At 39.3% G+C, this 251,729-nt stretch overlaps 1 protein-coding gene across 1 annotated transcript; it reads right to left on the bottom strand.

Moving 5' to 3' along the window:
* Positions 1-26,511: 26,511 nt before the first annotated feature.
* ELOVL6 (ELOVL fatty acid elongase 6) lies at positions 26,512-169,976 on the bottom strand. The gene is made up of 5 exons (XM_042935682.1): positions 169,873-169,976; positions 169,597-169,717; positions 79,324-79,455; positions 35,878-36,029; positions 26,512-28,925 (listed from the first exon to the last, which is right to left on the bottom strand). Exons 2-5 carry the CDS (start codon positions 169,683-169,685, stop codon positions 28,501-28,503), a joined length of 798 nt encoding a protein of 265 aa, XP_042791616.1. The 5' UTR covers positions 169,686-169,717; positions 169,873-169,976; the 3' UTR covers positions 26,512-28,500.
* Between the last annotated feature and the right edge of the window lie 81,753 nt (positions 169,977-251,729).

Raw genomic sequence — 251,729 nt, 5'->3', positions numbered from 1 at the left:
ATGTCAGTCTGTCTAAAGTAGGTTAAATATGATTTTCACATAAATGTTATAACAAGAAAAAAACCATAGATCTGATTCCTACCCTCTGCTAGTTTACCCACATATTCATAGGTATAAAAGGAAACCATATTGAGGGTTGTTTTTAATTTTGACTAACAGCAAGTAATTGATTCATTTTAATGTTGGACTGTGTAAAATGGAAGTTTGCATTTGAATTACAATTTCCATAAACAGTGTAATTATAATTGCCTATTAGGGTGATTTCTGTGTTTTATAAGCATTGAAGTTTTGGATACCACAGCAAGTAGAAAGTGCGTGTGCCATTTTTCTTTTCTTCCACAGATTTAATCTATGCTAATAGCTATTCAAACACTCTCCATTTCAAACTCTATTCAGACTGCTGAATATTTGTCTTTAGTGCTGTTTCTCCCTTGCCCAAGATAGTAATTGCCTTTGTAAAAAAAAAAAAATCATTTTGTTTATTTTGCCTATACTCCAAATCCCCTATTGTAGTTTATTTTATATTGCGTGTTCTGCTGTTCTAGCTTTCTTAATTTCTTCTGAGGCCTATTGTTTAAATCTTGTGAATAATTGTCATTAATTTGTCAGAAAAAATATTTTAGTCCAAATCATTATTTATGTGAGTTGTCATTAGACTTATATGCTTGATAACTGCATACCACAACTGAGCCTTTCCTGCTGACCGTCAACAGCATCTGAGACAATGGTTTAAGTGGCGGCACTTAAGAAACTTACCAAGTTCTATAAGTGTCAACTTTGATCTTTTTTCTGTCATGCCCTTAAATTAGAGACATATTTGTGCAGTGACCAAGACTTCCAGAAGCCAAATCCCTTTTTTTTCCTCAAGAATGACTTTCCTGAAGGAGAATAGAGCTCATTTACAAATTTTAGTCAGTTGTTCCTTTGTTTCAGAAAAGCTTGGAATTGAGACAAATTGGAGGAAATGTGTAATTTTTGACATGAAAAGCAGTGAGATGGATATGAATCTAAACCATAAATTTTTCACTCAGCTGTATAGGCTTAAACAGAGCGGGAATAATGTTCTTTTGCAACTCTAGGCATCAAGAAAAGCGAGTTTCTGCTACAGCAGAGTTTCGGACTATGAACAGGTACCACTGGAGGGAGGTGATGTGCTTTCAAGTGGTACCTACGTGAATGTTTTATTATAATGGTTAGGTGTTTACTTTTCATCCAACATTTTATCATGGAAAATTTCAAAATACAGTCAAGTAGGAAGAATTTTATGGTGAACACCCATAAACCTATCACCTAGATTCTACAATTAACATTTTACTATACTTGTTTTATCACATACATAACCTTCTATCCATCCCTTGATCTAGCCATCAATTCCTCTTATTTTTCATGCACTTTCTGCATCTTATTTTTTTTTTTTAATTTTTTTTCAACTTTTTTATTTATTTTTGGGACAGAGAGAGACAGAGCATGAACGGGGGAGGGGCAGAGAGAGAGGGAGACACAGAATCGGAAACAGGCTCCAGGCTCCGAGCCATCAGCCCAGAGCCCGACGCGGGGCTCGAACTCACGGACCGCGAGATCGTGACCTGGCTGAAGTCGGACGCTTAACGGACTACGCCACCCAGGCGCCCCCTGCATCTTATTTTTAATGCATTGCAGACATCAGTACATTTCTTCTGAAACCCTTTAGCATGCAGATAGGTCATTAATGAGAGTTCAATATTTGTTTATAGTTTATTTTTCTGTGTGAGTAAACTTCACTGACTTTAACAAAATGCATACATGCACCTGTGTAACCCAAACTCCTATACAAATATAGAATATTACTATCACTCTAGAAAGCTCCCTGATGCCTGTTATTCCTTAATCCCTGTCCCTACTTCTTATCCTCAGGCAACCACTGTTGTTGCTACGTGTGTGTATAAATATATATATATATGTTTATATATATATATGTATATATATATTATATTTATATATATATTAAATATATATATATTTATATATATAAATATAATATATATATACATATATATATACACATAATATATATATATATTTAACCATAGGTAGATGTACGTATTTTGGAACATCAAATAAATGGAACCAATGATAGGTATGCTTTTGCTTAATACGTCTTTCACTCAGCCTATTTTTTTTCTACATCCCTGTTTTTCTTCATCCCTGTTGCAGTTCATTCCTTTGTATAGTTGAATAACATTCTATTCTTTTTGTACACATTCTCACCTTCCTTGTGTGGAATTGTAGCTGTCAAGTTATAGGATAGGTATATTTTTTTACTTTTAGAGGAAATATAGGGAATTTTTTTCCAAAATGGTTGTACCATTTTATATTACCACCCATGATGCATGAATGGTTTGGATGTGTTATCATCAGTCTTTCTATTTTATTTTTTAGTTTTTACTTTTTAATGTTCATTTATGTTTGAGAGAGAGAGAATGCAAGCGAGGAGGGGCAGAGAGAGAGGGAGACACAGAATCTGAAGCAGGCTCCAGGCTCTGAGCTATCAGCAAAGAACCTGATGTGGGGCTCAAACTCGTGAACTGTGAGACCATGACCCGAGATGAAGTCAGACACATAACCGACTGAGCCACCCAGGCGCCCCTGTCATCAGTCTTTTTAATTTTACCCTTTCTGGTAATATGTGTGGCATTCATTGTGATTGTAATTTGATTTCCTGGGTGTTTATATTTAATATGTTTTAGGAAAAAGACAATTAGAACATCAAGTTTATGATTTCAAGTATATCAGGCCCAAATAAAAAGTGTGTCAATTTAAGATGAAGTTAAATTAAAATTCCAGGTAAATAATAGTTGAGGTGGCATATGGATATAGCAAAATTTATGAAGTGGTTTGTGAATAAAAGTTTGGAAAATGTTGTTATAGAGAAGGTTATTTTTCAGACTTCCTCTATTTCCATGGCTTTTTTTGGACTGAGTCAATATATCAAATGTAAAAATCTTTAAGAAATTTAGACATTTTTTTTCAAAGAAGATGTACAGATGGCCAATAAGTACACAAAAAGTTGTTCAGCATCACTAATAATCAGGAAAATGAATATCAAAGCCGCAGTGAGATATCACCTCACATCTTTTAGCATGGCTATTATTGAAAAGGTAAGACAAGAAAAAGACGCAAGGCAAAAAACAGACTCTTAAATACAGAGGGAGGTTACCAACCTGTGGCTGCTGGAGGGGAAGTGGATGGAGGGTTGGGTGAAATAGACAAAGGAGATTAAAAGTGCACTTAGTAATGCACAGAATTGTTGAATCATTATATAGTACACCTGAAACTAACAGTATGTTAATTACAATTGAATAAAAAATATAGGAAATAATGAGTGTTGGTGAGGATGTGGAAAGACAATTCTCAGACACCATTGGTGAAAATGTAGGCTGGTGCAGCCACTATGGCAGATAGTATGGAGGTTCCTCAAAAAACAAAAAAGTAGAAATACCCTATGGTCCGGCAATTCCACTTCTGGGTATCTATCCAAAGAAAATGACAACGCTAACTAGAAAAGATATCCCCATGTTCACTGCAGCAGCATTTACAAGAGCCACGCTATGGAAAATACCTAAGTGTCCATAAAGAAGACATGGTGTAGACAGCCATGGTGTAGCCAGCCACACAAAGAAGGAAATCTAGTCATTCGTGACAACATGAATGGACCCTGAGGGCATTGTGCTAAGTGAAATAAGCCAGACAGAGAAAGATAGAGACTGCATAATCTCACATATATGTGGAATTTAAACAAAAAAACAAACTCATGGATACAGAGAGCAGATGGATGGTTGCCGGAGGTAGGGGCTGAGGGGTGGGCAAAATGCAGGAAAGGTGTCAAAAAACAGAAACTTCCAGCTTTAGAATAAATAAGTTATGGGATTGTAATGTACAGGATGGTGACAGCATACATACAGCATAGTTAATAATCCCGTGTTGCATATTTGAAAGTTGCTAAGACAGTAAATCTTAAAAGTTCTCATCACACACACACACACACACACACACACACAAGATTTGTAACTGTATGGTGACAGATGTTCATTAGACTTATTGTGGTGATCATTTCACAGTATATACAAATACTGAATCATTATGTTGTACACCTGAAACTAATGTTCTATGTCAATTATATTTTAAAGTAAAAAAAGAAATTCCAAGTACCATTATCCACTACAGAGCTGTCGAGCTCTGAAATTAGAATTCTGTGTCAGCCTCGGGTGAAAAAGATTTCAGGTGCCGTCCCTGTTGTTGAGGCTAGGTTTCGAATAAAGGAAAACTGTTACAAAGGCAAAACAGTAAGGTGGATGTAAGTACCCATTGGAGCCAGCCGGCGGGTTTGCTTTTTGGTTCCACCACTTAGTTGCTGTGAGACCTTGGCAAATTACCTTACTTCTCTGTGCTTCTGTTTCCTCATCTATAGATGTGGGGAATAATAGTAACAAATTCATATGGAGTTGTGAGATATATATGAGGAAAAACATGTAAATAGCACAAAGTAGATACCATAGAAGGGATGAGCTAGTATTATTACTACAGATGTAGGAGAATCAGCCCCACGAGGGGAAAGATTCTGCAGGCCAACATCTCTAACTGAGGAATGAAGCAGAAAAGTAAACACCTGTAGCAAGCAGAAAGACCCATATCTCATTGTCGGCCTGGTATTTGTTTCTCCTCCTTCTGGTACAGCAACTTGCCATTCCTTTGGGCAAAAGCCTTCCCCAATTCTCAGTGTTGGTGAGGCTCACTTTATTTCTCAACATTCTTATCCCTTGGTTTACACGGATTGGTCATGAAATGGACACTTGATCTCAGTCAAGATATACTCCTCGATTGTAGGGTTTCCACTGGTGCTACTGAGAAAGAGTAACTCCCTTTCTCTCTGGCTGAGCTGCTAAGCTGATAAGACATAATGATGGTACTGCTGGGTGTCATTTTGCCACCTTCTGGGGAGAGCCTTCAGGAGACTGAGTCCCAAAGAGAGAAATGCAGAACTGGAGAGAGAAAATGAGAGAGACAGAAAGAGGCAGAGAGAGACTGAGAGAAACAAAGCTGAGAGACAGAGATAGAGACAGAGAGGGATAGCATTAGAAAGACAGAGAGGGAGACAGAGAGAGACAGCATGAGAGACAGAGACAGAGACACACATAGAAACGGAGAGCAACAGAGAGACCAACAGAGACAGAGACAGAGAGAGAGAGAGACAAAGAGAGACAGTCTGGTAGAGGGACAGAGACACAAAGAGACTCACAGAGAGAGACAGAGTGAAAGAGAGAGAAGCAGATTGAGAGACAGAGACTATGAATTACTGACATCATTTGAACAACTGTCTCCAGCTGTATTAATTGGACCTCGCCAGCTGTGGACTAATACAGTATCTTTTTTTTTTTTTTTTGCCTAAGCCAGTTTGCTTTGGTTTCAGTCATTTATATGTGAGAATCCTGATGAATACAGCTTTTCTCATCAAGGGCACATTTTTGCACGATAATTTTCTTGGGGTAAGGGGGCTTTGCTGTGTTTATGTAAACATCTCTCTCCACAGAAACTTCTGTGGGTGGTTTGTGTAGATGACGTGGAGATACTGGCAGAGCCAGCTTTATGAAATTCCCCAACAGTCAGGAGACAGGTTTGGAGAGAAGTGATGCCAATCAGTTTACCATGTAGCTGCCATAGGAACCAGGAAGAAACTGGTTAGCTGGCCTGGCCATCTGGGTTCCACGGTCTGTGTGAGGTGGTGTGGAGAGGGCCGGGGGGGTCTGGGGGCAGGTAAGATTCTCGGGCAAATCTGTGTTCCGTCGGTACCTCCCTGGCACTGCAAATGAGACGCGAGATTCTGTTCTACTTCTCTTTTCTCAGTCTGCCTCTCTCAATTGTCACTGCAGAAACTACCAGAACCTCTGCCACCAGATCTCAATACTATTTGATAACACCTCTGATAGTAATCCTACCTTATATCTGCAGGCAAGGACTCGAGTAACATGGTGTGATCATCTGATCTCAACTGGCCCGGCCATGTGGAAAAGGTGACTTTCTGTCATTTGGTGGCACTGGAAATAAGCTTGAGATTATATTTACAACTAGTGACTGCCTAATCATGATATCGATAAATACAGCTTCTCGTGGCAAAGCTGGATAATTGCACTTCTCGTTGTTAACATCTCCTGTGCCTCAAAGAGTAATTACAGATAATGAGAAAGTTTAGGTTCAAAGGACTGTGCATATTATTAACCGGTGACTGGAGGGTGCTTGAATGGTGTCACAGGGGTTAATCACCGAGGCCTCAACTGCCTGCTCACGCTCAGCTGAAGGCCAAGCAGCAGGTGCTCGACCCTGGCGCGCAACCATTGTCAACTCCACACAGGCCTCAGTTATGGAACCCTAACCGCTCAGGACGGTGAAGAGAAAGTGGCGCTAAGGAATACGTGGGTTCGAGATGGCAGTGAGGGGGTGGTTAGGGGTGGGGGAGAGAAGCCCGTAAAAGTAACCTGTGACGATTAGCAAGGGCTTTCTGGCGATGGCCCATTCTCTCATCACTTCCTTTATTCACTTATTTTTATGTTCCATTCACTCATTCAAAAACATACTGAAACTCTATGAAGGCGACGGGCACATCCCAAGTGCTGGGTACAAGATGAGGCTGCCCTCACAGAGCGTGTGGTGCAGCTGGGGAGACAGATGTTGAAGGAGGACGGTGATAGTTATTCCTGAGCACAGACACAGTGTGACATGCCAGAATCTAACCTACCTTAATGTTTATTTACTTTTGAGAGAGAAAGAGTGTGAGCAGGAAAGGGCAGAGACAGAGGGAGACACAGAATCTGAAGCAGGCTCCAGGCTCTGAGCTGTCAGCACAGAGCCGGATGCGGGGCTCAAACTTGCAAACCGGGAGATCATGACCTGAGCCGAAGTCAGTGCTTCACTGACTGAGCCACCCAAGTGCCCCGGCGCTTACCTGCTTTTAGATAGGCATGGGATTCTTTTTATTTTGTAGTTTTAGTTTTAGTCATTTATTCAGTCACCAAATAAAAGTAAGGTGCAGGAATTTTTAAGAGGCAAAGAATAGTAGGTCAACAGGACAGAGAAAAGAAAGGATTTGGGGATTTTCTTTGTTCCATTATACCTTTTTCAAAGATCCCCACCCCCTTCTATTTGAAATCTCTTTTCCCACTAAAATAGGTCATGAAATTTTCCATGTTTATTGTAATATATACCATTTTATAAATATCTATGTGATGAATAACAGAAAACTAAGTTCACACACAGTGACCATGAACAATAAAAAAGTTTTAGAAGGCAATCTGAAGGATTAGAAGTTTGGATAAGAATGAATAGGGGGCACCTGCCTGGCTGGCTCAGTCCGAACATGTGATCTTGATCTCAGGGCTGTGAGTTCAAGCCCCACATTGGGTGTGGAGCCTACTTAAAACAAGAATGAATAAATGTGATATTAATTGAAATTAAACTATGATAGAATTTAAATACAAAAAACCAGCTAACTTTAAGTGAATACATAAACAGAGATGTTACAAGAAAGGTCAATAAGTCATTTCAGAGGGTCCAAAAAGCAATAAAAAGAATTTTAATTGATGTTTGAAAGCAAAGGTCAGAGAGAAGAGCAGAACAATGAACAAATACCTTCAAGGGCCACGGAAGTAATGCAAACATATAAAGCCACTGCATATCATGGAGTGGGGAGTCATGGGGATCTGCATAAAATCATTCAAATTTAAAACATTCTGTATAAGAAAAATCATGCTGATCAAACAATTTGTAACCTTAGGAACAAAATGATAAATTCCCCAAATTAACGGAAAATACAAGTGGAAGCCTTGAACAAATCCTTTCTATGCTGTAAGTCATGTTCTGTGCCATTTCTCTCTTTCCTGATCTGCTATCAGCTATCTGCTCTGGTTCCTGGTGATCCATGTTAGTCTGGTTGCTTGGGAAGATAATCCTTCTCTATCCTTAGCATACCCAGCAGTTACTCAGTTGGGTTTTGCTGGGATTTGACTCTAATTATTATGTGTATGATGGCTCAGAGGGGATGCAGGGGTCAGATCATGAGAAGGGCAAGCATTGCCTAGTCAGGTATTTGAATGAGATGAACGCTCTTCAAGTGGATGTGTATGGGGGAGCAGAGGGCTCTACCTTTCAACAATGGGGAGGGAGCCTCCTCTGCATACCTCAGGAATTCAAGAGAATCTGGGGGACAGGAGTGCCAAGGTTCTCAAATGCATCTACTCCAATATCCCCATCTCCATTTTCAGGGTCCCACTTCTTTCCCACCATGGCCCTGACTTTGGCTTTTTTTTTTAATTTATTTTGAGACAGAGAGAGAGAGCGCGAGCGAGCACAAGCGGGGAAGGGCAGAGAGAAGACACAGAATCTCAAGCTGTGCTGATGGCACAGAGCCTGATGCAGGGCTTGAACTCATGAAGTGTGAGATCATGACCTGAGTCAAGATCAGGGGTCAGACGCTAACTGACAGAGCCATCCAGGCGCTCTAAGGCTCTGACTTTGGCTTTTGCTGGGAATTCAATCTCTCTCAATTTCTGCTATTCTTACAATTAAGTCTTCCAGCTGTAGGAGATGAGGGTCACTGTAAAACTGCCATTTTTCTTTCCTTTTTTTTTTTTTTTATTCTTGTACTTTGCTTCAACTTGTTGATTAATTGATCTGCTAGTCATTTTCTCTCTTTATTAACTCTCTCAGTCCCTACAGGTACTTTTTCCCACATACCTTCCAGATGCCTGTCTCTTGCACCAGTTAATGAACCTCTTTCCACCTGTATTCTATCCCAGTTCTCCTGGTAAAGGTCTTAGCAATCACCGTAGCAGGAATAATAGCATACCACCTCCTACCAGTGATGTGGTCTGCTTTCCGATGAGCAGGTTAGTGATGCAGAGTCCCATATTCAGTTTTGCTTCCTAGGACCATATGCAATACCAATTCCCTTAGGATGTGGGGTTTCTCATTCAGGTTATTTATTGGGAAAGTGCCCTCTGGAGAGGAGGAGTCAGAGAAGGAGTGACAATAGGACAAGGAGGAAAAACTAAACTAGGGTGTGATGTACGCTGGAGACTAGCTTTCCCTCATGGAAGATTTGGAGCAAGCATTGAGCTGCAGAATTGGCCCCATCTGTTGATACAAAAGACGGGCCTCCTTACCCCAGGTGGGACCAATTCTGCAGTGCAGCTCCCGCCCCAGATCACGGTCTGCATTGTCTGCCCCCTAACCCCAACACACATACGTAATAAAGAGTGGGCAATTGTCCATTGGGTTGTTACCAGCTGTTGAAATAAATGTCTAGGCTCAAGATGGAGCTGCTCGTGCCCAAGTTTGGCATCAGGAAACTTGTCCCTGTGACCAGAGGCACAGTATTCTTAGCCAATCCCTGAATGCTAAACCATATCTGGTCTCTACACTTATTTCATTGTTCCTTCTCATTCAAAAAAGGTTGACTATGCAGTCCCAGTCAATCAGATATTTTCTGTTTTTCTCTTCCTATTCCTTATTCTTTATCCTGTGAGAGCGTTAACTTTAAAAATAAACTGGGAACTGGAAGTACAGTGGCTTTTCATTGGCTGAGTTGTGACTGTTGCTCATTGGCTGGGCTGTTGCCAGGGAGGAGGAAGCCCCTCCTTCATCCTGCCGGAATAGTCCCAGCAGGTCTGTCTCTTCCTATTGTGTCTGCAAACTGATGACAAGTAGTAGGGTATGAGAGCTTCCATGCCATGCCAAACCTCCTGACTCCATTGCAGTGAGGTTCCCCTATATTAATTTTCACATTTCCCTCTTTGATCCAGATCTTTCTTTGAAAGCATTGATGATCAGTAGTCAGGTTCTTTATATTTAGTGGTTTTGTCGTTTGGTGCCTCGAAGGACCTTTCTGGTTGTCATGTTCTACATAAGAGGGAAAATGCATAGCAGTTAGAAACCAGGTATGGCCACATTTGCACAACAAGAAAGGTTAAAAGGGAGAAACTCAGATATTTCCCATCTAAAGTCTATATCTTCCAAAGACCCATGTTTGAGTTCCATTAACGATGATGTGTCAGAAGACAAAACACCTACAACCATATGCAGACTCTTTGAAGACACCAATGAGTGAGATGTCATCGAATCTTTTATGTGTTTATTAAATTCTGTGGCATAAAAGTGTTTCTGTTAGAGGTAAAGATGGCTAGTTAAAAAATAGAGACAAACTAATCTGTATTAATCCAGGGAAAATTAGTTGTCTGCAACCAAATGACATGGTGTGAACACGTCTTCCTATTTGGTGGAGTTATCAGCTTTGCCCGTATGTGGATATCTTAGCCACCCTTGAGACATGTCGCTGCTGTCACCTAAAGACAGACCTTGATGAATTTTCTTACAGGATTGATCAGAGGTGACCCTTGGGAGACAAAATGTTTAAGTATAGGGAGCTGTGACCTTTGTCTATATGATGCTGGTAGTGCCGCTGCTTAAAAAGTAAAAGTATAGCTAATCAATAAAAAACGACGAAGTCTATATCTTCTCAGGAGAACTTAGGTGGCTCAGTTGGTTGAATGTCCAACTCTTGGTTTCAGCTCAGGTCATGATCCCAGGGTTGTGGGATCGAGCCCCACATCTGGTTCTGCACTGAGTGTGGAGCCTGCTTGGGATTCTCTCTCTCTCTCTCTCTGCCTCTGCCCCTCCCCTGCTCACATGCTCTCTCTCTCTCTCTCTCAAAAAATAAAATAAAAAAGGTATTCTTTGGTATTCCTTTCTTTTTCTTTTAAGGAACTATGGCTTTCTAATTTAATTTTGAGTGAAACAAGTTTGCGGAGATCAAAAGTTCCCCATAATGGCCATTGAAACTCTAAATTACTTTTGGTTAAGTCGGTCCACTTAATTTTAAATGTGCATGTGGAGGGGCCACAGTTTTTGAACATAAAACTGGCCAGAGACCCAGTAGGGGGGCACCCTCAAAACATTTAATGACTGGGATCCCATTTCTTAGATGTTTTTCAGGAATGGTCCAGTTTTAGAAGGAACCAGACCAAAGGCCAGCACGGCTGCAGGAGGAACAGTCCAATCCTAGCAGGACTCAGACCAAAGACTGATGCAGTACAAATAGGCACAGGTCTTACTGGAACAGTCTGACTCCCAAAAGGAGTCAGACTGAAGGCCTCCACATTTCCCACTAGCACAGTTCTGACAGAAACAGCCCCGCCCCAAAAGGGAGTCAGACCAAAAGCCAGCACAGCTCAGACTGGCACAGTTCAAACAAAAACAGTCTGGGTCCAAAGGGGTGAGACCCAAGGCTATCACAGGTTCAGTAGCAAGAGCCTGCTTCCAAACAGGATTCAAACTGAAGGTCAAATGGGTATCTCTCAGAGATAAAAACAAAAACCAGAGCCTTAAAACAGATCCTGAATACAGCCCAGAGAGCTCAGACACAAAGCGTGGAACTTGAAATCCAGGAAAACACTCAACCTCAAACCCCAGGTTTGGTGAGAAAGCAGCGAACCCAATCAGTTCTGTGGGCACTGGCACCTGTTTGCTCACCAGCCTGAGTCATGTGGGGATCTTCTCTAGATCCCTGAACAGGCCACTAAATAATGTGAACCTTAAAAATAAAACTACTGGTTATTTTCCCAGCAAAAGGTGGGTTCATTCGGGAATGGCAGAGAACTGCAATCCGGGACAAGCAAGTGACAGCAAAACCATAGGCAACTCTGGAGAACAAAGGAGAGAAACACTTTTTTCTTTTCTTTTATAAAGGAAAAGTGGGACGTTGGGAAGGCTATTATAAATAAAAAAGCCCATTGGAGTAAACTGGGAGCTGAAAGTACCATGGCTTTTCATTGGCTGAGTTGGAATCAAGGCATTGGCTAGGCTGTTGCTGGGGTGGGGTGGGGTGGGAGGAGGAAGCCTTTCTTCCTTCCCCTGGGATAGTGAAGTATCCCAGAGAGGGATAGTACCTACGTGCAAGATCCCGCTCTTCCTCTTGGGCCTGCAATTGATGACAAGCATCAGAGCTCTCCCTACTGAACCTCCTGACTCCATGGTAGTGAAGTTGCCCTTTATTAATTTTCATAAAAGCTTCCTGCCTTCTGGGCCATTTTGCAGCTCTCCGAATGGAGACTCTCCACTTTATGAAGTGTTTGTAACATTTAAGTTGTTTTCTTTGGTGTTTTTATATAATACAGCCAACACACACAGCAGCTGGGGGCCGGCGGGAGGGGTTGTGCGTGCTCCAGGTGGTAAAGAGAGGCGGGCACCAGTAACCTCCACTGTAGCCATCATTGTCATTATCATGGTGGATAATATTATGGAGGAGCAGCTGGTGGTTTTCCAACTAGAAAAAAGTTCCCTTTAATGGTTGTGAAATGATGCCACCTTTTTTCCTTCTACAAAGGTTATGTTTTCCTTAATGTTAAACTCTGCCTAAGTGGAAAGGCCTTTTAATTTGAAGAGGAAAAGCAAGCCAATTTATTAAATAGAGTGTTAAAAGGATCATTGTAGTGATTTCCCACAAGGCCTCCTTACACATTCCCCCCCACACTATTTTCCTAAGAATATCTGACTATTGGTTTTTGAGGTAAAAATGCCCCTACCACCCCCCCCTTTTTTTTCTTTTTGGTCAGCTGTAATCCAAGCAAAGATTTCCGAGTTGGTGAATTAATCCACTGTCTCCTGCTTACAACTAGCTAAAAAAGAATACAGTATCACATTATATAGTCACAAAAATACAAGCTTTAATATGTGAACAAGAATTAATTAACACTTTGTGTAAAAAACCCATTTTGTCTCAATCCTTTCATGTAAGCACCTGAAAAATGGTTTTTCTGAAAGCTGCTGGGAAGCTTCCAGAGTGATCTACTGAACTACAAGTGTGAATCTCTTTGTAACATACAAGCAAATAATCCTCAGGCATGTTCTTATAGTTTCAAACTACTCTGGCCAGTTCTCACAGCAGAAAAGAAAAAAGTACTGTTCTAACAGTAACCCTAATTTTCTTCCCACATTCAGCATACGTGAAGGAATTTGGGGGAAATTTTGCATTTCGTGAAACCTGTTTATAAAGTTTTCTTGTGAAAATATGACCATTGCAGCAATCATAGGGAGAGGAAGTGCTTGATCGATCTTTGTGCAGGTTATTGGCTATGAATATTGAAAGTGAAAGCTGCAGGGGCGCCTGGGTGGCTCAGTCGGTTGAGCGTCCGACTTCAGCTCAGGTCACGATCTCGCGGTCCATGAGTTCGAGCCCTGCGTTGGGCTCTGTGCTGACAGCTCAGAGCCTGGAGCCTGTTTCCGATTCTGTGTCTCCCTCTCTCTCTGCCCCTCCCCCGTTCATGCTCTGTCTCTCTCTCTCTGTCTCAAAAATAAATAAACGTTAAAAAAAAAAAAAAGAAAGTGAAAGCTGCTGAGATCTGTGGTGTAGGAGTGGTGGGCTGAGGTATCTTGTTAAAAGGGAAAAACTTACACATTTCAGTACTCACAGACATTTCTAAGACTACAAGTAGATACGACCTTTCAGGAAAAAAAAATGCCTAAGAGGTGGATTGCTTTCTTTGCCAGGAGACAGAATTGTTGAGTAGATCTCAGGAGAGCAATAATGGCCCAGCATGGGTTTGATGGATTTGCAACTGGATAGGTATTAAAGAAAGTGTTCTAGAAATATTTGGAGGTTATGGTTTCCCTACTGAACTGCCTTGAAAATTTAGCTGTCCCTGCAGGTGTTGTATGATCTGTAAAACAATGTAGTGACTTGTGAGCTTTTGGAGGGAGGTGATGAAGGATGATGATGGTATGTTGAAAGAAATCAAAATTCTCTTTTTTGGTTAGGACTGGTGGCTTGGTTTACTGCATACTACCTAGCATTTATTGAGGACTCAGGGTGCACCAGACGCTATCTAGGAGCTTTATTGTACATATTTATGAGGGAGATACTATTAATACCCACATTTCATAGATAAATTCAGGCAAAGAGAGGGTAAGTAACTTGCCCATGGTTACACAGCCATGGATATTGATAGAGCAAAATTTAAACCTAGATAGTTTGACTCTGGAGCACATGCTCTTTACTATTTTGCTATACAACCTCCAAGGGTATAACCACAACTAAAAGAAGGAACCTAGAGACTTACAACATTCAAGTTACTTTGAAGCAAGGCTGCATCCCTGCAGTACAGTGAAGGGAGAAATTGGATTATTTTCTGATGAATTTAGTCAATTCTATATGGCAGCCTATTTTTTGAAAATGTCAAGTTCTTTTTATTCTTTGTTTAAAAAAAATCTTTTTAAAGAGAGAGAACACGAGGGGTGCGTGGGTGGCTCAGTCAGTTGGGTGGCTGACTACAGCTCAGGTCATGATCTCGTGGTCTGTGAGTTTGAGCCCCACATTGGACTCTGGCCTGAGCGCTCAGAGCCTGGAGCCTGCTTCTGATTCTGTGTCTGCCTCTCTCTCTGCCCTTTCCCTGCTTGCTTGCAGTCTCTCTCTCTCTCAAAAATAATAAACACTAAAAAAAAATTAAGAAAAAAAGAGAGAGAGCACGAATGGGGTAGGGCGAGCAGAGGGAGAGAGAGAGAGAATCCTAAGCAGGCTACACACTCAGCATGGAGCCTGACACAGGGCTCGATCCCATGACCCTGGGATCATGACCAGAACTGAAATCAGGAGTTGGGTGCTCGACTGACTGAGCCAGCCAGGTGCCTCAAAAAAGTCAAGTTCTTTTTTTTTTTTTTTAACTTTGTTTGTTTATTTATTTATTTAGAGAGCAAGCAAGCATAAGCAGAGGAAGGGCAGAGAGAGAGGGAGAGAGAGAGAATCGCAAGCAGGCTCTGCACTGTCAGCACAGAGACAGACTCAAGGCTCCAAGTCGTGAACCGGGAGATCATGACCTGAGCTGAAACCAAGAGTCAGATACTTAACCACCTGAGCCACCCAGGCGCCCCCCCCACCCCCCCCATCAAAGTCAAGTTCTTGATGATGGTTTCTAAGTCCTCAAATACCGTTTAGTTAGTTTTCCTAAATTCTTCACTTAATTTTAAGTTTGTACCAGCTGAAAAAAACCAAAAGCACTGTGACATAAATGAAGAAAGTAGCCTGCATCTAACCTTGAGCTTGTTTCCCTTGGCCGATTTGGATTTCTAGGAGGATTTTAGAGAGACATATCTAATTTTAGTTGGGGAAAAAAGTTGGAGTCATCATGACCCTCACAGATCATCTAGCTTTGAGGAAACTGAGGGTCACAGAAGGTCAGTGGCTTGTGCAAAATCACACGCAATAGTTCAGAGAGGGGCTTATAGGCAGCCTAGAATGTTCACTTCCCAGAACAGAGCTCTTTCCACAATGGTGCCCTGTAAACTGAAGCGAGCCATCAGACAACACTTGAAAAATAACAGTGAAAAGTAACAGCCCTGGTGACAAGGCGTTTGCTGACAAAGAGGTAAAATCTAATGGAAAATCCCCCTGTTGGAAATCTCCTGGGCCATTCAGCCACGGAGAGTCCTCTGAGGAAGAATACATTTGGCTCAAGCTTACCCTTTGATAGAAAGGATGCCTGACAATGAGGTGGCTGGGGCTGGTTGGGCTGGTGATAATGACAAGTTGGCAACCAAAATGAGAATAAAGCAGATTTATGGCTTGAAATTCTAACCCAACCACAGTCAAAAACAAAGGACTATCAATTGCCAAGTTCTGGGGACCTCAGAGGATTTGATATCTTGGAAAATTAGGCCAATTTCTTCCTCATATGTCTAAGTCTTTCAAATATATCACGATACTCTAATCCTACCTTTGGTGGTTATGGGCTAGTCTGATCATGATTGGTTTAAATTTGCAGAAAGTGTGTCCTATCTCCAGAAATTAATTTAAAACATCACAGCTGTAGGAACTAAATGTTACTGTGTCATATGTGTCATATGTCTAGGCACATAAATATTTACTGACTAAATAAATAAATGAATATTTGTTCTAGTCAGCACATTACATCTCTGGTCAATCTTGACCTATTTTTATGTGGAGTAAATATTTAAATTTGTGGTCAAAAGGCTTCTTTTAAATGACTTCACTGGAATTTAATTAAATAACTGCCAGTTAGTCTCATTTGCATAATACTTTTTGGACTGCTTTGTACAATTTCTCTAAAGCCTTGACTAGCTTTCTGTTAATAGTGAGAGAACACGACTGATGCCTTAAGGTTTACATGCATCTCATATTCTGTACAATTAAATTTCTACTTTCTATTCAGCTCACCTTGTTAGACGGGGATAAAACCATCTTGTTCCAACTTAATAGGAATATTGCAGAACCAGTGAGGAAATGCCCAAAGTGCTTTGATAATCTTACTTGTGTGTGCCTGGTGATTATATTAATTAAAATGTCTTTTGTGAGCAGCACATGAGTGGGTTTTTAGTCTTTGAAATCAGTTGATTTTCAACATGATGATGTAGTTGGATTCTGAGTCGCTGTGAAATATGAATATTTTAGAGTAGAAAAAACTGGTAATTTTCCCCACCGAAAGGAATATCCCATTGTGCCAAAAGGAAAGAAGCTATCAGACTTCTGAGGTCATGACAAAAAGATAAAGCAGCCATTCTAAAGGGCTCCCACTGACCCAAAATGGGATAACTTGAGCAGCCAAAAAAGAATAATGACTACAATTGGTTGAAACATATTGAATACATAAAACTCTATTAGTTCATCAAGATAATGAGAAAAAGAAGGGGGTGAATGAGAAAAAAAAATCTCAAAACTCATTTGTCACTATTGGAAGTGGCTTGTGCACCAAAATGATACTTTGAAAATTGCCATGTAAGGAAAGAATTAAGGACTTATCCTGCCTATCTGTATAGTTCCCTACATAAACGTTATTTTAGGATGCCCAAACGGCCTGAGGTGATGAAGAATGCTTTTTAATTAAGCACAAGAATTTTAGTTAATGTAGAAAAGAAACAAAATGATAAAATGTTGATTTTTCACCTCCAATAAAATAAATGATTCAAGCAAGTGTTATCAGAATGGATGGCAAAAGGACTAGATGAAAAATTTATAGGGAACTAGACATTTGAAAGATGTCAAAGTATGAGCCTGTAGTATACGCCTACAGTATATAGACATTATATTATATACTGACATTATAAAGTGGGGGCAGATTGCCATTTGAGCCACCTGGGCAATCTGAGACTCTCTAAAAGTGGGGAATCCAGGCATCATGCGTCTCCTTTAGAAATACACAGTACCTCCAAAAATGTTCTTGCCTAAAACCTTAGTCTGAATATAATGAAGCTGTAAGATCTGATTTCTCAGGGCGCCTGGATGGCTCAGTCGGTTAAGCAACTGACTCTTGGTTTAGGCTCAGATCATGATCTTGTGGCTTTGTGAGTTTGAGCCCCATGTCAGGCTCTGTGCTGACAGCGTGGAGTCTCCTTGGGATTCTCTCTCTCCCTGCCCCTCCCCCGCTTTCACTCTCCCTATCTCTCTCAAAATAAATAAATAAACATAAAAAAAAAAAAAGACCTGATTTCTCATTTATAGGCAGTACTGGGGACAGAGAAATAAGTTAAATGATACCACAAGCTAACAATCAGAGAATCCAGAATGTAGGACATTTCATAAGACCATTGACCCTGTTTCTCTAATAAATCATTTGGCATGGGAAAAAAGGAGGAGTACTCTCTGTAGAAAGACATTTTGGAGATAAGCAGAGAAATTTGAAAAATGCCACTAGACGGTAATAAGAAATTATTAATTTTGCTAGGTGTCTTTATATCAATACCGTGGTTATGTAAGAAAATGTCTTTTTCTTTTTTAAAGCAATCCTTCCTGAAATATGTAAGAATAAAATATCATGATGCCAGGGATTTGCTTTAAAGCGAATATGGGAAATACAACAAAATGTTAGTAAATGTTAAATCTCAATGGTAGGAATGTAGGGCTCATTACACTTTTTACTTTGATGTATGTTTAAGAGTTCTCATAATGAAAGGTTTAATCAATGGTTAGGTGCAATAAAACTACCTATGAATTAAGCTCTGAGGAGCAGTTCAAAATGGAGAAAAACTTCAAATTGTTTTTTAACATGCACATATATATGTACATATGGGACATTTTAGGAAGAACTAACATAGCTTTTTGGATGTAATGAGGATCTTTCTTGATAAACAAACTCAATGTAATAAAAGATTTTTTTCTTTTATTTCTTTTCTTTTTTTTAAAAGGAGAAACAGGTTCTAAGACTCTATTTGTTGAGGATACTGGCTTCATTCTGGTTTCACAGCTGGACACTGGATAAATCCACTGACTAGAATTGCAATTTTGAAAGAAACATGTGTCTTTAATTAACATGTCGTCGCTGTAACATAATTTGCAGAGTAATACAGAAAGTACACTGAAATTCTAGACAAGGAGAACCCTTTTTAGTGGCATCGTACCTGAATTAAACGAAGTTTATAACATTTTGGTAGTTAAAGCCGAATCTGTAGCCTACACTCTCTGAGATGCAGTTAATTTAGTTGGAATGGACAGACAAACAAACGTGATTTCTCAGCCCAGGTGCAGCTTCTGATGATTCACACAGTTTTCTTCACACTACAGACATTTCCGAATGAAAGGTTTATTTGTGAGCTTAAAGGTAAGCGAATAGGTCTACATTGAACGATGCTTCTAGTGATTAATATTTCACTCACTACTTTTGAGTGATAAGTACATGTTTAATCAGCTTAGAATTTTATATGTTTTAGGGTGTTTTGAATATAATAACCATTTGGGAGTTATCTATGTTCCCGGAGTCAAGTTTCTTTTAGTAGAAAACCTCCTAACAAGACACTTGTTCTTGACAGATTCACCCATCAGATCCATAAAACAAAAAGACCATTCTGTTTCAGTTGAGATGTTTACGTGTAGATATTTGCGTCGAATTAATAGTCCTGGCACTTTTTAAATTAATTATGCCAAAAAATGATATTTAAGCTATAAAGTGCAGGAACTCACCCGTAAGATTTTTTTTGTTATTACAATATTCATGCAAGGAGTAGGCCTGTTGGTGACAAATGATCTCTGAGAACAGGTTACAATAATATTTGGGCACAAACTGTGGGTGCTTAGGTGAAAGATATTTTTTTCCCCTCAAGGATCTTTGCTAATCATGAATGACTACCAAAAGAAACAAGCAAAAATGTTGGAAAGAACTTTACATTTGCCCTAATGGAAATAATCTATTAGCCTGAAAAAGACACTTCCTTTGTTTATAGAATGTGTTTTAACAATACGACAATGGAGTTCTATAGGCAAATTTCTCAAGGCTCATGGTGTAGAATAAAGAGAGGCTCATGTATATACCACCCAGAAATGAGAACATGACAAAGCAATAGTAATAGTGGTAATATTAGCTTAACATTTACTGAGCAATTATTTCATACCAAGGACTATGTTTAGCACTTTACAGGGACTATCGCATTTAATCCTCATAATAAATCTATGCAGTAGGTACCATTTTTATACCCATTGCCCAGATGGGGGGGAATGAGGCCCAGGCCTGCCAAATAACTACCGCCAAGCAGATGGCAGAGCAAGGCAGTTGGATCCCAGAGCTTATGTCCTGAAGTCCTAGACAAGAAGTTTTGCTAATCACAAACCCTACGTTACATGAGATTTTAACGTTTTCAGTAGAGTGAGCAAATATTAAGTAACTAAGCAAATAAGCCAGGAGCTGCAAATACAGTTCTGCCTGTTTATTAGTATACAATGAAAAAGTACAAGGACTTTGTCGATGTACGGAAACACACACATGTACAAACATTCACACTAAACACACAGCTAGTATGAGAAAGAAGTGAGAGCACTAAAATGGTACAGGTTACACCCACAACTGCACATCAACATTTATTCATCCTTTCAGCTAACATTCAGCCCTCTGCCACGCCCTGGCATTGCTAGGGAGAACAGGCAAACTGGATTCCTGTCCTACAGAGCTTGTAGTCTACTGAAGAAGAGAGACTTGAAACAGTCCACAAATAACTAATCATTTAACCACTGTGAAGATGAACCTCACAAGGTAGAAAAGCACAGTGCAGTGAAGAGAAAATACGAGTACCCTAACCTGTGCTTATACTTGGAGGCAGAGGAAATGGGCCATGAGTCAGGAATAAACAGAGCAAATCTAAGAAATTATCGTGACTTTCTGCGGTTTGCCCGTTTAATTCAAAAATCGATTTTCACTGGAAGGGAAAAGACTTGTTTTAAATATCTCTGCACTTCATTATTTATTTGTGGCCGTGGCAGGGAGCCTCAGCTGAATTTAAGCGAGTCATGGAGATGGCTGGACCTATAGTGGTGGCAGGTGTTAGGGAGTCCGCAGGAGAACGGGGCCGGGACAGGGCCTTCTGGAAAAGGAGCTCTACCTGTGCCCTCTGCTAAGCGTGGATATGTCTGGGTAAGTCTGGGGAGCAAATGCAGTGGCCGCAAAGTCCAGTTACACTGGGGCTATGAACTCTCCAAGGAGGGTACTTATCCATAAGTGGAGAAGGAAACTAGGTCCATTGAGCTCAACCCAGGAGAAAGCTTTGCCCATGCAGAGGAGGATGGCTGTTCCCCCAATTTGTCTCCTGGAGACATGCCTGGCCCCTGACTAGCGAACCGGGCCAGCTTTCTCACACGGCACATGTGACCAAGGGGAAAGAGACATCCTGCCCCACAGGAGAGCAGTGGGCGGTGGTCGCCTGCTGAGGACTGCTGAACCTGGCTGTGCGGAAAGCAAGACTTCAGGGCCCAGCAGAGAGATGCAGTAGCAGCTGGGCCTGGTGGAAAAGGGAGGGAGGGAAGGAAGTGAGGTGGGGGTGATGGCATAACAGAAATGTCTGACAGAGGCTGCGAGACTCCCCTTGGTGGTTTCCAGAATTAGATGCAAAGGACTTGGCAGGAAGTCAGAGGTCCTGCATCAGTGGGAGCTACAAACTGGTAAACCGTTGGTCTCTACAGGCTGGTGGGTCCAAGGGAAATTCACATTACAGGTAAATGAACAAATGAGTTGGCATAGCTGCCTAAGTCTGTTTGGAAGCTCAGTAGGTTTATTTATGTTGTCTTAATTTGATTACTCTGAGACGAAGTTGAAGTTAGAACTGCTTGTAATTTGGAAACAAAGTGCTCGTTTTGCAAAAAGGCTCTGGAATTTTATAGTAACGCACATAGAACTATGAACCGTGGAGGATGCAGGAAGAGTGAACACTGCCTTCTCTTTGTAGAGAGATATTGGCTGCCTTAAGAAACACCCATCAGAGTTTTCATAAATAAAACATAGCAGAGCAATGCCCAGTGTGTGTGTGTGTGGGGGGGGGGGGGGGCAGTTTTCCCTCTAGTATGAAAGGAATTAGTGTAGTCGATAGAAAACGAGGCTGTGTATGAAAGCCCAGTGTGTAGCACAAGGTTTTCACCCTGGGGGCCTGAAAATACCAAAGATAGCAGAATCCAGGAGTGAGATCGCAGCGGGGTGGGGGGGGTGTCAGGAGGGGGCTGGCACATGTGTTTAACCCTTAGGTTGCAATGTTGTTTTCGTAGTGTGTATGTGTATGATCTTTTCCGCACAAATACATATTCTATGATGCATATATAAATAAGGTGAAATACCAAAGGTTACTTCTTTCAGTTATTATGTACATGAAAAACAATGAAAAGCAGAAGAAAATGTAAAAGGTGACAGCGTAAAATGGATAGTGAATTAGATATCTCTTTTACATCGGTAGGATCTGATCTTTTCCTGACCCAGAGCTTCTCATCTTGCCTAGAGTCTTTTATTAGTGACATGATGTTTCAGAACAGCATGGAATGAGGCAGACAGCACATGCAGAAGCACGTGTGTGACTATCCAGTTGTGTGTGTGGGGGGGGTGGGGGGCAGGATGTCCATCCCCCCATTGTGGACATCCTGCCATCACCATTGCTTCTCAGCAGGGCCCCCTGTAGACTAAGGTGTTTGGCAATAACTGAGACCCTGCCCCAGATCTGCCAGGACTGGAGATTCATCAGGTATAGACCGATCAGTGGGGAGCTCTTAATTATTTTAACTGTCCTGATCATTGATTTAAGGCACTCCCTGACTCCAATTAATTTCATTCACTTTGAAACAGCAAAAAATAGCCAAGAGTGCTCATGTTCCTGAAATATTGGTATTCGGATCCCATTCTTATGTTTCCACTTCTAGGAAGTCTGCTGGAGTAAGTTTCTGGGTTTTGAAATAATGTAAGTGCAGCCTTTTTGTTAGCTAGATGATGATATAAAATGCTTTATGTTTTAATGCTTGCTTCATTCATCTCTGGAGCTTGTATTGTATCACTGGTTTTATCAGTCATTTGTATTGGGTTTCTGAGACTGCTATCAAAACGAGAAACACCCCCTACGTTTGCTTCTGCTTTTCTTTCTTTTTTTTGAGTGAAGTTAATAAAATAATTTGAGAGTAACATGGAGTTCCCTGCCACCCTGCCCCATTTTATCCTGAGTTAAGAGCATACGTTAAATAGGTTAGCAAAGGAATATAAAGTTCCCTCTTTCTTGGGGTGCCTGAGTGGCTCAGTCTGTTGAGCATCTGACTCTTGATTTCGGCTCAGGCCATGATCCCAGGGTCGTGGGATTGAGGCCCGTGTAGGGCTCCCGCTGAGCATGGATCCTGCTTAAGATTCTCTCTCCCTCTGCCTCTCTGCTGTGCTTGTGCTTTCTCTAAAATTAAAAAATAAAATTTTTTTCTTATTTAAAAAAAAGTTCCATCTTTATTCTGAGATGATGTAAAAAGAGGCATGTTCATAGTAATTTGGCTGTGGAAAACATCCCCCAAATGACAGGTTCTTGGGTGCAGGCCTACCCTTGCTAATAGTCTACAGGTGTGCAGGTAATGAATCTGCTGTGCCTTCCTGGGGAAGAGGTGCTATGCTTTCAAAATATTCTCCCCCACATACATTTTGCCCTGAAACCCTTTGTCCAGTGACATGGCAAATTGCTTCCTAGTTCGGTGCCAGGTATTGGAATGTTATTAATATATACTCTACTTCTTCCAAAGGATTCGAATGGCAACAATGAAACTGAAGTTAAGAAGATGATGTTAAAATTCCATTCCTTCTACTGCTGTGACATTTGATTTAACGAGAAAATTTTCCTCATCTGTAAAATGGGTTATCCAACTGTGACTGCCCCATGACTGCTCTGGTGAGCTAATAGGTCTGGAAAGCACGTAAATTAAGAAGTGTTGTATCTGTGGGATCTGTAGTTGTTCAGGGACTACGTCATTATTGAGCTCTACTTGAGACCCCCAGTGACTCACCTACGTTCCACGAGAACATTGGTGTTAAGTGTGGAGTGACCTTCCTGAGATTTCTGAGTAGGCTGTAGTGTCCAGGATGCCCCCTTTGGAGTGCCCAGAGCAAGAGATCAAAGAAACCAGAAACATAGTTTGATTTTAAATCAAAAGTTATGACTTTATTTTAATATACCAAGAAAAAATATTTCTTTGAATGTTGTGAAATAAGCACTTGAAAATAACAACTCCAACATTGCTGTGATTTGCTCTGTGAAGCTTCTGTGGGTGAACTTCTATCTGAACGTGCTCTGGGGCCCCTAAGAGGCTGCATCTCTCAGCGGTTTTCAAGTTAGCAGCAAGCAGCCTCCTACCTGAACATGCCCGGACAGACCTGCCTGAAACTGACATGCCTGGGGAGCACAATTAGGCTACTTCTGGAGAGTTCTTGATATCTGCCCACAGAGAAAAGTCTCAAGAGCCAAGTGTTGAGAAATTGTTTAAATACCAGCATGAGTCAGGACCCCTCGATCCTGGCCTAAGTGGGTTGCAATTATGGCTTGACCCTGACTTATGGGACCGGTTTCTTGAATTTAACGAGTTGCTTCAGAAGTTTACTACAATGTAGTTTTGGGCCTAGATTTCCACTGAAGTGTATCTGACTGCAAGACTTTTGTTTGCCTGACATAAAATTAAAATGCCCTTATTATGACCTTTCCAAACCCACACATGGGTGTGCATGCATGCTTTCTCTTCTATTGTCAGAACAACTTCTGTTTCACTTTTTTCTAAGTGTAATTCAGGAGGAAGGGAAGCCTGGGAATTACTGTCTCCCCTTCTATGAGCCCTGAATTTTTAAAGTGAGGATGAGGAAAGTTAATGGGATGATTCAACAGGCTTGTGAATATTCTTCGATACTCTGTGCGGGTGTTCTTAGCTATGGGTTCCGCCATGTGGCTGGAGGACGTTTATAATTGGGAGTCTGTCACAACTGGCATTCAAAAAAATGCTATAATGGCACTGACCTTGTTTTGCTCAAGTATTGGGTACCAGCAGACCAAGGCCGTCGGTACGTTGGAAACTGGGTCCTAACACTTCATACTGATTGTTGGCACAAAGAGAGTATCGCTGCTTTATTGGCTCTCACTTCAGCGTGTGCGTACTACAGGCCAAACCCTGTGGTGCATTCTCAGCAAAATCTCTTCTTGATGGTAATGGGTCTGAGGCGCAAAGAATCAGATCTTGTGTATGAGACAGAGAGCACTTAACAAAGCTACAGGAGACAGTGACTCACGGGACGAACTATCATCCTGAACTGATAGCAAAATATCAGTGGAAACAAAAAAAACCTGAACTACTGGAAAGTTCTGGGATTCCATCATGGAATTTTCACACAGTTACACTCTTGGGGACAGAAACTTTTCAGGGAAACAAGTGTCTAAAAGAGACAGGCATGGACCACCACATACATCTCAAAGCACTCGATTGTGGGATCAAAGTCTACTGGATCTTCTCCACTCCACTACCAGCTCTCTTGAATCAGCACGTGGCCAATCCAACAACTCCGAGAGAGAGCAAAAAAAAAGCCCTCAGGATGTGCTGGAGCTGGCAGTTGTGTGACACCTGGTCTCTGAGGGGAGGCTGTTTTATCAGAATAAAGAGAAGAGAGTAACCTGAGCACGCTGTCTCTCCCAGGTAATTTTGCAGTCTGGGAATGAGGCCAGACTTCTGGAGCATTCTACTCAGTGTAGTTTACTCCAGGCACTTTGTTTCTTTGATGTGCCAGGTTTTATCACAAAGATACCACATCTGATTTAGAAAAAAAAAAAAAAAAAAATTCTGTAGATCTCTTTCCCAGAAGTGTTCTACCATTCTGTTCTGCAAAACTCCTACCCAAATGAAGTTTCTGATTCAGGCCAGAACCACATTAGTAGAGAGGTGGGGAAGTGAGAGTAATATAATCAATCCTTTCTTCCCCCTTAAGCAATCTATCCCTCCCCCCTAGTTTTTATAGTGGAGTGTGACTAGAAGGGTGAGGGTAAATTATCTGGAATAAGAATCTTGATATAGGATTTTAATTTGGTACTTTGGCCTGGCAGGAATTTAAATAGTACAGTATTTGCTCTTTTCTCATTAGCAAAACTAGAAGGCCCAGATAAAACCTCCAGTGTTTTTCATTAGAATGTTTTTCATTGCAAACTCGTAGACTCGGGTTGATACTCAGACCTCAGGCATCAAATTGCATGCACTTATATATGAAACGAAGGATGTTTGTTTTTCAACCCAGAAATGTTTTCAACATGGTGGGATTGGAATGCAGTGGAAAATCTCCAATAGAAAGATAATCTATTGCAGCATAGAGGGGCAGTTCTAAAAACTTGCCTGCCCAAGTTTTTCTGGAATGTTAACTGATAGTAGGATTATCTATGTGGCAGTCAATTCTCTGGTAGGATTCAGATTTGCCATGGGCTAGTGGTCCAGCCTCTTATCTCGATATAATTAAGTAATCAAGCCAAGATGTTAAAAACATTGTATTGAAACTGTAATACCAGAATTTTTTTTTAAGGTTTTTTTTTCCTCCCATGATAAACATTGGAAAAGCCTTTAGATATATTTAGCCAATTCAAAAACTATTTATTAGACATTCAACCTGTAAACAAAAATTCTAAATTATCTCACAAGTGAACACAAGTATGAACCTGTATCAAGATAAAAGTGCTTTGGAAGCATCATTTAGAGTCTATTTAAGGTCTATGCTCATTTCCTTATTCTAACCTGCATTGAAGGATCAATGATAAATCAATGGATTCAATAATTAAATTAAATCAACCAGATAAGCTCTAACTGGTCCTTCAGTTAAACTCAAGTCAGCTGTATTTGGCCTTTTCCTCATTTTAATTATTCTGCTCCTTTTCTTTTATAAGGAAAAAAAAAAGCATATTGCACAGTATCATGGATTTTCAAAGCTCAAGATAACATTATTTGCATCCTAAGAACATAGTAGCTGTTATAGCAGGTCCCACCTTTTTAGCTCATGCCTGTTTTTGCCTTAATATCACAATACATCCCTCCGTCAATTGTCTCTCATCTCTGGACCAATGTCAAGACATCATAGACTGTTCACAATAATTTAGCACAGATGTAACAGTTTCCCTCCCCTGCAAAGCCCCACCCCCACCCTGGGTCTATCAGTCATGACCTGGTTTGCATGGATTCTTTGTTCATTGTTCAAGCCATTCACACAGAATGGGATAAAACTTTATTCTTTTAAATTCCACACATAAACAAGATGCTGAGAAAGCCCTTGTCATCTCTGACAGAGAAGCAGAGCAGCTCTGTTTCATGAATGACAGCACAATTAAAGCTAAAATAATATAAAAATAATCTGAAAAATCCCTTTTACTGTACACTCTCAAATAAAGCAAGAAAGATAAACAACAGTTTTCCTTTTCTGCTAGCCAGAAAATGTGTCTCTATGCATTTGGGCTTTGAAGTTGAGTGTACCCCACATCTGTGTGCATGTACGTGTGGTTATGTGTGTATAGTCTACACAGTGTAGCTGCTAATCGTTTTCATCTAGTTTTTCTAATCATGAAGCTACTTAACCAATTAGAATACTAGCATATCACATTGAACAATTTTACATAATTGCTTCTTTGAAATACTAGGAATGTTTACACATTTATTTGGCTTGTAAAGGACTGAAATATTACAGATAATATTATATTATCTAGCTTTTTTTTTTTTTTTAAACAATATGGCTCTTAATAAATTGATTTTCTGAGTTCCAGAGCGAAAGTCCCTTTTAAAAAAATTTCTGAAGCGGACTTGAAGCAGGAAGAATGTCTTCTGATTTGGCCAAAAATATGACGAGTATTTTATATCATTTAAAATTTGAAGGATAAGTCTCTAAGGGGCCCTTTGTTGTCAACTGTTCAGCCAAACTTGCCATGAAGTGTCTGTTGAAGTATCTCCACTTGACCAGCAGAGGGCACTTTACACACCTCTGCATTGCTTAGGCAGCAAATGCAGAGGATGAGGAAACACAGTGTTCACCCAATATCAGGAAGAGCCCTGCAGATTTCTTTTTGAAATTCACAAAAATATAGAAAATATGGACTGTACAACAGGGTTTCATTTGGAAAGTTATGAGTGTGTGTGAAGTCAAATAGAGAGGGGTATGCGTAGTCTGTTGTATTCATCTTCGGCCCCCTACTTTCCCTCCTGTCCTTTCCCCTTTTTCCCAGCTCAAGAGTGATATCCGGCTGGATCTTTTCACAGGTAGTACAGAATCCATTTTCAAATCATTTGGTTGAGTTTTACCTTTTCTATTCTGTATTTACTCTTCGGTTCCAAAGCCCAGGGCAACTGAACCAAGGATAATCCTTTCTAGCTCATTTCTGAGTAGAAATTACAGTTAAACTATCAGAAATGCTCCATGATGGAGCTGCCCCTTGAGGAACTGGGCTGCGTTGTTTCCATCCTCCCAGGAAGAACCTTGGAAAAGTATTGTGCCCCGTTTGGTTCTAGCAAACCCACACTAGCCTGAGCCTGTGCTATGAAGGGAAAGATACCAGTCTTTCTCTGAGTTGAAATACAATTGTTTACATCTGTTTTCATGAGAGGTGATTAAGACATCTTTTCTTTTGGGGGCTACAGCTACTAACCTTTCTTTAAAAGGTTTTACTTTTCGCAAAAGCATTATTGTTCTAGATACACACCCTGTGTCTCTTCCATTTTATCTATTCTATTGGCTCCAGTTTAGTGTCAAAAAAGATTAGAAAGGATTGTGTGTGTATGTGCTCGCACGGTTTTTTAAGTAAACTTCTTTCATTCTTAGAGAAATATAACACTTATTAAATACGTTTTTTGTTTTTTTTTTCATAGTGTTAATAGCCTTTGTTTACTTTCTACTTCTCTCTCTTTCTGTGCCTCTGGCTCACTTTTGTTCTCATTTGTCCTAGAACTGACAGTGAAAGGGGAATGGGGTTTTCCAGCAGCAGTCCTTTGAGATGGAGGTGCACTCAGTGAGTCCTCACCCAAAAAGGATCATAAACTTACTGGGTTACGTCAACCTAATTATCCCTAAGCTGCCTTGGGTTTTGTGTTTGCTCATGTGTTTTGTTTTGTTGTAGCTGCACCATGTGTGATTCCTTGTGCCATTTTCTTTTGTCTATTGTTTTTCTTGATGACCCTGAGCTATGGCTTTCTCCTCAGTTCCAACACTATTCAGCCTTCGTTGTTTTCCTCATCTTGCCGATGTAGGCCTCAAAGAAGAAGTGGCAGAAAAGCACAAGGTAGCTGAGGTACATGAGTGAGGACCAGAAGATGTTCTGAAAGTGAGAGTGACACTGGTCTTGCTGCATCCAGGAGAAGACCAGGTAGTTAATGACACAGCCCATCAGCATCTGAGTGATCTGGGACAGGGTGATGAACATGGCAAACTTCCGGGAAACTCGGAAACCTGCCGCTCGCAAGGCATAGTAAGAGTACATCACGGCGTGCACGCCATAGTTCATGGTCATAAACCAACCACCCCCGGCTACCATGTCCTTGTAGGAGTACCAGGAGTACAGGAGCACAGTGATGTGGTGGTACCAGTGCAGGAAGATCAGCTTTTGCTTCCTCAGAATAATGAATATTGTATCTCCTGAAAGACAGAGAAGGCAAAAAATGTGCATGAGCCCCTTGACCATGACATAATGGTAATTCACATTTTTACAAGAAGGTAGGCATCTTGAACTCGCACTTGGGCGTGGCACGGAAGGGGTTAGAATCCGGGAATGGCACTAGCTCTGTGAGCTTGGGCAAGTTACTTATCCTCACGATTTTCCAGTTTCTGTAAAATGGGGATGATGGTGGGGATACCAACAGTAGCTTGGAAATGTCCGAGGACTAAATAAGATAACCAACATGCCCTCTTGACACATGGAAAACACTCGATAAATGTTACTTTCGGAAACCTGTTTTACACAAAATCTTAATAACTTTTGATCTAGAAGGGACATTAACAATCATGTTACCCAATTTTTAACTCAGCCATACATTTTAGGAAATATTGTCTGGAAGAGTCAAGTGACTTCTCTCAGATCATTTATCAATAGAGACAAACAGATTAGAATTGGAGTGCTCAGCAAAATGTCCTTAGGCCTCTCTAGAGTAGGAAAACCATTTTTCTTTGGTATATGACAAAAGGTACTCCTCTCCTAAAAAACATATCTTTGTAAGCTCCCTGTAAAATGTGAAGCCTCGACATACAGCAGTTGGAAAAGTAAAATGTGAGGAAAAGACAAAAGCAGAGAGAGAAAAGTCACCTTTTACCCAGTTTGCTGAAGATGGTAATCTGAAAATTTTATATCAATGAATCGAACCATTAAAAACTTAAAAATGACACACATTTTTATGGAGTTAACTTTGAGAAAGCTTTCCAGGATCTATTAACAATATTCTCTTGAAGAAAAAGACCCCTGTTTCTAAGGTAGGAAATTTATGTTATAGACGCTAGGATTCTGCTCAGGTAGGTAAATGCTATTTATACGTAAGGATTCTCTGAAAAGCCTTAAGGATTCCAAAAAATATACTGTAGAAAAACTTATGTGAAAATGGATGAAGAGCAAGCTTAGTCACAAATACACATAATTCCATAAACAACTATGAAAGAAGTGGAAAAGACATTGGGATGTGGGACGAAAACAGGATGTATGCTCCTGGTTCTTCTCTCTGGTTCTTCTCAGATATAGGAAAACCCAACATCCTTTGCGACCTTTGGAATTTGATTTGCTTTGCACAACGAGAACTAGAAGGCCCCTCGTCTCATTCTGAAATCTAATTAAGCACAAAGGGAATTAGTACTTACCCATGTCTTATCCCTTATATACTTCACGGATGCCCTAAAACATTTGGCACTCGGAAGGGTCAAAGAACGTGAGGTCTGGGTAAGATTTTTAAGGTTCTGATGGTCATGGTTGGAATAATATAGGTGGTGCCCCATTTCATTCAGCAGGAGCTATTTGTTTGTTTCTCTACAGAATTGTTAGACATTATCACTTCATATGTGTTTAGAACAGAAAAGGACAGCTATCAGTTGCTGTATTTCTGAACATATTATCAAATTTTCTTGGAAGTCCTTTTTTCTCTTATGAGATGTCTGGCATATTATGCCTTTAAATGTTAGCCAGACTGATAATGATTGATGGTGACAGTTACTGTGACTTGTATACTTAAGGGACAGAACTGGTATCAGGAGACCCGGGGTCTACTTCTTAGTGTTAAGCTGTGCTATTTTCGTGTGCCTGTCAAAGATCCACTATTTCTGTGTAATTACTACTTTGTGCCTCCCTTGGCTCAGTAAACTATAATGCAGACACAATAATTCTAGCTTACTTTTGTTCAAAGTGGAAAGAAGGTAGAAGTCCAAGGAATTATATGTTAAAAACAAATTCAGTCATTCATAATTGAGAAGATGTTTTTTATGAGTCTCGAAGCATGAACAGAAATGTATATAATCCACCATGACATCCAACCATGTTGCAATAAAAGTTATTTGCTGTAAAGTAACAAGCACCTCATCCTTTTTAATTCTTTTGATTTTTAACTCTAGCATCACTTTTATGTTAAAGCTGTATTGTCTAAAGAACAATTTCAGTGTGAGGAGAGTAATAGGGGACAAAAGACAGACCATATTAGAATAAGCTAACTGGGAACCAAAAGTGGGGCCTAGAGTTCTGGAATTGAAACTTGATTTGTGTTTTTCCTGTCTAAGTAGGAGTCTCACATCTCACGAGTAGGGGGCATGATCTGAGACATGTTAGGTATTTCCATTTAAATGGGGGAGCTGGAGGTGAAGGACATGTCATGAGAGCTATAAAACAAAATTAATTTGATTTCATTTATGATTTTTTTTTTGAACAGACAGGATGGCAGGTGGAGTAATGAAGATGGGATTTCCCAGTAAAGGTCGTGGAGCCTCTCCGGGCTAGTCTCCAATGCCCTATTAAGGTTAGTATCCCCAAGGAGGCTCCTGACCCAAGGAATGGTAGATTCTCCTGGGCAAGGGGAAGGGGAAACTGGCGGGGTTCCAGAAGGGCTTCCCTTAAGACCACCTACTTTTTTTTTTTGGATATTGCAGCTGAGATGCAATGTCACACCACTCTGGAAGTTATGAATTATTTTTCTTCTGGGGAAACAACATAATCTCACAGTTGACTTGTCATGAGCCCGTCATGCCATGGTATGGTATTGACAGGCCTGCCAAAAGCTACAGAGTGACCTACAAATGCAAACCAAAGATAGGGATTGTGTATTTATTTGATGTTGGCCAACCAATCTTTTCTGGCCAAAGGTCTGGTTGGCATCATGGAAAGAATGTTGGCCAACAATCAGCAGCGGGACTCTCGACTCTCAGACGCTTCAGCCACATCATGTATTTTAGGTACCGCTGGTTCGTGTTCTCCCTACCACTGTCTAACTACTTTTGATTCAGCTATTTTCAGTCTGCAGGCAGGGTGTGCTCTTCTCATTCCTAAGTGTCCCTTCTGAACTGTACCTTCAGCCTGTGTGCCTGTTAAGTACAGGTGTCTGTGAGGCTTTGGAGAAGCCCATCAGCATTTGGAAACCCCCGGGTTGCTCACAGTCACCAGGAGATGGACAGCCCACTGTGCGTGGTTTGTCACAGATGGCTATACCCCTCTCTTCGCAGAGTTAGCTGGAGCTCTGCTGAGTCAGAGTTTCAAAAACAATGACGAGCTCAACTGTGCAAGGACCTAGACTCAGAGCAGATGTTTCCAAGTTTTCACAAAAGCAGATCTCAGCAGCTTTTCATATAATTCAAACAGTAGGCGCGCAAAGATTTTGGCACACAAAGCAGGTTGGCGGTTCTCTTCTCCTCATTTGTTGTAATAGATCGTAACTCTATAATTCACTGAAATGAGCTCCCTGTTTTCTGCTGAAACAGAAAGCCCTTCTTGCTATTAAGAGTTGAGTGAAGGAGGAATGGTGATAGGATTTGATGGGTGGTGGCGAATGGGGAAGATGAAAAACTGCTAGGGGCGGATGATGGCGATGTGAGTAATTCAAGTGTTCTTAATGCCACAGCGCTGTATACTGAGAATGGTTAAGTTTTACATTATGTGTATTTTGCCATCCCTACCCCACTCCCCCCTCCCCCACCAGCCCCCAAAGAAAAGTATAGTGAAAACTGCAGGCATGTAGGTTTGAGTGGGAAAACAGAGTTTCAGTGTTGGACACAGAAGAACTGTTCCTTCTCACAGGAACCTTTTCTTTCTGCTGCACATAAGGGAGTCCAGAATCTTAGGGTATTGAACAGCAGAGCTTAGGACCTAAAAATAAGAAAAGTTCTAAATAATCCAAGTGGATAAATCTTTATTTCTTTCCTTTTTTTTTTTTTAAAGTTTATTATTTTTTTTGTTTTTGAGAGAGTGAGTGGAGGAGAAGCAGAGAGATAGGGAGAGAGAGGATCCCAAGCAGCCTCCACACTGTCAGCGCAGAGCCCGAGGCGGTATCAAACCCACGTGAGATTAGACCATGCTCTGAGCCAAAATCAAGTGTTGGACGCTTAACTGACTGAGCTATCCAGGTGCCCTGTGGATGAATCTTTCTTAACTAAGTGGTAGAAACAATGTTTTCTAAGAATGAAAAAATTGAAAAGGGTCTTAACTTCCAAAATGAACAAGAAGGCATTCAAGAAACATGTTCACTGAATTAGGGCTAGGGGCTGGCGATCTCTTGAGGCACTCAACTGGTACTGATTTTTGGACCTATTTTCATTCAACAGTTTAGTTTGGGAAGGCCATTGTCAATGAGCTCCAGACTATTCAAAAGGAAATAAAACATATTTTAAAATAGAAAAAAAAGCAGTCTGACCATGAAAATATCTATATAATGAACCTGAAACTACATGAAGAATGTCATTAAAGAACCAGATTAAGTTTAGGATTCCCCCCCCTCCCCCACTCTTTAGCCCATTGTCAACACTTCAATTCTATATTTTAACTATTAAGAAATGGAGTGTTTGATATCCAACCTACAACCCACTAAGATGCATGAGGCTTCTTAGGGAAAGAGATTATCAAAACACTGGCACAAGGGACTACAGTACAGCTCCTTCTGGGCTCAAGAGGGAATAGAATTGTGTTCAATTATAAGGTCTACCTTGGGGCAGTGGGGAGTGGTGAATTTGGGTCTAGATTAAATAAGACAGCTGATTAATTAGCATCACCTGGACTAACACTCTAACAAGACACAGGATAACAGCACAAACACCTCTAAAATGCTTCACCAATAGTTCTAGTCTGGAAATTTTAACTCTGTCCGCCATCCTAAAACTTTGATGTCAATCTGGAACAGAAGATAGGAGGACAGACAGTAGAGGTCTACTCATGTCTTTGAAGAAAAATGACCACTATAGATAGGTTGAGGTGGCTCTTCGATAAGTTATTCTAAAGGTAGAAGGGACTATTTTGAGTTTCAAGTCCCTCAAATACAATGGCATAAAATTCAGAACACAGACAAGCAGTGCTTGCAAGGAAAAGGATTTCTAGAAGCAAAGACTGAGTTTGTTTCTTTGCAATTTAAGGCTTAAGGGCCAGAAGCATAGAAGCACCATTGCTGATTTGAAAAAAAATATGTTGAGGGTAGTAAGGTAGAAATTGTGAAGAGTGTTCAGTGGTGAACATGTGGGGGGGGGGGTTACATGTTTCAAGTATTCACTGTACTCATATATTTATAGTCAGTTTTGTATCAAAAAAGATGGGGTGGTTCAGGATCCTTATTATACAGTATAAATTAAGTCAAAGGGATATGATATTTCTCAAAGTGAATGGTTCTCAAACATTAATAATGTATGGATTTTAAAGAAAATGTCACAAAACCCCAGGGGAATACATGAGAATGCACGCTCATATTCTTAGACCAACCCCTGTTTGAGAAAAAGTAATCTGCCTCAGAAATTCTATGAATCTAAAGCATCACTATGAAAGAAATATATCTGGCAAGACAATCTTTTATTTCATCTATAAATGCAAACACAAAATTAACATGTTCCCTTAGAATTTTGAAATTCCTAAAAACACATCTGTTTTAGGCACTGTGTATGGCTCCAAGTTTGGAAAACATTTTTCTAGTCTAAGATTTGACAGCTTGTGGTCTCAATTCAAACATAAAAAAATAGCGTCCTGTGGCCTGGTTCATAAAACTCCTATTCTAAATTTCTTTTTAGATGGATTAGACATTCTATTCCAGCCTCTATTAAACATCCATTGTAGGTGCTTAACATAAATATATTAAGTGAATGAATGAATACATCCATACTAATGCATTTTACCCTAAGTCTGCTTTCATAGACTCTGTACACACAACGGTGATCTACTTATTTTGGAGAGGACCCCTCTACATACCCCTGCTTTTCTTAGGAAAGGTTTTCTGAAGTTTTCCTTGTCTTTGATTTGGGAAACTAATAGTCAAACCAATAGTTCAAATCCATTGCCAGTTCTCTGTAGGCAGGATATATAAAGCAGCTGGTAGAAAGTGGTAGATTGTCAACATACACATCAGAGAGATCTCACATCCATTGTGAACAGACACAGGATATGAAGTAGGGACACCTTAAAGAAAGACTCTGGGTAGTTTGTATTGTAACATGGCTTACAGTGAAAGTACAACCTCTAACCCCCTTTTTAGGAGAAACAGGAGAGGGAATACAATCTATAAATAAATATTTTGAACTAAATAATACAATTCTTAACTCCATATAAAAAATTAAAAAACCCAGAGAGTAGGTGTTCCCTGAGGATATAAACCAGTTTTGAGATGATGACCAGTACTGCTCATGGATGAACCCAGAGTTTATGATCACCAGCAGATCACTTTCTCCGACAGTAAAGATATTGGTGAACTACATCCACGTCAAATCCTTAGTCACAAATTTTCCACAGTTTCTGCTAACCTATGCCACACTTGTATTCAAGACCATTAAAGAGTTGAAGAAGAAGAAGAAAAAAAACACCCTACATACACTGGGAGTTATTTTGGATTAATTTCTAGAAGGTGGCCATATTCCTCTTCTCCAAGGCCCGTTCCTTAGATGATTAAAATCAAACATCAGAAACCAATGCTTAGCATTTGTTACTTAGAACATGAGGATACCCAAATGAAAGGCTAGTTTCTAGGTCTGAATCTAACAGCAGGATGAAAGTATGCTTCCATGTGGGACTGGGAAATTGCTGCATTGTGAATTTTCCTCCATATTTGCATCTTAGCACAGCTGCTAATGTGCTGGACAGAAGGGGCCATGTAGATTTTATATGCTCTGGCAGTGTATTTTCAGTAGTGTTTGGAAGTCTGCATGTTTACATAAACTATTTTGCTCTTTGTATATACCATGAACAATTATTGAAAAGGAAGGAAGGAGGGGAGAGAAGAAGATAGCGGAAGTTAGTTAAGAACTCTCAAATTCATTAATTATAACTTTCCTGCAACCAATAAAACAGGGCCTTCAAATCGTTTCTTTGTTTTAAAATAAATACTGTGGGTGTGTAGCTACCAAGGGGGGTGGGGGTGGAAACGGAAGGAGAGAAGACACTCACCTAGTTCGGGTGCTTTGCTTAGCACAAATGCATAAGCCCAGAATTTGCTGACAGGTCCATTGTAAAAACTCTGGTCACAAACTGACTGCTTCAGGCCTTTGGTCATCAAAATGTACACCATATAAGCACCAGTTCGAAGAGCACCGAATATACTTCATAACGAAAAGAGAAAAGAAACAACATTCAGGAAAATAATTTCATTTCTGACATTACTCACACTTTGAAGACTGTCTGCCGCTCGTGGGAAAGAGGTATAGATGACTCATAATCATTTGCATTTACCCAGAAGCATCTTAAAATGTTTTGTAAGCAAGAGCAACAAAACTTCTTCGCAGTGCTTTATTCTGAAAACCATACACAATGCCACTTACTCTTCATCAGCAGACCCCCAAAAGGCCATGGACAAGGGGAATGGATCCAGGGCAGGCTCTCACGAGGAAGTCTAGTGACCTCTGTGTTTCAGCTTGAGGAGAACTATCCTTTGGGGAGGATATGGGCTTGGCTGAAAACTCTTGGAATCATCTCAAGTCTGTCCTATTGATGAGGTTTTGGGGCGATGGCGAGGGGTCTGGAGCCGACGACCAAGAAAGAATTCTTGAAGACATCTTTGGTGCAAAAAGGTGATTTTGTTGAAGCATGGGGAAAGGACTTGTGGGCAGAAAGAGCTGCCCCGGGACCACGAGGAGAGACTGGTTACATACCATGAAGTTGCGGGAGGTAAAGTCCAGTGGAAGTTTCCAATGAGATTTTCATATGCTAAAGAAGACTCACAGGATCCTGGAGGCCTAGCTATTGTCAAGCTAAGGTTGTTTTTCCCTCTAGCAAAGCATTAGCATTATGACAGTAGGGAGTTCCTGGAGAACCTTTTACTGCGCCTGCCTCAAGTATTTGTCAATGGGCTGCAGGTTATAAGGAGATTTAATTTTATCCGCCATTTCCTTCTGCCTTTGTTTCCCACATCACTATGTCCAATCATTTTCGAAGTCCCGGCTGTATTGCTCGAGTATCTGTTTATTTCTCTCCGCCAACTCTTCCTTTACTTTTGGACTGGCCTCATCAATGTAGACCTCCATGGCATCTTTTTGGACCCCAGCAGCAGCCTTTAAACCACTAATATCATTGGTTACCCTTTTCCACTCTAATCTGTCTCACAGAAGCCAGAAGAAGGCTCAGCTCTATTGTCACCTCCTCCAGGAAGCCATTCAGGTTCACTCCTCTGAGCTCTCCATAACCACATACTAACACTGTTCAAACTCCGTCATGTGTTTGTCTCCACACAGGCATAGGTACTCAAAGACTGTTGAAAAACAAACCGACTTATGACATTTTTATTAAGGAGCCTTTAAGGAAACAGGAGAGCTCTGGAATGTGTTGAACTCAGTGAAGCAACCCGAGGTGTGAAACACCTTTGCAGCTGGAACAGGCAGCCTCCGTTACAGACTGATCCCCCAGGCATATGTGCCAGACCATGCAGACCACACGCATGACAAAGCAAAGCTGGCAGACCATGTGGGGAGATGTGCTTGGCCATCATTTTCCTGGCAGCAGCCCCTTCAAAGGTCTAAGTCAGTTAGGAGATTAACCAGTGAACAACTGTTGAAGTGAGTAGCAGCCTCACCAGATTGGGAAATAGGAGCTTTCATTTCTCTTCAGAGGCACTATTGTTTATTCAGCATGTCTTAAGAGTTTGCTTCCGAATAAGTCATTGCTCTGGGCTACAGGGTCTATAAACAGGCATCTACCAACTAAAGGTCAGCTTTGCATAAAACCAATGTGAAGAAGTTGAATTCCTTGCACCTTTTTTTTTTTAAAACGTTTATTTATTTTTGAGAGAGGGAGAGATAGAGTGTGAGTGGGGGAGGGGCAGAGAGAGAGGGAGACCCAGAATCCGAAGCAGGCTGCAGGCTCTGAGCTGTCAGCACATGCCTGACGCGGGGCTCGAACTCACAAACTGTGAGATCATGACCTGAGCTGAAGTCAGACGCTCAACTGACTGAGCCACACAGGCTCCCCTGGCAACAGTTTATTGGGACTTCATAAGTAGCTTCTCTAAGGATATACTGCCTACATTAAATGGAGTTACGCTTTCCAACATATAAAATGATTCTGCTTAGGATTTATCTAATCCTTTAGTAGCTTCCCATTGCATACAGAATAAAACCCCCAAGCTTCTTAACACAATCTACAAGGCTGTGAATGTCCCTTTGTCCCCCATCTCTACCCTTCCCACCTGCCATTGTCTTCTGGGTGACTGTGAGCCAATTATTCCAGTGCTTTCTTATCCTTTCAGTTTCCTGCCTTAGGAACTTTGCCTAAGAAATGTCCTCTTAGGGAGCTTCTCTCCCTGTTCTTTCAAGGCTGTTCCTTCTCACTTTCTTATCTCAAAGAAATGTCCCCTCCTAGTGGAATGACCTATGTCTTTACAGTCAACAAACTGTCCTAATTTGGGTGTGGAGGATTGGATTTCATTGGTAAACTCAGGTAATGGAACTGTTTCTGTCTTACCCGAACTGATTTTTTATGTGTTGTCTTTACCTCACCAGATGACGGCTAAATTACGAGAAGTTGCCAAACCCCTTCCTCTTTCTCCATATTAAAAGAATCCTGATTTTGTTGTCTCTCCCAACTCATAATTCTCCCAAGAAAGTGACACTATCTTCAGTTTAGGAGTAAATCCTAATTACTTAAGCAAGTTTTAGCAATCCCATTTCCCTTCCCAGTGATTTGTTAGGGTGGGCATTGACCTACTTCCCACTTCTAGCCAACTGTGATGTGAAGACAGGGCTGGCAGGGGGCCTTTGGGGATAGGTTACTTGCTCTTTACTGTGAATTGCCTGGAATCACAGCAGCTACTTTCCAAACAGGAGGGAGCTACTGTGGAGACAAAAGTGCCTCTGAGAGGATGCCAAAGTATCCCTTCAAAATGTGAGGGAGCTGCGGGAATAACCAAAGCCCCTACTGCAAGGCTTCTTGTTTTTGATAAAGCTTTCTTTCTTATTGTATAAGCCCTTTGGGGTTTTGCTTTCTATTACTTGCATCCCAGCAGACACAACACACCAGATCTGATTTTCGGTAGACCTTTGAACACTAGTTAACATTTCCGTGGCTATGTAATACATCTAAGTCAAGCTACAACTTACTACGTCAGTTATCTGCTTTCTATAAACCAGTGAGAGATACATCAATGATTGTTGTACAAGCCCAAAGCAGAGAAACACACAAGTGACATGCTTTCAACACGTATCAGTCTCTGCTCATTAGTCCCTGGTCTAGGACTTTTCCGAACCATCAGCATATTGTCCAGAGCCCATCCCTCCTGTTACCTCCGGCCCCCTGAACACAGCAAGCAGAGCCCCTCCTCTACTAGGTTGTCCGGCTAGAATCTACTTCACCCGTGATCAGAGCAGATCCGAGGACAAACTTCTGGAAAAGTCACTGTCCTCTCACCTTCTCGAGTCTCAAAAATCATGGTAGTTCATGTCCAATTTCTTAAGTATCGGCACGGTTTAATCTGTTCCTTCAACTGTTAAATATTTATTGGCAATGTCCTAGATGCCGAGGTGACACAAACCAGTAACTCTGGTGAGTGGTGGTGGTGGTGGTGGTCCTGGAAGACTTCAGAGGAGGTGGTATTTGACTTGGGGATAAATAGGTGTTCAAGCTTTGGGGGTCAGGGAAGACGGAGGCCACCTCAGAGCACTGCAGAATTAAAAGTTTAGGTATCAGGATGTTGCCACAATATTGCTGGCAACGAGCGTATCACACATATTACTGTCCCATATCTGGGCCTAAGCCTCACTCCCTAAGCTCTGAACAATAAGGCTGACTCAGAACAGAGGACAGTGCATTTTTCAGGGAAACCGGCAGTGCCAGCCATCAGGCCCATGTGTCTGCGGGCAAAGGCACTTTGTTGTGATGTGACAATGCTCCTGCTGGGGAGCCGTCAGGGAGCCGCTTAGCCAATGGGATGATTGTTATCTGTGGGAAGCCAGTAGCTCTGCCCCTGGCACATCTCGGCCACAGTATACTTTGGAACCATGTGGCTCTTTAGTACAAGTGGGCACAAGGCCCTGTTATACATCAAAATATACTTTGGATCCGGAGACATTCTTCCCTCCCTAAGTTACGTCATCTTGAGAGACACTGTGATGTAAAAGACAAATATGCCACCCATGCTCCGCTATCCCCGGTCCTCGCTTCTACCAATGGCAGACATTCCTGATCAATCTTGACACTCTTTCTGGCCATGCCTGGACATGGCATCAACACTCTCAACCACTCTAACCCATTCCAACAGATGAGAGCCACAAATTCCAGGCACAGCGCTCTCACTTGCTAGTTTCATGGCTGGGTGACTTAACGTCTCTAAGTTTTTGTTTTCTGAAATGTTATTATCTAACGTGCACATTAGTTCTATGAATTTTGTAGGACGATATAAGTAAGGTATTTAGTTAGCATACAGCCTCTGGTATAACTGAAAACAGTTTTTGTTATATTATTACTACTTTATTACTATTTATCATTGTTATTAATGCCACTTTACTTGGTCTGTTCTTCAGTTTGGGAAAGCACTTTTACCTGTCTAACCTCACTGTGTCAGACAAAAGAGGTTAAAGCTAATTAGCCCTGAATGAAAGTCAAGAAAATACATATACAGAGAATTTGATTTGCACTGATGATTGTTCATATTATTAAGTGTTTTAGAGAAGGTGTTTATTGTTAAGTGTTTCATGAGCCAACTTTTCACAAAACAAGCGACAAGCAGCAAATTCAAAATAGGATGTGAAATCAGCATTTTCCATAGAACATCTTGAAGGAGAGACTGTTGGTATAGAGAAGCATCTGCTTCATGTAAAATTTATCTTTCAATCAAATGATAAAAGATTATTCTAAATCTAGGGCCTCAAACCGGCTGAGAGTCTGGGCCATTGTGTTTAATGAGGGCAGATTAGTGCTCTAGCACGTCCTTTCCCAGCTGTAAGGTCACACTGGCATTTTTTAAAAGAAATACATAATTCTTTGTGTCAAGGTCCAATTTTGATTATAATAGTGAAGGGACTAGGAAAGAGCTTTGTGAAAGGAGCGGTGGATGTTTCCACTCTCTTTCCGCTACATTAGGCACAATGGGGATCTGGGGGAAACCACAGCCCTGATTAGCTTAAGATGCTTCTCAAACAAATGTTCTAGATTCTTTGTCCAGAAGAAGTCTGTTTCTTCACTGTTAGCCATTTGCCATGGCACGAGGAGGTACCAAGAATGCTTATTGGACTATTAATTATGATACTCTGGGGGTAGAAAAGGGAACCGTCTCTACATACATTTCTGACTATTTTAAAGCAAGCATATATTAGATTGACAATAAAAAAAAATTGTTTAAATAGGCGCTTAGCTACAATTGCTATAATGAATAAACAATCACAGTTGTACTGGCGTGCAAGGCCTTACATAAACTTTTTAGTGTGAAGTTGAGATGTAACATTAATCCCTGATCAGTCAGCCCATGGATGGCACACTAGCATTGAGCCTGGTGGAAAAAACTGGGAGAGTACACATATGTATTTGGTCGGGATTCTTTGGATATATAACATGCTACATTGAACAGATGTTGAAACATTTAGTACAAGTTTGGAAAACAAGTTCTCATTTTCAGGTTGTATTAGTTGTTTTCTTTTACAAGCATAAGAATTAGAGTCCTTTCTAAAGAAGTGTGAGAGACATGGCAAATTTTCTTTCAAACCCAGGCTCTTACCATGAGGCCTAATCATTTGTCAACCTTGAGAAAAGGGTGAATAACTCTGTATTCCAGCTTTCCAATTTTCCTGCCATCTGGAAGTCAAAGTGGAATAATCTCAGCAATAACCACAGAATTTCAGAATTCTGCCCTTGGTAGAAAGACTCTTAGGTATAAATCATCACTCATCTTTTCAGTTATTTCACTGTGAATGTCAACAGTAGATAAATTCACTTTTACATTGTTCCCTCATTGGCCTTCGATTTAAATGAAAGGTATTTTGGAATCAAAACAAGGTTTCTGAAAGGTTTTTATTCTGAAGTGCCAGCCACCCAAGTCCCTCACCCTATTAACTCAATAACCAAAGGGGTAATTACTTTTAGGATTGGGCAATGAAATGTTTTAGTATACTTGTATCCTATAATAAGAAAAAGCGGGAAAAAAGTGTGAGATTTTGTCAGTTGTCAAAACATGGCAACAGCTGATCTAACAGTAGTAACTCTATAAACATAGTAGAGGTCACTGATTTTCCTGATAACAAAAGTTGGAACTACCATTTGTCATAGACTCTGACAATTTTCAGAGTAGGAAGAATATTCAATGATCCCAGAATGGGTTAAAATAAATTAACAACAACCAAAAAATCTACTCTAATGTCTTTAGACTCAGGAGGTGATACATGATTATGGTGCTTACGGTATGGAATAATGGCATCTGAATGTCAGTATCATGTTTCTATTGACCAAGTGCAATCCAGCTTCTAAAACCTCTCTGAAGGAGAAGGCAGGCATCCTTAAATAGAGAATGCCTATTTTAGTTTAGCTTAGTATTTAGCCTGGGTTAAAAATGCACTTTTCAATACTAACATAACAGATCATCAAGCATCAAGATGTGCATTTTTTCCCCCAATAAACCAGCAGTTAAATGGGAATATACATCGTAACTTTTGATAATTTACTTCCCCTACTCCCCCACTAACAAGTCAGAGTACACAGTTTTATCTTTTACTGAGTGATCATTTCTAGGTTTGACTCATTTATCTTGATTGGAATTTTTAATCAGACATCTCCATTACAAAGTCTTGCAAACAACTTGTAGACTAAGACACATGAGGCTAAAATTGCGTATTATATACGTCAAAACTGAAAACACATACATCTTATGTAATACTTCCATTGTTGGAAACAGAAGTTACCATTTAGGTAAACTTGCAAAATCTAAAAGTCTACTAATGCGAGAAAGGTAAAATAAATTACAATAGACACAATGTAACTATAAAGTATGCCAGGTACATCTGCCTTAGGTGCTGACATGGAAAAGCTCCAATATACAGGATGATTAAGTGAAAAATATAAGGAACAGAACATTCCATGTGGTATGATCCAACTGGTGTACATCTAAAAAAGGTTGTAAGGTTACCTGTACATGTACTGATGGCTATAAAAATATTTATGGAAAAAACCCTTCAGCTGTTAGCAATGACTCCTATTAGAATTGTTTTACAATAGCCATGTAATGCTCTTTTAAAGAGGTTATTAGAAACCTGATTTTTAATGTCTATTTCTAACATTTATAATCTGATGCTAAATAATCCTTGGGATTTTTTTCTTAATAAGAAAGGATACATTAAAAGTCTAAATGTTACTTAGATAATGACCATTTTACTTTTCAGATATCAGATATGTTAATTTTCTTAAGTTTTTATTTATTTATTGAGAGAAAGAGAATGCAAGCAGGGGAAGGGGAGAGAGAGAGAGAGAGAGAGAGAGAGAGAGAGAGAGAGAGAGAGAATTCCAAGCAGGCTCCACTCTGCCAACATGGAGCCCGATGCAGGGCTTGAACCTATTAACCATGAGATCACGACCTACGCTGAGATCAAGAGTCAGACACTTAATCAACTGAACCACCCAGGCACCTTGAGATCAGACACGTTAGATGGAATTTTTAGTCTAAAGGGGAATCACATAGCCAACAATCATCATGAAAAAGACCAGAAATAAATCATTTCAAACTTAGGTACATGTTAAGACAGAAAAGTACCGAGTAGAAAAGCAGAGCCTACTTTAGAATAGGAAGGGGAGGATAGATAAGGCCTCTTTGGAAAACTATCATTTAAGCCCTGAACATGGAATAGTTTCTACTGCATTTCTTGTAATGGTACCTAACTGCTAAATAGTAACACAGATAATGATATTCATGAATCCTAATTAAAGTTACATGTTGCAGCATGGAATCTACTGGAGCTGAAGGTTTCGTGGAAGAAGCTGTAGGTGCAGAAAGTCTTGCAGTACAGGGAAGGTATCTTAGCGGGTAATATGGTTCCCTGACAGACAGATGGTGGGCATATACTCTGTGATGCTCTCTCCACTCACCACAGATCCCCCTGATAAGTCAGAAAACTTCAGTCTCAAACACACGTTCTTATTCAGTGTTTGGTAGGATGGGTTGACTTCAAGTCACTTCCTGATGTATCAGTTTATTCTCTTAACTTGTAAATCTAAGCCTTAAAAAAGGAAAAGCCTTACGAGGTCTGAATATTGCTTAGAAAGTAGTGTGGGGTACAGTCCATGCATCTGAAATATGCAATGTGGATATAATACAACACACTTGCTCCAGGTATCTGACAAGGCAAAGAAATGCTGGCTCAAGTTTAAAAAAATAACCTTAGGGGCGCCTGGGTGGCTCGGTCGGTTAAGCGTCCGACTTCGGCTCGGGTCATGATCTCACGGTCCGTGGGTTCGAGCCCCGCATCGGGCTCTGTGCTGACAGCTCAGAGCCTGGAGCCTGCTTCAGATCCTGTGTCTCCCTCTCTCTGTGACCCTCCCCCGTTCATGCTCTGTCTCTCTCTGTCTCAAAAATAAATAAACGTTAAAAAAAAAATTAAAAAAAAATAACCTTAAAATAGCCTGGCAAAGTGGGAGTAAGGATGGGTAGGGAGATTAAAAGAAATATTAATAATAAGGGCAATTGGTAACATGATAGATCTCAATTAGAATTTCCCCAAAGAAATGCAATACCTGGCTATAGAACTCATAACATTTTACTTTTAATTTGAAATTTCAAGATTGCACAGTGTGCCATAAAAGACAGGATTTTTTTTTTTTTACTTTTATTTGAGCTACTGTTATTATGCTGTAATCTGAGATATAGGAATTTATTTCATCTCCTTAGAACAACTTAGCCCCATCAGGGCCCGAGTGGAAGGCAGTCACTGCCTAGCATCACCCTGATTCTCAGACCACAGTGCCAGCTTCAATTCTTACTGACAAGTACTTGACTTTGTGCAAGCATTGTGCTAGACACTGGCACAATATTACACATTTGAAGAACTTTATTGAGCTCCTCCATTTTAAAATTTTATTTTTACAACTTCATGAAGCACCATTATCCTGGTTATAGAGACAAAGACATGTGCATGGGGAGGGCAGGGGACCGGCCCAAGGTCACCCGGTTACTAAGTACCAGAATCCTCTGACTGTATCTCCAGTGCTTTTGCCTTTTACCCAGTGCTGATCCCAAACTCCCTACCAGGCTTTCTTAGCTTACTGGTTTTTAGCCTGATTGGACATTACAATCACCGAGAAGGTCTAAAACAATTCTGATGTCTAGGACCCATCCCCTAAGAACTGATTCAGAATCTTGAACATGGAAGCATGAAGGACTCTGAGTTAGGGACTCAGTCTGGAGTCTGGAGTCTTCACCCTCCAAGATGCCTTCCTGCCTGTGCCTCTCCCCTACCCATAATTCCTACCTCATGAACCTTTGGATGAAGCAAGTTACCTGTCTATGCATCAATGTTGTGCTAGATGAGAACACTTGACCCTGAATTTTAAGCCTTAGAGCTCTGCTAAATTCTACAGAATTAATGTCTTTTGATTGGTACACTTTCTGCTTTTGCCTTATCTTCTTTATTCAGCTACTGATGGGATCTTATCTAAGGTACTCCGGAGCAAGTGGAGACTGGCCCACAATTTTCAACTATGTTTGGAAAGAACAATGTGCTGATTTCTGGACTTTCACAATGGGAACAAAGAGATAAAGTGCTACCATTAGTGACCCCAATTAAGCACAGCAGAAAATTAGAATAGGGGAGTTGTATGAACTCAAAAGAACCTAAAGATAAAGGTGGGCAGTAGTAAAGATTAGTGTTGAAGCCAAAAAACTCACCAAGATCACATAAAGTGATTAGTCATCTTGTTTCTACAAAAAATGTTGCTTTGAGAAAACTCTTAATCAAATTACTAGGACAGTGATGATTTCAGTGCTAAGACTAATAGCATTGGCCCACTCACTCCGCTGCACAGTCTTAACTAAGTTTCATAGCCACATGAGGAAACCAAACTTCTTTTTTTCTGAGGGATGATTAATGAAAATTTCATTGGAAGAGTACTTGAATCATGATATTGTGATATTCATGATATCATGATATCTGTTGTGAAAATAATGGAAATCTTTTTAAAAACAAGAGTCCAGAAGCCCTGAAGGGAGAGCTCTCATACACGACACCCTATGGGAAGAAGCATTCCTTGAAATCCCCAACAGGAAGAAGCTTAATTTACATACTCCAGCAGGAGTGAGGAAGAATCTTTCCGGGTCTAGCAACAGCCCAGCAGTGAGAAACCACCACACTCAGTCAATGAGAAGCCATAACAGCCCCTCCCAGCTTTCTCCTTTCCCCTTTAAGAGTAAGCCCCTCCCCTCTGCTCTCTGGACTTGCCAGAGTTGGCTTGTCCTGAACTGCAATTCTCTGCTATTCCTAAATAAACTCATTTTGCTGGTAAAATAGCTGGCTCTTTAAGGTCAACATTGTAAAAACAGTCTCCCCCACTCCCACCCAACCCCCAGACTAAAACAAAATAAAAGGAAGGGAGGGAGAAAAGAAACAAAGAGAGAGAGAAGAGAGAGAGAAAGTTATTATGACTCTGTTTTCCGAATCCTTAAATTTAGGGACTGGGAATGTCCTTCAGGATTCCAGCCCTAAACTTTTGTGAGTTCAAAAAGAGAGGAAACATATATCAGAAGTTGCGGCTCTTTATATGCCCAATTTATTCCTTTGGGCTTATGGCTCTAAAACCCATCAGATGAATTTTTGTAACCTTTTTAAGCAGCACACTGACAGTTGTTTTTTTCTAGAATTTTCATAGTTGTTCACAGTAATTGAAGAATCCTAATCACAATACCAAAGAAAGTAAATTTAAATAATATTCATTTCACAAATATTTATTAAGTACAAATACCTACTAGGTGATAGGCCCTGAGCCAAGTCTCACTCCTATCAAAAAGAGTTTAGTTTTTAAAGAGATCACTCAAATATCACCACTGGAAAGAGATGGTAGGAGAGAAAAGATATTCCTTTCTAAATCTGCTTTTGTTAATATATATATATTTAAAGATAGGGTTATACAGACCTCAAGGGAAATTTCTGAGGAATTTTCCAGAGAATTACAGGGCCTGAAACATCTGGTGAGCTCTTTGTCTGGTGAACTTTATGTGATAAGGGCTCTGAGAGTCAGCCTCCCCCATCACCCCAGTCTTTTTTGCATCAGAAATATGGTAGTTCTCAAATGAGATCAATTAACCACCAGCATCAAGAAATTAGAGGGGTTGGGGCACGTGGGTGGCTCAGTCGGTTAAGCATCTGACTTCGGCTTGGGTTACACGGTCTCAAGGTTCAAGAGTCCAAGCTCTGCATCGGGCTCTGTGCTGACAGTTGAGAGAGCCTGGAGCCTGCTTTGGATTCTGTGTCTCCCTCTCTCTCTGCCCCCTCCCCTGCTCATGTTCTGTCTCTCTCTCTCTCTCAAAAATAAATAAACATTAAAAAAAAAAAAAGAAATTAGAGGGGTTGGACAGATAGACACATATGGACTGAAGCTCTTCAATGATAACTATTGACTTGCTAGAGTGCCTAATTTTTAGCAACTGGCCAGTGATCTCAGAACATTAACTCTGCTGGCTACAAAAGTGGCGGCTGTAAAAATCCTTTGTACTGGTAATCCTAGGAATCATTGGGGATTTAACTTCCAGGTGCAACTCAACTTTAAACTCTTCAACTGCAAAGTTGGAGCCCACAGTGGTCACTCTTGAGATATGTCATGTTGGCAGTGACTGCGTTGCAGAGTTCACGTGCTCCCCCGAAAGAAACCCCGGCAAGAAACCTTCAGCAGCACTTAACGGTCCCTGAGATTGTGGTCAGTTCAGAACCTCCCATCCTAAAATTATCAACATACTGGAATGGCTACCCTGACATTTGTGAACATCCAAATGGTCTGTTCTGAACTCCTCACACCCCCACCTCACGAACTTACTTTTGCCCAAAGAAGCCCGAGAATTTCCCCTCTCCTGCATCTCAACACCCAAACCAAAGCCTCCACAGTCCTGCACAACTAGGCAACAGGATCTCACGGGCCCAATTTAATTGCAAAATGATTTTAAAAACAAAAATCATAGTATAGAGAAGCACATTTTTATCCATTTGTGTATACTAGGTAGGTAGGTAACATTCAAGAAAAGACATCTATGTACACATTTGTCTCTTAGTAAGAAATCGTATCTGACCACTAACAGATTAACAGTTGAAAACAACAATGCTACCAAAATCAATACGGAGAGCATTAAAGCTCAGATCCCTTGTTTTAATACTGGAAAAACTTTCAAGCCCATTCAGCTTCTTGGTTGGGACCACAGGTTTATGGAAATATTTTCATCTCTTATGTTTCTATAACACATGTGCCACTGACCTCATAGAAGCTGATAGTTGGTACATTTTGCACCTGGATTGACTTGACATTCAATCACTCCTATCCTAGGAGTATTTCCTTTCTTTCCACAGAGGAATTTCATTTTTTAATCCTCAAGGCAGAAAAAGCTTAAAATGGCATTAAGTATGTTTTCACAAATTACCTTAAAGGTCTTTGGTATATTAGACAGTAGTATCTGTGAATTACCAAATGGCCCTCAGGCACCTATAAATAATAGGAACTCAATGGATGTTTCTGTGCTATGACATTTATGATTATCATGATTGGGTGATACAAACACAGGCTTTAAGAAATTGAGACACCATGCTTGTTTTCTTTTACTTCACAGATCCTCAGGCTATTGGAGTTTCCAAATGGCCTTATCATGCATACCTGAACTCCTAAGATCCTGTAAATTTTCTCAGGGAGAAGGTCTTCTCACTTCATTATTGCATGTGAGTGTGGAGAAACAAGGGGGAACTCCTTCCACTTCTGTCCCTTCACCTCCCAGCCATCCCAGCAAATAAGATGGTGCCCTTGAGGTTTTAGAGTTTTCTCTCTTCTGGAGGAAAAGCCCGCTTCCATCTGATATTTGAGAAGAGAAATAAAAGATATAGCCAAGAGCACAAGTGGAAGGTTGGTGGTTTGTGTTTGGCATTTCTGGTCTCACCTGCTGGCCTTGTCCCTTCCTGTTACTCCTTTCCTTTCCTGTAACCTGTGGCCCCTTCAAAACTTTGAGTTTCAAAATACAGGTTCTTTTGCTTCTCCTTTTCTATAGGAAATTCACATACTTTCTCAATTAGATGTTAGAAGACAATGTGATTGGAGGAGAGAATGAATGAAACTCTCTTACTCTTTCTGGGGAGTTAGAGAAATTTTCAACTGATAGAACTGCAGATAGTCCCAGTCTGAAGAATTCCAGACAGGGAAGGGGTAGGGATTTTTAATCATTCATTCATTCATTCATTCATTCAACCAATTCTTTCTTGAGTGTTTTGTATGTGCCAGGTACTATTTTGGGTGAGGGAGAGGCCTAAAATTTTAGGACCTGGATAATTTTAAAAAGAATATGGATAAGTCATTAGGTACTGGAATACAAGAGTAAACTCAACAGATAGGTCTTGCATTTCTTAGTGCTTACATTTTAAAGCAGGGACAGATATAGTACATCAGGAAACATATAATATGCCAGGTGATGGGGGCACCTGGGTGGCTCAGTTGGTTAAGCATCTGACTCTTGATCTCAGCTCAGGTCATGCTCTCACAGCTCATGAGTTTGAGCCCAGCGTGGGGCTCTGTGCCAACAGAGGAGAGCCTGCTTGAGATTCTCTTTCTCTCCATCTCCTCCACTCATGTTTTTTTTTCCTCTCTCTCAAAACAGATAAACAGACTTAAACAAAAATAATATGCCAGGTGATGGTAAGAAAGATTAGGATGGCTGGCTGTGAATTGGGCTTGATGTTTTATTATTTCTACATATTCCATATTATTTCCATATATACAGATGGACGCCTCAGTAATATGGTTACATCTAAACAAAGAGCTGAAGGAAGTAATGGAGTGAACCCCACAGTTGTCCTCCACCCCATGACGTTGACCTTAGCCTTCCACTGAATCCCTATGTCAAGCTGTACCCTATTCCTTTGTCTCCTGGAGCTGGATCTGTGACAGACCCATACATTACTCAAAGCTTTATGCTCATGAGTTCTGTCTCCAATGGACTAGGATGGAACCACAAGCCAAAACCTCACCTAGTCCAATTTTTATGACTCTGGAAGCATGTTTACCTAATTCAAGAGTACTGGAAGGGGACTTAGATGTCTCCAAGTCCAGACTCTTATACTTTGAGCAATCACTTCAACACCAATTAGGTGGGTTTCCCAGTTAATGACTTTTAAAATATTGGAACCAAAGACAAACCAAAAAGTCCAAATGGAAGCAACATATGCCTTTGACAAAAACACAAAAATTACTTTCTGAAATAAACTGGGTTCCAACAGTGACGAGATGATAGAATGAGCTCTAACTTGATCAAAATTATTGGAGGTGTAGTGGTGTTGTGTGAGATGGTAATACAGTATAAGCAGATTAGGAAACTGAGCAAGCGTATAGCAGTCACACTACCTATCAGCACAAACAGACCTCAAGAAATTGCCTGATAATGACTCAGAATATGAAGGTATACACTGAATTTGTTTATAAGTAAAAATGAGGAATTAGTGAAGAGGACTTAAGAAATGAGAGACACACATTAGTGCAGTGTCTTGGGACAAAAACGCAATGAAGTATAAGAGGATAAGGATGAAATCAGAACTATTCTCTGTAATTTATTATATATAACTATATATGATAAGCTGTCAAATGTGTTCATTATAGAATCATAATGGGCTCATTATGGCCATCATCCACAAACCTCTTTAGCAGCTCCTTAGAAATATTCAATTAAGGAACCCCTTCAGGTATTATTACATGTAAATATCCGAACCAGTAAACTTTACTTGACCGTTGAGACAAGAATCTGGTGCCTAACGAGCAAAATCAGAGAGACAGATAACTTTTTAAGAAAACTGATCTCATCAGATTGTTTCTATCTGGGTTTATTATTCATTTAAAAAATTTATTCCAGCTATGGATACTACTTTTATTATTCCTCACAGTGTGGATGCTCCTGAGATCTGCTGACAAATGCACAGGAGAAAAAAGTGATGATTTCAGAGATTTAATTCATCCAGACAGCTGGTTTATTGTAAAAGAAGAAACTATGAAGCCACCCACTAGAATTGCTAAAATTAAGAAAAACTGACACTAGCAAGTGTTGGTGAGGATAGGGAGGAACTGGAATTTTCATATGCTCATGGTGGAAGTGTATATTGGTACAAATTTACTAAAACTAAGCAGTATGACTGATCACACTAAAGACAGGCATAAAAATGTTCACAGTTGAATCACTCATATCTCCAAAGTAGAAACAACCCAAATGTGTATCTACAATAGTGAAATAAAACGAACAAATGAAGTACAGTAACGAGGACAAAGGAAAAATTGCTATATGCAAAAACATAAGTAATTCTCACAAATACAGTGCTAAACTGAAGAATCCAGACACAGAAGAGTATATATTGTATATTGTTCAAGTGACGTTCAAATATAAGTGAAATTAATCTGATAGAAGTGAGATTAGCAGTTACTTTTGAGGAGACAAAATTGGGAAGGAGCACAGACAGGAGCTTCTGAGGTGCTGAGAATTTTCTCTATCTTGATCTGGATGGAGATTACACAAGTGAGTTAACTTTCTTTAAAAAACAATCATTGTTTTGAATCATCATTATTTCCTTGGGATAGATTCTCAGCAGTGGAATGACTGAGTTAAAGGGCTGGTTAAGAACTTTTCCATAAAACTCTGTCAGATCATGTTGAGAATGAGGCATGATGGGACATTCAAAGAAGAAAATGCAGACTGATATGAAACAGGGACTCGAGAAATTTGGCAAATCTTATGTGTATACGAGTGGAGGGATGTAGCGTGGGAGACGCTAGAGCCACAGAGACATTTTGCTCACAGGAAATCGTAGCACAACTATGTGATCCTATTTTGGGACTTTCTTTGCTTCTCACAGCTCTGTGGATACAGGCATTAGGCTGACCAGGGAGTCGATTGACCAGGAAGCTGATGGAGATATGATGCCCTGGTGAAAAGTTACCAGAACACTGATGTTATTTCAGGTGCAAGCACCCACTTAATAGTCCATGGAGCTGGGTAAAATGGCTACAGAAAGGTCAGAGACACAATAAGAAATGCATGAGTAAGTATCAAGTATGCCGTCATTGGCCAGAGTCACAGCTTAATGCCTATCCAGAGGTCATCATGCACTGACTGGACTTCTTAGCTACTGAATACCTCCCCCAAACTCTATTGTTTAATAGGGATTTTCAGTGGAGGGCGTCCCTGGATTTGGGGTGAGGGAGAGAGTAATGTCTAAGGGGCATGTAAGACCCTTGAAGTCATAAGGGAATTTTAATTACAGTAAACTATGAAGGTTAGTAAAAAGTGCAGATTGCCAGGCTCTAATTTAATAGCTTTGGCGGAAGACCCAGAAATGGAAATTTTTAAAGACATTCCAAGTGTTTTGATGCAAATAGTCCACAGGTTACAGTTTGAGAAATTCAGCTAAGTTTATCTTCCTTCCCTTGGCGTATAAAATCATATTTCCCGGGGCGCCTGGGTGGCTCAGTCGGTTAAGCGTCCGACTTCAGCTCAGGTCACGATCTCGCGGTCCGTGGGTTCCAGCCCCGCGTCGGGCTCTGGGCTGATGGCTCAGAGCCTGGAGCCTGTTTCCGATTCTGTGTCTCCCTCTCTCTCTGCCCCTCCCCCATTCATGCTCTGTCTCTGTCTCAAAAATAAATAAACGTTAAAAAAAAAATTAAAAAAAAATATATAAAATCATATTTCCCTTTTATGGAAGTCACTCACAAAGACTGTCTGGAGGTAGCACCTTTAATTTTGACCTTCCCAGTTAAGTAAGCAGCATGCATTGAGCAAAGAGCATGGGGTTATAGGTCAGACCAACTAATTCTGACTCTGCTATCTATAAACTGTCTACGGGTAAAGTGCTTAATCACTAAGCATTAGTTCCTTCATCAGCCAATATGGGCACAGTTGCATTTTACATGGATTTGGATCACAACATTTTGAAATAACTGGCATATACAATATTAATAAAGACACATGTGATATGCAAAATCTAAAGGAATATGAATCCCCTATATCTAAAACGTACTCAAGAACGACATAATTTCAAAGCAGATGGCCAAACTTATATAAACTATGACACTGTCACACAAGAGGACCACATTAGTGGAAAACAGAAATACCATCTTCTGTCAGCATCTTCCGAACTAGGCTGTTGTTTAGGTACCTCAGAAGTCCTGAGTGTGATTTGTGGTGACTATCGAGCTATTACTGGTAAATTATAACCATGCATCCAAGTATTCATTAAGTCGGGGTTGCTAGTGGTAGAACAGAGAAACATGTGCCAGAAGCCAAGAACCTTGGAATGAAGAAACAAAAGTTAGACACAATGAAAAGCTATGATTAGGTATGTATTGTTGTGTTTAAAATTATTCCTATGGGAGCACCTGGCCGGCTCAGGGTAGAGCATGTGACACTTGATGTTGGGGTTGCGAGTTCAGGCCCCACGTTGGCCATGGAGCTTACTTAAAAATAAACAAATTAAAAAAATAATAAATAAAGCCATTACCAATTAAAAAAAGATTTAAAAAAATTATTCCTACAGGAAAACAGATTTTGAATTATGGAATTTCTGAAATATCTGAACATTTTGTCATTTTCAAGGAACGCCTCTATCTCAAAAAATGTGACACCCATCTAATAGCTTTTTCTGCATAGGTCTGTTGGAGGATGATTAAGATTTTGTAGATAAAGCACTTAGCATATATCATCTAAATTGGTTATTAACTTTGGAAATTTAGAGCAAAACCTATGATTTCTTCTCTATTTTCAACAGAGGGGACATGTTCACTTTAAGTCAAGGTAATCCTAAAAATTTTTAGAAAACAAAGTGTTTTCAGAATAAAAATTTTCCATTTGATATTGAGAGCTACTTCCTGTCCCTCTCCTCCCACAAAGGTTTTCATCAATAACATACAAGTCCCAAAGAAGCCTCGTTGAAATCCTTAGCTTTTGTATTACGACAAAGCCTAAGAGTGGGTAATGAATCTGATTTTCAATCTCCTTTATTTTTTGTGGTTTTGACAAGATGGTTCTTTGCTTTGTATTCTGTTAGTTAAAGCAAACAGACCACTTCTGCTCTCTTAGAAGTATTTTTTTGTTTTTTGTTTTGTTTTTAATAAAATTCAGTGGCTATTTTTGCACCTTGGCTCACATTTCTTTCCTGCAAGAGCAGGGTTATCTGAACAGCCTGAAAACTTGGCAGTTAGAGTAATTATTCTCACTTTTGGACTTGGTCCAATTCAGGAAACAATAAAAGACTTCCGGTAGTTTGCAAGCCCAGCTGTCTCTGACACTCCTCTTCATTCTATAAAAATTCTTGAATGAGGTTCTTAGTGTGCACCTGTCATTAATGTCACATCAGAGAAACCCATCCTTTCCTTTGTTTGTATAGTTATTTAAACTGCATCAAGAAATAATTCATTTAAAATTTATACTGGGATGAAGGAGGAGTTAATTTTTAAAAAAAGCTACTATATTCTGGATGGTGTTCAATACAAAATACTTCTAATCAAAGTGGTTTCCGGTAGCTTCGTTTAGTCAAAAAATTGCTCATATTGCCTTAACAATGAGTCATTTCTGATCTCTCCTTTTTTTTTCACATTTCTGCCTCTTTGAGTAAAGATTACAAATCACAGTTTTATTAATTTTTGGAAGAGTATTTGACATCTATTTAGGATTTGTAAAGCATCTCACAGACTCTGCCTAGAAGTGTTTAAGGCAACAAGAAATAATAGATTGCCAGGCCAAGATGGCCCTTACCCTAGGTTCAGAAGCTTCTAGTTCCTTCAGTCACTCCTGCTCAAAGGTTTCAGTGCAACTGTGTGTGGAGTTTATTTTCACCAAAACCAACATCATGGTGGTGTAGCTTGAGTATTTTATAGGAATCAAGATGAGAATGTATATTACTTTCTTCTTTTCTTAATGTTTATTTATTTATTTTGAGAGAGAGAGAGCATGCAATCAGGAGAGGGGCAGAGAGAGAGGGAGAAAGAGAATCCAAAACAGGCTCCATGCTGTCAGTGCAGAGCCCCACGTAGGGCTTGACCCAACAAACCATGAGATAATGTCCTGAGTTGAAACCAAGAATTGGACATTTAACTGACTGAGCCATCCAGGTGCCCTGAGAACCCATATTACTTTCAATCAAAAGTCTGGGTACAGCAATGCAAGGAGAAGTGGGATGCCCTTTATTCATATTTCTATCAACCATAACTCTTAAAAAGATGCAATTTGTGTCCATCACCAATAGAATTCTGCACACCTGGATACCATATATTGCTTGAAAGATATGTTATCCATCTAGTCATGTATTGATTTGAGACATAATTGTGAATCATACTTTGTGCTCAAGATGGAGATTCAGAACAGTGACACAATTTCTCCCTCACAAGCCACAATAAGTAGTCCTTGAAATAACAAAAAGATTTGACTTTTGTTCTTTAGAACTACTTCACATACAATTCTGTTTGTAATCTTAGCTTGTGTTTGTCAGTGTGAGGGAAGAATTATAGAACATATTATAAAAGGATAATAGAAAGAGAATCAATCAAATATTCACATGTTGCTTCCATATCTTGGGATTGTAAATAATGCTGTAATAAACACAAGTGCACATATATCTTTTTGAACTAATGTTTTCATTTTCTTTGGATAAATATTTTAATAAAAGGAATTTTATCATACGGTAGTTCTATTTTCAATGTTTTGAGGAACCTCCATATTTGCTGCACCAAATTTACATTCTCACCAACAATGCACGAGGGGGCCCTTTCTCCATATGCTGACCAACACTTTTTATTTCTTGGCTTTTGGTAATACCCATTCTAACAAGTGTGAGTTGCTATCTCATTGTGATTTTGATTTGTATTTCCCCAATGATTGGTGACATTGAGCATCTTTTCATTTATCTGTTGGCCAGCGTATGTCTTTTTTGGAAAAATGTCTATTCAGATCCTCTGCTCATTTTTAATTGGATTTTTTTTTTTTACTGAGTTTTATGAACTTCATGTATTTTGGATATTAACCCCTTATCCGATAAATTATTTTAAAATATTTTCTTCCATTCAGTAGGTTATTTTTTCATTTTGTTTATGATTCATTTGTAAAAAACGCAGAAGTTTTTTTAATTTTTAGTTTGATGTAGTCCCACTCATTTATTTTTTGCCTTTGTTGTCTTTGCTTTTGGTTTTGGATCCAAAAAAATCATTGCCCAGACCAATGTCAAAGAGCTTACTGCCTATGTTTTCTTCCAGGAGGTGTATGATTTCAGATCTTACGCTTAAGTATTTAATCCATTTTGAGTTAATTTTTGTGTATGGTGTAAGATAGTAGTCCATTTTCATTCTTTTGCATATGGTTGTCCAGTTTTCCCAGGACCATTTACTGAAGAGACTGTCCTTTCCCCATTCTACATTCTTAGCTCCTTTGTCATAAATTAATTGACCATACCTGTGTGGGTTAATTTCTGGGCTCTCTACTCTGTTCTGATCTATGTGTCTGTTTTAATGCCAATATCATACTGTTTTGGTTACTATAGCTTTCTAATATAGCTTAAAATCAGGGAGCTTGATGCTTCAATTTTGGTCCTCTTTCTCAAGATTCCTTTTGTTATTTGGGGACTTGTGAGGTTCCATACAAATTTTAGGATGTTTATTCTATTTCTATGAAAAATGCCATTAGAATTTTGATAGGGATTGCATTGAACCTGTAGATTGCTTTGGTTATTATGGATACTTCAACAATATTAACCGTTTAAGTCCATGAGCACAGATTATCTTTCCATTTATTTGCATTTTCTTCAACTTTTAAAAATCAATGTCTTATGGTTTTCAGCGTATAAGTCTTTCTCCTCTTTGGTTAAATTTATTCCTAAATATTTTATTCATTTTGATGCAATTGTAAATGGGATTTTTTTTCTAAGTTTCTCTTTCTGATAGTTCAGTATGTGTGTATAAAAACATAATAGATTTTTGTATATCGATTTTGTGCCTTTTACTGCATTCATTTATAATTGTTAATAGGTTTGTGGTAGATTCTTTAGGATTTTCTACATATAATATCATGTCTTCTGCAGAGAGTGACAGTTTTACTTAATCCTTTCTGATCTGGGTGTCTTTTATTTCTTTTTCATGACTAATTGCTCTAAGACTTCCAATACTATAATGAATAAAAGTGGCAAGAATGGGCATCATTGTCTTGTTTCTGATATTACAGGAAACACTTTCAGCTTTTCATCACTGGAAATAATGTTAGCTGTGGGCTTGCCATATATTGTTGTAATATTACGTTGAGGTATATTCCCTCTATACCCACTTTGATAAGAGTTTTTAATCATAAATTGATGCTGAGTTTGTCAAATACATTTTCTGCATCTTGAAATGATTAAATGATTTTTATCTTTTGTTTGGTTAATGTGATGTATCACATTCATTTGAGGATGTGAAAACATCCTTGCATTCCTGAAATACATCCCTCTTGATCATGATCTTGATCATGATTTGATCATGGTTTATTTTTTTAATGAATTGTGCAATTCAGTTTGCTGACATTTTGTTGGGAGTTTTGCCATCTATGTTCATCAGGGATATTGGCCTATAACTTTAATTGTGGCATCCTTGTTTGGTTTTGGTTTTGGGGTAATTCTGACTTTGTAAAATGATTTTGGAAGTAATCCCTCCTCTTCTATATTTTGTATGAGTTTGAGAGGGATTGGTATTAATTCTTCTGAATGTTTGGTAGAATTCACCGGTGAAGAGGCCTTGTCCTGAACTTTTGTTTGTTGGGGTTTTTGATTACTGATTTAATGTCCTTACTAGTAATCAATCTGTTCTGACTTTCTATTTCTATTTCTTGGTATGGTGTATGTTTTTAGGAACTTACCCATTTCTTCTAGGATGTCCAATTTGTGGGTATATAGTTGCTCATATAGTCTCTTACAATGCTTTGTATTGTAAGATACAATGCTGATATTTGGTAAGATCTCCTCTTTCATTTCTGAATTTATTTGAATCCTCTCTCTTTTTTTAATGTTTATTTTTGAGAGAGAGAGAGAGAGAGAGAGAGAGAGAATGAGCAGGGGAAGGAGCAGAAAGAGAGGGAGACACAGAATCCGAAGCAGGCTCCAGGCTCTGAGCTGTCAGCACAGAACCTGATGCAGGGCTAACCCAGGAACCAAGAGATCATGACCTGAGCCAAAGTCGGACGCTTAACCAACTGAGCCACCCAGGAGCCCCGAATCCCCTCTTTTTTTTACTAGGTTAGTCTAGATAAAGACTTGTCAATTGTTTTATCTTTTTAAGAACCAGCTGTTAGTTTCATTGGCCTGTTTTTATTTCTCTTTAAGTCTCTATTTCATTTATTTATGCTCTGATCTTTGTTATATACTTCCTAACTTTGGGCTTTTTCTTTTTCTAGTTCCTAGAAGTGTGAAGTTAGGTTGCTTGAGATTTTCTTCTTTCTGAGGTAGGCACTTACTGTTATAATCTTCTTATTGCCTTTGCTGCATCCTATATGTTTTACTATGTTGTATTTCCATTTTCATTTGTCTCAAGGTATTTTTTTACTTTTTTGATTTATTCTTTGACCTATGGCTTATTCAGTAGCATGTTGTCTAATCTCCACATTTTTACAAATTTCCCAGTTTTCTTCCTACAATACATTTCTAGTCATGCTATTGGTCTTGGAAAAGATACTTGATATTATTTCAAATCTCCTAAGTATATTAAGACTTGTGTTGCAGCCTAATATATCTCTCTTCCGGAGAATGTTTTCCATTTATGCTTGAGAAGAATGTGTATTCTATTGCTTTTAGATGGAATGTTCTGTGTCTATCTGGTAAGTTCATCTGGCCTAACATATTGTTTACAGATGATGTTTTTTTATTGATTTCCTGTCTGGATGATCTATCTATTGATTTAAGTGGGGTGTTATTGTTTTGCTGTCCATTTCTTTCTTTAGGTATGTTAATATTTGCTGTATATGTTTAGGTGTACTTATGTTGGGTGTATAAAAATTTACAAATACTATATGCTATTTTTGGAACTCACTCTCATATGTAATGTTCTTGTTTGTCTCTTATTACAGTCTTTTTTTTTTTTTTTAAAGACTGTTCTGTGTGATATAAGTATAGCTACCTCAGCTTTCTTTAGGTCTGCATTTGCATGGAGTATCTTTTTCCATTCCTTCCCTTTCAGTCTGTGTATCTTTTTTTTTTTTAAATTTTTTTTTTAACGTTTATTTATTTTTGAGACAGAGAGAGACAGAGTGTGAACAGGGGAGGGGCAGAGAGAGAGGGAGACACAGAATCCGAAACAGGCTCCAGGCTCTGGGCTGTCAGCACAGAGCCCGACGCGGGGCTCGAACTCACAGACCGTGAGATCATGACCTGAGCCAAAGTCGGACGCTTAACCGACTGAGCCACCCAGGCGCCCCCAGTCTGTGTATCTTTACATCTGAAGTGACTATCCTGTAGCAGCATATAGACGGGTCTTGTTTTTGATCCATTTAGCCACTCTATGTCTTTTATTGGAGAATTTAGTTCATTTATATTTAAAGTAATTATTAATAGGTATTGATTTTATTGCCATTTTGTTAACTGCTTTGTAGTTTCTCTGTTCCTTTATTCTCTTGCTCTCTTCCTTTGAGGCTTAAGAGGTATTCTTTAGAGGTATGCTTAGATCTCTTTCCCTGTGTCTTTTGGGTTATCTACTAGGTTTTTGCTTTGTAGTTACCATGAGGCTTACATACACCAATTTCCATTTATAACAGTTTATTTTAAGTTGGTAGCAACTTAAGTTTCAATGCATTCTAAAACTCTACATTTTGGGGCACTGGGGTGACTCAGTCTCAGACTGAGATGATTCTGGCTGAGGTCAAGATCTCACAGCCGTGGGATTGAGCCCTGCATTGTACTCCATGCTGGGCATGGAGGCTGCTTAAGATTCTCTCTCTCCTCTGTCTCTGCTCTTCCCTCTCTCTCTCTCAAAAACAAACCAAAACAAACCAAAACAAAACCTCTACATTTTAATTCTTTTTCCCATTTTTTGTTTTGATGTCATATCTTACATCTTTTTACCCTGTGTGTCCCTTATAATTCTGGTTATAATTATTTTTACTATTTTTGTCTTTTGATCTTCATACAAATTTTACAAGTGAATTTTACTATATATTTACCTTTACCAGTGAGATTTATACTTTCAATGTTTTCTTGTTACTACTTAGTGCCCTTTCTTTTCAGCCTAAAGAAATCCCTTTAATGTTTCTTGTAAGGCTGGTTTAGCATTGATGAACTCCTTTATTTTTTATTTTTTGGTTTAAAGAAAATTTCTTTAACATTTATTTTTTAGAGAGAGAGAAAGAGAGAGAGAGAGAGAGAGAGAAAGCACGCAAGCAGCGGAGGGGCAGAGAGAGGGAGACACAGAATCTGAAGCAGGCTCCAGGCTCTGAGCTGTCAGCACAGAGCCTGACATGGGGCTCAAACTCATGAACTATGAAATTATGACCTGAGCCGAAGTCGGACGCTTAACCGAGGCACCCCTGATGAACTCCTTTAGATTATGCTTGTCTGGAAAATTCTTTTTCTCTCCTTTAATTCTGAATGACAACTTTGCCAGGTAAGTATTCTTGTTTGGAAGTTTGTTCTTTCAGCATTTTGAATATGCCTTTGTATTCATTCCCTTCTACCCTGCAAAATTTCTGCTGAAAAATCTGCTAATAGTTTCACAAGGGGTTCCCTTCTATGTAAGCTGTTTTTATCTTATTGCTTTCAAAATTGTCTCTTGGTCTTTAACTTTTGGCAGTTTAATCATAATGTATCTTTGTGTGGGTCTGTTCATCTTATTTACAAGTCTCTGGGCTTTCTGGATTTGGATGTCTGTTTCCTTTCTCAGGTTAGGGAAGTTTTCAACCATTATTTCTTCAAATAAGATTTCTGCCCTTTTCTCTCTCTCTTCTCCTTCTGGGATGCCTAAATGCAAGTGTTGGTCTGTTTGATGTGGTTCCATTAACTCTAAGCTATCTTCACTTTTTTCCATTCTTTTTTCCTGCTCTGATGGGGTGAGTTCCAATGTCCTGTCATTGAGTTCACTTATTCTTTTTTCCATTTCATGTAGTGTGTTTTAAAACCCCTCTACTGTATTTTTCAGTTCAGTTATTGTATTCTTCAGGTCTGTGATTTGTATTTGGTATTTTCTTATATTTTCTGTTTATTTGTTGAAGTACTTACTGTGTTCACCCATTCTTCTTCCAAGTTTGGTGAGCATCTTTATGACTATTATTTTGAACTCTATCGGGTAAATCACTCATCTCCATTTCATTAGTGATTTTTTTCCCTGAGATTTTATCTTATTCTTTCATTTGAAACATATTCCTGTTCTTCATCTTCCTTGACTCTGTGTGTCAGTTTCTATGCATTAAATAAAACAGCTACTTCTCCCAGTCTTGAAGGAATGGGCTTGTGTAGGAGATGAAACTTACTGTTCAACTTTGTTCTAGTTCTTGATGGTCTCTCAAATCTTTGTGATTATTCAAGCAGTCTAATTTATGTTTAATGTCTCCCAGTAGTTGAGATGTGCCAAGATCTGTCAAGGTCCCAAACAGGAGGATCTCTCTCAGTATTTAGATTCAGGCTGATTAGATAGAACTTCAGGCAGCAGCTTGTAACATATGCAAATATACACAGTCCTGTGGGACAGCAAACAAGCCCCATTGGCTACCACAGCAAGGTGATCTGGAGGTGGCTCCTGGGTGAAGCCACAAAAATCAGGGCAGCAGGCAAGGCTATAAATAAATTCCTTTCTGGGAGATACCCAATAGCTGTAGCAAGGCAAAGAGAAGCATAAAGAGGGTGCCCACCAGCCTCTGTCCCTGGAGAGTACTGCAGCAGGCCCCTAAGTGTTTGTTAAATTAGATGCTTGTCCCTTAGTCTGATGCTTTAAAATAAGCCAATGAGCCTCTTGATTGGCTGCTTCTGCACTAGGCCCTGGAATTGGTGAGTCCAAGCACACAAGCCCTTCAAGAGGCACTTCTCAGGTTGATACAGCTCTGTGGGTTTTGTGTGCTCAAATCCCACTGATTTTCAAAGCTGGATATTGTGGAGTCTCATCTCCCAGGTGCATGTCTTTGAAGTTGGGATGTCTTCTGCTGTGGGGTCAAACCCTTCATTCTTCAGGGAAAAGCTCCAGGTTTTCAGTTGACCTCCTGATTGTGGGTCCCTGTGCCTAGGGTGGGTTTTATGGTGAGACTGTGTCTCAGTCACTCCTCCCGACTTCAGTGTGGGCTTTTTGTCTCATCTGCCTGATGTGTAGGAATCTCTCAACTGTATGGTGTTTTGTTTTTATGTTTTTTTTTTTGTTTTGGGGGGTTTTTTTTTGAGGGAAATCGAAACCCAAGCAGGCTCCACATTCAGGGCAGAGCCCAATGCAGGGCTCGATCTCACAACTGTGAGCTCATGCATGACCTGAGCCAAAATGAAGAGTCAGATGCTCAACTGACTGAGCCACCCAGGCACCCCTCAACTGGTTTTTAGAATTTTTTTCAGGGGAAATTGTTCCATATGTAGCTATAGACTTGGTGTGTCCATGGGAAGAGGTGAGTTCAGGATCTTCCTATGTTGCCATCTTGATCTGGAATTTGCCTTTTCTTTTAATGACTTCAAACTTTAACCTAGTTCTACTCTATGAATTTAAGGATCAACGTCCTTAGGAGCACAGAAAATGACATCTTAGAGATACCAATCAGCAGATTAGAGAACACTCAAGTGCAATTCCTTCATTCCTGGGTGTGCTTAAAAATGGGTTCGGTTACAACAAAAACATATGAGATGGCAAGAAGCAGTACAAGAAGTTAAGATAAAATCTCCTGAGCCAGGCTCAGGCTGGCTGTCTGTTCAAGATTGCTAAAGTTCTAGAGTTTGCAATATGTTCTTTTTAAAGGCAAGAATTAAGTTTCCTTCTCAGCTCTTCTCTCCTAAGTTCTGCAGTCTTTCCCTGGATCTTTAAAAAAAGAATTTTTTTTTTTTTTTTGTACCATACTAGTGTAAACTCCAATTTAAAGCTAGACCCTTATAAAGAACCCAAATTACTAACTCCTGCATAAGAGAACTCTGAATAGCTAATGAATGGTTTGTAATTTCAATTTGTAGACAATTATATAAAGCTGTATTGAAGATTTCTGCTCTAGCTCTGGGTGAAAACAAATACCTAGAATCAGTGAACCGTCTCTCTTAGCTACTTTAATTACCCTGCACATCCTTTCTAGGTCTGTGATGCTTATCCAGTTCTCAGGAAAAAATAAATAAATAAATAAAAAACATCTCTCTGCCCACCTTTTACCACTAGTAAACTATTGCTTTATTATCCTGTTAGGGAATTGCAATGTGTGAACAATGAAGTATTTAATGATATAGATTGGATTCTAAATCCTAGGGCTCCAAAAACTCTAATAACTATCACAGGTGATAAAAGAACAGAGGGATGATTGCTTGGGTACTGCAGGCTCCTGCAAGTATGACGGTTTAGTCCTAAGTGATAAGAAGGGAACAAACAACCCCCACGAATTTTCACCTGCAAGTGTTTTGAAACCAATGGTAGAGAAAGAGTTGCAAGGAGACCTTGCTACCAGTTAAACTGCTGGTAGCACTGGCTAGAATTGTGGGTGTAAGGGAGAACCCAGGCACTCTTTCCCATGCAAAATCAAGTGAGAGCTAGGCAACCAGTCAGGTCCACAGCATCATCAAAAATACACGAGCAGGTACTACCCCTAAAGTTCTTGGTTGAAATATAGCGAAGATAGTCTGACAGCTCTCATGAAAGAACTGCCAAAGCTTTTAACAATGAGGTCCAAGAGGCTCGCAGCAGCTGTTTCACATGGGAAAGGCGTGATATTTAGGAGAATGACTTGCACGTATCTAACGGCAGTGGATAATCCTAGTCTAAGTGACCAAAGTTTCTTTGTTTTTAAATTTTTATTTATTTTGAGAGAGAGACAGAGAGCGCCAGCGGGGGAGGGGCAGAGAGAGGGAGACACAGAATCTGAAGCAGGCTCCAGGATCCGTGCCATCTGCAGAGACCTACATGGGGCTTGAACTCATGAACCGCAAGATCATGATCTGAGTCAAAGTCAGACGCTTAACTGACTGAACCACCCAGGCGCCCCAAGTAACTAATGTTTCTTTATTGGAACAACCCTGATCTCATGTCTTTTCTATGGTACTCCACTGTTCTCAAGGACATGAAGAGGCATGAAGAGAAAAAGATTCATCTCTCAGTGATTTCAGTTAATTCTCTCCTCACTAATGGGCCTCTCCAGAATAAACTTCTAGTATGTTTGCATGCCATTCATTTCTGGGATTCTTTCTGCCAGTCTACCACTGTGGCTAACTCAACTTGATAATGTGGGGGGGGAGAGGGTGGGGATGGGCAAAATAGGTGAAGGGGATTAAGAGGTACAAACCTCCAGTTATAAAATAAATAAATCACTGGGACTAAAAGTATAGCATAGAGAATATAGTCAAAGGTATTATAATTTTATATGGTGACAGATGGTAACTAGACTTATCATGGTGAGCAAATGCATAATATATAGAATTGTCAAATCACCATGATGTAGACCTAAAACTAATATAGCATTGTATGTCAACTATACTTCAATATTTGAAAATTTAAAAATATGATCAATATCAGCATCATCTGATGCATCACAGATAAAACAATTAGGCAATTTCATAAAAAGTTAGGTTTAAAGATTTTTTTAAGGTTTCACTTCCTCATTCAAAATCTTATATATATATATGTATGTATGTATATGTATATACATACATACATATATATATATATATATATATTACCCTGTTGACAAAAAGGATTATTTAAAAATTTGTGAGGTAACACAGGAAGTTTAAACGTTGTAATCCTTAATCCAGTCTTAAAACAATCCTTAACAAATGCTTCAGGCGATATTACACTTACATCCTAAATTACCATGCACTCTTCAGGAATGCTCATGTTATTTCTCACACAAGTGTCAGAAAAGCTATCACAGTCCAGCTATTTAAATACTAATTCATTTTGGTAAAACGATATAAAATGTCTTACGCGTCAGCTGTTTCAAGTTGTTATAACACTGGTAATACAAACATATTACTGAGGTCATACTTTTGTCCATACTCAAATATATTAATTGGATTAAGAATTAAAATTACAATGAAAGAATCTCAAGCTTAGCATTAAATTATGGAAAAGGCATGTACCAAAATATCAACAACAAATATCTGTGTGTGGTAAGATTAAAGGCTTTCCGTGTGCTTCCCAGGGTTTTCAGTCTTATCCATACAGACGTTTCACTTTTATAACTAGAAAAAGAAATTATTTAAGAAAAAAAAAAACACTCTTGAATAGGGTTTCTAATTGTAAGTAGACAAACGTTGCTAAGTGGACTGTCTTTCTGGCAGAAGGAGAGGCCATTCTCTGTCTGTGCTTACGTTAACCTGAAACTCTTTTCATGCATTACATTGGTGATGGTCTGAGTTTTCTATAAGCGTCTTACATTTATAACAAGCTGCCATACATTGTAAGCTTTTGTCCTGTCTGGACTTGATCGTGACATGATGAGTGGATTTTTTTCCCTCTTAATTTGGAAGAAAATAGATAAATCAGACAAATGTGGAGCCACAGAGTGACCCACAGGTCAACAGCCCATGTAAGTAAGGAGAGGCCAGCCTCCCCCCTGGCCAGAGCTCAAAGTGCCACCTGCAAAGCAGGATGACCTCTGTTTTCCTGGCTTCTTTTCAGTAAGCCCTTTTAATAGAAGCTTGGAATTCTCCCTCAAAATGCACATTTTTATTTAAAAAAAACAAGCAAAATATCATATATTTACTTAATTATTATTTTCTTGGAAATACTAACTGGTAGTTCCTGGATTGAAGGGAAAAGTAGAAAATTTTTCCTATTTCCCCCTTTGGAAAGAAAGAGTTTCCAAAAAAAGGAAAGGAGAGTCACTAACAACTGTCTATTTCATTTTCCATTTCTATTTCACTGTCTGTTCATTTTCCTTTTTAGTTAAAGAAAAATACACACACACACACACACACACACATTTATTAAGCACCTTTTTGGACTAAGAGATGTGGCATAAGATCAGACAAAAATTCCTGCCCTTGTGGAGTTTAGACCAGTAGGAGAATGAACAAGATCAGAAAAACATAGAATGGGCTAGAAGGTAGTGAGTGCCAAAGGGAAAAATATCAGGTGAGGGCAGTAAGGAGCCTGTGGTGGAGAATGTTGTGACTTTAGAGAGGGAGACTGAGAAAGGCCTCACCCAGAAGGTGAGTCTTGAGCAAAGACTTGAAGGAGATGAGGGACGAGTGGTTGGAATATCTGGGCAACGAGTGTTCTGGGCAGGAGGGCAAGTGTGTGGTCCCTGAGGGAGCAGCCTTAGCAGCATATTTAAGGAACAGCAAAAGGCAGGGGAGGGGGAAAGGGGGACAAGGCAGGGGGGAAGGGAGGAGAAAGAGAAGGACAGAGAGGGAGTTGGGGAGGGGAAAGGGAGGTAGGGGAGAGGTCAGAGTCACAAAGACCAGAGTGTGTAGGGCTTTGCAGGCCTTTGGAAGACCCCTGCAATTACATGACATCAATCTCAGGTTTCTTTTTTTTAACAATTGAGATATAATTGACATACAGCATTATATTAGTTTCAGGTGTGCAACCTAATAATTCAATATTTGTATATATTGTGAAATGATTACCACAATAATTCTAGTTAATATCCATCAACACAGTTATAATTTTTGTTCTTGTGCTGAGAGCTTTCAAAATTTACTCTCTTAGCACCTGTCAAATATACAATATAGTATTATTTATTATAGTCACCATGCTGTACATTACATCCACATGCTATACTTATTTTATAACTGGCAGTTTGTACCTTTTTGGTCCTATTGCCCACCTTCTACCTCCTGCCTCTGGCAACCATCAATCTGTTCTCTATGAGTTTGCAGTTTTTTTGTTTTAAGATTCCACATGTATGTGAGATTATACAGTATTTGTCTTTCTCTGTCTGGCTCATTTTCACTTGGTATAATGTTCTCAAGGTCCATCCATATTGTCACGAATGGCAAGATTTTATTCCTTAAAAAAATTCTTTTTTTAAAGTTAATTTTCGAGAGAGAGGGAGGGAAGAAAGAGGGAGAGAGAGAGTGGGGGAGGGGCAGAGAGAGAGAGAGACAGAGACAGAGACAGAGAGAGAGAGAGACAAAATCCAAAGCAGGCTCCCAGTTCTGAGCTGTCAGCACAGAGGCAGACTCAGGGCTCAAACCCAGGAACCATGAGATCATGACCTGAGCTGAAGATGGATGCTTAACTGACTGAGCCACCCAGTCACCCCTGATTTTATTCTTTTTTTATGAATGAACAATATTCCACTATATATATAGTTAGTGTTTTTGTTTCCTCCAGATAAACACCCAGAAGTAAAATTTCTGTATCATTTGGTAGTTCTATCTTGAATTTTTTGAGAACCCACCATTCTGTTTTCCATAGAGGCTACATCAATTTACATTGCCACGAAAAGTGCACAAGGATTCCCTTTTCTCTGCATCCTTGCCAACACTTACTGTATCTTGTCTTTTGCAGATTTCTTAAAACATGTGTATAGTGTCACAGATGAAGCCTTGTGATAGCAAATAAAAACTGGACTGGGTGTGTCTGAGGCAGTTGACCACAAGAAATATGAAGGGTGAACAAGTGAACATGACTGAAAATGCCGATCACATGTGACTGGAGGAGTGGCCAAATGTCAGATTTTTATTCATTAATTCAGAAACTTTGTGTATGCCAAGGTGTTCCAGGAACAGCGTGGCACAATTTGGCCTCAAGAACTCATACAGCTTACCAGGAGGCACATGGGTAAGGCAGCATATGTTCTGGTTAAGTGATACATAACAACAAGTTTGTTAGAAACGGAGGTACGTGCTCAAATGATATATGCCTTTATAGAGAGGGCATTCTAAGCTAGGTCAAAGCGATGGCTAATATTTAAGGGAAAAAATGGAGGGAAAATGGAGAAAGGGAGGTGTGGTGTATTCAAGGACATGAAGTTAGGATGGGCAAGTGTGTTTTGCAAGCAATAAACAAACCCATGTTGGCTTGGGTGGAAAATCTGTATAGGGCAGTGGTGAAAGGTGGTTCAAGGTAAGATTACAATTGTTTTATGGACAGACTGAAGTTTAAACCTATAGGCAAAGGAGTTTCAATTAAGATTTCTACAGGAAAATGGTATGGTATGTCGAGTTGCTTGGATAGAGAAAACACGTGGGAGGTAGCAATTAATGGGGGCAAGGGAAGTGATAAAGGTCATGACTGGAGTGTCCAGTGTGGGGATGGAGTGGTGTAGATGCTACTCTAATTATTGGAGAGTAATTATACAACCCAGTGACTGGTTAAAAGAGTTATTTGTGTATTTCGAATGACTTAAAGATGTTTGCTAATAAAATAGTGACAAATTTTGAGATATTTTACGGGATCAACAAAAGGGATCTGGCTTGAATATTTTAAATTTGAGTGATGCTATGTCAAACATTTGGAAATGTTACTGGCAGGAGAGCAAGTTTCAGGTGAGAGGCAATGCTAAAAAGAAAAACTTGTGAGGGCTAAGTTGGCAAATGATTATGGGTATTTTTTTCCTTTTTCTGTTTCATTGAGCCAACACAATGTCTCAGTGGGTATAAATAGAATAGCCATTTCTTTTACCATTCAAATTAGGACATTTTGAGAGTGAGAGGGGAGCTATTAATAATTACATTGGGACAATGGGCATAGAGCTAAGACTGTCCAGACCAAGCGAGGATGTGTAGATCTCAGTTTATAAGCTCTATCTTACTGTTAAAGGATGGAGAGTTGCCCTTTCCTTATCTTTATTATTGCTCTTGGTTTTTCCAAAGGAGTCAAGTGATTCAATTACTGTCACTTCATTGTAATTTGAGGCTACAGTCTATTCTGGCAAAGAATCCAGTTTTAAACATCGAAAGAAAAACACAATGCCAGGGAAATAGCCTATGTCCTGTAACTCCTCTCTGTTATCCACTATTGATGCTTCTGGCAGAACTAATGAAGTGCAGAGGGGAGAATCACAGATAACTCTTTGTTGGCCCTGAAACTTGATGTAAGGTCTCAGCTGAAGCAACATTTTAGTGAAATGCTGTATCTGAAAACAGGGGGATGGCATGACATTCCCAAGAAGCTGACAGCATGCGGAAAAGAGTGTGCATGTGTGTGTGTGTGTGTGTATGATGCACACACACATGCTGGAGAGGAGCAGGCATGAAAAGAGCTCTTTTTATCCTGTAGCGGTGATTTGTTTGCTAGTTCCTCTGTAGCAAAACTGTTGAACAGAATAACAAAATTGATATTCATACGGAGTAGTACCCTGGAGGGTATTCTGGCAGCTCTCAGGTGGAAAGGGACTCAAGTACACCTCAAAATACTAAAGAATACCACTGTCTTTCAGCCTAGACATTGTCACCTTCATTTACAAAAACACGGTGCCTTTCATCAGGCAAGGAAACCAAGTCTGGAAGTACTGAGTAAATGTAGGGATTATTTTTCTTATGGCACCGGACTATTTTGCCCTCACTGTTTGTTAGGCTTCTTGCCTTAATAATTTATTGGATTTTTTATTCTATGTAGATGCTTCACATTTCTCTTCATGCGAAGGGAAACAGAATGTGTTTTGCTGTCATTGCTTTGCCCTGACCTTTGAAACAACCATGTCATCTGGTTATTTGGTCACCGTGTTACTTCCAGGCTCTGTTGTTTTCCATATCAATAAACAATTTACTTTTGAGAAAAATCGATTTGATTCTGCAAAAAAAACTTTTATACACCCTGCCTTCAGAAAATAAGATTTTTCTATACATCTATTAGATATAGTTTAAAAAATGAGACAGAAGCTATAATTTATAAATATGGCATCAGAAGCAGAATATTTCTGTGGTGTGGTCCCTTGATAAAATGGCACAAAATCCAGAGACAAAAAATGCACAAAGTGTATATATATATATGTATATATACATGTCATATACATGTCATATATGTCATATATATGTCATATATACATATATTTTACAGTCTCAAATAGACTATATGTAAAAAGAAAACCTTTTGACAAAATGAGGTGATGAACAAATGTTTAAGTGACCAATATCTGACTTCCATCTGTCTACATGTTGTCTATCAGACCATATATCTTTATACAAGATAGAAACACTAGATAGTCAAGAGTCCAACAACAAATGTTCAGAAAAGAAAGGTCCTAAAATTATCCTTCAGCCATAACTGAAAGGACACTCTTAACTGAGGACTGTTATCAGAAAACAGAAAACACAAAATATTCATAATTCTAACTATACATTTGCCATTATGGAGGGAGGGGAAGTATGAGGATCAATAGGGCAAAACTTGTATTTTGCCATAACCTTGATTGATTGATTTAATTTTAGAGAGAGAGAGAGTGCACAAGTGAAAGAGGGGCAGAGGGAGAGAGAATCTTTTTTTTTTTTTAATTTTTTTTTTTAACGTTTGTTTATTTTTGAGACAGAGAGAGACAGAGCATGAACAGGGGAGGGGCAGAGAGAGAGGGAGACACAGAATCGGAAACAGGCTCCAGGCTCTGAGCTGTCAGCACAGAGCCGGACGCGGGGCTCGAACTCAGGGACCGTGGGATCATGACCTGAGCCGAAGTCGGACGCTTAACCGACCGAGCCACCCAGGCGCCCCGGGAGAGAGAATCTTAAGCAGGTCCCATGCTCAGCAGGAAACCTGACCTGGGGCTTGATTCCACAACCCTGGGGTCATGACCTGAGTGGAAATCAAGTTGAATGCTCAACCACGGAGCCACCCAAGCGTCTTTACCTTGTTTTATTTCACGTGCACAAGCATTTCACCAGAATCCTCTAAGTACAATTGCTAGCTTTTCTTTTGAAAAGTAGATTTTTTTCATTATTTGCTTTCAACTTAAAAAAAATTGCCAACTATACTTTGTGTCAAACACAATTATCTTTTTCATGTTTGACTTACTTGTAATGACATAAAATCTTACAAAAAAAGAGTTGAAGACTCCATTGGACCCTCTCTGATCTGGTCATTCTCTCTGCCTCCTCAGAAACAGAGATAGCGTGAACCTTCAAAAGTTATTTTTATGCTTTTACTGCATATATGTTAATAAATAAAATGTAGTGTTCATTTATGGGTTCTGAAACTTTTCATAAATGGTATCACATTCCCATGATTATTCAGCAGCTTGCTTTTCTTTCTTTCTTTCTTTCTTTCTTTCTTTCTTTCTTTCTTTCATAACTACTCAGCATATGCTTTCTAGAGGTATTGTTTCCTTTGTTAATTCTGCCCCCCTTGGTGCTACGTTTAAAAATGTAAAATTTATAACCTGCTATCAATGCAATAGGGCTTTCCTCCTATAGCATTTATAGCTCATGTATCCATTTCATTTTTATAATTACTACCACTAGAATCATTCTTTGTAAAGTTTTCTTTGTAGATCAAGAGGGAACGCTTTTGGCAACCACAGAACAAAATACTAGACAAGAGGTGCTTGAGAAAAAATTGATTAAGTTGTTCTAAAATGTCATTTTCTTTGTTTCCTCATTTTACAGGTCAATGATTTATTTTCCCCTTCAACACGTCTTTTATATTTATTTATTTATTTATTTATTTATTTATTTATTTATTTTTGAGAGAGAGAATGTGCACATGCCTGAACATAGGATAGGGGCAGAGAGAGAGGGAGACAGAGAATCTTAATCAGGCTGCCCACCCAGCTCAGAGCTTGACATGGTGCTCAATCCCCTGACCCTGATCATGACCTGAGCTAAAACCAAGAGTAGGATGCTTAACCAACTGAGCCACCCAGGTGCCCCAACAAGATTTTTATTTTTATTTATTTATTTTATTTTATTTTTTTCCAACAAGTATTTTAGATGCCATAATTTACTCATCTGAATAGTTTCCATTGGTTTTATTATATATTTGTTGCCTTAACAATTGCTAATAATTCTCCAGATATTAAACACTTATGCGTGTGTATGAAAATCACAAGTAGATTTAATTAAATACCATTCATCTGCTGCTGTGCACTGTTAAACATACTTTTCTGAATGTTTCCTGTACTATATTTAAGCACTTTATTCTTGGAAATCTCACTAAAGAAAAGAATACTTTTCTATTCAGCTTGAATATATTTTATACTTAAGCCAACACTGAAATTTAATAAAAATTAAAATAAGGCCAGGAAATAAAAATGAGTTTCAAAGGGAAAAAACTTCCAGCTAATAACAAGGCGAGGAGTCAAACTTGCAAAGTATAGAACATCTGATTTTGTCAGGAAGCATGAAACAATTGAGGCCAGACTGAATCACTGGGAAACATGAGTAAGCAAATCTGAAGCAAGTGTGATACAGGCATCTATAAATACGCAGTACATCTTATTCTGATGTACAATGACTAGACACCTTGCTTTGACCCTGTTCTGGGTCAGAGACCTGGAAGGCTCCTTGGAACTCCTTATGCTACCAACGAGAAGGAAACACTGCCAGATAGATCCTGGTAAAAGCTGCCTGAATCAGAATCACACACATCTCTACCCAATCTCGAAGGATTCCGGGGCACCTGAGTGGCTCAGTCAGTTAAGCACCCAACTTCGGCTCAGGTCATGATTTCACGGTTCGTGGGTTTGACCCCCGTGTTGGGCTCTGTGTGGACACCCTGAAGCCTGCTTCGGATTCTGTGTCTCCCTCTCTGTCTCTGCCCCTCCCTCACTCATGTTCTGTCTCCCTCTCTTAAAAATAAATAAACATTAAAAAAAATTTTTTTTTAATTTAAAAATTTAAAAAAAAAATTAAAAATCTGGAAGGGTTTGAAGTCATTAAATAAATACGTCGAAAATCCTTTACAAAGCAACAGTAGTCAGGCAGCTGAGGTATCATGGCAACATAATTTAATGACTCAGCAGGGTCAGAGAAGAATGGATCATAGGTACCTTGAAGTGTTTGAGGATTTTTGCCATGAGACACAATCTCATCCAAAGGATCTACTAATTCAAAGTACCAGAATTTTTCTCAGTATTTATCCCAAGGAAATGGTCAAATAGCTAGAGCCAACCGCCACATAGAATTATCTCATTAAAATAAGGAGGTGCTTATCCTTAGGTTGGGTGGAAGGTAGGCTAGATGTAGTAGGGCACTGTGTCATCATCCCAGTCATATTCCTAAAGACTGATACCAGAAGCTCATGGTTTGAATCTGAACAGGGTCGGCAGGGTGTAGGTAATGAGGAGAAACTGCCAAGAAAACCTCGGAGACATTATTATCAAATAAAATGAATACATGCGGACCTGGTGAAAGCTCAGTCGTGATCATATTCTATTGACTCCATCAAAACTTATGACAGCTTTCAATAAATTAAATAGGGGCTTAGTTGGTTGAGTGTCAGACTCTTGATTTCAGCTCAGGTCATGATTTCATGGTTCTTGAGGTGCAGCCCCGTGTCGGGCTATGTGCTGACAGCAGGGAGTCTGCTTGGGATTCTCTGTCTCCCTCTATCTCTGCCCCTCCCCTATTTGTGCACATGTGAGCACGTGTGCTCTCTCTCACAATAAACAGACATTAAAAAAATAATTAAAAAATAAAATTAAATGGTACATGGCCTGTATGAAGGCTAGTGTCACATATTCAGTGAGTATCCCAAAGGAAAGAGATAGAAGAAAAATATTCTATAGTTTGGGGCGCCTGGGTGGCTTAGTTGGTTGAGCGGTGAACTCTCAATTTTGGCTCAGATCATGATCCTAGGGTGGTGGGTAGGATCAAGCTCTGCGTTGGGCTCCATGATGAGCACGGAGCCTGCTTGAGATTCTCTTTCTCTCTTTCTCTCTCTCTCTCTCTCTCTCTCTCTCTCCCTCTGTCCCTCTCCCTGGCTTGCTCTCTTTCAAAAAAAACAAAAAACAAAAAACAAAATACTCTATAGGTAATTCTTGACAAACTATGGAAAACCCCACACCACTTTCTGAAATAGACTGGTATGAAGACAGGGTTTTATTTGTTTGTTTGTTTTTGCTTAAGTACTCTGCATGTCCAAATTAATTCTCATCTCTGTTGTCTCAGTTCATGAGTAAACAGTGTGTGGCCTCTGGAAATTAGTCATAGTTGAACCTCTGGCTACTATAAAAAGTTAAGGGGTAAGCTTGAGAAGTTGTGGAAAAGAAATTATTCTTCAACAGCAAAATACTCAAAACAATCACATTTTCAATGATTTTTCAAAAAAACAAAAACAAAAAACTTACTGTTTCTCCCCTCCTTCCATTTATAATTTCTCTAACTGAAAATTTTGGTTCTCTTTCTTTCTTTTTCCAAATAGATAATATCTTATCCTGTAATGGCAAAGAGCAGGGAGGTAGAGTAGATCCAGGTTACCTAATACCAGAATGTCTCCTGAGCAAGGAATTTCTAAACTTCTCTATTAGGCTCTATTGACACATAGACTTGAAAATTTGTGAATTATATAGTAAGGTAAAAGCCATTCAAAAATTTTCTCTAAAAACATATGCTTGTAAATAATAATGAAGTTATCCTATCTGGCCAAAATAGAGAAATTCTTACTAACTTTCACCAAAACATCTCTGAGCCAAAAGCATCTTTTGAAGGTTTATATCAACTCCATTCCAAATAAAGGTAGCAAGTATTCTTAAGATTCTCTAGAATTGGGTATGAGATCATGTGCATATATACTGAATAATGTTCTAAATGCAGACAAGCAAACAAGATAACACATCACAGAAAAAACTTTATCTCCTTATTATTATTATTATTTTTTTAATGTTGATTTATGTTGAGAGAGAAAGTCTGAGTGGGTAGGGCCAGAGAGTGACAATCCCAAGCAGGCTCCGTGCAGTCAGAGCAGGGCCTGACACAGGGCTTGATCTCATGCACCGTGAGATCATGACCTGAGCCAAAATCAAGAGTCAGACGCTTAACTGACTGAGCCACCCAGGTGCCCCAAATCCTTTTTATTTCTAAACTGCCAGTCCCCTAGAACTACGCTCTACCAGCAATGAAATTTTTTGTTTTATTTTCTAGAAATACTAGGCATTTAATAAAAGCATGTCTCCTCTGTTTTTCCAGATATAAAATTGAGTACATTTTTTCTACTACCTTTTTAGATACTTTTAGAAATACTCAAATGTATTAATAAACAATATATAGGTATTTTGTGTCTAGGAGTAAAATTTACATAAACATTATGTAAGAAATATATCATTCTGTATTTAATATTTTCTTCCAATGTGTCATTGACCAGAATTCTTTAGGCACAGAGGAACTTCAATATACTCTTTCTAACATGGAACCAGGTTCAGTTAATATTACAATAGAATTCTATTGTCAGTGTTTTCCAAATTCCTACTAGAATATTATGAATTTTTACAAGATCCTCAATTGTCAATGCTTGAACTCTATGTAGTCCTGCTTTTTAAAATTTTTTTTTGCAAAATATGGCTCCAGAGGAAGTAACTAAAAGAATTAAAGAAACAGAAGAGAAAACAAGAAGAATTTGTCAATCTAAAAAAGATAAGGTACTGTTAACAGCTGTTGCACATGCGTTGTAGGATAAAAATAAATAGTTAGTGGCTGACATTGGGATTTGGATTTTGGCATGAGAGGAAGGAGATATAAGAAAGTAAACGAGGGGCGCCTGGGTGGCTCAGTCGGTTGGGTGTCCGACTTCAGCTCAGGTCATGACCTCGCAGTTCATGGGTTCGAGCTCTGCATCAGGCTCTGGGACTGACAGCTTGGAGCCTGGAGCCTGCTTCATATTCTGCGTCTCCCTCTCTCTCTGCCTCTCCCCCACTTGTGCTCTGTCTCTATCTCAAAAATAAATAAACATTAAAAAAATAAAAAAAAAAGAAATTAAGTAAAAACTAGTGGTAAATATGAATTAGAAGTATTAGTACTAACTCTGAATACATCTCTTGAAAAAAAAAATTCTATTTCTGGCCTCTGAAAGGCCTAGAAATAAGAACTACCTTGGCATGAACAATCAACGCCACAACACACCAGTTTGTAAATACTATCTTCCTTACCCCAAAGGAACTAGGGCTCCAAGGAGAAATGACTAATCCCATTTCCAGGTAAGAAATATACAATATGCCTGGCCTAGAACATCTTGTCACCACCCCCACCCCCACCACACACACACAAATCAAGCTATGAGCACTACTCAGTGCATGTGAAAGGATTCAGGAGCCAACTTGATGAGACTCACCGTGACCAAAGATCGATAATTTAGCATCAAAAAGAATAATAGCAATGAACTAAAATATACCCAAATGAAATTCATCTAAAAATCATTGACACATAAAGTATAAATCCATGAGTGCACAATGATACTTAAGAAAGAAAATTATTTACATGCTGGGTAACCAAATTTTTTTTAAGTTTATTTACTTATTTTGAGAGAGAGAGAGAGTACTCTCGAGCAGGGGAGGGGCAGAGAGAGGGAGAGAGAAAATCCCAAGCAGGCTCCACACTTCAGCGGAACTGTGAGATCATGACCTGAACTGTGAGATCATGAGCTGAAGTCAAGACTTGGATGTTTAACCAACTGAGCCAAGCAGTCACCTCAAATTATTTTCTTTTGTGAAGCTGCTAAATATGGCCAAAGAATCAAGCACTTGCTCTGCCTATGCGGTAATAACTGTATATACTTTAGGATAACTGCATAGTTGATAAAGGCAAATTTCTTCTTATAGAAAGTCTTGTCAAATGGTACACCTGAATATAATCAAACTTCTAGATCTAACTACCAACTAACGAAGAATACAGGGGACAGAAGAACACCATCAGGAAAATCAATGAGTCTGGGGGAAACTGTAAGGGGCGAATGATGTGCTTTCTTCAAAGGATGGATGGGGAGTTGGGAGTTTGGGGAGGGCTGAGGAGGGAGGAAAATAGAAACCTGTAAGTAAAAAGAAACATCCAATGGAAACATATGGATCTAATTTTGATCCAGATTCTTAAAAACAAATGGAAGAAAAAAAATTTTTTTCAACTGGGAAAATCTGAACCCTGAAGGATAAAGAATTATTACTAATTTAGGTTACTTAATTTATGAGTACTTAACTTTTAGAAGTGGCACCATTTCATTCAGAAATATTTCAGTTTGTATTATTTCCAGATAATTTGGGAGACAGAGGAAAGTTGGTAGAAATGTAGATGAAAGAATATTAACCCATCGGTGATAATTGTTTAAACAAGGTAACTGGTGCATGGGGTTTCCTTGTACTCTGCTCATATGTGTTCAAGATTTTAAAAAACAAAAGATAAAGCCTTTTGTTGAAAATTCGGTAAAAAATGCTGAAAGCATCCTTAGGATAAAGATAACTTTTTCCTCTGGGTGCTTGGGTGGCTCAGTTGGTTGAGCGTCTGACTTTGGCTCAGGTCATGGTCTCGGGGTTCATGAATTTGAGCCCCACATCGGGCTTGCTGCTGTCAGTGCAGAGCCCGCTTGGGATTCTCTGTCCCCCTCACTCTGCCCCTCCCCTGCTTGCGCTCTCTTAAGAATAAACAAACGTTTAAAAAAAAGATAACTTTTTCCTCAAATATCAAAATACTTCAGTAGAGGCATGTTCTGTGAACCTTAGATGCGAATAAAAATGAAAACACTGCTTTGTCTTATAGAGAATCATGTCCTGATACAGATTGAAATGGAAGAATTTTTTAGTGACAGATCCACATCATGAGCACGTCACATGCAGAACTTACAAAAGGCACCAAATTAGAGTACAGTCAGTAGTAGCAAGCAAATGAGCATTTGGATGCAGGGTTCTGACATAATGGAAATGTATGGATCATCAGAGTTTATGAAAATCCTCTTCCTGTCTGATCACTTTTAATAAGGCTTAAGTAAGTAATGAGGCTTCCTATTTCTGCTTAGTGGTAGAACAGTTAATATGTAGTATGAAAAAATAAAAATGATTATTCAGAAATATTAAAATAGTTCTCATTTATAATATATCTACATCCACCCCCCCCCCCCCCCCTTACCCCAAGCCTAGTTATACACTTGTGGGTTCTGATAAGCAAAACACACAAAAAAACAGGTATCTTTGTTAGCACTATAGGTATTTTCTGGCACTTGTTTGGACACCAGCTGTATGCTAACTAGTCTTGTGAATGCTTAGATCACCAAACATCATAAAACCAGAAAAGCTCCTTCAAGCTTCCAGGAGTGTGTCTGAATGTTGGCTCGCAGCTGCACCTGGAGAGATAGACCTGGCCCTGACAGCCTCTAGGAGGACTTCTAGCCAATACAAAGTGACGACGAGTTAGCTAAACATAAGCCAGTTGGTCAGCTCAGGCAATGCGGGGTGAACAGTGCTTTTGGGGATGCAGAGCAAAAGCGTTCTCTGGTCTAGTAATACTAACATAGACAGGTGTCCAGTATCTAGTCATGTGTCTGAGTGCTATTGTTTGATTACATATTAGTTGGTTGGGGGGGGCGGGGAGGGGTGGTCAGCCCCGGTGACCTGGAGGGACGAGACGGGGGCGAGGGGCGGGCATGACGGTGGGGCCCGTGGGCAGCGTCTGGTGGGCCTCCATCACCATCTGGAAGCATCGGGGCTTGCACCCTGACCCTGCGGGCTCAGCCGTGGTCGGGGTCCACATTGAGGCGGCGGCCGTGTGGCCCCCGTCCCCTGCCTCGCCCACCCCTACTGTCCGGGTACCTAGGGCGTCCTGACGTGGAGGTTTAAAGACGCTTCGGGTGGGGTCGCCCGGCCGACTCAGGTCAGGGCGATGGGGCCCTGGCGTACCCAGCACATTTAAACCCTACTTTGCCACACACCAACACCGGTGTGGCTTTGCATTTAGCGCTTCATCTATATTTAAGCAACACAAGTAATGGAATTGACACACTGCTTCTAGGCCTAAGAGGTAAACTGGATCACTGCACCAGCCGTATGGACAAGAAACGAGACAGCCTGAAAAGAAGAGATTGAGTATATTATGGCAAGTCAGTTGCAGTGGAGGCCTACTCTCTGGACATGACTTTATTTTACCTTCAATGTACTGAACAATCAAAAATATGTGATATAAAATAAAATGCTCAAACATTGCTCCTTTAGCCAGCTCTGAGGAAATGGATGGACGGCACTGGGAAAATGAAAATAAAACCTACCTGAAGACTGCAAGGGTCAGAGACCAGAGCACTAATGGCTTCCTCAGTTCAAACTTCGCCCGTTTGTTCATGAGGTGCCGACCACCAAAGATAAAGGCAGCATACAGAGCGGAAAACAGGAAAGATTTCTTCCTATAACAAACAAAACCCCAATATCTTATGAAATGAAAATCTTTAAGCAATTTATTTTTACTCATCAGAAATCTATGTTTAAATTATTCGTAATTTTTTATACCAGTCCCTCTTTGGAAGCACTGAACGCATATTCCTGGGAATGTGCCCCTTCACAGAAGAGAGAATTAGTCTTTTTGGATCCATAGCCTTCTGTGGAAACCTCCCTTGACAATTAGGTCATCCAGATTAACCAACACATGTCAGAATAGATTTATCTGCTTTTCCAGCTCTGTGGCAAATTTCAACAACATAACATTAAGGTGCAAAAAGAAAATTTTTCAATGAGGGAATTAAAACACTAAAATCAAGCTACGTAACTTAGGGCGTCCCCAAAATGGATTTCTGAAATCTTCTCCACCAAAGGATTAGGTATAACCTTTCAATATTATCATTAATAATAAGGATAACTGGCAGACATCATACAATGTAACAGAAAGAACATAGAACTACCTAGAGTATACTTGCCTAAAAACTTGAAATTGAATCCTATCAAAATCTGATTTTACTACCTAATCATAAGAAATATAAAGGATAAATACAATGATGGGACCTTCTGTAAGACAAGTGAACATATTTCTTCTCTAAGTCAGAGGAGTATGGAATCCAATAATCTTCTAGATTAAAAAGCGACTTGAGAGACTACAGTGAAATATAATACGTAGAATTTTGGGGGCCTTTACTTGACCAAAGCAATTGCAAAAAGATGTTTGTAATAAATTCAGAATATAAATCAGAAAGTTATTAGTCATAATTTTAAAAGCAGTTAATATTTATGGGTGAAATTACATGTTTTGGGTTTGCTTTAAAATATCCCAGCAAACAAAACCAAACCAATATTAAAGGTAGAGAGTGGAAATTAGATTTTTTTTTTTTTTTTTTTAATTAAGTAGGCTCCACACCTAATGTGGGCTTGAACTCATGACCCTGAGATCAAAGTTACATGCTCTAGCGATGAGCCAGCCAGGGGCCCTGAGATGTAATCACATTAACAAAAAGGATGATGAAATACAGGGGCTCATTATTCTCTCTTTTCCTTAGTCAGGCTTACATGGAACTCTCGGTCAGAAGCATGCAAGCAATATGAAATAGAATCTCTAGGTCCTGCTGCTTTATTACCGTACGATGGAGAAGTAAACAGTAATATTAATAATGCCAGTAAGAACAAAAACAAAAACAAACCCAGGATTCTATAGAACTATGATTCCATAGAAAGTAACAGAGGCCTCGTAAATAATTTAAACATCTAAGCGAACTTCGTATAAAAAAAGTAGTATTTCTCTTAAAATGGATATTCCCCACTCAATTAGATTAAGAGGGAAATCATTGAAAGTAAGTTACAAACATAATACAAAAAGCAAAATGAATGAACCTAAAGAGCATTATTTGCAAAATGCCTCATATTTTCTCCCCTAATTGCTAATACTTCCGCTGTGTATTGCTAACTAAAGAGGGATCTTATTAATTACACAAGCAACACACCTACTTCAACGGATACATGTTACTTACTTGGTGGACACCACCCAATAAAGCACTAATTCCAGAAATTAACCCATAAAGGTGGAATAAGCCACTTCCAAATGAGGTTTGCAAACGCTCTTAGAAACACAAGACCTGACACGTAGTAACTTACTTGATAAAATGTTCATGAATGTATATGAATTTTACAAGTGTACGTCATTAAATTACTTTGAGTTCTAATCAGCATCTGTATTTATATGCAGAGACTCACTATAAAACAAGCACAAAATTTTATCAAGTTAATGTAAGCAATAGTCATATGAAATTGTATATATTCTTTTCTAAATTAAAAAAAAGATTCTTACCTAAATTGTAAAGGTAATGATGAGTGACAATTCATAGTATGATTTAGGGAGTGATTCCTTAGGGGTGGGCATACATAGTGCCCAAAAGCTTTCTCTAATCCTCCTAATCTCCCCTAATGTAGGTAAAGCATTATCTTCATTTTATGGATAAGCAAACAGGCTTAGAGGTTAAGTAGCCTCAGATCTCCCTATTCTCCTGTGGTAAACTTTCAGGAAGGAAAAGAGTGTGCCAGAGACATAACACCTGATGTGTTACAGGGATAAGAATTCCTCAAACCCTCCTACTGAATTGCATGGTCATTGTGTAACCGTGTAGCATGTTGTTTAACTGTGAACTGACCAAGACGACTCTCCATGCCTTCGTGTTTCGATTGTCATATTTTTGGGGCTGAGAACACTTTGATCCAAACCCTGTTTACCTCCTAGAGAATACAAATTAACTATATATACCCCTGAAAGCTTTTCCTTAAATTATCAATCATTCTCTTGCACATTCAACCTAATTCAGATTTTGATTATGGTTAGAATAAATGTATTACTTGCAATTATGCACCAAATAAAATGGATGTCTTTATATGATCCTATCATTCTAGCCATTAAGGGGAAGATAAGGTGCCTTGAAGAATCAAGAAAAATATAAAAATCTTCTCTTAGTACCTTTTCCTCTATATTTCTTCAGCTATGAAATGAGAATTAGTCCTAATGCACTACTAACTTTCTGGCACAAACCATTCTCTTTTCTACATATTTTCTAGAGATATCTTGACAAACCTTCAATTCTATAGCTATGGCAACCAAGTCAATCAATATGGACTCAGAGAATTTGAGAATTGCAAGAGACCTAAGCGACGGAGCTCAATTTCCTTGTTCTACAGAAGAGGGAATGGTGGATGGGGTGGGGTGCTGGTGACATTAGTTTCTTATGGTCACATAGCTACATTCTGTATAATGGCCAAAACTACCAAAAGTTTGCTCAAGCAGATAAGTAAACATAAATTGTCCAGGTTATGTCTGAGTCACATGGTATAATAAAAATAAGTTGCTTGTTGTTTACTATACAAATCTTCTACTGTGGTGAAATTCAAATATGCAATGCTTTAGGTTAATTTAGAATTAAGCTCAGGCTTCTTCTGTGAGAGGGAGCCATCTAACGAAGCCTTAACTCTTACCTCTTCAACTGAGAAATCAAAATGTATCATGTATAGTTGAATGTATTATGAATTTTTCCATTTAGCTTAGAATAAGGTAAGATTTTTCTTTAGCAAACTGGGCAGTTTAAATGGATTCAAATTGCCTTTCAGTTCTGGCATCTCTTTTGTAAAGTTTCAATTATAATCAAGATGAATAATGACTTCCTGCTAGCCCACTTACTATTTAATGGGGACAGATGACTTCCCTAATGCTTCAATGGTAATCTAATAACACTTCATATTCTGGCATGCCTCCATAGCTGGGTATAATGGTAACACTACATTGTTTTGTTACCAGATAACTAGCAATTTCCAGATGGTAAGGACGCTTCCTGTTTAACCAATCTTAATTGTATATTATTTAGCACCACCCCTCGCTACAGGTGCTTAATACTTTTCAGAATCGTGCTTCTGTAGCTATAATTACAAGGTAACCAACTAAGTGAAGATCACCCAGTTGAAATACTGAAGTGCTCTGAGCTTGTTGTGCTTGTATTTACCCTTTCTCCGCCTTCCATTTCTGTCATGGATGTGAATGGAAATTAGCCCATAACTAATAAAACATAATGGCTTTATTCATTATCCTTAGAAAGCTGGATTTCTCTATCATGCTACCCTGGTCCCAAACATTTCTGGGAGATGTTTTTTTCTGTTCTTACCAGAGTAGCTGCTAGTGATCTGTGTTTATTATTCTACCCAAATAACACTTATCAAAGAGTCCTTACACATTCAAATGCTTTTTTCCCCCCAACTCCTGATATTCCACTGAAACCAGGACCTAGCTTGAGTCTCTTTAACACTCACATCAGGATCTCTGTTGGCTGACCTGTGTTTCTCCAAGAGTCAAAGGAGTTGAGAAATGGTGAAACTTTCACGTGGGTAGTGTTTCAACACAGGATAATTGCTAATGAATAACTTGGGGAGATGGCCTGAACTCCTTTGTACCCTGGTGACCTTGTTTTTGTGGCTACCGTGCACGTGTAAGGTGCAAGGAGTTGTGAAAATTCAAACAAAGCTTTGAGGGAGAAAAGAAAAGGACACCTGAACACTCCATCTGCTTTTGGCAGATACCGAGCACAGAATTTTCTTGTTAAGACTCTGAAACTCAGAAACAAATGCTAATTGGTGAGGCCACATCTCTTTTTAAGACTCCTCCTTTGTTCAGCTGCTAATTCAAATCAGCAAACAATTCAGAATTCTGAAAGTAATTTTAAAGCCACAAACAAATTGGAGACCTGGAGACAGAAGGAAATAACACTCAGCTTTTTGCCAACAAGACATTCAGTGGATGTCGATGGTGGTCATAATTTGGTAAGAATATAGAGGAAGGTTTTCTTTCTTTAAAAAAATTTTTTTTAATGTTTATTTATTTTTGAGAGAGAGAGAGAGAGAGAGAGAGGGAGAGACAACGAGAGCAGGGGAGGGGCAGAGAGAAAGGGAGACACAGAATCTGAAGCAAGCTCCAGGCTCTGGGCTGTCAGCACAGAGCCCAACATGGGGCTTGAAGTCATGAACCATGAGATCATGACTTGAGCTGAAGTCGGACGCTCAACCTACTGAGCCATCCAGGTGCCCCAGGAAAGTTTTCTTGAGAGGGATCCTGAAGTTGTGCTCTTGGGAGTTCTAGCCAGGGATGGATTCTGTCATTTTCTTAAGAATTCCCCCAACACTTTATACAGGCATTTTTCCACATTGAAAATAATGGGAATTTCCAGCAGTTTTTATTCACAAGTAAATTGTAACTGGGAATTAACTCTGTCCAGAAATTCTGACAACGAATGATTTGGAAAATAATAATGGAAATATGTTCATAGTATACAAATGAATCATGACTTTATAATTGCAAGACAAAGCCATGAGTGACTAAAGGAAAGGGTGTTATTATTTTTTTTAATGTTTTTTATTTTGAGAGAGAGAGAGAGAGGGAGAGAGGGAGCGCCCGCACGCATGGGCAAGCATGAGTGGGGCAGAGAGAGAGGGAGAGAGAAATTCTCAAGATCGTGACCTGAGGTGAAATTAAGAGTTGGATGCTCAACAGACTGAGGCACCCAGATGCCCCAAAAGGGAGTTATTCTAATCAGTTATGTTTGACCCAGGAAACCAAATAATGCATGATTTCTGAGCTTCTTTGAGTTGCAAACACCCCTTTATTAATCTGCTTTCCTCTCTGATGTGAATGGAAAGATCACAAGTTCTCCTAATTAAAAAAAAAAAAAAAAAAAGATGAGAAAGCCATTTTTTGGGATTCTGGTTTTCTGTTGTTGAAGTTGGCCATAGTCAAAGTAGAGTCATATTTAGTATGATGGATTCAGTAACTGGATTGAATAACGTGGCTACACATCTCTTTCTAGGAAAGTACACTTCTCTTAAAACAGACCTGTTACAGAAAGTTGCTTGTACGTATATGTCTCACATACCATTTTTTTCCCCTTGTCACCTTTTTAAAAATCTTGATTTCTATTCTTGTTGGCTTTCTTTTTACAACTGAAAATAGGCTCTTTCTACTTGCAAAATGTTAAAATCACGTACACAGCCCCATAAAAATGTCGTCTCTCTAATAAATTGGCAAGATACTCATTAATGGCCTGTTTTTTTTTTTTAAAGATATTTTCTGTTGCCGATAAAACATGCCGACATCCATCCATCCCTTCACAATTTAAATGAACTGCCACCATTTTTATTTGCAGTGTGATTGGTATGCCACTGAATGAAAATATAATAATAAACCAATCCCTGTGTAAGAGTAAATTCCGCTTCCACTAGTCTAGTTAGAAAGACAGGGAAAACGTGTGTTATAGATGACAATGTGTGACAAGAATTCTGAGTAAGGAGATATTGCTGTGATGAGAAAATGCTCTGTGGAAGGTTCGACTCTGAGGTAGACCCTGTAAGGCTTTGTATAGTAGACAGAAAAAAGTGGGGATTTGGGGTGGGAAGAAAGCAGTGCCTTAGGCATGAGCTAAATTGGGAATGTAGTAGGACCTGATGTTTCTGTAGGGGGTGGGGAGACACATGGAAGAGAGTCAGTTCAGAAGTGCAGACTAAAGATTGCTAGAGTTGTAGCAACTGCACAGCAGTAAGGACAATATCTTCACCTCAAGGTTACAATAAGCTGTGAGGTGTGTGGTTGGTAATTTAATATTGCTAATAAAGTATAGTCCTAGAACTTGTGGCTTAATTTTCCTTTTCCTTCCTTCTTTCTAGATAAAGAAGAATAGGGGTGCCTGGGTGGCTCAGTTCGTTGAGCCTCTGACTCTTGATTTCGGCTCAGGTCACAATCCCAGGATGGTGGGATGGAGCCCTGTGTCTGGTTCCTGCTGAGCATGGAGCCTGCTTAAGATTTTCTCCTTCTCGCTCTGGCCCTGCTCACACCCTCAAATAAATAAGTAAACAAACAAACAAACAAACCCACCAGTAAAGAGATAGGTAAGTAAACAGATAAAAATAGATTCACTCATGTGTGTACCATTATGTGCCTGGGGTGAGAGAAGTGGGGAGTGTTACCACTTGTGGTCCCAGGAAAGATAGATGGAGAAATGCTGGTTCAGGCCATGGATAGCACTCAAAGTCTTTGAGCTGGCTGGGGGTGGGCAGATGTGGCTGAAGTTTGACTCTAGTCTCTAAGTCAATGCCCTCTGGCATGTTCCCCACAGCCTACATTGCTGGCATCTGTAGCTGCAGAAGTTCCCGAGGTGCAGTGGTGTGAACTGAAAGAACTTCTTTAATGAACTGCTGTACTTCACAGGAATTATCAGATGGGACCACCTTCAAGTTCTATTCACTTAGGAATATTCTCCTATCCTATGCAAACAATAGCAAACTGTTAGGCCAACCATGGCACTGTTTCAATAAAGCCGATATCTGGTTCAGTGTCCTCAGCTGTCCTATAGAGGAAATGTCAATTTCAATCCTAAAATATGGCATCTGAGACAGATGCAATAAAATATTTTTTCTGTTTTAGAAGACACGGTTTCATACAACTGATCAGAAAGATTCAATATCACAGTCAGGAATGAAAGATTATTGAGGATTAAAAAACAAAGAATTAAACTCTTTCTTTGAAAAAAGGTTAGAGTTTCTTATCTCCTCAGAAAAAGCAAAGCTTGCTACCACCTCTAAATAGAAATTTTGCCAATGGTCTTGGTAGACAAATGTCCCTTTTCAAAGCAAACTACAAATGGGCTCTGCGTTGACAAACTCATTTATGGTTTCTGTTTTGGCTGAGAGTATGGCTCAACCTGATTATCTGGTACTGATTGTCACTTTGAGTTAGAATTGCCAAGTAACCATCTCATACAGTCTATCAGCTACTGATACTGGCAAAACATTAAACTCTGGCCATTAAAACAAAACAAAACAAAACAGTGAAATCTAAACAGGAGACAGCATGCAGAAATAGAATGCAGAAAGTGGGTTCCATCAGCAATTTGCTTTCATTGTGCTAATTCCTTTAAAGAAATGCCCTTTGTTCTAAGAAAAAAGAAAGCTTTCTTCTGAATTTCCAGTGAAGAAATGCTCACCCATTTAAGATGATAATAATGAATAAAATGAATATAATGATGAATACAGAAAGTGTACGAAAATTCTGAAATGACTCCTGTTAAGTAAGCGCAGTGAGTGACTCCCTGTTACCAGATTAAATTTTACCGTTTACAGTCTTTTTTTTTTTTTTTTTTTTTTTTTTTTTACAGCCTTAAAGGCTATTAGTAGGAGAGAGAAATGAGGCGTTAGGGACTTTTTTTTCCCTGAAAATAAAGTTTTCTTGGACCGGAGGTTACACAATGTCTGTTTGCTTGTTTTTAAATCTTGTTATCTATTCTAATGGCCTGCTAGCCATAGAAATTCGAAATTAAAAATTTCATAAAATATTAAAAAAATATATTTAAAAAATTAGAGTCAAGTATAGAAATTTGTTTCCTGCTGTCTTCATCCTAAAGAATGTCCTGTAGAAAACAGATTTATCTGAGAGTTGCAGACTAAAACCAGAAGTGAAAACAACACTATAAAAAGCATGTATAGTTATTCACAATGGAGTGGAAACCGGATTTCACGTTTACAAGTCAGTCCAAGTCAGACACACCATTTCCCCAGACCTAAAATCAAAACGACAGCTGCACAGACAACTCATAACAAGCAGAAACATATCCAAATTTAAGAGTGCTTTAGACTCAAGAGCTAATCGTTTCAACTGAAAGATGACCCATTTCTGTTGCAGTCTATACGACCACCTTATATTTATCAAGTTTTAGTTTATACTCATTGCTTCATGCAACTATAAAGAAGCTAGAAAATACTTTCGAGGAAAAAAAAACAACCCACATGTTTTCATGTTAACTACTGGGTGATTAAATATACTGTTGCATTGGCTTTCGCCTGGGTATAAATTCTGAAAGAGGGTTGGAGAAGCAATGAGAAATCATGTCCCAAATGCTATTTCTAGATTAGGGAGAAAATAGCCCAGAAGTGATAAAGACTTCGTGGTATAGCTCAGATACTTTTTTATCACCAAAATAAGATTTACATAAGAAATTTAAGCCTGAGAAAAAAACTGGCAATGACAAGAAGAAATATATTATTAGCAAGGTAGTGGAAATGGCAGACTTTTTCACCCATGAGATACCTATCACTCAGTTACCAAAGAAATAACTCTCTTTTCCCCTTGAAAATAATATGGCAAGATTTAAAAAAAAAATTTTTTTTAATGTGTATTCATTTTTGAGAGAGAGACAGAGTCTGAATGGGGGAGGGCAGAGAGAGAGGCAGACACAGAATCCAAAGCGGTTCCAGGCTCTGAGCTATCAGCACAGAGCCCAACGCAGGGCTAGAACTCACGAGCTGTGAGATCATGACCTAAGCAGAAGTCAGATGCTCAACTGACTGAGCCACCCAAGTATCCCAAGATTTTTTTAAAGTTTATTTATTTTGAGAAAGAGCGAGTGAGCGAGCGCATGTGTGCATGCACAAGCAAGAGAGGGGCAAAGAGAGAGACAGAGAGAGAGAATCCCAAGCAGGATCCACACTGTCAGCCACATTGTCAGTGCGGAGCTCTGCGGAGGGGACGGGGTCAAACTTGCAAAGAATCACTCACAATATGAGATCTTGACCTGAGCGGAGATCTAGTCAGTTAACTAACTGAGCCACCCAGATGCCGCTGGCAAGATTTTGATTGGGGTATTCACACTGCTCCTTCAAAATCTGAATGGTCCTTCAGTGACGTAAAATAAGGCCTGTAGACATTAGCTTTGACAACTTTGGGAACGAGGTAGTTTGCTTTCTGAATTGGATTGTATTGCTTTCCAATTGCTGCTGCAACAATTTCCCACAAATTTAATGGCTTAAAAAACGTAATTACTTTATAGTTCCAGAGGTCAGGAGTCTGGAATAAGTCTTATGGGACTAAACTCAAGGTGTATCCAGGTTGCATTCCTTCTAGAGGTTCTAGGGGGCAATCTGTTTTCTTGCCTTTTCCAGCATCCAGAGGCCACCTGCATTCCTTGGCTTTCTCCATATTCAAAATGCATTGTTGCACCTCTGTGTCCATGGTCACACCGCCTACTCTGACTCTGCTTTTATCACCTTATCACTGTCTCTGAGTCTGATCTTTAAGTCTTAAAAATTCTTGTGATTACTTTGGGTCCAAGGGATAATCCAGGCCCATACCCTGGAAAGAAAGGATCTCTAATTTTAAGGACTTCATGTGATTATACTGGGCCAACCCAGATAGTCCAGAATAATCTCATCTCCAATTCCTTAACCTAATCACATCTGCAGTCTCTTTTGCTGTACAAGATAAAAAACATATTCACAAATTCCAGGGATTAAATTAAAACACGGACATCTTTGGGGGAGTATTATTCATGTTACCACAGGGATTCACCTAAATAATAATATCTAAAGCCATTTTTCTGCTGCAACTCATAGAGTGCTAGTACAGGGCAAACATTTATTCTCTATTCTTGATTTGTTACATCCAAAGCCAGTCTCTTCCCTCTACGTCAAGAAAGTACTTTAGAATGCAAGGGGCTGAGAGTCACATTGTTTCGGATTGTCCTGAAGCCACTCATGTGTATACAAACTCCCAAATATCAGTACTTGAACTCTTAGTAGTAACATACGATTTAGCATATACCTTACAACGGAGTAGGCAACAGAGCTTGGAATTTCTAGTAACATACACAATTTGTTAGAAACGACTAGTTTGTTTAATTTATCCCCACCGTGACAAGTTCTAATTGTCATTTTACACTCTTTTGTGACAACAAATATTTGGCTTGTGGCTAGCGTCTGCATTTTAATCTGAAAATGTATGTTACAGGTTACACCCAGTACATTTTCCTCTTTGTGGCAATTCCGTTGTTCTGTGCTTTATCACTTTTATTGTTAAGCCTTTATCTCAGGATGAGTCTTCATCTCAGGTGGCTAAGGAGCAGCAGCATTTGATACAGACGGTAGCTCCTTTTCTGTAACACCTTCTTCACTTGGTTTGGGGACACGATTTTCCCTTATTTCTTCCCCAACTTCACCATCTGGTTCTTTTTCATCCTCTTTTGCTAGTTCTTTCTTCACCTCCCCAATCTTTAAACTTTGAAGTGTTCCCGGGCTCAATCTATGGACTTCTTTTCTTTCTTTCTTTCTTACTTTCTTTCTTTCTTTCTTTCTTTCTTTCTTTCTTTCTTTCTTTCTTTCTTTTAATCTATACCAGTGGTATACATGGGGACAATGATTTTACCCCTCAGATGACATTTGGCAATGTCTGGAATCATTTTTGGTTTTCACAACTAGATGGAGGTTGGCTACTGGGATCTAATATGTAGAGGCCCTGGATGCTGTGTAGGACAGCTCTCCACAACAAAGGGTTACCCAGCGCTAAATGTCAATAGTGCTAAGGTTGAGGAACTCTGGACAAGAGAAATATAAAGAAAGATATTAAGAAATCATAAAACTCGAGAGAATGTGTGTTGAAATGTGATACAGCTTCAAAAACCACATTTACTGGATGGGATGATGTCACTTATGCTTCAGATACACGCAGGCTGAATCGCTTCAAACTGATTCCAAGCACAGAGTAAACTTCTCATTTCAAATCAGCAGTTCAATTTAGAAAGGAAGACAAGACAAAACAACTAATTTGGGTCAATTTTTCCCTCGTGATTCTAGAATTAAATTCACTTCTACCTACAGTGGAAACACCAGCCTGGTAAAGACTTGAATGATCAGTTCTTACAAACTCTACATTTGTTGCAATGCTTCCTTGTCATGAAGGTCATAGTACCTCTCTAAGAGAAAGGAATAATCTGAAACGAAGGTTAGGCATTGCCAAGACAACCTCCTACCCCACGCACAGAGTTCAAATTCTTCTTGAAGTAGAATTTCAGTTTTTTCCAGTCATCTCTTTACTAACCCATTCTACAATATAAGATCATTCCACGATAGTTAAGTTTATTCCTAACTTAGCTCCAGGTGGGGCAATGACATAAAAATACATTAGACCATCAGAACTTACAACTGTTATGTAAATCTTATACATTCTTACCAACTCTCTACTAAATCACTAAGTGTGACAAGGTGATAACAATAAAGGTTTCTACGACATAAACTTTTTAAAATTAAGAGTGGGAAAAGCTCTATTTTCTCTCAGGATTATATATGGAAAATAGGTATGCTCATTGGATAAAGCATGCCAAATGTGACAAACAAAATCAGTGGCACTGTTTTCTAAATCTTACAACAAATTATTACTTATTTTTTAGCTCCCCTCAGGCCTCTGCTCCCCAACATTTCTGCCATCTTGGGAGACACTGATTCTCCTCTGATGATTATGTACAAAGCTGAACAAGTGAAACAGGAAGCTGCTCTCTAATGTTCATGTCATCTGTTTCTACCGGAGGGGGGGGGGGACCTGGGTGAAGCCTGCCAGATAGTGTCCAAAGCTGGTTTAGGAGCCTTTTATCTTTACATCTGTTTACATCATTTCTCACAAAGACTTTCACTTCGCTTCTCCCCACCCCCCCCACCCTTCCCCTGTTCATTCAAAGGTTCAAAGCTAGAGAAAAATGATAAAAAAGATTTGGGGGGAAAACGGGTGATACTAAAAGTCTCAAGATCTATTCAAAAAAGTAAGAGCATAGCTTCCCTTTCTTTAGAGTGAAAGAGGAATTGTTTTATTTGTACAAGTTTCTTTTTACTACTAGGTTGTGAGACAAATAATTTCTTTTTTACTTGTTTGTCAGAGGAGCCCTGGGACACAGCTAAGGTACAGCTGGGATTTATCAAACATGGGTTCTGATGAAGGAGATTCTCGAGGTAACAAGGCCCACAGGATCCTTTTCTTCAGTCAGTTTCAGAAGAAGGTGAAAATGCTTAGGGAGAAAAGAGAGTGCATCTGACTCATGGATTTTGAAAGCCTGAAGGTTAATGTGCTTCCCATATTCCCAAGAGCATTCCCTTTGGGATGTGCATTAGAAGGGAATGGGGGCGCCTGGGTGGCGCAGTCGGTTAAGCGTCCGACTTCAGCCAGGTCACGATCTCGCGGTCCGTGAGTTCGAGCCCCGCGTCAGGCTCTGGGCTGATGGCTCGGAGCCTGGAGCCTGTTTCCGATTCTGTGTCTCCCTCTCTCTCTGCCCCTCCCCCATTCATGCTCTGTCTCTCTCTGTCCCAAAAATAAATTAAAAACGTTGAAAAAAAAAAAAAAAAAAAAAAAAAAAAAGAAGGGAATGTGTCCTTCAGACTGCTGGTGGTCGCATGCATATGCTGTCAATAGAGAGCAGTCACTCTAAATAATAAACCCCAGCCTTTGTTTTTACCATTCTCTTTCTACTTTTCTTATTTGTCAAGACTGATTTCCTAAGCAACAAATTTGAGAATATTGAAAGAATAGTTTTTACTCAGCCATGCTGACCCAGAAAGGTTTCCCACTAAAAGAAGGAAATGAGGGGGCGCCTGGGTGGCTCAGTCGGTTAAGCGTCCGACTTCGGCTCAGGTCATGATCTCGCGGTCCGTGAGTTCAAGCCCTGCATCAGGCTCTGTGCTGACTGCTCAGAGCCTGGAGCCTGTTTCGGATTCTGTGTCTCCCTCTTTCTCTGACCCTCCCCCATTCATGCTCTGTCTCTCTCTGTCTCAAAAATAAATAAACGTTAAAAAAAATTTTTTTTAAAAGAAGGAAATGAGTTTAAAAAAAGAAAAAAAAGAAAGAAAAAGGATTGACCTGTGTTTACTTGAGACACATCCTTTAATCCAAAGCATTTTTGAACCAAGTTGAGAAACACTAGATGCCTGCGGGCTACAACGACATTTAAAAGTATTTACTGAACACCCACTGGTTGCAGCTATCTATCTACACAAATCTCTGCTACAGGAACTTACTGGTCCATAACAGACCCAAAGTTAAAGGCTGCCTTGGAATGCACAACTGTGCATTGCTCTAGACCAGTAAAATAGAATAGGTTTCAATTTGGTCAAATAGTAACTTTAAAAAGTTTTTTTAACATTTATTCATTTTTGAGAGTGAGAGGCAGAGCATGAGCGGGGGAGGGGCAGAGAGAGAGGGAGACACAGAATCTGAGGCAGGCTCCAGGCTCTGAGCTGTTGGCACAGGGCTCAATGCAGGGGTCAAACTCATGGAGTGCGAGATCATGACCGAGGCAAAGCTGGATGCTTAACTGACCAAGCCACCCAGGCGCCCTACAAATAATTTTTAAACTGAATACTCACTGTTCCCTAGGCACTGTTCTTGGAACAGTGTTCTTGGAACCATGCACTTAATGTATATAATGTCTCTTATCTTTTTAAAAAGATTTTTAAAACTCATTTAAGAGAAAGAGAAAATGCAAGGGGAAGGGGCAGAGAGAGAGAGAGAGAGAGGGAGGGAGGGAGGGAGAGAGAGAGAGAATCCCAAGCAGGCTTCATGCTGTCAGCACAAAGCCCAACATGGGGCTTGAACTCAGGAACCGTGAGATCAAGACCTAAGCCAAGATCAAGATTTGTATGCTTAACTGACTGAGCCATCCAGGAGCCCCCTTTTTTCCTTTGAAAGCTGAAAGAATCCTACAAATTAATCTGAATTCAATTCTACTGGCTTAAAAAAAATTTGGAAACATGATTAAGTTTCTATTGAGGCATGCTGCTCTTGGAGAAGCACACTGTATCAAGCACTGTTCAGGAATGCTGGACAGCACACTATCCAATTTCTTTCGTTCTTGCTGGCCATGCTGATGTATTGCTTTTCCAATAGAACCGTTTGCATAAAGCAAGCAAAAGATAGAATAGACAGGTATGAAATGAGACTGGCGCCATGACAGCATGACTTTCCACCTGATAACTGTACCCTCATCTGTCATGAATAGAATCTTCATTCACTGACATATTTCAAGACAAATTTTGTGAAGAGCTAAAATCAAAATAATGACAACAAAACATCCATACTTTTACAATTCTAAGTAAAACATATTTGTTTTGATCAGGATCATTCTATAATCTAAGAAAATTCTAAGATACCATTTGATGTCTATCCATAGGCAAGAAGACAGTGATAACACCTGATTCAGGAGAGGATACAGTGACTCAGGTCTTGCTGATGGGAAGGTAACAATCACAAATCAGTTGGTTAAGTGTCCGACTCGCGGTTTGTGAGTTCGAGCCCCGTGTCGGGCTCTGTGCTGACAGAGCAGAGCCTGGAGCCTGCTTGGGATTCTGTGTCCCCGTCTCTGACTGCCCCTCCCCCACTCACACTCTGTCTCTCTCTCAAAAATAAACATAAAAAAAAATCAAAATGAAGATTTTATAAATAAAACTAATAAAAAATATGTTCTTATTGCTAAAAAGAACAAAATGCTAACAAACACACAAACCATTTGGTGGTGGTTACATGTATATTATGTAAAATTACACAAATTTTATTCCACATACTTTTGCAGTCTTATTGGAAGATGCTATAGTAGTCACTCGCCATCACACCTACCGGAGTCACCAAGCCATGGGTTTCAATCCTGGCTGCCACATACTGGTTCCGTGATCTTGATCTTTTTTTTTTTTTAAGTTTATTTATTTATTTTTGATAGAGAGAGAGACAAAGAGGAAGACAGAGAATCCCAAGCAGGCTCTGCTGTCAGCGCAGATCCCGACGCGGGGCTCAAACTCATGAATCATGAGATCATGACCTAAGCCAAAATCCAGAGTCCGAGGCTTAACCCACTGAGCCACCCAGGCGCCTCTGTGATCTTGATCTTGAGTAAATTACTTTACATTTTATCTGCCTCAATGTCCTCACCAAAAAAAAAAAGGGAAAATAACATTTGTTTTTCTCAGGCTTATTGTAAATCATCAAAATACCGGACTTGGCAGGTCTAATGCATTATAAGTAATCAATGCATTAGTACCTAATGCTATTGATTATTATCAAGAAAAAAAAGACATTATAAGATTAGAATCAAATGCAAAATCAGGCTGGTTGGGTCTTTGTGGCTAAAGGCATTTCAAATTCTATTTAGTCATTCTGACACCAGCAGTCGTTGAAGCTGACCCTGTGTGAGTACTTTAAAAAACAATAAACAAAAGAGCACAATCCACGTTTGTAGGTAAACAAGAGCTTTTATAAAAACAAGTCATTTTGATGTCACAGCTTGAATATGGAGAGCAGTAACACCGTGGAACAATCATTTAAACACTTTATTCTCATAAAAATTTGTAGACAGGATGCAGGACAGGTTTCTTAGATGGCACATGCAGGTAACTTTTGAACTGAGCCCACCTCAGTACTGGCCCACCTAACAGCAGTCTATTTAGGAACAGTAACCATTTAAGAAGTGGCTGTAAATGAGTCTTCTAAATTAGATATTTCTAAAATAAAATGAAAATAAAACTGTTATGGGTAGATACCCTTTTTTTTCCTGACCTATTTAAGGAGGAAGAGAAAAAAAAGGTCCCTTTTATAGTCATTTAATTACTAGGGTGGCAGCAAAGAAAGGAATAGAATTAAACCGTTTGGCTGATTTATGCTGCAGCTAAAAGGTCCATGGAATGTTATGACGTTAATGTTGTACATTGGTCATTCTTTTCGCAACTCACAGTATTTTGACAATAAAAAATGTTGACCGCAGCAAGTCTGAGTGAGATGAGGTTGGCCATGCAGCTAGGTGAGTGGAGATGAGGTGTTGGGAAATCGTTGCCCTGCCTTGGAGTGTACAGGGGGAAAGCAAACGTGGCCACAAGGTGAAGGTTTGATCTAATATAGATTTGTGAAAGTGACATAATTTTCTGATGTCAGCAGACATTCAAAGGATACACATGGATGCAGGATACAAATATGGTACTATCTGATTATTCCAGACCAGCCACTGGCCAAGAATCTGCCTTCAATTCCACACATCTGGCATTGGTGAACTGACCGATCACGAGTTATTTGACCTGAACTGCACCTTTTGCTTTGGCTGACAATAAGCTAACGATCTTGGGTCAATGTCTAGTACTGCCTGTTGCCCAGGATTTTCCTTAGACCTTTACAAGAAAAGAGATCTGCCAAGGGAATTTAAGTAGAAGTCAAAAGGGGCTGAGATTATGAAAGTGCTTTGGAAGATTTCTCTTCTCAGTATCTTCATTAGGCTCCTACTGGCTGTTTGGGGCAGTGGGCGGGCAGCAAGAACTAAACACACCTTTTCAGCAGCACTGAACTTCACTCACCTACACAGCCGCGGGGCAGAGAGTTCTGTGTGGCAGTTCTCAGTATGAAGGAGCTCCGACAGGAAAAGATTTAATCACAAGAGTAGCAAGTAATGCTAAAAATCTAACCTCTATTTTTAGAGTTAAATCGTTCTCCCAGTTGCATACTCTTTGGCTATGTCCTTTTAAAGTGTCTCAGTATATGAAATTGTCACTCAAAATGTGTCACTCAAAATGTGGCACAGCCTGGTCTGACATTGGCAGCATGGTCAAGAATTTTTATCCATAACTATATATGATAAAACAAAAGCATTACCTAATTGACACCAACATGATGATTCTTTTTTCTTGTTAAACTGATGAATTCTGGGGGTAAATTGACTGAATCCAACAATTTATGTCATATATTCACTGAAATTTATATGGCCTACGTTCACCGAAAACTCATGTCTCCCTGGCTGCCCCAACTAAGGAAAGTTGTATATTTTGACAACATGAGTAGCCACGTAAAAAAATTAATTTTCAGAGCTCTGGGGTGGCTCAGTTGGTTGAGTGTCTGACTCTTGATTTTGGCTCAGGTCATGATCCCAGGTTATTGGACTGAGCCCTGCATTTGGCTCTGTGCTGCGCGTGGAGCCTGCTTGGGATTCTCTTGCTCTCCCCCTCTGACCCTCTCTCCACTCTCATGCTCTCTCTTTCTCTAAAATAAATAAATAAATAAATAAATAAATAAATAAATAAATATAAACAAACAAAAAAAAGAAAAATTAATTTTATATATTCTTTTTCAGTTCCAATTGGAACTCTTAATTACTCATTTAGGGGGTATTAATTGAGCACCTACTGCGTGCCAAGTGCAATTCTAGACTCTGGGAATACATCAGTGAGCAAAACAGACATCAAGGCCTACTCTCATGGAGCTTGCAAGTCTGGAGACAGGCAATCAATGATATGGTATGTTAGAAGATTATAAACACTACAGAAAGAGGAAATAGTAAAGCACTGTAAAGGGAAAATAAGGTGCGGAGTAAGGAATCGATCAGAATTTAAAATAGGAGAGCCAGGGGCGCCTGGGTGGCTCAGTCGGTTAAGCGGCCGACTTCAGCTCAGGTCATGATCTCGCAGTCCGTGAGTTCTAGCCCCGCGTCGGGCTCTGTGCTGACAGCTCAGAGCCTGGAGCCTGCTTCAGATTCTGTGTCTCCCTCTCTCTGACCCTCCCCTGTTCATGCTGTGTCTCTCCGTCTCAAAAATAAATAAACGTTAAAAAAAATTAAAAAAATAAAATAAAATAGGAGAGCCAGTGTAGGCACACTGAGGTGAACTTGGGCAACAGGCTTTAAGGGAATGAGGGAGTGAGTGAAGCACTCTGGGAAAAGGTGTATAAGGCAGACAGAAGTGGCCAGAGCAAGAACTATCTCCAATGCTTAAATTTACCAGGTGGTGCCAATTTTGCTTTTGGAAAATTCAGTACCCTAAGATATCCTCTCAGAACGTGCCTGTAAGTGTGCATCCAAGCAATAATTCTGCTTCTTTCAGTAAACTTTCATGTCAGGACAACCGTTTGCATATTCATAAATGTCATTCAAGAGGAATGAGCATGAAAGTACCTAGACTATGGTTAAAAAAAGTTTAATTTCTAAAAGTACTCTTATTTAGGGAATAATTATAAATCTGAGTTACTAAGAAATTCCAGAACCTCTGAATCTCTGATAGTACCTGTTGCGAAGTAAGTTGAGGTAGTCCATAGATGGAAGATTATAAGGTACCTCCCTTACCATGGTAGGGTCTTGAATTAAGACAGATCTAAAAGTAGCTTGACACTTGAGGGGCTCCTGGGTGGCTCAGTCAGTTAAGCATCCAACTTTGGCTCAGGTCATGATCTCACGGTTCGTGAGTTCAAGCCCCGCATCGGGCTCTGTACTGACAGTTGAGAGCTTGGAGCCTACTTTTGGATTCTATGTCTCCCTCTCTCTCTGTTCCTCCCCTGCTCACACTCTGTTTCTCTGTTTCTCTCTCTCTCTCTCTCTCTCAAAAATAAATAAACATTTAAAAAAACAAAAAATAAAAAATAAAAGTAGCTTGGCATTTGAGATGAATTTATGTAATCTTTCATAATAAAGAAGGTGTGTTTTGTTCTTTTAGGATTTCCTCTCGCAAACCTAAATTTGAATATACAAAAGCAAAGGCTGTTTCTTCAAGAATTTACCAGGATTACTCCTGAACCAGAGAGACAAAATTTGATTTTCTACAAGCACATTAATTTTGCTTCACAGGCAAACTGGTTTTAGGTCCAAGTTGGGAAAGAAAGATAATAATTCCTGACAAGGACAAGGAAATAGGTTTTCCACTTTCTTCCTGAGTCAGCAGGAACACAAGTAGGACACAAGTGACTTTCTAATGTATGTTTCCCTAAGTGCACATAGTAAAAAGCAAAGCCTAATTGTTTTGTGGAAATCAGAACTTTATTCTAAAAAAAGGCGAACGAACATGAATAAAATACATTTTTTTTTTTTTTTTTAAGAGAAAGAGAGAGCATGAGTGGGGAGAGGGGCAGAGGGAGAGAGAGAATCTTAAGCAGGCTCCATACTCAGCACGAAGCCCAACACAGAGCTCGATCCAATGATCCTGGGATCATGATCTGAGATGATAACAAGAGTCAGAAGCTCAAGTGAGCTACCCAGGTGCCCCACAACTTTTAAACTAAAAAAGGAACTAAGTGAATTTAAAATACACACACACACGCACACGCACACACACCTACTATAACAACTGTTGATTTCCACTAAAAACAATTAGGCCTTTTACTGCAAGACTTAAGTGAGTTGGTGTGAAGCTTTAAATTTTTAACCAAGTAAAAACACTACATGCACTATAGACTGATCCCAATTTTAGGAAGTCATCATAAAATAGAAACATAAACACTTCAAAGGTAAAGTTTCTTTTTGGGCAGAAGACATGAACAGACATTTCTCCAAAGAAGATAGATAACCAAGAGATACGTGAAAAGATGCTCAACATTAAATATCATGAAGGAAATGCAAATCAAAACCACAATGAGATATTACCTCACACCTGTCAGGTGGCTAAAATGAAACACACAAGAAACACCAAGTGTTGACAAGGACGGAGAGAATAAAGGAACCCTCATGCACTGTTGGTGAAAATGCAAACCGGGTGCAGCCACTGTGGAAAACAGTATGGAGGTTCCTCAAAAAATGAAAAATAGAAAAACAAATTAAAACCAGAACTACCATATGGCCCACTAATTGCACTACTGGGTATATGGCCAAAGAATATGAAAACACCAACTCGAGGGGTATCTGGGTGGCTCCGCCGGTTAAGCGTCTGACTCTTGATTTCAGCTCAAGTCACGATTTCACGGTCATGAGATCAAGCCCCACGTCAGACTCTGCACTGGGTGTGGAGCCTATTTAAGATTCTCTTTCTCCCTCTCCTTCTCCCTTCCCTCTGCCCCTTCCCTGCCCCTCACACACACATGCACATGCTATCTCTCTCTCAAAAAAAATTAAAATAAAAAAAAACTAAAAAAAAAAGAAAACACTAATTCAAAAGGATATGTGCACCTCTATGCTTGCTGCAGCATTATTTATAATCACTTAATTTTGAAAGCAGCCCAAGTGTCCATCTATAGATGAATGGATAAAGAATATGTGGGGGATGCACACGCAAGCACACACAGACACATACACAAAATGGAGTATTATTCAGCCATAAAAAAATGAAACCTTGCATTTGCAACAACGTGGGTGGATCTAAAGAGTATAATGCTAAATGAAACAAGTCAGTCAGGGAAAGACAAATACCATATACTTTCACTCTTGTGTGGAATTTAAGAAACAAAACAAATGAACAAAGGAAAAATAAAAAGACAAACCAATACACAGGCCCTTAATCATAGAAAACAAACAGATGGTAACAAGAAAGGGATGGGGGATGGGTAAAACAGGTGAAGGGAATCCAGAGTACATGTATCTTGATGAGCACTGAGCAACAGAATTGTACACATGAAACTAATTTAACACTGTATGTTAACTATACTGAAATTTATGTAAAAAAATAAGGTTTCTTTAAAACCCAGGTGTAATTTTTTCAAAAAGAATCTCTTTTTTTTTTTTTTCAACGTTTTTTTTTTTTAATTTATTTTTGGGACAGAGAGAGACAGAGCATGAACGGGGGAGGGGCAGAGAGAGAGGGAGACACAGAATCGGAAACAGGCTCCAGGCTCCGAGCCATCGGCCCAGAGTCTGACGCGGGGCTCGAACTCACGGACCGCGCGAGATCGTGACCTGGCTGAAGTCGGAAGAATCTCTTTTTATATTTTTTTGGTTTATCTTTTCTGATATCACAAAAAATATCTTCATTAACTGTATGGATCTCAGAGATATCGCCAACTATAAAGGAAAGGCCAAAACTTCCTTAATGTAAAGGAAGGAGTGGATAAACACTAATTTTCTAAATTAAAAAAGATACAGTGAGATGATTGGTTTGTGATGATTTTTATTTTCTACTTCTGTTTATGTGACATATATTTACAAAGAGGATATACTTACCACTTTTATAATAAAAAGTAAAAACAATGCAAGTTTTCATTTGAGTGAGGAGGGGAGAGAGAGAGATTGGGAGTAAGGATTAGACCGAGAAAAACTGACCCCGGTCACTGGTCACTGTTTAAGTGACCAGTCTTAAACAAAAGATGTCAGATCCTAGTCGGAGTTGGGGGTGGGGGGTGGGGCTGGCATCAAAATGGGAGCAAAGCTTGGAATTCCCATTAACTGCAAATTAGTAACTCAGTGTTGGTGGCTTTCTGGAGGTCTGCTGAAGTGTATGTGTGGGTGGTGGTGGAAGATTAGATGCCCGTTTTCTCCAACCTTCTAACAGCTCCCTGGTGCTATGGAAACAGTTCCAGAGGGTTTTGCAGGTGTTGAGCCTCTAATATCTATCTGCCAGTTCACATTTTCTTTTTTTATTTTGAATCATTTTTAATGTTTATTTTTGAGAGAGAGAGAGAGAGATAGAGAGAGAGAGGGGAGGGGCAGAGAAAGCAGGACACACAGAATCTGAAGCAGGTTCTGTCAGCACAGAGCCCCATGTGGGGCTCAAACTCACGAACCATGAGATTATGACCTCAGACAAGATCAAGAGTCTGACACTTAACTCAATGCACCACCCAGGCACCCCCACCAGTTCACATTTTCTAACTGAGTGCTTTCACCAGCTAACCTTAAGTGTTTCTCAGTATGATCCACTGACTACCTGTCTTAGAACTTCCTGGAGTGCTTGTTAAGACTACAATAATCACCTTCTCAGACCTTCTGAATCTACAAGAGTGCTATGGTCTGAATGTTTGTGTCTCCCTCAGAAATCATGTAGAAACCTTAACCTCCAAATAGTGTTAGGAGTTGGGGCCTATGGGAGGTGATTAGATCACGAGGACAGAGCCCTTCTGAATGGAATTAGTGCCCTTATAAAAGAGGCTCAAGAAGGCTCCAGGTGAGGTCTCAGAGAGAAGGCAGCCGTGTGTGTGTTCTTTTTTTTTTTTTAATGTTTGTTTATTTTTGAGAGAGAGAGAGAGAGAGAGAGACAGAGCATGAGTGAGGGAAGGGCAGAGAGAGGAGGAGACCATGAATCCGAAGCAGGCTCCAGGCTCTGAGCTGTCAGCACAGAGCTTGGCGTGGGGCTCGAACTCATAGACCACGAGATCGTGACCTGAGCCAAAGTCAGATGGTCAACAGACTGAGCCATCCAGGCGCCCCATGTGTGTTCTTATCAGACAGTGAATCAACCGACACCTTGATCTGGGATTTCTCAACCTCCGGAATTGTGAGAAAAATTTCAGTTATTTAAGCAACTCAGTCTGTGGTGTTCTGTCAGAGCAACCTGAACTAAGAACAAAGAGTAAACTCTGAAAGTCTGTACTTATATATGACTCTTTGGAGGTTTTTAGACTTGAGATTGAACTTTAAGATCATGATTATTTAGCTTCATATCATCAGCTACCACCAACCCTAACCCCTCTGGGTTCCTTGATCTCCTATCTCAAAGATAACACAGGCTTAGTGCATATCAAATCCATTATATCCTCCAATCAAATAAAAACTTCTGGCTAATATCCTATTTACCAAAAAAGAGAAAAAAAAAATCAGTGCATTACAGCTAGAGAAGATTTTGACAAGAGGAAAAAAATGGAAAAGTGGTAGACAATCTCTCATACTCAGCTTTAACAACACAGACAGGATATTTGAGTTTAGTTGCCCCAGTACCTTGACAATGAGAAGGTAAGCCTCAGCCTCAGTAAGCTTCTGAAGCTTCTCACTTACATGAGAATTTAACAAAAACATTGAATTCATCTAAAATTCCTTCGCCTTTTAAACAAAACTGAAACCTAGCAATAACATATTTACTTTTCTCCATATGTAATGAGCTACTTCAGGTAAAAGATGTAATTTTCCAGGGATTGCTTTAAGGATGATAGTTTAATAACAGAGATCAAAGATATTTACTTATCTCCTAATTAACAAAAATTTGCAAAGCCTTTTGGCTTAGGGTACAAAATTTTGCTGAATCAGTATTACTGAGAGTTTATCTGGGACGACAGTAAGGAGAATTCTGATTCATTCATTCTTTCATACCACTATTCAACAAATATTTTCAGCAAATAGTTAAGTGCTAATTATCTGCAAAGTATTGAGGAGAGTTAAGAAAACAGACATACTCCCTTCCACCCTGGAGACTTTAATGTCTTTTGGAGGTAATAGACAAGTACATGGAAAAGTGGAGAATAGATAATAAGGAAATATTCAAATAATAATAATAAGGATGCACTCTAACCCTGATTAGACAGGATGAGTAAGTAAGTTAAACAGCATGAGCAAAGAGCCAGAGGCAAGGATTACACATTCAGGGGCGCCTGGGTGGCTCAGTCTGTTAAGCTTCTAACTTCAGCTCAGGTCATGACGTCATGGTTCATGGGTTCAAGCCCCACATCAGGTTCTGTGCTGACAGCTCAGAGCCTGGAGCCTGCTTCAGATTCTGAACCTCCTCTCTCTGCCCTTCCCCTGCTCATGCTCTGTCTTTCTGTCTTTCTCAAAAATGAATAAACATTTAAAAAAATTTTTAAAAAGTACATTTGAACAATTATATGAAGTTTAGTGTGCTTGACCTTAAAATCCAGAGAGGTAGGAGAGTATTAAGCTGAAGGTCCAAGAAACAGGTGGAAGCAAGATCATGAGGGCCCCTATAGGCCGTGTTAACATTTCTTTTTAATCCTCAAAGCAATGGGGAGCCATTGAAGAGTTTAAATGAATGAAGTCAACATGCTTCTATTTTTGAAATATAAAGATTGCTCACTGATTTAAAAAAAAAAAAAAAATCAAGAGCTTGAGTAAGTCTTGAGTACGTGAATGACAACATAGGTTTTAGATAAGGGAAGGGCAGGCCCTGGAACTCAGGAAAAGGCAGGCATGTCAAATGTGGTAACAGGAAGTTCCCAAGTCTACAAATTCTCTGCTGGGGAGTCATCTCACAGTAACATGTCATAGGTCAAACGTCCGGTGCATGGCTGTATGAAGTTTAGCCAGGTGCCTTCTGCAAAAGATTTCACTCAAATGTTTATCTGCTGAGCATAGGGCTCATAGCAAAGTGTAACATTTCCTCATTGGTTTGGTGCTTATCATGTTTTTAGATATAAAATTATGCTCCCTCCCATCATGTGTCAATCTCCAGTATGCAATGTTAGTTTCGGGACTTAGAAAACATTCACCCACGTTCCCAATCAACAAGACAGAACTTGTAAAGGAAACTTCTCAGCCTACCTGGAACACATTTTTGAAGATCTAAGAAACGTTGCACTGATGAGGATAAATAAAGCATGTGACTGACTTACCAAGATTTTATATACATGCTTTAAAAGTAAAATAAATCTTTTTTTTTTTTTTAACGTTTATTTATTTTTGAGACAGAGAGAGACAGAGCATGAACGGGGGGGGGGGGGGGGTTAGAGAGAGAGGGAGACACAGAATTGGAAGCAGGCTCCAGGCTCTGAGCCATCAGCCCAGAGCCCGACGCGGGGCTCGAACTCAGGGACCGCGAGATCGTGACCTGAGCTGAAGTCGGACGCTTAACTAACTGAGCCACCCAGGCGCCCCTAAAATAAATCTTTTTAAAGTACAGGTTTATCTTGCTTTATGCAACAGATTTATTCCAGGAAGATTATATACACATTTTTTTTTTAATTAAAGTGTATTTTGAAAGCATTTGGGGAATTTCCCTACTAAAAGTTAAGTTTATTTATGAGATCAAATCTTGTTACTGTGTTGTATATTTTCTCAAGTGAGGCACATCTATATTAGATTGCTTTCCCTCCTTGCCAGCTGACAGGATAGGATATCCCCAGTGTCATCTCCTGGAAAGTCCTTGAGTCTCTCAAGAGATGTCACAACACCAGGGCAGACATTATAGTAAGCAATGTGCTCCACAGATGTCTTTTGACTGCGACCCTGTGGACCGATCATTAGTGAGGCTGTCGGAGTATGGTGGGATGACTGAACTCCCATCCACAATTCTCTTCTCCAGTGAGTGGTCCCTTCCAGTGAAGGGATAGCCATGTGATGGAGTTCTGGCACTGACACATAAGTGAAAGTAGCCAGTTGGAACTTCTGGGAAAGCCTGACTGACTTGGCTGACCTGTTCCTTTGGAGCTTTACTCCTTTGTGCTTCTTTTTGCCACCTAGTCACAGAACTGACTCCCGGTTGCAGCCGTCTCACAGCCATGAGAAAGGAAGACAGTGCCGTAGAACGGTGAAATGAGCTTGGTTTCCTGATAGCATCACTGAGCTGCCTCATCAACTCTAGACTGTGCGGAATGGACTCCTGTTGAATAAAGCGAGAAGACCCCCATACTTAATTAAGGTTCTATTTGTTGATTTTCTGTTCTTTCCAGCTATATTAACACTCTTAGTATCCTAGACTTCTATTGAAACTTCTCTGAATATAACGCACCAATTTCTGTTGCTATTGACAGTATGTGGAATTTTGTGGTGATTTAATAACATGGATGAGAACCAGCAGGTCATCACCTCTAAAACCTAAATGTTTTTGTAGTGACATTTGTATAGCCTCCTAGGAAGACACCGAGCTACCTGATCTATGGGAGCTGTATTAGTATCAAAAAAAAAAAAAAAAAAAAACCCAAAAAACCCAAAACAGCAGAAAACTCTCCCCACACTTCCTGGGTCTTTTGGCCACAATTATTCTCGTTTAGTTGAGCTTGACTGATCAAGTATTAAAAATGACTGAGCCCTGGATGCTAACGTAGAAACAACACAGTGGTCCAAGGGAAGGTAAATTCCCAGAAAAACAGAAGGAAAAATGTTTTGTGGACAATGAAAGTTGCACAGTAAGAAGAACTGCACATGCCAGTCAAAAGTGTCAGCCATCAGTATCAGATAGTTCATGTTAAGCAAACACACCATGTGGGCTGAAGGTTGCAACAGCTATATTTATTCAAAGGTACAACCTGTTTGGCTGGGTCTAGATTTTCAGAGTGGTTTATATGCATGTGACTGTGGTTGTTTTAGGATATCAAAGACAGCAAATTTATATTTGTGAGTGAGTATATATTTTTATTGGCATTTGAATGTATATAAACATAGAGAAGCACATATTTCTGTTCAAGATGGTATGTGAGTTTAACACCATATAAAGATCATTAGAGACTTCTCACTCCTACTCACCTGTAGGAGCTCTGGTGATATGTTCCTTTGCTTCCTTTGTATGTAACAGAATCCCATAGTTAAGAAAGCCTCCTAAAGAATTAATTCTTATGTGTAGGATCTATACCTTGGACACTGAGTTGAAAATAATGAAATACTTATGAAATATCTGCCACAGTGATTTTCAAACCCCTGCAAACCACTGGTTGCTATGCACTAATTGCTTCAAATTTGCATGGAGACAAATTGAGTTCCAGAGAGGAGACAACATGTTCACCACAAGAACTAGGAGAGTTTAGGCTGCTTAATCTAGAGTGGTGTGGATTGTTCTTTTAATCAGAATAATTCAAATTGTTTGTATTGATTAAAATTGGCTGCAGGATTTCCAAATCCCTAATTCATTTTAAGGCATAAGGGCAATATTTTCTCTAGAGAACTAAATCACCTTTTATAAACATGATGGATATAGAATTATCAGCTATAAATCCAAGTTCCTACAGTGTACGTGAATAAAAAAAAATAAGATCAAATCTCCAGCTGATTTGCTTATTCAAAAATATTGAATGCATATATTCATAAAAATTTCCTGGGGAGTCTATTTGAAAGTCAGAAATTCTAATTCTTTAGGTCCTATGGCAGTGAGGAGGACCCAAAACTATGAATGTTAGCAACCGCTAAGTGACTCTGATATAGAAGGTTTCTGTGGACCCCACTTTGAGAAACACTGGTCTTCACCATTCTGGATGCCAGGGTCACAAATCGCAAACGGCTTAGTGTAGTGAGACGGGCAAGTAAACATCTGTACGATGCATCTTAAACACCCGGAGAGGTATGGAGAAGATAGGAGAAGGCATCAAAAGGAGAGCAGAAGTGAAATTCTCCTGGAGAAAGAACTGGTTTTAAAGGGTTAGTAGAACAACTAGAGAATGGGAGGAAGCATGGCGAGGACAAGCCTGAGTGGGGGGTTGGCGGGGACAAGCATTGGGAGAGTTTGGAATAATCACCGGATACAGGAGTAGGAAATGAGGTTGTTGAATTAAGATGAGGCACTATCTTGAATGACTTTTATGCCTGCGTGGGGCTAATTTTAACTTTTCATCCTGAGGTATGGGAGGCCACTGAAGGTTGAGGCAAGAGAGGCAGAGTCAGATTCAAATTTTAAAAAGCTGGCCAGGCAGCAGGAACATGGAGGACATCTGGGAGGAGCATAACTTGACGAGGGTGAGAGGCCAGGCGACTGCCATTCTCCTCGAGAGAAGATGCCTCCACTGGTGAAGACAAACGGGTGAATGCCGTCTCGAAGATGGTGACCCATCAGAGTAATCATTCCCTGTGTTTACTGAAAAGAATTCAACAAGGAGGGAGAACAGAGGTCTTAACTTAATGTGGGGAGAGAGGCAAAAGGGAGGAACAGATGAAGAATCTTGGGCTTCTGGTTTGTCTGCCTTGGTAGCTGGTGTTAGTTTGGTGGGTAAGTAGTAAAGAAGTGGCATTTCAGTATTTACTAATAAAAATAGTTAACAAGACTGTACGACTTACTAGTAGAGATTGAAAGAGATCTATAGCACGTGGGACTTAGAAATGTCTAGGCGGGGGGCACCTGGGTGGCTCAGTCAGTTGAGTGTCTGACTTCAGCTCAGGTCAAGACCTCAGGGTTTGGTACTTGAGTTCCAGCCGCAGGTCAGGCTCTGCTGAGGGTCTGGAGCCTGCTTGAGATCCTCTCTCTCTTCCTCTCTTTCTGCCCCTCCCCCACTCTCTCTCCAAATAAATAAAAGTAATTAAAGGAAAGAAAAGAAATGCCTGGGCTAATTGAAGATATCTATTTGGAAGTCATCTATGTCTGAGTGGTGGTTGAAGTCACGCACATGAATGAGGTCATCCAAGGGGAATACTCTGAAGGTCAAGGCGGGGCCTAACTGGGAGAGAGGGCATCACCATTTAGGAGGAGGAAAAGAAACATGCAGGAAAGAATACGAAGAGACAAAGGTAAAAAGATAACCAGGGAGTGGTATGGAAAAAAGGTTAAAGAAGAGAGAGGGTCAAGTGAGAGCAATCAAGTCGGATAAGTACTGATAAGGAGAGCGTTCCATCATGACCCATGCTGCCTATCTATCTGTGCCTCCTCTGTGAATGGTTCATTCATTTCTTCAACAAATATTTACTGAAGTCCCCTGAGTACCAGGTGCTGTGCAGATAAATCTCAAACCTCAAGGGCAATCTCATCCTACTTTGAAGGCATAGCGCAAGCATTTCCATTTCCTTACAAATGTTACACTATGTTAAGATGTGAACAGAAATGGATGCAAAGAAAATCCCAGAAGCCTGAGAAGAAAGTGAGCAAGAGATGAAAAGATAAGGCAGCTTGACCCACTCATCTCAGCCCTTGCTTCTGCTTAACCCTTTACTTAACTCCCACATCTGTCTAGGAAGCAAAGTCCTAGGCCAAAGAGAATTGATTATTTCCCAATATGTTCTTTTGGTATCAGAAGAAGAAAATTAAGACAGAAAAGAATGTTAAAGTTGCCAAATGAAACTAAAATATCTCTGGACTCTGACTACACTTTATAGAAACCTTATCTCATAATTACTTAGTACTGATTAAATGTCCATTTTCTCCTTCTTTTTTAAAAAATGAATAAGCCTTTTGATTTTTTTTTATTACTGAACAAAGTTTCCATTTCTTTTTTTAGCTTTCTGACTCTGTGCTTATGCTTTCAATAGTCACAATTCTTCTGCTCCTCAATAAGGAAAGCATGTTTGTATCAGTCACGGACACATTTAGCACACACGGATCCATCATAGCCCTGCTGACATGTTTTTTTTGTTTGTTTAGTTCTTACCGCAGGGACTCCTCAAATGTGGCCTAGGCACATGCCATGTATGGGTTCTGCTGCCTTCCAAAACATCTTGGTATAAAGGTAAACAATTAGCAGGGGTTCTATCATGAGGGATTTGAGACAGGCTGGTTTGGGGAGCTGTATTGTGGGACAGGCCACAACAGTGCATGTCAAATGCCGCGCAATGCTGAAGGCCTCTAGACACTGTCCCCAGAAGAGCATCCATTTCTTAAACTGAGCCTAAAAACTTAACCTCTGAAACTCTCACATAACAGCTATTAGAAAGCCTGTTTATACACCTTTAGAAAACTGGATAGAACTGATAATATCTGTAACACTTGAACAGAGTAAATCCTGTGATTATCCATTCACTTGGTCAGAAAATACTTCATGAGTTCTTGCAAAAGATTTTAAGTGTTAAAAAGATGAAGTCCTTGAGCTCAGGAAGCCTACATTCCAGTGGGAGACAGAAACTAACAAGCAACCCGAGACCCCCCAACAATGTACCTATAATAGGTGTTATACACAAAAACAAAACACAAGAGTGACAGGGCTTCATGGGTATGGAGATCAGGGAAGGCCTCTCCTATACTGAATAAAAATACATGAAAATCAATGTTTGAAATGGTTAGGGAGAATATCTTTGACTGACATCTTGTTCTGATTTCTGCCAAATATTCTCTTCACCAGTGCTCCATCATTGAGACAGATCTACCACTTGCCAAGCACCATTTCAAGCACAGTGACAGATAAAAACGTTCCATTTCCTGCCCTCAGAGTCTACTAACTAGGAGTGACTATCACACATGCAAGAACATGGTCAGTCATAATAAAATTATTTTTTATTTAAAAAAAATTTTTTAAATGTTTATTTATTTTTGACAGAGAGAGAGAGAGAGAGAGAGAGAGAGAGAGAGAGAATGAGTGGGGGAGGGGCAGAGAGAGAAGGAGACACAGAATGGGAAGCAGGCTCCAGGGTCTGAGCTGTCAGCACAGAGCCTGGCGCGGGGCTCAAACTCACAGACCGCCAGATCAGGACCTGAGCCGAAGTCGGACGCTCAACCGACTCAGCCACCCAGGCGCCCTTAAAATTATTTTTTAAAAACTATACTAAATCAGCTGATGGAGGGATTATTTCACACTGTAAGAGAACAAGACCTTTGGTAGGACTTGCACAATAGCAGGATAGGAATGGTAGAGATCAGGAGTATGACATTCCAGAATAATGGAATGGTGGGAAACAAGGGCTAGAGAGTGCTTGTCTAGAGACAGAGGATTATTCCAGGCTGGTTAATGTGTTTAATGTTTGAAAGTGATGATGTGGGAAATAAGGCAGAAGGAGTTTGGGAAAGTACAGTGCAGGGTCTTGAATTCCAGGCTAGAAATACGAGGCCTTTCATTTTATTTATATTCACTAACCTGGACAATAAAACCCACACTCCTTTATAATATGTGGATATAAGACCGGAAGAAGATGAAAGAATCGCCTTAAGGCTATCAGGTAAGTCACTGAAAATAATCTGAGGATGCCTAACAAATGAGATGTCTTTAACTTGTACCAGTCTCCAGCGTTGCTTAGGACCTCCCAGGCACTGTGCTGAGAACCTGATTAGGATGTGTGACTAGGCGTGTTTACCAGCCCCATTTACAGACGAGGAAACTTAGTGATGTTAAATAACTTGCCCAAGTTTGCACAATTAGTAAGCAGCCGTGTTCTGGGTTCAAACCAGCCTCACTCCAAAGCCAAGGTCGGCACCGTGGAGGATGAAAATTGTAATTGAATTAGCAAATCTGACTAGTCAGAAAGACATGTAATGAAGCTCAATAAAGACAGTTTAGGGTAGCAGGGTAATAGTCCAGGGAAGTAAAGCACTACAAATCTAAAAATGGACAAGCACAGGGGCAGGTTAAGGCCCTAGTAAGAAAGAGCCTATGACCTGAGGGAACTGCTCCACAACACCTTCGCTTCCTCCCCGCCTCCTTTCTTCCCTCTCTGGCCTCTTGCAATCAACCTCCATCAGGCCCTCCTGGAAGAAGCGGAAAGTATGCCTATTTTTAGTGGCATATGTCCACGCTGGGCACCAGAGAGAACTTGGTATTCAGATAAGATCCTCAAAGATAAACAAAGAGTCAAAAGATTAGAACTATCAAGAAATATTGAAGGAAACCAGGAAGAGGAAAGGCTGACCATAACTTAGTAGGAGGTTTTCAAAGAATTGACCTCTATCTTCATTAACATCACATGACTTCATCGAGGTGTTAAAACTGTGAGAACTAGTAGAAAAAGGAATCTTTCTTCTAAATTTGGATGAGTGACTGGGATGTTAATTTAACCCGTATAACCTAAATGATTAAGTGTGGGTTAAAATGAAAGGTATCTGTAGTCGGCTTCTTCAAAGCACAGATCATGGAGACTATACAGTCACAGACTGAGATATATCTATTCAGGCAATTAACCCTAATACATTCCTGTTTCTCCACTAATGTTGTTTCATGGGATTCTAGATATTTGCAGGTGGGGGAGGAGGATTCTAGATATTTGAAATTCTAAGGGTTATTTTGGTCTCAATTTTCTAGGGAAGTATCTCAAATTCTTCTTTCACTTTTCGATAGATCACGAATGCCCTCGGATGTTTCCTCTGGGGCTGGGAGCAGAAACATAAATACTTTAAGTTTCATATTTAAGTTCAATCAACCGTAAAGTTAAAGGCTGTGCTGATAGTTCTTCTGAGTAGAATTCCCACAACTATAGGTTTGTCTTTAATAAAATGTGCACTGTATGTTGAATGCCTTATTGAAGGCATTAGAAATGTAAAGTTGTCATAAAGTTTGCCCCGCTATCAACAAAGCTAGGACTGATTAGGTATTCTGTTGACTGACAGATACAGTCACCTGAATTAGGAGCAATCAGCACTTCCTCATTAACTGCATTAAAGTCTAGAGATGCAAGTCTTCGAATCAGTTTATGAATATTTTCTTATTTACCCAGAATAACTAATTCTTGTAGGATCTGCCAGCGACCTCTAATTATACCAGCTGCACCCAATATTCACATTGAATATTATTTTACCCTCTGAAAAATATTATTTTATCCTCTGAAAGCTGGCTCAAGGTCAGCTGTGGTTTTCTGAATTTCATATCACCTTTGTGCTTCAGGGTAAATGTAGGCGTAAAGCTGCTGTTTGAGACTGAATTAACAAAATTAGCAGCTACATGACAGTCAAACAATGTCCACCTATATCCTAATACAGAGCATAGAGGGAGGTTGGGAGAAAAGGTGGAAATGAAGAAATAGAAGCCTGAAAAGAAAGTCTTTTCACAGAAATGTCCATATATCTTCAGAATTGTCAGTGAAAGAGCTGTGGAGCTCACATAAATGCAGAATTACTCCCATCCTTCTTAGTTGGAAGGCCAAGAGCACCGTGGTAGTAAGTACGCACATCAAAGCCCGTCAGGGAAAGTGATACCTTTGAAAATGTTAGGGTTTGGGGCGCCTGGGGGGCTCAGTCGGTTAAGGGGCCGACTTCAGCTCAGGTCATGATCTCGCGGTCCATGAGTTCAAGCCGCGCGTCGGGCTCTGTGCTGACACCTCAGAGCCTGGAGCCTGTTTCAGATTCTGTGTCTCCCTCTCTCTGACCCTCCCCCGTTCATGCTCTGTCTTTCTCTGTGTCAAAAATTAATAAACGTTAAAAAAAAAAAAAAAGAAAGAAAATGTTAGGGTTTGGTATTATACATATTATGTATAAACAAGAAATAGAATAAAATGAATTTCTTTGATTTCCTCAGAAGACTGCAAATCAAGAGAACTTTAGGCTAGACTTACGGATTATTAAGGGTAAATTATAGCTCCCTCCAGCACTAGAATTCAGTGCTTCTTTGACTCTGAGCCTGGATTACTAGCTAGTTGCCTTTAGTGATTTTCCATTTTATAGCTGCTTCCTCTTAAGAAATTCAAAACTATGACTAACTTTCTTTGGGGCAAAGGAGGAAAGCAGAGGTCAAAGTCAATCAGAAATGGAGCCAACTCACTTTCCACTACCTGGTGAGGAGGACATTTTCATCAGGAGCACTGTCCAAGGTTCTATGATCTATTTTGACTTTACTGTAGATGTTATTATGTCCATGCCGGTTAAGTTTTTGTTTCCATTAAGTCTACCCAAATTTAAAGGTCGGGGTGCCTGGCTGGTTCAGTCGGAAGAGCATTCGACTCAATCTCCCCGTCATGAGTTCAAGCTCCACATTGTGTGTAGAGATTACTTAAAAACAAAATCTTTATTTATAAATAAATAAATAAATAAATAAATAAATAAATAAATAAAGCAAAAGCTAAAAAGTAAAAGCTAACAGTCACTATTAACAGATTTCTTTTTAGTAGTAGAATCTTATTGTTTTCAACTAAGAATAGTAATAGGACCATAAATTTATATGGCCCTTTGCAACTCACAAACACTTTCACTACCATTACAGAATTTGTGGAAATAATAGTTCCACAAAAAGTGAGTGGCAAAGGACTCACAGATGCCCAGAATTCCAGGCAGCTAGCTCCATGGGCTTTCCCTTTCATTAGTTTCAAAATAGTAAGACTGTGCACATATTCACTTATATATAATTATGTCAGGGTTCAGTTGTGTCTCATGTATCATCTACATTATTCCCAGGAGACAAAATTATTGCCTGTTTTTAATTAAAAGTTTTTATCTATTTATTTTTGAGAGACAGAGAGAGAGAGAGAGAGAGAGAGAGGGGGGCAGAGAGCATGCACACAATCAGGAGAGGGGCAGAAAGAGAGGGAGAGAGAGAGAATCCCAACCAGGCTCTGCGCTGTCACCAGAGTCCTACATCGGGCTCAATCCCAAGAACTGTGAAGTCATAACCTGAGCCGAAATCGAAAGTCAGATGCTCAACTGACTAAGCCACCCAGGCCGCCTCTGCCTTTTATAGATAAGAAAACTGAGGCTCTTAAGAAAAGAACTTACTAATAAACAGCAGCTCTAAGATGAAAGAGAATCCAATTCTTTCTTTCACCCCACAGCTTCTGCTCAAATCATTATGGAAATGCATAGAGAAATTTTCCCCATTCCCTATTTGCTTAGATTTCTCAAAAACAGCAACCCATTCCAGCCATACAACATGCTCCAAAATTTACTACAGACAGAACTACTCCACTATAGACTTACTAGTACCTTTTCATTTGGTAATACATAATTATTAAAAACCAGTCAAACAGCAACCTACTCTTTCTTCACGGCCTTACCAGTATAAAGCAAGCTAATATAATGTTTGTGTATTTGTGCTAATGAGAGAGCAAATAGATAGATATCATATTAATCCTACAAATTACTTACTGGGGACCTACTATATACCAGACTTTATGCTTGGTGCTAGATACACAGTACCGAAAATGAGGGGTGCCACTGTGAGCCTCACAGAGCTTGTTCTATTGAGTAGGGGAGAGACAGCCACTAACTAACAAAAATAACCCATGTTAAAAAGAAAAACCACAAGGTTGCTTAGGTGGGTCAGTCTGACTTCAGCTCGGGTCCTCATCTCATGGTTCAGGAGTTTGATCCCCCTATCAGGCTCTCTGCTGTTAGCACAGAGCCCACTTCAGATCCTTTTCCTTTCTCTCTCTGCCTCCCCCCAGTTCCCGCACACATGTGCACTTTCTCTCTCTCAAAACTACATAAGGGTTTAAAAAAAAAAAGTAAAGAAAAACCACAGGCCCAAAATGGCGTTACCAAGGCTAGGCCAAGTCACCAAACTGGCGCCTAATACCTAATCTAATTGCAGTTTCAGCCACCACTGGAAATCTAAGTATTAACTTGTGAATCGGGAATTTTCTGATAAGAACCAAGAAGGTAATCTGTCACATGGGCCTCATCCACCCCCCAAAGGAAGATGAGGTAATCTGTATAATGAGACCCCTGCCTTTCTCCCTAAGGAAGTTGATCTTGCCTCGAACAATCTTTTCTTTTGTTCATAGCTTTCTTGCCACACCTTCCTTCTTATAAAAACCTTCCATTTTGTAGAGTTCAGAGCACCCCACTCTTTGCTAAGATGGTGTGCTGCCCGGTACATGAATCATTTAGTAAAGCCAATTAGATCTTCAAATTTACTCAGTTGAATTTTGTTTTTTATCACCCACTATGGTGTGGTTTTGATGGAAAACTAAGCAGAGTCCTGGGGGAGACAATGTTTGTGGGCAGTGAGCTCTTTTCATTGGAGGATGGGAGTGTCTTCCTAAAGTGTTGGCCTTGAGTAGGGTGAAAGAACATTCAGGAAGAAGGAACTGCCTCCTGGCACGCCCCAAACTAGTTTGGTTTGTGTAAGCATGCAAAATGGCCATTGTGTGGGTAACATGCTTTGTGTGGGTAGAGGAAGATGGTTTGAGGGAAGAACGGAGTCTTAAACTCTCTAGAAAGTGTGTGCCCCAGGCACCTGCTTCCCATCATGTGACTTCTATCAGCCATGACTTGAAAAATGGTGTTGTAACCCAGAAAGTATTACAGATTAAGCATATACGTAAAATATAATAATATCAATAGACGACCTAAACCAAGGACACAGTGTTCCAACTTTTTAATGAAGGTTTGCATTAAGTGAAACCATTGTAATTATAGATACTGATATAGCTACATTGATAGATAGATAAGGATACATATCTCTAGTGTTCTAGAAAAAAGTATCTCATAAGGTAGGAAGGTAGTGAAACTTTGACTTCTTACACATTTTAAAGAAAGTGCTTTTGGGGCGCCTGGGTGGCTCAGTCGGTTGAGCATCCGACTTCGGCTCAGGTCATGATCTCGCCATCTGTGAGTTCGAGCCCCGCGTCGGGCTCTGTGCTGACAGCTCAGAGCCTGGAGCCTGTTTCAGATTCTGTGTCTCCCTCTCTCTCTGCCCCTCCCCTGTTCATGCTCTGTCTCTCTCTGTCTCAAAAATAAACGTTAAAAAAAATTAAAAAAAAAAAAAAAAAAAAGAAAGTGCTTTTATAGGAACCAATTTTTTGTATATTAAGAAAATAAACAAACTGGAAAAAAAAAACCTTTTTGTTTTTATGAAAGCCTGATTCTAAGAAAAATTTCAGCTGGTTAAACTTAGGGAGCTAAAAAAAGAAATCAAATCCAAGAATATTCTCTGGAATTGAGTCCAATATATTTTTATTTGACTGATAATTTGATATATATTTTTATCCCCATGGGGCTCTGGGCTGTCAACATTCTACTTCTTAGAGACAGGCAGACACGTGTAGAAAGTCAGTGACCTCAGTAACATGCTTTTCCTTATTCAAATCTGTTCTCCCTCAAGTTATTTTTGCTTGTTAAAGATGATATATATATATATATATATATATACATATATATATATATATATATATTTTTTTTTTTTTTTTTTTTGGCTTACAGATACATTTTTAGAGAATAACCATGCACATAAAAAATTTTCCCCTTGCTGTGCTGGACCTGGGCTTTCTCTCTATTCTTTGTCTCTTTTTAGAAATGATTTAGGAGCAAAAAGGAATGACTATGTAGTCGACCCTACTCTTCTACAGCGGGTTTTAACTTATACTTTTTAAATGGAAATAAGCTTTGTTACAAATATCTAAGAATATTTTCAGTTTCTTTTTTTTTTTTTTTTTTTTTATTTATTTATTTATTTTTGGGACAGAGAGAGACATAGCATGAACGGGGGAGGGGCAGAGAGAGAGGGAGACACAGAATCTGAAACAGGCTCCAGGCTCCGAGCTGTCAGCCCAGAGCCTGACGCGGGGCTCGAACTCACAGACCGCGAGATCGTGACCTGGCTGAAGTCGGACGCTTAACCGACTGCGCCACCCAGGCGCCCCTATTTTCAGTTTCTTAAACTAACTTTTCCCCCTTCCCAAGTCAACTTTGGCCAGTCCTGTCATTCAGCAGCTACCAGTCTCTAACATAACTGTGACAAACTCTACTGTCGCTAAATTTTCATGGCAAAGAATCTCAAGACACACAAATTGACTATAAACTATTTCTTTAAAAAAAATTTTTTTTAATGTTTATTTTTGAGAGAGAGAGAGAGATAGAGACAGAGATAGAGCATGAGTGGGGGAGGAGCAGAGAGAGAGGGAGACACAGAATCCTAAGCAGGCTACAGGCTCAGAGCTGTCAGCACAGAGCCCGATGTGGGGCTCGAACCCATGAACTGTGAGATCATGACCTGAGCTGAAGTCAGATGCTTAACTGACTAAGCCACCCAGGCGCCCCAACTATAAACTATTTCTAATACCTAAGTGTTGGAGGTGGCTTTGTCCTGTCCCTTCCCCTTCCTGGCAGAACACTTAATTAACCTACCCCTTAACTAGTCATTAGGCACCATTTGGCAATAGTTGTGTCACCGTGTTTGCTTGGTAACTACACTGCTAACAACAGGTGGTGATAATCTATAACCTCCCTAGTCCCCGGCTGCCATCGATGGAGCTGGCTCATTTGTTCCTTCACTCAGTGAGTACTGGCTGGGCTCTCACGTGTCCTTTATGCTCCCTGCACTAAGGAAATGGACAGGGCTAGCACCTTTCTATAAAGCCCCAAACTTGACTGTGTTTCACAGGAAGGTAGAAAAGTTGGATGTTTTTCTTTCATTTTCTTTTTCTCCCCCAAGATAAAGCCAGAGGGAGCTTGTACTCAGTCCTTAGTTCTGCAGCTGTTGCAATGACTAGGTGCTTCCTGCTCATTTCTAATCTTTTGTGCACTAAAGTTTCAAATTCCGACCAATCTCTATCACTTATTCTGCTAAAAAGAACGAATACGGACTGAGGCTCTAGTTCTTTTTCATTTTTTTGGATGGTTTTCTGTTTTCAATTCTGAGCACTGCTTAATTGCAACCAAGAGATATTTTTAAAATAAATTCTTAAGTTTATCAACTGATACTCAAAAATCTTAGCAATGTCTGAGTGAAACTGAGCATGTCCTTATTGCCCAAGTGCCTTCAAAGATTACTTGTTAATTGCAACCCAGGGTAATACTTTTTAATGAATATTAAAGTCTTCAAGATGTACCTAAAGTTTAACAAAATATGAATAATACTATGTGTATTCTTTTATTACCCATTAAAGTCACCTCTTGGGCACCATAAAAATACCATAGTAGACTCTTCTGGAATGAGCATTTTTTCTAATTTTTTTTTTTTTTTAGATAACCTCTTTTGTTATGACCTTAGTAGATAGCATGTAAAGAGACAGCTCAACAGCTTATTGAGAGTATATAGCAGTAAAATCGCACTCTTAACTCTATGAAGAATACAATGACTCAGGCTCTTTTTCTGCAAGTGGTTTGCAACCTGGTCGAAGAGCTTAGAATTTAGTCTGAACAAAACACTGACCTAAGTTCTGTTATCCCAATTTACGAACTATTAAAATATGTTTTTTTTAATGGCCCACCACCAGAATTAAAATCGCTCATTCACTCATTCTCATTACTCTTGGTTTTAGAAAAACCCAGTCCACAGGAATTGATTCACCATGAGGGGTGAATGACTGACAGCTCTCATTTTTAATCTTTAAAGCTGTATGGTTCTGAGTCCTGGGAGCACATTAGAATCACCTAGAAAGTTTTTAAAACTAGAGTATTTGAGAGCTGATTTTTAGAGAATCTGATTTGTTTGGAATAAGGACCGAGACCTTGGTATTTTTTTTCAAACTGAAGGTGTAAGTTTCATTAATTTCAGGTGTACAACATAATAGGCCATTAGTATTTTTAAAAAGCTGCCCAGGTTGACTTTAATGTTTAGCCCCAGAATATCTGAACGATACTCATATGCACCTGAAGAATACAGCACAGTGGGTCCCTGAGGCCACATACTCAGAAAAGGGTGTATCAGAAACGCTGGGGACTGGGAGAGTGGAAGATCTGAAGAAGCCCAACAGATGACTGGTAAGTCCCCCACCCCCAGGAGGGGGAATGGTCCTCATCTTGAGAAGCACTGTAATCGTTACAGAAGTATTTGAATTTTAGTAGCATAGTATTTAGTAGCATAGTATTAGTGTTTCATTAGCACCTTCTGATGCTTTGGAATTTTAGGTAATTAAAAAAATTTTTTTAAATTTAATTTAATTTTTATTTTAGAAAGAGTGAGAGAACACAAGTGGGGGAGAAAAGCAGAGGGAGAGAATCTTAAGCAGGTGTGGAGCCTGATACGGGGCTTGTCTCACAACTCTGGGATCATGACCTGAGCCGAAATCAAGATGGTCAACAGACGGAGCCACCCAGGCTCCCCTTAGGTAAATTAAAAAAAAAAAATTAATGTGTATTTACTTTTGAGAGAGAGAGACAGACGAATTTGAGTGGGGTGGGGCAGAAAGAGAGGAGGAAACACAGAATCCAAAGCAGGTTCCAGGCTCTGAGCTGTCAGCACCGAGCCTGACGCAGGGCTCGAACCCATGAACTGGAAGATCATGACCTGAGCCGAAGTAGGATGCTTAACCAACTGAGCCACCCAGGCAGGCGCCCCAGATAAAATTTTAAATACAAGAAATTCAACTGGTGTGGGAGAATGTACTTTGAGGCAGAATGAATTCCATATAGTTTAACCCTGCTTTTTAGTAAGGCTTTACTTCCCAACTTTTCCATAAATTGATCCTGCTTCTTTGATCATCTTCCCTTTGCCCACTTCTGAACCAGCAATTTGCCCCAAAATTGCCCACATTTTTTTCAGTGGCTCAAATACCAGCAGCAGCAGCAGTGGCGGCAGGAGCTCTGGGAAAGTGTCCTATAAGCCATGACTATCACCCATCCTTGCCTGTCTACTTAGTATTGGTGGCACTATGGCCTCTTTTCAGCTCTTGTCAAATACAACCAATGCCCTTTGCATTCCATAGCCCAGTGGAGTTGGGAGGCTGACAACCAAAAAGGAAAGTTGATACGGATTAAAGAAATACTTGGCTTCTTATCCAATTTCTTCCTCATTGGTGGAAATGCCTCCTTTTACATTCAGGTATCATAAAATTCCTGATTCTGAAATGTGTAGTTATTCTCTAATAGAAATAGCTAGAATATTTTCTTTTCAAAGGGATATTTCCTGATTGAATTGTCTAAATGGATATTATCATTCCAATACTAACAGGGTTTTTTTTCTCCCTCTTCTTCACAAAATAAGTTCTCACATTCCCAGAGGCCCCATTTCTGCTAAGGCAAGTGGGGGAAGCATTTCTCAGTGGGTTCTGAGCTGGTGCTACAGAGCTGTTTGCTCCCACTTACCTGGAGAGTAGCTTACTCATTCTTGAGACTTCCATCCCCAGAGAATAAGCTATTGTATGCAAATAGTTTAAACTGTGAATGTTAGATTGGTAAATGTCTTGTACGTGGATTTTTTAAAACTTGGCACTATTCAAGGTGACTTCACTTAATGTATCGCACTGTAAAAACACAACAGCCCAGATGTTACATACCAGTTTCACAGATGAGGAAATATGTTTGGAGTATATGGGACTTGCATGATATATAAATTGCAGGGGATGGTGCTAGGGCTTGTGGTGTGTTTCCCTACTATTACGCTCTTCTTACTGTTTCCCAGGCCTCTTTTTAATAGCTTGGGACTAGACTTCAAAATCAAAAAGGTCTTGAAGAGAAAAAAAAAAAAGGCTTTGATTCCCAGGTGTATATTTTTTAATGTTTTTCTTTCTTTAAAAAAATTTTTTTTCAATGTTTATTAAGTTTTTGAGAGAGAGAGAGAAACAGAGCAAAAGCAGGGGAGGGGCGGGGGGGGGGGGTTAGTGGGGACACAGAATGCAAAGCAGGCTCCAGGCTCTGAGCTGTCAGCACAGAGCCCGACGTGGGGCTCTCAAACCCACTAAGTGTGAGATCATGACCTGAGCCGAAGTTGGATGCTCAACCAACTGAGCCACCCAGGCCCCCCCACCTCCCACCCCAAGTATATGTTTTAAGAATATTTACTGCATTCTGTGATTTTTACCCCAGGTAAAAAAATATATATATATTTTTTATTTTTGTTAATTATTATTTTGTATAAAGCCCTCTGTCATGCAGATTACTTAGTAAATTCTACTGGTGACTCTTGCTGTGAGAATAACTGTTTTGCCAATTTAGCAGCACATGACTGACATTCCATTCCCCTCAGGACAGGGAACTTGAAAGCATGGAGAGATAGGGTGAGGGGTCTCATGTCTGCCTGCTAGCATCTTCCAGCTGCATCTGGGCCAAATGTCATTCAAATGTCATTCATTTCTGGGATCTCTGCAGTCCAAGGAACTTCATCCTGGACATCCTGCTCCTCACTACCTTTTAGCAGAGTCCTGAGTTATAGAAATTTGCCTGACCTGTTTAACAGGATTTAACAGGATTAATCTTGCTCCCATTCTAACTAGTTATTTACAAACATGGCTTACATTCCCACCTATGCCGGTCTGAACTGTGGAATCACTCCCATTTGACGTAATCTGTCCACTCATTTAGTCTTCCTGAAGAATTTCTGGACAACTAGTTACATGAATTAAGGTAAAATCAGGAAGTTCAAATCTTCAACAGTAAGAAATGAACTCTTGATCTCTCGCTCTTTCTCCTTCAGGTAGATCATGTCATTTCCTCATTCAATCTGAATAGGTACACAACACAATTACTGACTTTAGTTAATTCCTTCTCATATTTCTTGTCTGGGAGCTTTGTTGGCTGTGTTGCCAGTTTTTCCAGTTATCAATCCTACAACATACCTAATTCTTCAATATAATTCATCTTTAAATTGTGGTTTTACCTTTTGAAGAAGTTATTAATTATACCAATGTTAAATATTCTAAAACATATTGTAATGGCTTGCCCATTGTCCATCATACACCCCTCTACCCCTGAGCATACACAAAATGGGTTGTCCCTTTGTCAAATTCCATAGACCCTTAAATCTACCAATTAAAACTAGTAACTTCTCTACCATGTGCCTATCAAGTCAGTAGCTATTGTAGAATGGCCCATAATATTATATATTATGTACACTACTGATTTCTGGATTTGGCAAGAACACATCATTAAAAAGCAAAAACAAACAACCTCATTGGACATTGCTAGATGTGCCATATCTCATCAATGTCAGCTCAAATAAATAGCAGTGAGATTTTCATACAAATTAGACTCCAGTGCTGGTTTTCATTTGTCTTTACAATAAATATTTTTCTATAGATATTCTATAAATACACATAATTTTTCACAAATATATATATGTTATATATTATACAATATGTAATACACATCTTCCAATTACTCCATTAGTTCATTTACTGTTTTTATTAATTTTTAAATTTTTTTATTTTTTTAATGTTTATTTATTTTTGAGACAGAGAGAGACAGAGCATGAACGGGGGAGGGTCAGAGAGAGAGGGAGACACAGAATCTGAAACAGGCTCCAGGCTCCGAGCTGTCAGCACAGAGCTTGACGCAGGGCTTGAACTCACAGACCGTGAGATCATGACCTGAGCCGAAGTCGGACGCTTAACCGACTGAGCCACCCAGGCATCCCAATTTTTAAATTTTTTAATGTTTATTTATTTTTGAGAAAGAGAGACAGAGCACAAGTGGGAAAGGGGCAGGGAGAGAGGGAGACACAGAATCTGAAGCAGGCTCCAGGCTCTGAGCTGTCAGCACAGAGCCTGATGCGGGGCTCGAACTCATGAGCTGTGAGATCATGACTTGAGCTGAAGTCGGACAATTAACCAACTGAGCCACTCAAGTGCCCCTAGTTCACTTACTTTTTAATGGTACTCTTGAATCTGTGGATAAGGTAAAAAAAAAAAAAAAAAAAAAAAAAAAAATTCATGCCCTGATTCCATGTTTTGCATTCATAGAGTAAATGTCTACCAAGTCCAGAAGAAAAGAGCTAGGTTGTAGAGAAATTACCCATTCCAAGAATTGTCAGTCATTTCTTAGGATGCCTAGAGCTTTGCTCCTCGAGGGGTAGTAGCAATCAGCATCACTAGCATCATCTAAGAATCTATATTTCTACATAATGATTTTCTGCAAGAGTCCACATTAATCAAGATTCCCCAGAGGACTTGGATGCATGTTAATATTTGAGCAACACTACATTAGAAAGTTTGGCTTTCCATCAAGAAAACAATTAACCATAGGAACAAAAATAAGTCATTTTCATAACATAAGAAGAGTAGGTTTTGAGAAAATATAAGGCAAGGAACTGACATAGCAATTTCAAAGCAAAAATACTGAGATCTGTCATATGGACCCACTAGATATTTAATATACACACTCTGTCAGTTTCTTTTACAGGTGAAAATTAGGTAGTTCCCTGCATTTTGATTCCACCTCAATCCATAATGCTTATGTAGGTACTTTTATAAGAAATGGAGAGACATAGGGAATAGTTATGAATATTTTAGATACTGGAAAAGCTATCTTTCATGTAAATCAATAAACTTGGCACAATACTTAACAGCATATTCATATAATGTAACACTATACCGGCACTAAAATCATTTTGCTTACATCTATTTCCAATTTTTTGATGAAGAACATGAACGTTTTATCTAAACACCCCCTTTCCCTAATAGAACTGGAATACCCACCATCGGTGAAGTGATAAGCCCCTGGACATACAGGAGACTCATGAAGCCCTTCCTCAGTGAATGGTGGTTCTCCTCTTCCCAACCTTACACCGCTACCTAAGCTGCAGAAAGGATCCTAATTCTAATAAGCCGGGATGGATGCAGTTAGTGTCTCCCTGCTTGGGTGTTGTGCAGGAGTAGTGACCATTGCCAATAAAAATATAATTTGTAGCTAACTCTTTGAACAGAGCCTCTTTGCTCTGAACATTGAACTAATTCCAAATGGAACAACTGTAATCACTACGAAGAGAGTGTCTGCCAAGAAATACATTATTAAAGATGGAAATTCCAGCACTTCAAAAGATCTAATTTTAGATGCCAGACTCCACCGACTATTGAAATCTTTCTCTCTTGTCTTGTCATCAGGCAGTCACCTCTCTCCTTTTGGTCTGACTTGTACTCATTTTCTGCATGAGCTCCTAGAAGTGTGTTAAAATCCTCATCCTAGAAGACTGGCATCCAGCATGCTGCAATGCAAGAGGGTCCATGCCAACTAGAGTTAGCATTCAGGGTGGTTCAAGGTGGAGAGGAATGGCCTGGCTGGGGCAGCAGACCAGGCAGATGCTACAGTACCACAATGTGCGGGTTAGGGATGCCAACCCCCTGTTGCAGTTGAAAATCTATTCATTAACTTTTGACTTCCCCCGCATTTCACTACTAATAGCCTACTGTTGACTGGAAGCCTTACTGAAAACATAAACAGTCAATTAACACCTATTTTGTATGTTATATGTAATTATATATTGTATTCATACAATAATGCAAGCTAGAGAAAAAAATCATAAGGACGGGGCACCTGGGTGACTCAGTCGGTTAAGCATCCGACTTCGTCTCAGGTCATGATCTCACAGTCTGTGAGTTCGAGCCCCGCGTCGGCTCTGTGCTGACAGCTCGGAGCCTGGAGCCTGCTTCCGATTCTGTGTCTCCCTCTCTCTGACCCTCCCCCGTTCATGCTCTGTCTCTTTCTGTCTCAAAAATAAACAAACATTAAAAAAAAAAGAAAATTATAAGGAACAGAAAATACATTTATAGTACTGTACTTTTATTTATCCAAAAAAATCTGTATTTAAGTATACCCATGCAGTGCAAACCTGTGTTGTTCAAAGATCAACTGCATACAGGAGAGATAAGAGAGAGGTGATTAGGATGAAAACAGAGCTTAGTACCTAGCTCACAGAACTGGCAGGAATAAAGAGGAAAAACAAAACCCCAGCCAGTCTCCTGGGACCAAGGAAGGATTGTTTTCCAGCCGCACATTCCCAGCCCTCATTCCACAGGTGAGAAACCCAAATATAATGGATAAAAGGCAGAATGAATCCTGGTCAGCAGCCCCCTACTCAAGAATGCTGATGGGAAGAGTATCACCAAGACCCTTCTCAAACTGAGCGTTTTACCCCAGTAAGAGCTTCTGATTTGGTTCTAAAAAAGAGATGAATCAGTCTATCCATTTCTAGATGATCATAAATTAGGACAATAATGAGAAAGAAATAGACAATTATTAGAGACAGAAAAGATTTTGGAATAAAACAAATATGAGTATGAATATCGTCTGGACCACTTTCTGCTACTTTCTTGTTAAAGAGCCTTCCTAACACTGATATTTACTTGCCTACATAGAAAAATTTCCAGTTAGAAAAGGCTTACATAGAGAATGTTTTAACCACCCCCAAATGGATAAATGAACTTATTATTTTTTGAAGACTAAATCTTATGGATATTCAAGAACTTAATACTTTCCTAATCAAATTCTGATTTGAGCTTTTCATTTTTCTTTAAAACAAGCACAGAATGAAGCAAAAGTGAGCAATTATGGTGTTTCTGAAAAGTAGAAATTTAAATGGAAACTGGTCTTTCTTTTCCGCATTATTTTCCAAAATAACCCTGAAAATTCAGGCACACAAGTTCATACAACAGTCTCATTGCCAGAAATGCCAAATTTGAACATACAGGCAACAAAAGTTAAACCCATAAATTTCTGATTCTTTGTTTATAGACTGATGTAGATTTGTTTCTAATGGTTTGCTATAAATGGTCAAATGTACTGGTCATTTCCATATTATTGCACATTACCACAATTTTGTCTGGCAAAAGGGAATCTCTAACTCATATCACCTGTCAATAGCCAATTTCAAAAACAGATGATTTCTCAGCAATTAAGGAAAGTTAAGTAAATACTTTCAAAATTCTTCCAGTTTGCATTTTAAAAAGCTAAAAATGTTCAAAACCTTTAATTTAAGAGTTGTTTCCTACGAGTATTATAAAGATTAACTTAGTGAATTGTGAAGAATGTATTTAGTAATCAGCTAATGAATGTAAATCTTATCAAAGAAGTTCTAGTAGTCAACAAGAAGTCATTACCTAAAAATATGAACATCTTCAAATTCTAAACTGTATGGATATCCTACTGGTAAGACTTATCCAGGGGCACCTTACTGGCTCAGGTGGTAGAGCATATAGCATATGCAACTCAATCTTAGGGTTTAGTGAATTCGAGCCACACACTGGGTGTGGAGATGACTTAAAAATAAAATCTTAAAAAAAATAAAGTGGGGGAGCGGCTGAGTAGCTCAGTTGGTTGAGTGTCCGACTCTTGATTTCAGCTCAGGTCATGATCTCAGGGGTTCCTGAGTTCGAGCCCCTTGTCGGGCTCTGTGCTGACAGTGTGGATGGAGCTTGCTTGGGATTCTTTCTCTTTCACTCTTTCTCAGCTCCTCTCCCTCTTTCTCTCTCTAAAAGTAAAAAAAAAAAAGATTTAGCTAATATAGTATAACAGTAAAATGAATTTTCATATGAGGAGTATACTATTCTAAATAGTTGACTCCTACTGATTTGCCTCTTGAAACTCTCATATCCCTCAAAATATTTTTAAAGTTTAATACTGGTTGGATCACACCATAATAAGAAACAGTACAGTTTAGGGACTACTGATAGGTCACACCTTACGTCATCCCAATCCCTATCATGGATGCTTCTCTTCACAGATCATTAACTGAAGACACTATCAAAGAGTAAGTTGTTGAGAAAAACTCATCTGTCGTAATGGATTCTCATCAATTATTTCCCTGGCATTATTTTACACATGTTATCATCACACTATTATGGTTACAACACCTTTACCTGCCCAAACCTCACTTCTCTATTACCCAGGATCAGGATCTCTCGTTTAGAAAAGAGTAATGGTGGGGCGCCTGGGTGGCGCAGTCGGTTGGGTGTCCGACTTCAGCCAGGTCACGATCTCGCACTCCGTGAGTTCGAGCCCCGCGTCAGGCTCTGGGCTGATGGCTCAGAGCCTGGAGCCTGTTTCCGATTCTGTGTCTCCCTCTCTCTCTGCCCCTCCCCCGTTCATGCTCTGTCTCTCTCTGTCCCAAAAATAAATAAATGTTGAAAAAAAAAAAAAATAGAAAAGAGTAATGGATTGTCTCAAGCAGAGAAAGAGAATTATTTCAGTAAAAATACAGACAGTGCCATGTTTGGCCTTTCTGCCAGGCAGTGAGTGATTCTGATACCAGCTTGTCAAACTTTGGATGTGTTTGAACATAAAAAACACCTGAAGATCTTGTTAAAATGCAGATTTTGATTCATTCACCCGTAGGCCTAGGGTGGGACCTGAGATTCAATATGTCTATCAAACTCCCCAGGAATATTGCACACACAGATCACACTTATAAGTAGTGAGGACTAAGACAATCAGGTCATGTGTGTGTGTGTGTGTGTGTGTGTGTGTGTGTGTGTGTGTGTTTTAGACAGCTAAAAATATTTCAAAAAATTTTTGATGAAGGGGGAAGCAACTTCCTACACTGTCCTAGAAACCTTATTTCAAAATGAACATTTGGTTCTTTCAAAATTTGCTTTTTCAAATTGGCAAAGACAATTTTTTTCTGTCTTTCAAAATGAGGATGTTAAACCTATGTGACCCTTCCATGAATAAAGATACTGGTCTCATAGAGAACAAGAAGGACATAGTAGTTGACGAAGTACTTCTGTGATATGCCCCTGGTCACTTTTTAATGTCAAGGTCAGCCTGTGTTAGTTTGTAAGTAGGCAGCCAGAACACTGGCCGATATGAAGAAACAGTCATAAACAGAATGTATAATAAAGAAAATTTCCTGGTGTCATGGATAAGATTTTTCAAATTTAGTAATAATAATAGTAACTAAAGTTACAGTAGAATTATAGAAAGATAGCATTCTATAGAAAGTAGGTAGCTAGTGTCACTTCCTGGGACCTTACATATTACTTAATTCCCTACATAAAATATTTACCTTTGAAATAGAAGGACAGCATTTAACCACCCACAGATCTCTCTTGAATGCTTTAAACTTTGATAGTAGGATAACGAAATTGAAAGTTATTAGATAGTAGGTTTAAATTTAACTGATAGTGGGTGAGAAACATTATCTGTAAGTGTGGCAATTCTTAACAAATTTATTTCTTGACATAAAATCCACAAGGGTGGGCAGGTGAAAAGTGCCATGTAAAGAAAGTAAAGTGTAAAAAATGCTCCTTTAAGATTCATAAACTTGGGGCGCCTGGGTGGCTCAGTCAGTTGAGCATCTGACTTCGGCTCAGGTCATGATCTAGCGGTTTGTGGGTTCATACCCTGCCTCGGGTTCTGTGCTGACAGCTTTGAGCCTGGAGCCTGTTTTGGATTGTGTCTCCCTCTCTCTCTGCCCCTCCCCTGCTTTCGCTGTCTCTATCTCTCTCAAAAATAAGTAAACATCAAAAAAAAAATTTTTTTTTTTAAAGATTCATAAACATTTGACACATTTGATCACATTTTATCCTCCATATAAATCTCATTCTTAAAATAGACAGTTTTCTTTTTGGTGTTTTGAAAAATTCAAACTTTAAACCTTATGCCCCCACCTTAATAAGAAAGTGAAAAGTACTATAATCTTAACATTTTTAAGAGTGGTTTTACAGATTTAAACAAAGCTAACAAATCTTTAAGATGGGATGCACTGAACTTTCCAATGCCATTCCTGAAATAACTCTAGAGACGGAATAATGGGCTGTTTCTTACTTTGTAGTTTCTTAATGCAAAGTAAGCAGCTTTACAGGGCTTAGCTGTCTCCACTGACCCAACAGCATTCTTTACCTCATTTGCAATGAAACAGAAATAGTTTTTTTCTCCAACCACAATTTTATTCCAAGGCACAGCCTTGTCTACTAAAACCGATTCCCCCTTTATTTAGAAAAGTTAGAAATGTAAAAAGCGCTAGACATTATGTCATCAGTATTAATTTTTTCAGTTTAACATCTGATTTGCTTCCCTTCAGTTATTTTGTATTATCAAACCCAAACTCTGTCTGCATTTATTTTTTAATATTTATTTTACTTATTTTTTTATGTTTTAATTTTTTTTTTTAAGTAGGCTCCACACACAACAATAGGGCTGAGCTCACAATCCTGAGAATCAAGAGTCCCATGCTCTACTGACTGAGCCAGCCAGGTGCCCCTCTGTGTAAATTTCTTATCAGCTGCCAACTTCTGTCTTATACTGTCACCGCTGGGTAGGTAAGATGGCAAGAGAAGCAGCAACATATAATGAGCAAGATGGGGGACCAAGTGCCATGCCAGGGTCTAACCATAAAACTCCATCTCCTCTTTGTCATTAACTTGGAGGAGAAAGGTTATTCTGGCTGCTGGAGGGCCAAACATGTGGCAGAAGCAGAAAAGATGAGGGCTTTCCAGAGAGCTAAGTTGAAATCCTACCCTTTTGACAGTTACTGATTCTGTGATGGAGCCTCAGCTCTCTCATTGGTAAAATGGAGATTGGTAACTGATTTGAAAAATTCCATGAAAATATAATTTTGAAGTACATATTGACCACGTTTATATAGATAAAAACTTTTTTTAAAAATTTGTTAAATGTTTATTTTTGAGAGAGAGAGGCAGAGCGTGAGTGGAGGAGGGGTAGAGAGAGAGGGACACACAGAATCTGAAGCAGGCTCCAGGCTCTGAGCTGTCAGCAGCACAGAACCCAACGTGGGACTTGAACTCACAAACTGTTAGATCATGACCTGAGCCAAAGTTGGACACTTGACTGAGCGAGGCACCCACGCACCCCCAAACCCAAAAAACTTACTTCTCAATGTCTTTCAAATGATACATAATTGCTTGCTTAGAATTAAATCATGATCCTAATTAATATATTTACTAATGGCTTTGTGGTTTTAGAAGTTTTTTACATTTAGTCACATAGTATATATTACTGTGTTAATAATATGGACATATCATAAAAAATTTATCTAAAAATATAGGCACCAAAAATTATTAGCTTGGGGGACTGAAGAGTGTAGGAAACTTTCTATTTATAGCAAAAAAATTGTTTATAATAGAAAAAAACCCAAAAATATATAACTATAAAACCTGCCAAAATATTTAAATGCATCCTATTACAAATTAGATAATATTTCACAAAATCAAAGTTTTAAAGTGTTTACCACAAATGTCAAGATTGAACTATGCTATAGGCATTTGTTAGAATATTTATTTTTTTCTCTCTAACACAATTTCATTCTTTCCACAGTAAGAAGAGACCCAAGTTGTCACAGTTCATATATTCATACCTGAACCCAGAGATAGCTCAATGTGCCATGACAGAATAGGTATATATTCCAAGTATGGGTTTTTTTCTTAAGTTTGTTTATTTATTTTGAGACAGAGAGAGAAGGGGGGAGGGGCAGAGAGAGGGAAAGAGAATCCCAAGCAGGCTCCGTGCTGCTGGCACAGAGCGTGACAGGGCTGGAACCCACGAACCATGATGTCATGACCTGAGCTGAAATCAAGGGTTGGACACTTAACCAACTGAGCCACCCAGACATCCCTGCAGGTACGTTTAAGTTAACCAGAATCACTTGAGCAGATAAATAGACCCCCCCCCCCCCCTTGTTTCTAATATCTTCCTAAGCTACAGGTTCTCATTACCTCATCTCCTAGGGAAGTTTTTAAACCTCCTGATCCCCGCCTCCAGAAATGCTACGGTGATTATAAAAACTTCCCAGGTGATTAATACGTGGGAAGTGCAAGTCATATTAAGAACCACTATCCTCAATAATGAGAATTGCTACAGCGCAGTGTGGGAATAATAAAGTCCACAAGCACTGAAAAACGACATTGAACAAACGTTCCCTCAGGAATAGTGCCTTACTGGGCATACCTCCAAATATCCCGGTTTTCCTTTCAATACCTAACTAAAGAGACAAAGAAAAGGATAGAAAAAGAAGAGAAAGACAAAAAGAAAACCAGAACCTGCTGAAAAAGTGAGATTCCATATAAGCCACCTTGAAAAATCAAGAGACTTGTAGTTGTTATGGAACACAACATGGTTGGTAAAATCTAAATAATCAGGGAGTTAAAATGCTTTCTGAGTGGGAGGCATGTCAGGAAAGAGGATTAGGTAACAAGTGACCTAGTCTTAGAATGTGAGTCTCCCTGAAAGACTGTTGCTCAGGGGATAATGGAAGGGCAGGGTTTGTCTAAGCCTTCCATGCCCGACCATGTTCCCTCTACAATTTTACTGATGTACATGAATGGAAAAAAAAAAGGGCTCCATGTGTGATGAGACACATGCTTCTTTTTTAGGAAAGAAGGACAGAAGGATTGAATTAGTTTCTTTGAGCGGTTTTGTACTGCCTTGGTTAATTGAATAAACATTTGATTAATAAATGTCTGCCTCGGAACAAAACATATCATGAAACTAAAAACAGCATCCACATGGAAAGCACAAAATTGTTCCTAAAAATCTTTCATATGGTAGCTCATGGCTGGATATCTGTGACTAAAGGAAGCCACGGCAACACTGGTAAAAGATGCCTTTTCCTCACTCACTTAACTGATCTGTAACAACCTGTGCAAACTGGCTAATCCTTATTAGGACCTGGTTTTTGGCAGATGTGGAGAGGAGGATGGTCCAGAAGGAAAAGACAGCTTCCCCCACCCCCCACTGCCCCCTTGGTCTCTTTGTAGCAAGGCCAAAGCCTAGAACTCAGAAGGGAGTAAGAGAAAGGCTCAAACATCTTACTCACCCCTAGTGTCAAATAACCACCAACTTGACCTCTTCCCTCCCCAAGTTATTGCTAACTGAAGCATAATAGGAAAATACTTTGGCGTATGCAATATGAAGTCAAAATATCTGGTTCTTCTACTTTGAGCAGATCAGATACCAAAAATAGTATTACAAAGTACAGTATTTGGGGAGGCAGTTCAGGGGCAATGAATGAATAATCTGTAAAGTATTTCTTAAAGATATTTTATCTTGCTTTAAGAAGAAAATCAACAGTAATTCAATAAACATTTACTGAGCCAAACACGTCAAGGAGTTATACATCTGCTATGGAGGATATAAAAACATCCTCGGAGAGTTAGACATGTTGAATTAGCCTGACACTTTGTCTCATTCTGTTGTTAAGTGATTTTTTTTTTTCTTTTTTTTTAAGGAAGTAGTGGGTGCTCCTGGGTGGCTCAGCTAATTTAAGCATCCAAGACTCTTGATTTCAGCTCAGATCCTGATCTCAGGGTTGTGAGATAAAGCCCCATGTGGGGCTCCACACTGAGTATTGGACCCTGCTTGGGATTCTGTCTCTTCCTCTGCCCATCTCCCCTGCTCTCATGCTCTCTCTCTCTCTCTGTCTCAAATAAAAAAATAAAAGGAATTAGTGAATATATATACTCATGAATGTACGAAGTGGACTAGAAGTCAGTGGTTAATATTTTGACATCTAATCACAAACCCCTTTCTAGGAACAGGAAGGATTAAACAAATACATTTAAATAGTAATTAAATACTCAATAACTTTAGATGGAAACACAAAGGTAAACCAAAGTTCACGGATATAGTTCACTGAAAACTATGTTTGCCAAGTCAGTTAATTATGCTTTCATGCATAGTTTAGGAAAATCTACGTTCTTTTCTTGCACTTATTTACAATTTGGCAAATTTATTAACACATATATTACTTATAAAAATCCAATCATAGTATACATTCCTATTTTACTTTGTATCAGACAAGGGTGCATCTTTCCATGTCAGTACATATTCGGCCAGGGAAATAAATGTAAGGCTACATAATGGACCCTTGTATGGATGGTCCGCAATTTAACTCCATTTTGAATATCACAAAAACTTTAAACCAAACACGAGGTAACTTATTTTATGCCCTCTATGGGATCGACCTCCACATTTCCTCTCATTGTAGTCTGTTTTACTGAGATGGAAACATAGCTCTGATGAAGAAAAACTCCACATTCATTAACATTTTTCTGTTTCCCAAGGGCACTATCAAGAACTATCAAGAACCAGGACAAAATTTAACAAATATTCTCAAATTACTGAACAAGGAATTGGGTAATACATTAAGTTAAACAAATAGTTATGACTCACAAAATCTTAGCCTTGGCTCGAAAGTGAAACTCACTTTGCACAGGTGTTTTATCTACTCTAATCCCTTCCAGACTTACTTTGTGATTTACAGTTTTTTCTCTCCTTTACCTGTAAAACTGAGACAATAATGTACCTGACAGAATGATAGTGGTACTAGAATACCGGACATTTTATTTAAAAACTTTTTCCTTTATGCAGTCAACAAACTTTTATTGAGTGCCTACTATATGCCAAGACACCAGGGGTACAATACAGATGAAACCTTTTACTATCAAGGAATGTTTAATAGAGGGGACCGCCAGCCAATAATATATGTGAGGACAATAAAAATGATTTGATAAAGTCATTTTGCTTAACTGTATGAAGGAAAATAAATGTTTTCTCATTTACATTGGTGAGATTTAATTTTTACTATGAAAATAATACATGCACATGGTAAAAAAAAAAAAAAGGTCAAATAATACAGGAAGAGTGCAAAATGAAAGTCAAGTCTCCTTCCCATTCCCACAGACTCCCAATTCCACACTTCAGATTTTTATGCATATTGGTGTATTAATATATGCATATACACTTTTTTAAAAAAGTATTTATTTATTTTTTTGAAGTTCATTTATTTAAGCAATGTTTACACCCAACGTGGGGCTCAAATTCACCACCTGAGATCAAGAGCTGCATGCTCCACTAACTGAGCCAGCCAGGCGCTCCTACAAGTCATAATTTAAATATTAATGTGCATCTTGGGGCTCCTGAGTGGCTCAGTCAGTTAAGCGACTGACTTCAGCTCAGGTCATGATCTCATGTTCTGTGAATTCGGGCCCCGCAACGGGCTCTGTACTGACAGCTCAGAGCCTGGAGCCTACTTCAGATTCTGTGTCTCCCTCTCTCTCTGCCTCTCCCCAACCCATGCTCTCTCTCTCAAAAATAAATAAAACTTGAAAAAAAATTAAAAAAAAATACTAATGTGCATCTTGATGTTTTTCACTTACAACAATGTATCTTCGAGATATTTTCACATCAGCACAAGATTGTGCCTTATTCTTTTTAACAGTTAATAGAGAATGTAAAATTAACTTCTGAAATGCCTCCAAAAGGTTCAGGAATTTATACTTCTACCAACATTTTCCCACACTCTCTAGCATTGGGATTGCTCAAAGAATTTAATTTCCCATAATCAAAAAGATAAAAATGGTACACCGCTGGTGTTTTATTTCTTAATTATGAATTCATTTAAGCATTTTTTTCATTTTTCCTGAAGACGTGGCTAAGAAACATTTCCTTTGTTATGAACTTTCTATTTATGCCCTTTATCTACCATATTATTGAGTTATTTTTCTTTGTCTTATTGATTTGTAAGACCTCTTTTAACAATGGAGAAATTGGCACCTAAATAAAATTTAATGTCTTTTTTTTAAAACAACATATGAGGGTTTACTTACCATTTATTAAATACACACACGCAATTGAATTGCCTTGATTTTTAACAATATATCTTGTGGATCTTTCTATGATAGCACTTAGGGCTTGACCTTATTCTTCTTACAGTTTCATAGCACTCCATGGCTTCAATATGCCATACTTTTATTAAACCACTTCTCTATCAGAAGGTATTTAGATTGCCCTTAATTATTTGCTATTACAACCAATTCTGCAAAAGAACATTCTTGCACCTGCACCTTTGGTACACATATGCAAGGGAAATCTCAGTCATGGAGAAAACCTATGCACATTTAAAAACTTTGACAAATATTGCCAAAAGTTCTCCAAGATCATCACCACTGATTGTCCTACCCATAATGCATTATCCCACACCCTCAATCCACTAATACTGATCAAGCTTTTAAATCTAGATCTTCTTCAACTCTTTACCGAGAGTCTTCTCTTATACTCAGTGCCCTGACTCATCTGTTCTTGCCAACCTGGCCCCTTGTCAGATATGCTCTTGCCAGGGGTGCCTGGGTGGCTCAGTCAGTTAAATGTCTGACTCTTGATTTTGTCTCAGGTCATGATCTCTTGGCTGTTAACTTTGAGCCCTGTGTTGGGCTCTGTGCTGACGGTGCAGAGCCTGCTTGGGATTCTCTTTCTCTCTCTTTCTCCCTTTCTCTCTTTCTCTCCCTCTGTCCCCGCACCAGACCTCAAAATAAATAAATAAACTTAAAAAATATATATATATATATATATATGGTCTTGCCACATAGGGCCTCTACACAGCACCTTCCCTCAGCCTGGCATTTTCAAAGACTGCAGAGTTCATCCTCGCTCTCTTACAGTCTTTGCTTAAATGCTATCTTACTTAATATCCTTGCAAAACTGAACCTTCCAACTGCTCCCTGATCCACCATCCACACTGGCCTTCCTACTTTGCTTTTCTCCAAGGTACATATCACCATCAGACATACTATATAAACTACAAACATCTACTATATGGTTAACTTACTTGTTTATGGTCTATCTCCTGCCACTAAAATATAAACTTCATGAAGGCAGGGACTGAAAAATGGTATCTTGTTAAATAATCTGTACAGCACCATTTTACAAGCTTGAATCCATCCAACTTCATGGTAGTAAAGTTTCAGATATTTTTAATTATCCTCTCTAGACATGTTGTAACAATAAAATACTGAGCGTGCATGTTGCCCCTATGTTCCTGCAATGTGTGCTGATGTGTGTGAATGTGTTTAAAACACATTCTTTTCTTTAAAAAAAATTGTTTTAATGCTTATTTATTTTTGAGAGACAGAGGATAAGTGGGGGAGGGGCAGAGAGAGAGGGAGACACAGAATCCCAAGCAGGCTCCAGGCTCTGAGCTGTCAGCACAAAGCTCGATGCGGGGCCCGAAACCATGAACCCTGAGATCATAAGCTGAGCCGAAGTTGGCAGCTTAACTGACTGAGGCACCCAGGTGCCCTGAAACACGTTATTTTCTATAGAAAGTTTAACTAGAGTGGGAAATGACAAATTGCTTCATGTGAAACACTGAGCGTGGTCGGGTATCAAATACAAAGTTTAGGAAATTGGTATACAGAGAGGGAAGGAACTGAATATCTCACACACTCACTCTTGTGAGGTTTTAACTATTGCTTTTTCTCTTGAGTAGATTCTTGGGCCTTCCTGGAAAACTTGAGAAAATGTTTCTTCTGACATAGCAGATTGGTATTAAGATAGAATTCAAGCCATTATCCAGTAACACCAGCAAAGGGTGCTGCTTTGTGAAAGAATGCAATTCCATCCCCTCTTACAATGGCACAGGAATGTATGAGGAATGTACTGTGAAGCATGCAACTTGATCCGTTTATGTCCTGCAGATATGCATATATACAGTATCCCCAGTAATAAATGGTTGGAAACAATACAAAAGTCCACATAAGGGAAAAATAAGCAGCTCCAATGAGAATATACACCACAAAAGTTCTTCTTACTGAAGTGAAATAGATATGTATGGGTGTATAATATATGTTTAAGATGTAGTGTTAAGTGAAGAAGTCGGGATGCATAATATTATTTATTGATAATACCATTTGTGTCTTTAAAATTAGAAAAGAATAATAGTCGATCCTCATTTTGAGCCGATTCAGTATTTGCAAACGGTCCTACTCACTAAAATTTATTTCTAACCCCAAAATCAATACTCACAGCACTTTCATGGTCATTTGTGGAAATGCACAGAGCAGCAAAAAAATGTGAATTACCTGACACACTCGCATGCCAAGCTAAGGTCAAACACGGAAATGTTCCTCTGCCTCTTGTTTCCACTCTTGTACTATAAAGAAGTGTGCTTTCAAGATCTTATTTACTGCCATGGCTTTTGCATTTGGGGACTTTTTCTTAGTGATTTTGCTGTTTAAAATGACCTCCACTCAAACAGAAAGGGGAGGGTGTGCCATGACCTCCACTTAAACAGAAAGGGGAGGGTGGTGCCTGGCTGGCTCAGTTGGTAGAGCATGCAACTCTTGATCTCAGTTGTAAGTTCGAGCCCCATGTTGCATGTAAACATTACATAAAAACAAAATCTTAAGTGCTGGGAAAACTGGACAACGACATGCAGAAGAATAAACCTGGACCACTTTCTTACACCATACACAAAAATAAACTCAAAGTGGATGAAAGACCTCGGTGTAAGACGGGAAGCCATCAAAATCCTTGAGGGAAAGTAGGCAAAAACCTCTTTGATCTTGCCTGCAGCAATTTCTTACTCAACACATCTCCGGAGGCAAGGGAAACAAAAGCAAAAATGAACTACTGGGACCTCATCAAAATAAAAAGCTTCTGCACAGCAAAGGAAACAATCAGCAAAACTAAAAGGCAACTGACAGAATGGGAGAAGATATTTGCAAATGACATATCAGATAAAGGGTTAGTATCCAAAGTCTACAAAGAACTTATCAAACTCAACACCCAAAAAACAAATAGTCCAGTGAAGAAATGGGCAAAAGACATGAATAGACACTTCTCCAAAGAAGACATCCAGATGGCCAACCGACACATGAAAAAATGCTCAACATCACTCATTATCAGGGAAATACAAATCAAAACCACAATGAGATACCACCTTACACCTGTCAGAATGGCTACCATTAACAACTCAGGCAACAACAGATGTTGGCGAGGATGCGGAGAAAGGATCTCCTTTGCATTGTTGGGAATGCACGCTGGTGCAGCCACTCTGGAAAACAGCATGGAGGTTTCTCAAAAAACTAAAAATAGAACTACCCTACAACCCAGCAATTGCACTACTAGGCATTTATCCAAGGGATACAAGTGTGCTGTTTCGAAGGGATACATGCACCCCCATGTTTATAGCAGCACTATCAACAATAGCCAAAGTATGGAAAGAGCCCAAATGTCCATCAATGGATGAATGGATAAGAAGATGTGGTATAGATATACAATGGAGTATTACTCAGCAGTCAAAAAGAATGAAATCTTGCCATTTGCAACTATGTGGATGGAACTGGAGGGTATTGTGCTAAGTGAAATTAGTCAGAGAAAGACAAAAACCATATGACTTCACTCATATGAGGACTTCAAGAGACAAAACAGATGAACATAAGGGAAGGGAAACAAAAAAAAATATAAAAACAGGGAAGGGGACAAAACAAAAGAGACTCATAAACATGGAGAACAACTGAGGGTTGCTGGAGGGGTTGTGGGAGGGGGGATGGGCTAAATGGGTAAGGGGCATTAAGGAATCTACTGAAATCATTGCTTCACTATATACTAACTCATTTGGATGTAAATTTTAAAAAATAAAAAAGTTAAAATAAAAATAAAATCTTAAAAAAATAATGTAAAATAAAATAAAATAAAATAAAATAAAATAAAATAAAATAAAATAAAATAAAATTAAAAACCTCCAGTGCTGAAACGCTGTCTAGTGTTCCTAAGCAAAGGCTGTTCTACGTCTCATGGAGAAACTTCATGTGTTAGATAAGCTTCATTCAGGCATGAGTTACAGTGCCACTGGCTGTGGGTTCAGGGTTAATGAATGAACAGTACACATTAAATAAGATGTCTTTAAACAGATATACACATAAAACAAGGCTATGTATTAATCGGTTATCAAAAATGTCGTGACCAGAAGCTCTCAGGAACCTAATCGCGTATGCATGAAGGTTCTGCATTTGCTAATTTCAGTGTTCGTGGTGACTATAGAAGATAACTACCACGAATAATGAAAAGTAACTGTATTTATAATTGCTTTGTACACGCATAGAACATCTCTGTAAGAGTACACTGGCTATCCACAGGGAGGGGCACTGTGGTTTACAAAGGGATATATTCCTTTATATTCCTTTATATTGAATACCTTTTTCAGTGCATGCCCTTGTATAATTTTTAATTTTATACCATGCCTGTTCTTAATTATTTTTTAATGAATAAAATTTAGGTTAAAGATAAACTAGAAGAATGCTAACAGCAGAATGCTGAACAAATAGTTTTTATGGGCTATCCACAGTCGAATTATATAAAGATAACAGACAATTACCAAATTATCTCGTTTTTTGTCAGACTCAGTAAAGTTTTAATATGACTATTTCAAGGAATTATAATGAGCCGTTTTTCTGAATATAGATATTTTGGACAATTTCTTCCCTTAGAATTTTTTTTTTCTTTTTTTTTTTTTTTTTTTGCCATTTTTCCTCCTGTCTCCCTGCTGCAATGACAAAATTTATATTTTCCTTAAGGAAACAAAACATCTAGTGGCCGTTTTTCCACCTCATTTAACACGTTACAATTTCTACTGTTAACTTCTTAGTTCCTTTTATCAAAAGCTCCTTGCTGGAGAGGTGGAGGTGCAGGAATCTCCACCCCAGACTTGCATCAATACTTCTGCTTTCAGCAGGAGTGCATCTGCCCTCAGATGAAAACTTCACAACGATGAATGCTTAACCACTGGAACTAACTCCAGTTACTATAGAAATACAAGCTTAGAATCTGGATTTACAATTCCATTTTTAATAACACATTTGAAGGTACCCCAAACACAATGCATGGCAAAATAAGTTCTACTCTTTACTTAACTTCTACTACATGGCAGGCACTTGACATACAGTTTTTTGTTTTTTGTTTTTTTTTTTTCCTTAAGTAGGCCTCATGCCCAGCATGGAGCCCAATGCAGGGCTTGAACTCGAGACTCTGAGATCAAGACCTGAGCTGAGATCAAGAGTCAGATGCTTGACTGACTGAGCCACACAGGTGCTCCTTGGTATACATTTTCTAATTAGATCCTCACATCCCTGAAAAGCATTTGCTGTGATACTCATTCAAGGCAAGGAACACGAGGGGACCCTGGGTGGCTCAGTTAGTTGAGCACCCAACTCTTGATTTTGGTTTAGGTCATGATCCCAGGTGGTGGGATCAAGGCACGCATTGGGCCCCATGCTGAGCTTGGAGCCTGATTGAGATTCTTTCTTCCTCTGCCCCTCTCCCCAGCCCTCTATGTCTCTCTCTCTCTCTCTCTCTCTCTCTCTCAAAAAAAAAAAAAAAAGACCAGGAACATAAGTCTTCCATAGGTGAATAATTTGCTTAAGGTCACCCAGGTAGTAAGTGGCAGAGCTAGGATTTAAACTAAATGCTCTGTATCCAAGGCTGTGCAAAGAAAAACTGGCTTCCTGTGAACAAATATGAACCAATCACATAGAAATAATACAGAACCACACTGAGAATATAATGAACTCCAAACTATCAAATATGACTCAAATGTGCAATCAATATCTGAGTGTTGTTCAGAAATAAAACAGAAAGCAGAGGCCTATTCTAGTGCAAGCCATAGTTCTCTGACAAAGGCTTTTTGTATTTATTGTCCTGTCTAGGACCCTCTTTTCTCCTACATGTTTCCAGGGCTAACATGTAATCTTCTCCGTGATCTTCTCATTTGCTAACATCTCAGATGATAACTTTAGGGAGGCCTTCACAACAGCCCCCACCCTAGCTAAAATGTGGGGCTTCTTGTGGTCCCATGTCACCTCCTATCACATGGTTATTTTATTTTCATTGTAGCACTTATCAACATCTAACATTATTTTGTTTATGTATTTGTTTGCATGCTTAATGCCTCTCTGACCCAGGGGCATGTATGGTCCATGAGAGCAAGAGCCTTGCCCTGAATGTGTCTGGTGAGTAAATGAAATTCTGCAAATAGTTACTGACCTTACTGTATATTGTAGCAGGTTTGATTACAAGTCAAGTCTTATCATCAATGAGTATAAAATGTGATAAAGGTGATAATACAAATAACAACTAACCTTACTACAAGAAAATCAGCCAGAGTTTAACCCTAAAGAAGAGATAGGGGCTGCAAATATCAAAACCATTTAGAAACCTTTAAAAGTTTTTTGAAGGTGGTGGTGTCGAGTTGGGCTTTCTGGTAAGTTTTAAAAGTAAGGAAAGTGGACAGATATTCCAGGTGAGAGAAACAAAGGAAAAGGATGGGATGGAAATACACGAGAAACAGGAAGTGGTTCAGTCTGCCAGGGTTATAGGTTGTTCATAAGAAAAAGGGAAAAGTAACCATAAGACCAGAAGGGTGAGTTGAGGTTATAGTGCAAAGAATCTTGTGTATCAGAGTGGGAAATTGGAGTCAATGTAATAGGCAACTTGGGAGCAATGAAAAGTTTTCTAGGCCTAGTTGTAACATGATGTTTCTGAATACTTGGTGAGAAGGTAAAAAAATCTTGTTTGATTAGGACCTCTGTTATGTTGAAAGCAAGGCAAAATTCACATGGATGCCCAGGTAGTCACTCAGCAAAAGCTATCTTTTATGAAGGGCCGATAAGGTGCTGGACATTTGGTAAGCAATTTACACACTTTCTCTAGTTCAATTCTTACCACAACCCAATTTGATGATCCCAATTACACACTGAGGAATGGAGGCCCAGGAACATTAATGAGTGTGCTCAAATTCACCAAACCATTAAGTGGCCAGGGTGGGTCTGGAACTTGGTGTGTCTGAATCTACAGGTACCAGGCTTTCATACACTGCTTCTCTAATGACAAGTTCAGGGTAAGGGAAGTTGAAGCCACAGCTCAGAAAAGAAAAAAGGGAAATTGCATCTGTTAGCATGAGTATTATGACCCCAGCACTAGGTACACAGGTTCACATAAGATAACTATCATAAGTCTGCCATCGAGATACCATGAAGATTTGCTGAAAGAAAGAAAACAAGATGGAAGGCAGGCAAGTAGGCTGCTTGTTTCTGATGAAAGGAAGGAGTCCTGAAAAGTAATGCAGAGTGTGGCCTTTCTGCGTGTTCAATCTTTATAATGTCTATCCAAATTGCAGCCAACAAATGAGCTCATGTAGCAGGTTTGACCTTTATTCTGGGAAAAAAAAAAAAAAAAAAAGAGACCTGGCTTTTAACTAGTTGGACAAGAAATACAGAGTATTTGCTTGGTGTCTGCAAACAATAAACTCAAAATGGCAAAGCTTGCCAGTATTCTCTCAGGTGAAAATATATGTGATATAAGAAAGACATGAAAACAATACCAGGGAGGGGCTCAGTCATGATCTCATGGCTTGTGAGTTCGAGTCCCATGTCAGCCTCTGTGCTGACAGCTTGGGGCCTGGAGCTTGCTTTGGATAGTGCATCTCCCTCTCTTTCTGCCCCTCCTCTGATTGTGTGCACGTGCTCTTTCTCTCTCTCTCTCAAAAATAAATAAACAATAAAAAATAATTTAAAAAAAAAACAATACCAGGGAAAACTGTTGCAGTTGAACCATATGATTTTGCCATTTCATAAGTCAAAATACTTAAGTATTGGTAATTTCATATAGTTCATCCTCAATATTATTTGGGTTTGTGAAAGAAGAGGGCATTATATTTGTCCTTGATTTACGTGTTTCCTTCCTGCCTTCCAGAGCTACTCCAATTCCTCAGTCTGGCTTCCAAGCTGCCCATCTACCCTCACCTATCCAGCCTCATTCCCCCCAGCAATTCCATGTAAACCTCAGTCAGGCTGGGCTGCATCTCCCCTCAGCTTCTAGATCCTGTGTTTTACTAACACTGCAACAAACAGAGCGGGTACAACTGAGCTCAAGTTGCCAAGCTCTCAGAAACACAGCAGAGCTGCGTGTTAACTTGTGGCTCGGTGATGGGCAGGGCAAGCATTGCTTCTGGAGTTGGGCATGCTTGAGTTCTAATCCTGAATTAGTCACATAGTCACTATGGGGTAGAGATGACTCAGTTTCTTTAACTAACAATTATAATGATTCCTGTCAGGATTATCAAAGATTTATCAAATAAGGTATGTGGAGGTTGCCAAGTAACACCTCCTTTGAAAAACCAAACGTTTACCTGGGCATTGGAGAGAATCCAAGAATTTCCAAGGACAATCCTACATCTTCTGCCTATAACCTTTGGCTCACCAGGAAAGGTGGGAAGGAAGGGTGGTCTTCTCAAGCAAGAAGAACAATTAGGCTTCTCTATATTCCTAACAAATTATCAGCTGGTGATCCTATTTTCAATACACTTGGCCACCACCTCTGTGACAGCCACAGAGTCTGACACTACTGGGATAGCTCATCAGCAAAAGCCCAGCTCAGAGTTGATCTTCAGGGAAATTAATGACAGCATTATTGATTCTCTGGGTACCGTGACTTCCAACTTGCTATCAGGTAAGATCACAGGAAAGTGACTTTGACCATGTTCATTTGGCTCCTAGGCTGTAGTGTTCTTTGACATTATATCACTTACTTTACCCCAAAGGTTGCTGTTTTGTTTTGTTTTGTCCTTGACTTCCAGAAAAATCAACTAGCTCTCTTGAGCAACAGACACCCACCTTTTTTCTCAGATAACAACTCCCTTAAATTCTTGTGTTTCTACTTTTGCCCTGGCTGACAGAAAGCAGCTGACAGCACTGTCTCAACCTCAGCACTTTGTAATCTGTCATGATTGTCCAATCTGTCATATTGGACAACACATGGGATTCTACTGTGACCACCTAAAACGTCAACTCCCACTACTCCTTCTTGTCAATCCAACTATAAGCTCTCAAGGCTCCTGCTTCTTAATGAAATCTTCCTAAACATCATACTACATAGTGATTTTCCTTTCTGAGTTACTGTAACTCATTCCGATATTACAGCACTTGAGTATCTGCTCGCAATATGGCAATCTACCTGTATTTTGCATGTAGATTTCTCTTTCTGAATGGATCACAATTCAAACAGACTGAGATATTTACAGAGGGTCTCTACCAATCATAGGACATTGCCTTCTTGTCCTTCTTGCCTGTCTCTTGCATGTCAGGCACACTCTGATCTCTTAGTAATCACCAGCTGGCTTGACCCAAGAACAGACTGAACAGCCTGGATGCACACAGATGACCAAGGCATCTGAAAGTCTCTCCACTGTATTGAGACACACTTTTGGTTCCCCGGAATAAAAACTTAATTCCATCTTCAAAAGGATCATGATTACAATTTTGATATACACACAGTTAAAACTGTGTATATATGTTTGTATTTGTACATGTATAATATGTGTATGTTTTACAAATTGGCCATGTTGTTCTGTACATAGGCATTTTTCTCCTCAGCAATATATGATGTGCATTTTCTGTCAAGACATATTCTTCAGTAATATAATTTTAATGGGTACACAGAGGTCTACTAAAGATTTTTGGAGGGTAAGGATGTTTTTTTTAGAGGGAGACAGAGGAGACATTTCCATAAGAATATTCTTGACTACAATTGATCTCGGTCAAGAACATACAATTAGCTCACATCATCTTTTGAAAAATATTTATCTAGAGTTCTTATTTCTTTAGAGGCATCAGAACAGAATGCCTATGTCAAAGTTTAAGACTGTTCCTATTGTTTGTATATAAAACTTTTTGAGGCCTTTAGGTGCTGACAAGTGTCATGGCAATTAAAGAAGTCCTTTCTTGTATTTTTTTTTTAACGTTTATTTATTTTTGAGAGAGAGACAGAAAGGCAAAGCGCAGGTAGGGGAGGGGCAGAAAGAGGAAGAGACACAGAGTCTGAAGCAGGCTCCAGGCTCAGGCTCTGAGCTGTCAGCACAGAGCCCAACACGGGGCTCAAACTCTCAAGCCGTGAGATCATGACCTGAGTGGAAGTCAGACGCTTAAGCAACTGAGCCACCCAGGCGACGGCTTGTATTTTTTTTTTTTTTAATGTGTATTTATTTTTGAGGGAGAGAGTGTGAGTGGGGAAGGGGCAGAAAGAGAGGGAGACGGGATCTGAAGCAGGCTCTGCAACGACAGCAGAGAGCCCCATGTGGGACTTGATCTCACAAGCCACGAGATCATGACCTGAGCCAAAGTCGGACGCTTAGCCAACTGAGACACCCAGGCACCCTCCTTTCTTGTATCTTTGGTACAAATTTTAGATTTAGTGCTTGATTCCAATTGGAAGATCTGATTAGGGAGTGTTTACTAATTAAGATTAATGTTTTTATAGAAATTTGCCTTCGTATCACTTTATGAATAGAGCTCAGAATGTAAGTGAACATAAAAGAGATTACTCAAAGAAAAAAAATTAAGTTTTCAAGAATGAATCAGCATTTTCTGGCTGTATTTTTAACTTGTTCTATAAGCACTGTATTGCTATAAATTAGTAGAATAAGTCTAATTTGGGGCCCTGGGTGGTTCAGTTGGTTGAGTGTCTGGCTCTTGGTTTCGGCTCAGGTCACGATCAAACAGTTTGTGAGTTCAAGCCCCACATCGGGGTCTGCACTCAGCATAGAGCCTGCTTGGAATTCTCTCTCTCTCTCTCTCTCTCTCTCTCTCTCTCTCTCTCAAAACAAACAAACAAACAAACAAACAAAAAAGAAAGCAAATCTTTTTTTTTTTTTTTTTAAGTCCAGTTTAAAAGATACAATCAGAACTTCTTCGAAAACTGCCCATCTCTTCTGGTTACTAGCTCTGTGTTCTTTTGCAAGTTACTTATCTTCTCTGTGCCTAAGGTTCCTCAGTTGCAAAACATGCCCTCACACAGCATATTCTATAAAATGGAGGGTTAGTGAGTCAATGTTCAGAAAGTCCTTCGTAGGCTCAGGGTAAGCTCTCAATCACTGCTAGCTAATATCCTTATTACATGCCCAAAAGAGATCTTTAAACAAACATTACAACTTCCAGCAAACACTTCAATCACCTTCCATATCCATAAGTGCAGTGGCAAAGGCTTCCCTGTGTATGTGTGTGTTTGCAATTTTCCACCCTTTTCCAAAATTCTCTCCTGATTCTCTCTTCAGAGACCACAGCAATTTTTTTGACCTAATTCTTATCTCCTTTAATAAAACTTTAAATCTCCAGCTTTAAAGGCATACTTTGTGATGATAGCTAAAATGCTGCCCAGTGTTCCTAAGTGCAAGAAGGCTGTGATGTGCCTTACGGAGAAATATGTGTGTTAGATAAGCTTCCTGCAGGCGTGAGTTCTGAGGCTATTGGCTGGGAGTTTAATATTAAAGAATGGACAGTACATGTTAAATATAAAGTATCTTGAAACAGAAGCACACATAAAACAAGGTTATGTATTGGTCAGTTGACAAAATTGTTACGACCAATGGCTTGCAGGACCTAACAGTGTTACTTCCTTTGCGAGCAGTGTTTCAGAATTTGCTAAGTGTTCCCAGAGACTTTATAGAACGTAACTACCGTTAAGGAATGAGAACCAACTACCTCTGACAAGAACATGGATTAGAAACAGAGAGTACTAATCCATCTAGGCAATAAATTAGACCCTGGGAAGGAAGAGCTTTCTAGAATATAATCCATACTTGATACTAGTTACTTACGTGAGTGATTATCTCCTTCTTAAGAAATGTGATCAGACTTTGCTTAGTTTAAAATAAATGCTTGCAAAAATAAACATTTGTGTTATCCCAATATATTTAAAATTCTCACTGATTTTTTTTTTTTTTTTTTTTTTTTTTTTTTTTAATATTGTGGATTTCTGCCAAGGGGTTTGAGTCTGAATACAGTGAAACAATGAACCTATGTCCCCTGGAGTATGGGGCCTCTGTGTCTGAGCGTATGCTATATAGTGCAGTGAAAACCATAAAAACCAGCAATACTCCCAGATCTCCCAAACCTGCTTTTGTTCAGGTTCTAAGTACAGAAGAAAAGCAAAATCTGCTGTCACACTGACTTTGCACGATGCATATGTTCAACCTTCCAATCAGCCCTGTGCTGAGTAAACCTACAGGTCTGTTTAAGAAGTACAGAAAGCACACAATGCATCGCCATAATAGCATACTATTTCATCCATTGATTTTATCAGCTTATCTGTGTATTCAAATAGCACCACTAACCTGCTTCTCCGCCTAGACAACATAAATTGTTGGGTGTGACTTAGTCAAGCGTGAGAATGAACACAAACAGGGAAATGTAACTCAGGCCATCAAGGCCCAGAAGCAGGCAGTAATAGAAGCAGGCAGAATGTGATTCCAGCAGACCAATTCGCTCTCTGAGCACCAGTCCCAGGATGGCAGTAGCTGCTCTAAGTTATGTTAATGCCCCTAATGATATCCCCAACCCCCTTTATTTTCTCATCCTAGAACATCCACATCTAAAACATTTTAAAAGACTCCTGACCATCATTTAAAACTTTATTAGACCCGATGAGAATGGATTCTTCACTTGATTTCTAGATTTGCAGGAGGCCATCTAATATAATTTACCCTGTTATTTATTAAATAGTCCATGTCACTCCACCTATGGCTGCATTATGCCAAAACAACTTCCTGAACTATAAAAAGAGTAAAGTAAAATGACATTGCCTTCAATGTATAGTTAAAAAAAAAAAAAATCAAATATTGGGATGTAAAGCCATTCAGCCATTTAAAAAGTTTTTTAACTTTTATTTATTTATTTTTTTTTAAATTTTTTTTTTCAACGTTTTTTATTTATTTTTGGGACAGAGAGAGACAGAGCATGAACGGGGGAGGGGCAGAGAGAGAGGGAGACACAGAATCGGAAACAGGCTCCAGGCTCCGAGCCATCAGCCCAGAGCCTGACGCGGGGCTCGAACTCACAGACCGCGAGATCGTGACCTGGCTGAAGTCGGACGCTTAACCGACTGCGCCACCCAGGCGCCCCAACTTTTATTTATTTTTGAGAGACAGAGACAGAGCACAAGTAGGGGAGGGGCAGAGAGAGAGAGAGAGACACAGAATCTGAAGCAGGCTCCAGGCTCTGAGCTGTCAGCACAGAGCCCCACATGGGGCTTGAACTCACAAAGTGAGATCATGACAGGAGCCTAAGTTAGATGCTTAACCAACTGAGCCACCCATGCACCCACCCCCCCATGCAGCCATTTTAAATACATATCTTCATAATGAAGAATGCTGTTCCTTTTGAACATGAATCGAAAGAAAAAAATTAAGAGTTCAGATGGCATCTCTTTTTGCGTGTGGCCTTACTGAATCAGACTGGACTTAACTGAGAGTTTTCTATCTTTCCTGCACGAAGATGGATACTTCTACTCTCAACACATGTTCACCAGACCGAATTTGCTTCCCCTATATTACATCTGTCACAGGTGCAAAATCTACAGGTACAGAATAGATTTAAAGCACCAGATGGGGCACCTGGGTGGCAGTTAAGCATCTGACTCTTGGTTTCGGCTCAGGTCATGATCTCACAGTTTGTGAGTTCAACCCCTGCATCAGGCTCTGCGCTGGCAGCACGGATCCTGTTTGTAATTCTCTCTCTCTCTCTTTCTATCTCTCTCTCTCTCTCTGCCCCTCCCCTACTTAGGCTGCCTGTCTCTCTCAAATAAATAAACTTAAAAAAAAAAAAAATAGAGCACAGTCCCCTTTACCTATATTTTTACTCTTACCCTAGAATTGGCATATCTATGCACTTAAGTCAATCCCCAAAATTTAATGCAGTGAATAAACATAACTATTTCTACTGAGTGCAATTAACACCTAGGATACTTGTCATCTATTAACCAGTCATTCCTTTCTCTTCTCCATACTTCCTGATGTGATCTTATGGATCATATAATCTGAGAATGTGTAAATTCCAGGTATTTTTTAATTTCTGCAGACACTGTAAGTAAAATTTATAATTAGCAAACTAAAAAGAAATAGTCATTGTTGGGCTCATACATGATTGGGACATAAAAGTATAATAATGTTCTTGCATGGGGATAGAAGGGGGATGAAAATTTCTAGCTCTCAGGGTTGCAGTGAGTGGACCATGAGATAATGTGAATATACTGTATAAAATGTTAAATACCAACACGTTTAACTTTCAATGATAACAGCATAACTAAAACTTATATGCTGTTAATGAATGCTTTACATGCATTAATTCATTTAATCAATGCAACAACTCTATCAGATCGGTATTATTTGCCACATTTTAGGTTTTGTTTTGTTTTGTTTTAAATTTTGAGAGAGAGAGAGAAAGAGAGAGAGAGAGAAAGCATGAACAGGGAGGGGCAGAGAGAGAGGGAGAGAGTGTCCTAAGTAGACCCCACTGTTGTCAGTGCAAAAACTGAAATGGGATTTGATCTCAAGAACAATGACACCATGACCTGCACCAAAATCAAGATTCAGACGCTTAACAGGCTGAGCCACATTTTAAAAATAAGGAAACTAAGGTTTAGAGAAGATATATGACCTCTCAACACTGTATAGTGAGAACAAGGAAGAGCTCAGCGAGAGCTGAACAAGGAAGGACTCAAATCCAGTCCGGTCCTAGAGTCAGACTATACCATCTCTCTACACAATGTTACTATTTCCAGCATATGCTATTTGATCCAACAGAGACAGTAACAACCACTTTTTCCAAAGCAGTGCCTTGCTTTGGATGGTTAGGTAAGACAAGGATTGAGTTTACGTACTGAGTATCTGAAGATGACTGACACACATGGATATCAATGATCCCAGTATTTTGTCAATGTTGGGTCAAGTTTTAGGACTCCCAAATGCCAGGTAACGTGCAGAACTATTCTTTCATAATCATTTGTTGGTACTTTGTTTGGAAATTATTCTTATGCTTCCATTAGAAGATTAGAATTTCAATCTCTATCTTTAGGGATCAAGGAGTAATTCACATGATACATTTACATTTAACATCACCATGAATAAGTCAAAGCATCCACTTTTTAATAAGACCATTCTGTTTGTAAGGAGTCATGTAAAAAGTACCAAAATGAGTTTTATTGAAGCCTTAAATCTTTTCTGTCTTCTATATGTTTTTGTAATAGGCACAGCGGAAGATAATGGAACAGCCAACCCAGTTTCCTCCTTTGCTAACAGAAAACTTAAACCAATATTTTTTGGAATGCAATGTGCCCAGCCCTGAGACAAAGCAAAACTGGTACGAGCATCTCAAGGCAATTAGTTTCTTTGTCAGCAGTCTAAGGGTGGGCAAAACAGTCACAGTCCTCTTTGCCAGTGAATGGGCCAAGAGTGAGGCATGTGACCCAGGCCTGGCCAATGGGATGTTGTTATAGCAAATTCTTATATAAGCTTATTGAGAGTAAGTTGTCTGGGAGGCTTCTCCTTAACAAAGAAGAAAACTAAGAGAAGGCACTTTGCTGCCTCTTTTCTCTTCTGCTTGGAAAGCTGGAGTGAGGACAGATGCTTGGGGATATGGCAGCCATCTGTGGCCACGAAGAAAACAGTGCTGATACATTAAGGGTGGCAAGACAAAAACTCCCATAGGACCTGGAACATTGATGACATTATTAAACCACTAAGCAACTGCAGAGGCTCCCAATCATGCTTATTCTTATATGAAATAGTTAAATGTTTTATGTTTGAAGCCACAGTTAATTATGTTCTGTTATTTGCATTTGAAATCATCTCAACATAGTTCCTTGATTGGTGGGTATATACTACATAGCAAACTGAGGATTATTATCCAAAGAGGACATAATCCATGGAAGGAAATAATCTGAAATGTATAGTATTTTTATTCCACTGATCAAATTTAAAACCATTTTAGTACTATTATTCAATGTATTCTTTTTGCACTTTTAAAGCTACTGGTTTTTCCTTCTAAAAATAACAAAACAAATAATACACTGACTGAAAAGAGTGACATGTGTTCTCTAACTTTTCACATAGTAGCTGGAACATCACAATGAAGAAACATAATTCTCCCATTTACAGTTTGGTGAGGGAAATAACTTAACAACACAGAAAAATTTCCATTCTATATTAAGAAAAATGTCAGGTTATAGAAAAATATGGTATGAATTCTATGATTATGTTTTTTGTTAAAAAGAGAAATAGAACAAATGGAAGAAAGTTTTAAAAAAATTAGCACCAAAATGTTAGTGTTTATCTCAAGGTAACATTTATTTTCTTATTTTTGCTTATTTGTGGTTTCCTACATTTTCTACAATGTTACTTAAACTTATTTAGTCCAGGCCTATCCACTGAAAGCAGAAATCACAACTGAATGAAGTTTATTGCTTTTAAAATATTTCTGTGACAATACATATTTTTGCATTATCAAAATGAATCCTAATATTCTCTACATAAGTAAAATCTTCAGGAAAAAACAAAGATTATATGTAAATCTCAATAATTCCTGGCCTCTAGGTGCATATAATTTAATTGATGAAGCAAAACAATATACACATAAATTTCAGAAAAGGGGGTAGAAATACTAAACCTGTACTTTATTTATTTATTTATTTTTTTGGAAATACTAAACCTTTAAACTCAGCTGAACTCCTGAGAAAACACGAGTATTACTTTTCATTTCCACACGAAAAACAATTTAAGCTAACTATTAAAGACAACTGGCAAGCTATTGATGGTCTGGCCCCAGATCAATGAAAACAAAATTTATAGGCTACTTGGGGAAACTGCTATATTCCAAATGCCCTTGACTTTGCATATAAAGCAGACATTGGAGCTGTTATGCTGTAGCTACCCAATGAAAACAGCTTAGATCTATTACAGTGTGTCTAGATATGACAAACTATAAACAAACAAAAAAAAGAGCCCGTGCATTCTTTCCACTAAGTAAAATCTCATCCTGGAAAGGCCATTCAGCTACACTGTGTTTTGTTATTTTCTGTACACCACTGTGAGTACCAGCTTCAGAGTCCCTATGCCTTCTCCCTCCAGCATTACTGAGAAAAGAAGGAACTTCTGGACACCAAATGCTTTGTGGGGAAGAAATATTCTCCACAGAAAGTTTAGTAGTCAGATGAGGAACTCTTAGATCTCTGAGGCCAAACATGGCTATTCTTTAGCCATGATATAATTCTCAAAACCATGGTAATCTTTTTTTTTTTTTGTTTTTTGTTCCATGTAGTTTTCCATTGTGAGTATTATTTCATCTATGTAATGCCAGTTCAAAAAAAACAACTGTCTGGTTTGCCTGAATTATTCACATGAAATAACATTTACAATCTGAGCCCAGCCATCAGTTACATCACTGACCACTTCTTGTCATAGCAGAACTAAAGAAGAGATTAGCATCGAAAAGAAAAAAAAAAAAAAAAGAGAGAGAGAGATTAGCATCAACATTTGCTTGATAAAAAAAAAAAAGCTCAACTAGTAGTAAGGGTTTATTTTTTAAATCACCACAATATTCATATTATATAGTACTACAATTTAAGCTTATTTTCAAAATAAATGTAAATATTTATCAAACATTTATAGTATGTGGAAATTTGTCTGAATGTTTTAAGCTTATCAAAAGTTTATAATATTTAACTTTTTGTCTTCATGTTTTAAAAAATCAAATACAATCATATGGACCTTACTCTCTCCTGGCAGAAACTGCATCTACATATCCCCAGAGATTGTGTAAGTCACAATCATAACATATGTGTAAGTCATAACATTTTATGCTTAGTATACTGTAATTTTGATATTAGACTGATATAAACATGTTCTGGACTATGAAACTACGTATGCTTTCTTTTGGGGTGGTTTCCAAATTTAAAAAAATACATTTCTTTTTTTTTTTTTTTTTTTTTTTTAATGTTTATTTATTTCTGAGACAGAGACAGAGCATGAGCAGGGGAGGGGCAGAGAGAGAGGGAGACACAGAATCTGAAGCAGGCTCCAGGCTCTGAGCTGTCAGCACAGAGCCCGACACGGGGCTCAAACTCACAAACCGTGAGATCATGACCTGAGCTGAAGTCCGTTGCTCAACTGACTGAGCCACCCAGGCACCCCCCAAAATACATTTCTATAATAGGAGAAAGCTTCCTTAAAAAAAAATCACCTGAGGGGCCCCTGGGTGGCTTAGTTGGTTGAGTGTCCAACTTTGGCTCAGGTCATAATCTCAGGGTTTGTGGGTTGGAGCCCCACGTTGAGTTCTGTGCTGACAGCTCAGAGCCTGGAGACTGCTTCACATTCTGTGTGTCTGTCTCTGCCCCTCTCCCCTGTCTCTCTTAAAAATAAATAAACATTAAAAAAATTTTTTTAATTACCTGAAAAGAGATAAATATACCTTTTCTTCTCAGGTTACAGAAGAAAGTCACTAATGTTCAGCAGATTAAATTTTTAAATTTACTTCAAAAAAAATATCTTTTGGGAAATAACACTCTTAAAAATAATTAAGTCTAATATACCTAACACATAGTAAGTATCCAATATTTTCCTTAGTATTCTTTTTTGCTCCTGTAGGATATTTCTAGCTATTGTTTGTTTTCTTACATCTGGAAAGAATATATTTTTTTAAATGTTTATTATTTTTGAGAGAGAGACAGAGGGCGAGCAGGGGAGGGGCAGAGAGAGAGGGAGACATAGAATCCAAAGCAGGCTCCAGGCTCTGAGCTGTCAGCACAGAGCCCGACATGGGGCTCAAACTCGTGAACTGTGAGATCATGACCTGAGCCGAAGTCAGACGCTTAACCAACTGAGCCACCCAGGCACCCCCAGAAAGAATATTTAAGTTATCTATATGTTTTATTTATTTTTTTTAACATTTATTTATTTTTGAGACAGAGAGAGACAGAGCATGAATGTGGGAGGGTCAGAGAGAGAGGGAGACACAGAATCTGAAACAGGCTCCAGGCTCTGAGCTGTCAGCACAGAGCCCGACGTGGGGCTCGAACTCACGGACCATGAGATCATGACCTGAGCTGAAGTCGGCCGCTTAACCGACTGAGCCACCCAGGTGCCCCTATTTAAGTTATCTATAGCTTATGAGCAAAACTTTTTCTAAATTTATAGAAATGATAAAATAAAAAGATCAAATCATTTACAGAGATTTTTAAAAACTATAGCCCATATGATTTGCAACCATTCTCCTCTAACCTCCCTGTCCCCTCTCCTGTGGCCTTTTGTTTGTTGGTCGAGACAATGGAGAGGAAAAGACTAGTGTGGAATGGCAGGTCTTCCTAAATACAGGTAACATAAAAAACAAAAATAAAACAAAACAAAAAACCACAAAAGACTACTTTTCCTGTATTCAAATGGCAATCCCCCATCTTTTTATAAGAGGAAGTCCAAAAGAAGCAAGGATTCAAAGCAATGCCCAGGACTGATAAGATCTCCTCTACAAAGCAGTCCTTTGAAAAAGCTGTCACAGTCTTGCTAACCTCATCCCTAGAACTTCTCACCAGATAAAGACACACCAGGTTCTCTGGACCCACAGAGCCTTGGCCTGTGCACTAGACTCACCCTTAAAACCTTCATTTCAGACTAACAAAATCCTTCTAGCGCCTTTAAATGAAATACAATCTTCCAGGAATTCTGCAATTCTGGATATATTTGTTAATGATGTATTCCAGGTATGTGTGCAGCATCTGTTTCCAGGTGCCACAAGGTCCCTAAGCCAATTATCCTATTCATTTTTTTCTCTCTGGGGACAGGTTTATGTTTAATCTTTTATCTCTATTAGATTAGAGGACTATTGTCCCCGGGGAACCTTTGCCCTATTAGATACATTCCTGAAGCCCATGCATAAAAGTTGTAATGTTAAAGTGAAACTAATGTCTTTTATCAACCCCCCAACCCCTGCTTAAAGATGTATTACCCCTTCTGACTAAAACATAATCGAACTTAATAATTTACAATTGGAGAAAGAGAAGGAAATTTATTGTGACATCAATAGGATGGCTCACCTCTAGCTTAATCTGAGAAAGTGTATTTATTTCAAGTAAGATTGTGCAGTTCAATGTCCTTACAAATTGTGTTTATGTTTAACTGTACTGCTTTTTGAAATACTTATTAAAAAATGCATTAGTTTTTAAGGAAGTGTTTGTTACCTAATACTAAATACATCATTGTAAAATGATAGTCCTATTATAAAATAGTAAATACTCTACAGTTAATGCAGAAAAATGGGAGTAAGACCACACGCATAATCACACTACCCAGAGGAGGGCCGGGGCGGCTCAGTCTGTTAAGTGTCATTCCTGGTTTCAGCTCAGGCCATGACCTCACGGTTCATGAGTCTGAGCCCCGCTTCAGGCTCTGTGCTGACAGTGTGGAGACTGCTTGGGATTCTCTATCCCCACTCCCCCTTCTCTACCCTTCCCTGCTCATGGTCTCTCTCTCTCCTTCGGTCTCTCAAAATAAGTAAATAAGCTTAAAAAAATCCCCACCACCCTTGTGTATTCAGAATATTAAAAAGATTATAGAAAACTGGAAGAGCAAAAGGAGAAATAACCACCTCTTTACCATCTTTATACAATTACCTTCAATCATGTTGTATTATTTTCTTCCTGATCTTTGTTCCTTGCGCATACAGTCCCACCCACCCCTCATTGTAGGTAAGTCTTTGGACTTCTTTCTGATTAGAGTAGATGGTTTGAGTGCCTAGTAAAGAACTAATAATCCCCAACAATTAGCACAGTTTCACTAAGAATTGGTCATGATAAATTAATACCTTTTTTTCTTAAAAATAAAATCAGATGAATAAGTATTTTTATTACTGTTTCAATATCGCACTGGACAGTGTCCCAGAATTCACTTAAGAACAATATAAAGTGTACTGGATAATAAATCAGATACATTTGAATGTGAATGAACAGGCTTGAGGATCCATACATATATGCATTCGTCTCCTCAACACACACCCTGCAACTATATGCCAAATTCTGTGATGGGCATGGATTTCAAAGCTAGAAGAAAAAAACCTAATCTATTCATGAGTCAAATGCCAGAAAACCACAGAGGAAGACCCAATGGATTCTGATGGGTGGGGAGGACCAATGATTTTTAATTTGCATTTGAATACACAGGTGTGGGATGAAGGAAGGGGATTTGGACCCATATTTGAATGGCCTTTCAAACCAATCGAAACAATGTGGAGTTGTCATACAGACCATGGGAAACCACTGAAAGTTTGTACCACAGGAGTGACAGGATGGGATCTGCAACTTAGTGTTGAAAGACTAAGAGAATAGAGTAAGGGAACAAAAAGTAAGGTGGAGGTCTGAAGGAATAGTGGCCATGGCAGTGAACTAAGAGCAATGGAACCAAGAGCCAGACCACACAGGGCTTGTGGGGAGGGAAACAATGGTGTTGAACAGTGACATCCTGTCCCGAGGGAGGTAACAAAGGAAGTAGAGCAGGGGAACTGAAGAAGTTCAGTTTGTGAAATCACTGGTCTGAGAAGACAAACCCAAAGAATGTAGGATGGAGTCAGCATCATCCAGAGCAGTACTTGCTAAGGCAATTGTAAGAATTACCTGGGGAGTCTTTGCACAGTACCTGGGCCCCTCCACAGACCTACTCATTCTGAATCCCTGACATGAAGCCTGCACATGTGTATTCTGAAGAGAAACAACCTCCTCCAAATGAGTCTGGCCCAAATACCTGCTTAAGGATCAAGAACACAGCATGGTTCTCAAACTTTTTTTTACCCCAAACTACCCTCTTCAGTAGAAAAACAACTCAATAATTACAAAGAATTAGAGAAGAACCAAGTACCAACCAAAACGATGCAATCACAAACAATATCAGCAATCACAACATATAGGTTCAAAAAAGTATTTCTGCAAAAGTATTTATGTGAATGTATGGGCAGTAATCAAAAACCACCACAACTCAAGATAACCCTGGTGGTTTTCTGATAAGAATCCTTAAAATCTCCAGAATGCCATATAAAAAACAGAAGCTTTGTAATGTTCCAAAGGACCACAAGGATTCTAGTGGATTAGAATTATAATTCCCTCTTCCTCCACCATTATTCTCTATTACAGACTTGCTCATGTTAATGTATATGTACCCAATTTTAATAAATTTATTAGCAGTCTACTGGTCGGTCACATTTAATTGTCCAAACCAAAAGTGTGCGAGTCTTAAATTTTGATTTCTCAGAAGTATCCATGTGGATTATGAGTGGACTGCAAATGATGTGAGAATTGGCTTAGAAAAGAAAGTCTAGAGAGGAAGTAATAACAATTTTCAAATGAAAATAACAATTTTCAAATTTTCCATGGTCATATGGACTTGGTTATTAAATACAGGTAGGGTCAGCACTAGGGCTAATAGAAGCATAATGGAGGGACACAACTTTCAGGTCAATATGTAGAACAGCCTTCAACAATCAGAGCCACCCCAAGTGGAATGGACTGAAGGGGGCTTCGTAAGAAAGTCCTCAGGTTCTGACAGTGGATGACCAAGTTAAGAAGAAATTGCTTTCCCCAGTTAGGAAACTAGTCTTAATGACCACAACACATGTGGGAATGCTATCCATAACCTTTTCTGCAGTCAAGAAAACATAGTTAAAAAGATACTTGATAACCTACCTAGGTCTTTCCTTCTAGCTCCCCCCAAAAAAGTAAAAATGAACAATGATATGAGGCAGAAAGATAATATCCATTTTTCCCCTTCTGTTTAGAACCTTTACATAATGAACATTGAAATGTTCTGAATTCAGAACAACCAGCAACAATAATGGTTAGTGCCATTGATTCTTTTTATGTGGAATATGACATGTTTTTTGTAGCCATCAATTGAATAAAACCATCGAGAAAAATGTTTATGTGATTTCAGATTCACTGTGCATTATTCAATAAAGTAGGTAACCCTGTCAGCACATCAGAAAATATTTATTCTAACTAGCTAATCCTCACCTTATTTATTCTATCTCTATTAAGAATTTAATTCAACTTATAATGAAAAAATTTAAATGTGTCAGGCAGTACATCATTTTTGAAACTTCTTTTAGAGGGACGTACGCAAAAAAGTTTGAAGAATACTCCTTTCATCTAGAAAATTCCATACAACCATTTATTTTTTCTGATTAAGCATCATGATGTTCCTAGACCTCTTACTCTTCTCTTAACTTTCATGTTGGTACAAAGTGTTATACTCCTTTGTGGGGCCATTTTTCATGACCACATAGTATCTACTCTTCATGAGAATTCCTACCTACAGGACAATAAGAGAGAACACAGCATAACTGCTCTGACAAACAAATGCTTCTCAAATTTGACCCCAGAAAAGTTTTTTTTTTTTAATTTTTTTTTTTAAGTTTATTTATTTTTGACAGAGACAGAGTGCGAGCATAAGCTGGGGAAGGATAGAGAGAGAGAGGGAGACACAGAATCCAAAGCGGGCTCCAGGCTCCGAGCTGTCAGCACAGAGCCTGACGCGGGGCTCGAACTCACGAACTGTGAGATCGTGACCTGAGCCGAAGTCGGACGCTTAACCGACTGAGCCACCCCAGAAAAGTTTTTAAAAATTGCTTAATTTCCTGAGCCCTTGGGTCATTCTCCACGTATAACTGCTACTGTCAAAACCATAAATTCCAAGAATCTACAACACTAGGTCTGAAAGAAGAATGTCTCTATAGTTGACAGGGACCCAGGGGGACAGTCCGCTTATAACTTAAGTATCATTACCTTAGAGGTTAGTTATAAAACCCCTCTAACAGCACGGCACACTTTACCTGTGCTGCCATCACAAAGAGAGGCACATAAGAAGCCCACTGCAAATGCGAACTCCAGGCCTGCATGGGGAGCTGTTGGTTTGTGACTGCAGGAATTCTCCGGGTGAAATTCCAAACTGGTCCTCTATGCATGGAGACTGAAGAAAGAGGCAGATCACTCCAGATTGGTAGGTGGCAGTTTTAATAAACAAGGGAATTTATGTATGAGGCTTGTCTTCAGAGGCTGCAAGACAAGAAGATCTCTACACCTGCCCGCCAGAATCTTAAGAGTTTGTATAAAGGCCTTCACAGGGTTCAGTCACAAATACAGTCCACATGGTCTCAACAACACATTCCTCTCTCAAGGCTGTGTCCCTGAAGTAGCGTCTAGTATGGGAACAATGGGAAGAACATACATCTCAAAAACAAGGGTGGGGGAAGGAGAATCTTCCAAATGCCCAGGTCCAGTTTGAGGGTTGAGAGGCAGTCATGTGCTCTCAATGACCTCCTTCAACTGAAGCTAAGACAGGAAGGAATCAACACATGGAAGTAAAATCCTCACATCCCCTGAGAACCTCTAATGGACTTTCTTGTCTCAAGAATGAGAAACTGGGAACCTTAAAGAAAGGATTCCACTTAAGTTTCTTGACCACAAGCTCACTGCCATTCAGGTGCATAAGAGAAAATTGATGTGTGATGCTCGCTTATTTTACTTTGCTAAGAAACCAAACAGCCATGCTTCTCTTATTGAAATTAAATTAAAAAAATCATTGAGCAAGGACAAAAGACTTACTTGAAGCACAAACTTGCAAGCTCATAATGCCAACATTTTTAGCCACTATCATTTCACTTATTAATATAGAATGATTTTACCTTTAGTGTAACATAATAAAGACCCTATCACACCTTCGATGAATAAATTATTAAATGAGATAATCTCAGGTGTTTTATAGGAAATAAATTAGTAATCAGTGTCTGTTACGAGGACTGCCTGTATTTCACACTGTTACATGTGATTGAAGATAAAGCATAGCTTCTGAAAAGTTCCAAACATTCATGGTAGAGTTGGCCTCTACACTTTTTTTTTTAAACCACATATATATTAACAATGTTTTCTCTTGCTGGGATCTTTCAAATTACAGATTTCTTGATAGCAAAGTTGATGTCATACTTTTTCTTCTTTTTTCCCTCAATGCCTCTCTACCTTGGTAGTGGCTCCCAGGTAATAGGCTTTTTTGTCATATTCGGAGGACTGATTGCACAGCCATTTCGGGTTACCTCAGTTATACAGGAATTTAATTATGATTTCTTTTTCCCTTTTGATCCCATAGAGTCTGTGGTGCAGACAACAATAAAGGTATACTACACATCACATACAGTCCTGGACACTGTTCTAAGGGCTTAAGGTATAATAAATTGTCTAATTCTCACAACCTGTGAAAGTAGATTCCATCATTATCACCCCCAATACTAATGCTATTATCATCTCCCAATTTAGAGATGAGGGAACTGAAGCAGAGGTGCTAATTAATCTGCTAATAAGATGGTCACTCGGCTGCTATGTGGTTCAAGACTAGGGCTTGAACGCAGATGCATACACGGGTTCCAGAGTCAATGTGCTTAACCACCACACTATAATACCACAGTGGATACTCATCACCACACCTGTGGAATACTGAAAAATAAATGCAAATAGGAGAGTCCAAAAATTAGCAGGAAGTCCAAGAGACTACTCCTTCTCTCTCCACATTGAACAGGAGCCCAGTCTCCCAGTCTTCTCTCCTCTCTCCCTTCCTCCCTGGGGCTGTTGACTTACAGGTTATTATAAAGAGATAAGCACAGTTGTTTCCCTTAATTCAGAGTGTGATGGAAAATACATTTCTATTTCATATACTAAAGTAGTTGTTAGATCTGTTCCCAGCTATGGAAATTTAGTGTACTAGGGTCACAGAAGTCACTCTACAGAAGAAATTATTCGCAACAAAGTAGTCATGCTGGATAAAAGCTAATATCCTTAATATATCCCAAGTGTAAGCAAACAATAGTTAACCAGGAAAGGCCTGGTACAGATAATTTACAAAAGCAAATGGAAAATAAACCCAAATAAAATTTTTGAATCTCGATAGAAATAAAAGAAATATAAATTAAAGCAATGGGACATCGCATTTTATATTAACTTATCAAAGATTTTTTAAAGGTGATCATCTTCGGTGCTAAGAAAGATGTGAAAACTGTTCTTCTTTGCTGGAGTGTAAATTGATTCAACTTTTCTAGACATCAACCAGGCTCTAGGTATCTTGAACCTTAAAAAGAGTAATTCCCCTGGATGCTATAGTTTAGATTTATACAAAGAAAATTATCAGATAAGTAAAAAAAATTAATATACAATCAGAGCACTAGTTCTAACAGCAAAATACTAGAAACTTAACATGTTCGACAATAAGGCAATGGTTATCTAAATTAACTGAAGCTCAAACAATAAAATATTAAGTTGCCACTGGAAAATGTACTTATGGAGGTTTCAGTGAGATGTTTATAATGTAAAGAGGGACATAAGCAACATAAAAATTTGTAATGAGATGATATGTAAATATAAGCGCCCAGCACAGTCCCTGGCACATAATAAGAAACTCAGTCTGCCAATGGTAAGTACTGAATCATTAAAGTATGTAAAAAACTTGGAAACAAGGCTGGAGGAAATGTGGCAAAACAACAGTGGATGCCTCTGGATAAGAATTAAAGATGTTTTATTTCCTGCATCTTTACATTTTCTAATGATTTCATTTCTTTTTCCCATATTTCTCACTTTAGAATAAGATAAAGAATTTAAAACTCATAAGCAAAACAAATAAATGTGCTCTTTACTTCTTCACACTGCAGGAACTGACCTCAAAGAATAAGGCCATCCCTGACCCACACATTTTTTTTTTTTCTTCCTCTGTCCACAGTGGGTGGCTCTTTACCAATAGCTACAAAAATCTGCCTGAAGAAAGCATGGCTGGAGGCAGCAGCAGGTGGAAACAGACTCCCAGAGTCTAGAACCAAGCCGAGAGAGTATGAGTCTCATGGAAGAGAATCAGACAGAAAGCATGCTTTATAAGAAAGGTTCCAAATCTGTGTGTCATAGTTTGAGACAAAATTGGACTATTTTAGGATAGGAACATCAATAAAGGTGACAGGCTTTCTCCACTTACGAAAGTGTTGATAGATGAACAAGTAACGTTCAGGAAGTATTTCTTAATGATTAAATTACTTATTTATCCATATAGTTTATGTTCATTATGTTCATTACAACATTTATAGGTGTTTTCATAGTCTGGCCTTATGTGTTCAGGATTTAGATGCTAAGAGGCACTTGGGAGATCATTGACTAAAACCACAAGTTCCTGACATGTTTACAGTGCTGCAAGTTTTCAAGTGCGTTACTTATTGAGTTCAAATAAGGGGATGATTGAGGCCTCAGTGACAAACTCTTCAGTGGGGCTGGAGCCCATTTCTTCTCTTTTTAACCCTACGTGCAAATCTCAACTTGTATAAGCACACTGAACCTCATTTCCTGTTGTAAAAAAAATCAAAAAGATAATACATCAAAGGGTGGTTGGGAGGATGGAACAGTTAACATATGCAAAACATTTTGAAAGAATACTAGCAACTAGTAAACAACTATGTATCAACTATTAGGATCATTACTTGAGAATAAAGAAAATCTACCTTACTTTTTAAAGATCTTTAAATCAAGTCTGTTGCACAGTCATAAAATTGAGAGCCAACTATAGACCTGGATATTTACAGTCCCTTTACTGGGCTTCCTTCCCTCTTATTGTAATGATAACCACTGCTAGTTAAGCTTTTAAATGCTTAAACACACCCAAAGACTTCAATAGAAGCCTCACGAACTTAAAAAAAAAAAAAAGGTTTCTGGAGTAACCCTTTTCATCTAGCCCTTTTTTCCCCATCGAGCCTCCTAAAACAAGATCATAAAATTCTCAACTTCAAAGCATTTAGTTCCACTGAACTCACTACACCTGAAAAAGTCAATTACCCCAGTTAGAGTGGGCCTAGGATCTTAAATTTTTTTTTGCGTTTTATTAACAACACCTGATGAGTAGAAGGAATGACTGGGCAGAAAACCTTGGAGGTTGTAGCTATCGTAAACTATATGAAGACTTTTAAAAATTTATTAATAATTGGGGTAAGTCCAAGTACTAAATGTTCCATTTTTGCAGTTTTAAAATGCTTATTAAAATCGTATTATTTAACTAGTTTAAAAAAAAAAAAAACATTGCCAAAGTCAATTAAATTGGCACCTATTTTGCAGCAAAGTCTAAAAGTAGGTCTAGGTGAGCAAGATGCTCTTCGAATACCAAAAAACAGAAAAGAAATGGTCTATAATGGGCTATCAGGTTTCATATTTTGAAAGTCACTTTAGTATCTTTATGTATGTGTGCACTTTTGTAGGTAAATGCCTATATTTTCTTAACAAAGATATATAATAACCATGCATTTCATGGGTCTTTTCAACAGTCTTAAAAGAAAGATGTATACTGTTCCTTAAGAGTTAAGGGATAGTCAATTCAAATATTCAGTCTTAGAACTCAAAGGATCAAATAAAAAACCAAAACATTAGCTCCAAGAATGAGTGTTAATAAAATTAAGGGTTGAGCTAAAACATTCGAAATTTATCTTTAAAAAATGGAGTTACACCTATTTCACTTAAAATATGTGATCCTAAACCTAAGTAAAAACTATGAGGCCCCCTCTCCCAAAATACATTCTATCAGTGATATTCCCCTTATCATTTTGCAATTAGCTATAAAATCTTGAGAAGGAAAAATACTAAAATGGGAAATTCTGAAGGAAATAAAGGTTTTAGAAAAGTGTATGAGTACCCATCCAGCAAAACTGCTTGTAATCAGCATGCCTTATTTATCTCAGGAAAGGTAAGTTTAAATCATTTTCACGTGTACATTTTGGGGGAGCAGACAGACTTAAAGTTAAATTTTAGAAAAATCACTGTGAGTGACTGACTGATTAAACAGAAGTTTTTCCTAAAAATATTTGTCATTCCAATATACTAGGATAAAGAACCCTAAAACTGAAAACGGTGAGTGCTCAGTACAGAAATGAATCAGGAAAAACACAGAAGCCTGAACATAAGAGAACTCACATGGACCCAATGCTTTGGAATGGTTTTTGCTCAACAAGCTTAAAACTAGAAATTCATTTTTGACTCTAGAGCAATAATGTTTTTAAAAAGGACTAATCTATTTCTAAAATAAAATTGTTGAAAGTTACATATAATTAGGGATGCTATTTAAGCTCTGAGTAACTGCCAAAAGTTACCCATTTGTACCCGCCTGTCTACACACACAATCAGAATATAGATAAAGGACAAAGTTATGAGCCTTAATGTTTCAACAAAGCTATGTTACATTTTTGTTCAGATGTTTCTAAGGTTATCAATAGAAATGATATCTGTGGTATAGGTAGTAACTTTTCTAAGTAAACGCCTGTGCTCTTTTAACAAAGGCCGGTAGAAAGTCAATGGGGGCAGGCAGATTTGAAGGTAGGGACTAGAACATTGAACAAGAAAAGGTAAATAGCTAAAGGAAAATTTGTGGACTTTTGTCCGCTTCTTAGTAATAAAGGGCAGCTCAGCTCACCCAGGTCCATACATGAACAATAAATGGATCACTGAGATAATGTTTAGATCATTTCAGAAAACGCTGAGACCTAAAATGTGCAGATCATTGAAGCAAAGATGAATTCTTGAATTAACTGAATAGTACCACGCTCCATTTTGCTTTGTTGGCTAAAGACTGATTGGATGCTTATTTTATGCCATCCTAAGTATTCACCCACCCTTCCCCGCCCTCCACCAGCTTCTCCAGGGTCTAACTTGAAAGAATCTTCTTTTTTTTTTTTTAACATTTATTTATTTTTGAGACAGAGAGAGACAGAGCATGAACGGGGGAGGGTCAGAGAGAGGGAGACACAGAATCTGAAATAGGCTCCAGGCTCTGAGCAGTCAGCACAGAGCCCGACGCGGGGCTCGAACCCACAGATAGTGAGATCGTGACCTGAGCCGAAGTCGGACGCTTAGCCGACTGAGCCACCCAGGTGCCCCGAAAGAATCTTCTTTTAAGGAAGTATGCAAAGCAACTCTTAGATCTGGAGTGAGTTGACTTTGGAGGTAAATGACAATAGGATCCTGATACCTTTAGAATTATCATCATCTAACATCAAAAGCAACAAGCAACAAGCCTTCTTCACAAAATTTAACAAAAAGCCTTAAGTAAAAATTTTACATCATTTATAACTAATGCTAATATAGAGATGGATAATATGATCATAAAATAATTTCCATTATCCCTGGGAATCCTAAAATACTTTGGTGTTTAAGACTGCATGAAAATACAACATTTTTAAAAAGACACATGAAACTTCAGATCACAGTTCCCACATATTTCATTACTTTCTAACACTGTAAAGTAGGTCATATTTCTCTTCTCTGTGCATTTTCTCAGACTTCTCATTCTTTTTTTTTTTTTTTTTTTAATATTTTTTAATGTTTATTTATTTTGGAGAGAGAGAGAGTGCAAGCAGGGGAGGGGCAGAGTGAGAGGGAGACACAGAATCTGAAGCAGGCTGCAGGCTGCAGGCTCCAGGCTCCGAGCTGTCAGCACAGAGCCTGACACGGAGCTCGAACCCATGAACTGTGAGACTGTGACCTGAGCCCCAAGTCAGTTAACCAACTGAGCCACCCAGGCGACCCTCAGTCCTCTCATTCTTAACCTAGTAAATATTAGGCCAATATCCCAGTGCTTTCTAAAGTTTATTGAATGACATGCTAAATTCCTCACACTTAGGACTTCTCAATCCTAAGGCTAATATGAGCTGTGATTCCCCAAAGTGGAAGGAGGCAGGAGTATTATGTGGACATAGTATTTTCCTAGATAGCTGACCAAATTTGTATTTGCTGTAGTAGCAGATTAAATGAGACTCTGGCCTTTCCTGTTTCATGGGAGTAGACTGCAGTATTCTCCAGTCATTTTTCTTATAAATGAATACAGAACATCTCAAGTATTCTAGGGATTGATGCAGAACAGTTGTCACTACAGAAAAAACAACAGCTTAATCCTATGCCTGCATTTTAGAAGTTTGACAGACATGATGCTGTCTTGAGTAATACACTCACACACAGGCTTACAATATTTTTATGTTCTTTAATACATAAATTATAAGTCATGTTACTTTCTAAACCTCACATATAAGAAGGTATAGATGTACAATTCCTTCTAAATAGTGTTTCTTCTCATTTTTTTTCCTTAGTAAAAACCAATTTGTAGATAAAAAGGGTTTCTTAAATACTGAATCCTAAAATTGCCTACACTATCTTATAGATCCTAAAATACAAAACACAAAATATAAACAATAAAACCCTTATAGCCAACGCCACCGTGGGGGGAGTGGAAAGGAGAAAGTCAGAAAAATATACAAAGCAGTGAAAGGCTGGATGTGTGAAAGATGCCAAAGGGGGGCGGGGGAGGGTTTCATGAGGTTCTAGGCAAGGCCTGTGATGACGTCACCTCACATCCATAATGTTACAGCAGTCAGCACAGGCCTCCTGCTTTCCTATTGGTGAACACCGTGTCAGCCGACATCAGAAGATAATCATCATTGGCCAGACAATTACAACTGGAGCAACTAGCATCCACCGCTGTTAGCACAAACCTGGCAGGCTGCTGAAAGAGAAGGCAGAGCCCAGCTGCCCTTCTCACTCAATGAATTTTTATGTTGCCTTGCCTTACCAGTCACCATGTGATTTCGCTTCCTTGCAAGCAGGACTTATAAATTAAATCAGCTATTAGTGAAAATAACAGGTAAAGTCCAGACATCTCATTAAGGAACAAAATGCCTTTCTTTTCAATGTTGTAAAATCACAGGGCTTTTCAGTGCAAAATTGGAAGTCAAAAATGCTACTGAGGCTAAAAGCATGCATTTTGCTCTACCTCTACCTCGTCTAATAAAATATCATCTACCAGATAATATTACCCACGGTATTTTTAACTTGACATGTAGTTTCAAGATGAGGTTTCAGGATGATTCTCCAAGGGAAATATATTTATTACTTTGCATTTCAATTGCTTATCTAATTTATTATACATGAAACTATTTGCTAGAAAATTAAAAAGGTCTATAGTATTTATCCTGTGTTTAAGACAACGACTATAGGGTTAATAATTTGTAAAAAGCAGCAATAAATAAACTTGATAAACTTGCCACAATTGAACAGTTTGGTGTTTATACAAATACCACTCCAAAAATAAGGGGATCATAACATTAGTATGTATTAAGGTAATGAATAGGGATTATTTAAGCTCCTTTTAAATAATACTAAGTAGTGTAGACAGCATACTGACAAAACAGCACGCCTGGCCTTTCTCATAATTCTTCAAAAGACCATGTAGCTCATTTTTGAGAGATAAGTTCTAAATCTAGAAATTAATAAGATTTGTTTGAGGCTACGTGTAAGACATTTTTAAGGACAAGTGCAAATGATTGCTCAAAAGAGAGAGTAGATGTTTCACAACATTGTGTGTTTCCTCCAGAAACTATTTCAAGCCATTTTGAGTCCTGGAAAAGATAAGGCTCTGGTTTCCTAAACTTCCTCTAGCCCCAAGAGGGTCTAAGCCTTGGTTATAGAGCTCCCTTCTATTACCAAGGGAAATGAAAAGAAAATCATTTTCTTACACACCTTGTTCAAGACATTTTTGCGGTTGGGATTTTGGTGAGGAGGGCTTATAAAATTGGGCCCCTATGATATTGGGAGAAATGCACACCCTCTGGGGTAAAAGGAGCAAGCAAGACAATTAAGGTCAGGTAGACGTGCAAGGAAAGAGTAACAGCTAGCAGGGCTTTTTGACTGCAATATGCAAGCCAAGAACATAGGGTCAACCAAGAAAAAGGACGGAAAAATCCCAATATAGGACTAGGATGCAGTATTCAAATGCAGTGGGAAGACCAAACCTGTTAAGCTTCAGGTATTAACAGGTAGTGCTGGCAATAAAATGGGCACCAATCATCATTTTAACTCACTGGATAAGCATTTTCTCCAGCATCTGCGTCGTACGAAGCACTCTTCAACGTGCTCCGTATAATCACGAGTGGAATGGGACAAGAACCATGCCCTAAAGAGCTGATGAGGCACAGAGGAGGCACAGACATACTCGCAAATATTCATGTATATAAGTAAGAGCCAGGAAAGATGTTGCCATTAGAAAGGTCTGTAAAAAGCTGTAAGAAAACCGTGGTCAAGACTCAACAGGAGAAAACAGCTTGGCGAATTTTTGCCATTTTCAGTTCCGGGGAGGGCTAGGCCCTGTCTGGTTCAGTGTGTACTTGTTGAGTGAATGGAAAGAAGAGGCGGGAAATGGTTACCTGGAGAAGCAACAGAAAGTGGCCTCAGAGAAAAGGCAACCAGTAAATAAGAGGCAATATCCACCGCTGTGGTGCAAGGGAGGGCTGGCCCACCGGGAATGGGGGCAGCCACTGCGAGGTAACGCCGGCTCCAGAAAGGCAGGTTCAATAAAGGTGCAAGTAGGAGACAAGGCGGACTGGAAAACACAGAGCACTCAGCGCTAATGGGGGAAGAAGATGCGTTCGAGTGGTGTGGCAAGAGAACATGACAAACAGCTGCACAGAAGACCCGGCCCCTCAGCTGCCCCGCGGCGCAGCTTCCAGCGCCTGCGGCCTCGGGCTCCCGCCCCCGCCCCGCCTTCCGCGCCACCCTCAACGCCGGAGGAGGAAGTGCCTCCGGAGAAGGTCCCCAGGCCGCCGAGGCCGAGAGGGGGTGGATTCCCCAGGCGCCAAGACCCTTCAGTGTCTGCACTCCTACAGAATCGAGCTTCCCCAGTGTTCAACCACCTTCCGGACCCATCCTCGGCGCTCCCCGCCCTCGCCGGCCCAGGAGGGGCTCCAGCCCCGCGCCCCAAGTGCCTGCCGCACTTCCTGGGCTTCCGAGAAGATCGTGTCCCCCAGCTGGCTTCCGGGTCTGGCCAGACGCGGCCCTCGGACCCCCTCACGCCCCGCACCCTGTGCAGTCCCCCAGCCAAGCCGCAGCGGGTGTGGGTGCTCCGGGCCCTCCACGCTCGTCCCCAACAGGCCGGGCCCAGCCGGCGCGCTGGGCGCAGGGGGCGGGCTCCGCACGCCTGCAGCCGCAAATGGCCAGCGGGCCTCGGGTGGGCCCGCGGGGCGGGAGGAGGGGGGCGCGGCGGCCCAGCCTCCCGGGGCCAGTCTCAACTCCTGGGGACCGGAGTAAAGGAAGTTGAACCTCCTTCCACCAGCTCCGGCCCGCGGCACCCCCTCCGACAGCACCAGCCAGCCCTGACCCCCCGGCGCGCCGGCGTCTCTGGTTTCCCATTGAGGAGATGGGGGAGGGAAGGCCAGTCGAGACCGCGCGGGGCACGCGCGCTAGAGCACGCGGCGGCGGGCGAGATCCCTTGGCGCCGGAGAGCCTCTCCGCCCGACCCTCCCATCGAGCACCCAGGAGGCTGCAGGCCACTGCCCAGCTCCGGGGTGCGTTGAGCTTGCACTTTACTGATAGCCAGACCCGGGTTTATAGGGAGGAAGGGAATGTCTGCCACAGTAGCTCGGTCTACGAGGAAGAAGCGAGATGAACACACCCTCCCCTGTTAAATATTGCAAGGTGACATAGGATCGCCTCCCACACTGGGATTTTCAAAAGGACTGGCGGAGGAAACAGTAAACAAGAAAGGCTCTTTCCCTATTGGAAGTTTTTTCTGGGGAAAGGCCCCCAAGGACTCTGCGGACCGAGGGGTTTTTAATCTGTGTCTCAACTCCAATCAACAGCTTCCTACTGAATTAGAACGGAGTGTGTCCAAAAGGCGTTTCCGTAAAACAGAAACTTAATAATGGCGTGGCTCCACTCGCTGGGGTTCATTCATTTTTATTACCGTTTTCATTGTCCCCTCCCCCCCGTCGCCCCCGCCTCTTAATGAAACCGGAAAGGGATCCGCGCCGGGAAAGGGGTCCAGGAAAGGAGAAATCCGGCCAGGGAGCAGTAGAGAGTAGGGCAGTGAAGTAGGAGGTCTGCAAGGAGAAAAGAAGGACACAAGGGATGGGGAGAGGGCGAGGACTAGAGCGCGCAGGCGAGAGAGGGTTAAACGGAGCAGGAGATCGGGTCCTTCCTTCACTGCCTTTCACACTCAGCTTGCTGGAGGCCAAGCGAGAAAATCCAAAGCTAGGTGAAAACCAGAAGGTTGCACAGGTAGGGAATCTGGACTGTGGCATCTCTCCCGCCTTCCCAGTCGCGCAGACATCTACTCTATACACATACATGTATGATCTACGTTATATAATCTGTTAAAGATGTATGTGTAGCCACGGTTCACACAGGGGCACTCACAGACCCACGCGCTTCATGCAGCCCCAGTGGCTCCTGCACCCGGGAGACCGGAGAACTCAGCCACCACCTCTCTGCTGCCCGCGATTCATCGCTCCATTCACGCCCCGGACAGAAAATACCGACATTAAGGCACACAGCGGGGACGCGCAGGGCTCCCGGGAAGAGTATCACGCGAAAGCATCACCTACCAGTTTTCCTGCATCCACTGGATGGCTTCATTCTCGTTGAACTGCTTTTCGAATTCATATTCTTGTAAAGTCAACACTGACATGTTCATTGGGGCTGATCTTCGGAGTCGCTACGTGCTCTCTACACAAAATAAAATAATCTGTAAAGCGCTTGATTTCGAGTGCTCTCCTGTGGATTTTCCCCACCCACCCCCCCTAGGTTTTCCCCTCGCCGCTGGGTCTCCGGCGGCCGGCCTCTCTCAGCCTCTCTCAGCTACATCCAGGGTTGAGCATTGCCTGTGCCACGGCTCCCAGCTCCTAGCTCTGGGGTTCTCCTCCTCCCGGCGTCCGCATCCACCGTCGGAGGAAATGAATGCCTTGCGGTCTTAGTGCCCGCACGTTTGTCCATCACCCTTTCTACTTGTCTACAGGGAAATCTCCTCCCCCTCGTGCGATCGGAAAATTAACCCTTAGCGAGAGAGAGCGAGACCTCTCGCCCTGAGGGGGCGTTTTGCTGACGCGAAGGTGACTAGGGGCGTGGAGGAAGGGCGCCGAGGAGGAAGTCGCCTCGAGGTCATCCACAATTCCCAATCCCAACCTCGTGGGCAGCCTAGCCTGGCCTTTGAGTGTAGTTTCCGCGTGCGGGGCGCAGCCCCTAGGCGCGCGGACCCGCGAGTTTGGCTACTAGATGAGAAAGAAATAGTAAAACCTGCCGGCTGTCTCGCCAGCAGAACTCCAGGCAGGTTTGCGCTGAGATCACACGTGAAAGGAATGCGCTTCCCACCTCCTTGCTCCTGCCGTACTCTCGGGGTCCCCCACCCGCGGCTTTGACTCACCTAAACCCGCGGCGCGGCAGCCCGCAGAGCTCTGCTCAATCACCAGCGGGCTGGGGATGCGGAGGATGAAGGGGTGGAAAGTGGAGAGTGACTAGTAGCCGGAAGAGGGAGAGAGGATAAGTGCAAGAGTTAGGTTCGGGGAGAGGTACAGTTAATGAACTGAGACAAAGGGGGTAAGGAAGTTAGCAGATCTACTGGTCCAATGCAAAAACTTCATTTGTATGCCTGAGAAATTTCGTTTTATACAGATGCAACAGAATCGTGTTGAGGGGAAGGCCAAGTGTAATGTTGACCCCCTACTGAACCCCCAGTCTCACAGCCATGTCCTAAACTCAGCGTCTATCTACATCCCCTCTTTCTTTTCAGAAGGAAAAGGATTTTCTACTCAGTCCATCCCTCCACTTATTCTCCACAAGTTTGGAAAAATGAGACATATGAGACATGGAGGTATCTAATAATTAATCTATGAATGTAATTGTAAGCTTAAAATACAATAAGGAACCTATGCTTTAAAAATTAGTTGGACATTAGGACCAAGAAGAAAATTCCCTTCTTCTGGTGCACAATTTCCCCACCACACCTCTAGGCTAAGGAGAGGGTATTTTCATTCAAAGTCAGGTTGCTTGGAATGTCTGAAAAGTGGGAACTGGGAGAAATATCTCTAAAAGAGCAAAAGGTATAATAAGAAATTAAGGAAAGCGTTGTAAAAATCCAGTACAATTGGGGCACCTGGGTGGCTCAGTCCGTTCAGCATTTGACTTCAGCTCAGGTCATGATCTCACAGTTCATGAGTTCGAGCCCTACTTTGGGCTCTGTGCTGACAGCTCAGAGCCTGGAGCCTGCTTCAGATTCTGTGTCTCCCTCTCTCTGCCTCTCCCCCACTCGTACTCTCTCTCTCTCAAAAATAAATAAAACATTTTTTTAAAAAAAGGATAAAAATCCAGTACAATATTATGTAAATCAAAGAGCTAGACTGGTTGATTAGCAAATTAATTTATAAGTTGATCCTCCCATAGATTTCATGTATAGACTTTCCTCATATCTCCATTTAAGAGTTGTCATTCCAGATACTTCTGCAGTATAAGTCAGAGTGAATTTAGAAATAAAGCCCAGGGGGCACTTGTGTGATTCCGTTGTGCTTGGGACTTGGGCTAAGGTCGGGACCTTCCTGAGTTCAAGCTCCACACCATGCTCACTGCTGTCAGGGAGAACCCAGCTTGGGATCCTCTGTCCCCCTCTCTCTGCTTCCCCCCCGCCCCCGCCCCCCGCCCCAGCTTGTGCTCTCTCAAACACAAATAAAACTTTAAAAATAAATAAATAAAAATAAAGCCGAGGCCAAAAAGCTTGGCGACATTGACCTAGAAGATGGGTGAGAGATAAAGATTTTACTAGTACCTGGGACTGTGAGCAATCAATAAATATTTGTAAGGTGAATCAATTGTTGATTAAATAAATGAAAAAAAGGAGGGAAGTGAGAAAGGAATCAAATTCCAGAAACGTTTTATTGCATATTGCAAGGATAAGTCTTTTTTGTCTTAAAAAGATTGACTTTTCAAGTTCCATACTCTTACTAGTCATGACATCAATTTCCAACCAGTATGAAAAATTCTCATTTACTATCTTACTTAAATAACAGTTTTTATCGCCTGTTTATTTTTCAAAGATGGATATGAGGTTATGTTAGAAACAAATATCTGATTTGTTCTTAACAGTGTCTAAAGAAAAATTACTCCAAAAAAGGAGATAGCTCCCCATTTTTTACCTTTAAAATGGACAATTAGAAAAAATGGTAAATGCTCGATAGTACTAAGTGCTCTTCCAGGGTTTTCAGGCACTGTCAGTGACAGTAAAAACTGGTGACTCTTTCTGGAAAGCAATTTGGCCACCTCTCTGATCATTTTAAACCCATTTATCTTCTGACCGTTTATTCACCGGATATTCCTCGAGACTGCGCTCTTCTGAGCTCTTGAGACTCAGTGGAGAAGAAAAGAGATAGGGCTCTTGCTCTTTTGGAGCTCACATTTCAGAGGGGAAGACAGAACAATTTCATGTAGAGTGAAGTGCTAAGATGAAAATAAATCAGTATGATGTGAAGGGGTGGAAATGCTCATTTAAGCTCTTTAGGCCTCACAGAGGAGGTGCCTTTGAATTGAAACCAAAATGACAGAGGCAGCCACCTCTCACAGCAGGTTGGAAGAAGCAAGAGCAAGTACAAAGGACCTGGGGTAAGGAATGAGTGTGCAGGTTTAAGGGCAAAAGGCTGGTGTATCTCCAGGTTATAAATTAAGAGTAACTGCCAGGCTAAAGAGACAGACACTCCAAGTCTGGAAAACCTGGTAAATCAAGATAAGATAATCTGGTTTAGATTCCACCTGCAGTGGACAGGGGAGTATTATAGGGTTATTACCTGGGGAATCTTGCATGATAATTCCTAGTATTTCTGCAACTAGGAACTTAGTCTGAAATACACTTGCAAAAATATTCTAGATGTATGTGTGAGATATTATTCAGCACCGTAATAACAAAACACTGGAAATAATGGGGGTTGCTTAACTAAATGATGGCGTATCCTTATAATGGTATATTGTAAAGCTTTTTTTTTTAAAAAGGAATGGTTCTGTAGGTTGTAATATTGAAAGATTCCAGATTATCTTTAAGAAAAATAAAAAAGCAAGGCAGCACATCATGTATAGTGTTACACTGAGAAAAACATCTACAATTGCATGGTTTTTGTTTGTTTGTTTGTTTGTTGTTTTTTTCTGGAAAGACAAACAAGAATTTGTTGGTGATGTATGTTTGGAGGAAGACCTGGAAGCAAAATAAGGAAAGTTCTAAAAGGTGCCTGGGTGGCTCAGTCAGGTGAGTCCACCTTCAGCTCAGATCATGATCTCACGGTTGGTTCATGGGTTCGAGCTCTACATCAGACTCTATGCTGACAGCTTGGAGCCTGGAGCCGGCTTCAGATTCTTTGTCTCCCTCTCTCTTTGCTCCTCCCCTGCTTCTCTCTCTCTCTCTCTGTCTCAAAAATAAATAAACATTAAAAAAAAAAAAGTTTCTACTTACTATTTATACTGTTTATTTTTCTGAAATATTTGAGCTTTCTTATGATGTGTTTGTATTTCATTAAAAAGATAGCCAGTAGGAATTAGCGGAGTAGTGAGATAATGGGTCATTTTTCTTTTTTTGATTTTCTATATTGAAAACTTTAATATGTAGCATAATATTAGACATAAAACATTTTAGATGGTGACTTTTCTAGGCTTATTTTAGGGGCTATTGAAGGTTGGGAAAGATGGAGGGGAAGGTTGGAGGGTGCCCAGCAACACCACCAGGAATTTTTATGAAAAGATTTATTGTGTGTGTTCTAACCCATAACCAGATAGGTAATTAACATTGAATGTAAATAACTGAGGCTCAAAAAGTAGCAGTTAATTGATATTTAGTAGTGAAAGTTTAAACAGTAGGCCAGAGAGTAAGGAATATTTGAAAGATGGAAATTTATTGCAAAAACAACTTAATTACTGAACAAAAGATCTGAATTTTAGTGTTGACTTTATTCCAGACCTAGCTATCTGATCTTGGAAAAGTAAGGCTGTCTTTTAATTTCCTTTCCTCTATATAAAATAACAGTACTGGCCTGGATAATCTTTTTAAAAAAAAATTTTTTTTTAACGTTTATTTATTTTTGAGACAGAGAGAGATAGAACATGAATGGGGGAGGGGCAGAGAGAGAGGGAGACACAGAATCGGAAGCAGGCTCCAGGCTCTGAGCCATCAGCCCAGAGCCAGATGCGGGGCTCGAACTCACGGACCATGAGATCGTGACCTGAGCCAAAGTCGGATGCTTAACCAACTGAGCCACCCAGGCGCCCCTAGCCTGGGTAATCTTGATACCAGCTCAAAATTTCTCTGGCACAGAAATATGTTAAAACATACACACCATTTCTGGGCTTTTCTTATAATATTAACCTGCTTTTCCAGAACTCTATTCCATAGGCAGAATTTACTCAATCTGAACCATTTGAGATCCTCTGAGCATCTTACATTTGGGCTCTTTTTCTTCCATAATTCCCTCTGCTCAGAATACCTTTCCATCACAACTCCCCATTTCTTTAGACACTCACAACTCTTTAGACACTCACAAGCTACTCCATACTCAAGGCCTTTCTTGTTCACAGAGATTATCTCTCTGTCTCTTGCCTCTTATGCTTTTGAAGCTCTTGTTAGCACAGCTCTTAAGGTCCTGCTTGATCCATCCACTTCCATGTGGGAGATTATAAATTTCCTTAAGGGCAGGGGCAATTTTTTTTTATTGTATTAGTTTCCTAGAACCGCTGTAATAAATGACCACAAACCACCACATCATCCAGACTTGTGTAGCTCTGTTTATTGGAGATGTTTTCAAAAAGATGGACGGCACATGGTTTTGTGAAAGAGAAATGCTTTTTGTGTTCTTAATATTGCAAATTTAAAAACTCATCCATAAACTGATACCTGCCCTAGAGGAGAAAAATCGTTATTTGGTTTCTCAACATTCTCACTTTAGACCTCTCTGAAAATTCTAAATTCTAGAAAGATTTTTGTTTTCCTCAAAGACATAATTTATTTTACACACCAAAGAGGCCAAGGAACTTTGAACCAACCCTCAACCCCTTCCTGAGCAAAATCTGACAGAACAGAGATGACTCTCCACCTCCTTATGAGATTTTTGGTTGGAACACTGATGTTGAGACTCAGGCCTTCCTTCAAGACTCTGGCAGGACTAAGCCCCCTCCCAGGCAGTGGGAGGGACAAGCTGAGCCAGGCATCTACTCTCTGATCCTGTCACCCACTGCTCTCCAGTGATATAATGGGACACCCAGGGTTGTATCCCCAATCTCCCTCTCAGAATTCTGAATATCTCCTTCCCTTGACCTTGCGTTTTGGGGTAGGCCTAGTTACCTCAGACTCTTTTCCAAATAGACATGTTTTTTGTTTTTGTTTTTGTTTTTAATTTGAGAGAGAGAGAGAGAGAGAGCGAGCAAATAGACCTGTCTTAAAAGATCTCACCATACTGACAAATGCTCCTTATTGATCTTGGAGGGAATTGAGGTAAATATAAAAGACATCAATTATTCTATGTAAATAAGAGAAGTGCAAATAATTAGGTCAAAATAGAGTCACACTCCAAAATGAATACCTATGAAAGTTTAATTAAATGAGCAGGGAGCACAGCAGTTCATGAGGAAGAAATCTGACTTAAGAAAATGTAATAAGAGAATGTGACGGGTGCTCAAAAGTCCAGTTTTACCCCGGGGGTTTGCACAACACTGTCAGCATGTGCCTTCCACACTGAAGACTGTTTCTGCCTGGAAACATGTGAGTTTGCAAGCCAAGACCCTTAACTTTGGTAGTGAGTAGCAGAGGGCAAGGAAGCTCCAGGGAAGGAGTTTGTCTTGGCCTTTGGAGACTCAGGGCCTTTCCTCTCTGGGGAAGATCAGTGGCATGATGGGTTTCTACCTCTCTTGTGCTTTCCTTATTTCAGATGTATTCTGATACACTTCCCCTATATACATTCAATACACAGAATTATTCTGTAGTACAAAAATGTATCTGATATATAAATCAAAACCTAAAGAACACTATTTTTTAAAAAAAGATTTTCTTTAACGTTTATTTATTTTTGAGACAGAGGGAGACAAAGCATGAACGGGGGAGGGTCTGGGAGAGGGAGACACAGAATCTGAAACAGGCTCCAGGCTCTGAGCTGTCAGCACAGAGCCTGACACGGGGCTCGAACTCACGGATCGCGAGATCATGACCTGAGCCGAAGCCGGCCGCTTAACCGACTGAGCCACCCAGGCACCCCCGAAGAACACTATTTGATAATGAAAGCAGATTTCTCATTATTGCTATTAAGGCCATAGCGCCCCTGGAGGAAAATTGGGCAACCTGCACGTGAAGGGAAACCTTTAACTTTTACAATATTATTATTATAATCTTTCTCTCTCTCTCTCTTTCTCTTTAAAGTTTATTTATTTTGAGAGAGAGAGAGAGAGAGAGAGAGAGAGAGAGGCAGGGAGAGAGGGAGAGAGAGAATCTCAAGCAAGCTCCATGTCATCAGCACAGAACTCAACGCGGTGCTCCAACCCACGAACTGTGAGATCACAACCTGAGCGGAAATCAAGAGTTGGACCCTCAACCAACTGAGCCACCCAGGCACCCCGATCTTTCTCTCTCTCTATCTGAATATATGTATTAATGACCTTGCTGTTAGGAATTTTCACGTACTCCTCATTATATGTGTTAATAGAAACAGAGAAGATGCATGGAAAGCATCTAATGATGAATAAACTTCTTTGAATTCCCAAGAAATACCCAGACCCTTTCCTGCTATCTCTCTGGTTCAAACTACACAGGAGGCCTCAAGAAAGGCGAGGATCTCAGTGGGTCTCTTTCCCACCATGATCCAACCTTCACCTGTTGGATGCATCGCAGCAGGGCAGTAGACAGTGCCTGGGCCTTTGGACAAGCAGGGAGGTTACGTTCATGTAAGTTTTAGGACGGCCTTTCACTGCTTTTGGGATTTGGGCTAAGGCTTATAACAGTGAGTACCAATTAAACTCCTAAAGGCTTATCTTTGTAGTCTGTTTCAGGCCAGCTAATCTACAGGGGGTAAAAATACCTCAGTGTTTTTCTTCTGTGGGACCTCCGAAGAATATTTGCATTTGGTTTCGGTATGAAGAATAACTTTGTCATCTTAAGTAATTGACCTATTAGAAAGAATCCTGTGTATCATATCTTCACCGTTAGAACACTTGGAGGCAAATCTGGGACTTGCCCCAGTAGCAAGTATTTAGCTTAATATAATACATGTTTTTAATCTCATTCCTCTCTCCTTATAATTTTACCTTTATTTTTTTCTTTTACTTGTTTTTATGATCTTGAGGTATTTATGCATCCTTTTGCTGTATTTTATATACAGCAGAGTAGGAAACAAATGGAAACATGTCAGAAAAGATAGAAGGGAGAAAGAAAGGGTAGGAGGGAGGTTGAGAGGGAGAGAGACCTACCAGTCTCAAATGAAGGCAGACAAGACCTGGCAAGAGGAGTCATTTCAGCTGCTTGTCTGAGAGAGGACACCTTGAAAGGGGAAACATGTGGCATGGTGGAAAAAGTGTGAGACTGTTGTCAGAAGGCCTGAGGTCTTTTCTAGCCTTGCCATTAACTTCCCGGGTAATCCTGGCAAAGCCCTTCACCTTTCTGGCCCTCAGTTTCTTCCTCTGTGAAATGAGGACATTGGACAATGTGATCAGTAAAGTCCCCTCCAGTTCTAATGTTTTATGGTTCTTAGCAGGTGAAGGAGGAAGGGAGGATGACTTTGCAAACTGACCACCCTGAAGACTGCTCTGCTAGTCCTCGCCTCACCAGCTATGGTTCATGTGCTCTGGGGGTGGCAGGCAATCACAGCAGGAGATTCTCCTCAACCAATTCAACTTCGACCTAGAGTCTTTCTCAATCAGACTGCATAGAAAACTCTTGTACTTACTCAACCACATTGAGAGAAATCTTTGAAAGAGATTGGATTTAGGTTGGAAAATAAGATGACCGAGATAAAAAGGCCAGCCAGAAAATAACAGCATTTCCAAATTGTCAAGCTGAGTAAGATAATTCCCAAAATGTAGGTTTTCCAAGATCACGCTGATTTATGTATATCTGACTCTTTGTTTGAAGTCTTATACTTTAGGTTTTTGAAGCTGTGAACCATTTTTTTCATTTTTTTCTTATTAATACTATAGAATTCTGGTTATAAAGTCTAATGACTTATGGGGTGTCATGAATTTGCATGCACTTTCTAATCCTTTTGAGTTTTCAAAATTGATTTTTCAATCAGGAGGTAGAGAAAGAAAAAAATGGGATTATTGGTGGTAAGAAAATGGGGGGACCAGACCTGAGTTACAGATGCCACATTGACTTGAAAAGGGATTTGGAAGTAAGCAACACTGAAAGAAAGACTTTCCAAAGCCAAAGAAAGATTTGGGAAGATAAGAAAATCAGCGACATGAAGGACTTAGTTTGTAGTATCAGTAGGAAAAATTTCAGAAAAACAGAGCCTATTGTCTTATTTTTTCCTATGTTGACATTGACATTTCCTGTTTTTTGCTGCTCCCCTTCTGGGAGCATGTCACTGCTCTTTGGGGAAACTTTGGGAAACTTCTTAATTTCACATGGACCCTGTCAATCATGGGGCAGGCTATCCTCTCTCCCCCCTCTCCTCAACTACAGGGATAGAGTGAACATTTGAGGCTAGGGGATCATAGCATTCCAGTCCCTGGGCCTAGTTATTGTTCCAGATGTAGACACATGGCTCAAGTGGAAACAATCAAAGCTTTCTTTAGGGTCACACCGTAAACCCAATTCAATGAGCTATCTTTGGGACTTGAGCTATCTTTGGGACTCCTCCTCAGAGAGAAGTTCAAAATGACCTAACCCTGCTGACCTGTATATTATGGTGGCCATTTCTGTTAGATATACAGCCACTCACTCATGGTCTATGAAGAGTTCCAAGCTGAGTTAAATCATGATGCCACAGCTTTCAAGTCAGGCTAAAGGGCTTCTGATATGTCTCTTGGTGGATCACTCAGGATTTCTTACACCTTAGGAGAATTTCCAGAATGGAGAAAGGATCAGGTGTAGTAGGGATCAGAGAAAAAGTAAAGGTGAAAGAATTCGTGTCTGTGAGACACAGTGAAAAGAGAAATTGTTACCAAATGCAAAATAAACTTCTTTAAAATATTGATAATCAAATTCTGGACTGCCAGTCAGTTAAGAGTGATACCTTCAACTGCTCCTAAGATTCTCTCCAGGGTACCTGAGTATGAAGTTATTGTCACAAATCCATAGGTGGATCAAGAAATCCTCTCACGACCAATAGTGGATAAAGTGAGAGAGAGACTAACAGAATCAAGGAAGTCGCAGCTGGAACTTGACTAAGCCTGAGCCACTGACAAGGGAAATGGCCCGTTTCCCAAGGGAGAGCCTTGGTTTGCCTCTCTCTGTCTCCATTCCTCTGACTTCTCCTTAGTTGAACTATCACCTTTTCCTAGATCATTCCCTCAAAGATCTGCTATGTTGAAAGACATGAAGGATATAGATTCATCTAATGACAGAAGAATCTGCTGTGAAAATGTTTCATATTGTGAAATGACAAATTAAATTATATGATGTAAATTTCCCCCGCACTGTTATTTCTATTTTAAAATATATAGTCTGGGGGCACCTGGTTTGCTCAGTCGGTTAAGCGTCCAGCTTCGGTTCAGGTCATGATCTCACGGTTCATGAGTTCAAGCCTCAGGTCTGGCTCTGTGCTGACAGCTCAGAGCTTGGAGTTTACTTTGGATTCTGTGTCTCCCTCTCTCTCTGCCCCTCCCCTGCTCATGCTCTCTTTCTCAAATATAAATAAAAATTAAAAAAATTAAGATAAGATAAAATAAAATAAAGTAAAATAAAGTAAAATAAAATAAAATAACATAACATAACATAAAATAAAATAAAATAAAATAAAATAAAATAAAATAAAATATATAATCTGGGGGAGGGCCTAGGTGGCTCATTTGGTAAAGCATCCAACTCTTGATTTTGACCCAAGTCATGATCTCACGGTTCGTGGGTTCAAGCCCCGTGTCCAGTTCTGTGCTGACATTGCCCAGCAGTTGAACCTCCGGAAGAGGTAAGATGAGTTGACATTTGAAAGACAAGCAGGACGGCTAGGTCAGAAATCCCTTGATGGGGAGGGATGTGGTGCTATGGAAAGAGCATGATCTTTAGCTTTAGGCTTTATCCTGGTGGCACCACTTTCTGATAGTGTTTCTTCACAAAGAGGAAGATAGTCATCTCCACAAAAACAGTAGGTCACTATTTCCCAGACTTGAGTTTGGTGCTCTGCATGCATGGTCTTTTTTAATCCTCACAAGAGCCTTGTGGCCTGGATTCTGTTAGCATATTCCCTATTTACATATAGGGAGCAGCAAGAGATAAGACATCATCTCATGCTTCTGTAGTTAGGGGAGAAATTGGGATGAGGAACACAAGTGGTCTGTGTTAAGAAACAATGGTCTTAACCAACACACAATGCTATCTCTTTTTACCTCTGTGTCCTTCTCTGAAAATGAGGATGAAATACAGCAAGAAGCTTCTATGGACAATATGTTATATGGTTAACATACCAACAGGGACAATAGCAGGTAAAATGTTGATACTATGACCTTTATCTCAATCCCAGGGAGAACTGTGAGACATGTGCAAGCCAGCCACCCCCATTCTGTGAATAAGGAAATATTAATGCCTGGAGAGGTCAAGTGGCTTCTGCAAAAGCATTTGTTCTCAGGGCCTGTTCATCTAGAAACACTGGAGATGCCATACTGGAGATCATGGGTGCAGGCAACTCAGCAAAGCCTCCACCAAGAGAACAGTAAACAGAGCTTCAGCCATGATCCAGGAGAGTTTTGTTTTGTAAAAAACAAAAACAAAAACAAAAACAAAAAGAGTGGTGGAAGGTACCTCTCACAAGGTCTCCCTGCTAACAGACTGTTTGCATTCACCACTTACAAACTGGGTGATCTGGGCAAATTGTTTACCTCTGTGTGCTTCAATGTTCTTGGCCAAAAAAGGAATAACAGTGCCTATCTTATAGGATTGTTATGAGGATTAAGTGAGTTAATATCTGTGGAAGTGTTTAGGGACCAAGAACATAATAAGCATTATATACACGTTTGCTAAGTAAAGAAAAATACAATGTACTCTCTGATGTAGAACAGGGGACATTTGAACTGAGACTTGAAGGAATTCATTTTGCAGAAAAGCTGAAAAGCCATTTCAATTTCTAACTGGAAAAGAAAACACTCGCAAAGATCTGGAGACATAATGATAGTGACGGTAATGATAAGCATAATGATAATAATAATAATAATAAACAACTATCTATTGAACATAGACAATGTACCAGTCCCTTTACATAATGCATCTTACTTAACCTTACCAACATCTGCAATAGAGATTTTCAGATCTCATATTATTGTTAAGGAAGCTAAGGGTCATGTAAAATGGTGAGAGGCAGAAGCAGCATGCAGTTGCAAGTCTGACTAAAGTTTGTGCCCATGGCTGGGAAATTTCACTTTACCTGAAGTCTTGGATGCAGGAGGCAGCGTAGTGTGAGGTAAACTAGAAAGCTGGTCAGAAGTCAAATCTTTTTAAAAAAATTTTTTTTTCAACGTTTTTTTTTTAATTTATTTTTGGGACAGAGAGAGACAGAGCATGAACGGGGGAGGGGCAGAGAGAGAGGGAGACACAGAATCGGAAACAGGCTCCAGGCTCTGAGCCATCGGCCCAGAGCCTGACGCGGGGCTCGAACTCACGGACCGCGAGATCGTGACCTGGCTGAAGTCGGACGCTCAACCGACTGCGCCACCCAGGCGCCCCAGAAGTCAAATCTTAAAAGATCCTGTGTGTCATTTTGACTTTAAGGATTTGGACCTCATTCTTAATATAATGAGGAGTTACCGAGGAATTTGTTCACCAAGAGGCAAGATAAGTTTTCTGAACAGGTACAGAGTCAGGAACGCGTGGTAAAGAATGGATTTTCATTTATTTATTTTATTTATTTTTTTAAAACAATTTTATTACTTTTCTTTATTTTTGAGAGGCAGAGAGAGCCAGAGCGCGAGTTGGAGAGGGGCAGAGAGAGAGGGAGACACAGAATCCGAAGCAGGCTCCAGGCTCTGAGCTGTCAGCACAGAGCCTGTTGCGGGGCTCGAACTCATGAACTGTGAGATCATGACCTGAGTCAAAGTCGGACACTCAAGCAACTGAGCCACCCAGGCGCCAAAGGATGGATTTTTAAAATAGGCCATGGGACGCCTAGGTGGCTCAGTTGGTTTGGGCTTGAGCGTCTGCCTTTGGCTCTGGTCATGATCTCACAGTTAGTGGGTTTGAGCCCATGTGTCAGGCTCTGGGCTGACAGCTGGGAGCCTGGAGCCTGCTTCGGATTCTGTGTTTCCCTCTCTCTCTGCCCCTTCCCCATGCATGCTCTGTCTCTCAAAAAATGAGTAAATGTTAAAAAAAATTAAGAAACAAACAAAAAAATAAGAACCCAAAGGTTGCAACAACCCAGATGTCTATCAGCTGGTGAATGGATAAGCAAAATATGGTACGTCCATACAGAGAAATATCATTTGGTCAGAAAAAGTAATGAAGTACCAATCCATGGTACATCATAGTTGAAACTTGAAAACAGTGTGCTAAGTGTAAGAAGCTATCCCAAAAGATCTTGCATTATGTGATTTTATCTATATAAGTTGTCCAGAACAGGCAGATCTATAGAGACAGAAATTAGATTGGTAATTGCCTAGTGCTGGGAAGCATAGGTGTCAGGGTGATAACTAAAAGATATTGTTTGTTTTGGAGGTGACAGAAATGTTCTATTGACTGTAATGATGGCTATACAACTTTGTGAATATACTAAAAACAACTGAAATGTATACTTTAAATGGGTGAGTTGGCTGGTATGTGAATTATATCTCAACAAAGCTATTGCAAAAAGAAAAAAATAGACGAGCTGGGTACCAGCATTCAGAAAGGGGTGTTATGGAGCAAGGAATTCATATTTTGGATGGATTTACCAAATGACAGGCAGAGAATACAACTTTTCACATGGATTACCTTATTTAGTTTCATTCTTACAACATTCTCATGCAATAAGATTTTTGTTTGTTTGTTTAAATCCTCAATTCACGGAGCACCTGGGTGGCTCAGTCGGTTGAGTGTCAGAGTTTGGCTCAGGTCATGATCTCACGGTTCGTGGGTCCGGGCCCTGCATCAGGGTCTGTGCTGACAGCTTGCTCAGAGCCTGGAGCCTGCTTCGGATTCTGTGTCTCCTTCTCTCTCTGCCCCTCCCTGCTCACACTCTTTCTCTCTGTCTCTCAAAAATATATAAATGTTTAAAAAAAAATTAAATTCTCAATTTGCAAAAGTTCAAAAGTAGGCTCGCTGTGATTTCAAAATGTTTGCCTTTGGCATTTTCTGGAACATAATTCCTCCATGCAGCTCCCACCAACAGCTTATTTATTTTGTCCTCAGTTGGGTTCTTACTTCATTGTTCTTTTCTTTCTCTATTCGAGTGGGTAGGTATTTTCAATAATCACTCTAAGTTCTTTTCTGGAGCATTACTCCATTCAAAGAATTTCAATATTCATTCAGACTTTAGTGTTCAAATCTAGCTGAAACCCCCTGATACTCTGCTGAAAGGGGTTTCTGGTTTGTTCATTTTCTTATAGTTTTCAAAATAACATTTATTGTCCTACCTATGAATGGATTCAGCATTCTTTGGTCACACCTCTTTCCTTCCAGATTATGAGTGCTATCAGAGGTAAAATTATTACAAATAATCACAATGTAGTGTAACTGTGTGGTAGGGGCTAAAATAGACTGCTTTTTCACTTACTATGTGCCAGGCACACATAAACTCTTTACACATATTATGTCAGATAGGAACTCAATCAATATGTATTTTTTGGAATGAATGACGTATCTGAAGAAATGAATTTATGTAGCAGAGGATATTTAAGCTGAGTCACTAAGAATTAGTAAAAATCTTATGTAGATGGTAACAGAGAAGTGCATTATAGACCAAGGAACACTTTTGAGGAAGAACTGAGGTCAAGATCATTGGTATAAGATAGACCTGAATTCAGTTCCTGCCTGAGCCTCTCAGTAACCATGTTATCTCTGGAATTCCTAAACTCCTCTAAGATTTCATGTCTTCAGCTATAATATGGGATGACAGAACCTATCTTTTAGGGGTATTGTATAAATAGCTTAAAACAGTACCGGGCACAAAATTCTAAGTGTACAAAATTCTAAGTGTATTCGAAAGCCTCAATTTAGATTTGCTAGATTTGGTATCTTGCTTGTGAAAGACTTTAGTGATTGGGGAACAAATAGCCTTGGGAAACAGACCCGTCTTTACACCTGTCTCTTTTTAGGAGATAGAAAAGACTCAGTAGTGGTTGCTCTTCTTACTTCCATGCATAGCAATTGTCTGGGAAGAATGAATTAAGAATATCAGTCATGGGGTAGAGATGGGACAAGACAACAAGAGCTGGTAAGGTGAGAGGCTCTGTGTGTCATGTTAAGAGATTAAGGCTCCGTCCTTTAAGACAGAGTCAAAAACACAAATGCCCCAGAAGGACCAGGATCAGGTGACAAATGAATGAAATAAACAAGTTATTAGAAAATGGTATTATGTTGACTCAGACACACGTTGTATGTATGTCTTCACTTCTGACAGAAATTTATGTTTTCTCTTTTTTTTTTTTCTGAATTCATTGCCGTGTCAAGTCTCTTTTGCTTTCCCAATTTTAACATGAACATGGTATAAGAATATTGCACTTTTCTCTTAACTCTAAGGAAAGAACACCACAAAAGTATGGACAAAGGGCATCTAACACTTGGCCTCAGTGTGGATAAACAATAAGGCATGGTGGGGATTGTGTTGAACTTGAGAACTAGGTCCCATCTAAAGAAGGCAGCAGCTGTGATCTACTGTGGCCCTGTTTGAATAGAGGCCCAGCGTTGCCAGATCTTTAATTTCTTTTTTCTTTTCTTTTTTTAATAAAAAAATTATTTATTTTTGACAGAAAGAGACAGAGCATGAGTGAGGGAGGGGGCAGAGAGAGGGACAAAGAGAACTTGAAGCAGGCTCTAGGCTCTGAGCTGTCAGCACAGAGCCTGATGCAGGGCTTGAAATCACAGACTGCGAGATCATGACCTGAGCCAAAGTCGAAGGTTCAACCAACCGAGCCACCCAGGCACCCTTGGACCTTTAATTTCTTAAGAAAAATTAAATATGTTTATGTATATAGGTGTGTGACATGTTAAGATTTTTAAACATTGGAGAGAAATTAATTTTCTTTTCAAACAAATCATCGTTGAGGCAAAACAAAACCTGTCTGTGGTCCAGATTTGACCCAAGGGGCCACCAGTTTGCAATAGTTGTGTAGGGGTGGGAAGTCACTCAAGCAGCTTGAGAGGTGGGTCATAGGACCAGCATTTCTGAAAAAGCCCTGCGAGAGCAAATTAGAGACTGGACTGGGGACTAGGAAAAGAATTTATAGTTGGGGAGAAAAATGTTGAAGACTAAGTAAGGTTATGACAATGTGGAGAAGAGAGCATAGACTTGGGTGGAAAAATCTGAAGTCAAATGTTTAAGACGTGACTCTGGAAGGAAAGAGAACCAGGAATCACCAGTGATCCCCAGGTTTCTAAATGGAATAGTGTCATTAACTAAACCACAGTTGTGAATAGGCTGACCAGCCTTTTGCCCAGTGTGGTGTTGGAGAATGGGCTTTGGGAAAGGCACATTTAGGAAGCAGACCCCAAATGATACCTCCACGGAGATGACGAATGTTCAGAACTCAAGCTTCTCTGTACTGGAGGATCAAGAAGGACTTGCCAGAGGAGAAGCTACTAAACTAAGAGCTGAAGGGTGAATTGGAGCCTTGAGTCCATTTGGTGTGGCTGACCTGCCCTATTCTCTGCCTTTCCTTTCCAGCCCTACTGGGACTCAGTGGCTGAACACCTAGTACCTGCGCTGGAATGTCTCATAATCCCTTTAGGAAACCATGTCCAAGAGCAGCCCCAGAATCCTACCATACAACTACCAGTCCATCTGGGGAGGGCCTAGAAAAGTCAACCCTACAGGGACCTCATAGGTTAACACTTTATTAAACAGCTCCCCTCCCCCCACCCCGTTGCTCTGTTCTCACTCAGGATTTAGCAGCCTAACTAATTTCTCTCTCCATGCCTCTTCTCTCTGAGATTGTAAAGTTCCTTCGGACCTCGCTGTGTTTTCACAGGTCACAGAAGATGATCATCTTCTGCTTGTGGAGACTTCCCTTACATGACTAACAGAAGAGGCATATCCCCTTCCCACCTGCAAGTCATTTAGGAGCAATAACACTCTTCAACCCAGGTGAGCTCAGAGAGAACCGTCTAAACCCTGAAAAAGTAACTTCAATTAGCAAACCTCTTTTGCAGTGTGGCAAAGGAAGGAGTCATGAATGACCCTGGCTTTATAAGATTCTCCCCCGGCTTTAAAATTATCTGTATTTCTTCCATGTAATTCATTCATGTCTAGGCAAATAAGCCTTTCCTTGGGTGACTATAAGGTAAAGTAATTTTGGTAGAAGCAAGGGTGGACTTACGAGGTAAAAGGGACTTCTGGTTTGGGCTAAGTCGCACACAGAGCTGCAGACCTTGCTTCAAGTACTAAGTTCTTTTTTTTTTAATTAAAAAAATATTAAAAAAATTTTTAACTTTAATTATTTGAGAGACAGACAGCATGAGTGGGGGAGGAGAGAGAGAGAGAGAGAGAGAGAGAGAGAGAGAGAATCACAAGCGGGCTCCATGCTGCCAGTGCAGAGCCCAACTTGGGGCTCAAACTTACAAAAACACTACATCATGCCCTGAGCTGAAACCAAGAGTCTGATGCTTAACTGACTGAGCCATCCACACACCCCTGAGGTATTTTTTGTTGTTGTTGTTTATTTATTTATTTTGAGAGAGATGGAGACAGCATGAGTGGAGGAGGAGCCGAGAGAGACAGAGAGAGACAGAGAGACAGAGAGAGACAGAGACAGAGAGACAGAGAGAAAATCCCAGTGCAGAGCCTAGTTTGGGGCTCGAACTCATGAAACCATGAGATCATGACCTGAGCCGACACTGAGTCAGACGCTTAACAGGCTGAGCCACCCAGGTGCCCTAAGTACTGAGTTCATAATGTGTAGTGGCATTATGCTAAGCAGCTTACATTAGTTATACCTTTTAATTCTTGTAAGTGGCTTGCTGTATTACCTTTATTTTACAGATGAGAATATTGATGTTCAAAATGATGAGTGACTTACTCAAAGACACGAAGTTATAAAGTGTGAAGTTCAGGGTTCTAACTCAAGACCATTAAGATGAAAAGACTTCATTTTATTTCTTCCACGATGACATGCATGCTAAGAATGTATTCCTCATTTAACAATTACAGAGTATCTGCCAAGTGTGGAGAACTGTTCTAAAGAAATTCATCTGCTGGATCTGGGTGATTTACTATTAAATCCCCTTAAACAGGCAAGACCAGTGGTTGGCAAACATTTTATTGAGCTTTTCTATCAGTTAAAAGACATTAGTCATTATCCCTCCCATATCTATTTCTTTTTTAAAGTTCTATACATGTGCTACTGGACCATGTTATGTATATTTTATAAAACGTTGGATAAATCAAAATGAAAAGCAATGAAGAAAAATATAAAAAATTTTAAATTGAAGTTTTAATATTTTCTTCACGCACACCAGGTATTGTATACCCTAGTTTGGAGATCATTGAACAAGAATATAAAGTCCATAATATTTTTATACTACTCTTGAGGAATTTGTGATCCAGTTGGTATATGCCCTGTAGTACATGTTACTCGAGAAAGCATCTAGGGTTGCCTGGAAGAATGAGGAAAGGCTTTTTGAGACAGGTGGCATTTGCACTGAATTGCAAAAAATGAGTAAGAGTGATGGATAGTAGAAAAGAGGAAGTTCATTTCACACAGAAGGAATAACAGGGAAAAATCATGCATTTCTGAAAGCTTTGTGTATGGGAGAGAGATAAAAATGTTAGCATGTAACTAGAACACTGGGCGTGGGGGAGAAATAAAGCTGGTGAGGTAGTTGGAATCAGATCATGGAGGTTGTTTGTGCCATGTGAAGGTCTTGGACTTTATACCTTAGGTAACAGGGAACCATTGAGTAAGTACACAGAATTGAGAAACTATTGCCATGATTTGGAAGAAAGATAAAGATATGAACTAATGGAGTGGCAATGGCATAGGGGGAGGAGGTGGATTCCAGAACTGTACCTGAGGTTGCATAGAAAGAATTTCATTGCTGAACAGGTGTGGGCATGAGGAAGAGGGAGACATGGAGGAAGAAACCAGTGTTTCTGTCAGGAGTGGAGTGGAAAATAATTCCAGTGGCTGAAACAAGGAGCCTTTGTCCCAGTTTTTAGGGATCAGTGTAGTCGAGTGCACAGCCTTTGGTACCAGAAGAACCCAAATTGAAAACCTTGCTATATCACTGTCTACCTCGTGTGATCTTAATCGTTGAATTGTGTCTCTGACCCACACTGTTCTTATTTGTATAACTGGAAAACTCTGGTGCTTTGTGGCAACATGGCAATGGAGAAAGATTGTCGTAAGCAACTGAGCTAGTAGGCTCTGATATTTCAGTCCTAGGAAAATACTTGTCTTATGACTGCTGAAACAAATTACCATAAACTTGGTAGCTTAAGACAGAAATTTATTCTCTCATGGGTGTAGAGGCCCATGTACCACTGGGTCACAAGCAAGGTGTCAGCAGGGCCAGGATACAGGAAAAGGGTTTGTTCCTTGGTTTCTCCAGCTTTTGATGGCTGCAGGCATTTCTTGGCTTATGGTAGCATCACTCCAATCTTCAAAACCATTATCTTCAAATCTATCTGATCTGTCTTCATATCACACTTTTTCTGTGAATCTATGTTAAATCTCCCTGTGTCTCCCTCTTGTAATGATTAATGTGATTACATTTTGGGCCCACTTGGATCAACCAGGATCATCTCTCCACCTCTATACCCTTAATGTAATAACCTCCACAAAGACTCTTCTGTCATATAAGATAATATTTTTTTTTAATTTTTTTTAACGTTTATTTATTTTTGAGACAGAGAGAGACACAGCATGAATGGGGGAGGGGCAGAGAGAGAGGGAGACACAGAATCGGAAGCAGGCTCCAGGCTCTGAGCCATCAGCCCAGAGCCCGACGCGGGGCTCGAACTCATGGACCGCGAGATCGTGACCTGAGCTGAAATCGGACGCTTAACCGACTGAGCCACCCAGGCACCCCATATAAGATAATATTTATAGGTTCTAGGGATCAGGACCTGATATTCTTGGGTGGCCATGATTCAGTCTATAGCAGCACTTTACTTAGTATTTTAGAGTTTCCAGATTTTATGTGATGTGATCCAGAGTGCATTTCTTCATGGATTCATACCTCCCACTCCCACGGGAAAGAATGAGTAAACTTAGGGGAGGTACAGGTTTTGAAGCACTTTCCTTCAAGATCAAATGAGCCCTACACATGTCAGATCCTTTTATTTCCTTCCTTGTAGTATCAAACAGTTGGAAATCTGGCATTGTGTAGCTGGGGCTCATGAATAAATGGAAACTAGGTGCTTAATCATTTCATTGGTATTCAAAGTTGCCAGGTAACACTACTTGCATTTCCTCTGCTTTCAGTAGAATAGATTTACCTAAAATAATTTATTCCCCGAAGGGAGTAACTTCCTTCACATTTTTCTGGCACTGTATCGTCTCAGATTGTATAAATACAATATATTAGGACTGTGACACAGTGACTATGATAGATACTGAAGAATGGCCTGCTCGGTCACAGTCTACTCTCCTTTTCGAATACCTTTATGTAAACTGGAGGTTGGGAAGTTGAAAACCACGTTGACCACTCTCCTTTGCATCTACAGTCTGGAGGCAAATTATGTTTTGTCTATTAGATGCAGTCATGACACACTTGGAAGGAGGAAGGTTGTACAGAAAAACTGTTTCTCCCTACTCTACACTTTACTTTCAATGTCTCATACCATCTGGGTGAGTTTTCCCACAATAAGCAATTTTCCCATTCTGTGTAGACATCGACCGAATGTTCTACAATTTAACTCAATTTTGACACTATCCACCTGGACATAGCATCAGACCCCACAGGTGAAGGAAGAATTCAGTCATACAAGACTCCGCACCTCCCTCCACCCCCCAATTCAGGTGCCAATCTTAAATCCAGGTTATTATCCAGGTGCTTCCAGCCTACCAGCTGCAAATTGGAGGCTCCCACAACCCCCTCCTTGGGTTCAATAATACGCTGCAGTGGCTCATAGAACAGAAGAGAGTAGTTTACTTACTAGATTACTAGTTTGTTATAAAGGATTCAACTCAGGAACTCTTCCAGATGGAAGAAATGGAAGCGGGAAGGTATGAGGGAATGGTGTGGAGCTTCTCAGAGGGTGGGGAGTGGGGAGCTGAAAATTCCAACATTCTAATCACTTGATTGGTTCCCCTGGCAACCAGCACTTGTCCAGAGGCTATCCAAGAGTCACCTCATTAATATAAACTCAGGTGTGATTGAAAGGGGCTTCGTATGAATAATAAATGGTAGCTTTATCATCTTTATCATTGTGGAAAAGCAGGGGTTTTAGGAGCTCTGTGCCAGGAATGAGGATAAAATCCATATATTTCTTATTATAATTTTTTTTTAATGAATCACATTATTGAAAAGGTAGCTGGAGACCATCTTCTTGCCCTTTTTGGATTTCTTTTTACAGCTAGCAGGTTTTTCTGCAACAATTTTCCAGTGTCGATTCTTCTGCTTCCTGGGTGTACACGCCTTTGTGGCAGAGGAAATAACAGTAATGGCAATGACTTGACTCCTGTATCTCCATTCCTGGATCACACCTGTAGTATGCCCTTGACCCAGTAATATTAAAAATGTTCTGTAGTTTAATAAACAGCGGCAGAGTTTCAAATCTGGTCTTAATCAGCATTGGCTTTGAAGTATGCAAGTAATTTGAGGGTCTCCAGGAAGTTTTCGCTACCATGAATGATCTTCCTTAACATTGCCAGAAGCATCATCTTTAATGATTAATTACTTTATGCTAAGTTTTATGCTTTAGGCAATATGCTGGAGTTTGGGGACTGGATGGGGGCGGGGTCAATTGTATGTAGATTTATACTGAGATGCTAGTTCAGTTCAGGTAAGACTGGCTCTTCTTAGATTCCATAATGAGTAATACGGAGTTTGTATCTAGTTGAACCTAAAGTTGGGTATGAAAGCCAACCATCAACACAAAGCAGGAGTTCTAGAGGCAGGTGGGCATCTTAAATAATGGTGTGTACTAAAACTAGAATTTCAATTCAGAGAGTGGATTTCTAAAGCGGTGAGGGCTTCACAATGTAGTGTTAAAGATCATAGTTCCAGGATTAAGTGACACATTTTAGGTCAATGGAAGAAAACACCCCCAGCATTCTTCTTTCCCATATGCATGGCAGATATTGCATATTGATCAGTTTTCAATTCTTCTAAATTGAGTCTTCAGTCCTTCTAACTACAGCACACTTAGCAGCCACTACCAATAAATAGATGTAAGAAGGAATGGTAGGAGACATTGATTTCCTACCTGGCAGCCATTTTTCTTCCTTATCTCTTTATTAAAGAGACTGCCTCCCCTAATAGAGGATTAAAATACACTGACAGAGGGCGCCTGGGTGGCTCAGTCGGTTAAGCGTCCGACTTCGCTCAGGTCATGATCTCACGGTCCGTGGGTTCGAGCCCCGCGTCGGGCTCTGGGCTGACAGCTCAGACCCTGGAGCCTGTTTCAGATTCTGTATCTCCTTCTTTCTCTGACCCTCCCCTATTCATGCTCTCTCTCTCTCTGTCTCAAAAATAAATAAATGTTAAAAAAAATTTTTTTTAAAAAATACACTGACAGATATTTTCTTAGGATTCTTAATTCAAAGGCATGGTCATGGGTCTTGGAAAGTATTGAGTGAAACACTCTCAGTTTTCAGCTGGATGTTGATATGTCTACAAGGGATGATTCCTCAAATTTGTCACTTCTGATGTGTGCATGAAGGGACAAGCCTGTGGTCCAAACCAATCTGATGTGGATAGTATGATTGAAGAAAAAAAATAAAAAACTCTAGTCTTTGATGATTTTCTTGGGCCATTGAACCAACTCTGGTACTACTACTTTCTTCCAGACCTGTTTTATGAGAAAAAGCATAAATCATAAAAGTCTGAATAAATGTACAATATTTTCCCCTCAATTTCTTAAAATATATATTAGTACTTAAACCAAAAATTATACCATTGTCATGTATGGTTTATAATGCATGCAAATGTTATACATATCACAGCTATGGAGTAAAGGCTAGTGAACAGTAAATGGATCTCCAAGGTTGTAAGGTCTCTACATTTTACATCAAGTGCTACAATTTTAGCTCTAGATCAACTGCAAAAATGTTAAGGATGTATATTGTAATCCTTACCATAATCACTAAAAATTAACACACACAGATACAGTTTACAAGCGCATAGATAGATTAAAATATTCTAAAAATTTAAAAATATATATTTATTTATTTTTGAAAGAGAGAGAGACAGGGGACCAGGAGGGGAGAGAAAGAGGGTGACAGAGAATCAAAAGCAGGCTTCAGGCTCCAAGGTGTCAGTACAGAGCCCTTTTGGGGGCTCAAACCCACAAACTGTGAGATCATGACCTGAGCCAAAGTCCAATTCTTAACTGACTGAGCCACCTAGGCAACCCTAAAATATTAAAAAAAAAAATCAAATAACTCAAAAGAAGGCAGGAAACATGAAACAGAAAAATAACCCAACAAATGAAAACTAAAGGGGAAAAACAGAAAACAGTAAAAATGATCTATCTAAACTTAACCATGCTGATATTTATATTAAATGCTTACAATCAAGCCACTCCAAGTAGGGGTGCCTGGGTGGTTCATTTGGTGGAGTTTTGGTTTTGGCTCAGGTCATGATCTCAGGACACGGGGGTTTGAGATCCACGTTGGGCTCTGCATGTTCTGTCAGCACAAAGCCTGTTTGGGATTTCTCTCTTCCTCTCTCTCTGCCCTTTTCCCCCTTCAAAATAAATAAATAAACTTAAAAAAAAAAGTGGAAAAAAACCCTCCACTCCAATTAAAAAGCAGAGATTTTCCAAATAAATTAAAAAGCAGGGGAGCCTGGGTGGCTCAGTCAGTTAAGCCTCCAGCTCTTGGTTTAGACTCAGGTCATGATCTCACAGTTCCTGAATTTGAACCCTGCCTTGTGGGGGTGTGGTGCAGTGCAGTTCGGACTGCACTGGGCTGGTGCGGTGTGGAGCCTGCTTGGGGTTCTCTCTCTTTCTCTCTCTCAAAATAAACAAAAAACCTTAAAAACAAAACAAAACAAACAAACAAACAAAAAACAAAGCAGGACCCAATTGTAAGCTGTTTATTGCAGATGGACTGTAAATATAAAGACATTGATAGGCTAAAATAAGTGCATGGAAGAGGTATATCATTCAGACAGTCAGTGTACAAAAGATGGAATGGTATATTAATATTGGCTATGACAGACTTCAAGACAAATTGTATTGTCAAAAATAAAGGAGGAGATTTCATAACAATAAAAGACTCAATTCATGAGGAAGGTATAACAATAAATTCATAGAACTTAATAATGGATTGGATCACAAAATCAAACCCAGCTGAATGCTTTGTACAATGAATATACCTATAACAAAGTAATTGAGGAAGGTTAAAAATGAAAGAATGCATACCATTCTAACAGACTCATGTGAACAAAAGAATAGAGGCATTGAGCAAAATATAATTGAAATTAAGAGATAAGTATGCACTTTATAATGTTAAAGAGTTGAATGAAAATATAGAAATTGTGAATATCTAGGCACAAATAGGATAACCACAATGTTCATTAAGCCAAGATCATGAGAAAGAAAGGGAACTAGACAGAAACATGTTAATGGTAATAGACATTAGTAACCCCTGTCAGTTCAAAATATAACAACCAGACAAAAAGTAAGGATATAAAATACCTAAATACTATTTAAGTAAAGTAGATTTGCTTGATAGAGATTAAAACTAGAGAAAACAAGTGTCCATAGTAAAGACACAAAATATGATTATTGTTGCTTTGTCAGCTCCTTGGTTTCAGGTGTATTCTGAAACTGGCCCTCAAATTCAGGGGGCAGGGAGAGACTGAAGTGGCAAGCCACTCATATTCAAGGGGTATCTTGGGCATAGCAAGATGAACAGATCTCTACACACCACCCCCGACCACTAAATCTTAAAAGTTCACATACAGTATTTAACTGGGTTCAGTCACATATAGTGTCTAGGTGGTCTCAACAACCACATCCGTATCTCAAAGCTATGTCCTTGGAGCAGCCTCTGGGAGTGGGAAAGACAAACAATACACACATTCTGAGGACAGGAGAGAGGGGGTGAGGTGCCTCTGATTGCCAGGGTCCATCTCACTGGATAACTGGTAGTCAAGTCTTCTCAATGACCTCCCCTAACAATTATATATTAGGCTTCCAAAGAATACTCAATAAATATACTTTCATGAGAACAAGACAAAGAAGAATATGTTCAAGGAAAAAGGACAATGTTGACTAAATAATTAAAAAAAAAAACAATATGGAAGGAATCTAAAAGAAATAAAAAGACTCTTAACTATAGAGAACAAATTGATGGTTATCTACAGGGGAGGTGGTTGGAGGGATGGGTGAAATAAGTGAAGGGGATTAAGGAATGCACTTGTGATGAGCACCAAGTGTTGTATGCAAGTGTTAAATCATTACATCGTATACCTGAAGCTAATATTACATACTGTATATTAACTCACTGGAATTTAAGTAAAAACTTAAAAAAAAAAAGAGGGCACCTGAGTGGCTCAGTTGGTTAAGCCTCCCACTTCAGCTCAGGTAATGATCTTGAGGCTCTTGAATTCGAGCTCTACATTGGGCTCTGTGCTGACAGCTGAGAGCCTGGAACCTGTTTTGGATTCTCTCTCTCCCTCTGTCTCTGCCCCTCCCCCATTCATGCTCTGTCTCTGTCTCTCTGTCTCTCTCTCCCCAAAATAAATAAGCATTAAAATTTTTTTTTAAACTTTAAAAGGAGAATAAAAAGATAAATTTTATAGGAAAATGTGCCTGCTATTCAATGTGAGGGAGACAATAACAAGATTCTTGTTCTCAAGAAATTTACAATCTAAAACGAAGAGAGATAAGAACCTTTAAAATATAACACCAAATGAAATGTGCTATGAGAACACAAATGGGAGAGCAATTCCTCATTTGTGGAGGACAAGTTTAAATTAGACTTTTTCTTAGGCTGGGGTCTCCCAAAAGCTGACTGAAAGAAGGAGCTGAGAAGTAATTTTAGGAAGCACTGGTTAGGGGAATGGGAAACGACTCAGGGAATGGAAGGAAGCCAACTGTATATAAGCTCCTGTATATAAGGAGCAGTTAGGGTTCAGTCCCACAAGTGACCACTGGGAAACAGTGAACTGTGTACCTCCCAGTTGTCCCATCTAGGGAATGAAGACTTGTGGTATTCATTCCCAATTGTTCACTGTTAAGTGTTGCTTCCAGAGGTCTCAACTCATCAGTACTTCTGGCCTTCCCCTCAGGATGGGCAGGCATACTTATTTGTTAAAAATTTATTATTTATTTATTTATTTATTTACTTATTTTTGAGAGAGAGAGCACAAGTGGGAGAGGGGCAGAGACAGCAGGAGAGAGAGAATCCCATCTCATGAGATGCTCCATCTCACAAACCATGAGATCATGACCTGAGCAGAAATCAAGGATCATTCACTCAGCCGACTGAGCCACCTGGGCACCCCAAGATAGGCATACTTCTTTGTTTTGATAGTCACAGATTCCAAGGGATGTAGATGGGGCAATGATAGCATCTCCTACCGTATTGAAGTTTAGATAGGCATTCTACAGATGAAGATTATTTGTTGAAAAAAATACTTGGATAAATGGCTGAATGAATGGATGGATGGATGGGTTAGTGGGATGGATGGAAAGGAACCCTTATGTGAGATAAAAAAAAAAAATGAAACCACTGAAATGGAAACAATATTGTGGACTTTTGAACTTGTATTTTTTTTCTTTTTTATAGAGGATATCATTATGTATTGAGTATTAACCACTTTTTGATCATATATACTACAAACATTTTTTCCTAGTTATCATTATGTTAACTTTCACTAAGCTGGTTTTAGGCATTATAGGCTATTTTATTTTAGTTAAGAATTTTTAATAGTGATTACATATTGAAATATTCTAGTTGTATTAGGCTCAATAAAATACATTATTAAAATTATTTTCACCTGTTTCTTTTTACTTTTTAAATGTGGCTACTACAAAGGCTTAAATTACATATGTGGCTGATACCATTGGATTTCTAGTGGAATACAATACTTAAATCTTTTTCTTCTTTTAAATCCAAGTTAGTTTAACATATAGTGTAATAATGATTTCAGAAATAGAATTTAGTGACTTATCACTTACAATAACATCCAGTGCTCATCCCAACAAGTGCCCTCCTTAATGCCCATCTCCCATTTATTTACCCATCTTCACACCCAACACCCAGCCAGCAACCCTCAACAATTCTCAAATCTTACAGTAGTGTTTAGCCCTCATTTTCAAGACAACAGGTCAAAATTAACAATAAAGTAAAAAAAAAAAGATGATATCTGTGATACAGTCTGAGGGTCACCTCTCTATCCATTTCAAGTATGGCATTTGTTGGGTAGTCATGAGACTAAATTTTGATCGATGAGATACAATTGGAAGGGTTGTGTGTGTGTGTGTGTGTGTGTGTGTGTGTGTGTGTGACTTCCAACAAGTCTCCTTAAATCAGAGGTGATTTGAAAGTCTTTCTCCTCCTCCCTCCTCCAACCTATTACTTGGAATATGGATTCAATGGCTGATGCTCTAACAGTCACCTTGGACAATGAGTTGGAAGGTCACAATTTAGACATGGCAGGGAGATGAACTAGAAAGATTCCTGACCTACCTCCAAATTTCTTCTGCTTGAGAGAGAAATAACATGCTATGGTGTTTAAGTTAGTGTTATTTTGGGATTTTTCATTTTATGTCTGGATTGGAAACTGACCTTTGAGTTATTAGATGGATTCTATAAACAAAGATAGCTTCCTTTGCAGCTCCTACAAGTCCTTGGAGGTACTTGGGAGCGCCTCTTTTGCCATCCTGAAACCCATTTCAGTCTCTTTAGGGATTAATTATTCTACCAGTAAACTGTCCAGTGCTGGCAACAGTAGAATCTCTCATGTTGCCCTGTCTCTTGTTGTCATGGTCCTGGTGGCCATGCTGGTCTGCAAGCAGAGTGGAGGGAGGTGGGAGGAGGGGGAGGAGGGGGAAGATAGAGGACTTTATTGGTTATTTTAAATTACATGCAAGAATTGCTATTCATAAAGAAGAAGAGAATTCCAAAAGCAATGAAGAAATAAACAGGAGGTTGTTTCATTTTGGGGACTTACATGAAAGATCCATTTCTATGAATAACTTGGTTTGTAATATGTTTTTATCAATTCAGACTTTGTACAATGTTATGTATATGATTCAGAAGGATTTCTGTACCTGGAGAACTGTAACCACGTAAAATGCATACTATTCTGCCTTTTTATCTCCCAGTGTAAATAAAGCACCTATTAAAAAATATTTTTAATGTTTATTTATTTTTGAGAGACAGAGAGATAGAGCATGAGCTGGGGAGGAGCAGAGAGAGAGGGAGACAGAATCAGAAGCAGGCTCCAGGCTCTGAGCTGTCAGCACAGAGTCTGATGTGGGGCTCAAACTCATGAACCATGATATCATGACCTGAGCCAAAGTCGGGTGCTTAACTGACTGAGCCACCCAGGCACCCCTAAAGCACCTATTTAATATAATCCAATGCTCAGAAGTACTTTTCCAATTCCTTTTTACCTGCATATAATTTTTGTACTGTGAATGGATATACTATGATGTATCTTTCTACATGATTTAAAAATATGATACTTGGTTTTACACCTGGTCTGTTGATAATCTTGAATTCAGTAGAATTCCAAGCAGAAATTCTATACCATAAAAACAGTGTTCTAGCAGGTAATACCAGTAAAGCAGAAATAGATACCTTCTCAGAGCTCACAGCTGCTCATATGGAAAGTCTTTTAAATAATGGTGATATAATGAGACTAATTAAGCCTTTTATAATCTAAGCATTCTGGTTTTCCTGATATCTTATTAACTAATAATTTTACCCAAGTTTCCAGTGACTTGATTACTTATTTTCCTTTATGATCATTTTGTCCTTTCACTAGGGGTTACCTTTTGTCACTAAATATGAATTAGCAAATCTATTTACTCTTTTGTTAAATAGGAATAATACTTCTCCTAAAGATTTGATGAGAAAAAAAACTGTAAAGGTTATATTATTTGAATATTTTTGAAAATCTAAGTATGATTATAGTTTTTCTCCCAGGCCTGTCTCACCATTGTATATTGGGCATAGAGATGGGAACAGGTAACTCGTCTCTTTAGTGCACAGATCTTTGGGTAAAGAGGAGCTGGGCTCCAAGAGCTGTACTCAGGACACTAAAACTGAATTTCCATGATTAGATTCTAGACCTTCCACTCATGTTATAATGGCATGAAACTTTTGAAAGCCTTGGCAAGGAATGAGTGTATCTTAAATGTAGGGGGAATGTATAGAATGCATTCTTTTTTTTTTTTAATTTGTTTTTAACGTTTATTTTTGAGAGAGAGAGAGACAGACAGAATGCGAGTGGGTTGGGCAAGAAAGAGAAGGAGGCACAGAATCCGAAACAGGCTCCAGCTTCTGAGCTGTCAGCACACACCCTGATGCGTGGCTCGAACTCATGAGCTGTGAGATCATGACCTGAGCCAAAGTTGGGCGCTTGACCGACTGAGCCACCCAGGCGCCCCTAGAATGCGTTCTGTAGTGATTTTTAAATATGTTTACAAAGTCTTAGCTACTCTTCTTTTTTAAGAGATGGAGTTTAATTTTCCTCTTCTCGAATAGGATTTGGACTTCTTGGCTCTCTTCTGATGAATATAGTAAAGCAAAAGTGACAGTATACAGTTTTGGAGACAAGGTTATAAGGGCATTGAGGCTTCCTTTGTGTTTTCTCTCACAGAGAGGAGTTAAGTACCATGCTTGAGGATATTCAGGCAGCCTGTGTAAAAGGTCTACATGGCAACTGAGTGAGCATGTGAGGAACTGAGGCATCCTGTCAAAAGCTCTGTGAGTTTTCCATCTTGTGTCTTCTAGCCCCAGTTAAGCTTTTTTTTTTTTAACTGTAGCCCCTGCCAACATCTTGATGACAACCACACAAAACACTCTGAGTCAGAACCATCTAGCTAAGACTCTTCAAATTTCTGATCACAGAAATTGTAAGATAATAACTGTCATTTTAAACCATTAAGTTTGGGGATAATTTGTTACACAGCAATAGATAACTAATACAAGGGTATAGAGGTGATATATCAGTTAAATACAGCTACAAATATGCTATGTAACTGACAGTTACAGAATCTCAGTGGCATATAACAGTAAGCTTCTATTATGGGCCATCTGGGGTTCAGCTGATCTGGGCTGGGCTTAAGTAGACGGTTCTGTTAAGCCTCAGCTGGGCTTGCTATTGCATCTGGGGTGAGCTGGGAGTCATCCTTGAGACTTTCTCTTTCTCTCCCTAGACCAGTAGGCTATTCCAGGCATGTTTCTTTTTGAGGTGTAAGAGAGCAAGCCTAATCATTCATATGGCTTTTATGCCTTTGGACATGTCCCATCCATTATCACTGCATAAGCTTAAGCAAGTCAGATGCCAGTCCCAAAAGTTGGAGGTGGGAGAGAAATATACTTTTTAATAGAAAGAGGAGCTGCCAAGTTCCATGACAAAAAGTGTGGATATAAAGAAGGGTGAAAACTTGGGGCCTATAAGGCCATCTACTGCAAGTGAGGTGAAGGGAGCACGTTTACAGCAAGTTGGAAATGGTTTGAAAGCAGTAAGAACCAGACAAGATTCCATGGTATGAAGAGGAGGGCTGATGCTGCTTTCACTGACAGTGAAATCATTTTCTCCAGTGGGTCGGGGAAAGCCATTGATGGAAGTGGTCATACTGCAAACAATTTTCAATCTTGCTGAAACAGGAACTGCCTTGTAGATTCACTTAACACATAAGAAAAAAAAAAAAAAGACACATAACCTCCTGAGAAAAGCTAACACAGGTAGAAATTATAAGCGTGATGTTGAGCTCAAATTTATGTTGGGGAACCCCTTTACAAATCCCAGCACCCCAGGAGTGTGAGTTATCATGAACTGTGTCATGTTGAGAAAAGGGAATGAAAAGATATCCATTTTGAGTTTTGTTGGCAGTAGATGTGTCTTAATTTTTTTTAATGTTTGGCGTTTCATGCTCAAATATCTTTTTATTAAACATAAACATCTGGTATGTTAGTTTGAGGAAATATTTGTTACTTGGAACAAGGTAGTAGTACTCAAATATACCCATATATATGACGAAACAGTCCTTGGGGTTTTAGATAAAGAGGTGCAGTTTACAAACTGAACAGTTTAGGGAAGATTATATATTTAATTGTCCAAATTTATCTTTTTTTCCTTAATTCAAGTGATATCTAAACAAATCCTTTTTGGCCTGTGGTAGTCAGTATAAACATAGGTACTTGGTCCTTTGCATGGAGCAAACAAAAAGTGTGTTATAATTAAAACAACAACAACAACAACAACAACAACAACAAAAGGAAGGGACAGGAGAATCCTTGGGTTAAATTTTGAGCTTGCCCATTTATTTCTATTTTACTCTTTCCACTTCAGTTCTCTGATCTGAAAATTGGACATCATGTTATATCTACTGTTGTTTTTTTGTTGTACAAGGTAACCTTGAACAATGAACTTCACAAGAGTTATTCACAGACATAAGTATCTCTCTTTTCCTTTCTCCATGGACTCAGGAGGTCTCCGTATTCAGATCTGGAATAGGTAATGTTTCTTAAACTTGAGACTTGCAAATTTGGACTGGATTGAGAAAGGGGAAATTTGGACTGGAAAATTCCTCTTGCCTTCCAACAATAAAATATCATCAAGTACGACACAATTTGTCCAGTCTGCTGCAACTGGGGAGCTTGAAACTGGGACTCGATTGGACTCATCCCAAATCTCATTAATAAGAATCTGTTTTCTCTCTCAATACTAAGGCTGTTTTTAAAAATTTCCCACTGCTTTATTTTCTCATTCATACTAAAATGAGATGAAGGAATTTATTTTTTTCTTAAACAAATTTTTTTTTTTAATGTTTATTTTTGGACAGAGAGACAGAGAGAGAGAAAGAGAAGGAGACACAGAATCCAAAGCAGGCTCCAGGCTCTGAGCTGTCAGCACAGAGCGTGACACGAGGCTCAAACTCACAACCATGAGATCATGACCTGAGCTGAAGTCGGATGCTTAACCAACTGAGGCACCCAGACACCCCAGAGATGAAGGAATTTAAAGATACAGTGAGTTTTACAACAACCAGTTATCTCTACGAAGGCTCTTAAATCTTTAGAAAAGATTTTATCCTCAAAATTTCAAAATGATCTGGAAAAAATACTCCAGGATGTTAGGCAAAAAATTATGATTGTTGTTTGTAGTATTAAAACTATGTGACCGTTTCTCTTCTCTGGATTCACAATATTCTAGATTGTGATTACATCATTTTTTGCCCTAAAAAGACAGGTTTAAACAAAATGATGGAATAGAGGTCAGGGGAGGAATATCAACATTGTTAACAAAAATGTTCACTCTGCTCTAATTTCAAGCGGCACGTTCAAACATCCCTTTCTGAAGCCAATACTCCCAGTTTTAGAAACTCCCAGTTTTCTAATGTTATTGAACAGGCTTCCTCACATCAGAATACTTTAGGGGAAAGAAGTGGCCTTTGTCAAAGGAATCACTAGGGGTGAGCTCTCGAAGTTTAAAGGAACCTCTATTTTACATGTATTTGACAAAGAAGATCTACAATTTCTTGTTTCATGCAGGTATATCACTTGGTGGTTTAGCTCCTGTGTTTAAAGATGACTTCTCTTATGAATGTTTCTTGAGGAGTCAGAGGTATGTATGAGATTTGAGGTCACTTTGGATAGCATGGGCAAATACAGAGGATAAACCTTAACTGATTAACATGAAAATTATATTAACATGAAAGTGGATGTTCTCCCAAACAATTTTTTTTAACGTCATTTGCCGTGAGAGCTTCCGTTTCATACCTGTGTTCAGTTTAAGGACAGTGCTTCCCTATGTTATGAGACCCATGTAAATTGTTTTTCTGATGGTTCAATGAATTGGTTTCTTAATATTCCCAAAATCAAATCATTTTAATTTTAGGGTGTCATCACCATCTTAAAACATAAGATCATGGGATGTGAAAAGAGAGTATCGTTGGAGCCCTGTGGCACATTAGAAAGTGCCTGCTCACTGTTAGATTCAAACTGAGTTCTTTTCCTCATTTGGAGACTTAGTAGCTGTGGTGATCTTGGTAGGTTTCCTTGTAAAGAAAGGCAAGGCAAGTTTTACAGACAAGAAAACTGAGGTTCTAAGAGGGAAGTGACTTCATGACCTAGGAGGTGGGGTTAGAAAGCCTCAGGTTAGGGTATAACTTGCAGGTTTTGACACGATCCTGATGTCTATTACACTACATCAGAGTCACAAGGACATGGTTTCAATGATTTGTTTTTAATTTTCTTAAAAAAAATTATGTGTGTGTGTATCATTACTCAGTGTTTTATCCAATCAATAGTATAAAAAACACCATATTTTGAGAAGTGTGCTAGGGCAGTAGGCATTGTCATTTGTATACTGAAAAATGTTCATTTAGAAATTTTCCTTTTAAAATAAAGTTATTTTTATCTTAAAAATTTAATATGCATCACTGAAGAAAACTTGGAAAACACAGACAAACAGAAGAAAGAAATCATTTACATGCATCTCACAGTCTCATCACATATTTTTCCCATATCAATGGATATTTGTGTTTGAAAATAAAAGTTTGGTTCTCCTGCTTCCCCTCTCTTCACCTGTTTATCCCATTCTTTTAAACAGAGAGTAGCAGTCTCTGTTCCTTTGAAGCAGGGATATTCCAGAAAAAAACAAAGGTATGTCAAAAAGATTTAAAGATTCCTAAATCCTATACAAATATAACTTTCTCTTTTTCTCAGTTTTCTTGTTAATAAAACTCGGGATTTTGGCTAGATGTTCCCCTCCATGGTTGCATCAAATCATAATGTTGTATACTTTAAACTTACACAATGTAATATGTCAATTATATATCAATAAGGCTGAAAAAAATAAATTAGACAAAAAAAGTAATTATGATGTGAGATAGAATTTTGTGATAGACTAATCAGCAAAACAAATATCATGGTAAAGGAAAGTTTCATGTGCAGGTGGACATTATTGAGTTTTCTTAATTATAGTTTTTTTTTTTTTTAAGCATTGCTATTTTATTATGCTACAGATTTATTTTACTTGAAGTTTTAGATAAATTTCCTGAGGTAGGCTAGTCTTAACTTTTCAGCCAAGTTTGGAGGTGATGTGGCACAAGTTTTCGAGGCAGACCACCTTAGTTCTATTTTTCCAGTGCCATGGATGGGGGTGAGATGGCGTGAAGAATCAAGGAGGCTGAAACCTAACTTGTGCTCCATTCACTAAGCAGAACGCACTTTTTGATGTTTTTTTTTAATAAGTTGCACAAAAGGACCATATTGGGTAGCCATGACCATGGCTGGATAGTTGAGGGGGAAGCAGAGGGTCAATGTGGTCCTCGATGTCATCTGTTGACACTGACATCCACTAGAACAGCCATCATCCTATCTAGTTGTTAGAGATCCGTCCATACGATTGCCTAGAAGTTTCTCATTCCCATCTCCACAGGCTCTTCGTTTTCATCTTTCTTGCTATGCTCCTTTGAGGGGACATGGGAATCATTCTGTTCTCAGGCTGTACTGGGCCATTGGGAAGCTTATATAACATTGTCCCCAGTGCCATCTGCCTAGGTACACCATGCAGCCATTTCTCCTCGGATCGCCTTGCCATTTCCACATGCTCTTTCTGAACAATGGGTCCCAGAGGCTACCAGCCTATTATAGGGGTTTTGAATCTTTCCCGGAACTCAGCCCAAGAGGCGAGGGCAAGCTTCCTCTTTCTGGGAGCCACTAGACACTGTTACCACTTCTCTGATTCCATTGCAGTAAGATGAAGACTTCCCTTTGCCTGAGAACTCTTTTCTAGGTTGAAGGTTGGAGTGGGGTGAGGCTGAGACATTTTGCTCCAACTAATCATGTATTTTCCCATGTATGTTGTGTGTATCATGGCTCCTGGTTTGTTTTGTTTTGTTTTGCTTTTACTTCCAAATGGCCTAAGTTTTAAGGTCTTAAATCTAAGATTGAGCTTCTCTAAATCTCGTTATCTGTAGACACATTCTTTTCCCTAGTCAAGGAGACAGAACGATTTAGGTGTCTGGATGGTGGTGGTAGTTTGTGTGTGAGAAGGCAAGGTGGAGAGTTGGAACAAAATATTGGGGAATGGGGGTATTTCAATGCCTTAATATTTAAAAATATCAAATAAGGCTTTTTCCTTGTGTTCCTTTTGTTAGTCCTAACTAATACCCTCAAAGGCATCATTTCCCCAGTTTGAGTGATGTAGGAACCTTGTTAAAAAGAAAACCACTTGGGGGGCACCTGGTGGCTCAGTCAGTTAAACGTCTGACTTAGGCTCAGGTCACGATCTCACGGCTTGTGAGTTTGAGCCCCACGTCAGGCTCTGTGCTGACAGCTCAGAGCCTGGAGCCTATTTTGGATTCCATGTCTCCCTCTCTCTCTGCCCCTAACCCACTTGCATTCTGTCTTTGTCTCTCTCAAAAATAAATAAACATTTAAAAAATTTAAAAAGAAAGAAAATCATTTGATGCATGCCTGAGAATAAATCTGTGGGTCAGGTGCATTGAACTGCAATTGTGGAACTGTGCATTCAGGGAAGGTTACTTGAAAGCTAGATAGCACATCTCGACTTGTCAGCTTTCTTTGGCCAGGTTTCCCTGGAATGAAGCCTTCACTGTTTTCAACAAAGGGTTTAAAGACACAGTGCACATATGGGTGATGACATTTTGGGTGCATTTCCTTTCGCAAGATCAAGTTGTGATGCATGTGAGTGAGAGTATAGGAATTGCTTCCTTTTGGTAGAACTCGGGTTGGTTTTTTTGTCTTTTTTCTAGTTGCTTTTCCAGAAGTTGAGGGTAGATGGAAACAAGTCTGCTCTATCGTTGTCTTCTTTCTTTGGCTGCCCCTTAATTCTCTCTTTAGAATTTATGGCTTTCAGAAATCTAGAGGATTAAAGAAAGTCTGGGGGTATTTCTTATTAGAAACAAGTTTGACTCTCTCTCTCTCTCTCAGTGAATTATTTTTTCCCTCCTTTTCTTAAGGTATAATTTATATGCAGTGAAATTCACAAATCTTAAGTGAACAGTATGAAGAATTTTTGCCTATGTGTATCCACATGTAGTCATTATCCAGATCAAAACATTCCCATGATGCTGGAAGTTTTCTATTGCCCCTTCTCAGTCAATACCTGCTCCCCCAGGAAACCACTGCTTTGATTTATATCATCTCTTTGGTAGACCCCGGAATTTTGTGGGCATTCTCTTCTCATAGCTGGTGAAGTAAGTTGACTTGACTATTGCCCTGGCCCGTGGAGGAAGGAATAGTCTCTGGGCATTGTGGGAAAACCTAAGCTCTCTTATTCTATCTTCTAATACTTCTGCACTGCTGTTTTTTGTTGAATGAGCTTTTCCTTCTGAATTGGAAAAGAGGGAGAGTCAGGTGTTTAGGGAATAAGGGCCAAAGTAGGTCATTTGGCCTGCTTTGGTTCTAGGCCTTCAGCTGCCTTTACCTGAGAAAGTGATATTTTTCAAATAGTCTATCCTAATTCATCAATAGGTACAATGCTTTTACTGTTCTCCATCGTCTACATTTTTTCATTCAACAATACTATCTCTGCTATAGACTATACCTGGCAACAGTTATGTGGGTTTAGGTTGTAGTATACATCTGTAATATGTACTTTGGCTTAAGGAATGCTGTTGGTGGTGCGTAGTTGCTGAGCATTAAACATAGGCCTTGCATTTTGTCCTGGAGACTTCTATAAAGTTTTCTAAATTCAGTGGGTAAAAGGCTGGTTTTGTGGACATTTGTAAACATGGGACACATGAGACCATAGGGTTGGGAGCAATCCAGCTTGAAGGCATTAAAGTTGGTGCTACCCCAATGTGACCCAGTTAAAGAAAAATGCAGAAGTTGGTGCAAGCTGTTGAAGAAGGACTAAGACCACCAACCCAGGCATCAGTGGGTGAACCCTCCTATAGACTCAGAGAAGAATAATTTGGGGACGGGAAATATTTGTTACCTATTCTGAAACTTTATGTGGAAAATTGAAGGAGAGATCTACTGGGAGGACACTAATTTATTCCTGGAACAAGAAGAGACTTGTTACTAGAAGGAGCTTCATCATCTGGATTTATAAGGGGGTGGCCAAGTTCAGGGATTTTATACAGCTGCATTGGCATTTTGAACTTGTGTTGTCATGTGTCCCATGCTGTGTGACTCTTCTGGTGAATTTGGTTGGAAAATTTAGCATAGCTTAATTTGTTCTGAGTAGCCACCATGAGTTTTATCCGCCGTGGTGTATGTAGGAAGGCTTCCCAGTGACCTCTATGTATATTAACAGGATATTTGGTTAGGCAGACTTCTTGTGGGTGTGGATTTTAATCTGGGGAGAGGGAAGGTCCAAATACCAGAATGGGAAGGACTTTATTTCCTGGGTTTCCTTCCATCCTAGAAGCACTACTTTTCCTCAGGAAATTGGTATAGCTATTTTTAACGTATCCTCCATTTTTTTTCATGTAGGTAAAATGCTGGTGCTTGTATGAGTAAAGATATGCCAAGATGGAAAGTGCAGGTTGTGGGTCACTGACTGGGGCATCTTTTCCATGGTTAGAATTGTACTTACACCCCCTGCTTTTGGCCATCCAACCCCCCCCCCCCCCCACTGCCCCCAACTTCAGTCTACTTCAGATTGATGTATGCAGAGTCTGAGAACTCAGGGATTCTTTCTTCCTGAAGTCCCTTCCATTTCTCATGCAAGACCCTGCTGTACTTGTCTTCTTTCTGGTCTCTAGAAATGTTGAGTTCTCACATCCCCTGACAACCCCTCATTCTCTTTTGTTATCTGCTATCTTGAACCAAGGGCTGTCAGGCATAATTTTGGATGTCAATGGAATAGGTATAGATAGTTGTGTATAGTGTGATTTTAAGAATGAATAGCCCATTCTGGATTATTTCAGATGCTTCTAGATTAAGGGTAGAAATATTCACAAAGTACTGCAGGACAGATACATAGGAACATTGGCAATTTTCTGGCAACACATTCTGATATTCTCCCCTGATAATTGGCCTTTGAATTTCCATTGAGCTTGTGAGGTTAGCAGGCTAAAAAGCAAACTACTGGTGAATGTTGGATTGGGAGAAGATTACAGTTCCTCCTCCAAATAATCCCATCTGTGGCAGAAACTTTTATTTGCCTTACTAAATCAAATTTCCCTTTCTTTTTTAAATTGAAGAAGGCTCTCAGATTCATCTCTTATGATTCATATACTGAAATAATTCTTATTTATTCTAGGTTTGGGTTTATTCTAGTTTGTTCTTCCATGTTCTTCAATTTCCTTCAATTAGTTTATTATATTTCACAACAAACTACTGCAAATTTAGCAGTTTAAAACAGCACATACTTATTACCTCGTGGCTGGATTCCCTGTTCAGGATCTCTCTCATGAGGCTGGAACCAAAGTGTTGGCGGGTCCACATTCCTTTCTAGAAGTTCTGGGGAAGAATCTGCTGCCAAGTTCATCCAAGATGTTGGTAGAATTCAGGGTGTCTGGGTGGCTCAGTCAGTTAAGCATCCGACTCTTAGTTTTGGCTCAGGTCATGATCCCAGGGTTGTGGATTGAGCCCCAAGTCAGGCTCTGTGCTGAGTGGGGAGCCTGGTTACCATTCTCTCTCTGTTTCTCTCTCTCTCTCTGTCTCTCTCTCTCTCTCCATCTACCCCTCTCCCCCACTCTTGCTTAGGGTCTCTAAAATAAAAAAAATAACAAACAAACAAACAAAAAAACCCCAGAGGACATTTGGACCCAGAAAATGCCAGAGATTGGCACACATGAGGAAGGGCCACATGAGAACACAGAGAGAAGGTGACGATCTGCAGCTAAGGAGGGAGACCTGGGGAAAAACCAAACCTGCCCAAACCTTGACCTTGGACTTCTAGTCTCCAAAACTGTGAGTAAATGAATTTCTGTTGTTTAAGACATCCAGTCTAATATTTTGTTATGGCAGCCCTAGCAAATGAATATACACCCTCCTCAGGTCAACTGACTAGTCACCAACCGTAGTTACAAAATTCCTTTTGCCATGTAACATACATAGTCACGAGAGTAACAGCACAGTCCATGGGTGCAAAAATTCTGCCTATCATATGCGGTGTGGCAATGACTATCAGGATTAAAAAATTCAAACTACCTAAACATTTCCTGTATAAGTGAAGAAAAAATAAAAGTGAAATCCTTAGGCTACTCACGTTTCTTTATTTGTATTATCTATACTACAAAATGAAATCACCTAATAAGCATTACTTTTGTTCAGAGAGCAAATGATTTTATAAACTTAGAAATCAATAAGAAAAAAGCAAGTATCTCAACAGAAAAATGAATGGAGTCTAACCAGGCAACCTGTCTACACAAAAGTGCAAATGGATAATAAAATTTTAAAGAAGTTTAACTTTACTAGGTCTTAGCTTGGTTTACCCCCAGAGTGCAGATGCTCAAAGTCTTGTGTTAAGTCATTTATTTTGGTAAATAATTACAGTGAGTGTGATCATAAATAAGTTTCTCAGCAAGTTAGACAGCTGGACTCAATCTTGCTGGGTCCCTCTAAAAGCACTGTCCAATATAATGGGAGACACATATATAATTAAAGTTTTTGGTACTATATTAAAAAATAAAAAAAAACCCAGGAAATTAATTTTAGTATATGTTTTATTTAAGTCAATATATATTTTTTTACATTTATTTATTTTTTGAGAGACAAAGAGAGACAGAGCACAAGTTGGGGAGGGGCAGAGACAGAAGGAGGCACAGCTGAAGCAGGCTCCAGACTCTGAGCTGTCAGCACAGAGCCCGACGCGGGGCTCAAACTCACAAACCATGAGATCATGACCTGAGCCGAAGTCAGACGCTTAACCGACTGAGCCACCCAGGCGCCCCAATCAATGTGTTAAACTATTAGCATTTCAACATGGTATCAATATTAAAAAATGTTGAGAATTTTTTCATTCTTTTTTCTTTTCATTTTCATATTGTCCTTGAAATCTGATGTTTATTTTACATTTACATCATAATCAACTTGGGCTCTTCACATTTCCAGTACACAATGGTGTCCACCTAAATAAAGTGGTAAATGCTTGATACGGAAAACCCAAAAGATTCCACCAAAAAACTACTAGAACTGATCCATGAATTCAGCAAAGTGGCAGGATGTAAAATCAATGCACAGAAATTGTTTGTATTCCTATACAAGCAACAGAAAGAGAAATCAAGGAATTGATCCCATTTATAATTGCACCAAAACCCATAAAATACCTAGGAGTAGATCTGACCAAAGAGGTGAAAAATCTATACATTGAAAACTATAGAAAGCTTATGAAAGATATTGAAGCAGACACACAAAAAAATGGAAAAATATTTTATGCTCCTGGATAAAAGGAACAAATATTGTTAAAATGTCAATACTACCTGAAGCAATCTACATATTCAAAGCAATACCTACTAAAATAACACCAGCATTCTTCACAGAGCTAGAACAGACGATCTTAAAGACCCCGAATAGCCAAAACAATCTTGAAAAAGAAAACTAAATCAGGAGGCATCATAATCCTGGACTTCAAGCTGTATTACAAAGCTGTAATCCCCAAGATAGTATGGTACTGGCACAAAAACAGACACTCAGATCAATGGAACGGAATAGGGAACCCAGAAATGGACCCACAAATATATGGCCAACGAATCTTTGACAAAGCAGGAAAGAATATTTGATGGAATAAAGACAGTCTCTTCAGCAAAGTTGTGCTGGGAAAACTGGACAGAAACAAGCAGAAAAATGAACCTGGACCACTTTCTTATACCATAAACAAAAATAAACTCAAAATGGATGAAAGACCTAAATGTAAGACAGAAAGTCCTCAAAATCATCAAGGAGAAAGCAGAAAAAAACCTCTTTGACCTTGACTGCAGCAACTTCTTATTCAACACATCTCCGGAAGCAAGGAAAACAAAAGCAAAAATGAACTATTGGGACCTCATCAAAATAAAAAGCTTCTGCACAGTGAAGGAAACAATCAGCAATATTTGCAAATGATATATAAAGGGTTAGTATCCAAAATCTATAAAGAACTTATCAAACTCAACACCCCAAAAACAAATAATCCAGTGAAGAAACGGGCAAAAGACCTGAATAGACACTTCTCCAGTGAAGACATCCAGATGGCCAACTGACACATGAAAAATGCTCAACATCACTCATCATCAGGGAAATACAAATCAAAACCACAATGAGATACCACATTACACCTGTCAAATGGCTAACATTAACAACTCAGGCAACGACAGATGTTGGCGAGGATGTGGAGAAAGAGGATCTCTTTTGTACTGCTGGTGGGAATGCAAACTGGTGCAGCCACTCTGGAAAACAGTATGGCGGTTCCTCAAAAAATGGAAAATAGAACTACCCTACGACCCAGAAATTACACTACTAGGTATTTACCCAAGGGATATAGGTATGCTGTTTTGAAGTGGCACACACACCCCAATGTTTATAGCAGCACTACCAACAATAGCCAAAGTATGGAAAGAGCCCAAATGTCCATCGATGGATGAATGGATAAAGAAGATGTGGTATATATATATATATATATATATATATATATATATATATATATAATGGAGTATTACTCAACAATCAAAAAGAATGAAACCTTGCCATTTGCAACTACATGGATGAAACTAGAGGGTATTATGCTAAGTGAAATTAGTCAGAGAAAGACAAATATCATATGACCTCACTCATATGAGGACTGTAAGAAAAAACAGATGAACATAAGGGAAAGGAAGCAAAAATATTATAAAAACAGGGAGGGGGACAAAAACATAAGAGACTCTTAAATATGGAGAACAAACAGAGGGTTACTGGAGGGGTTGTGGGAGGGGGATGGGCTAAATGGGTGAGGGGCATTAAGGAATCTATTCCTGAAATCAGTGTTGCACTATATGCTAACTAACTTCAATGAAAATTAAAAAATAAATTAAATAAAAATTAAAAAAAAATAAAGATGTAAACTTAGGCAAGCTTGAATTACCAGAACTTGAGTATTATTTGGGAAAAGCAGAGAATTGCAATGGGAGAAACTCATACTGTAGCAATCCAGAGACACATCTGTCAAGAGTCTGGGGCTAGTTTTACTTATGTGCAAGAGGTACAAAGAGGGAGAAGTCCAGCCAGAGTCCAAGGAGTAAGTTCATTAGCTTCAGGAAGGGGAGACATTCTTGGTGTATGTTCATTGGTCAGGAGATAAGTGTTGGTCTTTTGTAAATAAGTCATTTACAGAAAATCAGTCTCTCTCAGTTCTTAAGTTCTGTTTTTCTAAGGGCACATGCATGAGATTCTTCATTTCATATCCTCTGTTTCCATTGTAGATATTGAAATTCCTTTCACACTGGCACATGTGTCTGGTAGCTACCATCTTGGACAATATAGGTGTAGCAGTCACCTCAAAATTATTAGCCTTAGGGAAGGTTAGGGAAACATTCATCCACTTACTCCTTTAACCCTATAACCACTGGTTAAACTTTGCCTTACAGAAGTTAACTCCCTTGCATTCCAGTTTTGCATACATACTGGTGGCTAGAGGATTCCCATAGAATCTTTCACTGCAACACCAGGAAATTTCCAGAGCAGAAAGAGAAGATGCTGTGCAGGTGAGGCAGAGTGCTGTTGCACTTGTTCAAAGCTGGATAGCAGGGCAAAAACGAGAGTTAAGAGTGGGCAGAGAGGTGAGACAGGTTACAAGAGGTGTCTGATATATCCAGCAAACCAAGAAATTAAAATAAAAATATAACTAACTTCTTTGTCCTATCATATTGGGCAAGATTTTAAAAATGACAATCCCATTTAGGAGGCTATTTGAATGAAAATAGCTCTGGAAATGAAAAGGATTTAAGAATCATTGGGGAGATAGTATGACAAGGTGTGGCCATTGGTTAGATGTAAGAGATGAGGGGAAGGGAGGGGTATCACAGGGCTCCAGCCTGAGTCACTGGAAGGATTCCTCCATTATTACCTTAGACTGGGGATACAGGAAGGAGAACTGGTTCTTCAGGAGCAAGAAAGGCTTTGGAATGTTGAGTTAGAAATCTGTATTTGGAGCTTGTTTGTGAGGTAAGATTTGTGAGTCACTACAAATAAATAGTAGCTGACACCTTTTCCAGAAAGATAGTGAGAAGTTGAAAGGGCTTAAGGAAAAATGCCAATATTTAAAGGTGTTTGGAAGAATAGAAGTAGAGGATGGCATGTTTGGAGAGGTAGGAGGAAAATAAAGAAATCAAAAGTCACAAATTGTAGAGTTACTTGTGAGGGAGGAAGTTTAACAGGTGAATGGTGCAGAAAGGTTGAGCGTAAGAATGTCACAAAGTTGCCATTCAACTTGATGAGTAGAAAATTATTCGAGGGAGTAATGTCTGTGGAATAAAATGGGCAAAAGTCATAGGTTGCACAGGGTCGGAAGGTTTCTAGCTAACATAATCACATGGAATTTGGGTTACTTGTTACCCTACTGTCTTTGGTTGCACAATTTCATCATCATTTTTTTGAGAGCCATGCTGGTCCTAGCCACAGGAACTCCATGAGGCCATCTCCACATCCATTCAGGCTGACCACTGGTTAGTAAAATTGTTTTAAACAAGAGAGTGTCAATAAAATCCTCTGATTACTCTTGATGTTCTTCAATTCCAGAGAAATTCTAATGCTCAGTGAAAATTTCTTTATGAGAAATGATATCCATGCCTACAGGATATGCTATCTTTTTTTCCCCTATGTATTATTATTATTATTTTTAATTATTATTTTTTTTAATGTTTATTTATTTTTGAGACAGAGAGAGACAGAGCATGAACGGGGGAGGGTCAGAGAGAGAGGGAGACACAGAATCTGAAGCAGGCTCCAGACTCTGAGCTGTCAGCACAGAGCCCGACGCGGGGCTCGAACTCACGGACTGTGAGATCGTGACCTGAGCCAAAGTCGGACACTTAACGACTGAGCCACCCAGGCACCCCCCCCCATGTTTTATTAATTTTACTTGCCTTGGATCAGAGAAATTTATGCTTAGAACATCCTCTTTGCTCCTGACTTTTTACTGAAATAAACTTTGATGTAATGCTTTTACTTTCACATAATAAGACTCAATAATAGAGACACAATAAGAACTCACTATTATATTTACTGTATGGATATATGTATGGATGATGTTGAGAATGTCATCTACCACACATACACGTATCAACCTTCAAAAGGAACCATGGAAGAAATGGCCATAATTCCAGGAAAAGCTACGTTCGTCCTGTGTAGCAAGCAGGCTTTGAATGTATACTTTATTCATACATTTTATTAGTTTCCTTCTTTGCTTTGGTTGCAAAGAAAGTCAGAATCAAACCTGTTCCTTACCTTTGGCAGATGTATAGGAACTTCCTGTAAATTTTACTTTGGATTTATTATATTCTTCTTCCTGGATTCCCCTTCCCTTTGACTTTAGAAAAAGTTTATTTACTTTGAGAGAGTGAGAGAAATAGAGAGAGAGAGAAAGCAAGTGGGGGAGGGGCAGAAAGAGAGAGAGAGAGAGGGAGAGAGAATCCTAAGCAGGCTCCACGCTCAGGATGGAGCCAGACTTGGGGCTTGATCTCACGAACTGTAAGACCATGACCTGAGCTGAAATCAAGAGTAGAATGCTTAACCTACTGAGTCACCCAGGCACCCCTGATTTTTAAAAATCTATTTTGTCCCATTTAATTGTATGTATTTTTGTAAGTTGCCTTAAATCCTTTTTTTTAATGTAAGTGTAAATGTGAGGATAAGTAAATAAACAAACAAATAAATAAAATAAGATTTGTTCAAGAAGAACAGACATAATTGTAACTTTTCAGCTTTTCCATGCCCAATGTTTTCCCATTTTTTTTCCTTCTACTGACTGAAAAATTTACACTGGATGTCAGTTATGAAATGTGAAAAATGCGCATTACAATTGGTGTCTTTTAAAAAACCATACAGAATAGTTTAATTGCTTTATATAAATGAAATACAGGACACTGCAGTTGATTAGCTCATTCTTTTGTATTATTAATTTTACTAAATGAAGCAGCTGTTAATGAAATATTCAGGAGGTCAAGTTATCAAGACACATGAAGCATCATATTTCATCCAAGAGGCTTTGTTGTCAGTCATCAAACATAAAATGAGTAGGGTGAAAAATGAGTCTAAGAAAAATAATTTAAAAGTTATGAGCATGAGAAGATATTCTGCTCCCCCCTCCAACCAATTTTTTTTATTTTGAACATGTTCTAACTTAGAGACAAGTTCGATGACTAGTTCAATGAGCATCTTTCCCTTATTTTCCAAAACATTAACATCTTTCCACATTTGAGAATAGGTTGCAGATATGATACTTCACCTTTGAATGTTTCCATATACCAACCCCCCCCCCCGTTATTTTTTTGACAAAGAGAAAGAGAGAGAGAGCATGCACATATGAGCAGGGGAGGGGCAGAGGGAGAGAGAGGGAGAGAATCACAAGCAGGTTCCATGCTGAGCCAGGTGATGAAGGGCTCAATCCCAAAATCAAAAGTCAGGTGGAAGAGTTAAGATGGCAGAGAAGTAGGGAGACCCTGTGCTTTCCTTGTCCCTCAAGCACAGTTGAGATCAGATTACTTGGAATATCAGGAAATTGGTTTGCAGAGTGGCAGAAGGATCTCCACAGTTGAAGGGAGACAGTTTGGCAACCTCAAGGTGCATGAATTGAATTGGAGGAGAGACAAATGGCAGAGCTGCAGAGGGGAGGGAATCCTTTCCCTGGAGAGACAAAAGGGAGGGAGAGCAAGGGGTTGAGATAGTGTGGCATCAAGTTAGCCCAAGAGGAAAACTTCTCTGGACCTTGGACTGGGGATAAAGAAGTACTGAGTGTCCCAGTTCTTTTTTGCAAACAGCTCGTGGAGTTTAAACTCTGAGGTTTTGGAACTGCGTGACTTTCTCCAGAACGGAGCTTTGGCACATGCTCCTGGGGAGGAGGGAGCTGGCCCTGGAGTGCATAGTGTGATGTAGTGATCTCTAGGGCACACTGGGAGGGAACACTCCCCTTCTTGGAGTACTTTTGGAAGAGCATTTATTCCCTCCTCAAGGACAAGAGACCCTGCAGGTGTCAGCCAAGGCCATGTCAGCATGGCCAAGAGGCTCCACTCTGAGGAAGGGAGCAGATCTGAGCCTTGTGGGGTCCGTTAAGGCCTTGGGTTTTGAATCCCAGCCACGCGCCAAGGAGAAGGGCAGGATAGTTGTGGCGCAGGGCAAGCTGACTGCCCTTGCTATTCTGTGAAGTCTGCCTGAACGGTGAGGGTTGAGATCCCTGGTCTAGTCCTGAGAGACTGGGGTGGTGCCGCTCCCACCCCCCCCACCCCCCTAACACCAATGTGGTGGTATTTCAGAGAGCAACACAGCAGCCCTGAGTGGAGGTAGGACCTGCTTACACCAAACCCTGCCCCTCCGTGCCTGACAACTGTTTATTTACTAGGGCAAGGCTGACTTGTAGCCAACACAGCCAGCCTCTCTTCTAGACCAGCACAGCCACCACCCCTCAGGCACCAACATTCAACTCTTTTTTTCTTTTCTTTCTCCTTTTTTTTTTCCTTTTGACATCAGGCTCATACTTCCTTATTTGTTTGTTTTATTTTGTTTTCATTTCCTTTTCTCTCTTTTTTTGGGGGGTCAGCTTTTTTATTCTTTTCTTTTTCCTTTTTTCTTTCCTTCTGCTTTTTTTCCTCCTATTTTTTCCTTTCTTTTTCTTTATAATCAACCTTACAGTTTTTTTTAATTCTGTTTGTTTTCGTTTGTTTGTTTTGTTTGTTTGTTCCCTTCCTTTCTCTTCTTTTTGGGGGGGGAGGGATCAGGCTCCCTTTCCCCCCTTTTTTCCCCAGGGTTACTTCAACAAACAAATCAAAGCACACCTAGTTAAAGGCCCAAACACTCTCCACTGCAAGCAAGGAGGAACTCTGCAGAGGACAAGTGGGTAAGAGCAGCCTAAATGCAATAGCAGAGTGCACACAGCATAGACCAGAAACACTTCCTGGAGTGCCAGACCCTGGACAATGTATGACCCCTTTTTAATATAGCATTACTCTCAGGTGCAGGAAACATAACAAGCCTTTAAAACATGCAAAAGACAGAACCTTAGTCAAAATGAAAAGATGGAGGAATTCTCCCCAAAAGAAAGCTCAAGAAGAAATCACAGCTAAGGACTTGCACAAAACTGATATAAGCAATATATTTGAACAAGAATTTAGAATAACAGTCATAAGACTACTAGCTGGGCTTGCATAAAAGCATAGAAGGCACCAGAGAAACCCTTGCTGCAGAGACCAAAGACCCAAGAACTAGTCAGGATGAATTAAAAATGCTATAACTGAGATGCAAAGTAAACTAGATACAGTGACAGTGAGGATTGAAGAAGCAGATGAGAGAATAGGTGAAATAGAAGATAAAATTATAGAAAGTGATGAAGCTGAAAAAAAGAGGGAAAAGAAATTACTGGATTATGAGGGGAGACTTAAAGAACTAAGTGATTCTGTGAAACAAAACAATATCCATATCATAGGAGTCTCAGAAGAAGAAGAAAAAGAGAAAGGAGCAGAGGTTTATTTGAGCAAATTACAGCTGAGAACTTCCCTAATCTGGGGAAGGACACAGACATTGCAATCCAAGAAGCACAGAGAACTCTCTTCAAAATCAACAAAATCAGGTTAACACCATGACACATCATAGCGAAACTTGCAAAATGAAAGGATAAAGAGAGTATTCTGAAAGCATCTAGGGACAAAAGGTCCTTAACCTACAAGGGTAGACACATAAGATTAGCAGCAGACCTGTCTACTAAAACTTGGCAGGCCAGAAGAAAGTGGCAGGAAATATTCACTGTGCTGAATAGGAAAAATATGCAGCCAAGAGCATTCAATCAGCAAGGCTGTCATTCAGAATAGAAGGAGAGATGAGTTTCCCGGACAAACAAAAACTAAAGGAGTTCATGACCACTAAACCAGCCATACAAGAAATTTTAAGGGGGACTCTGAGCGGAGGGAAAAAAAAAGACCAAAGTGGCAAACACTACAAAGGACAAGAGGACATCACCAGAAACACCAAATCTACGGGTAACACAATGGTACTAAATTCATATCTTTCAATAATCACTCTGAATGTAAATGGACTAAATGCTCAAATCAAAAGACATAGGGTAGAAGAATGGATGAAAAAAAACAAGATCTATCTATATGCTGCCTACAAGAGACTCATTTTAGACCTAAGAACACCTGCAGATTGAAAGTGAGGGGATAAATGGAGAACCATTTATCATGCTAACGAAGGTCAAAAGAAAGCCTGAGTAGCCATACTTGTATCAGACAAACTAGATTTTAAAGCCAAAATCAAGAGTCAGACACTCAGTCGACTGAGCCACCCAGTTGCCCCATTCCATTTACCATCTTAAGAATTACAGACACCCTTGGAGAAATTTTGAGCTGAGTTTTGAAGAAGAAAAGGAACAAAAATTAATAAAAAGAGGGGGGACACATTATTATACTACCACTTTAATCATGACATGGTATGTTATGAAACAGATGAGCCTGGCTTTTTCAGGGTTTAATTAAGTTAGTCTTTGGGAAATAATAATTATTTCACCTTTATTTTAATCTGTGTGTTTGTGTGTGTGTGTAGTTTACGTGTTAGATTGCCTTTGATTTTCATAAGAGCTCTTGGAGATAATTAAGGTAGATTAAAAAAAACAACAACATCGGAGGTGCTAAAGAGGTTATTTTGTTCCAGGTCACTTGGCAAATATGTGAACAAGTCAGGTCTTATGATACTGCAAATAGTGTTCCTCCAGATTTTTCTAACTTCCACAAATGCACACTTTGCATCCGGAAAGAATCCTATGCACTAGGAAATTTAGGCCCAGTGATGTTACTAGATGCATGCTCCTTGGATGACTGCCTCCTTCCTTAAACATTTTAGTTAGGTTTCTGCTATCTCGTAATACTATCTTTGAAGCTGCTGCTATCGTAGCCCTGCTGTACATTTGCACTGCGTTCTCCTCTCTCTTGTATCTGTCAGTGCAATCGGTCCTTGAGATCTCCACAGTAAACATAATAGATATACTCTGCCAGCTTTGGAGTTTCAACAGTTTTGAGTACCTGTGTGCACCTGTGTTTTATATATAGAAGAGAGAAAAGTGAACATGTACTCCTAAATTTCTAGGTGATTATCTGGAGTTGAATGATGAAACAATTGCTCTCTTGGATAGTTTGTATACATGACAAAAAGATTTCAGTAGAGGTAGGATGCCTAGACACTTGCCTGAGGACCCCATCTCCTGGATTTTCTTAGAAGCTTGGAACAGATACCTCATGTTCCTTCAATTTAAACATTTGTCCTCAAATAAGCAAATAACGGACATAACTCTTTCTTTCCAATTGCCATAGATATGTGATGAGAAATCATATTTTTTACACAATTTTTCCACGTCCTGATAAAGGTAGCTTCACGTTTGTCCTGAATTCGGCAGGAGAAATAGAGCTTTGTGTCTTTTTCTTTCATTTTTTGGGGGGTTCCAGTGAAATCTAGTCTTGCACATGAGAGACAAGGAGCTGAAAGCAGAGAGAGGATGAGATGCTCTGAAATGATCCAGGCTTTTAGAGTTCTTAAGGCCACGGGTTTTCTATTTGGTTGTAAACTTTGACAACTCTAACCAGAGCCCAGGAAGGGGCAAGACTGAAGGCAAGGAAAAGAAGGAATTAAAGGGCACGGGAGAAGGAGAAGTAAGGAAAAGAGGAAGGGAAAGTGGAGAGGGAGAAGGGGAGAGAAATAGATATTGTTGAAAAGACCATTTTTTTTTTTCTTTAGTGAATGGTCTTTGTGACTATACATGAAGGAGTTTATTTCCAGGCTTTCTATTCTATTTCATGCCACTGTGTGTCTGTCTTTATGCCAGTACTGTTGCTTTGTAACAGTCATTACAAAGGAATTTTAAAACTGGGGAGCATGAGGGGTGCCTGGGTGGCTCAGTCAGTGGCTTCTGACTTTGGCTTAGGTCATAATCTTATGGTTTGTGAGTTCAAGCCCAGCATCGGGCTCTGTTCTGACAGCTCAGAGCCTGGAGCCTGCTTCGGATTCTGTGTCTCCCTCTCTCTCTCTTTTCCTTCCCAGCTCATGCTCTGTCTCTCTCTGTCTCTCAAAAATAAATAAACATAAAAATAAATAAATAAGTAAATAAATAAATAAAACTGGGGAGCATGAGTCCTTCAGCTTTTTCTTCCTTTTTCAAGATTGTTTTAGTTATTTTGGGTCCTTGGAGTTTCCATATGAATTTTATGATCATCTTGTCCTTTTCTGCAAAGAAGGCAGCTGAGATTTTAATAGAATTGCATTGAATCTTTAGATCAATTTGGGGAGTATTGCCATCTTAACAACATTAAGTTTTCTGATCTATAAACATGGGAATCAGTTAATTTATTTAGATGTTTAATTTCTTTCAACAGTGCTTTGTAATTTTTAGAGTATAAATTTTGCACCTTTGTGAAATTTAATCCTAAATATTTGTTACTTTTAATGCTATTATAAATGAAATTATTTTCTTAATTTTGTTTCTGATTGTTCATTGCAAGTATATAGAATATTATTGATTTTTATATATTAATCTTTTATCCTATAATCTTGCTGAATTTGCTTATTAATTCGAATAGCTTTTTAAGTGAATTCCTTAGGATAGTCTATATATATGACCATTTCATCTGTGAATGGAAATAGCTTTATTTCTTCTGTTCCAGTATGGATGTTTTTATTTTATTTTCTTGCCCAATTGCGCTAGCTAGAACCTCCAGTACAATGTTGAATAGAAGTGGTGATCGCAGACATCTTTGTCTTGTTCCTGATCTTCAGATGAAAGCACCCAATCCTTCACAATTAAGTGTATTAGCTGTAGGTTTTTGTATATTTTATTTTTATCAAGATGAGGAATTTCTCCCTATTCCTAGTGTTATAAGAGGTTTTATCATGAACAGGTGCCAGAATTTGCCAGTCTCCTATTAATTGCTTTTCAACTCCACTCCTACTGTTTTTGAGAGCGTCCTTAGGTTTGAACTTCCCTCTCCTCTGTTGCAAACAAATCTGTTCCTGGGGGAAGAGATTCAAAGATCTCATTTATGGCTTGGCTCTCTCCCTTGGCAAAATTTCTGAGCCAAATTTTTGGAGTTTTAGGTAGGAACAGTGATGTGCTTCTTTCTGAGTAATACGTCTGCTTTAGCAACTGGGTACTTGGCAGAGGTGTGAAGAGTAGTCTCTGGGCTTCTCAGCTCTGGCAAAGAAGCTCTCCTTATGAAGGAGCCAGAAGAAGGGCAACTGGGACCCCACTATTCTGAGGCACTGCCCCCAAGTTAGAGCCTCTATCCCATGAGTTGGGGTGGTTGATAGAAGGGACCATCATTGGAACCCCTGTTCAAAATCTCCTCTGTATTATACTGCAGGGAATTCCATTTCCCATAATCCCCTTCCCCATATGATTCTGAGTTAGATTTTGCTGATGCCAAACTTGAAAGAGATCCATGGAGGATTTGAGAACCACCTGCTTCAGTGCTTTGGAGTTAATTAGTTGATGGAAACTAGTTGAGAGAAACTTGAAAATTCCAATTCTCCCTATGGACTTTAGCTAGATAATGTGTTGCCTTAGTGCTTCAGGTTGTGGCCATCAGTGTCTGTTTCACTTTTTCTGACCATTGGTGGTGAATTCCCCATTATTTGTTCTCCCAGCTCTTCCATCCTTCAGGCAAATTTTAATTCTTATATTAAACCCTTTATTTTTGGAATTTGTAGAGTGCCTCTGCTTTCTTAACTAAATCTAGACTGAAAGGAAACCAATTCCTAGGGCAGATGTTTCAGTAGTTGTTGTTTAGGTGAGAGAGACCACAAATACCAAGAAGATAATGGAAGTATTATAAGTAAGAATTAGAGGGGCAACAAGGTCCTGGGGAAGACAGAAGGGATCGAGGCGAATAGTATTGTTGAATGAACTACCCTTGAGCAGGAGGAGGAAGGAACATATCCTTAAGGCTAGAAAGAAGTTAATGGATTTTGTGTTAGCTTGGTTCCTCTGAGAAGCAGACATCAGGATGGAATTAAGTGTGCACGTTATTTGTCAGGGAAAATGCCTTGGAAGGAAAATAGGAAGGAAGCTGGAGGGGGCTGGAGCACTTTGCTTTAGGCATGACTTCTGTGAGGGAAAGAGGGAAGGAAAAAAGATTGAGCAGGATGTGTCGTACTTGCAGTGCGGTTCTATGAAGATTTTGACAAGGCCATGGGAGGTCCTTGAGTCAAAGTCAGAGGAGTCTCACAACTTGCAGGAGTGAGTCTGCCTTTGTATCTCTTCACCTTAGTCATTGGCTGCCATGTGGGAATTGTGGTCACAGCTGAAACTCTGGTGGATTTGGAGCATTAGCAGCTGGGGCCATCAGTGGTTATATTCCCCACAGCCAGGAAACCACGAGGCACATTTTCATGTCCACTACTGATAGAGATCTAGATGTTGGTTTGTAGGTTTCAGAGGAACAAGAAGTTGAGGTGGTTCATGCCTTAGTTTTCTCATTTGGGAAATGGGGTAACTAGAATAATAATTTGAAAAGTTCCTTATGCTTCTTAATCCTAATATTTCCAAGTAATACAGCACCTTTGTTTTTTTGTTTCATTTAAAATAAGAAAAAACTAAACCAATGTAATTACACTATGCTTTTCAAAACTCGCATGATACAGAAGAGTTTGTAATGATACTAACAATACTAGCCATAATGATGATGATACTAACAATGTTGTTTACTGAATGCTTTCTAAGCAATTTTTATGAAATCACTCAATCTGGGCCCTATTCTTTTCACATTCAATTCTGCTCTACCAGGGCAATTTATTCTAGTAATTTCTATTTTAAGTACTTCTGAGGGTTACTTCCATATCTTTAATATGTTTAGATTGGTATTTCCTGGCTTATCACCTTTGTCTATTATTTTGTGATAGGTAGTCACCTTGAAAAGCTGCTTTGGTTTCAAGAGTTAGGTGCTATGAATGGGTAGCTTACACTACCCTTTCCATAATAAAGGATAGAGAATATGGTTCAAAAGGATTTGGTATCTGTAAATAAGAAACATGTAATCGACTATTATGGCTATAGGCGAATATATATAAAATACATCTAACACAATCAAACACAGAAATAACCAAATACATTTCACTAATCCTTTTGAGCGATATGCATCAAATTGTAGTTACCTATTCCTCATTGCCTTGAGGAAGTAAAAGGATGGCATGGAGGCTGCCATTCCAAACATTATCCATGATATGCTATAAATGTCAGAGGTTAATTAATTACAGGATTCATATGTGCCACGTGACCATAGGGGCACATGTTGGGCATTTGTGAAATAATGGATAGTTCCTTTATCAACTGGCTTTGTCTACATGCTCATATGTAACCTAATTACTGAGTAATACCTTTATTAGAGTGATCATTTCTTTTTTGAATCACTCTGAATCACGTAGCTTACATCTTATTCATGATGCAATCTGTGTGCTGTACGTAAACATTTTATCTCTTCTTTCTGCTAAAAGTAAGAGCTCATTAAAAAAAATCCAAGAAAAAGAGAAGGAAGAAAAGAAAAATATCAAATGAATTGTGAGAGAATTAAGTTTTTAAAATTTTTTCTATTTCAACCATATCTGTCTTACACAATAGGAAACGGTATAGTGTTTCTCTACTGGAAGTATGGCTTCTAAGAGGGAGGAGGAAAAAAAAATCTATGTATTTCTCATCAAATTGCTGGCCGTTAAGGCACAATTTTGGTCATTTTAAACAGGCTTATTTAGACTGATGTATGTGGGGAACATATTGAACAATCATGCTGACAGTTTGAAATAGGTTCTGTCAACACTGCACTGAATTATTTCAATAGTTTATTTTCTCCCTTTGTGCAGCTACCCGAAAAGAGAGGATAGGCGAGGTCCAACATTTACATTGAAATTAGTCCAATTAGAACTTTGGCAGCAGAACCATAACCTCGCCAGCTATGGACTGAGTATTTTCGAGATACTTGCGTGTGGTCAAGGCATGTACGTGGAATGCCTTGGACGTTGGGTATAGGCCATTCACAGCATGATAAGTTAGTCTGAGTCACTTATTCACTCTGTTCATGGAGTGAAGAATGATCCTTCCCTGGGGGGATTTATCATGTTCACAGCAGAACTGAGGACGTCAAAAGTATCAATACCATGTTCTCTTCAGTTTATGCCAGTGTCTTGCTTTTATCTGTATTGAATTGAAATGTGGATTTATTGGGTTACTAATCTTAAAAACAGGAAAAAAATTTAGATCTTGTCTTCCAGTGAATACATCTCCTACTCCCTGTAGTGGCTTGGAGCTCCTGATGTTAGAAGCGCATAACTGATTTTTGTTGATTCAATATGTAATAATGGCCCATTCTGAAGGCCTTGATCCTGCCTCTGGAATAACTTCTGAATGGAGTGACACCATCTTAGGCAAATTGTAATGTTTGTTGATGAGGCATTGCTGTATTTTTTTCCCCTGGCAAACAGTAAGCCCTCCCTACGCGTTAGCTGCTCCTATTATTACCACCACCACTGCCACTCCTACCTCCTTTCCTCTTCCTGCTGGCTCCCCACGTCACCAGGCTATTTCACATTTCCGTGTCTTTGCTGATGCTATGCCTTCTCCCTGGAATTGCTCTTTTTTTTTTTTTTTTTTTTTGCCTAACTTCCTGTTCTTTAAAAAAAAAAATCTGTTTATGTTCTTTCTTCTTCAGATAATCCTGTCTAATGTCTCAGGTCAGGCTAAATGGCCATATTTCCGTGTAAACCTGTGAAAACTTTGATCACGTTGCTAAATACACCATAATATGTTATAATCATCTAATGTTATTTGCCATTTCAACTATAGCAGTGGTTAACACACTACAGCCCTGGGGCCAACTCCAACTCACTTCGGCCTGAAATGAGTTATATGGAAATAATATTTTCCTAAAACACAAACACACTGATGTGTTTATGTATGGCTACTTTTATGCTGCAAAGGCAGAGTTCAGTAGCTGTGATAGAGACCCTATGGCCCACAAAACCATACCTTTGCTATCAATTTGCATCTTTTTTTTTTTTTTTTGAGAAATGCTTTTTTTTTTAAATTTTTTTTAATGTTTATTTATTTTTGAGACAGAGAGAGACAGAGCATGAATGGGGGAGGGTCAGAGAGAGGGAGACACAGAATCTGAAACAGGCTCCAGGCTCTGAGCTGTCAGCACAGAGCCTGTCGCAGGGCTCGAACTCACGTACCGCGAGATCGTGACCTGGGCTGAAGTCGGCCGCTTAACCGACTGAGCCACCCAGGCGCCCTGAGAAATGCTTTAAATTACATATTTGTTTTCTTAACTGGGTACAGAACTATTCAGATTTTTCATGTTTTTCTGCATTAGTTTTCATAAATAATATTTCTTAGGAGTTTTTAAAATTGAGACATAATTGACACATAACATTATATTAGTTTTAGGTGTACAACATAATGATTTTGTATTTGTTTATATTGTGAAATGATCACCACCATAATTTTTTTTTATTAAAACAATTTTTTTTAACATTTATTCATTTTTTTGAGAGTGAGAGAGACAGAGCCTGAATGGGGGCGGGGCAGAGACAGAGGGAGAGAGAATCTGAAATAGGCTCCAGGCTCTGAGATGTCAGCGCAGAGGCCGATGCGGGGCTCGAACTCACAAACCGTGAGTTCATGACCTGAGCTGAAGTCGACTGCCTAACCGATTGAGCCACCCAGGTACCCCGATCACCACTATAAGTTAACATTCATCACCACACAGTTCTAAAATTAATTTTCTTTTAAGATCTATTCTCTTCGCAGCTTTAAATTATGCAATACAATATTAGTGACCATAGTCACTCTGCTGTACATCATATCCCCATGCCTTATTTATTTTATAACTGGAAGTTTGTACCTTTTGATCTCTTTCATCCGTTTTGCTCATCCTCACCTTATACCCCTCCTCCCTGGCCTCTGGCACTCATCAATCTGTTCTCCGTACGAATGAGTCGTTTATTTTTTTTGTTTCAAATTTTTAAAGATTTTATTTAAATTCAAGTTAGTTAACATATAGTGTAGTATTGGTCTCCGGACTAGAATTTAGTGATTCATCACTTACATATAACACCCAGTGCTCAACAAGTGCCCTCCTTAATGCCCATCACCCATTTAGCCCATCCCTCACCCACCTCTCTCCAGCAACCCTCAGTTTGTTCTCTATAGTTAAGAGTTTCTTATGGTTTGCCTCCCTCTCTGTTTTTATCTTACTTTTCCTTCCCTTCCCCCATGTTCATCTGTTTTGTTGCTTATATTCCACATATGAGTGAAATTATATGGATTTTACCTTTCTCTGACTGACTTATTTCACTCAGCATAATACTCTTTAGCTCCATCCATGTCATTGCAAATGGCAAGATATCCCTCTTTTGAGTAATATTCCATTGTATTATATACCACATCTTAAAAAATTTTTTTAAATGTTTATTTATTTTTGAAAGAGAGAGAGACAGAGAGACGGAGCACGAGCAGAGAGAGGGAGACACAGGATCTGGAGCAGGCTCCAGGCTCTGAGCTGTCAGCACAGAGCCTGACGCGGGGCTCAAACCCACGAACTATGAGATCATGACCTGAGCTGAAGTTGGACACAACCGACTGAGCCACCCAGACGCCCTATACCACATCTTCTTTATCCATTTGTTAGTTGAAGGACATTTGGGCTCTTTCCACAATTTGGCTATTGTTGTTAGTGCTGCTATAAACCTCAGGCTGCATGCGCCTCTTCAAATCAGTATTTTTGTATCCTTTGGATAGGTTTGGATATCCAAACCTTTGGATAGGTTTTGTGTCCAAATAGTTTTGGATAAATACCTAGTAGTGCAATTGCTAGATTGTAGGGTAGTTCTATCTTTAACTTTCTGAGTTTTTTTTTTTTTAATTTCTACATATAAGTTAGGTCATGCAGTATTTGTCTTTGTCTAACTTATTTCTCTTAGCATAATGCCCTCAAAGTCCATCTATGTTGTTACAAATGGCAAGATTTCATTTTTTAATGCCTAAATAATATCCCAGTATGTATATATATATATATATATATATATATATATATATATATATATACATATATATATATATACCACATTTTAAAAAATTCACCAATGGACACTTAGGTTGTTTCCATATTTGTACTATTGTAAATAATGCTATAATGTACATGGGGGTGCATATATCTTTTTTGAGTTAGTGTCATATTCTTTGGGAAATAATAACCATATGTAGAATTGCTGAATCATATGGTAGTGCTATTTTTAATTTTTTGAGGAATCTCCACACTACTTTTCGTAGTGGCCAGACAAATTTACATTCCTGCTAACAGTGCGCAAGGGTTCCCTTCTCTCCATATTCCTTCCAACACTTGTTATTTCCTGTCTTTTAATGATAACCACTCTAACAGGTGTGAGATGATATCTTATTGTGGTTTTGATTTGCATTTCCCTGGTGATCGGTGATGTTGAGCATCTTTTCAGGTACCTGTTGGCTCTTTGTGTGTCTTCTTTGGAAAAATGTCTATTCAGAACTTCTACCTATTTTTAAAGCAGATTTTTAAATTTTTTTATTTTTTGCTCTTCAGTTGTGTGAGTTCTTTATATATTTGGATGTTAGTCCTTTATCAGGTATATGATTTGCAAATATTTTCTCCCATTCACCAGGTTACTTTTTCATTTGTTGATGATTTCCTTTGCTGTGCAAAGGCTTTAGTTAATGTAGTCCCATTTGTTTATTTTTGCTTATGTTGCCTTTGCTTTTGGTGTCAGATTCAAACATATCATTGACCAATGTTAAGAAGCTTACTGCCTATGTTTTCTTCCAGAGGTTTTATGGTTTCAGGTCTTACATTCAAGTCTTTAATCTATTTTGAGTTAATTTTTGTGTGTGGTGTAAGATAGGGATGCAGTTTCATGCTTTTGGATGTAGTTGTCCAACTGGAAAACTTTCTGAGCACCATTTATTGGGGAAACCCCCTTTCTTTATTCTATATTCTTGGCTTCTTTGTTGTAAATTAATTAACGATTTATGTGTGGGTTGATTTCTGGGTTTGACAGTTCATTACTGTTCTGTTTTGTTCCATTTCCAAGCTGTTGTTTTTTACAATAAAGTTTTCCAAAGGCTGACAAAGGAGAATATATTTTAGACTTACACTGTTCTGTATGGTAACCATTAGCTACCTGAGCTATTAAACATTGAAATATGGCTAGTTCACTTTAAGATGTTTTGTAAGTATAAATACATACCAGATTTCAAGTCTTAATACAAAAATTATGTAAATTAGTTATTGATTATATGTTGAATCAATAACATATATATACATATATACTAAATAATTTTAGCTCTTTATTTTTACATATGTGGTTCACATTATATTGGACAACATGGCTATAGAATATTCCAGAAGGAAAGATGAAGAAGTATCAGGATATTTGCCTACTACAAGGCAAGAAAAAGACTTAAAAAAAAGCAAAGAAAAATCAGAGTGAATAGAAATCAGGAAAAATATGGTGGGAATAAAATAAATATATAAGTAGTCATAATAGATATAGAAGTTTCATGACCTTGCGGATGAGTTCAGAGACATTTATGTGAGACAAATGTGCTCATGAAAGGATCAAGTGTCTTTTTCAGTTTTTCAAGTTATTCTGTGCCGGGAATATTGGCATGTTGTATTTAGTCTTTTCTTCTAATGCTAGGGCTATGGGCATACTGTTTTAGAGATAGGTGGAGGAAAAAATTTAAGAACTGTGCCAAAGAGAAAAAAAAAAGATTTCTCTTAAAATTATATTTTATTATCAGGGACAAGGAGCTATATAACAGCTAATCATCTCAAGGGTATTATTGCTCTGAGTACCTTGTTATTACACTCATAATTTTGAAGTCCTTTCTATTTAATTTCAAAGATTCTTTTCTTAAAAAAATAACTCGCATTTTGAAAATATACAAGAGGGGTGCCTGGGTGGCTCAGTTGGTTAAGCACTGACTTTGGCTCAGGTCATGGTCTCATGGCTCGTGAGTTTAAGCCCATATCAGGCTCTGTGCTGAGAGTTCAGAGCCTGGACCCTGCTTCAGATTCTGTCTCTCCCTCTCTCTCTACCCCTCCCCCATTCATGCTCCGGCTCTCTTTCTCTCAAAATGAATAAACATTAAAAAAAAGAAAATATACAAGAAATTACACGAATTATTTTTCATTTGAATAGGAGAAAGGATATATAGTCATGTGCAAGTTGTATGTTCATAAGTTAAACATGTCCATCTGTTAGAAGCAATTAGTAGCTATCTTCAACAGTTAACACTTATAATTTTGGTTAAAATCATTCAACACCTGGCATTTTTGCAAGACTAGAAAGGATTGCAATTTACGACAGTAAAATTGGTAATGATTTATTAACTTACCTAAATTTCCATTTAAATTTGGTGGGAGAGAACATCCAAATATTATGAAAGGAAAATTCAGAACCATCAAACCCCTGAAAATCTACTACATGTCCAACCATGTCTCGTAAACTTAATTTTGTGGCTAGCCTAGTTATGACAAAGAAGACTTTGAGGAATTGTGTTTTTGGCAATTCCTTGCTGATATATTAAATTCATTTGGAGTTCAATTATTTAAAAGTAATAGAACGACCCCAAGTTCATTATTTTTTTTTTTTAACGTTTATTTATTTTTGAGACAGAGAGAGACAGAGCATGAATGGGGGAGAGTCAGAGAGAGGGAGACACAGAATTGAAACAGGCTCCGGGCTGTCAGCACAGGGGCCCGATGCGGGGCTCGAACTCACGGACCGTGGGATCGTGACCTGAGCCGAAGTCGGCGCTCAACCGACTGAGCCACCCAGGCGCCCCCAAGTTCATTATTTTAAATATTGTCATTAGTTTACTTTATCCAGAGAATAGTATGGCAACGTGCCATTTTCTTTCATTGGGTTTTCCATTCATTCATTTATTCAGTAAGTGAATATTTATCTATACCTACCATGTGCCCATAATTTGACACAAATAAGTATTTGTTGATCTCCTGAAGTTCAACTAACTAACTGAAGTATTCAGAATAGCAAAAGACATGTTCATGATGTTATGTTGCTGTCAACCTAGTGGAGGAAATAGCCATATGAGCAGATCAGTCGAATCTAATGAGGGAAGGGGTGTGAGAGGGAGTTGAACCAAGTGTAGTTCAACAGGGAGCAAATGAGTACCTTCTTGGTGGGCAGGTAGAAAGAACTTTAGAGAAGAGACTTTTGAACCAGGCCTTGAAAGATGAGTCAATGAGAAGTAACTTGAGGACTGGATCATTCTTGACAGGAGAGGAGTATGTACAAAGCAAAGAGGCATGAATGACGTTGGGGAAAGATGAAGAATAGAGTGAAAATAGTAGTTGTTTTAATCTTGTATTTCACAGTAATGAATCCAGGAGTATCAATAATTTTATAAAAGATAGAAATTTTCATTTAAAGACAATCAATTTCTTTCACAAAAAGGAGGTAAAGCTGCAAGAATATGGATATAAGGCAATGCATTTTTTATTTCTGCAAATACTCAAATTGAGTAAATATTTCTAATTAGATGCTATAGCTGCTCCTGTATTTATGAATGGGGAATTTCACTATCTACTACAATGTATCTTGTACATTCTGCATGTACCTCTGAGCACAGAAGGAAGATCATTATGTAGCAGAAGAAAATAACTTTATAGAGAGCACAAGGTGCTCAAGCTGAGTTTCCTGTTAGTAAGTAGCAAAGAGATGGTTACAAAGAAAAGGCTTCAATCAAATGGCAATACAAGCAGCCAGCAGCCAACATCTGCTTTCATTTATGTTTACATAGTATTTTAGATAATGGAATTTGGTGCCAATCAATCTTGGGTTAAATATATTTTGGCTTTGCCATTTACTAATTGTGAAAACTTGGGAAAGTTAATCAATTTCTTGAAGCTTTAGTTTCTTCCTATGAAAAGTGAGGATAATAATAATACTTCATAGGGTTGTTCTGAGGAGTAAATGAGAAAATTTTGGTAAAACTTAGCACAGAGCCTGTGAACAGGACATGCTTAATAAATGGCAAGTATAAGTATTAATTTTCTTTGTCAAGTTATTTAATTTTTTTTTTTTTTTTTTTTTTTTACATTGGCTGTTGATCCTCTGGCACTATTTTGGGGACTTCTCTTACTCTCTGAGGCTGGAAGGTAGTTATAACAAAGGGGAAAATTTATGGGGAGACTGGTGCCAGATCTAGAAGAAATAGCCAACTGTTTCTAGTGCTTTCTTTCCTAGAAAATACAAATTGGGGAGAAGCATCTAATTCTAATACAATCTGAAATTGGAGCCACAGATTATTCAGCCCAACCCTATAGATAAGGAAACTGTGTATCAGAGAGATCCAATGATATGGTCTACATAATTTTGTGCCCATAATTTGACACAAATAAGTATTTGTTGATCTCCTGAAGTTCAAATTATTTTATTGTTTATTTATTTTTGAGGGAGAGAGAGAGAGGGAATCCGAAGCAGTTTCCAGGCTCTGAACTGCCAAGTACAGAGCTCGCCTTGGGGCTCAGACTCACAAACTGCGAGATCATGACCTGAGCAGAAGTTGGACACTTAACCTATTGAGCCACCTAGGCGCCCTCCTGAAGTTTAACCTTGTGTGCTATCCACAATACTTCTCCTTAGTTTGAGTTTTCTAGGAAAGAAAGCACTAGAAACAGTACCTAAAACTGAGGGACTTAGAACAGTAGAAATGTACAGTTTTATAGATTTGGAGACTAGAAGTTTGTGATCAAGTTGTTGGCAGCGCTGGATTTTCTCGAGGGTTTTAAGAGAAAATCAGTTCCACAACCTCTCTCCTAGCTTCTGAAAGTTTGGTGGCAATCTTTGGTGTTTCTTGTCCTGTAGGCACATCATTCTGATCTCTGCCATGCTCACATGGCAGTGTCCTTGTGTGCATGTCTATGACCAAATTTCCCCTTTTTAAAAGGATATTGATCACATTGGCTGCGGGCTCACCCTACTTTACTATCACCTCATCATAACTAATGACATCTACAATGATTCTGTTTACAAATGGCCACCTTTTGGGGCATCTGGGTGACTCAGCTGGTTAAGCATCCAACTTCAGCTAAGGTCATGATCTCACAGTTTGCTAGTTCAAGCCCTGCATTGGGCTCTGTGCTGACAGCTCAGAGCCTGGAGCCTGTTTCGGATTCTGTGTCTCCCTCTCTCTCTGCCCCCTCCTGCTCTTACTCTCTCTCTCTCTCTCTCTCTCTGTCTCTCAAAAATAAACATTTAAAAAATTTTTTTAAAAAGAATATTCATGGGGCACCTGGGTGACTCAGTCAGTTAGGCATCGACCTCAGCTCAGGTCATGATCTCACAGTTTGTGAGTTCAAGCCTCGCGTCAGGCTCTATGCTGACAGCTCAGAGCCTGGAGCCTGCTTCCGATTCTGTGTCTCCCTCTCTCTCTGCCCCTTCCCTGCTCATGCTCACTCTCTCTCTCTCTCTCAAAAAAATTAAAATAAAAAATAAAAAATAAACCCAAATATGGTCACCTTCTGAGGTACTGGGGGTAAGGAGTTCAACATATGAATTTGGATTGGGGACACAATTCAATCCAAACACCATTTAACATATTATATATTTTATTTATTATGCTTATTGTTTGTTTCCTCTCATTTAAATATTAGCTGCCAGGAGAGCCAGTATTGTCAGTCTTCCTAAACTAGTTAAACAATCAATGAACAGCCAAAAACTGGAATGTAAATAGTTTGGAGACAGGGAATTTGTCAGTTTTGGGTTCTGTTGAATCATCATTGCCTATAACAAAGTCTGGCACATGGTGGGCACTCGGTTCTTGGATGAACTAATGACATTTAGATTTAGATAGCCCATTCTTGCCTTTATTTTATAGGCTCTATTGTAAGCAATAAATGTAATAATCACCTATGGAGAAAAAAGAGGGACACTTGAGTTTCTGACAATCAGGACATGAAAAGAGTTTTCACTGGGAGGCAATATTCTTTATTCATGACTTTTTTTAAATGTTAACTTATTTTGAAGGAGAGAGAGACAGAGTGCAAGCAGGGGAGGGGCAGAGAGAGAGAGGGAGACACAGAATCCGAAGCAGGCTCCAGGCTCCGAGCTGTCAGCACAGAGCCCGACGAGGGGATCAAACTCATAAACCATGAGATCATGACCTGAGCCGATGTCAGACGCTTAACCAACGGAGCCACCCAGGTGCTCTTTTATTTATGACTTTTAATAATGATGCGAAATGACTAATACAGCAGAAAAATTAGAATTACTACCTTAACACTTTCCTTGATTTTTCAGATATGAGATCTGAAATTATCTACATTTCCATAGATGAATTTTTTTTTTGTTTTAGTATTTAAATTCCATGATATCAATAAGACGATTTTTTCGGGAGGGGGGGAGTGATAATTACAACACAAACTTTTTTTTTTTAAGATTTAATTTATTTTTTTATGTTCTCCTCCCTCCCCATTTTTTAAGTTTAAATTTTAGTTAGTTAACAGTGTAATATTGGTGTCAGGAGTAGAATTCAGTGATTCATCACTTACATCCAGGTTCATTCTTATGCATGTTGCCAACCAGTTTTCCCAACTCCATTTGTTGAAAAGTGTCTTTTTTCCATTGGATATGCTTTCCTGCTTTGCTGAAGATAAGCTCACCATATAGTTGTGGGTCCATTTCTAGGTCTTCTATTCTGTTCCATTGATTTATGTGTCAATTTTTGTGCCAGTACCATACTACTTTCATGACTACAGCTTTGTAATATAGCTTGAAATCCAGAATCATGATGCTTCTAGTTTTGTTTTTCTTTTTCAGGATTGCTTTGGCTATTTGGGGTCTGTTGTGGTTCCAGACAAGTTTTAGGTTTCTTTGCTCGAACTCGGTGAAAAATGCTGGTGTATTTTGATAGGGATTGCATTAAATGTGTAGATTGCTTTGCGTAATATAGACATTTTCACAATGTTTGTTCTTCCAATCCATGGGCATGGAATGCTTTTCCGTTTCTTTGTGTCCTCTCCAGTTTCTTTCATAAGTGTTCTATAGTTTTCAGAGAATATATCTTTTGTCTCCTTAGGTTTATTCTTATTGTTTTTGATGAAATTTGCAAACGGGATCCATTCCTTGATTTCTTTTCTGCTGCTTCGTTATTGGTGTATAGAAACGCAACCAGAATTCTGCACATTGATTTTATATCCTGCAACTTTGTTGAATTCATATGTTAGTTCTAACAATTTTTTGGTGGCATTTTTTGGGTTTTCTACATAGAGTATCATGTGAAAGTTTGACTCTTCCTTCCTGATTTGGATGCCTTGTGTTCCTTTTTGTTGTCTGATTGCTAAGCTTCAGACTTGCAGTACTATGTTAAAGAGTGATGGTGAGAGTGGACATCCTTGTCTTGTTCCAGACCATAGAGCAAAGGCTCTTTGCTTTTTCCCATTGAGGATATTATTAGTTGTGGGTCTTTTGTATACGGTCTTTATGATGGTGAGAATGTTCTATTTCTAGTTTGTTGAAGGTTTTTATGAAGAATGGATGCAGTATTTTGTCAAATGCTTTGTCTGCTTGTATTGACAGGATCATATGGTTCTTATTCTTTCTTTTATTAATGTGATGTATCACTTTGATTGAGTTGTGAATTTTGAATAAGAATTGTAGCCCGGGAATAAATCCCACTTGACCACAGTGAATAATTCTTTTAATGTCATTTTGGATTCTATTTGCTAGTATCTTATTGAGCATTTTTTGCATCCATGTTCATCAGGGATACTGGCCTGCAATTCTCCTTTTTAGTGGGGTCTTTGTTTAGTTTGGGAATCAAGGTAATGCTGACCTTGTAGAATGAGTTTGGAAGTTTTTCTTCCATTTCCATTTTCTGGAACAGTTTGAGAAGAACAGGTATTAACTCTTCTTTAAATGTCTGGTAGAATTCCCCTGGGAATTCGTCCTGGCCCAGGACGGTTGTTTGTTGGAAGATTTTTTATTATTGATTCAATTTCTTTGTTGCTTATGAGTCTGTTCAAATTTTCTGTTTCTTTCTATTTAAGTTTTGGTAGTTTGTTTCTAGGAATTTGTCCATTTTTTCCAGATTGTCCAATTTGTTGGCATATAATTTTTCATAGCATTCTCTTATAATTGTTTGTATTGCTGTGATGTTGGTTGTGATCTCTCCTCTTTCATTTGCGATTTTGTTTATTTGGTTCCTTTCTCTTTTTTTTTTTATAAGCCTGGCTAGGGGTGTATCAATTTTGTTAATTCTTTCAAAGAACTAGCTCTTAGTTTTGTTGATCTGCTCTACTGTTTTTTTGTTTCTATAACATTTATTTCTGCTTTAATCTTTATTGTTTCCCTTCTTCTGCTGGCTCTAGGCTTTATTTGCTGTTCCCTTTCTAGCTACTTTAGGTGTAAAGTTAGGTTGTATATTTGGGACTTTTCTTGCTTCTTGAGATAGGTATGAATTGCAACATACTTCCCTCTTAGGGCTGCCTTTGCTGCATCCCAAAGGATTTGGACTATCATGTTTTCATTTTAATTTGCTTCCATGTATTTTAAAAAATTTCGGGGCAGCTGAGTAGCTCAATTTGTTAAGCATCTGACTTCGGCTCAGATCATGATCTCACAGTTCATGGGTTCGAGCCCCGCATCAGGCTCTGTGCTGACAGCTCAGGGCCTGGAGCCTGCTTTGGATTCTGTGTCTCCCTCTCACTCTGCCCCTCCCCTGCTTGCACTCTGTCTCTGTCTCTGTCTCTCTCTCTCTCTCAAAAATAAACATTAAAAAAAAAAATTTCTTCTTTAATTTCCCAGTTAGCTCATTCATTCTTTAGTATGATGTTCTTTAACCTTCATGTATTTGAAGAGTTTCCAAACTTTTCTTGTTGACTTCAAGCTTCACAGCATTGTGATCTGAAATATGTATGACCTTGATCTTTGGGTACTTGTTGTGACCCAGTATGTGATCTATTCTGGAAAATGTTCCATGCACACTTGAAAAGAATGTGTAATTGGCTGCTTTAGGATGAAATGTATGAAATATTTTGAATGTATCTGTTAAGTCCATCTGGTCCAGTGTGTCATTCAGAACCATTGTTTCCTTGTTGATTTTCTGCTTAGAAGATTTGTCCATTGTTGTAAGTGGGCTGTTAAAGTCCCGTACTCATTATCAATGAGTTTCTTTATGTTTGTGATTAACTGATTTATATATTTGGGTTCTATCAAATCGGGGGCATAAATATATACAATTGTTGTATCTTCTTGATGGGTAGCCTTCTTAATTATGATATAATACCCCTCTTCATCTCTTGTCACAGTGTTTGGTTTAAAATCTACTTTGTTTGATATAAGTATGGCTACTCAGGCTTTCTTTTGACCTCCATTAGCATGAGAGATTGTTCTCCATCCCCTCACTTTCAATGTGCAAGTGTCCATAGGTCTAAAGTGATTCTTTTGTATGCAGCATATAGATGGGTCTTTTTTTTTTTTTTTTTATTAATCTATTCTGATACCCTGTGTCTTTTGATTGGATCAGTTAGTCTATTTACATTCAGAGTGATTATTGAAAGATATGAATTAGTGCCATTGTGTTTGCTGTGGAGTTGGTGTTTCTGGTGATTCTCTCTTTTGCTTTCTAGTCTTTGTTGCTTTGGTCTTTTTTTTTTTTTCCCTCTGTTCTCAAAAAGTCCCCCTTAGAATTTCTTGTATGGTTGCTTTAGTGGTCACAAACTCCTTCAGTTTTGTTTGTATAGGAAACTCTGTCTATCCTGTTTTGAATGACAACCTTGTTGGATTGAGTTTTCTTGGTTGCGTATTTTTTTCCATGCATATTGGATATACCACTCCTTTTTGGCCTGTGAAGTTTCTATGGATAGATTGCTGTGAACCTGTTCTGTCTTCCCTTGTAAGTTAAGGACCTTTTCTCCCTTGCTGCTTTCATGATTCTTTACCTGTCTGGGAATTTTGTGAATTTGACTATATTATATTTTGATGATGGCTGGCTTTTGTTGAATTTAATGGGAGTTCTCTGTGCTTCTCGGATTTTGATGTTTGTGTCCTTCCCCAGATTAGGGAAGTTTTCAGCTAGAATTTGCTTACATAAACCTTCTGCTCCTTTTTCTCTCTCCTCATCTTCTGGGACTCCTGGTATGAATGTTATTATGTTTTAATAAATCATTGAGTTTCCTAGTATGTCTTTATTTATTTTATTTTATTTTTTATTTTTTAAAATTTACATCCAAATTTGTTAGCATATAGTGAAACAATGATTTCAGGAGTATATTCCTTAATGCTCCTTACCCATTTAGCCTGTCCCCCATCCCACAACCCCTCCAGTAACCCTCAGTTTGTTCTCCATATTTATGAGTCTCTTCTGTTTTCTTAATATGTCTTTATTACCTTGACTTTTGTTCCCCTCTTCTTTTCAGCTTCATTATTTTCCATAATTTTATCCTCTATATCACTAATTCACTCCTCTGCCTCTTCCATCCTCATTTTTATGGCCTCCATTCAGGTTTCATCTCGGTTACAGCATTAAAAATATTTGTTTAATGTTTATTTATTTTTGAGAGAAAGAGAGAGAGAGAGAGAGAGAGAATAGGGAATGGGCAGAGAGAGACAGAGACAGAATCCAAAGCAGGCTCCAGGCTCTGAGCTGTCAGCACAGAGCCTGATGTGGCGCTTGAACCCATGAGCTGTGAGATCATGACCTGAGCCGAAGTCAGATGTTTAACCAACTGAGTCACCCAGGCACCCCAGTTACAGCATTTTTAATTTCATCCTGATTAGATTTTAGTTCTTCTATCTCTACGAAAAGGGATTCTCCCGTGTCTTCTATGGTTTTGTCAAGCCCTGCTAGTATCCCTATAATCGTTTTAAATTCTACTTCAGACATTGTACTTATATCTGCATTGATTGAATCACTGGCCGTCATTTCTTCCTGTTCTTTCTTTTGAGATGAATTCCTCTGTCTTGTCATTTTGGAGGAAGGAAAACAACAACAACAACAATAGAATTAAACAAAAATTAAAAAATTAAAAAAAAAAATCAAGTAAAGAAAACTAGATCCTAAGTGTGTTTTGGTCTGCTTGCTAAGAGAAGCTTGGTAGAAAAAAGAGAAAAGGAAAAGAAGAGAGAAAAAAACATTAAAAATTAAAAATATAAAAAATAAAATAAAATAAAATACTTTAAAATAAAAAACTAACTCTTTCTATATCCAAGAAACAAAAGAAAAAAACAACAAAAACAAGAACAGACACAACAACAACAAAAAATGAACAAACAAATCCAAAAGAAGCTAGATCCAGTTTCCCCTAGAGCTGAAACTTTGCAGCAGTCTTTGGTCAGTAGACTAAACTCATGGCAGGGATTTCTGCTGGGCTTCTGGGGGAGAGAGAGGCCTGCTGCTCTGATTCTCAGGTCCACTTGTCCTAGTGGAGATGTACCTGGAAGGCCCAGGGGGGTGGGCCTTGGTGTAATGGCTCTGTTCTCCACTTGGTGGTGCTGTTTAGCCCACTGGGTTTGATCAGTGTTGGTGGGCTAATGGTGAAAATGTCTTCACTAGGCTCTCTAGTCTCCAGAGCAGGAAGTTGATGCCCTCACAGATGTGTAATCAGTCACCCCTCCTGTGTCCCCGACTTCAGTTAGCTTCCCCCACCCCCCACCTTCCCCTTGTCTGTGTCCAAACTGTCTGCCTACCAGGCGGTGTCAGTCTCCAGAGTTTTATCTCAAGCATGGCTGTGTTTCAAAACTCTACACTTCAGTCACCCCAGGGGTTTTGACCTGAAGTGATCTTCTGGGGGAGGATCTCTTGGCACTGTAGCCAGGGCTACCTTGTCCCAGGAAATAGTTGCACCACTGTGCAGGAGCAGCGGCTCAAAGTTTATGGTAAATTGCAACACACAGCAGGTTCCAGGGTTTGCTTTCTTCAGTCAGCATCTTTGCTCCTATGTGGGTGAATGTGGTGGCCTGATGGTGCCACTGGGTCTCCTGCTGAGGAAAGTCTACATCACCTCTATCAAATGCACTCCAAGTAGGGGAAGGACTTCTCCCCATGCAACCCAGGAAATCCTCAGACCACACTGCGTGCTTCCAGCCCTGCTTCCTACCCAAGCACCACTAGGCGCTGATCTCTGCAACTTCAGACTCTGTGCTCTGTTTATAAAAAAAACAAAACAAAACAAAACAAAACAAAACAGGTGGTATTGAAACCCTCTCCTTTCCCCCCATCAATGGTTTTGGAGAACAGTTTTCTTGTGCAGTCCCCTGTGCGGGTTTTCACTCTTTCTCTCTATCTGATTTCAGCAGTGCTTTCTTGTACAAACCCGATTGCTGCTCTCTCTCCTCTGTCTTTTTCCTCTCTCTGAAAATGGCTCCATCCCTTCTCTGGCACTGCGGCTCTTTTCGCCCCCAATCTCTCCACACCATGTGCCTGCCTCCTTCTCTTCTTCAAATTATGCAGATTGTTCTGTTAATCCTCAGATTGATTTCCTAGGAGTTCAAAATAGTTTGACGTTGATCTAGCTGTGTTGGAGGGACAAGACAAATCCACGGTCTCCTTACTACTTGGCCATCTTAACTCCTCCTCCCTCAAGCATATCTTAAGATTTTATTTTTAGTGATCTCTATGTCCAATGTGAGGCTCAAACTCACAACCCGGAGATCAAGACTCACATGCTCTACTGATTGAGGCAAGCAGTGGCCCCACACTTATTTTTTTATAAAAGAAGAGAAAAAATTTTAGACTGCCAGATAAGAAATTTTGTGTGCCAACAAGGCAGATAGAAGAGAACAAAGTTAAAAAGTTAACTATTAAACTATCTTGGAGAACAAACAAATAACTAATTTGGTTATTAGTTATTTCATCAAGATCAGCAGGCTGACAGCAGATGGTGCTGTTCCATCTTTACTTCTTAGGGCAAGAAACCCCCTGGGACAGGATTGTGAGAGACAACGGCAACTGTCCCTCTTAGCACTGTCATTTCGACAAGTGATCTAGAGTTAAAAATCTTTTTATGGAAACATGTCTGTCTCCTAGTATTTTACTTTCATGAAAATTATCTAAATGTGGGTATTCTATTCATTGATTGAAGTGTAAAAAATTAAAGTAGTGAAGGAAAGGATACAAATGGGAAACCAGGGACGCCTGGTGGCTCAGTTACGTATCTGACTCAGATCAGAGTTCAGCTTAAATCATGATCTCGTGGTTTGTGAGTTCAAGACCCACATCCATCTCTGCACTATCAGCACAGAGCCTGCTTGGGATTCTCTGTCCACCTCTCTCTCTGCCTCTCATGTGCTCTCTGTCTCTGTGTCTTTCAAAAATAAATAAATAAACATTAAAAAAAAAAAGGATGGGAAAACAGGGTGGAACTTGTGTGGCCATTTTCTCACCATGCCCAGAAAGTCCATTTTTTTAAAAATTTTATTTATTTATTTACTTATTTATTTATTTATGACCCTGGGATCATGATTTGAGCCAAAATTCTCTCTCTCTCTCCCCCAAATAAACTCATAAGCTCAAACTCCTAAAGTGTAAAATCATAAACAATGCCCCTCGAGAGGAAGAGAAAGGGAGAGTGAAAGGGAGGGCAAACAAGAGAGAGAGAGAGAGAGAGAGTCAGATGCTCAAATGAGTGAGCCACCCAGATGCTCCAGAAAGCCCCTTCTTAATTGGTTGGGATTTAATTAATTCAGTTCATTAAAAAGCAGTTAGTGTTCACAATATGTCCAGCAAAGTAATAGGTGCTTAGTATATGTCTATGAACACAATAGACAAAGATTCCTGTAGCTGCGGAGTTTCTATTGTAGTAGAGCAAGAAGGTCAATAAAAATAAGAAATCAGGAAACTGCATAGAGTTGGTGAGTGTTACCATGAAAAGATAAAGGTAAAGCATGGTAAGAAAACTGAAGAGTACTGGATGATAGGGAGGGTTTGACCTTGTAGAAGGTATTTATTCACCGAGAATAAATAGAGAAGGGGAAATTTAAACAAACAAAAAAAATAACGGATATAAGAGAAACAGCCAGGTAAATATCTGAGGAAAGAGTAGTCCATGCAGAGAGAATAGCCTATTCAAAGATCTTAAGGTAGAGGCTGTCTGTCTTGTGCAGAGAACCAAGAAAGGAGGCCAGCATGGCTACAGTAGAGTGAGCAAGAAGGAAGACAGTAGGGATGAGGCCAGAAAGGCAAGGTGAGAAGCAGATCATGCAAAGCCTGAGACCATCATGGCAAATTGAGTGCCATTGTCAGGTTTTGAACAAAGGAGTCACAAATCTGATTTATGTTTTTAAAGAATCATTCTGTCCTGTGATGAGAATAGCAGATTTAGAGTGCCAAGAGTAACTGATGGGAGACTAACAGAGAGCTATGCAGCAATGCAGGCTGAAGTTGATAGTGGGTCAGCCCAGCCATCAATAGAGGCATAGCAAAGTAGCTGGATTCTAGCTGTCATTTAACCAGAGATTAAATTCCTGGGTTATAATATAGTGGTTAGTGACATTGGTAAAATAGAAGACATGAGTTGCAGAAGATTTTTTTTCCTCTGTACGTATATTTGTCTATTCATTCCTCAATTCTCTTGCATTCTGAAAAATTCTCTTTGTATCATTTCTAAAAAGTTTCAAAGAAACTGGGAAAACTACCCTACTGGGTTTAGGGGGAGAAAACCCATGATACTTTGCCGGAGTCCAGCTCCAGCAGGTCCAGGGGTTCCCGAAGGATGAACGGCATCGGCGAAAAAGTGAAAATAAAACAAAACTAAGACAAAAATAAAAAACTAAAATAAAAAGCTAAAAAAAACCTAAAATAAAAATGGACACAGACAACAGCAGTGTGTTGAATTGGCCGATTTATTGCAGTAAACGTGGCATTATATATACTAGTGATTTCCTTGTAACATACGTCATCTATGTTTTTCTAACATTACCCAATTCTAAAATTGTTCCTTTGTATAATCACCCAATAAGGAATAGCATGATTGTTTTGTCATAACGTTCCCTCCTGCCCTTTGCTTGTTGATTAATTTCTTATATTGTTTTTATTATGTATCTATGTTTATCTATAATTTATAAAGTATTTGCTTTGCTGTTTTCACGAAAGGTCATTTACCTCTCAATACCTCAAGTGGAACAGTTACAGGGACATCACCTCTTAGTTGTTTCCCTGAACCATTCGTGGTTTTGAAGAACGAAAGTGTTCGCCTGGGTCCAAGGTGCCAGGAGGGGGGGCAAGAGGGCCTTAGAAACCCATGCCTCACACATTCTCAGAGAGACAATGCACCAAGAACCAATGAACCATTCTGTACCTTAACCGACTAGGCTCAGTCATCATCTGGAATGCCTCTGGGGGACCAGGTGGGCCTAGGGGTTGAAGTCACCTGTGCCCAGAGATACACTCCTTAGTTGCCGGAGTGTCTCTCTGAATATAGTCTCTCCTTTACGGGCCTTCTTTGTTGGCAAATATATGAGGCTATCCTTCCTGTAAGTAGAGAAGTCTCCATAGGGGGTGGCAAAGGCTAAACGCAAGGCCGCACAATTTCTTGCAGAACCTTATTTCCTTCCCTAATGGTTCTTTTCCCAGAGGGCCTGTCGAGGGCAATTTCCCAACAGACAATACCCCAGGTAGTCTTAAGGCCGAATTACCTAAAAGCGGGAGTACAAGAAGCTTCACTGTCGGCGGACCGCCCTGCAGTCACCAATCCGTCCACAGCCCGGGCCCTGCCACTCAGGCTGGGATAGCTCGGCTTCCAGCAACACTTTCTTTCCAGTGTGATTCTTTTAGATAAATCTCATTTGAGCCATGTTTAGTTAACTACAGAAACCACGAAATTCACATTGCTTGTTAAGGTGAAGTAACTGGCATTGCTTTTGGCAATAAATAACACAGGGAATGCATTTCCCCAAAAAAGCAGGAAACAGCCCAAGATCAATTCTATTGACAAGGAAGGGCAATAGGCACCCATCCGAATTGCCACTTAGTTATTTGCCCCTTTAATGCATGTATTTGCAAAATGTATGCGAAATGATATATACAATATATGCGAAAACAATTCCCTTCTGGCATTTTGCACAATGCTTTTTTAACTTGCAATTTGCCTACAATACTTGGTAATGTCTGAACATGAGATAGAACATGTGACCTGCTGGCTCACATTTTTTAGACAATACCAAATGAAGGGAACTCTTGTCTTATAGGCACATTTCTAATTTATTAGGCACTTTAAATTTTAGATTATAACAAAAGATTATCATATTAGTTTTTACTCGACAGATATGCATTCACACCTGCTATATGACCGGGATGTAACCATGCACAGCAATAATGCCCGTATTTCACTGTATCTAAGACACTTTGCTCTTGGTGCTTTCTTGATCTCACCAAATGGTGTCAAGGGAAGAGTTTTAAGCAACTATATGAAGACTGCCTCTGGGTGACAGATTGTAAAATACTGTGGATTATAGGTTGCATAGTAATTCTATACTTCAAGGTGTGAAAAAGAAAGCATCTTAAAATTGACGAAATAAGTAGTAGGTAACATTTATTAAGCACCAACTCTGCCAAGCATTATGCTAAATGCTTACCATGCACTGATCCTACTCTAGAACACCTGCATTCAAGTTAAAGTTTTGTTGAAGTCACGATTTTCTATAAGAACATGGAAGATATTTGCTTTGTGGTTTTGTAGCTAAATTATCTAATTAAATACAGTTTTCCCTCTTGCAGCTTAGAAATGCAAAGTTTATTTTCTTTTCCAATTATACCTGTTAAGAATCCCCCAATTCATAGGACGTGAATTTTCAGCAGAAGTTTATTATATAATTTGTGTAAATTAAATGTAACCAAGATGACTTTATTCCTTATTTTGTGGTAAACAATATGGAAGATTCTTTGATAATAGCCTGTTGCCATCAAAAACTTAAAATTCAGTGGAAGTATAGATGTTTTTACATTCTATAAGCCAAGGCAGAGTGACCTATGGGCTGAAGGTATAAGTCACATGTTGAGGGCATATGGAAGAAAAACGTTGTATATTAATAAGGGTGAGGTGGATCAGAGATCAGAGAAAATTTGAAGGAGACAATGGCATTTGAGTTGAGGGTCATGAATAAGACTTCCAGGAGTAGAGAACTAGTCCAATCAAATATGTGTTAAATTCAATGACATATCTGACAGCCTAAAACCATGGGTCGTAAATATGGCAATGGAACAACTTCCTTGAATTGAGAAGTAAACACCAAGGATCTTTCTATAAACACAGACACTCAAAAGAAGCAACCAGCAGGGCATCTGGGTGGCTCAGTTGGTTGAGTGTCCAGCTCTTGAATCGGCTCAGTTCATGGCCTCATGGCTGGTGAGATCCAGCCCCGCGTCGGGCTCTGCACTGACTGTGTGGAGCCTGCTTGGGATTGTCTTTCTCTCTCTGCCCCTTCCCAGCTCATGCTCTCTTTCTCTCTCTGTAAAATAAATAAACATTAAGAAAAAAGAAGCAACTAGCAGCCACGTTAGAGATGGCTGCTTTGTCCCTGCCAGCCTGTGTGGACTAGCCTGAACTTCACTTACCAAGAATGCAAAACTTGTTGATTTTTTTTTTTGACTTGGCAGAATAAAGGGATGAGGCAATTGCTTTGGCTTCCAGACAAAAGTCAAATTGATGTAAGTTGTCCTGAAGCAATATCTGTTGTAAGGTCAGAGTCCAACTTTTTCAGAAGCTGTAAAGGAATATTCTAGACACTCTTTCTGTTTAAAATCTATGCTATTCTAGAGCACAGTTAAAATTCTTTGCCATTCTGTGAAGTTTAACTATGTTTAATTAAAATCAACTCTGAGCAGAGTTCCTCAAATCAGAAATAAATGGAATATATTTTTTTCCTTAGATATTATCCTTAGGTTTTGTTTTGTTTTGTTTTTGCCTTTTCCAGAGACTTAAGGTCAGTACAGTTTCAAAAATCTTTAAGAATTTTTTTGTTTTGAAAAAGTTACAAATTCATAGGAAGTTGCAAAAAGCTAACAGATGGGTCTCATGCATCTTTCATCCATTTCCCCCAGTGGTTATATCTTACAGGATTACAATATAACATCAATACTAGGGATTTGATATCAGTACCCATGTGTTACATAGCCCTTTGTCATTTACTTATATGTGTAGATGTGTAGATTCACTACTGCAAATTGCCATCACCACAAATATCTCCCTTGTGACTTTATAGTCACGCTCCCCTGACACTTGGTGACCACTAACCTATTTTCTGTCCCTACAGTTTTGTCATTTATAGAGTGTTATATAAATGGAATCACACAGTATATGACCTTTTCAGACTGCCTTTTCACTTAGCATAATCCCTTGAGCTCCATCCAAATTGTTGTGTCCAATAGTCTGTATCTTTTTATTGCTGAGTATTCATGGTATGGATGTGCCATAATTTATTAACTGTTCACCTATTGAGGAACAATTCACTTGTTTCTTCTACTTTTTAACTGTTGCAAATAAAGCTGCTATGAACAATTATGTATAGGTTTTTATGTGGGCATAAGTTTTTATTTCTCTGGAATAAGTTTCCAAGACTTCCACAGTCAGGTGTATGTTAAGTACATGCTTAGTTTTTTTTTTTTTTTTTTTTTTTTTTTAATGTTTATTTTTGAGAGAGAGACAGAGCACGAGCAGGGCAGGGGCAGAGAGAGACAGAGACACAGAATCTGAAGCAGGCTCCAGGCTCTGAGCTGTCAGCACGGAGCCCGATGCGGGGCTGGAACTCACGGACTGCGAGATCATGACCTGAGCCAAAATCAGCCGCTTAACTGACTGAGCCACCCAGGCGCCCCTAGTTTTTTTTTTTTAATGTTTATTTTTTTAATTTGAGAAAGAGAGGGAGAGGGAATGTGTGTGTGTGTGTGTGTGTGTGTGTGTGTGTGTGTGAGCACGAGTGGTGGAGGAGCAGAGAGAGAGGGAGAGAGGGAATCTCAAGCTGTCAGCGCAGAGCCCTATACCAGGCTCAGTCGCATGAACCGTGAGATCATGACCTGAGCTGAAATCAAGAGTTAGATGCTTAACCAGTGGAGCTACCCAGGTGCCCCAGTACATGTTTAGTTTTAAAAGAAACTGCCGAACTATTTTTCAGAGAAGTTGTACCGTTTTATGAGGGAGATATGAGGGAAGATAATTTTTTTAAAGAGAAGGGCTGTCCTAACATGTTTTTGAAACAACCTACTGGTTCTTTTACCCTATGGCATTTGGTTGACAAATTATCCATATTCTTGTTTGTTTGTTTGTTTGTTTTTCTAGTACAATTGGACTTATTCTTTTTTTTTTAATTTTTAATGTTTATTTTTGAGAGAGAGAGACAGAGACAGAGACAGAGACAGAGGGTGAGCAGAGGAGGGGCAGAGAGAGAGGGAAACATGGAGTTTGAAGCAGGCTCCAGGCTCTGAGCTGTCAGCACCGAGCCCGATGCAGGGCTCGAACTCACCAACTGCAGATGACCTGAGCCGAAGTCAGATGGTCAACCGACTGAGACACCCAGGAACCCCCAATTGGACTTATTCTTAATGCATGGTGAAAAAATACACTACTCACTGTTGGAAGCAAAACTCAGGTTTGTCTTCATCTGGCAAAGATAAATCAGATATGGCAAGAAGAGATGTTGCCTTGATTAAATCTGCCTGGGAGTAAGTGAAGGCTTCCAAATCTTTCCATCTCCCAGCCTCTACTTTCTCAGGGTCTTCCTACAGGAAACCTCTCCCATCCAGGACCCAGATTTGTCATTTTGGTTCTCTGCATGTTACAGGATATATTGAAATATTATCTCAAGTAACAGAGAGTCTCCAGCTGTTTTGGTTTCACGCTGGCTCCTAGTTGCCAGCTTTTGTCAAAGTCCCAGCACTTCTCACTGAGACAGGCTCACGACTCTCTCGTTCAGGTCTAAACTCAAAACCCTCTGGAAGGTCTTCTCTGACTGCTCCACCCAACGTCATTCTCTACGCCCTAAGCTGGCTTTATCTTTCCTCATAGCACATATAATCACCTGACATAGGATGTGTGTATTGGTAGTGTTAATGGTCTTACCTTGCTGGATTTTAAACTACTTGATGGCAGAGGCTCTGTGTGGTTCAGTGCTATTTCTGTGGACCTGAGATAGTTCCTGGTACATCCTAGACGTTCAATAAATAGGTGGTGAACAAACACATCAACAGAGATTTTACAGTGATTTCCTACCTATTTTTATGTCTCTACAGTTTATCTTTTGCTTAAAGAACTGAAATTATCCTCCAAAGACATGGATTGAATCTGCTCCCTCTCCTCAAAACCCTTAAATGGTCCTCCATTATTTATTGAGGAAAACCCAGACTTGTTTAAAGTAGCAACTAAACTCCCCACAATTTATCTTCCAGAAGACTTGGTAGCATACGGTTATGATTATGATTTTTTCCTCCATCTTCTAGCCCAGGCTCACTGGTTCACTCACTTTTTCTGACAATGCCAGACATTTTCACGTCAACATAATTTTAGTCTTCTTTATCCCCTTTCCCATTCGGAGTTAAGTTAGTTGTCAAAGTCCAGGGCTGTGGTGTGTGTGTTTGTGTGTGTGTGTGTGTGTTTCCATTCCATTCCATCCATCCCATTCATGAGTTCTAATCTGCATTTGCTTTGTGACAACATTTTTTTCTGACAAGTTTGCTTTATCTCCTTTCTTAGAGTATTTTGTTTGGAGGTGTATTTACATGTATTTGAATAGGTTTTTCTTTTGTTTTTGTTTTTTTTTCTTCCAGACTAGCCATTAGCAAAAGATTCTTAAGGAGCAAGAGGAAGACCCAGCATAGTTTTCCAAATTCTTCTGCTCAACTTTTCTTCTTCTGATGTTTCAGTGCTGGACTATTTCTTCAAAACCATGGCCTCACCGTGAAGTTCCACTTCCTTTGGCTCTAGCAAGAGCAGAGCTACTGGCTGTTTTGAGCTTTCTTGGCTGTTATTAATGAGAAACTCAGCATCTGCCTTGTACATACATCTTTCTCTTTTAAAAAGTGGTGCTTTCTCAATTCCCTTTGCATGGGAAGCACCTCCAAAAGGGTTGGCCTTCAGGGATGTGCACAAATGGGCTTACTTGTACTGTTGATCCTGACACTTCCTATCTCGTTGGTGGCCGTGGATCTTCCTGGCAGTATGAAGACCGCGACACTTGCCCATCCTGCCAGTGCCATGGGCTTGAGCAAAAGAGATAACGGGTCTCTCGTTTTATGTCCATCTTTGTTTATTCTTGAACTTCTCCACACAGAGAGCCCTACTGGCTCAGTGTCTTAAAGCATGTTCTCTGATACAGCCATCTCCAACTGCTACAGAGCCTCTAAGCAAGATGGGAATGGTCTTAACATGAGGGAATCATTACAGTTAAGAGAATAACATTTTCTTCAACTTCCAGCTGACTTTTGTTAGTACATAAATGTTAACCCACTCACATGCTCTTCTAAATTTTTTTTGGCTTTCTGGAGATTATGTAGCAATCATTTGTTTATGAATCTTGTACCTTCCTATTGTTTTTTATATTTTGCACTCATGTAATAAATGATGGTTAAACAGAATGAATAAATAAATTAATTAATTAACTAACAAATAAATAAATAAATAAATAAAGTGGTGCTTTCTGAGTTTAGTCACCTCCAGTCCTCCCTGGGCTTTCCCCCCATCTCTGTTTCTTCCATCTCAGGCCTGTGCCCAGCATTCCAAGAGTAAACTCCTGCTGCCAGTCTCTGAGATGGGCCACATGACAACTGCACCAACATTGCTTCTTAAGTTTTTCACATCCCAGACGTTTTGACCATACTTTCGTGTGCTTTGGAATCTTTCAGTGTTTATTTTGCCTAGGACGTAGTTTGTACTTTTTGTTGTGATTGATCTTGTTCTCCTTATTGCTCTGTGTGACTTCCAGGAGAAGTGAGAAGATTCAGTACTATGCTGCTGCCATTTTCCTATCTAATTGATTCAATTTAAAGGACTATGCTTTGGTCTGCGATTTATGTACTTCTTGCTAATTGGGGATAAATAGATCCCCTCTCATATAAAATGAAGGTGAGGAAACTGGAGTTTTATGGAGTTTTTTAGTGTTCTGACTTGGAAGATTAAATCCTGACAGCTTTGTAGTTGTTCTCAATTTTTTTTTGAAATGTTATTGTTCTATAATACATTAAAGTCAAGAAACTGCTGATACGTATTTCTTTCTTTTTCATCTATCCACCTACCTATCTACCTATTCTGTGTACCTCAAACAATATTACTACATTCTAGGCACTCATCTCAGAAACAAAAGCAATACAGAAATTTAAAAGATCCCTTTCGTGGCCCTTTAAGGACTTAAAACTAGGGAGATCATAGATATACAATGAATAAACTATTCTACAAGCTAGGGATTAGATCTGTGAAACAATGCTATAGCAAAACAGAGAAATGAGCTATGACTTCCAGATAAATAAAAAAAATTGAGGGACCTCTTTGGAAGAAATTTTACAAACTTGGATTTTGACTATTAGATGACTGAAATGGAAACAAGAAATAAAAGACTAAACCACATTTACATGAAAGTGTATGGCATGGTCAGAAAAAGTGAGTGAACCAGTATGGTTGTATTGAAAGACGGAGGCAAAAATCATACATTATGTCACAATGTCTTCTGGAACATAAATTGTGGAAAGTTTAGCTGCTAGGTTAAACCAATCTGGTTTTTCACTAAATAAAAAACTCCATCTAAGTAGAAAAAAAACACTAAAAAAATACTACACACACTAGGACAAACTGGTAATCAATAGTTTTCATGTATTCAATCAACAACCAGTTAGACTCTATGAACATGGAGAAATCTTCATTTACGGTAGTCACACAAAAGACAAAATATGAAGGGAAAAAACTTAATTCAAAATGGGATAAACTCAGGGCGCCCACGTGGCTCAGTCAGTTAAGCATCCGACTTCAGCTTGGTCATGATCTCTTGGGTCATGGGTTGGAGCCCTGCATTGGGCTCTGTGCTAACAGTTCAGAGCCTGGAGCCTGCTTCAGATTCTGTGTCTCCCTCTCTCTCTTCCCCTCTCCTGCTTGCACTCTGTCAATCTCTCTCTCAAAAATAAATAAACATTTAAAAAAAGATAAAAACAAAAACCCAAAATGGGAAAAACTCATTACTAAATCCAATGTCATGAAGATTTATCATATATTTTCTCCTAAATGTTTTAAAAATAATTTTTGATTTTACATTTGGGCTTTCACCCATTTTGATTTAATTTTTGTAATGGCGTGAGGTAGGGGTTCACCTTTGTTTTTTTTTTTATGTGGATATCCAGTTGAAGAGGATATTCATTCTCCAGTGAATGCACTTGTCACCCTTGTCAAAACTCAATGGACCAAAGATGTATTATTGGTTTATTTCTGAACTCTCAATTCTATTTCACTGATTAGTGAAATTAGTGCCTGATTTCCCTTGAAATCAGAAAGTGTAAATCCTTAAATTTTGCTTTTTTTTTTAAGACTATTTTTTTAGAGCAGTTTTACGTTCACAGCAAAATTGAGAGGAAGGTACAGAGATATTCCATGCCCCCTTAGCCTCCCCCATTGTCAACATACCACTGCTTTTTTTTTTTTTTCAAGATTGTTTGGGCTATTTGGGGTCTCTTGCAATTCCAAATAAATTTTAAGATGGTCTTTTCCATTTCTACAAAAAAAAAACTGTTGGTAATTTGGTAGAGATTGCATTGACTCTAGATCATATTGGGTAGTATTGCTATCTTAACAATATTAAGTTCTCTGATCCTTGAACATAGGTTATCTTTCCATTTATTTAAGTCTTTTTAAGTTTCTTTTAGCAATGTTTTATAGTTTTCAGCATACAAGTCTTTTGACTCCCTGGTTAAGTTTATTTCTAAGTACTTTATCCTTTTTGATACTATTGTAAGTGAAATTGCTTTCTTAATTTTACCTTTACATTGGTTAATTTTAACATACATAGCTAGTATGGAAATATAACTGTATTTTTAAGGTTAATCTTCTATCCTACCAGTTTACTGGATTTGATTATTAGATCTAATAATTTTTGGTGGATTCTTTAGGACTTTCTACATATGAGGATCGTGTCATCTAAGAACAGAGATACTTTTCCTTTTTCCTTTCTAGTTTAGATACATTTTGTTTCATTTCTTAGTTCTTTTCTTTCTTTCTTTTTTACCCTAATTGATCTGGATAGAACTTTCAGTACAACATTGACTAGAAGTAGCAAAAGTGGCATTCTTATTTTGTTCTTGATTTTGGGGGAGAAGCTTTAAGTCTTTCATCAGTGAGTAGAATTTTACTTATATGGTCTTTCACAAATGCCTTTTATCATATAAATGAAGTTTCCTTTTACTCTTACTTTGTTTATTTTTATCATGATATGGTGTGAAGTTTTGTCAGATATTTTTTCCTGTGTGAATTGCAATGATTGTGGGTTTTTTTCTCCTTTCTATTAATGTGGCATATTATATTGCATTCCTGGCATAAACCCCACTTAGTCATGATGCATAATCCTCTTAATATGCTACTGAATTCCATTTGCTAGAATTTTGCTTAAGATTTTTCCATATATATTCATTTTTCTTTAGCAAAATAGAATAACTACTTTTCATGTCCTATTTTTCCAAGTTTATTTCCCTTAAGGTTTTTTAAAAGTTGAATTTTACGATGTTATAAGATTAGTAAAAATATATTTGAAAGCACCTATCTGACACCTAGGAGGCATTTCAAAAGTACTACCTTCTCTCCCCTGCCTCTTTTCACCAAAATGTTATTTAAGAATGTTAAAAATGTTTATTGAATATTATGTCAAAACACATTTCCCCACACCATTCTACTCCTTCTGAGGAAGTTTCTGAAGGATAAGCTGTGAGTTACTTTGTTGAGAAGGAATTTCTAGAAGGTGCAAGGAAAGG

This window comes from Panthera leo, chromosome B1 (assembly GCF_018350215.1).
Source record: "Panthera leo isolate Ple1 chromosome B1, P.leo_Ple1_pat1.1, whole genome shotgun sequence".
NCBI lineage: Eukaryota > Metazoa > Chordata > Mammalia > Carnivora > Felidae > Panthera > Panthera leo.
This window is presented reverse-complemented; position numbering and strand designations above follow the sequence as displayed.

What these genes read in the sequence shown, in the direction of transcription:
- ELOVL6 (XM_042935682.1), bottom strand. Translation starts at nt 169,685, where the DNA reads ATGAACATGTCAGTGTTGACTTTACAAGAATATGAATTCGAAAAGCAG. An exon ending in CAGTGGATGCAGGAAAACTG is followed by an intron (nt 79,456 to 169,596) that starts GTAGGTGATGCT and finishes TGTTTGTTATAG; the next exon opens with GAAGAAATCTTTCCTGTTTT. An exon ending in AAGCAAAGCACCCGAACTAG is followed by an intron (nt 28,926 to 35,877) that starts GTGAGTGTCTTC and finishes TCTGTCTTTCAG; the next exon opens with GAGATACAATATTCATTATT.